General features: G+C 40.1%; 2 protein-coding genes, 1 long non-coding RNA gene, 1 other non-coding gene and 1 pseudogene across 9 annotated transcripts; 3 read left to right on the forward strand and 2 right to left on the reverse strand.

Moving 5' to 3' along the window:
- The first annotated feature begins 24,936 nt into the window (after positions 1-24,936).
- Positions 24,937-28,188, forward strand: LOC141416922 (uncharacterized). The gene is made up of 3 exons (XR_012441556.1): positions 24,937-25,301; positions 26,112-26,190; positions 27,232-28,188. It is a non-coding gene; the product is annotated as an uncharacterized lncRNA (long non-coding RNA).
- Positions 28,189-46,128: 17,940 nt separating this feature from the next.
- On the forward strand, positions 46,129-192,405 carry Lmbr1 (limb development membrane protein 1). 2 transcript variants are annotated; one of them, XM_074059981.1, is made up of 17 exons: positions 46,129-46,393; positions 69,195-69,267; positions 71,861-71,900; positions 79,949-80,088; positions 103,098-103,201; positions 126,456-126,582; positions 127,053-127,121; positions 127,903-127,967; positions 132,009-132,081; positions 148,410-148,490; positions 152,401-152,477; positions 153,133-153,210; positions 156,043-156,116; positions 156,338-156,428; positions 157,717-157,783; positions 186,336-186,497; positions 189,596-192,405. In XM_074059981.1, exons 1-17 carry the CDS (start codon positions 46,328-46,330, stop codon positions 189,679-189,681), a joined length of 1,473 nt encoding a protein of 490 aa, XP_073916082.1. In that variant the 5' UTR covers positions 46,129-46,327; the 3' UTR covers positions 189,682-192,405. The 2 variants fall into 2 exon arrangements, with proteins under 2 accessions (XP_073916082.1, XP_073916088.1); XM_074059987.1 differs by lacking the exons at positions 46,129-46,393; positions 79,949-80,088 and having other exon boundaries at positions 69,197-69,267; positions 189,596-192,392.
- Positions 87,091-96,491, forward strand: LOC141416820 (U3 small nucleolar RNA-associated protein 25 homolog pseudogene; annotated as a pseudogene).
- LOC141421039 (U6 spliceosomal RNA) lies at positions 104,088-104,190 on the reverse strand. The gene has a single exon (XR_012445743.1). It is a non-coding gene; the product is annotated as a U6 spliceosomal RNA (small nuclear RNA).
- On the reverse strand, positions 190,463-231,961 carry Rnf32 (ring finger protein 32). Of its 5 annotated transcripts, none has more exons than XM_074060010.1 (10): positions 231,562-231,805; positions 229,864-229,905; positions 229,636-229,726; positions 228,833-229,097; positions 221,194-221,336; positions 218,458-218,490; positions 217,820-217,944; positions 217,487-217,595; positions 200,339-200,506; positions 190,463-199,670 (listed from the first exon to the last, which is right to left on the reverse strand). In XM_074060010.1, exons 3-10 carry the CDS (start codon positions 229,648-229,650, stop codon positions 199,419-199,421), a joined length of 1,110 nt encoding a protein of 369 aa, XP_073916111.1. In that variant the 5' UTR covers positions 229,651-229,726; positions 229,864-229,905; positions 231,562-231,805; the 3' UTR covers positions 190,463-199,418. The 5 variants fall into 5 exon arrangements, with proteins under 5 accessions (XP_073916111.1, XP_020016930.1, XP_073916117.1 ...); XM_020161341.2 differs by having other exon boundaries at positions 231,427-231,805; XM_074060016.1 differs by having other exon boundaries at positions 231,663-231,738.
- Positions 231,962-256,102: the final 24,141 nt, after the last annotated feature.

Consider the following 256,102-nt stretch of genomic DNA (forward strand, 5'->3'; position numbering starts at 1 on the left):
AGTTTTGGTTTTACATTAAGATCTTCAATCCATTTGGAATTTTTTTTTTTTTGGTGGTACTGGGGTTTGAACTCAGGCCATTGTTCTTGCTAGACAGGGACTCTATGCTTGAGCCATGCCTCCAGCCCTAGAATTGATTTTTTGTACAGGATGAGTGAGAGGGATCTAATTTCAGTCTTCTATGTGTAAATATCCAGTAGTTTCCCCAACATCAGTTGTGAAGAGGCTGTCTTTTCTCCAGCTAGGTTTTTGCACCTTTGTCAAGAGTCAGATGGCTATGGCTGTGTGGTGGTATTTCTTTCTTTCTTTTTTTATACATATAGATGTGTGTGGGGGCATTATTTCTGTGTATATGCACGTTTATCAATACACAGTTATTCTGAATACTTAATACCATCCTCACACATAGCCATTATTCCCTGTTTGTCAGTCAAGGAATCTGAGAGTCACAAGTGACTCACCTGGTGGGTCCCTTGACTAATAATTGAAGCCCAATTTGGAAGGCTATGCCCTAAAGATCATTGTCTTTACATTGTACCCCATTTTCTCTAGTAGGGACTTTGAAATGAAAATATTCTGTGTTTATAACCTGTTAAATTTTACTTAAATAAATGAGGCACACTATTTAAGCTGTGATTTCTTTATTTGTAAAAAGGCAAATATAAATATTGACCTTAGTGGACTATTGTCATGATTAAATGAGACACAGTAAATGAAAATTTCTACAAAAGTTCCTAGTAGATCATTGGCTTGTATGATATATTAGTTTGTATGGCATATTAGTTATATATTTTTCAGCACTTTTTGGATGTGAGGTTTTGTTTTTTCTTGTTAGAGAAAAAAATCTGCCTAACACCTCAAAGAAGTAAACATATAGTTATTGATTACCTCTATATAATAACATTTGATGTCAAATTTGAGCGTTGATAGAGGAAATGATTGTGAAATTTCTCAGACAGTGAAAGTTAACCATTAAGTACAATACGTGATGCCCAAAGCTTCAAATGTCCCAAGAGTTCAAACTACTTTGTTACAATTAACAGGAAGCTAAAACTATTCCCCAAGTCTGTCTTTCTCTTGTTTCCATCCCCACAGTTTGAGTCAGCTTTCCTCTAGGGCTCTGAAGGGAAAGTTTCCTTCTTGTCACACTCACCTTGAAGCTGGGCACAATAGACTGCAGAGGCAGAGGCAGTGTATTGTGGTGGTATTTCTGCATGTTGTGTTCTGTGCCTTTGGTCTGCCTGTCTGTTTCTGTGCCAGCACCATGCTGTTTTTGCTGCTTGGCTCTGTAGTATTATTTGAAGTCAGGTATTGCGATACCTCTTTTTGCTCTGGATTGCTTTGGATATTGGAGTCTTTTGTATTTCCAAATGACTTTTAGATTGATTTTTCTATTCCTGTGAAGAATGTCATTGGAATTTTGATGGGAATTGCACTGAATCTGTAATTGTTTTTGGTAGTGTAGCATTTTCACAATATTAATTCTGCCAATCTATGAACGATGGAGGGCTTTCCATCTTCCAGCCTCTTTTTCAGTGTTTTTCTTCAGAGTTTTTATCATTTTCATTTCAGTCTTTCACATCCTTATGTTTATTCCTAGGTATTTAATTCTTTGAGGCTGTTATTAATGGGATTTTTTTCTGATTTCTCAGCCTGTTCATTACTGGTATATAGAAAAGCTATTTGTTTTTTAATGTTGATTTTGCATATTGTAACTTTACTGTATTTATCAGATCTGAGAGTCTTTTTGGCAGAGTCTCTATGGTCTTTTAATATAGGATCATATCATCTCCCACTAGGGATAATTTGACTTCTTCCTTTCCTACTTGTATTCCTTTTATTCCTTTCTCTTGCCTTATTGCTCTGGCTAAGAATTCTAGCTCTATATTGAGTAAGAGTGGGGAGAATGGATACCCTTGTCTTGTTCTTGACCTTAGAGGAAACAGTTTCAGTTTTTCTTCATTTAGGACAGCTGTGTATATAGCCTTTACTATTGAGGTATATTCCTTCCATTCCTAGTTTCTTCAGTGCTTTTATCATTTTGAATTTTGTTGAAGGTTTTTTCTGCATCTGTTGAGAGGATCATGCAATTTTTAAATTTTTTATTGTTTTTATGTTTATTCACATGTGTCTACATTGGGCCACCTCTCCTCCTGCCTCCCACCCCTCCCCCCTCACTTCCAGGCAGAACTGTTCCGCCTGCCCTTTTGTTCTCAGATTTTGTTGAAGAGAAAGCATACAAAATAATAAGAAAGACATAGCATTTTTGCTAATTTCAGATAAAAAATAGCTATACAGAGAGATTCCTAGCATTGCTTCCATGCACGTGTGTATTGCAACCCACATTGGTTCATCTCTACCAGACCTCTTCACTACTTCCTGGTTCCCTTCCCATAGTGGCCTCTGCCAGTTTAAGATTACCTTATTTGCTCCTCTGCAGTGGGCACATCAGCCACATTCAAGTTTTATTTTTCCTTCCCTTTCTCTATTTCTCCCATATGTGTTCTCTCCTTAGTGTGTGACCCACGTCCAGTAATATTTCTGCATTTGTTTTGGATCTATAATCTGCATATGAAGGAGAACGTGCAGCTTTTGACCTTCTGAGCCTGACTAACTTCACTTAAGATGATGTGCTCTAGTTCCATCCACTTACTTGCGAATGACAAAATTTCATTCTTCTTTGTGACTGAATAAAATTCTATTGTGTATAAATACCACATTTTCTTAATCCATTTGTCAGTAGTGGGGCATCTTGGCTATTTCCATGGCTTAGCTATTGTGAATAATGCTGCAATAAACATGGGTGTGCAGGTGCCTTTGGAATAACCTGGGTGATATTCTTTTGGGTATATCCCCAGGAGTGCTTTTTCTGCATCTATTGAGAGGACCATGTAAGTTTTGCCTTTTATTCTATGTTAATTTCTTTGTGTATGTTGAACCATCTTTGCACCCCTGGAATGAAACCAACTTGATTGTGGTGTGTGATCTTTTTAATGTGTTGTTGAGTTCGGTTGATGAGTGTTTTATTGAGAAATTGGCATCTGTGTTCACTAGGGAAATTGTTCTGTAATTTATTTTTCTTTTCTTTTCTTTCTTTTTTTTGCTATGTCCTTATCTGGTTTTTGTATCAGGGTAATACTGGCTTCATAGAATGAATTGGTAGTATTCCTTTCCTTTCTACTTTTTGGAGTGGTTCAGGAGCACTGGTATTAGTTCTTTAAGGGTTTGGCAGAATTCAGAAGTGAGTCCCTCTGGTCCTGAGCTTTTCTTTGTTGCAAGACCATTCATTACTGCTTCAATGTCATTGATCTGTTTAGGCAATTTATATTCTCTTGGTTCAATTTTGGTAGGTCATATGCATCTAGAAATTTATCCATTTCTTCTTGATTTTTCAGTCCATTAGAATATAGATTTTTAAAGTATTCCCTAATGATCCTCTGGATTCTTTTTTAATGTTTGTTGTGATGTCCCCTTTCTCATCTGTAATTCTATTAATTTGGGTACTTTCCCTATTTCTGTTGGTGAGTTTGGCTAAAGGTTTTATCTTTTCAAAGAGCCAACTTTGTTTTATCAATGCTTTGTATTGTTCTTTGAGTCTTCATTTCATTCGTTTCCACCCTGATCTTTATTATTTCTTTCCATCTACTCCTTTTAGGTTTGGCTTGTTCTTGTTTTTATAACACTTTGATTATTTATTTGAAATTTCTCTGATGTTTTGATGCAGGCACTCATGGCTATTAACTCTCCTGTTAGCTCTGCCTTTGCTGTGTCCTATAGGTTCTGTCAAGTTGTGTTTTCATTTGCTTCTAGGGACTTTTTGATTTCCTCCCTTACTTCTTTGATGACCCACTGATCACTCAAAAGTGAATCATTAGAATATATTAGAGTATTTTCTGTAGTTTCTATTATTATTATTATTATTATTATTATTATTATTATTATTATTTTGGTAGTACTGGAGTTTGCACTCAGGGCAACTCTTATACTCTACCATGAGTATGAGAGCCATGCCCTCAGCCCAATTCTCTTATTTTTGATTTCTAGTTTTATTCTGTTATGGTCTGATAAAATACAGGATGTTTCTTCAGTTTTCTTGTATTTGTTAAGACTTGCTTTAGGTTCTAAAATATTCATTTTGAAGAAAGTTCCTTGGGATGCTGAAAAGAATGTGTATTTTGTGGCTGTTGGGTGGAATATTCTATAGATGTCTACTAAGTCCATTTGATCTGTAGTCTCAATTAACCCTAAGGTTTCCTTGTTGATTTTTTGTGGATGACCTATCTATTAGTGAGTGGGGTATTAAATTCACCCAGTGTTGTGTTAGGTCCATCTGAACTTTTATGTCCAGTAGTGTTTTCTTTATGACATTGGGTGTGCCAGCATTAGGTGTGGCTATGTTTACAATAGTTAGATTCTCCTGATGGGTCATTCCCTTTGTCATTGTGAAGCGACCTTCTTTGTCTCTTCTATTACTGGTTTGAAGTCTGCTTTATCAGATATGTGTACCGCTATTCCTGCTTGCTTTCAGGGTACATTTGTTTGGAAGATCTTTTTCTATGCTTTCCCATGTGTTAGTGAGGTGTATTTATTGTGGACAACAAATGAGTCCACCAGTCTTTGTCTTTTGATTGGAGAGTTGAGACCATTAACATTCAGAGTTATTATTGAAAAACATGCAATATTTCTGCCATTCTGTTGTTTTTGTAGTGTTTGATTCCTCCCTACTTTTCACTTGCTTATGTACTTATCTGGTGAGACTTACTCCCCCACCTCCTGTTTTCATGGTTGCACCTACCTTCCTCTTCTCTCTATAAGATTCCTTTAAATGTCTTCTGCAGTGCTGGTTTAATGGTCATAAGTTGCTTCAGTTTTGTTCATCACAGAAGGCTTTATCTCTTCTTCAATTGTGAAGCACAGCTTTGCTGGGTAGAGTCATCTAGGTTGGCAGTTATTTTCTTTCAGAGCTTGAAATACATCATTCCATGCCCTCTTCGTTTTATGGTTTCTGTTGAGAAAACAGCTGTTATTCTGATGGGTTTGTCTTTATAGGTGACTTGGCTCTTCTCCCTTTTAGCTTTCAATACTCTTTCCTTGTTCTCTGTACTTAGTGTTTCAACTATATATGTTCCGGGGAAGTCCTATTGTGGTCCTGTCTGTTTGAAGTCCTGAAGTCCTCCTGTACCTGGATGATGTCTGTTTCGGTTTGGGGAGTTTTCTGTATTACCTTTTTTTATATATTTCCTATGCCTTTAGCTTGTGCCTCTTCTTCTTCTGTAACCATGATTCACAGGTTTCGTCTTTTAAGGGAATACCAGAGTTTTTGCATATTCAATTTGTTCTCTTCTTTTTTCTTTTTTCTTTATCTGATTTTTCTATTACATCTGCCTTGTCTTCAAGCCCTGATATTCTGCCTTCTATTTGTTCTAGTATACTAGAGAGGCTTTTAAGTGAATTTTGAAATTTGACTTAGTTGAGTGTTTCATTTTCAGAATTTCAACTTGATTTTTTTTAGGATTTCTAAGTCTTTATTGAATTCCCCTTTCATGTCTTGCCTTGTTTCCTTATTTCATTTAGCTGCTTATTTGTATCCTCTTTAAGTTCATTTAGTTATTTATTTGTTCTCTTTGAATTCATTGAAGTGTTTATGCATGTCCTCTTTCATTTTTGTTTATCATTCTTGTCATCATTTTTGAGATTTCATCTACTATCATTCAGATCCTTTGTTGACTTTTTTTTTTTTTGGCAGCACTGGGGTTTGAACATACAGCTTCATGTTCATTAGGCAGGTACTCTACTACTCCAGTCACTCCTCCAGCTCTTTTTGCTCTGGTTATTTTTGAGAGAAGGTCTTAAGGTCTTGCTTTTTCCCAGCAAGCCTGTACCATAGTCCTCCTATTTCAGGCTTTCTGTCATAGCTGGGATGACAGGTGTATGCCACTGTGTGCAACTCTTTCCATTGACATTGGTCTTATGAACTTTTTTTTTTTTTTTTGCCCACGATGGCCTGGAACCATAATCCCCCCAATCTCACCTCCCAAGTAGCTAGGATTACAAGTTTGAGTCACTGTGCCCAACTGATTGTTGACTTTTTGAAGTGTTTTGTTGGCTTGCTTTTTCACATTTGTGTTTCTGCACTAAGATTTGTTCATCTGAAGTCAAGTCTATCAGTTGAAATTTTCTTTGTGTTCTGGGAAGGCTGGGTAGTGACCAGAATGATGTGCTGTTTCTCACCACTGACCTGGGGATATAACTCAGCAATAAGAAATTCACCAAGTCAATACCAAACCAGATGTTTTCAGGTGTAATAAACCATTAGCAACATCATTTATACCACCATTCACATTGAGTAGGAAAGGGGCTAGCATTCTTATATGGTATGGTTAGGAAAAAAATTATTTGTGTAGGAGTTAAAAGTTAGGTAGTAAAAATAAGGGGAGTGATGAAGGAAGAAATAAGGAGGATGGAAAAACGGAGGGAAAGTGTGAAATATGTGGGCTGGAGATAAACAAAATATTAGTGTGCAGAAAAATAGTTCAATTATTGTGGACAAGAATGATATAGTCAAGGTTTGCAATGGGATAATAAACCCAGGAGGTAGAATAAAGTTCCAACTGAAAATTTTGTAAAACTTAAAAAAATAAAATAAAAAAAAGATAAAAATAAAAGTCCATATTTCTTCCTTGTTGAGGAGAGGAGTCTATGCCTGCTGGGCTTGATCATTGCTCTCCTTCAGTCTCTGGTCCCCAGCTTTCTGTCTGCAGTTCTTCTGTTGTGCTTACTCAGGTTGCTCACTGTGGGACCTGGATTGCCCAGGTGTAGCCTGGCTGTGGTCCTCCATGGTCAGTTAAGGCTCTGGATGAGGGACAGCTGCTGGAGTGAGGTGGGGCAGGTTCCACTCTGCTGAAAATCTCCACTGGTCTGGGCCATATTAGTAGGGATCTGGGCATTATAGGGAAGTGTGCACCACTTTCTCTCTTACATTCTGCCCTGGAGACACAACCACCAACTTTTTTTCCCCTACTCCTGGATTGGTCCCAGATGAGCAGGCTTTTGGTCAGCTTACTCTGCTGAAAGTCCCTCATAGACAGTTGTATTTTCATATACCCATTGGGCTGGGCAGTGTTCTTAGGAATCTAGCAGGTATAAGGAAATGCTCCCTTTTCCCTCTTTCCTGCCCCAGAGGCACAGCCACAGAGTACCTCCTTTTTAATCTGTTTCTTTTAGAGATCTAATGTTGTTTTTTATTTCCTGTAGCCACTGTCTGTCTGGCCTTTTACTGGTGCTTTCCCCTAGCTTACTAACTTGTCCAACTTCCTTTGTAGCCATGTGCCTGAGGTTTTATATCAGGTACATGGAAACACAGGAATGTAGTGCAAGTCTGAATCTGCCATCTTGTGGACTCCCCATCTTTTCTCTACCAATTTGAAATGCCATGTTGACAGTATACCAAAGTTCTTTAAGTATGTGAGGCCACTTCTGATCTTTCCGTTCTTTCCCTTGTCTTCCCATGTGTGCATGCTTCAGCACCACAATGCTTTAGTGACTGTGGCTCTAATGGATACCAGGGAAGTCCTGTCATCACTTCTTGATGTTCTTTCTCATCATTTGTCTGTTCTTGCCTTCTCAAAAAAGAGAATTTGAGAATTAATTTTTGCCCATGAAAAATCCTGTTGGTGTTTTTAATAGGAGGTGTATTTAATTTATAGATTGAATTGGAAATTAAAACTGAGTATTTATAATGTTAAATTTGCCCTTTTCACGAACAATATGCACCTTCAACTATAAAATATTGGTGATGGTTCTGGTGACCTCATAGAGTCGGGATGAAGATTAGCTGAGTTAAGACATGTGGAGAGCTAAGAACATGCTGAATTACGGTTCAATATGTGGTGTGGTTACTGCTGTTATTATTATCGATCATAGTGCAATCCCTATTTGGAGTGTAGGATTGTGAAGATGGAGAAGACAAAGGCTGAAGGTCTCCAGACTCCTGCCAGTGATGATGAGAAAAGAGAGGAGGAACACAGAGTGCTACAAGATTCCTGGGACTGAGGCAGCTGTCATGTGGGAGCATGGAAGACCCATGTGGAGGAGCAGGAGGAGGAGGAGAATGGAGGGCCTGTCTGGAGAAGGAGGAAGATGGAAGTCTGTTTTTTGTTGGTTTTTTTTTTTTTTTTTGGATAAGCTGTTTCTACAGCAGGATTCATATGAACGTATTGGGCAAGGTATACTGAATCAGTCCTGCACCTGGGCACATGAGGAGACACTATCCGGGGTGGGGGGTGTTGCCCACTGGACAGGATAAGCACAATGCTGGTTTTCAGAGCTGTTTGTCCTGCTGGGTGAGTGACTCTCTGCCAGCTGCTCACAGCAGCATCCCACGAGGTGAGCTGGTTATCCTCATCTCACAGGTATGGGCCTGAAGCAGGGGAGTCCCGTAGCTGCCTGAAGGAAGCTGGGTCCAGGCTGTGCCATCTTTCACCCACCTGCTCTGCCATCATCCAGATTGAGAATTCCCAGGGAGCTGGGGTGTCTGAAATAGAACAAAAACCATTGAAACAGCCCATCTCTATATGAATGTAATATAAGGCACTGTACTGTGAGCTGTTGAGTTTTGGGGGAGCATGGTGATAGAAAATGAGTAAGTAATGGAGGGTTCAACTTGATAAAAACATGATATATACAGGTCTGAAGTACCAAGGGGAAACCCCCTTGGACTATCAACGAACACTTAAAAAAGTGAAGGGCAGGAGGACAAAATAGGTCTTTTCCAGGAGTGGGTAACAGTGGGGGAGGGGTGGGCACAAGGAAAGGGGTGAATAAGGGTGAATCTGGTGGATGTATTTTGTATTCATATATGAAAATAGAAGAATAAAACCTGTTGAAATTGTTCTAAAAAGTGGGGAAAGGAGAAAAGAAGAATGATGGAGAGGTAAATATAAGATATATTGTAAGCACATATGTAAATATCACAATGTATCCATGATACAACTACTATATGCTAATAAAATTTTGAAAAGAAGCCTAAAATATAAAGAGAGGTAGTAGGAAGCCAAAAAAGGTTTTATGTGTCCCAGGTTCTCCATGAGGGAGAACATCCCATGGCTGGTGGTCTGCCTCCTGCCTACAGCTGTCACCAGTTTCCCCTAAGCACTAGGGCCTCCCCTTGTCCTCTCACCCTGGAAGGTGAGCCCTTGCCCTCCTGGCTTCTCTGTGCTCACCTGCACCCCATGCTAGACTTGGAGTCTGCTGAGCAGAGGACTCAGATTCCAGCTTGCTGCACTTTCCACAGCACATCTGCGCCAGGGCCTCCTTTGCTCCTGGTACAAGTAAGTACTCAAACCTCTGTTGGGTGAATGAACAAATGAAAGAAGGAAGGATTCATCTCAGAGCACTCCAGGCAGCACACACTCGGGCAGGGGTGAGCTCCCGAGACGGCCTCCACCTCCTCCAATTTTTCTCTTGAGTATTGACTGTCTGTGGAATGGCTCAGGCAAGAGCTGGGGGTTGGGGTGTCCTCCAAGAAGCTTGGACAGCTGTACCATGGACTTTACCATGGACTTGGAGAAGGCATGGCTGAGGAAGAGACATCTTAGTCTAGCTTGTCCACAGCAGCCTGGGTTGTTTATTAGCAGTTAGCAGTGGGCAACTCATCCTTTGACACATTCATCCATTCATCAGATGAGTAAGGAGTTGTCCTGGACCAGCGGCCAGCGCTGACATAGCTCGTGCAGTAAAGAGAAGGAAAAAGGCCATAGTTATATGTTGCGATTTTTAGTTTACAAGCCAACTGTTTATCATACTAGGACATTGATCTATAAATAAATTTGAAAGCTGTGATACATCAGGGCCTTTGGAGGCCTTGAGTTGAGTCAATGATTTGTAAATGTATTTGTCTGTGTCATTGATCCCTTTATTATTAATGTCACAGCTTTCATTACGGTTATCAATCTCACCTCGATTACCAAAGTCCTTGCAAAACCTTTGTTCCTGATGCAGGCCCCACTGGCCAGTTCTTATGTATTTGAGGAGCACAAAGTTATATCTAATTCTGGCAGAACTGGGGATGCATAATAAATTTTCAGCAGCTCCTCTTGTTCTTCCCTGATCCTCCCCCATTATCTGTCTGTTTTCTATTGTCTAGAGATGCTTTCTCCACTAGCAGCAAATATTACCTACATGGCCTCCAATTAAAGTAGCTATAACTTGACATCTGTACCTTTTACCTTCTCGATAAAGGGATGCCTGTTTTGTTAGTTATGCGGGACTTTTTGCTACTCCTTATCCCTTTCTTTGTTTTTGCTGTTTCTGTGCAAGACGTTTTTGGTCAAACTTGTTTGTGTTCACGCAGGACAGGCTTGCACAGGTTTCCCATCTGTATTCTTTCACAAGGCAGTTGATCCAGCGCCTTATCTTTAACGATGGGTTGGCTAACCCTAGACCAAGGGTGTCTGCTGCTTTTATATGTCCTATAAAATCTTATTTAGGCCTAGACCAAACTAATAACATTTGAGATCAGCTCTTTCAAGTTGCATAAAAACGCTGCTTACCATAGTTCCTGGCTGAAGTCACCCCCCTGAATGCAAGCGGGGTCTTCTCCAGAAATCCTGGCACCATGGTAACATCCAGGCACATTTCATTTTTTTTTTTCCAGATAGAAAGTCTTTATTTTGTTTTAATAAGTTCAAAGTAAGATCTCCAGATAATTTAAAAGTGTGAAAAAGAAGTTGGGGAAGACACTTGTGTCAGTGCCCTGGTGTCGTCTGAGTAGCACATGGCTGTTGGTGTGGTGTTGGGAGCTGGCCTCTTTATGGGCAGCCCCACCCGCATGACTGGGCACTGTAGCAGATCCACATCCCACCTCTTCCCCCTACAGGGGGCTGACTGAGGCCCAGTGTGCCCCAGGCCAAGTTGCCCACTTGTCACTCCACATCCCTCCCTGTCTCTCTTCCCACCTCCCCACAGGGGTCCTGGGGATCACGTAGATTACTGGCATGGAAATCTTTGTCTCAAGGTTTGCTTCTGGAAGAAGTAACTTAATACAGTAGCTGAAAAGACCCCAAATCCTAAGAATACTTACTAGGCGGATACCCAGAAAAGGCCCGTGTGGCCAAGTTCTGCACCTTCCAAACCCAAGCTTGAGTCCCTCCTCCCCAGCACAAGATTGTCTCCTATCCACACAGTTGTTCCTGTGGGAGGAAAAGAGGAGCAATCCACCAGCCTTACAATTTGCCTACAGCCCCGCCCCCACCCCCTCACTGTGCCCAGGCGAGCTGTGAAGATGTCACCACCAGGGGGAGTCCTTGTCTGGCTGTGGGGCCAGGAGGCAGGACTGGGGATCCAAAACCAAGACAGGTTCCCTGGGAGGAGGGGAGGAGTGGTGTGCCACTGACACTTGTGGACATTGCGCATGGCTCTCTCTCTTCCCCTGCCACTTCTCACTAAGCCGTCCATTAGTCGCTCACAGTCCCTGCCTCCCCCCACGCCATCCATGTAGGACATTGCTTTGCCCTCGGCCTCCTTTCCACATGGCCATACTTTCCTCCCCATGAAAACCCAACAAACCTGACCTCTATGAAACTGTCCTCCAGTCTTTTTCCCCTCCTGGTAGCTCTCACGCAGCGAGGCCACGGCTGCCTGTGACTCCTCTGTGACTGCCTTACTTGTGTTTTCATGAGGTCCTTTCTCACTCCAGGTGGGGCTGTGGTTCCAGCCTTCTTCATTCTTGGGGTCTGGCACAAACACTTTAGAAAACGTGTGTTGGTTGGATGAACTGGAGATGGTTTGCATTTTCATGAAAACTCCAAAAGCTGGGAATCCCTGATCTAGTTCTTTGGATGTCAAGTTTCCTCTGGGAGATCATGTGCTTATTATGATTATTCTAATTATTTACACTGCAACATCGTAAATTCTTCGGAAAAGTTTTCTAGGTCCTTTAAAGCGTTTGCTCGACTGCCATCGTTGTTGTGAGCAGTTTTGGTCATCTCATTTGGCATGCAAAGAACTTGGGTGGAATTTAATTTTTCTATGTCAGTTATAATAAGAATAACAAATGTTTGTTGTCTTTACACATGAGCCAAGCCCTATTCCAAACTTCAAAAAAAGGACTCGTTTATTTAATGTCCCCCCAAGCCTCAGGAGGCCGCAGTGGGTGTGGAGTAGAGGCACAGCTATGTCAGCTGTGAACAGTGGGCCAGGAAGTAAGCCGCAAGACTGTGGTGCCACAGTGCTATTCTTTGTATCCATCCAGCAGGGCTGTTACTATTAAATATTGTTTTTGTGTGGGCTTCTGTAACATTTAAACTTCACTTGACACAAATAAACAAACAAGACAAAGAAATAGCAACTACTCAAACCACTATCCGTCACCTGACAAATGACTTTATGAGAGGTTGGGTCTGGGGATGTGTAGACGGGATACTTTTCTTGTTAGCACAGAGTAAATCTTTAGCAACAACCAAGTGATGCCTAAAGACTAGCTTTTAGATTAGTTGGGTTTTAAAAATAGTGCGATTTAAAAATACACAACAGTAAACAAAGGACCATTGTAAATCAAGGTCTTGCATTACCAAACTTCACATCTCCTTTGTGAAATGTATGACTAATCTTGCTACCACCAAGAAAGCAAGCCTTCGGGTTGGAGAGTCTGAGTGTGGACCTGAAAGTCCCCTCACTGTGGGCTTGGGGGTTTGCACCAGTTTGGGTCTAACTATCTGCAGCCTGTCTGAAGGTCATAGGACCTTGTACACCCTTCCTCACACGGCCACTTTCTGTTCATACTTAGAGTAAGCATCCAGCCAGAAGCATTTGCTCATTCTGTCTTCTTTCTGGCGAGTCGGAAATACCTAGGTTTGTTACAAAGGAGGCATTTCTCTGATGACAGCGCTTACCACCACGAGATAGCAAGTCTATCTATCGTATCAAGTCTTAAACCACACAACTCAGGAGCAAAGGTCTCCAGCATCTACCTACCTGGCATGGAGGTAGACCGGTAGGGATCACCAGGACTTCACCCTGGAAAACCAGGCAAGTCAGTACATCATTTCTCAATGAATCGTCCCTCCAAACAAATTCATTCTATTGGAGTCAATTCTATATTTAAAATTGGAATTAAAGACACACTTTCCTGGTCACCTGGCAGCTCTCACTGAGAGGTGAGAGTCTGGTTGAGAATATTGTAGAACTCTTCATTGCATTTATTGACCTAGGTGTGGCATATGAGGCCCTAGACAGGAACCGTTTTGGGGTGGATTTTATGACTTGCATATAGATCCAAAGCTTTTAATGCACCTTACACCTTTATCATAGTGTCACCAAGAAAACTAAAGTGGGTGGGGGTGGCTTTCTGACATCAAATTCCGTATTTAATTGTGTTGAGATGACTCCTCTTTACGCAGCCTGCGCACCTAAGTGTTCTTAGTCAATCTGGTCATGTGGCCTCTAAAGTTACCCAAGCAGGAGGTCATCCTCTGTGTTGTGAACAGAGACCTCCTGCTGTGGTTCCAGAGGGCCTTAAGGAGTCACTAACACTACCGTCAACTATTGTCAAAAGAAATAGCAAACTACCAGCTATGCCGATGTCAAAATAGTTGTTCTTGTCAGCTGATTATGGTCAGCCCTCCATGTCCTCAGCCAGCAGGTTCCAGGACCCTCAGGAATACCAAAACGTTTGGATGCTCAAGGCCCTTACCTGTGATGATGTAGCATTTGCATATAACCTGTGCACACCCTCCCTGACTGCTTTAAGTCAGTTGTAGCGGAGGGGTGCCATTTTTTTGCTCCCTCCCTTGTTAGAGCAAGCTTTTTGTCTCTTGATCCTGGTTATTACTGAACCTAACTGGGCTTAACTGGGGGTGACTGGAGATTCAGAAAAGACACAGGATAGACAGACAGACAGAAAGTGGGATCAGGTGTGTTGGGCGCTTGGCTGGAGACGCACAACCCTCATTGCTTCTTTTCTCTGTCTTTATTCTTTAAGGCCTTGCTCCTAGCAGTTCTTTAAAACCTTGCTTCTAAAGTCTTCTCTAAAACCTGGCTTAAAACCTCTTTTCTTAGACTTGCTCTGTCCCATGTTTTCTGTTAGCTTATCTTTAGCCTAATCTCTCTTAGAGTCTTTTGCCCCCAGGCTTGCAGCTTTTCTTTAGCTTTCTCTCTTTAGCTTTCTTAAAGCCTCAGTGCTCAGACTTGCAAGGTCTCAGTCCTCTATCCTGCATCATCCCATGTTCTCTTTGGCTTTTCTTTAGATTCTAAAGCCTATGTTAAAGTTCTTTCTTTAGCTTTCTTTTTCTAAGGCTTTTGCTAAAGTTCTCGGTGCAGACTTTCCATCAACCCCTCTTTAGCCATTCTTCTCCGTTCAGCAATTTCCCTTTAGCAATTCTTTTCCCTTCCAAAAGCTTCCCACACCAAAAAGCCCAAAGCAAAAGCCCAAAGTGAAAAACCCAAGGCAAAGCCCAAAGCAAAAGCCCCAGGAAAAAAGCAAAATCCCCCAGCCCTCCTTCAGGGCCTTTTATAAACAGTGGTGATGAGGTGAGCCATCATGAATAGATGATGCTGGGGCATTGCAGGTGAAGGTTGCTTATAAAAGTGAGGAGTGGACCCATTTTTCTCTCTGTCACATGTGTGCTTTCTGGGTCTGCTGTCCTTGCCACATTTCATCCCTCTTCTCTTGGACTTCCCAGCCTCCAGAACCATGAGCAAATAAACTTCTAATACTACGACCCAGTCTGTAGTATTTTGTTATAGTAGAAGAAAACAGACCAAGACAGGGCAGGAAGTGATTGGAACCTTTGGAGTTCTACCATCCAGACTCTAAGTATCCTTTCCCTTAAGTGCTACAGACACACAGGGGTTTAAATGTGCTGATTCCCTGTTGGAGTTTCATTTTTTATCAAACATTTGGCATATGCAATGTGTAAATAAACACTGGAGTTTGGGTAAAGAAGCAATTATTTTAAGCACAATTCTTGTTATGTGCTGCTCAAAAAGACAAGTCCTTAGTCACGGAGCACTTTCCAAGGGTTGAGGATGGAGGGTGGAGTGTCTACAGAGGGGTCAAAAGAGAAAGTTTTGTGAAACTGTTTCGAATCCTACAGTGGTGGTCCCACCAACCTGTGCACATGCTAAAACTCATGCAACCCATGAATATGATCAAGGTATTTAAACATATGTATGAGACAGAAAAATGAAACCCATTGGTTGTTTAAAATGGTGGGGGGTTAAGAAAGAATAATGCAGTGAATTTGATCGAAGTGTATTACACGCTTGTATGGGAATGCAACAATTAACCCCCTTTGTACATTAATATATGCCAATAAAACCCCTCCTATAACCCAGTACCGGGGAAACTGAGGCAGGAGGATCCCAAGTTTAAGACCAGGATGGGCTACAAGTGCTACTGTGTCTCAAAACACACACCACACACACACCATACACACACCATACACATGCACACATACAATACACACACATACACACACACATATACACACATACATACATACACATACACACACACACACCATACACACACACATGTATACACACACATACACACACACACACCATACACATGCATACATATATACACACACATACACACACACACACACACCATACACACCATACAGATACACACACATATATACACACACATACACACACACAACCAAAACACCTCACATAACTTATCAAAATCAAATCTTTAAAAAAAATATTTTGACTTCTTCCTTCCTTTTATTTCTTTCTCTTGTCTTATTGCTGTGGCTAGGAATTCCAGTACTATATTGAATAAGAGTGAGGAGAGTGGGCATCCTTGTCTTGTTCCTGATTTCAGAGGCAATGATTTTTTTTAAAAAGTCACTTTAACTGTATGATATCTAAAAGAAGAAAAAACTTTAAAAAATGTATAACTGGAATAGCTAAAATTATAAAAATGCAGAAACTGGCTATGATCAAAACTAAGATTTTATGCCTATGTATACATTCTTCAGGATGGAAGGAATTTTATGGCAGATGTGGTTCTATTTATCTACTTATTTATCTTTGCAGTGCTGGGATCAAACCCAGAGCATCCTGTCTGCCAGGCAAGTGCTCCACAACTGAGCCACACTCCCAGTCCCTAGATGTGGTTTAACTCTTTTAAGTATATTTGTATTTTTGTCAACATAGTACATGATTTTAGAAAATAAAATTGCAGGTTGGCACTTATGGTGGAAAGCGATTGGTGCCATATGTGGACTTTGTGCTGTGAGAGGCGACAGTTGAGGTCTCCTGGGACCCTCTCCTGCTCACTTTCTCCTCCCTATGTGTGCTTCCTTTGGCAGCACTTCTCCTTTAAGCAGCACACATTCTACCTTCTTCTTTGTTCCACCAGTTGAATATGCGCTTTTTCAATAAGAGTATCTCCACCTTCAGCAACCCCTTCACTTTCGCTCCCTTCTTGCTTCTCTCATCGTCACAGCCTTGCTCTTATGTTTTCAGCGATGATGACATTTACATTCTTCTGGGATCATAATGAAATCTGTGCTTCTCTATACGTTGATTCTAAAATTAAAAGCCACAATTGTGCTTACCTTATTATGCTTGTAAGTACTCTTCGCCTCTGCTTCTAGGAAGATGGAGTAGACATGTTTTCCCCGTTCCTTTCAGTAAACACAGCTAAAATCCTTAGATGCAAAACAAGCGTGAGAAGCGCTGAACACTGGAGAGAAGCAGAGCTGTTAGGGATGCTGGAACCCAAGGGACACTGTGGGGGCGAGTTCCCTTGGCTTTCTTAAAAGATAGCATATGTATTCCAGAGTTGGAGCTAAAGAAGCCAGCAACTCAGGAACATTTGTGGACACAGTCAAAAGAGCTGCTCTTTCTAGCCAAGGAGCCAGGAAAGGGAAAGCCTCCAGGACAGAAGACTTTTAGATAGTAACTGCTGTAATCAAGTCAAACACGATAGGAAAGCCCACCCCGCTAATGTCAACAAAGGCTGGATGAGGGGGGCATGGATGTTCATCCTGCAAGGCCACAATAGCTGCCCACTGTCAACACTGCGTGGCCCACAGGAGGCCATGTGAAACACCGGGGCTTTGCACCCATCTGGCGGAGATGGTAGAATTGTTTGAGAAAGACTTTAATACAGCCACAATAAAAATGCTTCAAGTAAAGCAAAGATCTCAGAGAAGAAATGCAAAATATAAAGAATGGAAAATTCAGAATTGAAAAAAATAGCGACAGCCAAAATCAAAAGCTCAGTGGATGGATGACCTCAGCATAACAGCGAGGTCAGAGGAAATAATCAGGGGACAGAACCATAGAAATTACAGAAACTGCACCACAGAGAGAAGTGACTGCAAAAGAAAAGTATGGGTGTGCACCAAGAGAACTTACAGCTGTGTTCCAGGTGCTCCAGAGGAGAGGATATTAGGGCAAAACCAACAACGCCTCGAAAAGGAGTACATGCAAAACACCAAGGATAAATCAAAATGAGTTCTAAAACATCTTCAAGTAACAGGAAGAAGGGGGAAAAATGACAGGAAAAAATCATGAAATGATGAGCTCCAGTCCTAGTGTATGAATAATTACAGAAATGAGAATGACCTAAGAACACTAGCTAAGAGAGATTGACAGAGTAGACTTAAAGAATATGAACCAGTCTGTGCTGTACAGGGAAGGAATTAATTTCAACTACCAAAAATATGGGCAGTTTGAAAGAAAAAGGAGGCAAAAATATGTATAATGCAACATTAATCAGGAGAAAGCATGGTTATTTAAAATCAAATAAAGACAATTATCAGAAGCAAAGGGATGTTATATAGTGATGAAAAGGTCAATTCACCAAGAAGACAGCAGCCTTAGTTGTATATGCATTGAGTAACAAAGCTGCAAGATGTATGAAGCAAAAAAACCTGGTAGAACTGAAAAGAGAAACAAGCAATCCATGGTGACAGCTGATAGAACAAGACCAACCTCAGCCTGGATGGAGCAGAGCTCAGCACCCTCAGCCAGTTCTCAAAATGGTACAGTCCCTCCGGACGACAGCTCAGCACTTTCTTTAAAAACCAAATGTTCATGCCTGTAATCCTAGCTACTCAGGAGGCAGAGATCAGGAGGATCATGGTTTGAAGCCAGCCCAGGGAAATAGTTTGCAAGACCCTATCTCAAAAATACCCAAAACAAAATTCAAATGGCCAAAAAACACATGAAAAAATGCTCACCATCTCTAGCAATAAAGGAAATGCAAATGAAAATTACACTAAGATTCCACCTCACCCCTGTTAGAATAGCCATCATCAGCAACACCACCAACAACAGGTGTTGGCGAGGATGCGGGGAAAAAGGAACCCTCTTACACTGCTGGTGGGAATGTAAACTAGTACAACCACTCTGGAAAAAAATTTGGAGGCTACTTAAAAAGCTGGACATCGATCTACCATTTGATCCAGCAATACCACTCTTGGGGATATACCCAAAAGACTGTGACACAGGTTACTCCAGAGGCACCTGCACACCCATGTTTATTGCGGCACTATTCACAATAGCCAAGTTATGGAAACAGCCAAGATGCCCCACCACTGACGAATGGATTAAGAAAATGTGGTATCTATACACAATGGAATTTTATGCAGCCATGAAGAAGAACGAAATGTTATCATTCGCTGGTAAATGGATGGAATTGGAGAACATCATTCTGAGTGAGGTTAGCCTGGCTCCAAAGACCAAAAATCGTATGTTCTCCCTCATATGTGGACATTAGATCAAGGGCAAACACAACAAGGGGACTGGACTTTGAGCACATGATAAAAGCGAGAGCACACAAGGGAGGGGTGAGGATAGGTAAGACACCTAAAAAATTAGCTAGCATTTGTTGCCCTTAATGCAGAGAAACTAAAGCAGATACCTTAAAGCAACTGAGGCCAATAGGAGAAGGGGACCAGGAACTAGAGAAAAGGTTAGATCAAAAAGAATTAACCTAGAAGGTAACACCCACGCACAGGAAATCAATGCGAGTCAATGCCCTGTATAGCTATCCTTATCTCAACCAGCAAAACCCTTGTTCCTTCCTATTCTTGCTTATACTCTCTCTACAACAAAATTAGAGATAAGGGCAAAATAGTTTCTGCTGGGTATTGAGGGGTAAGGGGGGGAAGGGAAGGAGCAGGGGCCGGGGGTAAGGGAGGGGGTGGGAGGAAGAGGGGAGAAATGACCCAAACATTGAATGCACATATGAATAAAAAATAAATTAATTAAAAAAAATACCCAACACAAAACAGGGCTGGTGGAGTGGCTCAAAGACATAGAACATCTGCCTGAGTGAGGCCCTGAGTTCAAATCCCAGTACCATCAAAAAAAAGAAAAAAGAAAAGAAATCCCAACAAGTGATTACCACCGACACCTGCTGCAGGGCCAGGCAACTGCACCCCAGATGAATGAACACTGTTCACGGGAAAACCTGTGTACACATACGTATGCTTATGGTAGCTTTATTCACAACAGCCACCAACTGAAAACGATGCAGACATCTTTCAGCGAGTGGGTGGTGAGATGGTGGTGTATTCATACTGTAGAAAACTAGTCTGCAATGAAAAGAAAGGGGCTGTTGACATACGCCACAGCTGGATAAATCGCCATGTTGAGTGGAAACAGAGAAAGTGACATGCCACACGCTTCCATGTCTATACCTTCATGAAGTGACCGAGTCACAGAAGTGGAGAACAGTGTGGCCAGCGTGGGGGGGGAGAGAAGTGGGTGTGCCTGTGATGCCGCATTGGCAGAAATCGCCTGAAAGGTGCATCGTTACCTGTCACTGCGTGTAAATGTGTGATCGTCTTGAGAGGAAGTTCTGTTGAAGCACACTGTTCACTTCCTTCTTGAGCAGTGTGGTAGATGTTTCCCTTTGTCTTTGGGGCCTAACATACGGACTCCCTTCTGTTTGGGGAGCTCCCCACCCCAAGTCCTGGTGAGAGGGTCACGCTGGCTTCACGAATCCCAATTTTCTTCAATTGATGATCAACTGTCACAAAGTGTCATCCTGATCTCCGCTATGTGCTTCCTGGAGGCAGGAGAGGGCAAGTGTCCCTCTTTTTTGTCTCCCTCCCCCCATTCTCTGATTCCCATCCTTTAATAACTTTCTAATCAGGGGGAGAATACCGGAGGTAAATTTCTGTATATGTGCATTCCTGAAAATGCTTGTATTTCACTTTCGTTTGATGGGGGTGCAGAATTTTAAGTTAAACATAATTTTTTCTCCCCAGAACTGAGAAAGCATTGCCTCATTCTCTTCTACCATCTAGTATTGTTTATGAAAAGTCAGACACCAGAGTGATTCTTGGCCCTTTCCGTAATCTGAAATGATGTGCCGAGATGTAGTGTGCTGAAAATTTTCACCCCAAAGGCCGTGTTCCTTCATCCTGTGATTTCTGGTGCTGCCTTTAAGCCGTGTTCACCCCCCAGTTTCCCCACCCTCACAACTTCCTTCCATCCGTGAACTTAGGCTTCTGGGCTCAGGGCTCCTCTTGGGTTCTGGGCCTGGGTTTTGTGCTGCCCCTGCCCTGCTTCTGGTTGCTTGAAGTTTTGTTGTTCTTGGGGTGGTGGTGGTTTGGAGTTTGTTTTCAGACCAGTAAATCCTGGCCTATGGTTTCTGTTTGAGATTTACTGCTGCCTGTAGCCCTGACATACCAAGAAAAGAACAAACATTTTTAATAAAGTGAGGGCCTTTAATTATGTGGTCTGAGTTTCCGCTACGCTTTCCTTCTCTTTTGCTCTCAGGAGGGTTGGCATCTGCAGCTTACTTGGCTGCCAACGCTTGCTGTGCTCTCTATAGCGTGGGATAAACTGTGCCTTCCCCCCCTCCAGCAAACTAGGCCCTGTGGCTGAGACCTGACTTCGAAAGGGGTCGTTGTGGATGCATTAGTCACGATGAGGTCCTGCTGGTGTAGGGTGGTCCCAGTTCAGTGAAATTGGTGTCCTTGTAAGAAGAGACACAGACACCCCTGGAAGATAGGTGTCAAGATGAAGGCCAGCATGGGAGCGGCGCAGCTGTAGCTCGGGAGTACGAGGGCTGTGCTCAGAAACTGGGAGAGAAGTGCAGGACACACCCTTTTCGAGCTCTCAGAGGAGCAGGGCCTGGCCTACAGCTGGGTTTCACACTTCCTGCCTCTGGGTCTGTGAGAGACTAAATTTCTGTTGTGTTAAGCTGCTGTGTCTGTGGGGATTTGCACTTACTATGCACCAGGACGCACTGGAAGTGGGACTGACAGTGCAGACCTGCCTGCCCCTGCTATGTCACCTGGAGGAATCCTCAAACCCCACAGCTGTCCCTGTGCTCTGGAGACAGCACCAATAGCCCTGCTCTGGTTTCTGGTAAGGGTTAGCAGATGAGGAGGAGTGGGGTAGAGGTGAGGGATGAGGGTTTAAGACACAGGCACCTTCACCGTAGGGTAGTTACCGATGGCTAAATGGACCAAGGGTCACCGTCCCACAGTCAGGTGCCTCCTTCCTGCTCTTTCTCCCTTGCTGGGTTTTGGTACCATCCGCCTTCCTGCAGGCTGAGGTGTGAGAGGACACAGAAGGGACAAGAGCAGAGCAGGGCGACCCACTTGGAGGCTGTGGCCACATTCAAGTGAGAGATGGTGCCGTGGATGAGTGGTACAGGGTACAAGTGGGGAGCGTCCTGCAGCGGGGGCATGCATCCCAGGGTTGGATGTGATTACAAGAGCAGAGAGACGTTGTGGTGTTGCCCAAGCTGTTACCAGCTGGAAGTTACCAGCTCTGTGATGGACAGCGGAGGGAGCAGATTGTGGTCAGGGGTGAGGGCAGAGGTGCTGCCTTGAATCCACACTAGGTATGGGATGGATTCCTCGAGGTTGGGCAACCTCCGAGGGCAGGACCAGGAAGTGGAGAAAGCTGGCCTCCCATGATTTCGAGGCCTTTGACTCTGCAGAGTGCAGTCCATTTGAGCACTTCTCAAGCTTGGACACGCACAAGTCCCCTGGGGCCTTGTTAGAATATGGCTCCAGTGCAAGGCCTGAACATCCGCGTTTCCAGAAGGGTCCTGGATGGTGCTCATGCTGCAGGCCTGCTGAACACAGAGGCACAAGTTTCCATGGATGGAAATGAGAGGGGAACCCCTCTGTGAGAAGGTGTTCAGGCCCTTCGGCCACAGGCCATTGGGATTTGGGATCAGCTGTTCACTGGGTTGGTCTGGGGATCACAGCTTGAAGCCAAGAAAGTTGGTCCTTTTGGTAAGGAGAGGAGATGGGGGAGAAGAGCTGAGGGCCTGGCATAAGCTGTGCTGGAGGGTAACCCTCCCACTGGGAAAATGGCAGAAGGCAGGCCTCATCCCAGCTGCCTCAGGGTCTCAGATCTGGGATGCACTCTTGGGTCTCTGTAGGACCTGCTGTCCACCATGTCTAAGTGTGAATTAAACAGCAGGTACATGGCAGGAAGAGTCCCCTGGGAGGGCGTGCAGACAGACAATGGCTGGGGAGCCCTGAGGGCCTGGAGGGGGATGAGGAAGGGCCAGAAGAGCACATGGAGGAGGAGTGGGTTAGGGTTAGAGATAGGGCTAGAGCTAACCAAGGGTCTTGTGAGAATGCAATTCTAGGACGACCCGTGTAGCTTGGCCTGGCAGGATTTCTTCCTTCCCTTTGAAACAGCAACAGTAAGAACGGCAGCTAGGATTCATTGAAACATCTCTGTGTTCCCTCCATGTTCTCATTTGCTCCTATGAACGACCATGTGCCGCTGTGCCCCTGGACAGGTGGACTGTCCAAGGCTTCATCCATGTGACACAGTGGAGCTGTTGGTGGAGGGGTCCAGGTCTGGCTCCACTCCACTCCTGAGGCCCCCATCCTTGGGACAGGACCAAGGACAGGACAGTCCCGATGGGAGCATGGCCAATGGGGGTGTGCAATTCTGCCCCCCACAAAAATAAAGCAATGTGAGACTTTAATGTGTGCAACATTGCAGCACAAAACTGTCTGAAACGAGTGCTGATGCATTCCTGTCTGTCCTGTGGCCAGCGCAGGAACAGACGTGAGGGACAGGGACCGGGTTGGCCCTAGACAACACTCTCGACAGTGAACCTTATGGGTTGACTGAGGGAGGACTGTGGAATGCTCTTTGCCTGGGCGCTGCTAGGCAAGACGGTAGGGTCCGTCCTGTGTCAGCTGGGGACGAAGTTTCTGGCCACCACAATGGGACTCTCGTGTACTCTGTTGTGGGTGGGAGCATATGCTCTGATGGCCTCCTGAAGTTCATTTCACTGCCAACACACTGTCATTCAGGCTCCTGCTTTCTGAGGTATTTGGAAATGAAGGAAGAAGCCACAGACCTGTGCTCTACAGGCTGGCTGCTTATCAAGTCAGATCTCTTCCTTCCCTTTATGACTCTGAGCTGGGACAGTAAGAAGCTGGCCTCTGTTTCCAAGGAGCTTGGGTGGGATCTGCTTTGGGGTGACCAGGCCAGCAGTCAGCCTGGGGACTCCTTAATGCCTAAATGCTGAGCACACAACAGCTTATTATACACACTTTCCTTTTCCCTCCCGACCATTACGTAGTGTGTTCCATTGTAACATATACATCAACCGTGTGTGAAGCTGAAAAATCAAAATACGCCACTGTATGGGTTTGTCGTTTTGTTTTGTTTTTCTGAGATGGGCGCCTAGTATGTTGCTTAGGCTGGCCTTGAACTTGTGATCCTCTTGCCTCTCTCATTTCATGTATGTACCTAACCAGTTCCTGTGGAATAGCCCTGTCGTCGTTTCTGTGAGCTGGGGTGCTGGGGTGACCCTCCCCACTGGCTAGTGGTCTGCAATGGGGTATTAACACTGGGCCTCTCTCAGAGGCCAGCATTTCAGTTGGTTAACATCCTCAAGCCCTGTGACATAAACCTGTCACAAGAGTTGTCCTTGGTTTACTGCAAGGCCTTTTTGAGCCATAGGTTAATATATTAATGAAGACGGTGGCTGCTACCCTACATTAAATAATGACTGTGAATGACTGGAAGAAAAACATCCTCGTGTCCTCCTGCCGTCACAGATTGATGAGAATGGATCGCCCTGCCAGCAGAACACAGAAATATTACAACCTTTTATTCCTCTGCAGCCGGGACGAGTGTGTATCCGTTCCTACATTATTACAAAAAAAAAACCTCTTACAATGATTCTGAGCTAAAAACACATTAAATCATAACTTTAATTATATCGAAACAGGACCCTGAGATTCTGCAGCTAATCTATTTCAATCTTGGCATCTCGTCCTTCCCCATATTTTATTTCTATTTGGGTCGTATTAGTCAACTGGGCATAAGCAGCAGTACTTATTTATCTTACTAGTTTATTTTGGCAAAGTAGTAAATTATGATAGAATTGTAATAATTCCTCAGTTTGGATACATCTTACAATCACATACAAACTCAGACATTTTGAAATATGGCCTAAGTCCAATATTGACATTCTCTTCTACTTTTCCAGAGGAGTTTAAGTGGTTTGGAATATTCTGTATACCTGTTTTTTCCTTTCTGAAACTTTCCTGTTCAGAGCTTTATTTGCTGCATTTTTTCTATGTGCAAACAGACACGAAGAGTCATAGGGTGTGACACTGAGATTTGAGCTAGAGGAGAAAGTGGCAGGTGGGGCCTGTGCACCCGGGAGATATTGCAATGAACCCAGAGTTATGCACAGGCAGCGGGTCCCCTTCCTGCTCCTTTCCTCCTGGCCCTCACTGCCTGAGCACCGGCTCCTGGCAGAGGCTCCTGGCAGTGCTCACCCAGGGCTGCCTCTCCTGGGGCAGGGCCGACAGGGTGGCCTGGGAGGCCTCCCAGGCCAGGCTCAGTAACTTGGTCTATACTCTTGCTCTAGCTTCATGGGCTCAGAAAGTCCACTGCAGTCGGTGAGTCCAGGACTGCCACACCGGGAGCACATTTATGCAAGTGCTGCTGAGAGCGTGGGGTTGGCCAATACTCAGTGAAATGATGCAGAACCAGGCAACTGGGTTGCTTGTAGAACCAGCTTGTCGCCTCCTGTACCCAGGTCTCCACAGGAAAGCTAAACACCAGCAAGGCTGGTCTTGAGGACTGGATAGTGAGAACTTGGAGGGAAGGACTGAAGGGAGGAAGTTAGCTGCTCACTGTGCAGGATGACGCATACCACGAGAGCACAATAGCTCGTGGTAGGCACTACCATGCTGGGGCCCGGGGCTCGCGGGTGAGCCCGTGTGTACCTGCTGCAGCCTCCTGCAAGACCAACCGTGCAGTGGGCTCTGAAGCCCATCATTCCTGTAAGGCTTAAGAACTTCCTTTAGCCATTCTTTAAGGTAGGTCTGTTAGTGGCAAATACTTTGAGTTTTCTTCTTCTGAAAAGGTCTTTGTTTTCCTTTTTTTTTGAAACAGGTTCTCACTATGTAACTCAGACTTGCCTGGAACTTGAGATCCTCCTGCCTTAGCCTCCTCAGTGCTGGGACTACAGGCGTATACCACCAACTCACTTTGTTCTTGAAAGATGGTTTCACTGGGGTAAGAACTGGAGCTTAACAGTTCTGTTCTGTCAGTGATGACAGATGTGCCACTTCCCCCATCTGTGGCTTCATGAGGAACATCAGCTGCCATATGAATTGGTACTTTCTACAGATAGTGCATGATGAACTCAGGGCTTTGTCCTTGCTATACAGGTACCACTTGGGTCACACCTCTGGCCCCTTTTGATTTAGTTATTTTTCAGGTAGGGTCTTGTGTTTTTTGGCTTGGGCCAGCCTGGACTTCGATCCACCTACTTAAGTCTTCTGCATAGCTAGGTGACAGGCACACACCACTATGCCCAGCTTTTTTTTTTTTGTTTGAGAGGTGGTCTCACTAACTTTTTGCCTTGGCTGACCTTGTACCTCTGTTTTCCCAATCTCTACTCCCTAGGCAACTGAGATGTTTTTAGTCTCCAGGAATTCCTGTCGGGACTATGTTCTGCTTCTTGAATCTGTAGGTTTGTGCCTTTTACCACATTTTCCAAGTCTCTAAACATCACTTCTCTTGAGCATTCTTGTTCTCCTGTCCCCTGGAGCCCCGTAACATGGACACTGGGTCTTTTGTCCCACAGATCCCTGAGGCTCTGATCTATTTACCTTCTTGTTCAGACAGGTGAATGCTCCTGATGTGTCCTCTGATTCACCGATCCTGTCCTTGTCACCTCCACTGCGTCTTGGAACCTGTTTGGTGAGCTTCGTGATTGTGTTTTCCTGTTTTACAATGTATGTCAGTTCTAAAATAACTTCTTTTTCTTTCCTGAAGTTTCCCTTCTTCATTTGTTTTCAGGGAATTTGTAATTACTCCATGAAGCATGTTCATTTGTTTATCTATTTGCTGGTGCTGGAACTGGAACCCAGGGTCCCACCATTGCTGAATATATGTCCTACTATAGAGCTGCACCCCAGTCCCTGAAGCATTTTTATTGGTTTTGGTTAAGTCCTTGTCGGGTCAATCTAGCCTCTGATTAACATGGGTGCTGGCATCAGCTGGGCCACACCTCCAGCTCTAACATCTTTCGTTTTTGTAACCAGTCATCCTGTTTGGCATAGAACTTGGCTGACTTTTGCAGGCTGTGGTTTTCATGATGATCAGTTGCTTACAGTCTTGATGGTGTGAGTCTGGTCTCATTTGTCTGTGCTATTGGGACTAAACAGGGCCTTGCTGGTGCCACCTGAGGGACAATGGGCTTCTCCAGACCTGGCCACCTGCACTCTACAGGGGCGTAGGGTCTCTAGCCCCAGGGCTGGAGTGCTCCCCAGCTGGGTGTGGGTCACTGATGGCCAGGGAGCTTGGGTCAGCCCCTGGCTAGAGTTCTAGGACTACCTAGATTTGTTGGCAGGGTTCCTGCTTGACTGAGAGGCAATGAACCCACATGGGCCACCTTGTGTTCAGGACTTGGGTCAGAAAACGCTAACCTGGATACTTGTGCTTCTGGTTGTGAAGCTGTAAGATGTCCTGCTGCTGTGGTGTCCATACAGCTTGAGGACCCTGAATGGTCCACCTTCCTACTCTTACCTTTCCTACTTCTCCTTTGGGTCTTTCTCAGCCACCTAATCTGCACTTTATCACCTTATCCTGTTAATTTATCAATTACCTGGGACTTCAATTAGTTAACTGATTAAAACTGTCCTCCTGAAGAGCAAGTACAGGACAGCTGAGCCATCTGAGTATTGTTCTTTATTTATGTGTTTGAGAATTTACTTATAAACTTTACGTATGTATTCACAGCTCCTACAACAGTGCTGAGTGCAGAGAAAGTCAATATTGACGAGAAGGGAATAAGTGGAAATAAAAAAGAAAAATAGGTGAGTGGATGCAGAAGTCTTCACTTAAACAAGGTGTCAGGTTTCCTTGTGTAGCACTCATCGGACAAGGGTTCATTTGCCTCCTCGTGTGCATGAGGGTGGTGGGCAACCCCTGACGGAAGGAGGGACACCCCTCTGACTCCCCCTACACACGGGGAGCGTGTGAGGGGTTCCGCAAGGCTATAGGTCATGCTCTGCCCAGAAGAGCCAACCTGGGTGAGCTTCTGCTCAACGTCCTGTAGGCCAGACTCACAGCAATGGCTTCATCCCCGACTTGCGCCCACTGCCCAGCTCAGGGAGGCAGGAAGATCTTTGTCTCATCCTCATAGTACTGAACTGATTCCTGCCTCAGCGCCTCCACCAGTGATCAGGTCACCAGTGGAATAACTGGGCGAGAGCTATCAGTTGCTCTCTCTCTCTCTACCAGTTGCTCACATCACTTGCTCTCTCTCTCTCTTTGGGAAGAGGAAAAGGAACCTGAACAAACAGTTGCCAGCCCACAAGAGCCCCGAGACTCCTGGTGCAACCTTGAATGGCACTGCATTCCTTCACAGTTAGTCTGTGTGCCTAATACTATTTAGTTTTCTAATGAGACAGAAGTGGAAGATTGGGATTTTTACGGAGTTAGACATTACCTTTGTAAGTCAACCAATTTAATTATTGTCCGGGATCAAGGATTTTTACCCCAAGTCCACTACTTGTTATTGTAGCCTGCCTAAGAGGAGCAAGCCACATTGCATTTAATTGGAACATTCACAACTTCAGAATAAAGCTTATGCCTGCTAATTCTGGAAATTAACCTGATTTATTCTCAATGCTTCTGAAATGAATCTTTCAGAAAAAGAATGGCTTATGTTTTTTTTCCTTCAATGACCTAACTGCAGAAATTGACTCAGTGACTTAAGAAATCTGTCCTCATTCAATGTGACTTTTCTTTTTCTTTGTGATACTGGGGTTTGAATTCTGGGCTTCAGGCTTGCTAGGTAGGTGTTCTATTGCTTGAGTCATGCCTCCAGCCCTTTTTGCTCTGCTTATTTGCAGATGGGGTCTTGTTTTTTGCCGCGGCAGGCCTGGATCTCAATCATCCTATTTTGACTCTCCTATCATTGTGGGAATAACAGATGTGTGCTCTCATACCCAGCTTTTTTTCTGTTGAGATGGGTCTTGTAAACTTTTGTCCACACTGGCCTGGAACTGCAATCCTCCCGACCTCAGCCTCTCAAGTAGTGAGGATTACAGACATGAGCCACCAGTGCCTAGTTACAGTCCTCCTTTTATGCTCATGTTTTGTTTTTTTAGGTCTAGTTTCTGCATATAAGACAAAAACATGCTGTTTTTCTTTCTGAGCCTGGCTTAGCATGATGAGCTCCAGTTCCATGCATTCTCACGCAACTGACATAATTTCATTCTTCTTTATGGCTGAGTAAAACCACATTTTCTTTATCTATCCATCAGCTGATGGGCACTTGTGCTGATTCCATAGCTTGCCTATTGTGAATAGCGATGCAGTAAACACGGGTGTGCAGGTGCCTCTATGTATGCTGACTTACATTCCTTTGGTCAGATGCTCAGGAATGGTGTGGCAGGACCATATGGCAGGTCTAGTGTTAGTGTTTTGAGGAGCCTCCACACTGATTTCCATAGAGAATGTACTAGTTTACATTCCCACCAACAGTGTGTAAGGGACTCCTCCATCCCCCATCATCACCGGCATTTGTTATCGTGTGTTTCCTTGACAGACATTCTGACTGGGGTGAGGTGGAATCTCAGGGTTGTATTGACTTGCGTTTCCTTTCTGGCTAAGGTTGCTGAGCATGTCTTCATGTATTTGTCATGTGTACTTCTTTTGAAACTAGTCATTTGCCCATTCATTGATTGGATTATTTATTCTTTTGGTGTTTTAATTTTTTGCATGAAAATGAAAGGGCTTAAGTTTTTGGTGTTTAATTCTTTGTGTATTCTGGATATTAAACCCGTCAGATGTATATCTGGCAAAGATTTTCTCCCATTCTGTGGGCTGTCTCTTCACCCTGATAATTGTTTCCTTTGTTGTACAGCTTTTTAATTCCTGAGTTCTCGGGTCCTATTCAGAAAGTCATTACCTGTGCCTGCATCATTTAGCACAAATACCCAATCCTCAGTTTCTGTTTCTGTCTCTGGTTCTCTTTGGCTGTAGTGGGGTTTGAACTGAGGGCCTTGTGTATGCGAGGCAAGTGTTCTACCACCTGAGCCATGCCTCCAGCCCTTTCATTCTCAATCCTCCACAACATAACTCAGACAAAATTATTCGCCTATACTCCAGGTAAGATAGTAAAAATATAAACTGTAAGGTGACAATATAACATAACACAATATAATGTAACGTATACTGTTACTTATAGTGAAACATGGTGTATCTAATTGGGACACTGTTACCTACCCGAGTCCCTTCCAAGTCCTCCTAAACAGACTGAAGCCAGGGGATAGCAGGAGGGACGTTGTCACTGAGGTGCTAGGGTTGTCACTCATGCTGGGCACAGATGACGGGCAGGGCAGAGTCTGAGGTTACAACTAATGCCGTAACAAAGGCTTTACACTGAAAAACCAAACCCAAAACACCTCTGACTGGGAATAGAGCCATACAATTTTGATAATGTGAGTCATAAACACTACTGGCAGACCAAAAAAACATGATTGCAAAATATTTTTTCAAATCAGCAGTTTTCACAGTGCTCACAATAAACATTTATCAAGGAAGCCAACTAATACAGAAACACCCGCATCCCTTTGGAATACCAACACATGTTCTGAGAGCATTCTGAATGCGTAAATTGCAGGTTGTGTTTTCTCCACACGCTGGCCGGATATAATTCATGCAGCTGCTTCTTCTTGCCCTCAGAGCCTCCTTTGCGCTGTGCATTGCAGGACTGTCAGGCTGGATTTATATGAAATAGGACTTCTGCAGGTGGGATTATTGATGGCGAATGGACGATTCACCAGGAATTGGAAATCGGAAGTACTTCTGAAAAAAACCCTTTTCACTTGAAAGGGCTATAAATCTGCAAATAATCTTGAATTCACAAGCAAGCCTTTTATGCAATAAGTTGATAGCAAATATATTGCTGCACAGTCACATAATTGCCTTAAAATCTACCGTAGTTAGAAGTGTATTGTAGCTCCCAAATTGTAATAATAGTAAAAGATAAAAGGATGTTTTTACTCTTCATTTTTTAATTTGAGTAATGATATTTTTATTCTTTACTCTTTCCCTTGGGTTTCACCTCTTATCCTCATGTGTATAAAACAAAAGCCAAATGGGTTATAAATCAAATTAAAAGCCCAGTCTATCAGGAAGCCCCCACCCACATTTTGTAGTTATATAAAAGCAGATTTTGATGAATGAGAGAAAGGGAAGTTTTATCACCCCTTTGAATAAGCAGAATCACAGTTTGGCAGAGGTCATTTCTAGGTCAGGTCATCATCTCCTCTAAACAAGACCCATGGACCGAAGAGGGCAGCCAGGAGCTGGACTGTGTAGACAGGTGCTTTGCATCTATAACTTAGAATTTTTAGCTTGGCCAGCTAAAAGGGGCACTTATATCTGTGTCTGTCTCTGCATCAATAGTTATACCTATATATAACTATATATCTGTAATATTTACATATAGCCGTATCTGTAATATCTACATCTGTAATTATAAATAGATCCTTATCTATATCTGTCTATACCGATATGTTTAGCCATATCCATATTCACATCAATGTCCTAACTACACTCATACCCCTATCTATAACTCTTTCTCTTTATCACATACACACTTAACGTTCAGAGCCTTTCTGATGTTAGTTTTGTCTGTCTCTGGAACCAAGATGAATAGAAGAGACAGCGCTAGATTTGGCACAGAGAATCATAGTTTGGAATTGGTTTTACCATTTATTAGCTGTGCAATCCTGGGTATATTATTTAACCTTATCATATTTTAATTTTCTCATCTGTTAATAGAGATGATAATTCTTATTCATCTTGTTTGGTTATTGTGAATTTAAACAATAGATAATATGTTCTTTGTGGGTGATAAAGTACCACATGAAAGTCAAACGCCACTATTCAAATTTTTTAGATCCAGTTTTGGAGGTGAAATAACTTAGAATAAATTCTTGTTTTAAGGCTCTTCCCCAGAAAACTGCTATGATTTATTTTGCTGTGTCCATGCTAGGAGGATCTGTGGTGCTAAAGAAAGGGTAAAGAGTCCAGGCACCTGCCCTCTAGCTAGGGCAAGGTCAGGAGGCGGATGTGTGCTAAGCCCTGACTGTCCTGGAGTTTGTTTTCGTACCTGTAATGCTGTCAGTTGATTACATTAAAACACATAGTCCTAAGGTTCATTCCAAGACTAAGTCCATGGTTAAAGGAAAATGAAGTGTGAAGATAAGTAGGAGAAATAAACACTTTTGACCCAAAATATTCCAATACTCCTATTCATGATGAGTGCCCTGGTTTCAAGCCTGCAGTCCTTTCAGGAAAGGACGGGTTGCTCCAGGCACCACAGAGTGGTTGTGGACCAGCCCTGCACTGTGCCCATGCAGTGAGGGCTGTGGCAGGGGCCTGGAACTACCAACATTGCCTGTGGCGCTAGCGCCCCCTGCCTGCACTCAGGGTTCAGAGCATGTTGTAGTTAACTTCAAGAACTAAGGACTGCTCTGCCCCTCACTAAAATCAGACAGGTGAAACCACTTCACACAGAAGGGGTGGGGGCGGAAAGCCTCAGCCAAGAGGCTGAAGGAGACCCTGACCTATTACTGTTTTCTAACACTGCAGTCCAGGCTCACACAACTCACATTAGACCCAGGCTAATAAAGCATTTTCTGCATGCTGTGTTTTACCAGCAAGTGCTAGTGTGGACGGTTCTTGCATTGAATTTTTAAGTGTATAGCATGGAAGGTATTTTGTTTCATTGGAAGACTTCTTGCAGAGGTCAACAAAGAAGCCATTAATTTCTGCATCAGTTAAAGTGTGTTGTCTCCAAATCACTGTCACAAGCATCTCCTGAAGACCCTGTGAGAAGTTTGTTAGGTGCTAGAAAGAAGAAATGACAGCGCCTGGTCCTTGCTCTTAGAGAGCTGCAACTGTACTGAGGAAGGAGAGGCGCATGCATGAAGATAAACAACGGCAGCACAAGCCCTTACTGTGTCACACTGAGCCACAAAAAGCAGCACACGTGTCCCAGCTACCATTCTGTTTGTTTTTATGTGGGTGTTTATCTTAATGTCTTCAGCAGTCACAGAAATCTTCCCAGAAAGCAAACCAATGAAATTAGACAGATCTGCTCAGAACAAATGATTTTTCTGTATCCTCTAAGGTCACAAACCCTAATTGCATCCTTGCCTAAGCTGGTAAGCAGCTCCTCAGTTCCTATCCTTGGTGTGAATTTTTATGTCGTGATGATTTGCTAAGGTGCAGATAAGCCATGGTGTAAACCAGTCAGGGCATCCCGATGGCACTTGATGTCTTGCTTTTAAAGCTCATGCCATGGAGATGATTCAGCTGGTTTCCTGCATACAGTGGTTTTATATCTCCCTTTGTTTACAAGTGCTACGAGGAGGGACAAGACAGCAGGATGTTTGGGTATGTCACAAAGCGAGTGTGTAAAGGTGACCAGGATGTTTCTGTCAAGGTTTGCAAGTGGCCTTAGTGAGTCTTCCTCACTTCTCCGGTGATGGTGATGCTTGGCAGAAGTGCCTACTGGGTGTCTGTGAAGTTACAGCTAATGTCTGGGTCCTGAGCTGTGCAGAAACAGAGGCTGCTACAGCCTGTGTGTCCCTCACCTCTGTGGTGGTGGTGAGGATCCTATTGCTAGAGACCCTTCATGTACTTTTGGTGTAACCTAGAGCCAAGAGCTGGTAACAAGACGCTGGCCCACTTGAGGAAAGGTATTACTCCTTTTGGCCTGGAAAGCTTGAATGTAAAAGCGCCAGTCTTCCTAACTCAATGCTAATTATGTTTAACAGGATTTGGGGGCAGGGAGTGCAGGAATAACAACTAACATTGATGCTCACCTGGAAAACGAACTTTTGGGAATAACCAGGAGACCTGGGAGTTCTCAGTTCACTCACAGCACCACTGGCTGCCCATTCCACCTCCTTTTGCTCACTTCTGGGCCCAGGGCTCAGGTCTGGAGCCCCTGGGCAGGCCAGCACTGTGCCTGGGATCTCAGGGGTTAAGTCTGTTTTCCTAAATTCAGGGTATGAACTTCCTTTGCTCAGGGCAAGGGCAGACTCCCAGCTCACCATCCCTCCCAGGCATTGCTGACTTTATCCTCAGTAGACCTCTCCTGGCCTGGGCTGTGGCTCTGGGCTGGCCGCTCCAGGGATGCTGCATGAGGCCTGCGTTATCTCAGGAAAATTCCCTGAGGTTCCTCCAGGCACTGATCTCTCTGAGCTGGCTGGTGGCCAGTGAGATGGCCATTCCCTCTACTGTCTGCCCTGTCCCTAGCAAGTACCTCTTGAACTGTCCACCAAGCAGGAACCTTGGGGATGCTGAGACAGGACCTGGACATCGTCCTTGGAACTTTTCCAGAATCCCTGGGCTACCTCAATCTCAAGCGGCTGACCCCGCCAAGGCTTACACAAGTTTGAAAGAATTATGTATGAGGAGTTGTGTTCTGGTATTGTTTAATGGGAACGCAAAGCAAGGAAAACTGTGGGCAAGCTGAGCATCAGTCCACGTGCGGCTAGTTAAATAAACGCAACCCATACTAGTCAAATGATCAAGCAGAAAAAGCACAGATTGGTACAAAAAGCCATCCTCAGAGCTGGGGAGCCTCCCAGTTTCTATGCAAATCACAGTAACCCCACAAAGAAAAACATTTCCATGGGGTGTCACAAAAAGGAGAGGCTAATAAGGCGGAAGCTTAGGCAGGGCACATTTTAGTAAGTCAGGAAAGAGTAGAGAGAAATAGGAAAGGAGAGGAGATGTTTCCTTCATTCCACGCAGGAAATGAGAGAGAACACTCAAAACCAGTGGTTCTCATCTGGGGTCTTTCTGCTTTCCGAGCTGGAGACTACACTTGGCCATGTTGTCTAGGAACCCCTGATCAGAAGGCTGCTGTTTATTAATTTAAAACATGGAAATGTGATCAAGGCCTACCCAAATCACAGGTACCACTGGTGAGTTTTAGGACTTCCCCTTGCCAGACACGCCCTCCAATTTTCCGTCTTTCTACCCATTTAAAGAGTTTGCAGCATCTTTCTTTCTTTATTTTATCTTTTATTATCATATTATTGTTTTACTGGGGGGTACACTGTGACATTTACAGAAGTTCTTATATCATAGTTGAATTCACCCCCTCCATCACTCTCCTTTATCCCTCTTCCCCATTCCTGGAATAGTTTCAACAGGTCTCATTTTCCCATTTTCATACATGAGTACATGATATTCCACCATATTTATCCTCCTACACCCTTTCCTTATATCCTCCCCTCTCCCACTGGTGCCAACCCCCAGACAGGACCTGTTTTGCCTTCCTGTTTTCCCTTTTTGAAAAAAGACATTTTTGTTTAAGATAGCTATACAGGGAGTTTCATTGTGACATTTCCATGTATACATGTATTATAACATGAATTGGTTCATTTCCTCTAATTTTCTCCTTAATATCTTAGTCCCCTTCTTACGGTGATTTCAACAGGTTTAAAAATTCTATAGTCATTCTTGTATAGAAAGTACATCAACCATATTCAACTTAACTGCCTTCTTTTACCCTGCCTCTCCCATTGGTGCCCTCCCCATAGCATGACCTGTTTTTCATAACATTGCTGTATTTGTATTGGGTCTATATTCCACATATGAGAGAACATGTGGCCTTTGTCTTTCTGAGCCTGGCTAACTTCACTTAAGATGATGTTTTCCAGTTCCATCCATTTACCAGTTTGCCATTTCTTAACATCTCAAAGTGAAGACAGGTGCAGATAGCATTGTATCTTTCCCTGTTCCTGTAACTTAACACCTAAAAAGGAGGGGATGGGAGGGTTCTTGCTGCTCTGGTTGTTCAGTTTTTAGTCCCTGGTTCTGTTTAATTTTTGAGTCTAGCCTTTTAATATTTACAGTTTTTAATTTCCCTGTCACTTCATCTATTTGTCTATCCTGCCTCAAAAACATGGCAAAAATAGCCAGGCTCTATTGTTAAGTAAATAGGTCCAGTGGCAAAGTAGATCTGAATTGTGTAATGAAAATGCTTGTGTATGGAGGAATGGTTACAAACCCTGAGCCCAGGTTGCTTCTAGTGAATAGATCTGGGGATGAGAGGAGAAGATGAACTTAAGTGTGCCTTTCTTGCTGCTTCCATCTTTCCCTCCAGGAAGAATAATTCAACAGGTGGTGTAAATTGTGTCAGGATGTTTTAGGACCCCGGCCCAAACTTCTGGCTTTCCTAGGTCAGGTTCAGTTACTCGCTCCAACACACCAAGTACAAGAGACCAGTAACAGTGAAGGAAGCATATTACACGGCCCAGGTAGCTATAGGAAGAGGAAAGGTAGCATTTCAGCCCATCTTCAGCCATCTTCCCTGAGCAGACATGTGCCTTAGGTTTAAACAGGAGGAAGAACTGGGATGAGAGACGTGCACCCATTATTAAACAGTCCCCATCACAGGTGCTCTGTGGTGGTCACAGGCGGTCTGGTAGCTCATTGTTTCAGGACTTGTTGGTGTGGCCTTGTTACAATAAGTTATTGGCCCCTGGCAGCTGGTCTAGTCCTTCCTAGATTCCAAGATGCCTGTAAATGAGAGAATGGCTCAGAGCAAAGGATGCAGATGCACAATGGAGGCTGGGATGCCAAGCTTCTGTCCTGCCTTCAGTTAATTGCTGGGCTCAAGTAAGTAGTCGGTGCTCCTTGGTAGAAGCAGCTTTCAAGCACCTGTTACATGGTTCAGTGCCCAGGTTAAAGCCCCAGTCTCTTATCAAGAGTATTTAGAAGCTAACTACTTGGTCAGAATGTTCTAATCTGATTTCTTTCTTGCGTTCTTCTTTTCTTTCTTTCTTTATTGGGGTTTAAACTCAGGGCTTCATGCTTGCTAGAAACATGCTCTACTCCTTGAGCCATGCCTCCAGTCCTTTTATGCTTTATTTATTTTTCAGAAAGTGTCTCTCATTTTTGCTCTAGCTGGCCTCAAGTTCCTCCTACTACAGCCTCATGCATAGCTGGGATCACAGGCATCAACATACCCAGCTTATTTGTTGAGATGGGGATCTTGGTAACTTTTTGCCTGGGCTAGCATCAAACCAAGATCCTCCTGATCTCCCCCTCCTGAATAGCTGAGATTAAAGGTGTGAGCTACCATTCCAAGTAAGATAGTTTCTGAGCTTGGCTTTGGACCTCTCATTCCCAAGGCCCACATAAGGCTTCTGTAGGTTGATAGCTCTAGAACTTGCTCTGTCCCATTGGGCTTGTGGACAGAGTGTTGGAACAGGAGTTGTTCAGCCCCTGTAGCACCCCTAACACAACCAAGTCTGTAACACTATAAGAAAACATCCTATCCTTGACTCAGCCCCTCTGGCTTCAGCACATTGTTCCCCTCCTCGATCATGGGCCAGCTGGCCCCAGTTGTTCTGCATCCTGTCAGCCTGCTTCCTGCCATTCAGTGTGCACCAAGTCAGCCCTCTTGACAGTTGACCCCACTCGGCATCTTTGACCTGTTGGAGACTTCTTAAGTGATGTCCAATCGAGTCTCTTACTGGGACCCAAAGGGGTCTTACATTGCTGAGGCTCTTCATCTGCAGGTGGCTGCAGACACTAAACCAGGCCATCCAAACTGATCACATGTGACTTGTTCATGTCTCTCCTTTTTTTTTTCCTAATTCCACTCACAGACCCACCCAGATAACCTCATTTTAACTTGATCCCCTCTGTCTCCAAAGACAGTCACTTTCTGAGGTCCTGGGAAAAGGGGGACAAAGCACAGCTACAACAGGGAGTTGTGGATGTACTCTTCAGGTTGCCACTCTTTTTCCAGGAAGTAAACAGCAAGGTCAGCCACCAGGAAGGAAATGTAATTAGTGTGAGAGATTCCAGGAGAGAGAAGGTAAGAGGCAGCCATCTCGGGGAGGAGGAGAATGGATGGATGGGGGAATGCTCTGTGGTCTCTAGACAGCACTGAGGCCTCAGCCCCAGTGCCAATGCGCCATCACTCCCTGACTCCCGGGGCTGAGCTCAGCGCCATTGTGCTGGATGCTTGGGCAGCATCTTGCTGATACAAGATAAGCCAATGCCTTGACAATTGAGCTGGTAAGAACATGATCCAGAAACCCAAGTGCAGGGTCTGAGTGCCAGCTTCACTTACCAGCTACCAGATCTCGGCAAGTATCTTATCTGCCCTGTGCCTCTGTTCCTCATCTGTGAAGTGAGAAAAAATAGACATATTTACCTGACATGGCTATTGTAACTAAGTGACATAAAGTATAAAATTCAGCTCTTAGCTATTATTGTTATTATCACCACCATCAATCTAAAAAACTGATCTAAAAAACCAGGGTCTGAGCATGGATTGTACTGACATTCACACAGATTTCTAAGAAATTCATGGCAAACACTAAAAGAATGCTTAAAGAAACTGGGTGTGGTGGTACAAGCCTGCAATTCCAGCATTTAAGAGGCTGAGCAGGAGGATTGAAAGTTCAAGGCCAGCCTCGGCCACATATTGAAAACCTATTAAAAAAAAAAGAATGCGTAAAATGGAAGGGAGGACCTTTTATTCATGAAGAAATTTTGTGGTTGAGGTATCCACAGAGCTGCGATTTACAACTGATCAGAGGAAATGAACAGACACAGAACTAGAATTCGCTTGGGGAAAGTCCCAGGAGTCAGGGACAACTTGAATGCACACAATAACTTCGTCCTCCTCAACCTCCACTTCAGCCTTTAGAGTCATGTCAGTCCTGGAGTCCAACAAGATTTGGCAGAACCCCAGCCACAGAAGGGAGTGAGAAGGAGAGATGCAGCTCAGTTGCTCTTCCTAAAATGTTTACCTTCAGAGAAGCAGGAAAGCAAGTTCCTCTTGTTACAATGTTGCACCCTTCCCCTAAGCTGTTGCTCCACCTCCTGTTTACCAGTGGGTATGAAAGACTCCCTGAAGGAGGACACAAGGCTTTTGGATGGGGGAGGCTTTTTGATGGGGTTTTTTTTTTTTTTGCTGAAGGGAGATTGCTGAAGAGGAGTTGATAGAATTGGTTGGAAGCTTGCAAGGGAATGACCCCTGTTGATTGTAAGTCTGAGGGCCAAGACTTTAAGAAAGCTAAAGAGAGAACATGGGACAATGCAAGTCTGCACCGAGAACTTTATACATAGGCTTTAGAAAAGCTAAGCTAAAGAAAAGCTAAAGAGAACATGGGATGGTGCAAGTCTGAGGGCAAAGACTTTAAGAGAGATTATGCTGAAGAAAAGCTAAGAGAAAACATGGGACAGAGTGAGTCTAAGGAAAGAGACTTTAAAAAATAGAAAAGAAGACTTTTAGAAGCAGGGTTTTAAAGAATTACAAAGGAGTAAGGCCTTAAAGAAAAGACAGAGAAAAGAAGCAGAGTATAGAGAAGAGATTAATAGAGAAAAGAAGCAATGAGGCTGTTGTGTCTCTCCACCCGAGTGCCCAGCACACCTAATCCCACTTTCTGCATGTCTGTCTGTCTATCCTTTGTCCTTTCTGCATCTCCTGTCACCACCAGTTAGGCCCAGTTAGGTTCGGTAGTAACAAGGGAGCAAGAAAAATCTTGCTCTTGGAGCTTAGACAGGTTGGCTGTGTGTCCCTCAGTCTCCTTACTCATACTGTCTTGGCTTATGATCACTTTCTTATTTTCTGGCACTACAAAATGCTCTATGTTCATCTAGTATATTCCCTGCTCCGGTACTACAATCAGCCATTTCTCCATGGAACCCTGGCTCCTTCATTAGACAGTGTTGTTGAAACAGGTAGACACTATCACAAGAGTACAGAAGGCAATTAAGTTCTGGACCCTTAACCTGTTACCTGTTAAAAGAATGTTTTCAACAGCTTTGTCATAAAACACCAGATTAGGCCACAAGACTGGAATGTCCACAGACTAGGACCCCTTTATGACGACACTAAGTTGAAACTAATGGGGTTTGAGATGGTCACACAAATGACAAAGACAAGGGGTAAAAGCTCATCCCATGAGATGTCCTGGGTAGGTCCCTAGAATTAACTCAAATGTCAGGTGGCCTATCAGAGAGAATTGCAGTCTGCTGGAAGATGGTACCTTGGACATGTGGGTTATGATACAGTTCTTTGCTCTGGGAGCACTAGACTTTGAGTCATATATCCGAATGGTAAGAAACACTGGGATAGACAGCCTGGGTTTCAGTTCTGGATTTTTCATCTATTTACCAGGTGTCCTTTAGCAAATTCCTATCTACCTATGCTCAAGTTCTTTAAATTGCAGAGTGGGCATAATATGCAATGGCACATAGCCTGATGGCGAATACTAGGCTGGATGACACACACATGACAATCAGACCAGTGCCTGACAAACCGTGATACTCAGAAACATGGCCTATTTTAGCTAGAACGTGAAAGTTGGAAAACAGAGAGGCCTTAAAGGTAAAGTGAAAGCAAAGGTAGGTGTGTAACATTTGAGAAATAAAAGCAGATGTGACTTCAGGCTGGGCAGGACATGTGGAACTTGTAGCTCAAACCACCTCCTCCAGACTGGGAGTGTTGCCACCTGGGACAAAGGGTTGGCTTGGATGTGTCTCCAGTGAAGGGTGAAGCCAGGACAGTGAAAGAACCCACTTGAGGGAAGGGGTTCAGGACTGGGAAGGTGCTAAGTTTTCCACTAATGGGAACAGGATATCATGGGAAGAATGGTGGGCTGGAAGCTGGTAAGATTGAGTTATCGTGGTCCCTAATTTGTGTCTTTTTGGGAAAGCACTTGCATTTCCCTGTCTTGGCTGCAGTAGGATGGGGCAGTCATCATGTCCTCTAGCTTTACACTTCTGTGATTCCTCTGGTGGCTCATAGACATTCTTGCCCCCTCTGTTGCACCAAGGGCTCATGTGACTGATTACTCCTTTCCCCCATTTTGTTTCACTTCTGTCCTAAATTGTGTGTGTTGAAGTTGGAAGAAAGCAAGTTAAGATGGACAAAGCATCAGAAGATGAAATATGACTGATTTCATTATGAGCTAATGAAATGATGGAAATCAACATGCAGTAAACTTAATATGCTTATATTACCTTTAAAATTGTGCTAAACTGCCTGTTAGCTCATTTAAGCCCAAGTAGTACCTGGGCTTAATGCAATGGCCTTAGTGATAACGCACAGATGATAACGCACAAGCAATGACCAAGGTGCTGAAGAACAAGAAGCAATTTCTCCCAAGGGAGGTGTTTCAGGATGAGATGAACATTAGGTTGGTGGACTGAACAAAGCATCCAGCCATCCCTAGTGTAGGTGGCCCTCATCCAATCACTGGAAAACCTGAGGAGTACCTATGTTAAAGGAGAACTCTTCCTGCTTGGCTGCTTGAGGTGGGAGACCAGTCTTTTCCTACCATTGTCCTCAAACTGCAATATCACTTCTTGGGTTTGAGTCTGCCAGCTTTCAGACTGGAACCTACACCATTGGCTCTCTTGGGTTTCCAACTTGCCAACTGAGATCTTGGAACTTTTCAGCATTCCTAATCATGTGAGCCAAATCTTCAATCTCTCTCTCTCTCTCTCTCTCTCTCTCTCTCTCTCTCTCTGTCTGTTGTTTCTCTGGAGAGCCCTAACACACTACTCCTGGAACTCCAGGGGCAGAGGAGTGTACACATTTTGTTCTTGAGCATATATTCAAGTACACTAATGAGTGCAGAAGAATTTAAGGGAGAAGGAAGGTGAATGGATAAGGGAAGAATCTCCAACAAAGTGACCTGGGAGATTGGTTATGTACCAATTTAGTGATGCAAGCTTTTGGTTTTATTGTGTGGAACTCTGAGGAGAGTTCCAGCTAATCAGTCAGCTTGATGTAGTTTGAATCTTTTTTTTTTTTTGGTGGTCACACAGGGGTCTGAATTTGGGGCCTCACACTTGCTAGGCAGGTGCTCAACCACTTGAGCCACTCCAGCCAGCCCTTTTTTGTGTTGGGCATTTTTTTTTTTTTGGTGGTACTGGGGTTTGATCTCAGGGCCTCAACATTTGCCAGGGAGGCTCTCTACCACTTGAGCTACTCTACCATGGGTATTTTCAAGATAAGATACAGTGAACTGTTGCCTGGGCTGGCTTTGAACCATGATCCTCCTGATCAGCTAGGATTACGGGCGCAAGCCACTGGCACCCATCTTAGTTTGAATCTTGACTATCAAGGAGGCTGCCAGGTGATTTCACCTCTCTGAGCCTCAGTGTCTTCAATGGTAATAGGGAGCTGACAATACCTATTTCACAGGGTTATTGATGGTTAAACAGCACAATGTAGTAGTCTAGAATAAGTTTTTTCACAAGAGCTGGTTCTCTACTACCCCATCTCTCTCTCTTATTCACATTTTATTTTTTGAGATAGGGTCTCCCTGTGTAACCCAGGCTGGGAATCATCATTTGCATATTTAATCCCTTATTTATCCAACACTTGTGCTCCTCTTGTGTGCTGGGCTCTGGACTCTGCTTGGTGATGCAAAAAAAGTGAATTCCTTGTGACACCTAGACTGTGTAGACAGAAAGCAAACTCGTGCAGGATCTATTTCAATGGTCCTGTTTTGAAGAAAATAAAACAAGTGAAGTGAGCACTGGGTTGGGTTAAGGTTCTGCGTCAGCTGTGTTGTTGTTGTGGCTTCTTTAAAGTGTTAACCTTGACACTGAGATGTGAAAATAGGTGAGGAGAGGGAGGCAACTGCAATGTGGGCTACCCTGGGCAGAGGGACAGCCCATGCAAACATCGTGGTGGAGCATGGAAATTATACAAGGTTGGGGGAGTTGCCACGAGTGGGTCCTGGAGGTTTCTTCAAGTCTTGGTTAGGGGTTAAGTGAGATGGGAAGCCATGGGGAGGAGCCCATTTGATTTGCTTACAACTTGGGATGGAGTTTGGGAAAGACATGGCAAAGTGGCTGGGAAGAGAGGATGCAGGGAGATCAGCCCAGAAGCCACTTGTTGCATGAAGTGGCTTGGACCAGGGAGTAGCAGAGTGGGTTGGGAGCAGTGGTTTTAATCAAGACATGCTTTGGTGTGTCTTTGTTATGGAATCCACAACACTTATGGATGCATTGGATACAGGGAGAGTCCTGATGACCCTCAGGTGTGGCACCAAGCAATTAATGCCCATAAAGTCTTCTTCCTGTCTAACCAATAAAAAGTCCAGAGAAACATGGGTTTGAAAGGCAATTGAAAATGATTTGTCCTCTCTGAAACTCATGATGAAATTTGATTGCCCTGCTGTGTTGGGCATTAGTACCTTTGTCATGGACAAGGGCTAATTCTCCAAGGAATTAATAAGGGCAATTAATAAGGGCTAATTCTCCAAGGGCTAATAATGCCAGTGAGGGCATTATTGTGAGATTGGCTTGCTGTAAAGCTAGTTTGGCCTCAGCTTTTTTTTCCCTTCTGTGTTCTGCCATAAGCTGGAGCAGCAAAAGACTCTCTGGCAGCATGTTCTTGCGCTTCCCAGCCTCTACAACTGTAAGCCAAAATAAACTTCTTTCCTTTAGAAATTACTCAGTGCTGGGCTAGGTGAGGTGAGGCACATTTGTAATCACAGCTACTCTGGTAGATAGGAGCAGCATGGTTCGAGACCAGCCCAGGCAAAAGTTATGGAGACCCTATCTGAAAAACAAATTAAAAGCAAAAGAACTGGGGTGTGGCTCAAATGGTAGAACTCAGGCAAGCCAAGCCCTGAGTTCAATCCCTAGTGTCTTGGAAAAAAAATTACCCAGTCTTAATTACTCTGTTATAGCAATAGAAAATTGACTTAGACAGCCCACAAAGAGAATAGCAGAGCTAGGAAGAGCCTTGGGCATCACTGGTTTAACTGAGGCCCAGAGGTCACACAGCTAATTCACCACAGTACTGGATCCTGGCTTACAAAACCCTTGCACAGCATTTATTTCACTTTTACACATTCCCTTCAGTAAGGCCAAGATGAGGTAGGGAATCCATAATGAGGCTACCAGACAGTGGACCTTATTAAAACAATTGCTTTATTAAATATTAAATAGATACAGTTTATGCATAATGCATAGGGTACAAAGAATAACAGTACCACAGAGTTACATACTTCCCCCACCAGTTTAAGAAATAGAGCATTATCATTCTCTTTGTAGTCCTGAATGTCCTGACCAATATCTTCTCTGACTTCCTGTCTCAGAGTTTCATCGTTCCCCTGCTTTTCTTTATAGCTCTACCTCAGGTTTGACTCCCTAAATGATATATTGCTCCATTTTGCACGGTTTTGAATTTTACATAAATGGAGTCATACTGTTGTACCTTCTGTGACTTCCTTTAACATGTTTTAGATTTCCATCCACATTGACGCCTGTAGCTCTCCTTCCACAATTTTCACCCCAAGATAACATTCAGTTTCATGAATAGATCAGTGCATATCTCTGCTCCACTGTGGACGGACCCTGCACTGTTGGGCCCTGTGCTCTTTCCTATGGTCCACCTCTCTCGGTGTGCATGTGCAGGACTTCTCTGGGGCCTAGGGGCAGGAGTGATGTTATTGACTGTTATCTCCAGCTTTACTGGACGAGGCCAAATTGTTTTTTAAAGACACGGAATCAGTTCACACTTCTAGCAGCAGCATGGGAGAATTTCTTTTGCTACACATTCTTGCCAGCACTTGATACTGTCAGACTTTAAACATTTTGTCCACCTGGTGAATGGGAAAATGTATGTCATTTAGGTTTCAATTGCATCCATAGGATGTTAAGGAGACAGAACATCTTCTACAATGTTTATTGCCAGTTAGGCTCTTCTGTTGCGAAGTGAAACTAAATATCTGCATAGCATGTTTTGGTGGCCAGGGAGTGTCTCCCTCTGGTCTATCCCCAAGCTTGCTCTACTGAAGCCTTCACTTCTTAGGTGATGTGAGTCTAAGTCCAGTTGCTAAGGACAGATACACAGCTCTCCTGAACTTCCCTCTACTAACATCCCATGTGCATCTAAAGTCAGCACACCTCTCACCACTGTATGGTCTCTACCTTGGCCACACAGCCTCTGAGTTATTGCAACAAGTCTTCCTGTTTTGCTTTCTCCTGCTGTCCAGGCTCCAAACAGTAGTCAGATCATGTCACAATTGTCAACACATTGTAGTGGCCCCTAACATCTCCTGGAATAAGAGACAGATAGTCTTATATTGGCACAGTCTTCCAGGACAACTGTTTTTAGGGAGGTGAATCTTAGAGCAGGGTATGGTAAAACAGAGCTGGGACAGCAGAGGTGACTGGGCCACATAACTCCAGCTTGCCTGGGGCTTATTTAGGCCAGATATTGGAGTATTTCCAGGAACCACAGGAAGGGCAAGCTTTAATGTAGCTATTTCACAATAGCTTCATAGTTCCTAATTTCCTATTTGCCAGAGCAAGTCATACAACAAGCGACAGATTTAAGGGTGGACAAAAGCCTCCATTTCTCCATGGAGAGAGGCAAAGCTAGATGGCAGAGGGGTGAGCCAAACAGTGGGATAGGGAACTGTGAATATGTGACCATTTTTAAAGTCTACCATTCTGGGTTGTTACAAGTACCAAAGATATGGAAACTGCTAAAATAAAAGGTGGGTGAACCTCTGTAACAGCTGCATAAAAGAAACTCTCAAGGTTTAGATGGTTGCAATGTCTGCTTAGAAAGATCTGAAATACTGCATGCATCCACTTTCTGGAATTCGTGTCTAAATGTTGTACACTTTAAAATCCGCTTGCCCTCTGTTTGGGCTAGATTATCCCAGAAATTATCTAAATCAATCCAAGAAGGTATTTAACCCAGGTCTCAGAAAGTGTGTGTCCAAAAAAAAAAAAAAAGACTCAAAATACTTCTTGGCTCTTTCCTAGTTCCTTAGGGCTGAGACTTTTTTTTTTTTTTTAAGGCGAACATTGAATTCAACCGGGGCTGCTGGTACTGGTTGGTTATCGGCCTGCAGCAGTTGGGAACAAACCTCAAATTCTACTACCAACAACCAACAGCAAACTAAATGCCTTCCTCATAGCCGAATAAACCCCAGGGCAAACTTACAAGTATTCCTTTAAACTCTAATTTTACAACAAAAGCACAGATAACGCTGAATGGGGTGAGTCAAGAAGAACGAGCTGCTTACGGGAGGTCACGACCCCGACCCCAGCACGCGCCCCAGGCGGGCAGCGGTCCCCTTCTCGGTCCACAGACGCCGGGCCTCCCGGAGCGCGAAGCGACAACCATTTTCTGACTCTGCACCTACGAGGCAGAGCTCCCTCCGCCCGGGTCCCCTGGGGCCGCGAGCTGCGGGCCTCGAACGTAGCCATAGCTACTTGACTCCCTCGGGGAACAGGAGCACACAGACGGCCTAGCCAGATGAGCAGGGCTCGAAGCCAGCCCGCCGAGTAACCTTTCTGCTTTCCACGCACCTCCGAAACCTCAGTGGTGCGCGCCCCACCAAGCACCTGTGGATGCTCAGTTCCGCAGCCTCCACTGAGCTGTGGCCGGGCGCCTGGCCCCGCCCACGCCACGAGGGCCCGCCCACTCTCTCTCCCCCCCCCCCGAAGCGCTGGCCCCGCCCCCGTCCGCCCCGGCCCCGCCCCCCGGCGCCTACTGCGCTGAGGCCCAGTTTCCCGGACGCTGAGGCGCGCTTTTCTGACGCGCGGCGCCCGCCGTGTGACGTCTAGGCCCCGCCCCCGCCCCGCCCCCAGTCGCGGCGCCAGTCCCCCGCCTCCCGCAGCTCCCGCGGCGTCGCCCCACAGCTGAGGCGGCGGCTGAGGCGGCGGCGTCGGGACTCGCAGAGGTCCAGATCCCCGTCGCCGTGCGGCTGTCCAACTCCTGCGCCGGCGGGCAATGGTGCGGCGGAGCGCGTGGACGCGGGCGGTGCGGCGGCGGGCATGAAGGAGGATGGAAGGACACGACGAGGTGTCGGCGCGGGAGCAGCATTTCCACAGCCAAGTGCGGGAGTCCACGGTGCGTGACCGGGAGGGTCGCGCGGCGTCCCAAGGCCCCGAACCCATCGGGGCTGGTCCCCTTCCCCCGACGCCCCCGCTGTTCCGACCCTCGCTCGCCACGGGGCCCAGACTTCCACCCACACCTTTCCCCAGGCCTGGACCCGGGACACGGGGCGCGCTCGGCCCCGGTGCGTCCCCGCCTCCCCCCGCATCCAGACCCGCCGGGACCTCCGTCCCCCTCCCCTGCCCTGGGCCTGCCCTTCCACTTCGACCTCCGCCCTCCCCGACCCCGACCCCGACCCCGCGTGGCAGCCCCGTCGTCGCCCCCACCCCGTCACCTGCGCCCCGTCACCTGCGCCCCTGTCACCTGAGACCCTGTCACCTGTGCCCCTGTCACCTGCGCCCCGTCACCTGTGCCCCTGTCACCTGAGACCCTGTTACCTGCACCCCCGTCACCTGCGCCCCGTCACCTGTGCCCCTGTCACCTGTGCCCCTGTTACCTGCACCCCCGTCACCTGCGCCCCGTCACCTGTGCCCCTGTCACCTGAGACCCTGTCACCTGCGCCCCGTCACCTGCGCCCCTGTCACCTGAGACCCTGTCACCTGTGCCCCTGTCACCTGCGCCCCTTCACCTGCGCCCCGTCACCTGCGCCCCTGTCACCTGAGACCCTGTCACCTGTGCCCCTGTCACCTGCACCCCCGTCACCTGCGCCCCCTCACCTGCGCCCTCTCATCTGAGGCCCCTGTCACCTGCGCCTCCGTCACCTGTGCCCCATCTCCTAGGCTCCCCCATCGCCTGCGCTCTGTCACCTGCGGCCCCTGGTCACTTGCGCTGTCAGTAATCTGTTTCCCCATCACCTGCTTGGCTTGTCCACACCTATGTCCCCTATCAGCTGCGAACCCCCTCTCCCCAGCCTCATCACCTGCGGGCCCCATCACCTCTGCTCAGGCTTTCACCGGCAGCCATCCCTGTCACCTGCTTCCGCGCTGATCCAGCCCGGGGTGCTCGGGTGGAGCGTGGAGCCCCTCCCTTCCCACGTGCCGCGCCCCCCACGCAGTTTTCGCTGGGTTCGGGGCGCCGCACCTCGGCTGGGCTGCGGCCTCCTCCGCGCGCTCGCTGGGGGCCAGGCAGGTGGTGCGGACTCCCGCAGGGCTCTGGAGGCAGCCGCCCGGGCAGCTTTGGCTGCTGTTCCGTCCCGCTGCGGGTCGCATCAGGCAGCTGACTTGAGCGCAGGTCTCCTATGACTTTACTTTCTCTCTATGCCCTAGAAAGGCATTTTCCTGTAGTGCGAACGGTGTCAGTCTTAAGTGTCTGTGTGTTCCCCTTTCCTCTTCTAACTTACTTCTCTCAGATTCAGTCACACTCTCGGTTTGAAGTGAATACATTCTTGTTTAGAATTAACCAATTTGTGTATTGATCCTGAAAATTGATGATCAGCTTGTCAGGTCATACCTTGGAATAAAAGGAGATGCTAAGTCTGAGCTAGTGGAATTTTGGTACCACATTTAGCTTTATTTTAATTTTTAATTGAAGCTTCAGTACACAGGGAGGCATATAAAATCATAGGTGTACTTTCAGTGCGTTTCATAATAAACACACCTATGTAATCCTGAATCCAGATTAAGAAATCAAATTTTATTAACAACCTAGGGTCCCATCCTTTCCTCTGTTCCTCTTACTTTTTGCTCCAAGAGTAACCATTGCCCTGGCTTTTAACAATATTAGTTAGTTTTTGCTTACTTTTGAACTTGATACAGATGGGATCTTACTCTTTTTGTCTAGCTATGTGTTTGTTGAGTCATAAGCCTTCCAGCAATGTTTGTGGGCTATCTGCATATTGTATGTGGTTATAATTCATTCTCAGTGCTGTATTGGTGTGACCATAGCACAATTTATTTTAATTTTTCCATTTTACTGTTGATTGGCACTGTGGTAGTTTCTCAGTTTTGCCTATGAATATTGCTGTGCATGTTTCTTGATGACCATTTCTGTTTGTGGTACATTGAGGAGTGGAATCTCTACTTTAAAGGGTATGCATTTGCTAATGTTTAGTACATACTTTTTTTCTCTACATGCTGAGGATTGAACCCAGAGCTATGAACATGTTAGGTAAGTGCTCTACCCTGCCCCACACTCCCAGCCCAGGAGATGTTCTTAAACAGGTTTCTAAAGGGCTGCATTCTACTGTTGCCAGCACAGTATGAAAGGTGTAGTTACCTCCTCCTCCTTTTTTTTTTTTTAAACAACACTTGGTATTTTTCATCTTTTTTTGTTTTGGCCATTCTTGCCAGGGTGTCAGAGTATTCATTATGCAAAGGATTTTAATTGGCATTTCCTGATGACTAATGAATTTGAGCCCCTATTTGAATGTTTATTAGTGATTTGGAATCTTTTGTGAAGTGTCTTCATTTCTTTCTCCATTTTAAAATTAGTTTCTTTTTAATATTAATTTGCAAGAGTTTTAGGTATGATTTCTTTGTTAGATACGTAATACAAATATAAGAGTATTTAACTTGTGGAATCACTGAAATTATACGATATCTGTTTAGTACCTCACACATGTATGTATTTTGTTTTAATCAGAACAGAAATGTTGCCCAGAACTCAAATGTTTTTAAACTGTTTTATTGATATAATTAACAGACTATACACTTTACTCAGTAGTTTGTACTGTATTCACAGTTGTCCAACTATTACCACAATCTAATCATAGTATGTTTTCATTAATCTCACAAACTCTACCCATTAGAGGTCATTTTCTATTTCACCCTCATTCTCCTTCCTTTAGCCTTAGGCAACCAATAATTTGCCTATTCTGGATATTTCATATAAATTGAATCAGGCAATATGTAGTCTTTTATAACTGGCTTCTTTCAATTAGCATGATAGTTTCAAAAGGTCAGCCAAGATGTCGCATGTATCAGTAGTTCATTTTTTTATAGTCGAGTAATATACCATTGTTTGTCTGTGTTACATCCTCTTTATACATTTATCAGCTGATGGACTTTTAGGTTGTTTCCAACTTTTGGTTTTATGAAAATACTATGAACATTTGTGTACAGGTTTTTGAGTAGTCATCTATTCCATTTCTCATTGATAGTTACCTAGGTGTGGGCATGCTGGGTCATATGGTAATTCTGTTTAATATTTTGAAGAATTGCCAACCTGTTTTCCAAAGTTGTGACACCATTTCAGTTTCTGCCACCAGTATCTGAGAACTTTAATTTCTGCAGATCCTCACTGTTATTTGTCATTTTCACTTTTGATTATAGTTAGCCTAGTGGATGTGAAGTGGTATGTCATTGCCATTTCATTTGCATTTCCCTGATAAGTCATAATGTTAAGCATCTTTTTATGTGCTTATTGGCCATTTGTGTATCTTCTTTAGAGAAATATCTATTCTGACCCCTTTTCCATTAAAAAATTAAAAAAATATTATTGGGCTCAACCTGACCTCAAATTATACAGATCCATAGTAACAAAAACAGCATGGTACAAGCACATAAACAGACACATAGATCAATGGAAGAAAGTAAAAGATCCAGAAATAAGTTCACAGAGCTACAACCATCTGATTCTTGACAAAGATACCAAACACACGTGTTGGAGAAAAGTGTTGGAAAAACTGGATATCCACGTAGAAGACTAAAGCTACTGTATAAAAATCAGCTCATCCTATACAAAAATCAGCTAAAAATGGATCAAAGATCTTAATGTAAGACCTAAAACTTTGAAACTACTACAGGAAAACAGGGAAAAACACTTTAAAATTTGGCTTAAACAACACCTTTCTGAACAGGAATACAGTGGCTCAGGAAATAAGCAAGAATTGACAACTCTAGTTGCATTAAATTAAAAAGCTTCTGCACAGCAAAGGAAACAGTTACCAGAGGGAAAAACCAGCACACAAAATGGGAGAAGTATTTTCCACCTATTCACTTGACAAGGGATTAATATTCTGGATATATAAAGACCTCAAAAATTAAATGCCATGAAAAAAATCCAATTAATAAATGGGCAAATGAATAGTTTTCAAAACTGAAATGGCCAAAAGATACTTGAAGAAACATTTGACATCTTTAGTCACAAGGAAATGCAAATCAAAAGAGCATTGAGATTTCATCTCACTCTGATCAGAATGTCTATCATCAAGAAAATAATAAATGCTGGTGAGAATGTTGGGAAAAAGGAACCATTATACATCGTTGGTGAGATTGTAAATTAGTGCAGCCCCTATGGAAATCAGTATGGAGGTTCTTCAAAAACACTAAAAGTAGAACTACCATATGATTCAGCTGTACCACTCCTGAGTATGTACTCAAAGGAATGTACAGGTATGTACCTGTACACCCATGTTTATTGCATCGATATTTATCATAGCCAAGGTTTAGAATCAAACTAGGAACCCATCAACTGATGTATGGATAAAGAAAATGTGGAATATTATTAGCCATAAAGAATGAAATTATGTCATAAGCGAGATAAGCCAGACTCAGATGAGTATCAAATTTTTTCTCATATGCAGAATCTAAATCCATAAATTCAAACAAATGAAAAGACATGAACCTAAACAGTGCCTGGGATGGGGAGGGACCACAAAGAGGGAGGATGAAGGAAAGGGAGGATGATGGGGTCTGAATAGTATTGAAGTACATTGTATTCATGTGTGGAAATGTCATAATGAAACCTATTATTTTGTAAAGTAAAAAATTTCACCGTCAGCTGGGCATCAGTGATCCATGCCTGTAACCTTAGCTACTTGGGAGGCTGAGATCAGGAGGATCAATGTTGGAGGTCATCCTGGGCAATAGTTCTCTAGACCCCTTCTTCAAATTAACCAGAGAAAAATGGACTGGAGTTGTAGCTCAAAATGTACAATGCCTGCTTTGCAAGTGTGAACCCCTGAGTTCAAATCCCAGTCCCACCAAAAGAGTTCACCTTTAGCTGGGTGAGGTGGTATACACTTATAATCCCAGCTCTTGGGAACATGAGGCAGGAGGATCATCAGTTTAAGGTCAGCCTGGGCTGCATAGTGAGCTCAAGGCTAGGTTGGGTTATATAGTGAGACCTCATCAAAACAAACCCAAACCCAAGAGACAAAAAAACATAAAAAAATTCATGTTTATCAGTATATTATTTCTAAGAATTCCTTATGCATTCTAGCCATAATATCCTTGCAGATGTTTTCTCCTGTGGGTCATTTTTACTTTCTTGATTATAGGATAAAAGTGTTTAAATTGTCTTGAAGTTCAGTTTATGTTTGAAAATTTTGCCTTTTATGTATGTTGGCAAGAAGGCCTTGCCAATCCAAAACCATGAAGATTGACTTTTATACACTTAATTGTAAGAATTTGGTAGTTTTAGCTCCCACTTTTGGATCTATGATCAATTTTGGTTAGTTCTTTTGTATGATTTAACAAAGAGGCCTATCTTCATTCTTTTGTATCTTTGTATCTTTAACTAAAAATAAAAATAAGACACTGCCTATATAACAGAGTTGGACAGCAAATTACTTTTCCTAAGGTCTTCTGTACTACTCAGTTTATCACATGCATGTGTAACACTGATACAATAACTTTCAAGTAATCCTTTAGCAGTTTCTCCACTGTTCCTTCACTTAGAGGTTAACATTATTTTAAAAGTTTACCAAATAATAAAATTTAAATAATCTCCTTTTCCATATTTAGCAGACATTTATTACACCTATAGTTCTTGCCTAGGAGATACCGTATCTACTCATGAGACATGTAGTAGTATCTGGGGACACTTTGGTTGTCACAACTAAGGGGATTATGCTACTGGCAACCAGAGGATAGAGGACAGAGATGCTGCTAAAACCCTACATAGTGTAGTCCTCAACAGTAAAGAATTATCCAGCCTCGCCAGGCACCAGTGACTTACTCCTGTAATCCTAGCTACTCAGGAGGCAGAGATCAGGAGGATCACAGTTCAAAGCCAGCCCAGTGAGGAGGGCTCCCACTAGACTTCTGAAGTTTCCGACTCCCTAGCCAGCCCACTCTGATCCTGCAGCCTTTCATCAGTGACAGTTAAGTGTTTCCGCCACTACTGATAGATGGCAGTAGCAGGGCTCTGTAAGGGGCTTTTGTTCCACCTCTCCTGTTTTTCTCTGTTATTTTTGGCTTACAGTCATACCTTCCTCATTCTCTACCTTTAACCTCTCCTCAGGTTAACCAATAGGAAAAGTAGTCTAGTGTACAATCTTCTATTCTTGTTACTTGCTCTAAAATTTCAGTTTCTCACTGCTGTGACAGATACCTGAGGTAAACAACTGAAAAATAGAAAGGATTTATTTTGGCCTATAGTTTCAGAGGTTTGAGTTCAAGGTTGGCTCCCTACTATAGCTTTGTAGTATATTTTGAAGTCAGGTATTGTGATACTTCTAGCTTTGTTCTTTTGGCTCAGGATTGTTTCGGCCATTTGGGGTCTTTATGGTTCCATACAGATGTTGTGAATTTTTTTTCTAGTTTTGTGAAGATTATTGTTATTTTGACCAGAATTACATTGACTTTATAGATTAATCTGGGTAGTATGAACATTTTCACAATATTAGTTATTCCAATCCATGAACATGGGATGTCTTTGTACTTTTTTTTTTTGGTATGTATCCTTTCCAGTTTCTTCCATTAGTGTTCTATAATTGTCATTTTAGGGTTCATTCACTACTTGATTACATTTTTTCCTAGGAAATTTTGTAGCTGCTGTGAATAGGATTGCTTTCTTGATTTCCTTCTCAGAAATTTTATTACTGGTGTAGAGAAAAGCTGCTTTTTTGTTTATTTTGTATTGTGCAACCTTAATGAATTTATGACTTTTAACATTTTTTTGTGTAGTTTTTAGGTATTTCTGTGTATAAAGTCATGTCATCTGCAAAAAGGTGTAGTTCAACTTTCTCCTTTTCTATTTAGATGTCCTTTATTTCTGTCTCTTAACTTAAAGCTTTGGCTAAGACTTCTAGTATTATGTGGAGTATGAGTGGTGAAAGAGGACATCTTTGTCTTGTATTTGACCTTAGGGGAAATAATTTCAACTTTTCCCTATTCAGGATGATGTTGGCTTTGGGTTTGTCACATATAGCATAGCCTTTTTTGCATTGAGGTGAGTTCCTTCTGTACTTAAATTTTAGAGAGGTTTTTGTCATGGAGGGATGTTGACTTTTATCAAGTCCTTTTTCTGTTCTTAAGACAACCATATAGTTTTGTCCTTCATTCTGTTGATATGATATATTATGTTTATTTATTTGCATATGCTGAGCCCTTGCATCTCTGGAATAAATCTCATATAACCATAGCACATAATCTTCTTGCTGTGCTGTTGGGCTTGATTTGCTAGTATTTTATTAAGAAAAATTTTCATCTATGTTCAGTCATGATACTGATACATAAATTTTTTGTGTGTCCTTGTCTGACCTTATAGAATGAATTTGGGAGTGTTCCTTCTCTTTCACATCTTTAGAATAGTTTGAGAAGAACTGGTGTTCTTTATAGGTTTAGTAAAATTGAACAATGAAGCTATCTAGTCTAGGACTTTTCTTTATTGGGAAAGTTTTTAATACTGATTCAATCTTATTATTCATTGGTCTTTTCAGATTTTCTATGTTCTCATCATTCAGTTTTGGTAGGTTTTGTATATAGGAATGTATCCATTTCTTCTAAGTTTTTTTCAATTTATTGTCATATGTTTAGAATAGTCCCTAATGATCCTTTATCTTTCTGTGTTATCAGTTGAAATGTCTTGCTTTCATCTTCCATTTTATTTATTTGGAGCTTCTCTCACTCTTTCTAGGTTAGTCTACCTAACAGGTGTCAACTTTATCTTTTTAAAAAGCCAACTCTTTGTTTCATTGATTTTTCTGGTGTGTGTTTCACTTGTTTCTGCTCTGATCTTTATTTCTTCCTTCTGCTAATTTTGGGTTTGGTTTATTTTTGCTTTCCCAATTTCTTTTGTTGTATTGTTAGGTTGTTTGTTTGAAATATGTCTATTGAGTTTATGTAGCCATTTATTGCTATAATCTTCCCTCTTGGTACTGCCTTTGCTATATCTTATTGGTTTTGACATGATGTGTTTTCATCTTCATTTGTTTCGAAGACTTTTAAATTTCTATCTTGATTTCTTCCTTGACTTATTGGTCATTAAAGAGATTGTTTAATTTCCATATGTTGATATAATTTCTTGAGTTACTTTCATCAATTTCTGTTTTATTCCATTGTGGTAGATAGAATACATGGTATAATTATGACTGTTTTGAATTTTTTTTTCATTTGCTTTGTGGCTTAGAATATGGTCTATCCTGGAGAATGTTTCACGTGCTTATGAGAAGAATATAAGCTTTGGATGAAGTGTTCTGTAAATGCCTGTTAGGCTTATTTGGTCTGTAGTTTAACTCCAATATTTCTTTTTTTTTTTTTTGTCTGCATGATATGTCAGTTGATAAAAGTGAACTGTTCACAGTCCCCAGCTATTATTGTATTAGACTTTATACCTCTTTGAGATCTAACAATGTTTGTTTTGTGCAAATTGGGTACTGAAACATCAGGTTTACATATATTTACAATAGTAATTTTCTCTTGTAGAATTGATTACATTGTCATTATACAGTGACTTTCTTTGTCTCTTGAGACAGTTTTTGACTTTAATTCTGTTTTTTTCAGATATAAATATACAGCTACTCCTGGTTGATTTTGATTTCCATTTGCAAGATAAATTTCTATCCCTTTCAGTCGGTGTGTGTTTTAACTGGGGAAATGAGTTTCTTGTAGGGAGCATATTGTTGGGTCTGATTTTTTTTTTTTCTTTTGAAAATTCTTATTTTTTTATTGGGGACATGTAATCCATTTACTTTCAAGGTTATTACCAATAAATAAATACATACTATCATGTTAATTTTTTTCTGTATGTGCACTTAAATATATCCCTTGTTCCTTTCTTACTCTCTTATTCATCTTATGGTTTAGTGTTCTTCTCTATTTCTAGGTTTTGATATTCTTATCTTTCTATTTTGTGTATTAGTTCTACTAGAGACTTTTGTACTTTTGCATGTTTTCCTAATGGTAGTCATCATCCTTTTGCTTCTGGTGTAGGACTCCTCACAGCATTTCTTTTTATAGAGTTGGTTTTGTGATGAATTCTCTTGGTTTTATTTCTCCTTTTCTAAATGCTAGTATTGGTCTTTGAACATAACATCTAATTCTCTACCTGCGTGTAAGGTTTCTTCACATCTGCTATTTGTCTAATGTAAATTCCCTCGTATATGACTTGTTGCTTTTCTCTTGCCTTTTTTTTTTAAAAGACTTTTCTTTTTGGGGCTAGAGGTGTGGCTCCAGCAACAGAGTGCCTTCCTAACAAGTGCAAAGCCATAAGTTCAAACCCAAGGTTCTGTCAAAAAGAAAAAAAAAAAGCCAAAAAAAATTTTCACTTTGCCATATACTTTTTTTTCCTTTTTAAAATTAATTAATTTTTAAATTATTCATATGCGCATACAATGCTTGGGTCATTTCTCCCCCCCTGCCCCCACCCCCTCCCTTACCACCCACCCCTCCCCCTCCGTCTCCCCCACACCCCCTCGATACCCGGCAGAAACTATTTTGCCCTTATCTCTAATTTTGTTGAAGAGAGAGTATAATCAATAATAGGAAGGAACAAGGGTTTTTGCTAGTTGAGATAAGGATAGCTAACAGGGAGTTGACTCACATTAATTTCCTGTGCGTGTGTGTTACCTTCTAGGTTAATTCTTCTTGATCTAACCTTTTCTCTAGTTCCTGGTCCCCTTCTCCTATTGGCCTCAGTTGCTTTTAAGGTATCTGCTTTAGTTTCTCTGCACTGAGGGCAACAAATGCTAACTAATTTTTTAGGTGTCTTACCTATCCTCACCCCTCCCTTGTGTGCTCTCGCTTTTTATCTTGTGATCAAGTTCAGTCACTTTGTTGTGTTTGCCCTTGATCTAATGTCCGCATATGAGAGAGAACATACAATTTTTGGTCTTTTGGGCTAGGCTAACCTCACTCAGAATGATGTTCTCCAATTCCATCCATTTACCTGCGAATGATAACATTTCGTTCTTCTTCATGGCTGCATAAAATTCCATTGTGTATAAATACCACATTTTCTTGATCCATTCGTCAGTAGTGGGGCATCTTGGCTGTTTCCATAACTTGGCTATTGTGAATAGTGCTGCAATAAATATGGGTGTGCAGGTGTCTCTGGAGTAACCTGTGTCACAGCCTTTTGGGTATATCCCCAAGAGTGGTATTGCTGGATCAAATGGTAGATAAATGTTAAGCTTCTAAGTAGCCTCCAAATTTTTTTCCAGAGTGGCTGTACTAGTTTACATTCCCACCAACAGTGTAAGAAGGTTCCTTTTTCCCGCATCCTCGCCAACACCTGTTGTTGGTGGTGTTGCTAATGATGGCTATTCTAACAGGGGTAAGGTAGAATCTTAGTGTGGTTTTAATTTGCATTTTCTTTATTGCTAGAGATGGTGAGCATTTCTTCATGTGTTTTTTGGCCATTTGAATCTCTTCTTTTGAGAAAGTTCTGTTTAGTTCACGTGCCCATTTCTTTATTGGTTCATTAGTTTTGGGAGAATTTAGTTTTTTAAGTTCCTATATATTCTGGTTATCAGTTCTTTGATGTGTAGCTGGCAAATATTTTCTCCCACTCTGTGGGTGTTCTCTTCAGTGAGAGACCATTTCTTTTGTTGAGCAGAAGCTTTTTAGTTTTATGAAGTCCCATTTATCTATGCTATCTCTTAGTTGCTGTGCTGCTGGGGTTCCATTGAGAAAGTTCTTATCTATACCTACTAATTCCAGAGTATTTCCTACTCTTTCCTGTGTCACCTTTATAGTTTGTGGTCTGATATTAAGATCCTTGATCCATTTTGAGTTAATATTGGTATAGGGTGATATACATGGATCTAGTTTCAGTTTTTTGCAGACTGCTACCAGTTTTCCCAGCAGTTTTTGTTGAAGAGGCTGCTTTTTCTCCATCTTACATTTTTAGTGCCTTTGTCAAAGACAAGTTGGTTATAGTTGTGTGGCTTCCTATCTGGATCCTCTATTCTGTTCCACTGGTCTTCATGTCTATTTTTGTGCCAGTACCATGCTATGTTGATTCTTCCAATGCATGAGCATGGGAGATCTCTCCACTTTCTGTAGTCTTCCTCAGTCTCTTCAGAAGTTTATAGTTTTCCTTGTAGAGGTCGTTCACATCCTTTGTTAGGTTTATACCTAGGTATTTGATTTTTTTTGAGGCTATTGTAAATGGAATTGTTTTCATATTTACTTTTTCAGTTTGTTCATTATTAGTGTATAGAAATGCTAATGATTCTTCTATGTTGATTTTATATCCTGCTACCTTGCTATAGTTATTGATGGTGTCTAGGAGCTTCTGAGTAGAGTTTTTTGGGTCTTTAAGGTATAGGATCATGTCGTCTGCAAATAGGGATATTTTGACAGTTTCTTTACCTATTTGTATTCCTTTTATTACTTTTTCTTGCCTAATTGCTCTGGCTAGGAATTCCAGTACTATGTTGAATAGGAGTGGAGATAGTGGGCATCCTTCTCTAGTTCCTAACTTTAGAGGGAATGGTTTCAGTTTTTCTCCGTTAAGTATAATGCTGGCTGTAGGTTTGTTATATATAGCTTTTATAATGTTGAGGTACTTTCCTTCTATTCCTAGTTTTCTTAGAGCTTTTATCCTGAAATGGTGTTGGATCTTATCAAGGGCTTTTTCTGCATCTATTGAGATGATCAAGTGGTTTTTGTCTTTGCTTCTGTTAATGTGGTTTATTACATTTATTGATTTTCGTATGTTGAACCACCCCTGCGTTCCTGGGATGAAACCTACTTGGTCATGGTGAATAATCTTTCTGATGTGTTGCTGAATTCAGTTTGCTATTATTTTGTTGAGGATTTTTGCATCAATGTTCATTAAGGAGATTGGCCTATAGTTCTCCTTTTTGGAGGCATCTTTTCCTGGTTTTGGGATAAGTGTAACACTGGCTTCATAAAATGTGTTAGGCAGTTTTCCTTTGCTTTCTATTTCGTGGAACAGTTTAAGGAGGGTTGGTATCAGTTCTTCTTTAAAGGTCTGATAGAATTCAGCAGAGAATCCATCAGGTCCTGGACTTTTCTTTTTGGGGAGACTCTTGATTGCTGCTTCAATTTCATTTTGTGTTATAGATCTATTCAGGTGATTAATTTCCTCTTGGTTCAGTTTTGGATAATCATGTGTATCTAGAAATCTGTCCCTTTCTTTAAGATTTTCAAATTTATTTGAATATAGGTTCTTGAAGTAGTCTCTGATGATTTCGTGGACTTCCATGGTGTTTGTTGTTATCTCCCCTTTTGCATTCCTGATTCTACTAATTTGGGTTTTTTCCTCTCATTTTAGTCAGGTTTGCCAGCGGTCTGTCAATCTTGTTTATTTTTTCAAAGAACCAACTTTTTGTTTCATTAATTCTTTGTATGGTTTTTTTGGTTTCTACTTCATTGATTTCAGCTCTTATTTTTATTATTTCTCTCCTTCTATTTGTTTTGGGATTTTGTTGTTGTTGTTTTTCTAGGATTTTGAGATGTATCATTAGGTCATTGATTTGGGATCTTTCATTCTTTTTAATATATGCTCTCATGGCTATAAACTTTCCTCTCAGGACTGCCTTTGCTGTGTCCCATAGGGTCTGGTAGGTTGTGTTTTCATTTTCATTGACTTCCAGGAAATTTTTAGTTTCCTCTTTTATTTAATCAATGACCCAGTGTTCATTAAGTAATGAGTTATTCAGTTTCCAGCTGTTTGCATGTTTTTTTTGTCTTTACTTTTGTTGTTGAGTTCTAGTTTTATTGCATTGTGATCAGATAGTATGCACGGTATAATTTCTATTTTCTCATATTTGCTGAGACTTGCTTTGTGCCCTAGGATATGATCTATTTTGGAGAAGGTTCCATGGGCTGCTGAGAAGAATGTATATTGTGTAGAAGTTGGATGAAATGTTCTGTAGACATCAAGTAGGTCCATTTGATCTATGGTATATTTTAGAGCTAGGATTTCTTTATTGATTTTTTTGTTTGGATGACCTATCTATTGATGATAATGGGGTGTTAAAGTCTCCCACAACCACTGTGTTGGAGTTAATATATGCTTTTAGGTCTTTTAGGGTATTTTTGATGAAATTGGGTGCATTGACATTGGGTGCATAGAGGTTGATAATTATTATTTCCTTTTGGTCTATTTCCCCTTTTATTAGTATGGCATGTCCTTCTTTATGTCGTTTGATCAATGTAGGTTTGAAGTCTACTTTGTCGGAGATAACTATTGCTACTTCTGCCTGTTTTCAGGGGCCATTGGCTTGGTAAATCTTCTTCCAGTCTTTCATCCTAAACCTATGCTTATTTCTGTTGGTGAGATGGGTCTCCTGTAAGCAACAAATTGTTGGATCTTCCTTTTTAATCCATTTCGTCAAGCGGTGCCTTTTGATGGGTGAATTAAGTCCGTTAACGTTAAGTGTTAGTATTGATAGGTATGTGGTGATTCCTGTCATTTAGTTTTCTTAGTTGTTTGAAGGTTTGATTGTGTGTAGCTAAGTTGAGGTTACTCTCTACTTTTTCTTTTCCTGTAGTTTGGTGCTGCCTGTCTTTTCATGGTTATGTTGGGTTTCATTTCCTGTGTGCAGAATCCCTTGAAGAATCTTTTGTAGTGGTGTCTTTGTGGTCACATATTGTTTTAGTTTCTGCTTATCATGGAAGACTTTTATTGCTCCATGTATTTTGAATGATAGTTTTTCTGGGTAGAGTATCCTGGGGTTGAAGTTATTTTCATTCAGTGCCTGGAAGATCTCACCCCAAGCTCTTCTTGCCTTTAATGTTTCTGTTGAGAAGTCTGCTGTGATTTTGATGGGTTTACCTTTGTATGTTGTTTGTTTTTTCCTCTCTTACAGCCTTCAGTATCCTTTCTTGGGTGTCTGTATTTGTTGTTTTAATGATAATATGCTGTGAGGTAGATCTGTTTTGGTCTGGTCTGTTTGGTGTCCTGGAGGCCTCTTGCATCTGTATGGGAATATCTTTCTCTAGATTTGGGAAATTTTCTGTTATTATTTTTGTTGAATATATTACACATTCCCTTTGCTTGCACTTCTTCTCCTTCTTCAATGCCCATGATTCTCAAGTTTGGTCTTTTGATGGAGTCGGTGAGTTCTTGCATTTTCTTTTCACAGGTCTTGAGTTATTTAACTAATAGTTCTTTGGTCTTTCCTTTAATTACCATTCCATCTTCGAGTTCTGAGATTCTGTCTTTTGTTTGTTCAATTCTGCTGGATTGGCCTTCCATTTTGTTTTGCAATTCTGTTTCGTTCTTTTTTCTGAGGTTTTCCATATCCTGATTTGTTTCCTCTTTAATGTTGTCTGTTTTCATCCTGAGTTCATTTATCTCTTTATTAATCGTGTTCTTTGTTTCACTTTGGTGTTTATACAGTGCTTTTCTGGTTTCTTTTATTTCTTCTTGTGCTTTTTCAAATTCTCTATTTTTGTTGTCTTGGAATTTCTTGAGTGTCTCCTGTACATTTTGGTTGACCATATCCAGCATCATCTCTATAAAATTCTCATTGATTACCTGTAGTATTTCTTCTTTTAGATTAATCTTGTGGCTCTGGAAAAAAATTTGGAGGCTACTTAAAAAGCTAGACATTGATCTACCATTTGATCCAGCAATACCACTCTTGGGGATATACCCAAAAGACTGTGACACAGGTGACTCCAGAGGCACCTGCACACCCATGTTTATTGCGGCACTATTCGTAATAGCCAAGTTATGGAAACAGCCAAGATGCCCCACCACTGACAAATGGATTAAGAAAATGTGGTATCTATACACAATGGAATTTTATGCAGCCATGAAGAAGAACGAAATGTTATCATTGGCTGGTAAATGGATGGAATTGGAGAACATCATTCTGAGTGAGGTTTGCCTGGCCCAAGAGACCAAAAATCGTATGTTCTCCCTCACATGCGGATATTAGATCAAGGGCAAACACAACAATGGGATTGGACTATGAGCACATGATAAAAGCGAGAGCACACAAGGGAGGGGTGAGGATAGGTAAGACACCTAAAAAATAGCTAGCATTTGTTGCCCTTAATGCCGAGAAACTAAAGCAGATACCTTAAAAGCAACTGAGGCCAATAGGAAAAGGGGACCAGGAACTAGAGAAAAGGTTAGATCAAAAAGAATTAACCTAGAAGGTAACACCCACGCACAGGAAATCAATGTGAGTCAACTCCCTGTATAGCTATCCTTATCTCAACCAGCAAAAACCCTTGTTCCTTCCTATTATTGCTTATACTCTCTCTTCAACAAAATTAGAAATAAGGGCAAAATAGTTTCTGCTGTGTGTTGAGGGGTTGAGGGGGAGAGAAGGGGGCAGAGTGGGTGGTAAGGGAGGAGGTGGGGGCAGGGGGGAGAAACGACCCAAGCCTGTATGCACATATGAATAATAAAAGTAAAAATAAAGATTAATCTTGTGGGCTTCATTGGGTTCTTTGGCATAGTTTATCTTCATTTTGTTGGAGTCTGGATCTGAGAATCTGTTTTCTTCATTTCTCTCTGGTTCCTGTACTAATTTTTTCCTGTGGGGAAACTGGTTTCCCTGTTTTTTTCTATCTTCCCGTCATTGCCCTTGGTGTTGTTATTGTCCCTGTACTGTGTGAAATTAAGTATTTTCTGGCTTTTATTAATAGCACTAGTAATATTTAGAATGGAAGCGTGAGAGGGGATGGAAAGCAAAGAAGTTAAAAGAAAATGGAAAAACAAATAAACAAGTAGAAAAAAAAAACAAAACAAAGAAACAAACCAAAAAAGCTTCAAAGATATAAACAGGGAGAGACAGTGTACTAATCAACCGTAAGCTGAAAAGGCATTAAAGCAAGAGAGAGAGGACTGAAAATAAAAAATAAAAAGAATAAAGATAAGAATAAAAATAAAAAATAAATAAATGAGAAAAAAATATAAAAACTAAAAAAAAAAAAAATAAATAAATAAAAAAAATCTCCAAGGTGAAATGCAATAAAGTTTCAATCTTAATAATTTTGGTGTTTGTCCTTCAGCCTCCAATCCTGGAGATGGTGTCTCAGGTGTTGTTCTGTAGTTATCTCATCAAAGGAGAAAAATAAAATAGAACAAAACTGCACAAAACAAAACAATATAAAACAAAAAAAACCCCACAAAGTGTCCCAAGTTCAAATGCAATATAATTTCAGTAAGTTTATCAGCATACAGGTGTAGTTCGGTTGTTTTCTCATCAAAGGTAGGGAGAGAGAAAAAAAAGAGTCTGGAGACAATTCTGAGAATGGTATCTGCGGCTGTGGCTTGCCTGCCCGCTGCTGTCAGCCTGCTGTTCCTGGAGGCCTTATTTATGCAGATCTCAGTGGTGAGCTTAGCACTCACCTGGCCCTGCAGGCTTTGTTTACTTAAGAGTTCTGTGCAGGAGCCTCTGCTACAAGCTTTCCCCTTTCCAAGCACACTGGGGGAGGTGACACTGCACCTGCTTTCTCAGGCTGGTGTGTTTGTTTACAGCTCATGTGGGAAGTGGGCCTTCCCCGCTCTCCTGTGGAGTTTTCCTCCCTCCTGGGCTCTCACAAGGTTTCCCGCTCCTGGTTGCTGGGCATGTGCTGCTACTCCTGCCCTCTCTGGCCAGGCCCGGCTTGTTTATTTACAGCTTTGTGAGGGATTCCCCTCCCCCCCTTCAGCGCTTAGGGCCCCCCACCCTCTTTGCTACATGTCTTTATTGTTCTTATAGCTTATTACTCAGTTTCTCCTTTTTTCCCTGGGTGGGGGTTGGTCTGTCCAGGAGGCTATGCTGATCTGGCCCAGGGTTGTCTGTGGGAGTACTGCATACCACTTAGCTCACCTTGTGGTCTGTGTCTTCCCAAGCCATCTGGGTGCGGGCCTCTGGCAGCCCCGGGGGCCCTCCTGGTTTCTCCATTCAATGTGAAGTGGAGATTCTCTGAGCCGGCTGGAGGTGTGGAGGAGTCAAAATTTTGCCTCTTCTTGGTGGCCTTGCCTGCAAGGTGTGTCTCCAGGGTCTCTCCAGGATTTCACTTTAGGAGGCACGCTTTCTGCTTCCTCCCACTAGTCACCATCTTGGAATCCTCTTTTATGTTTTTATTTTCATAGCAGGACTTTTTATTGCCAAGTGAGAAATACTTAAACATTTATTTTTATAATTGGTAGCTTTACTTCTACTCTTAAATGAAATTATTTCCTTTAGTTTTGCTTCTGTGCATTTTGGCTCCATGATTTCCTTTTGTTCACTAACTTTCATGCGTTCTCATCTTCTACTTCTGCATGAAATCCCTGTCATTTCTGAAATTACTGTCTCCTGCCTTTAAATCCTAGTTAAAAAAATCCTAACACATACTTTGGTCAGAACCTTCTGTTCTTCTGATTTCCTTGATCAAGTACTTCCACTGCATCTGCCCCTCTGCTGTGAACTAAGTCAGTTGACTGACATCTCTGCTCTCTTGCCCATCAACTTGTCCTTGGTTTCACTTTTCTCCTAATCTTCTTAGGTTTCATTGGCAATCATTTCACTGTGTGTGGCTATTACCCTAAACCAGTGCTTCTCAAACTGTGGAATTTCTGGAAATTAAGGTTAAAATCCTGGGAGAAGATGATGCTACCCATGAAGAGCTTGTGGAATGGGAGTAGAGGAGGTGCTTGGTCCAAGAATCACATGCTTAAAGGCTGGCAGGAAAAGGAAGATAGTGAAGGACACAGGAAGAGAATGATAAGGAGAAGAAGAACATTGCTGACAGAAATTGCTGTGTAGAGGTCAAGTAAAGTTATGAAGTGTAATTCGGCTGTTAGGTCATTATTTACTACTGCCAGGGGCCTTTGAGGTGACCAGTGAGAGTGAAATCAGATTAGTGGTTGAAGAGTAAGTGAATAACAAAGAGATGGCAGCCTATAAAAGTACAAGCTATTATTTTTGAAGAGTTTGAAGAGAGAAGTGAGGGTAGGGAAAGAGAGAGGAGAGAAGGAGAAAGACACATAGCTATCTGTGGAATCATCAGACTTCTGACTTTTCTAGGGGAATCTAGCTGCATCTATGTCAGCATCTGAGAATCAAGTTGTCATGTTTTGTGGCATCCTCAGGCTATAAGAATTGTGAAAGTTTTGTTTGGGCTTGTCTGGAACTTTCAAGGCTGTTTAACTCACTTTACTTCTACTCTCATATACTCTTATGTGACATACATCTTTGCTTGGTCCACTCTCCATCTGATCTGATAAGCTTGCTTCTGTTGCATTGAGAAAATACAAGCCAACAAAACGCATAATACCGTCTCTATGTTTCTACTATGCATCTACAGACTTCCCTGCAACTGGATCCAAATATTCCATTTCCTTCTCTTCTTCCTTACTATGGATAGATTTTTCTGTCATTCCTTCAGTTGCTCACAGTATTTCAGCAAAATGCCTTTTTTCTCTTGTATCGATTAGTTTTTCTCTGCTGATTATTCATTCCTCCCTCTATAACTTTTCTCATCTTTTAAAGAAGCTTCTTGAGTAATAGAGGGGTGAACACAATCAAAGTATATTATGTGGGTGCATAGAAATAGTGTCCAATTAAAGTGCACCAATAAAGACGTGGAAAGAAGCATCTTCTCATTCTCTTTATTTAATTATTTATTTATTTTAAGAACATGGAATTTTATTGATTTATTTTTGCCACACTGGGGTTTGAACTCACAGCCTCAGTCTTGGTAGGTAGGTGCTCTACTAATTGAGCCATTTCACCAGCGCTCTCATTCTCTTTTACATTCCCTTTGCTCTTTTATAATAACACTCTGAAAGAACTGTCTGCTTGCCTTTATATAGCCAAGTCTTCTCCTAGCCCACTTCAGGCAGGCTTTTTACCTCCAGAACTTCACAAAAACAACTCTTGACAAGGTCACTAAAGCCAAGTGTCAATCCCCAGTCCTCATCTTGGTTGGCCTGTCAGCAGTATTTGACACTGGTGATAATTCCCTTTTCCTTCATGTGGCTCTGGGGAAGTCCAGACTTTTGATGCCTCTGCCTGCTGATAGTCAGCTTATATCAAGTGGACTTCTGAACATTGAAGGGCTCTAGTGCTCTGTTCTCAGATTTCTCTTCTCTGGCTACACAATTACCTAGAATGGGAATCTCATCTAGTAATAGGACTTTAAATACTATCTACTGATGATTCTTTATTTATTCATTTTTTTACATATAATCTACCTTCCTCCCCTAAACAATTCAGATTTTATATGTAACTGCTCATTCAGCCTTTCCACCTGAGTGAATAATGCATTTTTCAGTTCAACAGTGCTCATTTCTCCCCCCACAAACCACTCCTCTTATAATCTTTACTAACTCGGGAAATGACACCTCTGTGTTTCCAGTTTCTCTTGCCAAGAATTCTGTGTTTATTCTTGCAAGTTCCAGCAGGTCTGCTTTCAAAACATACCCAGAATTTGATCACTTCTTAACATCACCACTGTACAGGTCCGAGTGACCTCTCTTCTGGATTATTGCAATAAACTCTTTTCTAGTCTCCCTGTTTCTGTTCCTGCCCTTTTTTGGCTTATTTTCAAATATCAACTAGAGTGAGGCTTTTGCACTATGTCTGATCTTATTACCCCTCTAGTCAGAATCCTGCAATGGATTCCCATCTCACTCAGGGTTGAAGCCAACATGTTAGTTACCATGTATAAGAATCAACACTTGGTACAAAGTTCTATGTGACCTTGGCTCTCATTACTTCCCCATATCATCTCTTAATTCATACTCATTGTTTGAACACACCAGAGCCTTCCTGCCTTATAACCTTGGCACTGCTGTTGTCTCTGCCTCAGATGCTGCCCCCCATGTGTCTGTCTGCTCTGGCTGTCTTCCACAACTCTTTCCTCTGATGTCCCCTTTTTGGTGAGACATGTCCCCCATTGCTGGTGGCACTTCCTTTTGTGCACTAATCATCATTGGGCACACTACAATTTGATTATTTGTTGTCTGTTTACTTATTTATTGTTGATTCTCTCACTGAGCCCCATGAGGACGATGACTTGATGACTTTGTTCACTCCTGTGTCTCCAGTTCTTAGAAGAGTGCCTGAGTTTAATGAGTCAGAATAAGTAACTATTTTTTTTATTATTAGGATGTATTTGTTGTACAGGGGGCTTCATTGTTACAATCCCAAATAGGCTCACATTATACATTGCTTAGATCACCCCACCATTTCTTCCTCTTGGTCCCCTCCCATCCCACTTAAAACAATTACAAGAGGTTTCATTGTCCTATTTTGTATTAGCATATCAGTCATATTCCTTCACCTTAATCTCCTTTGTTCATCCTTCCCCTTCCCACTGATACCCACTCCCCATTACCTATTTTACAATCCTGTCTTTTGTTATTTATTTCTAAGTCGATGTTCAAAGGCAATTTGGCCTCTTCCATTGTTCTTCCTGACCCCTTCCCTCCCACCCCCCAGTTTTCAACAGCTTTCAGTACATGTCCTTATATCCTCTACCTTCACAGATGTTTTTTTGTGCTATCATTCCCTTAAGAATAAATAACTATTGACTTAATGAAGTTCAGTCAGCGTCTGCCATACATATTAACTCCCTTTGTCATCTAATCCATCTGAATTTCACCTTAAGATGTACTGTTTTACTACCCAGTTAGTCTTCTTTCCTTGCTCTTTTGAGCCCCACTTAGCTTTTCATTATAGGCCACTGTTTCTTTTTAGAAGATCCCCTCCATGTATAGTCCTTTGCCAACACCTGATTTTCCTTTTTACCCTTTTCCTATGCTCTAAAGGATTTGGGGAGTAGGTGGTGATTGTTAACATTCTCTCATCTGGCCAATGTTCCTAACAGGTCCTTAGGCTTTCTGAGCAGGTGGACTTGGATGCTCTTCGTTCTTTGGTCACTGTCACTATTGTCTTCTGTTATTCTCTCACATGTATTGGGAAAACTTTGACACTCTGCTCATAGTCTTCCTTTCCATTTCCAATATGGTGTCTTTGTGCAGGGAATGGCCACTACCTAAGTTCAAAGTGTTTCTCAGTCATGTGGCCACCAACTCACCTTCAGAAATCTACATATGGAGTGCTCTCTGGAATTTATCTTTGCCTGGATCATTTTATTTGAGAATCATCAATTTTTTTTCCTTCTACTGGACGCTTGGTGACTTATAAACCCTTTGCGTAGGGAGGCAGAGATCGGGAGGATTGTAGTTCGAGGTTGGCCTGGGCAAATAGTTCTCGAGACTTCAGCTCCAAAATAACCAGAACAAAATGGACTGGAGATGTGGCTCAAGAGGGATAGCCCTGAGTTCAAACCCTAGTCTCCCCCTCCCATGCCAAAAAAGACATAATACCACGCCAATTGTTATAATGGAAATACCAGTATCACTGAGCATCAGAGAAACGCAATTTAAGACTACAATGAGACACTACCTCACACCTATTAGAATGGCTGTTATCAAAAATACAAAAGAGGGCTGGGAGGGGCTTAAGTGGTAGAGCATGTAGCAGCCTCCAGGCCATGAGTTCAAAGTGCTACAGAAAAACAAACAAAAAAAACCCTAAAAGATAAAAGTGCTGGTGAGGCTGTGGAGAAAAAGGAATATTTTGCACACTGTTGGTGGGAATGTAAATTAGTTTAGATATTAAGGAAAACTGTGAAGTTCCTTAAAAACTAAAAATGGATCTACTGAATGATCTGCTGATTGCACTGCTGGGTGTGTGTGTAAAGGAGATAAATCAGTGTGCTGAAAAGACATCCAAACTCTGTTCACAATAGCCAAGTTACAGAAACTTCCTGAGTGTCTGTCACTTGGATGAGTGGGTAGAGAAAATGTGGTATGTGTATACAAGGGAATGCTATTCAGCCTTAGAAAGAATGAAATCTTGTCATTTGCAACAACATGAGTGAACCTGGAGGATGTTATGTTAGGTGAGACAAATAGTTCATAATCTCATTTATTTGTGTAGTTGAACTCACAGAAGTGGGGAGTGGAATGATAGTACCAGGGTTTGGGGTCAGTGTTGGAGGTGTGAGGAGATGTGGGTCAACCGATGCCACAAAGAATATTATTTGCAAATCACCAAGAGAGTAGATTTTAAGTGTTCTCATCACAAAAAGTGGTACTTATGTTAATGATAATATATGTTAATTAGTTTAAATGAACCACACAGCAATATGAACATCATGTTGTATGCATTAGTTTTTTGTCAATTAAATATAAATGGTATTTATTTTAACATTTTAAAAATCCTTTGTTCAGTTGTGGTTTATTTTGGTACATGGCATATTAATTAACCATGTTGATTGTGATACCTCTTTTCTGTTAAATTTTTATGTAACAAAATCTGTTTCATTTATGTGTCAGTTTGTGGGGCCACCACATTCTTCAAGTGCCAGTGCAGCCTTGATATGTTTCAGTATTTAACAGAGGTTGTAATTTCTCATTGACTTTGTTTTTCACAATTGTTGCTGATGGCTTGGCTCCTCACAGTTCCACATGATTGTGAGAAGTGTTTGATCAAGTTATGGGAAGAAAAATATATCCATTAGGTTGCTTTTTTTCCTGGAGTAGTGTTAAATGAGGCTAATTTGGTAGTTCACATAAGTTAGTATTTTATCAAAACTTTCTCCTAGTGAACTATCCACAACTTTTACTTTTTCATGGCTTAAATCCTTTTTTTCCTATAGACACGAAAGATATGTCTTCTATTAGTTAGGAAAATGAAAGGCAAAAATATGAATGATCCCTTGAATTTGTTTTGTTTCAGATATGTTTTCTTCTTTTTGCCATTCTCTACATTGCTTCCTACTTCATCATCACAAGATACAAGAGAAAATCAGGTAAGTAGAAACAGCTTAATTAAAACTTATCACAATGCCCTGTGGTCTAGACATGGGATGTGTCAATACACTTCAGTAGAGTAGCATATCAAATAATGCCGGTGATTGAAGTAAACACTTGACTGGTACTCAGAGCACTAAAAATAACCTCCAGAGAATTTGACTACCCTTAGGTTCACTCTCTTAGACCAAAGTTCTTGTTTGTCACAATTCTTATGTCCAACTAAGAATAGTGCTGGGCCATTTAGTGTCTAGGAAATTCCAGAGTTCATGAGGGTATTTGATTCCTTGTCACTGGATTTGAGTGAATATTCTGTTCACCACCTTCCATCCCCTTTCTGACTAGTAGAATTGTCTTTTCTTTCTCTAAAGCAATGTAGACTTCAGAGTCTCCATGATAGTGTTGGTATTCAATTCCATAGCATCCTTTTATTATTTCACATCATTCTTACCTAGCCAGAGGGACTGCTATGTCTTTTTCTCTTCTTTAATGAACTTTGTGCTGATTAATTCACAGAGTTTTGTAGGACCTAAGCAGTTGCCTTACTGCCTTCAGCTAAATCTCAGCTATTTTCTTGAAATCACATATTTTCTACTTTTGATGGTGGGCTGATAGTAGGTACTATGTGGTTCTTAAGGATTCCATGTTTAAGGATCCTGCAGTGCTATGTTATTAATTTAAAAACTGTGAAGCTTTTGAGAGGAATAGGAAACAGTTCTTGGCTTAGCGTATTACTTTGGTACTATTATTGGCTCTGTGACAGTGCTGAACTACTCTTTGTGTTGTGTAATCTGTTAAAACTTCGAATAGCTGAAGATGTGAAGCAGTATTTTAGCTCTTTTAAAAGATATTTTGGTATGGCTTCCTAGATTATGTGTACAGAAAGAAGAAGAGAATGGATGAAAGAACATAAATACATTGCCTTAAGGGAAACTGGGGATAATGAACAGGCACATCTGAGACCTGGGTGACTTTTAGGGTAATCCAGGAATGGTGGGGAATGTGGAGGACCCTGACCTAGTTGGGAGAGTGTTGGGAATAGAACTGAAGTGGATATGGAGATATTAAAACATCCCTGAAGACTAGGGCTGGTGGTGTTACTCAAGTGGTAGAGAGCTTGCTAAGCAAGTGCAAGGCCCTGGATTCAGTCCCCAGCATTGAAGGAAAAAAAGGAGTTATGTAAAACATCCCTGAATACTTGATGATTGGTTAGATATGGGCACAGAGTATGAAAATTAATAGTAACTGTTATTTTGTGGTCCCCTTGGTTATAATGCTATTTTGGACCACCTGTAATTAAGGATAGACCCAAACACACCACTGACAGAGAGACATTTGGTGCCCAGAAGTCCAGAGACATCAGGAGAGAGCCTTTGAGGACATTAGGTGGATGAGGAGCAGGAGGGGCTAGGAGGGTTTTGCAATATTCTTGTGATGATTCATTATCTTTGGCTGGTAAATTTATGTGGGAGGACAAAAGAAATGAGGCTATCAGGTCTGAGAGAGAGGGAGAGAGGAAGGTAAGTGAGCATCAGAGTGTAGGCTGCCTGCTACCTAAAAAAAAAAGCTATTGCCTCTTTCTTAAACAATAATTCTGATTATTGAGGCAATATAGCTTAGAATGATCCTACAGAGTCCAAGGTAGCTTAGGATGGTCTTACAGAATCTATTACTACCATAGTAATGGCAAACTCAAATTCTAGAAAAGTGGATAAGTTATAAGATTGTGAAATTTTTATAATAAAACTTTTGTTGACTGTTATCAACCAGAAATTTCATTCATTAACAGCTTCACTTAACATGTATAATAGAATATAGCCAGTCTGCCTATTTGTGGATTTATTACATATGGTTTTGACCAAGTAAAAAAAGTCCAAAGAAATTTTAAAAACAGAATTTTAAATTGCAACGCACACATTGTGCAGCTCAGTTGATGTGGAATAGCTCTTAGTCTTCGTTATTGTTAGTTTTGTTTAAATTATTGTGTGATCTGAGTGTTTCTGTGCCCTAAATTTTATGAAAACATGCCTCCCCCAAAGCAAATGGTGCCCACAAAACAAGGTAAAAGTTTAATAATCCTCCCAAGCCAAAAAGAGCATGTAGTGCTCTTTTAAGTAATAGAGTAAAAATGTTAGATTTCTTGAAAGGTGACCTGTCTTTAGTGGAAATTGGGCAACATTCTGGAAAAATGAATCAAGCATCTGCAGTACAGCGATGAACTCTATGCATGCTGACTATTTGTGGTCTTTCCTTACCAGTGGTCTCCTTGGAACTGTGTACTTGTGGATACCAAGGCTCTACTGTACACTTCATAGTGGTCCTACTAAGCTTTATGCTCTAAATATTTGAGAAATTTAAATTTACATATGGCAGCTAATCAGGATTCCTTTGAAAACCAAAACACACTATTCTTTAATCATACCATTCAATGCAATTTAATGAGACTTAAATTTGGATGTTTGCTAAAGTAAACACAGTGCTCTTTGAAAGTTTTCTAGTCAGTAATTTTGTTTAAGTTTATATTTTTAAATAAGTTAATGAAATATTTTGTTGGAAGATAAAAGAATAATAATACCTTCAATGTTTTTGCAGATGAACAAGAAGACGAAGATGCCATAGTCAACAGGATTTCGTATGTATTCTAAACCTCAGTTGTTCTATTTCTAATTCTAAAGTCAGATTTTGAAAACTCAGTTAAAATTTTTGGACAGAAATATGGAAAAAATTGAAGTATTCCAATGTTTTTTATCAATACTAATCCTCTCCTTGAAAAGCACCTGTAAGCAAATCGACATGGACAATTGAGAGTGTGTTACCCTATTAAAACATCTTAATTAGAGGAATGACAGGTTTTATTTTCAGAGGATTTAATGAGGAGATGGGGTTAAGTTTGGGAAAATTGCTGGGGTTCGGAAAAAAGTCAGATGTTTTACTTGTCTGCGAAGAAGACTGTCTTGAAACAGCAGGCACCCTTCCTGGTTAGTGAGCATTTACCTGCTGTCTGCAGGGAGGTGGCCCAATTGTCCTCAGGTTCCTTATGTACACTAGTGAGATAGGGTAGAGTTTTTGTTTGCAATATAAAACTGGATGGAAGCAACAGATTTATTACTATTAGATTTTGCTCAGTTAAAATATGAAATTACACTGATGTACCTATGTGGGAGAATATTTATATCCAGGACTTTTACATTTGATGCTTTAGGGCTGGTAGACTGGCTCAAGTGGTTTAGTGCCTGCCTAGCAAGTGTGAGGCTCTGAGTTTAAAACCCCAGTACTGCTACAAAAAAAAATTGACATTTTAAATTTTTAAAAAGATAATCTCAAATTTATAAAAAGATTAGAAATAGAATGCAAAGAGCTTTTTTCCCTTGAATTCTTTGGCCTGTTGCTCCGTTTCCTCATGTGTAATTCCTATAAATGGTGCACTCTCCTGTGTAACTGCCATATAGGCATTAAAGTAATGAAGTTAGCATTGATGTCGTTCCACTCAGTGCCCCTTCACATTTACTTGTTGTTCCAATAATGTCCATTATAATAAAAGGATCATCTCCAGAATTACACAGTGCTTTTAGTTGTCCTGTTCCTTTAGTTTCTTGCAGATGAAAACACTTTTTCAGTATTTCCCTGACTTTCCTGATCTTCATGCTTTTGAAGATCACAGCTCAGTTATTTTGTTTTGTCTGATGTTTCTTCATGATTACGGTGAGGTTATACATCTTTTCTGAGAAGAGAAAAGGTGAGAAAAAGGGAGAGAAAGATTACATGTACTTACACTTTTGAACATACACAGACACATGTTCACATACAAAGGAATAGTATTCATCCATAAAAATAAATACCAATACATGCTGCAAAGTGGATGAACCTTGAAGACATCAAGCCAAGAAGAGACGTGAGACAGAACAGGTCACATATTGTATTATTGCATCTGTAGGAGCTATACATAATAGATAACCTTTCAAAAGTGGATGGAGGCTTCACGGACCGAGGGTGAGGGGAGTGATTCATTGTGTGTTGTGATGAAATGTCTGGGAACTGGAAAGAGGCAGTGACTGTGCGACATTGCGAACAAACTAAATGCCACTGACTTATTTGCCTTGAAGTGATAAATTCTATTTACTGTGACATTCACTTCAATAATAGAGCAGTTTCAGCTAATACATGATTTGAATAGGCCTGAGTTGATTCATAACTGAAAAATGAATTTAAATGGGTCCTTCCATACTAGATTTGATAATTTAAATTATTTTAAGTGCCCTAGGCAAATTGGATTTCTCACTGGAAATTCTTGTTTCATGGGTTTTAAATTTACAGGATTGGGAGGTGGTTCTTAGTTCTATTCTAGGATTTAAGTGAATCATTTTGTTTTCTCTGTCTAAATTACTACTCCTGGCTGGGTGTTGTGGTACATGCCTGTAATCCCACCTACTTTGGAGGCAGAGGCAGGAGGATCACAACTTTGAGGCCAGTCCAAGCTAAGTTAGCAAGACTGTATCTCACAGACAAAGAACAAAACACATGCTTGGGGATGTGGCTCAGATGGTAGATTGCTTGCCTAGCATGTGCAAGACTCTGAGTTTAATTCCCAGAACCACCAAAAAAATTATTACTGCTCTTGTAAAAACAAAAGTTTTCTCCACTCCCTTCAGAAGGCCACTGTGAATCACAGACTGAATGAAAGGAAGCTGTTCCTTTCATGTGAGATCTGCTAAGAGGGAAGGACAAGTGAGTATGTGTCCCTGTCCTTTCCACTGACTCTGCAGACCATGTCGGCTATTAACCTACTTAAGTGCACTTACAGATCAGTCGTGTACAAAACACCTTCTTCTTTACCCTTACAAGTGTGTTTAAGAGAATGTGGCCACTGTTCCTGCCAAGGGCACCTGCTTGTCCTCTACCTGCTTCAGCAGGGCAGCTGGACAGCATGGCGGAGGGGTTGGCTTTTCCCAGGATGTGCTTTCTGTGTCCTGGTGATTTGTGTGCAGCTTTTTACTCCTGAAGGTAGATGGGTTTGAAGTCCCAACAAAGTTAGGCACAGGGAGCCTGGCGGAAGGGTCACCTAAGACCCTCCTCTGCTCCCCTTGGCCTTTTTTTTTTCTTTGTTTTCTTTTGAGACAGGGTCTCACTATGTATCCCAGGTTGGCTTTGAACTCTAGATTCTCCTGTCCCAGCCTCCTGAAGTCTGGGATTATAGGCATGTACCATCATGGTCAGCTCACTTGGCCTTTTCAAGCCCTTTAGACTCTTCTTCTAAAATGCCTTCATACTGTACTATGTTTTTACCTACTCATGCTTCCAAATTTACTCCCTCTGCCCTTTACAACCAAAAAGTACATTTTCTGAGAGCTGTATTCTCGAAATCTGTAGGTATTTGATTTAATTTGGATTAAAGAAGTTGATATGAAAATTCAATGTCTTTTTGGCGAAATTACTTTTAAGGATGGCTGTGAGCCTGAGCAGATGAGAGGCTGTTCATCCTAGAGAGGGACCTGGTGTGGGGTGTCAGAGCCCAAGAGGGTGAGAAGGGCACTCACAAAGGTAAGGATAGGGGGTCTATATGAGGATCTCAGTACCACAGCACACTGAGGAGGATGTCCATGCCAAGGGAGTCCTGGGGAGGGGTGCTGTAGTTTAGTGGGGAAAGGAGGGTATCTGTGTAGTAGGCAGTCCAGAATGGAGAGTAGCCTGGACAAGAAGATGTTCTGTGTAAGGTTGGGACAGGAAATTGATTACTTGTGCTGGTTGTGGGGGTTAGACTTGATATACTAAAAAAAAAAAAAACAAGAAATTTAAAAAAAAAACCACAATTAGGTACAACCAGGGGAGAAGGAGAAAATGAAAATGCACACAGAGTTGCTTGATTGGAATTGGAGGTGTGAGTGTGAACTCCTGGTTTTCTGCATCTAGAGAGTTACAGAACTACACGCAGAAGTGAATGTGGGATTTTGTCGCACATGTGTATGCAGAGCACATGCTGCACTCTGCACTCTGCAGCCCTGTCTCCTCTAGAGCAACTGGAAGCACAGCATCTCAGTAACACTGAGTATATCTAGCACCCAGACCTTCATTTCCACGTGCAGTGATCCTCCCAACAGATGTAGAGCTCCTTAAGTGCTGATTGCAGGGACGGGGCAGGGAAAGACCCAGGCTAATTTACTGTCTTGTTGTACAGAATGCAAGTACGTGCTCAAAGAATGATGGAGGCACATCAAAAGGAAAGAGAACATTTCAGGGACTCTCACCACTTTGGGTACAATTTGAACGTTAAAATAGATAATTATTATAATGAATCCTAATCCACTCAATATAGTAGAACAATCTTGAGTCTATACTGATTGAAATCAGTAAGCAAATTTTTGACAAGAAGATATCTTCCTAGTTTCAAACTTAACCTCTCACAAAATACTAATTAAAGAGAAGAGTAACTTCAGAGTAGAGAGCCCTGGCAGATATCACTTGACAGTGATCAGAGAGAACAGGGTGAGTAGAATGGCAGACAGCAATCCTGAACAACCTGGTAGTCTGCAGAGAAAAGCATAAAGCAACAGTTCTGTGATATTCCTGCCTGGTGGACATGTGTCCAAGGCAGAATTCTCATTTCTCTCAACTGCAACCTTCTGCATCTCAGTTGATACCAACCCCACCCTTCTACTTCAGGCCCAAAGCCTCAGTGTCACCCTGTCTCCTCTAGTTCTGCACCTGAATATCAGGAGTCCTGGTGGTTCTGTCTTCAGGATCTGACAGCTTCTTTTACCATCCTCTTACCATGTTGCCATGTTACCATGTTCAGTTCAGCCCTCCGTACCTTGATTTATTTTTGTAATACTTTCTTTAGTATACATTTACACATTTAATATTTTATTGTTTATTGTCTGACTCCCGCTGGCTTATTAATACTGCTAGGGCAAAAATGGTTGTTTACCATTCTAAAGTGGACTGTTCTAGAGCAGTCCTGGCATAGAGCCAAGCACTCGAAATGAGTGTTATCAAAAGAGTCACCGAGTCAGAGTCTCTGGAATGTGCATTAACAGGAGCTCCATGGATGAATCTGATGGTGTTACTGAGTACTCTGTGTGTGACCCTGGTGTGTGTGACCCTGATGATACTACCAGGTACTCTATGAATGACCCTGGGTGCTACTGAGTTCTCTAGGGGTCATCCTGACAGCACTACTGGGTGCCTCGTGGATATTCTGACAATTCCATTGATGTAGAATGAGGGATTAGGGAGGTAATTCATGAAGCATATATTTATTGGTTAGCTAGATAAAAACTTAGAGTGGAATAATGGCACAGCAGCATTTTACAAATCAGTGGAGTCTGAACAGTTAGGAAGGAGGGAATGCTGCAGAAGTTGCATAAAGAATTTCAAGAAGGAAATCATGCTTATCAACTTGAGATACCATGGAAGGCCAGGTTCAGATTGTAACTACAAAGTATCTGATGGACTTGAAAGAAAAGCCTTTTCACTACTGTGGTGAGGAGCAGAAATCTTACTGCAGTGGATTAAGAATGAAATTGGTGTAGAAGTAAAGCTGTGAAATGTAAATCCCACTTAAGAAGCTTTATTTATTTATTTATTTTGCTGTACTGGGGCTTGAACTCAGGGTCTCACGCTTGCTAGGGAGTTCTCTACCAGTTGAGCTACTCTACCAGCCCTAAGAAGCTTTCTGAAAAGTGAAGATACCTGAGGATGTTTATACTTTGAGGGTTAGAACCTAGAGGAGAAGGATACATGGAAAATTAAGAGTGTAGTTACCAATGAAGCAAGACTCTTGGAGACAGAAGGAGTAGAGGACAGGGAATGTGGGCAGGAGAAAAATTGTGTCCATTGATAGTCCTATCAGCTGGTAAGTGGGCAGGGAGTTTACCCTTCTTTTCCCACCCAGAAAGAGGAGACTCAGGTATTTTTGTGGGAATAAGAGAGAGAGGGACCATGATAAAAGGCTTGGGAAGAACTTAAGGATGGTGATCAAAAACAGGGTAGATTAGGTCTTAGCTTTTGTTTGCCAACTAAAGGTATGTGAAAGCTTTGTGGCGTGTTAAAGTAATTCAAAGTGGTGTTGCTGTTTTAATTGATGGTCACTTTGCAAAGACACTTTACTGTATGATCTCCAAATGATGGCTTTCTTTGCACTACTTATGGCCCTCATCTAAGTATGGCTCTCACCACCTTATGGAGATGAGGAGAGGCTAGGCTTTTGGTAGGTTATGGAGACAGCTACAGATGTCAGATACTCGGGGGAAAACACTATTGTCTTACTACTACCGCTATCCCTGGAGATGTAAGGGTTTTCTGCTGCTTCATTTTAGCAGATGATGTTTCTGAAACTGCTTTTTACAGTCAGGGCCTTACCTTACGGACTGTCTTACAGCATTAATTCCATCACACGAACCTTTTATGAATCATTCTTCATTACTCAAGGTAGCAAGGATGATTTTCTGACCTTTTTGATGTCTCTCAGGCCGATAACTAACGTATAGTGGGTTCTGATAGTTGTTTGTTGAAAGGGAAAGCATTATAGTTATGGTGACCATATATTTCAGGTACAAATATTTTATCTGTTTGCCCATAAGCTAACTCCTTTGCCAGATAACTGATTGCAGTATTTGACTTGGAAACTATGTTGTCTGGGTGTGTGGTCAAAGTATTACAGGAGCCAAGAGGAGAGAGGGGCTAATTTTATGGAGAGGAGCAAGAAGGTAGAATTGAGGAATGCTTCATAGGACACATGACATTTGGGGTCTGTCTTGAAATTATTGCTATTTGCCATGTGGAACATGTGACGGGCACCCTAGGGAGAGAGCAGACTGTGCAAGGGGGCATGAAATCCTAAAGATCTATTTGATGTTTAGGAAATGGAGAGGGTAGGGAAGTGCAAGTATATGCTGAATTGTGTCCTGATGAGCTGTGCCGTACCTCACTTGTCTGTTGGAGCTGGCTATCCATCCTGAGATGAGGACTTGTCTGAGTCCTCAGGGACATGTGTTGTCCATTCAGAAGAACTGAGTCATAACACTTCTCCTGTGTCTGATTTGAATTATGGTTTGGTTTATTCATGTGGCCTCTACTTAAAAATTTGCCATTGATTTATTAAACACATGAGATTTCTTAGGTACTTTTGGCCAAGTAGGAATCCACTTCTGTTGCTTGCCACAAGGTGGCATTGGCCTCAAAGTTACTCTACTAAATGTGTATTTCAGGCAGTTAGTATGGTTTTTATTCCTACTTTTCCTTATATTTTATTGCATTTAGCTTTTCATTCTTCCAATATCAACTTAGTGGAGTGGATGTTAAAGTTCTATCTTTAATGTTAATGAGGTTTCCTTTCTCTTTACCATTTTATTTTAAATAAAAATACTTTAAAAAATTAGATATTTGTTATAAAAATTTTATTTATTTATATATTTTTGCAGTGCTGGGGATTGAACCCAGGGCCTTGGATATGCTAGGCAGGTGCTTTATCACTGAGCTACATCCCCAGCCCTTGTTATAAAAATTTTAAACATTTCAAAAATATACAACTGAGAAAGTGAAAGGCCCTCATAATCTCGCTCTCCTATGGGGTGTTGTACATTATCCTAGATTGTTTTGGGTGACTCTAGTTTCCTGATAATATATATGTATTTTTTGGTGGGAGGGTGGTGGAAGGAAGGCATGTTTATATTTATTGTCTATGTTTTTCTTTATGCTTTGTTGACTTAATTTATTTTAGATATTTTTACATAGTTGAGCTGTCTAATTTTATTTTTATTTTAGTTTTTTAAAGGTATATTTTTGGCAATATTGGAGTTTGAACTCAGGGCCTCATACTTGCTAGGCAGGTGCTTCACCACTTGAGCCACACCCCCAACCCAGCTATCTAATTTTAAAAATGGCCACATAGTGATGAAAATATTATCTAGTAGTACATACAGTATTGTTTACTAGCTCCCTACTGTTTGCTGCTATAATCTTATTTTATCTTTACTCATTTAAAGACATATTATTAGGCCATGGCTTCCCTTCCCTGAAATAACCATTTTATTTGATAACACTAAATTTTTCTTATAAATAATAATTTGAGTAGGTAATATTGTTTATATTTGGATGGTAGAATATGAATTATTTTTATTCTCTTGTTCTTGATCATCTTAGTTCTTCAGTTAATTTATTAGTTGCACATATTACTGGAGTTCACTGTGTTACTTCTACACCTTCATGTAGTGTGTACTGACCAAATTAGAGTGATTAGCATTTCTCTCCTCTTACTGTGAAATAACCATTTTAAATCAATTTGTTTTGATACTGCTTTTACAAGTATTTTTTCATCTGAAACAGTTGTTGCATTACTATTAGCGTATATTGTCAAAGTTGTTAATTAAATGCAGTTGTGAAATAAATACTTATATTTAAAAGAGGAATGGAGCTACTGCTATAAAATGTGTGAAGTACTCTGTCTTTAGTATATGTATCTTTGAGGTTTACTCATTAAACTCAATGATCTTTTTGTGGAGTTGGGAGTTTGGAAGTTCATCTAGTTTAACTTTCACGATCTTAGGTCTCCCAGCTACATATAGTGAATGAATTCTTACATAATACTTCTTAATTAAAAAGTTGAAGAGATTGTTTTCTTTTACTGTTGCTTCCATGTTTACTGCTTTTTTAAACTGCTGATGATGACGACTCTCTCTCTTTCAGGTTGTTTCTGAGCACCTTCACCCTAGCGGTTTCAGCTGGGGCTGTTTTGCTTTTACCCTTCTCAATCATCAGCAATGAAATCCTGCTTTCTTTTCCTCAAAACTACTATATTCAGTGGCTAAATGGCTCCCTGATTCATGGTTAGTATATATTGCTTAATATCACTTAATACCATCATGACTCATATTTTCATTATTTTACTATAATGTACTTTTAGATTTTTTTCTTTTCTTAGTTTCCTTCATAATTTGCAACTTACTCCAGTAAACCATTGAAGTCCTTAATAAAGTCAGAAACCCAACCATTGCTAATAGTTGTGAAAGGCTTTTTCTTTTATTAACCAAGAAGAAGTTTTTATACTTACTATGATTTTTGATAATACATTTTCATTTAAATTCTTAGGAAGAGAATTTTGGTTCATCTGATATGTAAGAAGACTTCATTCTCTGTTGAAGATCTGAAAAACCAGAGGCAGTAGATTCTATTTTATTTGTTTTCTATTAGTTTACTTGGTCATTTCAAAACATATGATAGAATGGGGGAAAACTGCTTTTGTCAAGTACAAATTTTAATGTGATTTAAATGCATAATAATGACTATAGATAACATCTATATCTATATGTTATATATATATACATATATATATACACACATATGTATATATATATATACACATATACGTATATCATTTGAAGTGGAGTAGGTCTGCTTTCCAGTGTTGGCTCAGACATTTTCTAGCAGACTTTGGGCAAGTTAATGTTATTATCCAACCTCAGTTTCTTATTTTCTTAATTAGAGTGGTAAATAAAAGCTATCTTGCAGGCTTGTTTTAAAAAATCTACCTAATGTATATTTTTTATGTAAAATGTAAAGTACCTGTCTCTTCTAATAGGCACTTATTATGTGGTAGCTCTTATAGTTAGTAAGGCTATGAGGTGCTTTTTTTTATCCTGAAGAATTATTCTCTTTTATATATGTTAATTGAGTGCATGTACATTGAACAGTTTTTTTCTTCTAGAGCATATTAGTATAATTCTTTTTATAATTATGTTAGAATTGGAGCTTCTCATACCTTTTTTGCTCATATCTTTCCCATTTTATTAGTGTTAACTTTTGTTATAAGTTACTACTTTATTTTTATTTTATTATTGTCATTAGTTAAAGGTGTTACTAGTGTTATTCTGTTATGGATATGTAATTTGATAGTTATATGGTAGGTCAAATACAGTTTTTTTTGAACACTAAAGGCAGGTGACAAAATCAGAACACTTACTTTTCAGATATTTTTGTATGGACCAAATCATTTCCCTTGATTCCAGTGAAGAGACATTTTATAATTAGTGAAGATGGTCTTTTGGTGAAACAATATCTTGAAGATGAGTAGTTAGTGACAAGTATTTTCTATGCATTTGAATTTTTTCATGCTTTTTTTTTTCAGCTAAAAAGTTTTAGATTTTTTTTTCTGAATTTTGAGCCTTCTTTTGAGTTAATAGTAAAATGTCCGCATTTAGCAGTGCTTAGCTAACTTGCCATTTGACCTAGAAAAAATGCATCAGAGGTAGCTTGTTTACATTGAATTTGTAGCGTAGATTATTGAGCTTGGAATTCCCAAGTTGACATAAAGAAGTGGAATAGCTTCCCTGTGTAGATTAACTACTGTGAAAGACTTTGCTTCTTTAGATTGATGTAACTTCTCTTCTAGTTGCTATCATATTCTTGATGGTGTAATCCAACAGACAAGAAGAGTAAAATTTGAGAGATGATCAGTTTTATGTGTGAGATAAGAGTAAGTTTCATGTCTCCTGATGTTTAAGTACAGACATACTTTTTGTAAGCAATGTTGCTTCCACACTCCTTAGATGTTGCTGAGACATTCAGAACAATAGAAACACCAGCTGTTCCTTTATTTCTTTTCTAACCATAAAAGTATTATGTGCTCACTACATAGAACATGGAAAATTCCAAAACGTACAAGGAAGAAAATGAAGTCTATTCTTTTTTTCAATGTATTATGTATGCATTATATAAGACTTGCAATTTACATCTTTCCAAGCATTTAATATTCTATCATGAATGTTTTCAATGCCAGTTGATGTTCTCTGAAAACATTTTCAGTGACTGTCAATGAGCTGTGTGTATAAATGCATTAACGTAGTGGGCTTCAGAGGTTATCTTGTCGACTGTAGGAGTGGGACCATCATTATTTTTAAGATCTGAAGTAGACAGTGGCTAAGTTATTCCTTAGGTGCAAATGACTTTCTCTTCCTTGTGAGACGAAGAGCATACGTAGAGGGCTTTCAAGTTGTAGTTCTTCAACTTTCTGATAATTTCCTTAGGTGATAATTAGAATGAAATTCTTAGGTTAACACATATCATTGCCACACTGTTTGCTAGAATCACCTGACAGGTGCCTTTTGTTTTTAACATAAACACTTTTGCCAACTTCATGGGTAGAGAGGGGTTTCTCAGTGGTATAGTTTAAATTTGTAATAATTTTTAGTGAGGTTTAATTTATATAAACTATATAAAAAATGAGAACATACCTAATTTATAACATGTCCTTTGCCCTTTTTAAAAATACTGAATTATGTGATCTTGTTACATGTGAAGACATCAGCTTTTTATCCAAAAGCATAGATATTTTCTAGATGTTATTTTGCTTTTTAATTTTATTTGCTCTTTTGATTTCCACAGTTTTTATACTTTTATTTCAACTTTTTCTTTCCTTGGTTTCTTTAACTGTTTTTCTATACAGAAGATCCTTTTCTTTCACACCCTAAATGTGACAGATACTTACTTTTTTTCTCAATGGTTTTATCTACATGAACTAATCCTTCTGGAATTTATACAAGTAGAGAGTTAAGTCATTGTCCTAGTACCATCAACTGAATGTTCTTATTTACTGCTATATTTTTTGTTGAGTTTAGTAAATTACTCCATTAGAGTCTGTTTCTGGGCTCAAGTGTGCTCAAGGTTTTAGAGTCAGATAGACCTGGGTTTGAACTTTAGCTCTGTGTTTTACTAGCAGCAACTCTGAGCAGATGATTTAAGCTTTCTTAGGTGTTTTATTTGTAAAATGGACATAACAAGGTCTAGTTGATAGTTTTTTATTTTTCTTTTATCTTTTGATTTTTTTATTGTACAGAATAATGGGTTTATGACATTTCTACACATACATATAATATACTTTGACCTTTTTTACCCCCATCACTGCCCCTTGTACTTCTCCCCTTTTCTTCCCCTGCCCCCCAAGTAGTCTTCTGCTTAGGTTCATTTCTTTTTGTTTGTTTGCTTGTTGGTTTGTTTTTTGTATGTATGGATCTAGATTCTGCATATGAAAGAAAACTTGGTATTTGTCTTTATAAGTCTGGCTTATTTTGCTTAATATGACCTCCAGTTCCATCCATTTTCCTGCACATGACATGATTTCATTCTTGCTTATGGCTGGATAATACTCCATCGAGCATATATACCACATCTTCTTTATCCCTTCATTGGTTGATAGGCACCTAGGCTGATTCCATAACTTGGCTGTTGTGAATTGTGCCACAATAAACATGGATGTGCAAGCATCTCTATTGTAGCCTTTCTTTCTTTTTTTTTTTTTTTGGTACTGGGATTTGTACTCAGGGCCTACACCTTGAGCCACTTCACCAGCTCCCTCCACCCTTTTTTTTGTGATGATTTTTTTTGAGATAGGGTCTTGTGAACTATTTCCCCAGGCTGGTTTTGAACTGTGATCCTCCTGATCTCTGCCTTCTGAATAGCTATAGGTGTGAGCCACTAGCACCCGGCTGTACTATGTCTTACACTCCTTTGGGTAGATGCCTAGGAGTGTATAGCGAATCATTCAGTAGTTTTACTTTTTATTTTTGAGGATCTCTACACTAATTTCCGTAGTGGCTGCACTGATTTACATTCCCACCAACAGTGGATAAAAGTTCCTTTTCCCTTATCCTTGCCAGCATTTGTTGTTTTTTTTCTTAATGAAAGCCATTCTGACTGAGGTGAGGTGGACTCTCATGTTTGATTTGCATTTCCTTTATGACTAATGATGTTGAACATTTCTTCATGTGCTTATTGGACATTTGTACTTCTTTTTATTTTAATTTTTTTTGGCTTGTATTGGAGTTTGAACTCAGGGCCTCACACTTGTTAGGCACTTTACCACTTGAACCACTCCGCCAACCATTTTTTGTGTTGGGTATTTTCGAGATAGGGGCTTGAGAACTATTTTCCTGGCCTGGCTTGGAACTGAGATCCTCCTGATCTCTGTCTCCCCAGTAGCTATTATTATAGGTGTGAGCCACCAGTTCCTGACTGTATTTCTTTTTTTTGGAAACTGTGTGTTTAATTCATTGACTGGGTATTAATTGGGTTATTTATATTTTGGTGTTTAATTCTCTTAGCTCTTTATGTATTCTGGGTATTAATCCCTTGTCAGATGAATAGCTTGCAAAGATTTCTCCCATTCTGTAGGCTTTCTCATCACTCTGATAACTGTTTGTTGTACAGAAACTTTTTAATTTGATATAATCCCAGTTGTCAATTCTTGCTCTTTTTTTCCTGAGCAATTAGAATCCTATTTAGGAAAACAGTTACCTATGCCTGTATTGTCAAGTGATTTCTCTGTTGTTGTTTCAAAGTTTCAGGTCTTCTTTGATCCATTTTGAATTGATTTTTGTACAGAGTGAGAAATAGGAATCTAATGCCAGCTTCTATGCGTGGATGTCCAGTTTTTCCAGCACCATTTGTTGAAAAGGGTGCCTTTTCTCTAACACATGTTTTTGACATCTTTGTCAAGAATCAGGTGGCTCTAGCTACATGGACTTATTTCTGGGTCTTCTATTCTATTTTGTTGGTCTGTGTGTCTGCTTTTGTGCCAGTACCATGTGGTCTTTGTTACTATGGCTTTGTAGTATAACTTGAAGTCAGGTATTGTGATACCTCCAGCATTGCTCTCTTTGCTCAGGAAGGCTATTTGAAGTCATTTGTGCTGACGTAAGAATTTTTGGATTTTTTTATTTCTCTGAAGAAATAGATTTTGATGGTGATTGATGGGATTTTGATGGATATTCCATTGAATCTGTAAATTGCTTTTGGTGGTATAGCCATTTTTGCATATTAATTCTGATCCCTGAACATGGGAGCTATTTCCATCTTCTAATGTCTTCCTCAGTTCATTTCATTAGAGTTTTGTAGTTTTCATTATAGCGGTCTCTTACCTCCTTGGTTAGGTTTATTCCTAGGTATTTCTTTCTTTTTTTTGAGGTTATTGTGAATGGGGTTGTTTTTCGGCAAGTTCAGGTGCTGGTGTACAGGAAATCTATGGATTTTTGTATGTTGATTTTGTCTCCTGCTACTTTGCCCAAAGTGTTTATCACTTTTCTGGTGTAGTCTTTAGGGTCTTTTAAGTATAGGACCATATCATCTGCACATAGGGATAATTTGATTTCTTCCTTTCCCATTTGTATCCCTCTTATTTCTTTATCTTGCCTTATTGCTTTAAGAATTCAGGCACTATATTTAAAAAGATTGGGGAGAGTAGAAACCCTTGTCTCATTTATCCCCATTTAGAACAATGTTGGTTAATGAATGCTTGGTCTAGAATGAGCAAAAAACAAACGTTGTGTTTTATTTTGTGTTCTTTCCCACTGGTTTGTTTGCCTGTTCCTATGCTATATTGTTTTAATGACTATAGTTTTGTAATGTTTTTGACCTACTGAGTTTTAAAAAGGTAACACCTTCTGTGAAGGTTTTCATAAGCAAGGCATACTTTTTTTGGTCACTCACAATATGAAGACATAACATTTGTTTTTAATTGTTGTTTATTATAAACAAGACCCTAACAGATAAATGTAAATGTACATGTGTTTGTGTATATTTAAAAGAAACACATATTTGGTGTGGAAGTTTGGAATCCAAAAAAAAAAAAAAAATCGATAGCTGGAGCAGATTGGGCCCGCAGCAGCAGCCAGGCTGGCCTTGGTGAGTGAAGTCATGTTGCTGAGCCCATGTACAACCTCTATTCCTGCCACATGGCCGCTTTGTTCATTAGTTCCCTAGGTGATGACAGGAGTGGCTGGGGAAAGAAGCCACCTAATACTTATATCCATCCCATACTTTTAGGTCACACTGTCTTTTGCTGAGGTCACCCTTTAGTGAGTATTCACATGGGACACAGGTGTCTTCACTTTTTTGTCTATTCAGAGAACTCTGTCCATATATTTCCACACCAAATTTTCTTATCACCTGTATTCTAATTATGTTTCTTCCCAATCTCTGACCATCCAGAAAACCACTGGCCATAGCCCATTAATTGGTATATAGTTGCATATTTAATTCTTTCTCCTTCCAACTAAAATAATTTAATTTTCTGCCCATTGTCCTGCCTACTAAGAGGATTTCCTTTCACCTCTTTCCTTCAGGGATGTTCCAGAATGGGATGGTAGGGCCACAGCTGTCCATTTTGCAGGTAGTGCCTGCATATGGTGCAAACCATCTGCAAATCAGCCTCAGGTCTTTTGTTCCTCTGTCAGCTGTTACAGGTAACTCCCCATGAAACCAACAGCTGCATCCTGAGAGAAGAGGAACAGGGCCTAAGGGACCTGTTAAAGAGCCATTTCCTGTTCTTGGTACCATTCAAAATTAGGAAATTTTTAGGTAACTTAGTAAATGAATGAGAATACCACATTCAAGTGAGAAATGTGCTGCCTCTAAAATCCAAAGAGGCCCACTAGATGTTGTGCCCCTTTTTTGGTGTAGTAGGGGCCAGATGCAACAACTTACCCTTTACCATAGAGGAGATGCCCTACACCATTGGATGACTAGAAATTTCACTGAGGTAGAGACTCCCTGAATTTTAGGAGGATTTATTATCCACCCAATGACACCTAAATATATCGCCAATAAGTTCAGAGTGGTTGTTACTTCACCCTAACTATGTTGAGTCAGCATAATGTCATTAGTATAATGGGCCAGTATATGGAAATCTGATGAAAGGGAAAGGTAATCAAGATCCCTGAAAAGCAAATTATGACACAGGGCTGGAGAATTGATGTACCCTGACGTTGGACAGTAGAGTTCTATTGTGGACCTGCCAGCTGAAAGTAATCTGCCTCTAATGGGTCTGACTGACAGGGATGGAGCAAACACATTTGCCAGGTCAGTAGCTTCATACCTGATATCCAGGACACTCAAACATTGGAAGGACATCTGGCATAGCAGCTGCATTTCAGATTACCGACTATGGTAATCCAGTGCCATTCTCCATGATCTGTCTTCTGCATGGTCAGATAGATAAGCTAAATGGGGAAGTGGGAGAGTCTCAACCCCTGCATCTTTTAAGTTTTTGTGGTGACAGTAATTTCAGAAATCCCTCCAGGCATGTAGTGTTGCTTTTGTTGACTCTTTTCCTAGGTAGATGCAGTTTTGGTAGCTTCCACTGGATCTTTCCCACCATTGTACAGGCCAGGGAACCAATGTGGGGATCAGTCTGTTAAAAGTGAACCACAATAGTGTTTCACAACAGATTAGCTAGCTAATCCTAGCTATATGGGAAGCTGAGATTGGGAAGATCGAGGTTCTGAGGCCAGCCCAGGCAAATAGTTTTCTAGACCCTTTCTCCAAATTAACCAGAGCAAAGTGGACTGGAGGTATGACTCAAGCAGTTGAAGGCCTGCTTTGCAAATGTGAAGCCCTTAGTTAAGCTACAGTCTCCCTGCCACCCCAAATAAAAAAAAGAAGAACCACAGTGGGAATCCATGTGTCTGTGTTGGTGTGACAACTTCCTGTTGAAAACTTGACTCTTGGAGGTGGTCAGTTTTTTTCACCATAGGCAAATGTGGGAACAGGAGCTAGAGCCAGCTGCTCAATAACCTGACTAAAAAGCAGAAGCAGCATCTCTGGGATTTTCTGAGCATCTTTTCTCTGGCAGGTTTCTAGAAAGGAATCAAAACTACAGATTGTCAATTGTTAGAGAGTTCAGACTCTTCATATTTTGCTTTTTTTTTTTTTTTTTTTCGGTGCTGGGGACCGAACTCAGGGCCTTACAATTGCCAGGCAAGCGCTCTTCCACTGAGCTAAATTCCCAACCCCCAGACTCTTCATATTTTGAAAGTGAATAAGACAGTGAATCAGAACAATTTTTTGGGTATATAAACTACTTGCTAGTTTTTTTTTTTTTTTTGAGGAGAGGCAAAAGAAGATAAAGAATACAGTGTTGTGGATGATGTAGAAATGAGCCATTAAAGATGGTGCTGGTGATGTCAGTGTCAAAGAAAAAGTGGCATCAGAGTCTGCTGAGATTCAGGAGAAAGTGGCTTTATCTGCTGACCCCAAGAGAGAAGATAGGGAGGAGCTGTCTGGCACATCACAGAAATCCCTGAAGGAGTTCTTAGATGGAAAACATGAGTCACTGTTCAGCTTTGAAATCTATTTTTTAATTATCTTTCTTTTTTAAATTAATCTTTGGCAGCACTGGAGTTTGAACTCAGGACCTCACACTTGCTAGGCAGTCACTCCACTTGAGCCACTTCTCCAGCCCTCTCTCTTTCTTTCTTTAAAAAAAAAATGGTACTGGGGTTTAAACTCAGGGCATTCTACCACTTGAGATATACCTCCAGCCCAGAAACCAATTTTCTGGAAGAGGAAAATGAAGAGACTTGTTCTCCGAAAGCATCATAGACCCGTTTCTATGTCAAATGAACAAAGAACTGAAAGAAAGAAATTCAAGCTGTAGTTGCAGACTCGAAATGACCCACAGGCTAAAATGACCCATCCAGGGCCAGCTTGTCCTTTAATCTGAGGTTTAGAAGTTGGAAACATTTAAACCTCTAAAGCATACTGATTTAAAGTCAGAAGCTTCTGTGATCCACCTGGACCAGACCAGTAGTCAGTTCCTATCTGGTCCATCAAATCAAATAGCCCTTTCTTTCCCCTCCAGAAAGAGCTCTTCTTTATTACGCTTCCTTACCATGACCTGTTCTACCCAGAAGGAATTCACCTGAAGAACAGGGAAGAGATCCACCACATGTATCTCCAGCATGTGATAAATCATGTCCTCAAACCAGTGTGCAACTGCTTGACAACAGCAGCTGATGGCGAAGCCAGGAACTTGGGGTGGGTAATGACATGGCTTCAGGGACCAGGGGCCAACAAAGCCAAATGTGTTGATAGTGGTGCCATTCCGGGAGGTTGCCCTGTGGGTGGCACAGCTCTTCTTTAGTCTCTTTGAGGGTGACAACAAGAAGAAAATTATTGTGGCAACAAAAAGGGGTCTGAGGGAAAATATGGATAGATGCTGAGGCGAGGGCTGAGGATTGTTACACTGTTGGTGGACAACATGATCCTGACTTCAGGAGAGTGGAGTGGCAGTGCCTTAGAGAAATATCCCACTTATAGCTCCTTTTACTCCTCTGACATTCTCATTGCTTTCCTTCTGTGCTTGAAGACTGTCACTGGTGGGAAAGGAGAGAAGAGAGACTGACTTTTCGTCTTCTATTAAGGTTCTCATCATTGCTCAAGATGACATTTACCTGATGCAGAACTGTGAGCATGCTCTGCATTTGATGAACCACAGAACCCTCCTACCTTTGGACTCACATAGGGTAGACTTCTTGAGTGCAGAGGTGGAACTTCAATAATTGTTCCAAGTACTATTGCCAGATACTGCTACAGGATGCTCAGATCACCTCAGTGTTCAACCGTGCCTGGTGGCTATGAGGAACATCCCAATGTCATGCTCCATCAGTCAAGGGTTGGTGCAGCTCCTATGTCTCCTCCAAGATAGAAGTCAAAAACCTTGCTTCAGTGATTGACATCAGGTTTAACTTTCTTGCATCAATACCTTGATGAAGTTATGTCCCACGTACTCATCTCTGTCCCTTCATACTTTGACTGTGCATCTCCAAAATTACTTCAAGGAGGAGGAACTGAATGAACTTCACCTACCTCTGAGAGTACAACCCAGAATTCTAGTGTCTCCAGTGCCAGACACTTCTTCCTTCAAGGAGGGGAGCAGTTTCTTTTCCCCATGGAGTGCTTCCATTTCTACAAAAGGTATACAACAAAAGGCATCAGGATCCTAATATTCTGTGAACTGCCAGCATGCCCTCACTTCTGCAGAGAAATCTGTAATATGCTGAAGGCCATTAAGAGAGAAGAAGCCATGTGGACCTGTACACATTATCCTCTACTCCCGGTACAATGCCCAGAAATTAACTGCCATGGCAGGTGTGGAGTGGGCAGTCTAGATGCTGCAATCCAGGAAGAATGTCCACGTTTGTATCACTGTAGGAAAATAAGTTCATGTTATTGGGTATGATACACTGATTTTGGGTCAGTTGGACTTATTTCTGATTTTTTGTACAGGGAAAGGATTGATACAAGGAATAGTAAGTAGCAAGCAGTATAGTGTGTTTTCTTTGTTTTCAGGTCTGGTGTGCCAGAAAAATTAAATGTAAGCCAAATTTTGGTTAATCACAGCTTTCAGAGACCAAGTGCAGTCTAGAATGACTCCGAGAGATTCACAGATTGAAACTTCTTGTGACTCTTTTTGTAAACCATAAGTTCTTTTATTATGATTTCACCTCTAACTATTGCTTGGTGAATTCCTTCAACATTGCCTGTTTGATGCTTTATTAAAGCAAAGCATATGTGTTGTTGCTTGTGAAGATGGGTGCTGAGAAACTGGAAAACTTCTTGCTGCTGGATATTGCTAGATGTTAATTTTGGATGGAACAGATTTGGTAAAACTTAATTTTCCCTAGCCAGGCTTTAAAAAAAATCTTATAAATATTCTGCCTTAATTCAACTTAGAAAAATACTTATCTCTTAAAAACTCATAGTGTTTTAATTTCATTAAAATATACATTTAAAAACCATATATAAAATAACATTAACTTCTAAGAAAAGTTAACCACAGTGAATCTGACCAGTCTTTGCAAAGAGTGTGTACCTTATTTTGATTTGCTACCAGACACCATGAAGGAAAAATGCAAAAACTTCTTGTCTTCCTCCCATGCTCTTCTTTCCTGGAAGAGCTATGTTAAATTATATGTCACTTTTTGGTAATTGGATTCTTCAGTTTTTCACAAATCGTGGTTTTAACTGAGTTTTGTCATTTGGAAATTACTGAATATGACTTAACTGTGATTAATTTTTAGTTTATAGTCATGAAGTTTTTTGGCTACATGAGAAAAAAAATGATAAATTATATTCTTTATACAACTGTATATTGTATTTTGAAATATTTAGTGACTCCAGCAGATGGGGCTAGAAGTTAATGAAATGAATCCTGTGGTGATCTGGCAATTCAGTTTTGTTTTGTTTTAAGGTATGCATTCTGGGATTATTAAATAACCTTTAAATTCAGGCCTCTTTTGGGGATGAGCACTGAATATTTTCAAATAGGTTGCCATTGATGCTGATCCTAGACAAATTACATTCCTGAATTTTTAGAGTTCTACTGTGTTAAGGTATATAATTTTAGCTTTCTGAAACAGAGCTATTTTATAAACTAATATGAATTATATAGAATAAACATGTATACTGACCTTACCACTATTTTATATTTAAGAATGGTATATCAAAATTATAGAATATTGTTAAGGGATATTTGGGTGTACATATGATGTGTGTAAGTAGAAAGCTAGAAACTTACTAAGCTTTGCAAAGTTACCAAGAACATACCTATTTAGCAATGTGTATTAGATATATCACTGTATTTGTATAGTAGACAATCTTATAGTAACTTCTACTCTCTTTTATTTTGTAAATTATATAATTTGATTACCATAAACTCAACCTGAAACTTTCACGTTTTTTTATTCTGGTTAATAGACTTATTTTTGACATTTAATTATTTATACTGAAAAGACTGGTAGACTGATACAAGAGAAAAGACATGGCATCTTATTTCCTGACAGACAAAATTAGTTGGTATTTAAAACCTTTCTGTTATAAGCCTGCCATTTTCTTCAATTGTCCTGAATTGTTGATGATGATTTAATTATTTAGCTTTTGAGTATATTGGTCAGAACAAATACTTTTCACAACTTGTGAGCTTTTTGCCTAAGGCAAATTTTATCTTTTAAGTTTTGACTTCTAGAGAATAATTTGAATTTGTAGTTTTCACTGTATGAAGGGAACATAAATTCTGGAAGTATGTGTATTTATAACAACAGTCTCCTTGTGTGCTACGAGGATAATTTTTTTTATTATAAAAATAAAGTAGACCCTTTGCTTTCAAGGATTTGTATTTGTGATTGTAAGCAGTGAAGGATTTTGAAGTCTGAGATGTGAAATGACTGTGGTTATGCTGAGGCTGAGCTTGGAGGGTATAGGGGTGAGGTATGCAGTTCAGCATCTCCATTGTCCTGCCCTTGTCCTGTGCTTCATGGGGGAGGTCATGATGCAGGGATATGGAGAATTAGGGTTTCACAAAGCTTTAAATACATATGCCATGATTTTTAGAATTCTTTTGGTGCCTCTAGAGAAAACTTAGGTGTTCAGAGACGAAGGAAGGTCCACTTTGTTAATGAGCTTATGCATTTCTTTGCGGTTTATTTTTTGTGCTAGTTTTTCATCATTTTCAGTTTCATATATTTCACATATCATATGTGTACATGTTTTGGTTTCATAAGCTTTTTGGGGATGAAATTAATGAGAATAATTCTTTTTTTTGTCAGTCTTTGTTTGAACTTAAGGCCTTGTGCTTGCCAGACAGGACTTCACCATTTGAGCCCCTCCCCCAGCCCAAGGAGATATTTTTCTATTCCAGATTTTTGTGTTTTTATATTATTTTTGGTATACTAAAAATGAAAACAAACTTGTTTATTTTGAACAAATCATAATTCCAGATTCTTACAAGCATTTTTTTCTATTCTTAAGTATTTTATTGAAATAAACTTTTGTTTGGTCTATTAGAGACACGAAGAGAATCTAAAGCAATTCTATGTCAGAAAAGATTGAAAACTATTACCTGTTTTTCCAAGTGGTGGTGGTTTTTTTTTTTTTGAGAGTGAATTGAAAGTAGCAGGTATTAAGCAGTGTAATAGGAATTTAACCCAAGCGAGTCCTTACATTATTTTGTTCAAAATATTTCTAGCACACCATCATTTGAGTAGACTATACTTTGTAAATGTACATAGAACAATGAACATAATGGATGGATGTGGAAAAGGAGGGGAAGAATAAGATTGATGGCATTTGTAAAGTATCATGGAGACCCAGTGTAGAAATGCACACTGGAATAATTACATTTAGGAATCTAGGGGAAGAGAAGACAGAGAATCGCTACTTCAAAGTAGAGAATAGTATTCCATCTAGCAAGAGAAAAATTAATATAGATGTGGGAGTTTATTCATTTTGTAATAAGCAAAGACTGTATTCTGTTGTTTAGTTATAAAAAACTTTAAAAAAGGATACCAGTAAGTATCTGGAATAGGTAACTACACATCAGAAACATTTAAAAAATGTATTTCAGTATTATTCACTTGATATCATTCTCTTTTCCTCTCCTACCTCCCTCTGGCCCCCTTATACAGACCCACTGTTAACAATCCTCTGTCTGTCTATCTATCTAACTGTCTATCTGTCTGCCTTATCTAGCCATATGTCTATATATGTGTGTATATGTATAGAAGATCATATATGTCTTTATGTGTACATTTATCTTTTAGGTGTAGTTTCCACATATGAGGGAAAACATGTGACTTTTGTCCTGTGCCTGGCTTACTTTGCTTAACATAATGATCTCCAGTTCCATCCATTTACCTGCAAGCATAATTTCATTCTTCGTTAAGGCTGAATAATACTCCATTATGCATATATACCATATTTTCTTAATTCATTCATTAGTTGTAGGCATTTGGGTTGTTTAAAAAGCTTGGCTTTTGTGAATAGTGCTGCAGTAAACATGGGTGTGCAAGTGGCTCTGTTATATGCTAACTTAAATTCCTTGGATACATGTCCAGGAGTGGTATGGCTGGATCATATGGTAGGTCTAGTTTTAGGTTTTTGAGGAACCTTCATACTGCTTTCCATAGTTGTTGCACTAATTTACATTCCTACTAACTGCAGCTAAGTGTTCTTTCCCTCTCCCCCATCCTTATCAGCCTTTGTTGTTGTTTGTGGTATTGATGATAGCCATTCTGATTGGAATGAGGTGTTTCACTCAATGTTGTTTTGATTTTCATTCCGTTTATGGTTAAGAATGTTGAGCTTTTCTTTATTTATTGGCCATTTATACTTCTTTTGAAAATTGCCTGTTCAGCTCATCTGTCCATTTATTCAATGGATTGTTGATTGTTGACTGTTTATCACTTGTCAGATGTATATCTGGAAAAGATTTTTTTCTACTCTGTTAGCTTTTTCTTCAGGCTAGTGACTTTTCCTTTGCTGTGCAGAAGCTTAATGATGAATAAGTCCATTAGCATAGATAGATGGTAAAGAGCAATCATTCTGTATTTCAGTGTTTTATGCCTAGAGATTTTGTTTGTTTTATCAAGAAGACTCAGACTTGGAGTAAGAAAAATTAAGATAATCAATAGTTGAGAATTGGTAGAGAAACATTTTAAAAGCTAAATATAATCTCACTAAGATGGGGTTTGAGAGAGTTTAGGTTTTGAAGACAATAAGGTGCTGCTCCTTGATACAGAATGGTGTTACATCCCAATAAATCCATCCTAAATTGAAAATGCACTTAATATACATAATCTGCCAACACAGGTTAGCTATGCAGGGTTAACTGTTGACCCTCGTGGTCACGTGGCTGACTGGGAGCTGTAGCTCCCTTCTGTTGCCCAGCCTCCTGGGAGAGTATTGTATTGCATGTGGCCAGCCTGGGGAACAGTCCCTAAACTGTGCATTGACATCTCACCATTAAGGATGTAAAATCCTAAGTTGAAAACTGTCTGTGTAGGCAGTAATCCCTCAGATGTGAGTTAAAACAAGATGCTGCCTAGAGAGGGCAGCCAGGCTACTGTAGTGCAGAGAGAGTCAGTCCAGATGGAGCTGAACAGTGTTCTATGATGAGAAGAAAAGGTGGGAATTCAGAGAGGCCAAGAAGGCCAGAATATACCAGGTAGAGAGAATATTTTACAGCAAAGAGCAGCACAGATATGCATTGCATGATACATTTGCTGTAGTTTTTATCTAGAGCGTTCCCCAATGGCCTGTGTGTTAAAGTCTTGGTCCTCAACTTGGCACTATTGGGATGAGAAGGAAACCGGAAGAGGTGGGGTTAGTGGGAGACTTTCAGTTCATTGGGATGTGCAGTGAAGGGGGTTAGGACTCGGCCCCTCCTCTTCCTCTTTCTCATGTCCTGGCTATGAGGTGAGCATCTTTTGTGTATCACATGCTTCCTGTACTCAGCCACAAACACAAATTTGAAGAAATACACAAGAAATCCCAGGAAAACTACATCAAGGCACATCATCAGATTTCTCAAAAATCAGTGATGAAGAGAAAAACCTTAAAAGCATCCTGTCAATTTATAGCACTAAAAGCCTGTATAGAATAGAGGCTTTTAATCAGTTTCCACAGACTGTACGTTAAGAAATTGTATTTTGTATATTAATAGGAAAAAGTAGTTTATATATTCATAGAAAAGGGAGGGAAAATGAATCAAAAGAAAAAAGGAAATAAAAGATGAGAGGAAAAATCAATGAAATAGAGAACAAAATCAATTAGAAGAGCAATACAATTGATAAATGATGCCAGAACAATAAGCCAAAAAGAAAAAAAAAAAAAAAGAGAAAGAAAAAACCCTAAGCAGCAACAAAAAAAATCGACAGGTGTGGTGGCTCATGCCTAGTAGCTATAATCCTAGCTACTAGGGAAGCTGAGATTGGGAGGATTGCAGTTCAAGGCCAGCCCTGGCAAATAGTTCTCGAGACCCCATATCCAGAAACAACCAGAGCAAAATGGACTAGAGGCATTGTTCAAGCGTTAGAGTGCCTGCTTTGTGAGTGTGAAGCCCTGAGTTCAAACCCCAGTCCCACCAAAAACAAATTGACCAACAAAAAACCTAAACAATAACAACAGCAAGAACAAAAGCACACAAGTTTTCTGAGAGTTAATGGGAGAGGTGATAGCATTGCAGATCTACAGCTATTGTAAGAATAATAAGGGCACACTATGAACACCTTATGCCAATAAATTAGAAATGGACACAATGTTTGAAAGGCAAAAAAACCACTATAAAGTTTTCTCAGATGTTGTGAGAAAAATGGAACTATAGGTCAAGAAGATATTTAAGAAAGAAGTAATACCAGTCATATATAGACTCTTCCAGAAAATTGGAGATGAGGGAATTTTTCCTAACTTGTAGAAGCCAGCATTACCCTGTTACCTAAAAGTAAAGATGATAGACCAGTATAACTCATGAGTATAGATGCATAAATTCTAATCAAATTTAAATAAATCAAATATAATGATAATATATCATGACTTTTGAAAAACTAATCAATGTAACTCACCATATTCACATGCTAAAAAAGAAAAGTCACAATGCATGACGAAAAAGTACATGACAAAATTCAAAATCTCTTAGCAAAATAGATTTTTTTTTGTGGTACTGGGGTTTGAATTCAGGATCTTGTGCTTGCTGGGCAGATGCTCCACCCCTTGAGCCACTCCACCACCACTAAACTAGGCTTCGTAAGGGAATTTTTCCATCCTAATCAAGAACATCTGTGATTCACAAAGGAATTTTATGCAGCTATGAAGAACAAAATGTTATCATTCACAGGTAAATGGATGGATTGGAGGACATCATTCTGAGTGAGGTTAGCCTGGCCCAAAAGACCAAAAATTGTATGTTCTCCCTCATATGTGGACATTAGATCAAGGGCAAACACAACAAGGGAATTGGACTTTGATCACATGATAAAGCGAGAACACACAAGGAAGGTATGAGGATAGGTAAAACACCCAAAAAACTAGATAGCATTTGTTGCCTTCAATGCAGAGAAACTAAAGCAGATACTTTAAAGCAACTGAGGCCAATAGGAGAAGGGGGCCAGGAACTAGAAAAAAGGTTTGTTCAAGAAGAATTAACTTAGAAGGTAACATACATGTACAGGAAATCAATGCATGTGAACTCCCTGTATAGCTATTCTTATCTCAACTAGCAAAAACCCTTGGTCCTTCCTATTATTGCTTATACTCTCTCTTCAACAAAATTAGAGATAAAGGCAGAATAGTTTCTGCCTGGTAACAAGGGTTAAGGGGCGGTAAAGGAGGGGGTAGTAAGGGAGGGGGCGGGGGAAGGGGGAGAAATGACTGAAACAATGTGTGCACATATGAATAAAATAAAAATTAAAAAAAAAAAGAACATCTATGATTAACATCCAGGTAACGTCATGCTCAGTGGTAAAAGACTGAATGCTTTCTCCCAGAGATCAGGAACAAGGCAAGGAAGTCTTCTCTTACTACTTCTGTTTAACATTGTTTTGGAAATTTAAAATGAAGGATACTTAAGTTGGAGAGAAAAAAGCAAAATTGTCTATTGACAGATGATATGATTGTCTATATAGAAATTCTGATAGAATCAGTTATATATAAAGCTATTAAAACCAGTAAGTGCATTTTTCAAGGTTGCAGGATACAGGACTAATATACAAAATGTAATTGTATTTTTAAACTGGCAATGAAAATGAGAAATTTAATATTAAAATGAATACCCCTTAAATATAGAAATATAAACTGTAAAACATTGCTGAGAGAAATTGAAAAATACCATAATAACTACGCCAGAAACAGACATGTTGTGGATTAGAAGACAGTTCTCTTTGTCAGCTCTGGTTGCTACAATAGAATACCATAGACTGGGTGACTTTAACAACAGATAATTATTTCTCACAGTTACAGAGGTTGGAAGTCAGAGATCAGTGATCAGGTTCTTGGTGAAGGCTTCTTCCTGCTTCACAGGCAGCTATTGCCTTGTGTCATTATGTAGTGGAGAGGGGAGGGGAGGGAAGGAAGGGGGCTAGAGAGAGAGAATGAGAATGAACAAGTGTTCTCCTGCCTTTTGTTAAGGGGCATTGTACCATCATGAGGACTACACCCTTATGACCTAGGCATCTCCCAAAGGAGATGCCTCCACATAGTGGAAATCACATTCTTTTAAATTACATTGGGGATTAGCATTCCAGTTTGTGAGTTTTGGGGGATACATTCTGTCCATGACAATATTGTTAAGATTCCATTTCTCCCCAAACTGATCTCTAGCACAACTCCAGTCAAAATTCCAGCAGCTTTTTTTTTTTAAATAGAAATGGACAAGTCAATCTGAAATTGAAATGGGAATTCAATGAACTTACAGTGGCCTAAACAACTTTAAGAGGACAAATTTGGAGGACTTACTACCTAACTTAAAGACCATTTTTAGTCTACAGTGATCAAGACTATGTGGCAGTAACATAAAAATAGACTGACAGATCAGCTCTGTGGAGAGTTCAAGAATTCATGCACATATATTGTCAATTGATTTTTGACAAAAGTACAAAGATAATCTAGGGGGGAAAAGGATTTTTTTTTTTTTAAAAAAGAGCTGGAACAATTGAATATTCACAGGCAAAATGTGAACTTCAATCCATACCTGGCATTATACACAAAAAGTAATTAAATCATCATAGACTTAATATAAATTCTAAAAACTATTAAAACTTCTAGAAGAAAACAGGAGAAAGTCTTTGTGACATTGGGCTAAGGCATAAGTTCTTTGATAAGATTAAAAGTATGATCCATGAAAATTAATAAATTTGACTGTGTTAAATTTAATAAATTGTTATTTGTAGGACAAGAGAGTACACAGAAAATACCTGCAATCACATTCTTGTAAAGGACTTATATTCAGAGTATATAAAGAGCTTTCCAGACTCAGTAATAAGAAAACAAATAACCCAGTGAAACAGTGGACAACAGATTAAAGAGATAGTCTGCCACAAAAGACATAGATAGATGGCAAACAAGCTTGTGAACAGATGTTCTCACCATTATTTATCAGGAAGATGCAAATTGCATAGCAGTGAGATACCACTGTGTACCTGTTGAAAGAGCTAAAGCTTTAGACTGCCTATACCATGTTTGGTGGGAACATGAATGAATTTGACCTCTGCAGATGGGGCTGTAAAACACAACTACTTTGGAAAACATTTTTTCTTAAACATACTTACCAAGATACTCCATGCCAGATATTTGCCCAGGCATTCCATGCTAGATATTGGCCCAAAAGAAATGAAAGCATATGTCCATTACAGAGTCTTAGATATGAGTACTTACAACTGCTTTCTTTGAAATAGCCACAAAAGAGAAACAGCTCAGATGCTTGTTTATAGGTGGAGACAATCCGTTAAGGATTTACTCTGATCCATGTTTTGGATACATAAATCACAGTGTTGAATACCTCAAAATAATTGTGCTAGGTGACAGAAGCCAGACAAAATCAACAGTATAAATCACATAATCCATTTATATAAAATTACAGAAAATACATTTTACTTTATTTTTCATTAGTGTATATTATATAAAATAGTGGATTTTTAATGAAATTTTTGTATGTGTGTATATATATATACATATATATATGTGTATATATATATATATATAAAATGTACTTGATCATGTTTACCCCCCACTACTTTCTCTTGTTCTCCCTGCCCCTGAAAATATATATTCTATATGCATCAGTGACTGACTGGGGGTGGAGTGGAGTGGGATTTGTAAGAGGTAGAGATTGTAAAGTGAAAACTCAGGGTGATAGATGTGTTCCTTAGCCTCATCACGGTGTTAGTGTCACTGGTACACTCTGATGTCAATACTTATTAAAGTGTGCCCTTTATGTATTAGTTTGTTTTATGTTGCTGTAACAATACCAAAGTCTGGTACTTTAGAAAGAAAATAAGTAGTTCTGGAGGTCCAAGAATTACTCATGGTTCTCCTTGGCAAGACCCTCAATACCTCAGTCTGCTCTGTTACAACACAGCACAGAAGCAGAAAGGGAACTGACTGTATACAGAGGGGCCAAATATGTGAGGTGGCCCCTCTTTACCCACTGTCAAGAGACTTCCTGTGGGAAAAACATGAATCCGTTCACAAGGGCAGTACCCAAAGGTTCCAACACTTAACACTGCCACACCAGAAAAGAATTCTTCAATACATGAGCCTTTGGGCTGTCTAAGCCATAGCACTTTATGTGTAGTTTATTTTATGTTAGTTATAGCCAACAAGGCTATTAAAATTAATATGTTTTATTTTTTGTATACATTGTGATTGTCTGCATTTTGCACTGACAATTGACAATTCCAAGGCTCCTTAGTTTGGCCTTTCCTTAGAGGGTGTTTCCTTGTTATAATTTAGCTATGTAGAATATAATATTTTTCATTCATCTACTGTTAATTGGTTCCTCAGCACTAAAACTGACTTGAGAGATAAAAAATGATAGAGAGTATGATTCATGTTTCATAGAACTTAGATTTAAAGATATAATGGTAAACTTAAATCTGTAAAGAATATGAAAAGTTCAGGAAATGGAACTTATCTTGCCTAAAAACATCTTGGCAAATTAGAAAGCATGGGATGGCCATTTCTTAGCTCTGGGAAGGGCGCATTTCTGAACTTGAAGGCTGTCTTAAAATGCCCTACTTTGTTATAAAGGGTTGGTGTATCTGGCACAATACTTGCTGTGTTAGGTACTTAACAAATAGTAGGTTATATGTTTTATAGTTTTCTGATTGTATGACATTTAGTTGGATTAAAACTATCTTGTGTAAATTGAGTATAATCCTTGGCACGATGACCTTTATCTTTTTTAACAAAAATGATTTCAAACTGGCGTTTCTCTATTTTCCAACATGCCCAAACAAAGCAACTTATTAACCATCACACTTCTCTATTTTATAGTAATCCACTTACACTAATTATTTTCATACTGCATTTATCTGGAAGTAACTTAGTTGGAAACCTTAAAGGACATAAAATGCTGTTGAGCAATCAAAGTGGAGGCCAAAGAACATGCACTATAGTTTATGAACTGGGCCTGAGGATCACAGCTATGACCTAGGTCCATTTATTCCTTCTTTAGATACAGTTCTCAAAGAGTTGTGTGTGTGATACTTTTACCTATGTGTATCGTGGGGTAGAGGAGATTGTGGATGGACACATGCAAATTGCTAGTAACAAAAATTAGGCTGATACACCTGGCAAAAAGGGAGATGAAAGTGAGCCTCTGGAGTCAAAGGTTAGCAGTACGGGAACTAATGGCATAGTATAGCAGCCTCCTCTAGTGAAGTAACCATTAATAAAAGCAGAGAATCATTAAATACTTATCTTGTGATGGGCGTTATTTCACTTGATACTTAACAGCAGCTATAGACATTAAGCCTGATTTATAGATGAAGAAGCTGTGACATAACAAGATTGTCAAATGGAAGTGCAGACTGGACAGGAACCAAGTCTCTGAAACTCAAGTGTGTGCATTTAGCCATCATACTGTGTGCCTTTCCTGGTTGTTAGCACAATAAAATAATGACTAATTATCTATAAACACGAGGATTAAAATGTTTGAGTTTTTTTTGTTTGTTTTGATACAGAAACTCAGTATATTGTCCAGATTGGTCTTGAACTTGTAATCTCAAGTAATCCTCCTGTCCCAGGCTCATGAGTAGCTGGGACTATAATTGTGTACCAGTGTGCCTGGCTTTGGCTCTTTTTTTTTTTTTTAAAGGACAGAAAGTATAAAAGTATTTTAGAACATCTTTTACTTTAGAAAGCTCAAATTAGTTTTTTCACATTGTCTTCTAAAAAATGTAAAACTTTTCTCACAAAGGTACATGTATATCATAAATTAATTAAAGCTATCTAGGCTTTGGATAAGAAACTATAAATTGATGTTGTTAATTGCCTCATCTACTAAAAGAAATGAATCTCTTTAGATAAGCTATGTGAGTGCTCAGTTATTTGCTTATGCTTCACATGTTTCCAAAATGATCAGAGCAATTATAAAACCTGCAAATTAATTTGTACCCAAAGTAGTTGGGGAATAGTTTGCTTTGGCTCACTGTTCACTGAGAACACATGTGTTGTCCCCATGTGTCTGAAACACAAGTGCTGTGAGCAGAGGTGCTGTTCGTTCATCACCGTGTCTGGTACTCTGAATATTGCCTGTAAATAAAAGTGTGAAATACCCAAGTATAATTGCATGCAATGTCCTGAATTTATACATAGCATATCTTTATCTTTGATTCTTGATTCTGTCAACTTTTATAAAGATTATAATCATCATTTTGAAACTCAATTTAAAATTTTAATGTAAAACAAAGGGGGGTGTTGGGTCAAATATTTTGCCAGTGACATACCTAAAACTCTTTCTCTAAATCTATTCTTACTTTAGTTGCCATTTACTGTGAATTATAAAGGAGCACAGAAGGAGCTCAGCATGCACACGGAAGCTCTCCTGACTTCCTTACTTTTCTTTTCCACTTGGAATTGTTTACTAGAACTTCTGTGAGGCAGTGGTTTTAAAGATCCCAAGCATAGAGTCCGCTCTGCCACTCATATGCTCTAGAGCCGTAGCAACTGACAACCAGCCTGCACGCCAGTGCTGTGGGGTCAGCAGTGCTGCCTGCCTCAGGGACGTCTGTGATGAGTAAATGAGTTCATGGAAGATCTGTAAATCACGAGAGTGGTGCTTGGCATACAGGGCCAGGAAATGCTAGTTATGATTTTTAGTTTTTACATGAGGCTTAAGTGAAATGAGATTATGCATGTAAATGCTTAGTGGAGTGTCTGGCATTTATTAAGTAGTCATTAAATGTTAGTGGCTCTAATTTAAATATTCCTGTGCCCATATGTCTAAAGAGCTGAGTCTTTTCATTTTTACATATGTCATGTATTTAATTTATTTTAGGGTGTGAGGAAAAAGTAACTAGTTTCAATATTGGTTTTTCCCAATAGGTACGAATTGCAAAGTGAAAAATCATTTAAAATGAATACATAATTATTTTCTGATTTCTAAGTTATTATTTTAAGTATATGTTTACTTTTATTATTAAAATACAGATTTTGATTAACATCAATTTATTGAACTTTGAAAGACCTATCAGTATCTACCTGATTTTCTTCTTTTTTGTTATTCTTTTTATAGGTTTGTGGAATCTTGCTTCTCTCTTTTCCAACCTTTGTTTATTTGTGTTGATGCCCTTTGCCTTTTTCTTTCTGGAATCAGAAGGTTTTGCTGGCTTAAAAAAAGTAAGTAAATTGAATTTTGAATTAAATTTGTTAAATGAAGAAATAAAATATCATTCCTATTGAACTAGAAGTAGGCTCAAACCATTTGCATGGAATATGAGAAGCTGAGTTAATAATAGTAATGTTAACACATTTATAGCAATATTAATAATATTATCTGTTGGATTATTTTGTATGTTCAGGGCGGGGGACTCTTCGTTTAAACCCATGAGTACTTCATGTTGTCATCAGCCTTAGTGGAGTGTTCTTTTGTGGCATGGATAAACCTGACATAGTGGCTGTTGAACTTTCCTTAGGGTATCTCATTTAGTTAGAAGATGATAAGAAATTTAAAAAACCTTACAGTACAGCTTTATGTGAAAGCTGTTTCACATCTACTATTTTCAGAACAGTACCACATTTTAAAGTCAGATATTCCCAGTTAGATGTTTGGATCCCCAGGATACTGAGAGTATCTAACCTTAGGACAACGTGGGAGGCTTCGAAGTGAGCAAGCTGGGAGACATCACAAGAACATCTGAAAAACGGATCAAGACTTTTCAAGAGTCATAACTTAATCTGTCCTTGAATACCACATTTTAAAGCAGAGAAGCAAAGCTATTTATAGCCTGTGCAGCTCTTTCGCAGACTATTTGAAGTATGATGCAAAGATTTAAGTAGTTAATACATCTGGAGTGACTTTTAAACTTGACAATGAGAACCTAATGTTACTTGTAGGCACATTTCACCTCTCTGATTTTGACTTCTATTCATGTTGTGTTATGTGGACTGAAATGTGCCTGTAAGTCTTGTTGAATAATACTGTAATGCCAATTAAATAAATTTGGCATGGGAAGTTGTAAACTCTGTGTGAATTACTATTTTTTATTTCATAACTTTAAAAAAATAAAATGTGGAATGTTTCATGAATTGCATGTCATCCTTGATTAGAGACCATGCTAATTTCTGTATTGTTCCAGTTTTAGTATGTGTGCTGCCAAACAGAGCTCTGTTTCATGTAACTTTATGTGGGGCCTTTGCAATGGAATTGTTTGATACTTTGACAGTTCTTCTGATTTAAATCTTAAATGTCGCATATTTTAATGCTTTGTATTGCAGGATGCATTGGGAAAATCACTAAGAGGTGATGGTTAGGGTGCTTTTCTGTGGATTCACCTTTCTGTTTTCTGGCTGTGTTTTCACATGTGAACGGTCTGAAGTTGAAGACTAGCAGCTAACTTCATACTTAGTAAATGTACTGAGATCAGGATGAATGATTGTCCTTGGCAGTCAAGCCTCACAATGAGAAAACTAGCTTTCATATGTTGGAATTATTTTTTATCCTGGTGTATTCTTAAGATTGGAAATTAAAATTATGTGAAAGAATTATATAGCTTCAATTTAGAAAGCTGTTGGACTGTTCATAGTTTTTTTTTGAGGTGAGGTCTCACTGTGTAGCCCAGGCAAGCCTCGAACTTGACCCTCTTCTCTTGCCTCAGCCTACTAAGTGTTGGGATTATAGGCATGTACCACCATGCCTGACTATTTATAATTTCTTGAAGAAGGTATACAGAGTATCATTGCTGAAAGAACTTAGTTCACACTCTCCTTCCATAAGGAGAAAATTGAGATCCAAAGTTATTAAATGGTATCAAATTGATTAAGGCCCATGTATGTAAAAGCACAAGACTAGAAACAAATTCCAGGGTCATGTCTGACCTTTCCAAAGGTTGCTGTTCTTCACATGGTACCACTCTGGAGGGCACAAGTAAGCCAACAAGGAAGACGAGATGGCCAAGGACAAAATGTGGAAGAGAAGTCAAGAGGACCATGCAGTACTGACAGTGGAAGGGGCAGGGAGGATTCTGAGCCATGCTGTGAGTGTGAGGAATAAGGAGGGTAGTCTCCTGGAAGCCAGAGGATAGAAGGCTTCCAGGAGAATGGACCGTAACAGTCACCATTACAGAGGGACTGAAAAGGATGCACAGTCAGAAGAAAGGAGGCCATTGGAAATTGTTGAGATGCTGATTTTTGTACAATTTTGGAGCCAAAGTTTTTTGTGGATATTCATTTATTCAACAGAGTTTTATTAAGCAATCATACTTACTAGTTAATCATGGTACTAGGAGCTTGCTGGGTATGCTAATGAAGGGAGAGGACTACTACATTCAAGGATAGACAAATTAGAGATGCAAATAAATGCGATGTAGTTTGATATGTGATGAGATGCTATGGGAGATGCTGAAAGAAGTGGCTATTTTTTTTTTTTTTTTGGCAGTACTGAGGTTTGAGCTCAGGACCTACACCTTGAGCCACTCCACCAGCCCTTTTTTATGATGGGGTTTTTTGAGATAGTGTCTTGCAAACTGTTTGCCCAGGCTGGCTTTGAACCAAGATCCTCCTGATATCTGCCTCCTGAGCAATTAGGATTGCAGGCATGAGCCACCAGCACCTGGCAGAAGTGGATATCTTGATGTACCTAGATTAAGGGCAGGCTGTACTGGAGTGGGCCAACCTATTTTGAGTTGGGATTTAGAAGGTGAGCAGGCTTTTGAGAGTGTGACATTCCAGGCTTGAGCCCAGGTGTGGTGTTCTGATTGAATACAGGCAATGACTGGCACCTAGTGCACTAGGCTGGCTAGTGGTCTAGTGCACAAGTAGCCCTCAGGGTAACACCCTGGAGGCAGGTAGTTTGGATTTTATGCTATAAACAACAGGGAGCTAGCAAAGGATTTTCTGAAAAGGATGTTTGTGCCTACCATTTCATTTAAGTGTAAAGATAAATTCACAATTTAGAGTTTCTGTATGTCACCAAAGAAAGGAGGGTCATAGAGTATGTGCCCACCCATGCCAGACTATTCTGTAGAAAAATCCCTGTGAGAGGCCAGTGTGCACCCACTGCTGCTGAGTAGACCGTGCAAGCTTATGTCACTAGAACTGCCTGTTGATATTTTTGTTTTAAATATGCATAGTTCTTCCTTTTCCTAACACTGCCTCTTGTGTACTATTACCAAATGCAAAAAATAGTTAGTACTGCTTGGTGTTAAATATGTGTTCACTTAGTATCTACTTAGTTTATAATCTTTATCTACTAGTTTATAATCTTTATGAAGATTATAAACTACTACAGAGTATCTACTTAGTTTATAATCTTTATGAAGATCTAGTTGTTAGCCAGACGGATTACTATTTAAAGTAGTGTGGGGCTGGGGTTGTGGCTCACCTGCCTAGCAAATGTGAGAAAATGTGAGAAAAAAGAAAAAGTATGACATGGACAGCCCTCACTGCCATTCTTTTTGTGTCCTGACCAGCCAGGAAAAGTACTCAACTACATCTGTGAAGCAGAATTAGCAGGTCTTTGGGATTTAAAATAAACTGACAAAAATCCAATGACATGCCACTTTTATCATGTTCCCCCTCATAGACTTAAGGTCAGAAGGAAGAATCAACTGGACAGGGACCCAAGAGGTTGTTAAAGACATTTTGCACCTCCAGTTGTGTAGTTCTTTCTCTTAGGTTTTTTTTTAATTTTTTTTTTACTTCTAATTTTTTTCTATACATGATTAAAAGATTATTTTTTGAAAACACATCTTTAACGATGTTAGTCTCTTAAAACCCATCCAGGGTGACTGTGTAGTTCAAGACTGAAAATGACTAAAATGTTGAGTGGTTGTATGTTGCAGTTTGCATTACCAAGTCAGTTAATTTCCAGATAGAGCAAAGGATTTAAAAAGAGGACAACTAAGGCAGAACCCAGCATGGCTACCATTGATCTGATTTGGGAAATTAGGGAATGAATAGGTGCTGTAGAAACCAATTTAAAGAAGTTATATTTTATTGCAAGCAAGGAGGGAGAGAGATGGGGTTGGGGCTTGAAGGTAGAGGAGGGAGAATAATCCTACAGTAAGGGGTCTGACTGTGTTGGCACATTAGGAGAAGGGGTCAGGGGAGGAAGACTGAAAGCACAAAGGTAAGAACATTGGGCTTTAAGAGTGGGACTGCCTGGGCAAGTTACTTTATCTAGATTTCAGGATTTCTTTCAGTAAATAGTATAATAATATTTACCTTACTATATTATTTTGATGACTAAATGAAATGAGATTATCCATGTAAAGTACACAGACCAAGACTTCATTCATTTTAGCTATCAATAAACTACCACTATCCTCAGGGTAGTCTTTTAATGCATTCATTCAACTGAAAACATTCTTTTTTGTTCCTCCTATTTTTAATAGTGTTGTGGGATTTGGAAAGCAACTATGTATAGTAGTCAGTACTTAATATTTAAATAATATTATCTCAGACAGTTTTAAAATTCCAAATCTTTTTTTTTTTTTTGAAATGGCATGTACTGAAGCAGAATAAATCAGTTTTAGCATGAAAGACAGTGTACTTCGGGGAAAAAAAACACAAAAAAACACTTGCTTGAAGATAAGGTACATTCTAAACCCTAGTAGAAGTGTTTTAGAAAGCTTTGAAATGAGGTGATCAAGGCATGTTATTTTAAAATGCTCATATTTATTTTCCATTTTAAAATCAGTTACATGAAAGTTGCAAGGGTTAATAGCATTAATCAGTTAAGTCTGAATGTAAAGAATATCTTTGAGCATTTCAATATTGTCTTTCTGTAATGCAGGATCATTTGATATTTACTTGTGCAGGTTCTAAATGTTTCTCAAAACACATGGTTTTCTGTACCCACAATAGGCTACATTAGAAAAATTAACTTTGGCACTTTTTTGATGTTAATGCTATTTTGTCCACAGTGTAGTCATTCACGTATGTTCCTGTAACATGTTGCTCATTGGTGACGGCTGACACATCAGTTTCTGAGTGATGCTGAGGGAGGTTAGCAACGTTTCTAATGGTAGATGAAGCCCAATGATTTGAATCATGACAAACTTGTAGTATGGCTAATTTAAATTTCCCTGTTTCCCCTGTGGCCACCCTCTGGGTGCTGTTTTACTGTGTCTAAGTCTGGTTAAGTCTGGTGTATTCCCTAAGTGGCACATGGCCCCCCATCTCCCATGGATCCCCTTGGGCAATCGATTTTAAAACAGCCCCTTGCATATTGTGTGAGATGCGGAAATTGGCCACTAGCCATGGGCGGATGCAGAGCTTGAATTGAAAATCAAATTAGGCAGAATTCTCTACTTAGTTTTTAATTAAACCACTATGTTAATTCAAACAGGACATTTTAGGCCTGGGGGGTTGACCATGTCCTTTAAAACACCTTAAGTAGTCTTTCCTCTCTCTCTGCTCTGGCGTGTGTTTCCATTTTATTAGGACCATCTCTTTACTGTTCCCTTTCTTTATTAATTCTCAAGATTAAGAGAATATAAATGGTTTTGGTAAACTTTTTTTTAGTAAGAAGCGAATTTTTATATTGGCACTTGAGCTTACTGTGTTAGTGGTTAAGTATTTATGAAATGAAGGTTATTTTTGTTACCTACTTGAACCGCATCAGCACCACATACGTTCTATTTGAACCCGACCCATGTTTGCATCGTAATTTTCAACTCTGATAAAAATACACTTGTTGAATTTATTTTGTTTTGTAGTAGAGAGATTCTTTTGCAGTTTTGACCTGGGTCACTCAGCAGTATGGGGAGTTCATTGTCTTAGAGATTGGGATCATCTCAGGGCAGAAGGCATTGCTGTTGCCGTCACCCCTCAAAGAAAGGCTGTGATTTTCTCTCCCTCCTTTGCCTCAGAAAAGACCTGTAGGTTCTCTGAATTAACCTTGGGAGATGTTTTCTGATTTCATACTGAACTCTAATCCAGCCAGTGTTTAAATGAGTTAGGAGTATATCTGTTTTATGCTGTATCTTAATATATTATTTTGAATTAAAATATTATGAAGAAAAAAATGAAAAACTTAATGAAAGTGGCAAGAAAACCTACCATGTGATGGTTATGTTTGTTTAATGACAGATTAATTCATAAGCCGTGGACTCTTCAGGGAATAAACTTATATTGTGCTTCACCTTAATGCCTATCTTTGATTTGAAGTCCTGGCATAAAATTTAACATAAGCAACAGCAACATCCTGACCAATTATCCAAACCATCCAGACATCCCAGAATGTCCAGAACCTAGCACACGATCTGTAGGATTAAGAGGTTAACTCCTATAACTTCAAACAAAGTGCTTAATAATAAAAGCAAAAAGTACAAAATTCGAGGTGACTTCCTTTCTTAATTAGACTGACCAGGTGGAAGTGAAGCGTTCTGTGCTGGCGCTTGGCATGTCCATAAAGCTGAGCAACATGACAGCACAATCGAGGAGGAACAAAGATTGTTTTAATATGCTTCTATCCTGTGTCACAGTTTGAAATTGTCCTGGTTTATGTCCCTTTTGGCAAACTTACATAAAAGTGACCTTGTACTGTATTTTATGACCAGATGACTTTTCCCCTCAGTGGCTAATTTGTCTCAGGCCTCTACCTTAAAGAGAAGTGAGTAGGAAGTCCAGCCTCTGTCTTTGCGAGCTTTCATTGCATTCTTTCATTATTTTTGCTCGTTTTTTTTTTGCCTCTGATGATCCATAAATTGCTGGGAATGAGTGGCTAAGGAAGTGCTGCTTAGTGTTAGTGGCACATGCGCATATTCGGCATGGTGCTGGTGGGCGGGAGGAAATCACAGACAAGAGGAAAGCTCCTGCTGGGAACCTGTAAAGAAGTTTAACTTGGCATGTTTTGATCTTGCGTTTATTAAAGAAAATGAAGTCATATCTCACCAACTATTGCTGTGTGTTAATTTGATTCTCCCAACACCTGTAAGAATAAACTGTACAGTCATGTATTAAGAGAAATTCTCTATCTTCTCCTAACTGGGAACACTAGTTTCTTTTCAGAAATTGTACGGATAAGAACAGTTATTTTCAAAACACTCTGTCTGGAAGTGCTTTTCCTGTTCTGTGAGGGGTATGGCTGCAGGTGAACCCTTCAGACCTGGAAGGCTGGCCTCCAGGAGTGCAGGAAACATAGAGGACAATCTTGAGGAAAAGGGCACACACACTATTTCACATTTATTTGAGTTGGTAAAGGTTCTAAATTAAAAACCTCTTAGCTCCTGAAATGTCATAACTTTTCTTAGTGCACTTGCAGGTGAAGGGAACTAAGTTATAGTTCAGTGACAGCGTCTAGCATTGTTTTGTAGCAGCTGTGTTTTAATATCACTTCTTACATACTTTGTGATGGGAAGCCATTATTTATTACTTTTATCTTTCCATCTATCAAAAATGAGGGACTTACACATTTAAGACTACTGTGCCTCTTTATCTGCATAATAGTGTACTGCAAAAAATAAATAAGCTTTGAGTTCTGAACAGCTGTACTCAAGCCCTGACTAATGACTGTGATTTGGGGCATGTTTCTTAGGATCCTTTCTATGAGGTTAGCTGTTTTCACCTAATGTGTTTGTAAAGTGTCCAAGACTTACCATAAATAGGAGTTAGCATGAGGTATCCAATTCTGTCAAGTCTGGGAAAGTTTGTGTAATATTACTTTTTTATATTGTATTATAATGATGTAAGAATTTGCATTGCCTTGAGCAATTATTATGCAGGCATAATAATACACACTTGTAATCCCAGCACTTGGGAGGCTGAGGCAGGAAGATGGTGAGTTCAAGGTCAATCAGGGCTATATAGAAAAACCTTGTTTAAAAAAAAAAAGTTATATTGTATTGACATGGCAGCTTTTATTTATGATTCATTGGAAATAGGATCTGTTTTATCTTAGAACAGTACAGGTTGTAAAAAACAGCTCTTATGTTTAATAGGGAACTTAACTTGAAAGTTTATTTTATATGATGATCAGATTACTAGCCAGTGTGTCTCATAACGGCTCATAGTCCAGGCCTCCCTTACATGAGGAAAAGCTTTGGGGGGAAGAAATAAAAAGTCACCAGGTTCAGATTTTAAAGTAATTATTTTTTGATTTACAGTAGCCTCAGTGCTTCAAATATTCATGAAACAAGTTTATAGAAATAATCATTCTTAATAGGATCTTAGTTCTTGGTTGGAATGAACTTTATTTGAAAGTGAAGTTAGCTGTAAGATTTAATGCTGCTGGAGATATTTATCTATTGGTGGTACTGTGGTTTGCACTCAGGGCCTGGGACTTTCTAGGAAGGTGCTCTACCACTTGAACCATGGCTCCAGATATTTTTACTTTGATTATTTTTGAGACAGGGTCTCATGTTTATGTTTGGGTGGCCTGGACCACAAATCTTACTTAGGCTTCCAGTATGGTTGGAATGACAAGCATGTATCACCACACCCAGTTGAGTGGAGTCTTGCAAACTTTTTGCCTGAGCTGGCCTTGGACTGTGATCCTTCTGATCTCTGCCTCTCAAGTAGCTGGTATTACAGATTTGAGTCACTGCACCTGGTGTGGAGACTTCTTATGTAATTATGATATTGCGTGCCTGCCAGATAAGTAGTCACCTAAGAGGCTAGTGCTTGGATTATTAAAATCTTATATTTATTTGGCATTTAAAATTGCATTCATTTGTCTGTAAAATCATTTATTCATCATGTCACAATGGTAATCTTTGATCTCTATGAAATGTTTGCCAATATATAGCTGAAATTTGGTATAGTATACTAATTTACAGTTGGTTTATTTGGTTCATTAGAATGCCAGATGTAGGAGTTGTGTATTCATACACAACAAAGACAGTAAGATTGTTTGATAGCTTGACTTAGGTAATATTTTAGGTTGTGATATATCTACTTAAGTCAGTGACAGTGGTATTATTTATTTGCATACCTTCTGTTAATAAGAAAGGAAATTCTAGTCTGGAAGACATGGTCACGTTGTTCTGGAATAATTGAATTTTAAAGAGCTGAAATATTTATATGTTTAATTTTATGTATTATATAAACATGTTTACATTACATATATATAATTTATTTACATATAAACATATCTTCTTTAGTGATTAAAATTGGCAGTAAGTACTAAAAAAATAAGGATTCTTTAACAGTAAAAACAAAGTTAGAATAAAATGTATTGAAATGATCAGTTTTATGGAAAACACTTCCTAGTTTTCTTTTTTCTGTCTTTATTTTTATTTTATCATTTTTACATTTACTTATATGTATATATTATTTGGGTCATCTCCACTCCTTCCACTTTCCTGTTTTTTTTCGTATATAGAAAAAGAAGAAAATTTAAATTGATTTGTATGCCAGATTAAATATTTTATACTTTATTTTAGTTGGGATTACTTATTTAGGTTTTCATTACACAATCCTTATGACTGTTAAATTTTAAAAGCAGTTGACTTTAAAACAGACTTGTGAAGGGCTTAACTTTTGAAAAAACCTTTTGCTGAGGTATCAGAATGAATACTGTCTCAATGATTTTGTATCTTTTTTAAATGTATAGAATTCAAGTTATGTATCTGATATAATTTTTAAAAAGATTTATTGAAATACTGTTTTATGTTGTGATAAGAACTTACTGCATTAGGTAACTTTATAGACTTTGATTTGTGTTCAGAATAAGGTTTTTCTTTCTGCTATTGTATTGGTTTAGGCTTCCTAATTTCTCACTTGGGTATTTAAATCTATGTCCAGTCTCACTGCCATAGAAAGTGTCCTGTAATGCCTTCTAGCTTTAGTTTAGACTACAGTTTATGTACCTGGCCTCCATAAAATCTTTAACGTCTTCTAATTACTGACAAAATTGTGTAAAACCTAGAATATTGCATGTGAAGCCCTCTGAAAATTTGGCTCCCGTTTGTCTTCTATGTCATATTTTTCACTAGGCGACCCTGCCTACCATATGCTGTGTTGCTACTGAACTCTCACCTCTTCAAGAATCGACTATTTCTTTCACAACTCTATGTCTTTGTGAATGTTGTTCCCTCTGCCAAGAAATTCTCCCTCCTGCCCCTGCCTGCCCAAGTCCTGTTCTCAGTGCTACCTCTGATGGTCCTGATACTTCTCTGGTGGCTTTCTGTAATTGTAGATGCTTGGTCCTCCCAAATAGGGTTGTATTATGATTGGTGGTTGATAATGTCTTTGACATGAGTACATAGGATACTAGGCTAGAGTCCTTGTGCAGGAAACAAAGCCTGAAAACTGAGTACTGTCCTGTCTCCTCTACTTGTCAGGGGAGGATCATGTGTGCTCCAGTGCAGCCCACGTGGAGGAGGGCCTGGATTCCTGATTGTCTTTCAGTATGTGATGTTTTAGAATTTGGAAATGAAAGAAGAGTCCAAGACTGCATTATTTGGGTTTGACTTGGACTCCTGGTTCAGAACCCTCACAGACTCCTCACTATTCTTAGCTCTTCCCAACTCCCAGCCTGGTTTTTCAGCTAGTTTTGTAGTTGTAGGATTTCATGTGGCTGGAAGGAGCCATCAGATAACGCTGTTCCCCATAGTCCTAAGATATCTGTACATTAGACAGACCAGAGCTAAATCCCACAGCAGCCTTCCTGGCTGTGTCTGATCTCTGCCACCATTGTCCTTTTTCCACCGTGACCTCAGGGGCTCTATTCTCTCTGGATAGTGCTCCCTTCCCCTGTCGGTCTGCAGGTTTAGTTGGCCTCATGGGCTGCATTCCCGCCAAGCTTTGATGCCAGCTGGCAGTTTTGCTACATCATTGGGGAAAGTTAAAGTGAACTTAGAGAGTTCTGTTAATACTGTACACAGTAGGCACTGGGTGTTTCTTCCTGCACTCAGGTATTATTGAAGACTCATGTTTGTCTAGTATGTTATTGTTTTAAAAGTATTTTCATTTAATTTGATATTTAAAGTATCTGAGAGGTAACCAAGGCATGTTTGATGATAAAGTTTTATAGATAATGTCTCACAGTCTCAATTTTCTCATGACAATTTCCAGGGTCACGGAGTTCCATATTCAGCAGCAGAGTTGGGAGTTGAAAGAAAAAGATGGTTTTTTTCTTGTGTTAATATTTTCACAAAATGATTCTCAAGCCTCTTACAAATTGCAGAAAGGTTCCTGAAATTTAATTCTATAGAGATACCTCATTTAATGATATGTCTGTTTTTTAAAAAAATTACATGTATTTGTAAATTGTATATTCCTTTGAAGTAAAAATATGTTGTGAGCTGAGAATGTGTATTTGGTGAGTGTGTCAGTTTTTTTTAGAGAGTGAGGGCATGCTCATGGTGCCAGTACTTGATCATTGAACCCCACAAGCTGCGGTAGTAGTTTTGAGTATTACATGTTTCTGTTTTTTTTTTTAAAAAAACCTTAGTCCTATATTTTTAATACTCATAATAGATGATTGGGTGAATACCATAAGTATCAGGGACATGATGTTTAAATATTAGATGCAGAGAGTATACTACTAGCAGTGATGCAGATCTATTCAAGTTAATCTCTACCTCAGTATTCTGTTTCTTTTTTATTGTTGTGCCAGGTGGGGGGGGGGACATTATGGCATTTACAAAAGTTCTTACGGTATATCAAATATATCATACTTGAATTCATCCCCTCCATCCTTCTCCTTTATCCCCATCTCCCCATTCCTGGAACAGTTTCAACAGGTCTCATGCATGTGTACACAGAATTTGTACCATATTCACCCTCCTACATCCTTTCCCCACATCCTCCCCTCTCCCATTGATACCAACCCTCGAGACAGAACCTGTTCTGCCCTCCTGTTCTTCATAGATCAGTATTCTGTATTTGGCTGATCAAAACTTTTATGTAGTATACCAAGATGGCCCTAGAACTTCAAAATTAATGCTAACAGAGAAGATATACCAAATATGGCTTTCTTTGTTAAAAATAGTTTAGTTCAGCATGTAGGAATAAAATAAGAAAATTACAAAAATTAAATCAAGTTTTAAAATTCAGAAAGTTAGAGTTTCCAAGATTCTGTGAATTGTAATGCAAAGAGAAACTTAGCCTTTCTATTTTATTTATCAAGTTTTGTTTGAGCCTGATTTTTTTTTTTTGGCAGTCCTGGTGATGGAACCCAGGTAGGCAGGTGCTCTACCACTTGAGCCATGCCCCCAGACCTTTTGCATAGTTTTGTTTTTGTCAGGTAGGGTCCATGCTAACTTTGTCTGGGTTAGCCTTAGATCATGATCCTGCTACCTGAACCTCCTGAGTAGCTTAGATTATAGGCATGCCCCAACACACCTGGCTTATCTTTTGAGATAATCTCATTTACTTTTGCTTGATTGACCTGGCCTTGAACCATCATCCTCCTGTCTCCTCCTCCTGAATAGCTGGGATTACAGGTGTGCACCACTGTGCCTGGAACAAATGAAAATTTTAATGCAATGGGCCACTTCAAGAAGAAATAGAGCCTTAATATTTCTATAAGCTATTGACATTGAGTCAGGAATTTAAGTTTAACACAGAAGGAAAGATGTCCATGTAGTTTTCAAGACATTTCTATCCCTCTTTCTCCCCTTCTTCTGTTCTTCCCTTCTTCCCGCTTTCCTTTTTTGTGGTATTGGAGATTGAACCTAGGACCTATGCATATTAGGCCCTGAGCTGTATCCACAGCCCTTCTGTCGCACTTCAAAGAGCAGGTAACTCTAATCTCATGTAAATTCTTCCAGAGTTTAGAAAATAGAACACTCACATTTTATGAAACTAGTTTAATCTTAATAGTGAAAGCAGACAAGGATAATATGAGAAAGGAACTGTAGGCCTTTCTTCTTCATGAATGCTCATGAAACAGGAAATACTAAGATGAAGCTAGTTTTGTCCATAACAAAGATTGGTTTCATCTTAGAAAACCTGTGGCTAAAATTCATATTAGGAGAGTAGATGATAAAAACAAAACAGAACAAGTGAGCTCCTTAAAAGAGACAGGAAACACATTCAGTAAAACATCATCCACTTATGATTAAAAAAGCAAAGTAGGAATAAAAGGGAATTTTCTTAACTTGATAATGAATATCTCCCCTAAGCCAACAACTGACATAATACTTAATGATAAAATGGTAGGATTATTTACTTTAGAGTTGGGATGGTTGCCAGGTACCAGTGGCTCACCTCTGTAATCCTACCTACCCAGGAGGCAGAGATCAGAAGGATTGAGGTTCGAAGCCAGACTGGGCAAATAGTTCACAAGATCTTATCTTTAAAAACCCTTCACAAAAAATAGGGCTGGTGGAGTGGCTCAAGGCGAAGACCCTGAGTTCAAGCCCCAGTACTGCAAAAACAAGAAAAAAACTTGGGATGTCATTTAAAAATTTTTCAGCAATACTGGAGTTTGAATTCAGGGTCTCAGGCTTGCTAGGCAGGTGCTCTACCACTTAAGCCATGTTCTCAGCCTTTAAATATTTTTATTTCTAATAATCAACACTATATTAGAATTCTTTAGCAATATAGCAAGTTAAAAAGAAGAAAAATTCTCTCAGTTACTTAGGAGTCAGAGGTAGGCGGATCATGTTTCAAAGCCAGTCTGGGCAAAAGGAGCTAGGTAGGCTCTATCTGAAGAATCAAGTTGGGCATGGTAGTGCATCCCTGTAATACCATCTGCTCAGGATGCAGGAGGAGGAGGATTGTGTTTCAAGGCCAGCCTGGGCAAAATTAGCTTGAGACCCTATCTGAAAAATAAAACTAAAGGCAAAAGGATTAGGGTTGTGGCTCAAGAGATAGAGTGCCTGCCTATCTAGCACAAGGCCCTTGAGTTCAACATCCCCCAGTACCACAAAATGGGGAAAATTCAAGCGAACGAGCAAATTAATTATTATTAACAGATGATTATTGAGAAGCTCCTATGAAATCTAATGAGCATTTTATATTTCAAATTGGAAAATTTAGCAAGCTGGTATTAGCATGTAAAATCAATAAACAATAACAAGGAAAAAATCTAATTAAAAAGACTTTGATAATAGTAAGACAGCCTAGAGTCCTTTGAAATGAAGGTAATAAACAATGTTTAAAACCTCTATGGAAACAAATCTTACCAAAAGATGGTAAAAAAAGATGTAAATAAAATGTAAGGATATTCTACATTCATGAATTTTACAGTCTGTGCAATTTTAATAAAAATACTAAGACGTTTTCTTACGGAAAATGACAAGCAGATAGTAAAAATTTTATGCAAGAGCAGCTTTAAAGAACAAGGTGATGGATTACTCTATCATAGAGGAAGAATGACAGGACTTGAGTAGACATTTCTCCAAAGAAGACATAACACGCCAGCAGACACATGAAAAGATGCCCAGTAGTACTAACTACAAGGGAAAGACAGATCAGTGCAGAGAAGTGGGAGTCTACTTCACACCCATTAGGCTGGCTACTAGCCAGCAGAAGAAAACACCACTGGAAATACGGTTTGGAGAGGATATGGAGAAACTGGAATTCTTTTGCATGGTTGGTGAGTTGATGTAGAAAAATTAAAAAAAGAATTACCATTGGGTTCAGTTTTTTTCTCTGAGTTGTTAGCAGGGGTTCCAACAGATATTTGTACCCTCATGTTCTCAGTAGCGTTATCCCTGGTAGTGGACAGAAGCAGCACAAGTGTCCAGTGATAGAAGGATGAAAAGCAGTGTGTGGTGCACATGTACAGTGGAAGGGAGTTCTGACACATGCTCCACCTTGCATGACAGAGCCCTTGTGCTAGGTGAAACACACCAGTCTCCACGTGTATTGCACACAGATGAGGTACCCAGAGTAGTCCCATTCACAGAGACAGAATGTAGAGTGGTGGTTGCAGGGCTGAGGGAGGGCAGAATGGGACATTGTTCAATTGGCTTAGTTCCCATTGTACTAGGTGAAAAGAGTTCTGGAGATGGCACTACAACAGTGTAAATGCATGCACTGCCACTGGACCACACACTCCAGATGGTTAAAGTGGTCGATTTTATGTTACATATATTTTACTAGGATTAAAAAAGTAAAAAAATGATAAACACGCCTTGTGATTACATTGGGTAGATTGGTGCAAAAGCTGATGTGATTGGAAGGGCCACATGGATGCCACAAGGGTCATCGTAACGCTCTTTCAAGTTGGGTAGCATATCTCCAGGCATTTAGTAGGCATACACAGTTAAATAGCAAACTTTGATTATTTAGGCATTGAAAAGGAAAAAGGTGATTCATTTCTTGGTGATGAGCTAACATTCCAAATGCCAATTTATTGATTTTCAGTGGAGAAATATGAAGTATTCTTGCATGCACATTATCCAAAGCCTCTCATTTATGGAGAGCTGCAGGAAACATGGAAATCTGAGAGAGATGGACCCAGTGAAGCTGACCCAGGGCCTAACCTGGGGGTGAAGTAGGCACCTTCACCCTGCATGTGCTCACTCTCAGAAAGGATAGTTCTTGTGTGTTATTTTGGAATTTCTGTTTCTTTTTGTGTAAATGTATTCTTTGCCACATAAGCAGTATGGCACTATTATCTGAAATGCCATGTGATATTACTTTGTATTATATCCTAAACCTTCATATCTTTTCTGTTTTGGTCTGATAATGTTTTTATTGGAATTCGATGCCTGGGTGTTTTATGAAATGAGAAGTAGTTATGGGTTATGATGTTCTATTGCATTTAAAGTTTCCTCAGTGTGAACTTGCTATTATAGAATTGGCAATTCATACTCTGGTAAAAGCTTTTATGCTCATTGTTAAAGATCATTACTAAAATCATAGGTTTGTCCTAAGTATGGTTTAGGCATTATTCCCCACTTCCCTATTTCCATATTGTATTGTCCTTTGTGTCTTAGTCTGTCCTGTGGGGAGGTGGAAAGCACAGGGCTCTGAAGCCGGCAGACCTGAATTTAAAGTCAGTTCCAGTGCATCAACGAGATGAGCATGAGCTTCCTTACGTGTAATAAAGCTTCAAGCACACACAAAAGCAGGAGCACTGCAAATGCTAGTTCTCTTCTTGTACGCGAGATCCATAATAGGAAGTTAATAGAATAGATACAGAAGAAGAGTGTGACTGGCTAACCAATGAATTGTTTGATATGATATAGTGTACTGAGAAGTATTTTCCCCAAATTTAGTATTATATTTAACAATTCTTATAATTCAGTTCTTTCATTTATATGTTAGGAACTTGTATTACATTTTAAAACTTAAAATCTGGAGGATTTTTGTTTGTCTTACATCATGGGAATTTCTGCCCATTAATTTTAATACAATAAATATCTAGTTCAGTGAACACTATTAGTGTTTTATTTTAACTAACATAAAATATTTTTTGTCAAGTTTTTTTGTTTTTTGGTAGTATTGGAGTTTTAACTCAGGGCTTCTACTACTTGAACCATGACTCTTGTACTTTCTGTCAAGTTTTAATAGATGGCATATATTACAGTTTTAAATTTTGTCTTATGTAGACCATATTAAAGTATATATGTCTTTAAAATAGACTGCATATATGCTAATATTAGCATGCAAATATTTGTTATTTTACTATATAACTTAAAAGCTGTTGTAATGCTATTTTCTTGGACTTAAGACCAAGCTCATTTGTATATCCTCTTAGTGGTTGCTTTGGAGTGCGGGAGGAATGTTTGGCACTCTCTAGAGATGCTTGTTTGTAGTTTTCTGTGGTTTAAAGTCATTATAATGTCCACTTTAATTCCTGTTCTTCATTTGTGCTCCTATCCATCTCCCCCAATGACCGAGTATATGTTTGGTGCAGTCCTGAGGCCATCCCAAGCAAACCTTGACATCACTAAGAGACCCTTTATATCGATGAAAACAATGACTTTATATTTACTTCAAAAGTTTTGTGAATGTTGAAGTTTTCCCAGCTTTCCTAATAGGTGGAGATATAGTATATAAAGTGTTTACACACATTATGGGAGTGCACAATATCCAGGGGGAACCTTGTGTAAATGTGCATTGTCATAGAAACATACCAGCTTCATGTAGAGCTCTTGGAAGTACATTGTGATTTATACTTCATTAATGTACAGTATAGGGCAATTAAATGTGTCATTGACCATAAAAATTCCAAAAAGCAATTATAACATTTCAGTGTTTTTGACCTACCATTCAGTACTTATTAAATCTATAATCTATGTGTCTACATACAGTTAACCTAACTTAACTTATGATATTCATGTGATTGTGAATTCAGAAATAATACTGGTATGAAACTAATGTAATTAATTTATAACTTATTTTTCTTCAAAACAATTTGGTGTTTCATTGGCAGAAAGAAAGCATTATTTCAGTGGTTTAAATTACTACTGGATACTTGTTGTATTATGATTTTAATAAAAGGGAAGGAATTTCTTTAAAGAACTGAGTTATGTTTCTTGGGGTTTGGGAATAAAAATACTGTGAAGTTTCTGGTACCCTAATAACATATGACATAGTTTAAGCATCCAAAATTACGTGAAGGAAGTCCAACTATTGATAATGAGTGAAGCTCTTACAGTCCTGTGATTAGCAGATTTCTCAGTTTTAAGATGAACCATGGAGAACTTCTACTACTTTGACAGTGTCTTGCCTCTTTGTTGCTTGAGGATATTTGGATAAGTTATTCTGACATCTGGTATATCTTTTATTGAGCTCAGTGTATACAATAGTGAAATTGATAGAAAGCTTCCCTTTGGAGCTTTCTAGCTCTTGATTCTGACTCATGGAAAAAGGAGTAGTAGGCCTATATATTTTTTTCATGCTATCTGGTAGTGATTAGTGGTAGTGGTAAAAGGGCTCATCATACTTTTCATTACTTTGCAGACTGAAGCCTAAAAACCTCACACACTACATGCCACAAAGCCTGGACTCTTCAGTGTCCACTCTTCAGAGCTAGTTGTGAATGCTGACACCTTGTGGTGAGAGGGAGAGAGGAAGGCAGAGGGCAAGAGTCTGAGTCTCCCACCCCCAGTAAGCAGCAGTATTGCTTTTGTTGTTGCTCCCGACCCCATGGGAAGAATGAGAGATTTGGTGTGATATGGGGGCAGCAAGTCCCAGCCTGAATGCATTGTGGGTATACCTGCTGAGTCAGAGTCCCAAACCTGTCCTGGGTGGTGTTGGCAGTGAGGACCTTGCTATCCCATGCAAAGCTTTGAGTTGTCAGAAAATCTCAGAAATTAATTTGGTGAGTCTTGGTGGGTAACCCCAAGCATCAGTGGATGAGAAACTTTGCCTGTTAAAGCAGTTCCCACACACATGTGGCTGTGAATATGAAGCTCTGGGGAGTGACTGAGGCACCAGAACTTCAGCATGTGTCGTTACAGAAAGGACAGATCCACAGGGGAGGGTGCTTAGCTGGACACTGGGAGGTAGGTGCACAGGAAACGGGTTCGGTACCTGTGCTGATCTTGGAGTAAGGGACCAAAATGGAAAAAGAGTGCTGTCCCTACCCCCACCTTCCTGTCACACTACTGCTGCTGTCACTTTTCACAGCTATGGTGGGAGACAGTCGTCTCCTGGCACCTGTTGCTATGAACCCTGAGGTGGCACATGGTACTTATTGGTCAGTGTTCCCAGAGTGGGAAAAGCACTGAATGGAAGATTCATGGTGAGGAAATAACATTTGGGAGACTTTTGGCTGATTCAGTACACAGTACTGTGCATGGCTCACCTTGCTGAATATCCCATTGGTGATGGCTCTCATGCTTGTACAGTGCATCCTCTTTGGCCTAACAGGAACAACATGCAGGAGGAAAGGCTCCATCACAGCTTTGGTGGGGGACTTCATAGCACCTAGCACTCAAGCCATTTCCTGATGTAGCAGTGCTGCACCTTCTTGATGGCCACCAAGTGGACCCCTGAGAAAGGCAGCTCTTAAACCACCCCTTACCTCCTGCTGAAAGGGGCTACCTAACCTGTGGAGCCAGTGAGCACCTCTGTCCTGACATTCCTACTTTAGGTGGAACAACTGGGATTGCACAGCCAGTAAATGGGAAAGGCCTACCATGCTTCCTGGCCAAATAGAAATGGCTATTCTAGAGGCTGGTCTGCCTTACCCTGCCTAGCATCAAGGTTCCACATAGAAACTAGCAGCTTCATTGGCTAGAACCCTTTTGTGCACTCTGCTGCTGAAGCCCAGTGCTCAGTGAGGCTCTCAGTCTCCAGAGATTCCCAGACACCAGGCTGCCTCCCTGCTGTTTGGCTGTCCTCTGAGTAGTGGATCTCAAACAAGTTCATGACTCAGGTCTTGCAGAGTTTTATTTATTTATTTTTTTGCAGTACTGGGCCCTGAACCCAGGGCCCAGAGTGCTAGGCAAGCACTCTGTTACTTGAGTCACACCCCCAGCCCTTTTGTTTGTATTTTGTTTTTGAGTTGGGATCTTGCCAACTTCCCTCAGGCTGACCTCAAACCCATGATCCTCCTTGCGTCCACCTCCCAAGTAGCTGGGATTATAGATGTATATCACCATGCCTGTCTTACTTTTTTAATTTTTAAAAGAATTTTGCTTAATATAAAATCTGTATAAATGTCTATAAGATATAAAGAATGAAACTTTTCTATTTATTTAAATATAAAGAATGATAACAAAATTACGTGTTGACCACTTAAAAATACAGAACGTAATATTAGAGTGTGTAGTAAGTCGTATCAGTGTAAAATGTCCCACTTTGTCCCATGTAATTTTTTTGCTTCATATTCTATATGAAATCAGACTCCTGTTACATTAAAAATTGCATTTGCTTAATCTGATTATATTCTTTTGCTTATTTTTTAGCCTTGCTTATTTTAGATATTTTTTATACAGTGAAGTTTTGGGTTTTGACCTAACTTGAGTATATGATTGTAGTGAACTTATTTGTTTTTATCTTTTTCTCTATTTCTGTATTTTTATATATTTTGTTACATATTTGTTAATACTTTACTAAACTTGTTCTTTTCTTTTTACTATGTCGACTATTTTTTCCTTTCCCTAGTCTCTTAGAAAGTAATATTACTTTGGATGCTGCCTACTAACACTATGAATTGTACTATTACATTGACACCACTGAAATTAGTGGTTTGTTGTTGTTGTTTGTTCTCAGGCTGCGAGTGCAGCTCAACAGTAGAGCACTTGCCTCGTGTGCAGCCCAGACAGGCTGGCTTCAAACCTGGGCTCCTTCTGAAGCCGTCTGCATACAGACATACTACATCACTCCTGATTTAACATTAGTTTCCTAATGGCATTATTTAACTTTAACATCTTTATTGTCAGAGTGAAATGTCAGGGGATTACTTTTATTTAAAATGAAGTTTTTATATCAACTCTTTTTCTATCCTCTAAACATTTAGTTCTTTATAACTATAATTATTATCATTAAATAACCTCTGTCAAAAATACTTTTTGGTATTACATTTTACTTTGTAACCATATATATAATTATATCTGTCTCTAAGTTTTTTTTTCATTGTTCATAGACAGTTGTATGTAGTCACTTCACAGTCCCTGGTTAAGGCCCAGTAGAATAGGGCACTGGGTTCCCATCCCCAGCAGAGTCATAAAAATTGAGCCTGTCCTACCCACAGGCCCTCTGCGCACTCGATGGTATGTGTGGCTGTCTGTTTCCCTGAGGCCAGGAGTCCTCTACTTTACTATCCTTCTTCCTAGGGCATCTGGGTTGGAGTAGGGAGGAGGAATGAGGAGCTTGGAGTAAGTACATGGCCTGTACTGTCACCTCTCATTGTGAGTAGCTCAACCACATTGCTAATGTGGTTGACATTACATTCCTGACACTTCTTATTCAGCTTTATTACTTCTTAACTAAGTAGCCATGCCTGTAGGACATTTTAGCTGGTGTTGCAGGGCTTGTTGCAGGGTCAAGACAATACCCCTCCTTGCTTCTGCTCAGCTAAGCCATTGATTGGCCATCTCATTCCTTGTAAAGGGCTTGGCCTCCAGACACAGGTCAGCAGTAGAACCACTGGCTATTCTCCCTTCTCCAGCCTGTCCATCACTTGAGTGAGGGCGTTCTTTATAAGATCCTAAGAGACTTCATATCCCATAGCCTATCTGTGTGGGCCCTTGTTCTTTCTTTTGCAGAAAGCTATGTCTGTTAGCCTTCATGTCACCAAAAACTGTCAAGAACTGTGAAGGGTCTGAGGTTTTATCCCACTGGCAAGCTAGTCTTCCAGCTTCCTGGATGTTGGCTGTTGACATGAAGTTCCTGAGTCAGACTGCCTTTGCTGAGCACAGTGAGGGCATGCACTTCCTGTTGGTGCCAGTCCCCTTGACCCTGAGCCCCACAGGGAAAGCACATTCAGCCCTGTGGAGGGTGTGTCAAGGCTGAGGAGCCTCAAGTGTAGGGAACCCAAGGTGTCCATAATGGACCTCAAGCAAACGTAAACTTGTCTGACCTTTGCTTGGAGGTGAATATTATCTTTATCATCCTGAACTGTATGCAAACCTGTCGTCTGCCTCAGAGAGAGACATACCCTCCAGGTCCAGGGATGCCTGCTATACTCGAATACTTAAGAAGGTGCTCAGGGCAAAGACTGGCCTTGTTTCTTCTAGAGAGATCTGCAGAAATGGGAGAGACCCATGGAGCTTTCTCCCAGCCACAGGAGTGTGTTTGAAGAAAACAAATGGAATTGTTAAGAAGTATTTCTTACCCATATATCAGAGAAATGTATAACTCTTATGGTAATCAACTATCAACATTTATTACCACAATACTACTTATAATTGTTGCATTATTAAGTAATTATATTTTTTTGGATAGTGAAGTTCAGAAGGTTCCCAGGGTTCCCACTGTTTAACTCCTATATTACAACGTAGCACCATTAGCTCAGACATTCTGACAGTTTTGGGAGTCCTACTGGTTAGCTCATGTATTCCTAGGGGCCAGCTGGAAGCTGGGAGAGACAGCAGGGAGGGTGTAACACACACTACCAGAGTACCCTCCTCTTAACTGTTTTATTCATATGCATTCCCTAAAATGCTTAATGTATAATATGAAGACTATTGCTTAGAAAGAGAACTGGAGGAGGAGGGAGGGAGAAATCTCCCTCCTGAAAGGTGGAAGTTGTGCTTTGATATCCTAATAGTTGTGAAGTAGAGGTTTAAAGGATTTGCCATCAGAGAAGTATGTCTGGCCATAGTGTGTTTTACATCTTTCTCTTCTCATTTGAATAATAGCTGCTCACCATTAGAGCTAATATGTTAAGGTACAAACCTGATTGTTTCTGGCTCACTTGTCTCCCTTACTGTGCATATTTCAGCTCACATTTCAGCAAGTATTTTAAGCCTGCCAGCCAAGGGCAGCCCTGTGGCAAGACTGTGATACTGTTGTAGGGTAAGGAAAAGCCACTTCAACTCTGAGATCATCATGTAGGACTAGGAATTCTTCTCCTCTCTGTATTGAATTTGCGACTGTGGTGCTGTGATTTAAATGTACTGTATTCTGGAAATTCAGATGTTACAAAAGATATTCAGTAAAATTGAAATCGGTAGGTTTCGCATCTTTATAACTTATTTCTCAAACTTTTTAATGTGAAATAAAATATTTCATGATTGAGAAACATGGATATAGTTATAATTTTGTTGTGTTAGATATTATAGGTATAAAATATCAAGTCTTAGGTGCAGAAATAATTATTTGATGACCTTTCAGTTTAAGGATATTTCTGTTTTGCCTTGTCAAGCAATTTTCACGTTTAAAATCTGGTCTCTTAAGTTTGACCCTAAAGGCAGAATTTATTTTACATTTTAAAATGTGCATGATTCCTTATTATTTTCCAGCATTGTGAATTAATGAAAACTCTATCTAATATGAAAAAGGAATTATATAATTGATATAATATGCCTAGTTTATAATGTTGGATTCCAGTGAGCAGTTCTTCGGCTGCACACTAGGGGGTGCCAGAGTCTGAGGCACTGCATGGAATCCACTCTACTATCCAGGCTTTATGCTTCCCCAGTGCCAGTGCTTAACAGCCAGCTGTGGGGCAGAAGCAGCCCGGGATTACTGTATCAGAATCACAGATAGAGAGTTGTGAAACTACTTACTTTGTGGAAAGTGTTAGGAAAGAAATGTTAAAAATGGTCCTGCCAGATGTTTGTGTGAAGAATTTATTTGTGTTTTAATCCAAACTTAATAGTATTTTCTGTATTTTGAAGGCAATCTAAGCATTGTAAAATGTGAACATTTAGTGTTTTTTCTAAAATTTATATTAGAAATCTAAACATTACAATCTAAATTAGATTACAATCTAAACATTGTAAAATGTGAACATTTAGTGTTTTTTCTAATATAAATTTATGTGTAACAAATATTTATAAAATAAACTTAACTAGTATAAATGTAAATTGCCTTCCCTTCCAAAAGATTATTTTATGCCTTCATGTAGACAGAAGCTTAATTGTTCATGAAATGAAGTAGAACATTAAACACGTGTCTGTGTATTTTTCAGGGAATCCGAGCCCGCGTTTTGGAAACGGTGGTCATGCTGCTGCTTCTTGCGTCACTGATTCTTGGGATAGTGTGGGTGGCTTCAGCGCTGATCGACAAAGATGCTGCAAGCATGGAGTCTTTGTATGGTACAGATCCACTTCTAGTCTGTTCTGTAGTGGGGTTTAATTACACGTGGCCATTAAAAACACTTCAGTAATTCTGAAATGAGACACTCGACCTTCCATACTAATTTACAGAATTCAGTCTTTAGGTATATTTAAGAAATGAATATTCTTTTGTACCATATACACAGAATGACTAGGCAGATTTCATATTTTTTTAAATTAATTGGTTTCTGTTTTTAAAATTTCATGGAGGCTTTGTTTTTTCTTCTTCCAAACAGATTTTGCAAAAGGATTATTTCCTGTTGTTCTATTTTAGATATTTTAATTCTACAACTTAGAAGTTACATGATTTAGTAACTTCTTTACATGTTTACTCAAGCAATTACAGTGTTTACTATATGTTTAGATATAGCTTATTAAGATAAAACATGGCTGACTATCTTAATATACAGCATTTTGGGTTTATTAAAATGCTTTTACCTTTTTTATAGACCTCTGGGAGTTCTACCTACCCTATTTATATTCCTGTATATCATTGATGGGATGTTTATTACTTCTCTGTAAGTATTTTTCTCTCAATATTGATAGGAAAGTAGAGTTCTTTATTCTGGAAAATTATGGAAATATTTCCTGATAAGATTGCTTAGCAACTTGGAGTTTTTCCGGTTGGCTCTAACTTTTTTTTTAATTGTTCAAGATAAATTTCAATTAACTGAAACCTTGAAACAATCAAATCCTTCTATTCTCTAAGGACAGCTTTCACTTGGGTTGTGCGCACACACACACACACACACACACAACCTCATGTACATATGCCCTACACCTCATTCATATCACAACGCTAGAGTCTGCCTTTAAATAGAAACGGCAGAATTCTGTATGATGAATTTGTAGTCTTTATTCCACAATTCATTGGATTTTGCTTGAGACACCACATCTTATCTCAGGGGTGTTGTAAGTTGTTAAGCGTAGCTCAAAGGACTTGAGTACAGTTGTCACTTTTAGAGTTGTTTTCTAGTTTTCAGTTCTACTAGTACATAAAATTAAATTCATTCTTTGCCTGGTTTTCTTTCATTTCTTTTAAACAAAAGTATTCATTGTTGCTTGACTGTTGGAATCTTGAATACTGTAAGTGCCTTTTGTCTTCAGCATCTTTCATTAAGTGTAGTAATGCTGTGCCCTTACACTACACCCCAGCTGCTTTATTGGTGAGTTGAAGAGCCCCTGACGAAGCACTAAGTCGGAGATGAGAGTGTTCTCAGAGGGAGGATGTTTGAGTTGCTCCCTCTCTCTGAGCTCTGAAGTTCAGTCTTCTGTGTTGGTGACTTCTCATTTCTGCAGTGTGTACGCCAGTTGGCCTTTCCCGGATGTTCACGGTGATGGGTCAGTTGCTGGTGAAGCCAACAGTAAGTGTTTTGTTTATTAAGTAAATGTGTTTACATTTGAACATCTTATAGATTGTGAATGACTGTTTAGAAACATGAGAATACTTCTACAGGCTTGTCACTGAAATTTTCATTATTTAAAAAAAATCTTTGGAAACCAAATTTGTTTCTGCTTTTAAAATGCTAACTACAGGCAATTAGGTAAAAACTTATCTAGCAAATTTTAAGGCAAAATTTGCAGATGTTTATTGGTATTTTAGGTGTTCATTGCCTTATATTAAATAGTAATTTTGTTACATTTCAAAACTGACCACATAGCTGGACATGGTGGCACATACCTGTAATCCCAGCACTGTGGAGGTTGAGGCAGGATGATATGAACTTTGAAGGCAGCCTGGCTACATAGGGAGTTCCAGGCCAGCCTGGGCTGTAGAGCAAGACTCTGTTTCAAAAATAAATAAACAAAATTATCTACATGTATGCTTTGTTTTATAAAGCAGTTATAAAGCAATATAGTTTTCAGACTATATTTTGTTTCATTGAATTATAGTTTGCCTTTAATGTCAGAAATATGTATTCATTTTTAAGTGATTTTCAATTGGTAGCAATTCTAATGATCTATTCCTAAATTTCTTTGGTTGCTGTTTTGTCAGATATTTAATAATATGAAAGTAATTTCTTAGCTATGCCTAGGGCATTTCTCACTTGTCACTTATGTTATATCCATTGTTCCTCGTTGCCCACAAGCTCAAGTATAAGCTGTAGGGCTTGCATACCCTGTCCTACCCTGCTTCACCTGTCCTGCCCTGCACAGATCTCATCCCTCCTCCCAGCTGCCTTGCTATGCTTCCCCCAGGCCTGTCTCTGTCCTCCCTGTGTCTCGTTCCTGCTCCAGCTCCTAGCAGCCCCCAGGATCCCTGCTCAACATTAGCTGCAGTTCCTATGTGCCTTCTCCCGCTCTCTGAGAGCTCCAGGAGGAGATACTTATACTCTATCTGCCCATGGCTTCAGTGCTTGCATCTGGCTGGTAATGCTTACTGAGCTGTTCTGGTCATGAGTCTGTCTTCCCTATCATGGCAATTCATTATGGGAACACCCTGAGGAAATGTTACTATAAATAATTTCTAGTAAATGCTTGGCTAATTTTGGAAGTTATAATGTCATCGTAGCCTCTTTTTAAAATAAAATCTAGGGCTTGGGGTATTAGCTCAAGTGGTAGAGTGCTTGTCTAGCAAGGGTAAGGCCTTGGGTTCAATCTCTAAAATCTGAAACAAAGCAAAACAAAACTTTTACTTGGTCCATAAATGTATGCACACTCAAATACAGCTGATGTGTTGTCAAATCTTGAAATTCATTTTCTTCTAAAAGACATTTTTGTGACACTGCATTGATTTGGTTTCTTCTCGGCTTTTTAAATTTTTTTTCTCCCCCTTTGTTGCTTTTCCATTCTTGGTCTAAAGTTCTGTTAATGCTTTGCCCTCTTCTCTGGATCATCTCTGCCACTTCTGTCCTGCCTCTGAATGTCTAATTCTAATGAAGAAGAGACAATGGAAACAACTTGCAATATGCTTAAGTTTTATTCGATACTCACAGAGGTGCTCACTCAACATATGTAAAACCAAACTACTTACTTATCCCCTCCCCAAGCTAATTTTTCTCTTAAGCTGGTCTCTTATTCATAATGTCCTCAAAGCCTTCGCTATTTTTGCCTCTTTTCTTGTTTCTAACATCTATTAACAACGGTTAGTGAGTGAGTGAGTATATACTACATGCTAGTGGCAAGCACTGTATTTGACCCACGGAAATATCATTTCATCCTGATGATGGGCAGATCCATGGTTAGGTGATCGCATTCTCACTTCATGGCTGAATTGACTTCAGTTGAGGGAGGTCCAGTAGTGTATGCTTGCCCCAGGGTTGTGTGATGAGCCGGTTTGCGCGGAGCTCGGGCTCTGAACCACTGTTATATTACTATGAGCTCCAGAGTAGTAGAGCTACTTTCTTGTTGAGTGGACTTCACATCCTTTATTTCTCCTGTGGTTTCCTCTGCTAGAAATGCTTGTCTTCTTGGTAATTCGGGCTATCAGGTAAGGTGCTATGACCTTTAGGAACACTGCTGAAGACTTTTTTCTCCCAACCTGGGAGTAATCTTTCTTTCTCTGATCTTTTGTAATATTTTATTTAAGCCTCATTTGACATTTATTTTAATCCTGTAATTACCTTTTGAATTCATTTTATCTCTTCAGTTACCTTTTGAGGTCAAAGACTATGTCTTACCCATATCTAAGCTACCATTAGCCCATGGTAGTAATGAGCATAGGGCTCCAAGGCACAAAATGTTTATTTCCTTGTGAAACCTTTGTTTCTTGGAATCTGTAGTGGCAAGGATGGCAGTCTAATTTCATGGAGCTGTAGGGAGGATGTGCGGAGGCACTCAGCAGAATACCTGTGTGCTACTCATCAGCTGTGGAAATGAGTAGTTATTCAATGATTTGCACAGTAAGATAAAAACTTTTTTTATATGTTAGACCTGAAACAAGTAAAGATGGTGTAATGGGGAAACTTCCTATCATGGCCCACAAAGATGTAGTGCCCACTCATGTAGGGACTCCATATTAGGTTGCTCTCCCCTGATTTGCTAGCCAATTGGTCCTGTCAGTGGGCCACTTTCTTCCCACCACAGGGCTATCACACATTCTAGCATGGGCTGCTCTTCTCAGCTTAAGTGGTGTTCCCTTGAGAGGCCCCACTGGATATCCCCTGGAGAGGCCGTCCCACTACTTTCCCATCACTTACCCCTCCTAGGATGGTCATTCTTCATCACTTATTATTAATCTATTCTTACTGTTTATTTGTTCTCCCCTCCCAAGTTTAGGATTCCCAAGGGTTGAGATGATGGTATATCTACTCCGTGATTAGTTCAGTGCTAGGCCATGGGGACCATGGATTCTTGTTGAAAGGCTGGGAATTACTCAGTTACTTTACATACATTTTCTGATAGGGATTGTGTGAGTTGAGAATATCTTACCAGGTGACCAGAAGGTTACACAGATGCAGTTTCTTTCTTGTCCTCTGTCCACCAGTTCTTCATCATTTGTTTTCTGGGAGTGGGTAGTTTGGGTTTGAATGATAGAGAACATTAACATCAGCTCTGGGTTTCTTTCACATTTTCCTCAGAGCTAGAAAGATAGAATCCTCTCATCAAAGGACAAATATGTTAACAAAGCTAGAATTGAACAAATTTTAGGTTTTATTGATTTTCAGGACAGTACAGATAATATTCCATACAACAGATGATTGATTAGTGAGTCGTGTGCTTGGTGGTGAGTGTTTTATCTGTGAACAACCACTTCTCCAAGGTTCTGTCTACTGGATGATTTGTATAGTACCAGCTTTCAGTATTCGTGGAATATTAAAATAATATTGTATATAAAGATGACATGAATGGAACATTCTGCATTCAATTGATACACTTTGTAGATTCCTTGATTTAGACATTATTTAGGTAAGGGTGAGTGGGAGAACAGATGTTGTACTCTGTGGTCTAAAACAGTGGTTTGGCCATGAAGACATATATAGCCCTCTGGCTATTTACAATTCATGTGTTTGTCACTGAGAAAGCTGCAGTGTTTTTTAGTATAATTCTTTAAACTTTAAAAATATCCATATATAAATGCAAAAATGATACCTGTTGAAAGTGTTCCAGGAAATGGGAGGGAGGATGGGGAGAGTAGTAGAGTGGGAGGAGTTCAAATGTGGTCTATTTGATACATTGTAAGAACTGTTGTAAATGCTACAATGTACCCCACACCCAGCACAACAATTAAAAAAAAACTTTAAAAATATTCAATTTAAATGTGTGTAGATTTTTATAACAATCAAGTTTTGATGTGTCTAGTTATATACTAAAATATTTTAATATAGTGTATGTAAAATATAGTAGTTGGGGCATTTTTCTGGTGCATTCTTAGTTATCAAAAATAACCGACAAGAACCTGAGCATTCTCGTGAGCATGAACTCTGTACTGTTACCTCATTGAATAGCTTTATCTTTAAATTTAGATTCTGGAAGACTTGGATGAGCACATTTATATTATCAGCCTAGAAGAAGAAGCACTCCAGAGACGACTAAATGGTACGTGACTATGACATACTTAGACTAGGATAAAAAGGTACTTCAACAAAGACAGATAATTGAAGGAAAAAAAGTGTAAACTTTTCAGAGGCTTAAGAGTAACAAGGGGACTTCTGACAGGTCTGTGAAGAGCCTTGTGGAGGGGGAAATTTCAAGTGTGGTCTATTTGATACATTGTAAGAACCTTTGTAAATGCTACAATGTACCCACACTCAGCACAACAATTAAAAACTTTAAAAATATCCAATTTAAATGTGTGTAGATTTTATGATAATCGAGTTCTGATGTGTCTAGCTGTGACTAGCCCAGCCAACTGCCTCTGAGACAGTGGCCACTGGGGGCCAGCAGACCTCCACCACCAGCCTCTCAGGTGGCTTGCAGGCACAGAGGTGCTGCAGCATGCCTCAGTAGTGACTGCCACCCTCTCCTTCATTCCCTCCTGCTGAGATCTTTAAGATAGGATAGCTAGCATGCTCTTGAAAGGGAAGGTCCAAATGTGACTCTCAAGTTTTACTTAGGGACTCTGCTGTTGGGGGAGGCCTGTTAGCTACCAGCTGCTAAAAAGTAAGCAGGTCAAACATTCTAAAGTTTAATTTTAAATTACTGTTCATTTTTGCCTCCAGTGAAGAACAACGAAGAAAAGAGTTATGACATGGTTTAACAGAGAAATGACATAGTTTTAAGTAAATTTTCTTTAAATTTACCTGAGTGATTTTCACCCTGTACCCTTTTCTTTTATATATTCTTTAAAAAATGTTAAAAACTACTGTTCCCCACCAAGATCATATTATTAATAAGTAATTATATTTATGAGTCCTAATTCAAGAGTAGGTATGTAATGGAAAGTTAATTTAAATATGAAGTATTGAGAACTAGAAAAAACATTTCTACCTTCTTCATTATAAATAGCAAATTTAAATCACCAACCCAAAAGTGTTGATACTGCTTATTTACAGCTCTGTTCTTAGAAAGCTTCAGTTTGTATGTATTCCAGGGAATTCTCATTGGTAGCATTACACACTTTGACACAGGTAAATTTTTAGACTGGAGCTACCTAATATTAAAGCTACTTTAGTATTTAAGCCCAGCTAATTTCAAAATTATAAACTTCAAATCACCTTTATAAAATTTTATCAGAGTAGTCAACAGAATAAGTTTATCTTATTTAGATAATCATGTCACTGTGTAATGAACATGCGTGAATTGCAGAGAATGGACGGATGCCAAAGTGCTCCTCTGTAGTGCAGAATATATGATATTCCTGGCTTACAGTAAATTATAATGCTCCATGAAGTAAAGAATTTGAATCAAGTCTAATCAAAATGAAACCAAACCAAAAATGAAGCCTGTTTTCCTTTTCCATTCCACAGTGGAAAGGTCTCTCTATAACCTCTCAGTACTTTGACTTCTGACTCAGAGAGGTCCGTTGGCCCCAAAGAAGCTGAAAGGGAAATACTTGCTAGAAGCTAAACATGTCATAAAGCAAAGCCAGGTCCAAACACAAGACATCCCAACCACGCAGAAACAGTGCACAGGAGATGGTTTGGGTTGGGAGAGGATTAGGGATGGTAGGGAAGTGAGCAGTACCAAGTATAATTTGACTTGATACCATTTGGGTCAGCCATGCACTGTTGGTGATGTTCTGGTTGGCCTGTTGGTTTTTAAAAATTGTTTCTGTAAAACTTTTTAATGATACGTTGGGATAATTATGTTTTTGTTCCTTTCTGTTAGTTAGCCATTGTGAATTATTTCAGGTTGAAAAATTGGTTTTTGTATAACTTGTTCTATGGCAAAATTGACCTTTTTTTCTCGTAGTACTGTGGTTTGAACTCAGGGCCTTGAAATAGCTAGGCAGACTCTTCCACTTGAGACACATACACAGCCCTTTTTAGCTTTAGTTATTTTTCTGATAGGGTCTCCAATTTTTGCCTGGCACCAGCTTCAGACTTGATCCTCCTACCTATGGTCTCATGTAGCTGGAATTATACATGCATGCCAATGTGACTAGCTTATTGATTGAGGATGGGGTTTTGCCAACTTTTTGCCCAGGCTGATCATCCTGATATCTACCTCCTGAATAGCTGGGATTACAGGTATGAGTCATTGTGCCTGGCCCCAAAATTGACATTTTTACTAATATGCATTAAGAATTATAAACTTCAGCACAGTATATTGATTAATACATGCAAAAGAAAAGAATATTTCATGATTTGCTACTTTTAAAGAAAAGAGTAGAAATAGATAGCAAGATAAACTATCCTCGTGAATTTTGTTTAATCTACTATTATGTCAAATATATTTTGTTGTAACAATTATTTTATATTTTAAATTATTAAACAAAATAGTTTTTTTTAAGCTTGTTATTGAAAGAATTGCAGGAAAGTGAGAGTGAAAGACTTAAATATAATTCTAATTATCACAGTGTTGAGATGTGTGAGGGTATCACAGGAATCTTTGGGACATTCGGTAGCTCCCTGCAGATCAGTTGCACAGTTACCTGAAAGAACATGATATTTACATGGAAGTGAAAGGTGCTTTACTGCAGGAATAACTCTGTTTTTTCTTGAAGGTAGAATGGCTTATTCTATTACTGGAGTTGAATTTTCATGCCCTGTTTTGAAAATACCAATGTAGCCATAATATGGAATGACTGACTGTGACTTCTCCATTGTTCTTAATTGACACTTGACTCATTGCTGTGGGTTTAGAACTGCTGAGAATGTTAATAAAATAAAGCAGAGCTGTGCACTATCATAGCATTAGTGTTATCAGTCTTTCCCTTTCTTGTTTATTGTACATCTATGCATCAGATGTAGTATAGGTGAGTTGAGACTGTGTCTCATGTTAGTTGACTGAAGAAGCGGGAATAAAAAGGATAAGAACTTATAAAGACTTCATCTAGTTCATAAACATTTGAGAAAAAGAAATAGAGGGAAGGGGTCCTGTGTGTTCCTGAGCAGGAGGGAGTCCCAGAGTTCCACTCATTTGGCTAGACAGCCCCTACCATGTGTGTGTTCTCATCAGCAGGGTGGGAAGGGAGAGAGATGTCCACAGAACTCCTGGTGATATGGCAAAACTACTACCTCTTCCTGTCCCTCAATACATACCTCCCCTCTCCCCTCTGCTTTGAAACTCAGGACTGATGGGGATGCTGGCCTTGGCTCTTCTTTGTGATAGGCAGCACAAGGAGCCTGGAACAGCCAGGCTTTTTGCATCCAGGACTCTTGCCCCTTGCGTCTCTATGTGTTTCATTTCTGACCTGACTTTCCACGTTCCCCTAGGTTCCTGAAACTTTCTGCTTGTGCTGTTTAGAATTGAGAGCTAACCCAGTAACAGAAACCCCATATCTTCAACATTCCCCTTCCTGCTCAAGAAAATGTGGAATCTCCAGCAATGGTCCTCTCTGTGACCCTCTCGTGTTGTGTGGTGGCTGTTCTTCTCCACTGCTCTCCTTCACTTTGCAGGTTGGTAGGTGTGCCTCCCACACACTCTTGTTGGCAGCTCTGTGCTTCCCTGCTGCCTGCCTTTATGCGTGGGATTTGCTACGTGTCCTCTTGCTCTCCTTGCTGTTCTCCAGCACTTTGAATCTCATGTCATCAGACCGTGACCTTCCTTTCCCCATTGTTTCCTTTACTACCCGGCTGTCCTTGTTCCCTCTGGACATTTTAGCTCCTTACTCCTGATCACTGGTTCTTTCCTGATCACTCTCTGATCTGTGTCTTTTGTATCCTTGGTGATCTTGGTATCCCTGCCTGTGGCCTTCCCAGCACTCTGGGGTGTTCCCTGCCCTATGTCTTCTGGTGTTTTATCTTCCTGTGACACAACCTGGGCCTTGCCCTTAGCAGCGACTCGAGTTTGCATGTCTCACACTCAGACACCCTCCTGTCCAGCTACACTTCTTACACTTCGCCCCATCTAATCCTCCATTTCCTACAGCTCTTCATTATAGAGACCCAACATGCCACTACCCTAGTAGCTTTTCCTTCCCTTCCCCTTTACCTTGCACTTCATCCAGCTTCCATTCCTGGGGCTGTTAAGAGTCGGAACCTGACTGGTGCTGTCAGCTCTTTACCCTGCCAATACTGGCCCAGGCCTTGGCTCTCTACCTTTTCCTGCTCTCTGCATACACTCCTGATCCTGCTGCCTGGCCTTCCTTCAAATGTAGGACCAATATCTTCAATCCACTTCAGACTTTTCTTTCCTCAGACCTTCTTCACCATCTTCTCTTAGCTGCTGTCCTTTCCATTTTCTTGAGAAAATAGAAACAGCCAGAAGAGAATTTTCATGAGCTATTTCTTTCCTGCCTTTCAGCTTACCTCCCTGCTACTCCCCTCACACATGCTTTCTCTTCTGTTACTGGGGCTGGCTTGGCTGTGCTACTGGCTCAGTTCTGCCTCCCTGGGGACCAATGTCTCACTGACTCAGGGACTCAACCGCAGCCATTCTACATGATCAGTGTCCTCAAGCCAGATCCTTTCCATCAGCATGAGACATGCTGCACTTTTTCCAAAAGGAAAAGAGGGAGAGGAAGGAAGACAGTGAGAGAGAATCAGAGAGAGAGAGAGAGAGAGAGAGAGAGAGAGAGAGAGAGAGAGAGAGAGAGAGAGAGAGAGAGAGAGAGAGAGAGAGAGAGAAAGGGAAAGAGAGAGAAAGAGAAAGGGAAAGAGAGAGGAAGAAAGAAAAGAAAAGAAGATCTTGTTTCCACTGGCGCATTGGCTTACTGCCCTTGCTGTGCTTTTCTTGCAGCCGTAGCTCAGAGGAGGTGTGTCGTTCTGGGCCTCACACTTGTTTTGGTCTCTTGCTTTCACTACTCTACAAAATACTATCATCAGGTTGGCCTGTGACAGTGTAGTCCTCATGTTACCTGCTTTACTCCTTGAAATATTTTTTATTCCACTTGATTTTTAGTTTACACTTTCCTGTTCGTTTTATTTATTTTTATTTTGAGACATGGTCTTGCTGTGTTGCCAAGTCAAACCTCGAATTTGAAATTTTCATGTCTCAGCCTCCTGGGTGGCTGGGATTACAGGTGTGAACAACTAATTATGCCCTGTTCCTTTTAGAGATACAAATGACACTTTTCCTAAGAATTTAATTGACTTCTTTTTTCTCAACATACTTTGCTGCTTTTTCTCTGTCCAGAATTTCACATTGGAATACCTTATGCTGTAGTCCTTCAACTTCTGTATTTACACTCAGTGCCTTAATAGTTTCACCTTGTCTCACGTCTTTAAATACCATCTGTAAGCTACTGATCCCTTCTCTGAGTGTGAAGATCCAGCTGTCTAGTAGACATTTCCATCTAAGTGTCCAATAGGCATCTTAAACATCATATCCAATGTTGACTCAAGACCTGACCCCCAATTGGCCTATGTCCACCAGTGGCAGTCCATCAGGTGCTCAGGCTAAAGTCCTTGCAGTTTCTCTCTTAGTTCCATGCAGATCCATCAACAAAACTCTTGGCTCTAGCTCCCAAATATGTCCCTACCTGTACTGCCTCCACCCTTGTTTGAGCACCCATTGCCCTGTGGTGAGATTGATTTTTACAGTAGCTTCCTAGTTGGTCTCCATGTGTCTAGCTTTGGCCTTGTGAATCAGTCTTTGTAAATGTAGTCAGATTTGTCACCTCTGACTCTGTACCCTTGCTGTTCCCCCTGGGCATTTCCCTTCTGCTTTTTGTCTTCTAGGTCTTGACTTCAAAGCCCCTTTTGTGAGACTTCCCATGCTGTGGGGTGAGCCTTGTGGCATTAATCAGATAACACCAAGCCTCCCTCCTCTGGGCAGTTCTTTGCTCTTGCCTGTTTCGGTTTTCTACTGTGCCTTCTGATTCCTGGCATCCTGACTCTCCATTGTGTGTGCTGCTGTCTCTTCACACTGGAGCTAAGGTTCACGGGGGCAGGAATCTTTTGGCATTAGTTGTTAGTTTCTCCCCTGCTGTGCCCTTGACCTTATGTGGATAGACACATGGCAGTATGTAGTAAATGTCTGTCCATTGCATAAGTGACTGGATGGAAAATGCACAGGATGGAGAGCTGTCATTTTACCATACAAGTGGGAAAGGAAGGGGGAGTAAAATTTGGTGAGAAGATAAAAGACAGAATCTCTTTACAAGTGTTTAGGAAGGCCTATAGTGGGGCATGGCAGACAGGCTGAGGTTGAGGGGGCAGAAATGAGGTGGTTTCCCCTACTGTTGTGGCCACAGAATATGAGCAATCACGAATCACGACCCCTGAAGAGGAGCCCAACAGAAAGTCCCATTACATTAATTGTGGTAGGAGATCTTTTGTAATTCCTTCCCAGTGTTAAGAGGATACATATATCATTAACATGTTTAAATGTTTAAGTAATGCAACAGCATTAATTGAAATAATTAGCTTTCGTGTGTATATAGCCTATGGGTGTACTGGGTAACTTTAGAAGTATATAATGAATAGAAATTATTTTTTGTTGTTTAAGTTCAAAACCTCCACAGTTCTTTTAATGTAATTTATTTAAAAATATTGTAGTCTTTGAACTTAATAATTTAATTCAATTTTGTTAGATACTATTTTCATCTTAATGATAAAAAGTATATCATTTTTTTGTAACAATTACTTTCCTGCTTGATTGTAATCTTTTAAAAAAGCCTTTCCCATTGAAGCTTGTATTAATTCTTTATTCTTTAGCCCTTGGAAGGGGTAGTTTCATTTTTTCCCTGAGTGCCAGGTTTCAGTACCTTTGTATTCTGAAAAATAAAAGGATTGAAAACAGCAAGATATGCCTTGTACAAACATTTCCTGTAACTCAGTGACCCCTCAATGTTACCAGCAGTACTTGTGTTGTGCTGTGTATAACCAAGTTGAGTCTTAGGGTTTCATGAAGACACCAAGGCTTAGGGTGAATCACTGGACTTCTTTGGGATAGTGCATCTTGGCAGAGGCACTTCTTGCTGCAGGACCATGTGCACTTTGGTTATTACTGACTTACCTGATGTTCATGTAACACAGAAGCTTTCATCAGATCTTATCCTATGTCCTTTACATTGTTTTCATCTAGGTTTTTCCTATGCATTCTCTTAGAATCTAGCAGTGGTCATTCTAAGAATAGTATGTATGTATGTATCTCTTTTTCTATCCATTCATCCATCCTTCTACATATACACACAGATACACCTATCACTGAAGGGGTAATATCTCAAATTTGTCAGACTCTTGATCACTGTGAAAAATGTTTGGGTATAGTCAGACAGCCTACAAAAAACATTTGTGTAAAGGGGCTGAAATGGTGATAGATACCTTATTATACTTTATTCAGCTTCTTGGGCCCTTTAGTCACTTTCATGACAACAAAATGTGGTCCAAGAAATTATTTGTTGCAAGACGCAATGAGGTAACTCAGAGAGATATAAACCATTATAACATCAGCAGACAAGGAATGCTTTGGAATAACATAGAACATAGTATGTTGTATGAAAGGCTCTCTTTGAAATTTATTGAAAGAAATTGTCCTATAAAATGATACAAATTTGTTTCCCAGAAGATGAATTTAATATACTTTTTAACCACAGTCTGGATGGATGGCATTCCTGATGGTACCATATAATGACGCGAAGGCTAAAGAATGGTCTTAACATCATATAGTTGAAGATCTGCCAAGCTTGTATCTGAAGCAGAAAAAAAGCCAAACTATTATTTTAATTGTACATAGAATTTCATAACATTCTTAAAACTGATTGTTTAATATTTTCTATCTTGCTTATAGTCATTATGAAAATTATTTGCATTTTCACAATTGTGTTGGATATCAGAAGTCTCACATTACTGGATCATATTTTTGTGGGCATGTCAGGAGTAAAATAAAAACTCTTGAATTTTTTTTTTTGGTGGCAGTGGGGCTTGAACTCAGGGCCTCACACTTGCTAGGCAGGCACTCTATCACATAAGCTACTCCGCCAGCCAGAAACTATGATTTTAATAAATATTAACACTGTGAGTTGAATGGGTATAGAAATAGAGCCTCTCTTTGTGTGGGTTGTCTCCTCTGCAGAAAACAAGTCTTGGTTCATGCAAAATAGTACAGATTTGGATGTGAGGCCTCAGTGTTCGCATGCTTTCTGGACTTTGCCTGTCTCACTGGGTCTGCCATGCATGGTATGGTGAACTGTTTGCGCTATGAATTATTGTGAGTCTTGGGCCTGCACAATGAAGTTGTTTGCCTAAGTGGCTGGAGACAATTGGTAGTACTTGAGTGGCCTTCCTGGAGCTGGAGATCACTTTGGTCAAAGTGTAATCAAAAAATTTAAAGAGTTATTTGGAGAAGATTTTCTAATTGAACCTGTTTTGGTAATGTGGTAAATTAAGAAGTGTAATGTGAAGAGCATCTGTTTACACTGGAAGTCTCTACTTCCAGACAGAATTCATCATGACACTAAGTTAGGGCATGGACTCATTTAAGGTTCCGAATTGTTAAGGGAGATAATTTTATTGCATCAAGTTATTTCAATTATTTTCATGCCTAACTGGAAATGTATATTTGTTTTAAAAATGTGTCGTTTATTTAAAACTAAATAGTATTTACCCTTTAACACATGCAGACTGTCGAATAGATTGAGTCTTATGCATTAAGAAAAGGCTTAACAACAGCTTAATTACTGAAGAAATGCTGGACTTTGGGAAATTCTGTTATCTTGGGAGCAAAATATTTTCAGTACCACACTAGTTTTTCAGCTTAAGAATAAAGCTGGGAAAATTTGCCTTCAGCTATTAGTTTTCCTGAATCCAAAGAGACGGGTGTGGCAGGATCAAAAATACTTACTTGATCAAAGTTATTGGCTCTGAAGGTATTCTTACCTGTGTAAGAAAGATGAAAGGTGTTGTTTTTATTGCATGCTGGTAACAGTGTAATTTTGAACTAATTGGTGTTGAGCTGCCAATCACCGGGGGGATGCAAATAGATACTCTTACAATTTCCTTTGAGGTAGTGAGATCTGATGTCGTGGCTGGAAGAAAAACAGAGTAATACCGTTAAATTGACCTTAAATGAGCTGCTTTGTGGTTTTCTTGGAGAATCCCTTTTTATTTTTCATGACTTGTCCAAACAGGTTTTGTCTACCAATTTGACTTATTGACTAGACAATGCTGACATTGAACATTTTAGATTCATTTGGAAATAAAGTAATGATAATACAGCTTTTAGGATATTTTCATTTTTTGGTGCAATTTAGATTCACATAATATTACAGTGTTGTTTATAGTGTGTCATAATTCCTTACATTTGTTACCATTTCCTTCTGGTCATTTATAAGGAAATATCCTGTTCATCCACAAAGCTTACTTCTTTCACTTAGGTATAAATATATCACCGTGTAATAAGGAATGGTTATGTCCTTGAATTCTGTGTTATTCCAGATGAATCTTGTCACTTAATGAAAGCATGACTTATTTGAGGGCAATAGGAAAGTATTATTGATTTTCATATGAAAGTAAGTACTTACCAGTCACCTATTTTGTGCAGGAGTACTATCTATTTTAATATCCATTCCCCTTCAGAATTCTGAAACCATCAGATTACTTTTCCTAACCTTGAATTAGCTACTGGAATAACACTCCTTTACAAGTATAGGAATGAAAGTAGTTTGGAATTGTATTTCTAATTAATGGGATATAGAAATTAAATGAGTATTAATTACAGATACCATGTAATTTATAAAGAACTGAGATGAAAAATAAAATATACTTGTTGGTAAGACTATTATATTGTTAAAATTTTGATTCAAAGACACTTGAAAATCTAATAGCGCCATCTTTCATAAATCGCCTTGTTATATGGAAATGTCCACTAATTCTGTAACTTAATTGCTTTCCCTTTTGCTTTGGCTGCCAGAAACACAAAACTTAATTTGTAGCCAGACTACGGTAGCTTTGGGTCACAGTACCTTAGTATCTCCATGCTATCTTTACCCCTACGCTCTTAAAAACATAATTATATATTAACAAGTAAAATAATTAAACTAATGAGCTCTGGAAATACTATGTAACATTTCAGTGTATTTGAGACCAAATACAGTGAAAGAGAGGTATGGGATTTCTCTCTATTTATTGATGGGCAAAAGTGAAGAAAGAGGTGCAGAGGTGACAGGATTTTCTTCTTCTAGAAACCTGAACTTAGATTTTGTGCTTCCTGGGGGTTAGCACAGCGGCCTTTGAATGCCCTTAAGTGAGATTGCAGGTGCCCCCTTGCCTATGGGTCTGCCTTGCCCTGCTGATCTGAATTGTTGGGCTGAGTCCTCCTTTCCATCTTTTCTTTGAAAAAGAACCAGTTTCACCTACTGACACCCAGTCAGGCTTCCTCCTGAATCAGATCTTCTGGCAAGTTGGTCCCTAGTCCCCAAGACCAGGAATTGCTGAGGCTTCCAGTTGACTGGTCCCTGTTTAAAGGACTGTCTGACTAATTATGGAGCAATAGCAGCAGACAGAGAAAACCTGCTACTTGTTTTGGGTTGAGTGAAAAAGGCCAAGATGATTATCTAGAACAAGTGGTTCCCACTTAGGTTAACAGTTGATAAGAGAGACAAGTAAGAATTTGTACTTAGCTTGCAAAAATAATAAGACTGTTTAAGGAGATGGTAATTAGAAAAGATTGCTTAGAAATTAAAAAAATAATAAAAGCTCAATAGACAAACAAAAAGTGAGATGGTCTTTGAGGTAGAAGGAATAATGGTCCCCCTAAACATATCCAATCCTAATGCCCAGAACCTGTATATAGGTTACTTCACATGGCAAAAGGGCTTTGCAGATGTGAAGAAGGTAAGCATCTTGATATTGTCCTGTATTTTCTGGTGGGCACAATGAGAGACTGAAGCAGGAGAGTCAGAGAAAGAGATGGAAGCAGAGATTGGAGTGATTTGAAGAAGGGACCATGAGCCAAGGGATGCAGGTGGCCTCCAGGAGCTGGAAAAGAAGGAAACAATTCTTCTCTAGAGGATCCAGATGAACACAGTCTTGCTGACATGTTGATTTTAGGACTTCTGATTTTGAGAACTGCAGGACAATAAATTTGTGCGTTTTAAGCCTCAAGCTTTATGGTAATTTGTTATAGCAGCAATAGGAAATGAATCAAGTCCATCTGAAAATTGAAGTAATCATTTGGTAGGTCAACTGGAAGAACTATTTTGTGTTACAGACCAAAGATGACAAAGAGAAGGAAATCATTAATGAAGTAAAAGACGTGGCCCACAGAGGTAAGGCACCCAATGTAAATGATAGGGAGGAGAAAGAACAAATAGAAGGTAGATAAATAAGAACAAAATTTCAGTGAGCCAAAGAAAGATTTGAATGCAGGTTAAGTGGTCAGAGTCCTAGGTGGGATTAAACAGGAAATTTTATGTATGTATGCATGTTTATGTATGGATATTTGTATGTACGTATGTGCTGGGACAAGTGCTCTACACTTTCAGCCCTAAACAAAAAATTTAAGATTGGTATTTATCCCAGAAGATCATTGAACTCCAAAAATAATAAGAAAAAACTCTTAAGCTTTTACAAAGAAAAATTACTTGCAAAGAAAAGAGAGATCAGTGTCAAACTTCTCATTTGCAGTCTCCTAAGGATAACTGAATAAAATCTGCAGTTGTGAGCCAGGGATAAAGATTGCTGTTGAGAATGCACTTCTTCCCAAAGCTGTCATTTATCTACTAGGGTAAACAATGCTGTGTTCATTTGCTTGCTTCCCATCTGTATATTGAGTATCTAATTTGTGCCAGGCACTATTCTAACTTCTATGCTGAAGGAAAAATTTACGTATAGTCTTGAGCTAAATATTTTTAAGACAATCTCAGCAAGATCCACCTGTTGGGGGAGATGAGAAGCAGTGAGAGAGTGGTTAAATAGTCTCGAGTCTCACATTGGCACAGTTAAGTTATCCAGATAAACATCCTGTAGGGTTAGGACTATGTAAGGTTGATACTCTAATGAAAAATATGTAATTCTCAGTATGATTATTAAGAATGAGAAAGTAACCATTTAAGTGCATAGTTAATGTGGGGAAAATAAACAAAAATTCTACTACCTGGGGAAAAAAGAAAAAGAAGGATAAAGAGCACGCTATAATAAACAGAAATTACAAAGTTACCTGAAAGGAGAAAGGACACCAGCCTTCATAATAAGCCAGCGTGTGGGTGGCACAATTTAGTCCCTTGGTGTCACTGTTGAGCTGCTGGAAAATCCACTTGGGTGCTTGCTCTGTGCAAACGTCTAGTAACATGAAATTATTTCCTTATTTTTAAATTACTTTGAGTTTTCTGATTTAGAGGAAAGTATTCTAATAGATATGCCCCATTTCACAGATGAAAACATTGAGGCTCAGAGAAGCACAAGTTCAGAGAAGACAATGAAATTTTGGAGTTTAGTAGACTTGAGAAGATTTTTGGAAGTCTCCAGTTTAGCAGATCCAAGAAAACTGAGTCTTATGTCGTCTGTGCTCAATGTAAACCCTAGAGTCCCTCAAAGTCTCAGAAAGTGGCACCATCCGATGAAGAGAGTTAAGACAAGGAGGGTTGGCTGAAAATCCTGTTGTGAAGTGATTTGATGTCCACATTCTTTCCACCTTTCCTCTTTTCCATCCCAGCAGATGAGTGTGGACAAGGTCTCAAGCCTGGCACAGTTAGGGTGGAAATGTGTACAGACAAAATTCATAGGCTCTGTCTTCCTTCACTGGGATAAGTGGGCTTTCATCCTGCAACAGGGAGGTAAGGAGGAAGGTCTTAGTAGGTTATCTGTCTACCCTGAGAGGAAAGCTTAACAGATCTAGCAATAGGATGTTAGCTTTATTACTCTACAGAAAATCTGTTGTCAAGCCTCACCCACACAGGCTTGAGTTTCAAATTAGCATTTTCGTTACTTCATTCTTAAATGTGAGTAGACAAGGAAGGGTCACTAGATGGCTAGCCAATGAAAGCCTGTCTTGTGAGTAAGCAAACAAGAACACATGAGGGTACAGAATGTATGGGAGATCATCTAAAGATGATCACATTCTGTGTATTGAGACAGAGAAAGGTCACATCTTGAGAACCAAGGTTCCATATACCTGGGATATCTAGACAGCAGAAAGGGAAATTTAGAAATAATAGCACATCTAAAATACTGGAAGATAAAAAAGAACTCTTCCAGAAAATAAGCCAAAATGACAAAAATAGGGAAAATAGGAGAGAAGTGTTAAAAATGTTTGGAGAACCACTTCAGAAGATGCAGCGCCTAGCTAAGAGGACTTCTAGAAAAGAAGAGAGAAAATATGGTAGAGAAAATGACAGAATCAAGAAAATTTCTCACTGTATTTTCAAACACAAATGGGCTCATGTGTTGAAGGCTCTGTTTTCAGCTGATGCACTATTTTGGTAGGTGCTAGAAACTTTAGGAGATGGGACCTACCTGGAGGAAGTAGGTCACTTGGGGTGTATCCTTGAAAGGTATCTTGTCCCTGACCCTTCCTTTCCTCTGTGCTTCCTGGTTTGCCATGAAGTGAGCAGGCTCTGCTGCACTGTCCTGTTGCCATGGTCTCCCTTGTCTCAGGCTCAAAGCAATGGATCCAGCTGAGCTTGGACTGAAACCTCTGAAACTGTGAGCCAAAATAAATCTTTCCTCCTTATAAATTGTTTCTCTCAAGTATTTATCACAGTGGTGAGAAACTCACACAACCAGTGACTTCAGGATTCTGAAAAATTAGTTTTGACCTCACAAATGCACCCCATTTCTGTATTTAACCAAACTATAAGAGAAAGGAAAACTACTTACACATTTAATCTTAAGGAATTTGCCTCTTTTTCATCTTTTCTTAGCAAGCAACTAGAGATAGGTCCCACCCAAACCAGACAGAAAAGACAGAAGTATGCAGGAAATAAGAGCTGGGGAAAGGCAAGGGTAGTCCCAGATGGGCACATGCACCAGACATGGGCAGTGGTCTCCAGAGTGAGCAGGCCTGGGAGTGGCTTCTTCAGGAATAAGAAATCCCCAGTGTAACTGAAGGATGCATAAACCAAGACAAAATAGAGACTGTTGGCGAAAAGTTTGACTTAATGATAAATACATAGAAAGCTATGTAAATGGAAAATCATTGTTAATTCTGAGGGATGAGAAGAATGTTAAGGAAGAAAGGAAAGCTGATCACAAGTTTACAACATGGGTAAGCAATGGATAGCATTTCTGTGATAATAATTTAGATAATGAAAATCCATCTAGCCAAAATTACAGTGTGGTCCCATTGGGAGAAAGGGAGGGGTACACTTTTGTATCCTCATCTGCCACAGTGAGAAGGGATAGGGAATGCTTAATGATGGAAATCAAGAAATGGGGACAGGAGGACAAATGCCCAAGGAATCAGTCATCCTTGGTAAGGTGGAATTTGTGTGGCGGCATACCACTCATACAAGCCTGTACAAGTATTTGATGTTGAACTGTGTGCACATGCTGTTCTGATGAAGATAAAACTTTAAAAAGTCACTGAATATAAGACAAGTAGTGAGAAGTTATAAAAAAAGAAGCTATTATACTAAGTTATACTGAATACACATACTATATTTTACTAAATGTAGCTGGACTATTAAAGAACAGAACCAATCAGGGTGGGTTTTTGGACTCCTACGCATCATTTTTGCTACAGGCACTGTTTGCCCTTTCTTCCAGTAAAGCCGAAGCTTTGCAGTGCTCCTGTTAGATAAGATCTGTGGAGCTGCTTGTCAACTTCCTGCCTCTCCCAGTCGAGGAACTGAAGCTCTCCCTGGGCTTTCATTCTTGATCACAGCATAAAGACTGAGCATGGTTGGGCCACATTCCCCTACGGTGACAGCAGGAGACCCCAGAGCTCTCAGTTCCCTGATTTTCTCCACTTCACTGGAACATTTCGTGCTGGTCTGTGGATCTCATGAATTCCTTTTCAGTTTTAACTAGGAAGTCAATTTCAGTTGCTCTAACTGATATAGGTTAAACCTCAAATAAGCTTCAACTGCATAAAAGAAAAAAGATTAAATTGAAAGGGTGTGTGTGTGTGTGTGTGTGTGTGTGTGTGTGTAACAAGCAAGCGAGACAAGTAAAAACAAAAAGAAAAGTTTGAACTTAGTCCACAAGACAGAATTTAAGTTGTAAATAATGAAAGACAAAGGGGGATCATTAGGAAATGATAAAAGATATTATTTATAAGGCAGATGTAGTAGTCTTAGGGATACAACAGAAAAACCTCAGTGGCCAAATAAAATTCATAATGAAAACTCTTCAAAACTGAGGAAACCTAATCTAAGCACATTTGTTTTGGGGGATTTTAATTTATCTATTTCAAAAGTGAACAGATAAAATAGAAAGAATGGGGACATACTGTCTACAGACTAGAGAGACAAGCAGAAGACATGAATAGGGAAAAACCAAGGGATAAACATGAAAATGTGACCCAATCATATTTAGGAAATGCAAGGTAAAGTAGCAGTAAGAAAACATTTTCACCTATCACTTTGGCAAAAATTCAAGTTACCACATCCGGTGGGAAGATACTGGAAAATAGCTACTTTCAAAACCTAGAGTTGGAAATATAAATCATTATAATAACTTGAATTATTATAGTAAATGACAAGATTTGGGAATGAAACCTTTAAATATCTCTTAAAACTGTAAATACTCATACCTTTTGACTAAGCAATCTGAATTTTGAGAATCTGTCTTACAGAAATAATAGAACCAAAATGTCCTGGATAGATATGAATGTGTTCATATCTATTACAATATTGTTTCTAATGGCAAGACATTGAGGAAAGCCAGAATGTTCTCAAATGGAATATCTGAATAAAATTAATCTACAATATGGAATGTATATTCAGTGATTAGAGTTGTCCCTGTGTCAATTTGGATGTGTTATTGACAAGGGTAGCAAATGATCAAGTAAAATATCTGAGTTAACTTCATTCACAAAAATATATAGTACAGCCCATATGTGTGATTGAAATTAAGAAGGTGAGGCAATATATGGTAATAAAGTGGTCACACCAGGGAGGCGGAATAGAGAAGAGGAGGTCACGCCCACTGTTGCAGTAAGCACCTAATACTTGTGTAGTTAAGAAAAGCCTAATGTAGATCAAGTGAGGGTTTACCAAGGTAAGATATTTTCTGTGAAACGTGGTTTTTAAGCAGCAAGAACTTGGCAATTTGAAGAATAAAGACACGAACACACTTTTCTATGAATCGTAGAGGCGTTTGTTTTTATGTCTAAGCATCACAATTTGTAGTAATTTATTTCATATGTTCATTAAAAGGCTACCTGTTCTGCAGTATACCAGTTCTGTTGTTATACTAAATGTTTTTTGCTTTGGACAGGGCTGTCTTCATCACTGGAGTACAGCATAATGGAGTTGGAACAAGAACTTGAAAATGTAAAGACTCTTAAGGCAAAATTAGGTATTGTCATTTTTTTCTTGATTTATGTATTGGCCTTGGTGTGTTATTTAAGTCTTCACTATAGTCTAAAATATTAGAAAATTTGTGAATTTTTTCATTTATATTAGAAACTTTCCATTTGTTCAAGGTCATTGATAAAGTCTGTTGGGGAGAAAGTATGTATTCAAACTTTTTTGTTTTGTATAAATAATACAAAATGACTTTTCAAAGATGTTCTATATTTTTACTTCTATTATTTCTGACAGATAATTTATCTTACTTCTCTTTTAAGGTGTCCTTTTTCTGTGCATACTATTAAGATGTCCTCTTTACCATTGATTTGGAGTAATTTGATTACATTGTGCTAGAGAGAAAGAGAGAGTGTGTTTTCTACATCTTCTTTGAGTTCACTCGATCTCTTGGATATGGGAATTTATAGTTTGCATCGAGTTTAGAGAATTTTTGGCCATTAGCTTTTGCAAGTTTTTTCTCTTTTCCGTGTCCCCCCCTTTTAAAGACTCTATTACTTGTTGCTCAAGGGTGATTCTTTGAGTTTTAGTCCTTTTCTCTTTATATTAATTTTGGATAGTTCTATCATTAGGTTCATTTATACTGACCCTTTCTGCTGAATGTCTGATCTGCCTTTCAGCCCATCTAGTATATTTTTTTCTTAGATGCTGAAGTGTTCATCTCTAGAAGTTCTATTTGGGCCTGCTAATTGACATGTTTAGCTTGTGTTCTCTCCCTTTTTCAAACTAGGCAATACAGTTACAACAGCACTTTCGATGTTTTTGTCTGCTAATTCTAATGTCTTTGTTGGTCCTTGATAAGTTTTGATTGATTTTCTTCCTCATTATTGTTTGTATTTTGTTCTTCTTTGCATGTATGGAAAATTTTTGACAGGAAAATAGGTATTTTTGGGATGGTGACACTTTTGTATTCCTGTAAGTGAGGAACTTTGTTCTGGAGTGTGGTTAATTCACTTGAAAAAGTCAGGTGTTGCTGTGTCTTGCCGTGAAGACTTGCTAGGCTGGATCAGAGCAGCACTGCTTCCAGAGCTCACTGTTCCCCCTGTGGAGGCAGCCACTGTCCTTGGCCCTTGGTGACTGTTGAACTCTGTTCCCTCATATTTTTGTGTGGCTCTTTATTCTTTCATGGGCATTTCCTCTCATGCCTGAGCTGTCCGTTAATGAATACCCGAGGTGACCTTTTGCAGGTCCTTGGAATTCTTTCTCTATGCTGCAGCCTTCTCTCTGACACTTTGCAAACTTCAGTTAATTTGGTCTCCTCAGACTCCCATTTCATGTCCTCAATTCAGGAATGAGCCAGGCTCTGCTTGGGTTCCTCCTTCTTGCACCATGGTCTGGAAACGCTCAAGACAGTAAGCTGGGTCAAACAGGACTCCCATTGTTCCCAGCTTGCAGAGATCACTGCACTTCCATGATCAGATGTCTAATGTCCTGAAAATTATGGTTTCATATGTATGAATCTCTGTCTCTTAATTATTTCAGGCTGGATGACAAATCTGCCGTCAGTGGCCCATCTTCAGAGGTGGAAGTTCAGAATAATGTTTTTAAAAGTCATATGTTTATTTTCATTTTTATAAGTAATACTATGTTGCCTAAAGTTACTTTAGTCATTCTGCTGTTGATGGATTTTGCTCGTATTTGCAGTATTTTATCTTATGAGTAATGTTATAAACATTCTTATACACGTATTAGTGTATGTTTATTCAGGGCACATATTAGAAGTAGAATCATAGGATCATTGTCTATGTGCATATACAACTTTTGTAGATAAATGCCAAACTTCTCCCCAGGTATTTGTATTATTGTGTGCTGCTAGGCAAGAACACGTTTCTCTTTTGTCCTACATCCTTGTTGACAGTTGAGAATGTTGGACTTTTAAATTATTACCAGTTTAGTGGTTTCAAAATTGTTTCAGTGGTGTTTTAATTTATAATTTCCTGATTTGTGTTCCCATTCTTGTGTTTCCAGTGCTTATTTAGCTTTTACTTGTAAAACACAGATATTTTACTTCATACAGGTGTGCTGGCAGTGGGTTTTCTCAGTTTTTTCTTATCTGAAAAGTTGCCTTCTTATTTGTAGGAAATTTTTTAAAAAGCAGAATTAGTAATCCTTATTTGATATTTCTCAGTATTTTAAAGCTGTCATCACAGTGTCTTCTGGTTAAAAAGTCATATTTTTGCTTTTTGAAGGGCTTTAAATATTCTTTTGTCTTTATTTAGCAGTTTTACTCTGATACGCATACTTTTTGTTTCATATATATGTATTTTTTTGGTTTTTTAATTCTCCTTGAGATCTGTGTCACTTTGTGACTGTGGTTGGTGTATTTCATCATTTGGGAAGATTGTTGGTCATTAGCTTATCAAATAATGCTTCTGCCTCTTTCTGTTCCATTTCTTCAGGTTCCACTTACACACACACTAGACCTTTTCTCTCATTCTTTCCCAGACATTCGCCTTCTTTTTGTTTCCATGTTCTGGTCTATGATGTCTTTTACAGGTTTGTCATCCACCTTAGCATTTCTCAGCTGTGTAATAATGGTTGTCCAAACTACCTCTTGAATTCTTAATTCTATTGATAGTATTTTTCAGCTCTAGAATTTCCACTTGATTTTTTTATAGGTTCTAATTTATTTGTAGAATTTGTCATTTTGTCACTTCTTTTATCGAATATCCTAATCATTTAGGGACTCTTTCTGATGAGTCCATACATGGGTCAACCAAGGGTCTATTTTTCTTGTCTTTTTTACTCTTTATCCTTTTCTCTTGAACATTAGACATTTCTTGCACAAAAGTTTAGAAACTGGAGAATGTTTTCTTCTTTCTGAGAGGCTTTACTTTGGCTTCTGGTAGGCACTTAGGGTTGGGACAGATATGTTTAGGCTATCTAGGATTTTGGTCTTTACAAGGGTTTGTCTATTTCCAGTTTAGCTTTAATCCTAGGACACAGCTCTTCACTGATTGTAATTGAATGCCTGGCTGTTCTGACCAGGCATCTTAGTAGGCTTGAGCTGACAGAGCTTTGCTGGGCCACCAGGCCTCTCAACTGCAACTTTCTATTCCTCCTCTCAGCCTCTTAGCTCCTGAGGCCTGCAGGGGAAAGTGGGTCTGTATGTCAGGCTCCCTTCTTTGCCTTTTCCTTCTCTGTGTCATTATAACATCTCGAATTCTGGCTGCCTTGGTAACCCCAGGCAATGCCTATTTCCCTGGCTCTGTTGAGTTTACTGAGAATTTTGCCTAAACATTGCTGCCTTTTACCCACTGATTTCTGTGCAATCTTCTAGGCTCTTGGGTCATGTCACCTGCATGTTGGAAAAGGTGTTGAAGGGAAAGTTGGTGTTCATGTGACTCAGGATAGCCCCTCAATTTTTGTTGCCTTGGTAGATCTATGATATATTAGCATAAATTGTTTTTTAAGAGTTTGATCTGTCTTTTCCTGTTGTTCTTAGCATGAAGATTGGCGTGATATAAGGTAGTCTGTTGTAGCCAGAAGTGGAAGTTTGCTCCCAGCCTTTAGAACCCTGGAAGTGTTTATCCTTGGGGCATGAGATTAGGGGAGATTTTTTATTCATGGTATTTTATTCATCAAAACTATATAGTATCAATATGTATATATATAAAGTATAAATATTTCTGCATTTTCAAAGTAAGCTATAAACAATATATTTCCTTAAAATTGGACTTGTCTTTTCAGAGTTGAAATTCCTCACAGGATTGAGCTATTTTATGTAGCAAACTGATTTTAAATTATGATTTTTATAGTTTGTGGAGGAAAACTAAAAATAATTTTTCAAAAGCGAAAATTATGTGGACTGTTTATAACATGATGGGATGAATATATAAATCTAGAGTGAATTTTTGGAAATTGGTGAAATTTTTGTTTTATTTTATTTTTCCTTCTAACAGAAAGGCGTAAAAAGGCTTCAGCATGGGAGAGAAATCTGGTGTATCCTGCTGTTATGGTTCTACTTCTTATTGAGACTGTAAGAATTTACTTGCCTACTTAAACAGAAGTAGCTATCTGTTGTTTACTTTAGCATTTGAGTTGGCAGCTTCCTCAGCCAAGTGGTTTCTAGTGAACTTGTTTTCTATCAGCAGGATTAAAATACACCTATCTATACCTTTATCCGTAAAAATCCAGTAAAGCAAAAATGGAAAATAATTTCAATTAGGGAAAGTCTTCAAGATCATGTGTTTCCTCAAGAAGCAAGAAATTTAGGCTTTTGTTTCATTGAAAATTAAGAAAATACAAAGTGTTATAGATATTCTACTTCAGACTCTGCAGAAACTATAAAAATTACACTATGAAATTAATTTGTTCTGGTAATATTTTACCACATTTGAACTTTGTGGAGTTGTGTGTTTTCAGTTGGTGAGACTACTTTGCAAATGGATCAATATTATTATCTTTTAATATAAGCTTTGAAATTATAATAATTCACAGAATCTTTTAGAATTTATTCTAGAGTTTTTTTATATATAGTATCCTTAGTTTTAAATGTAGAATTTTGGTCTTGGCTACTTTTCCTCTATTCTGAAACATGCACTTGATTTCCTAGACTTCGTATTTGTGTATTGGTTAAAAAAAAAAAAAAACCTTTGTAAATGAGAACTGACAGCTTATTTTTTGTGTTATAGTCCATCTCAGTCCTCTTGGTGGCTTGTAATATTCTTTGCCTGCTGGTTGATGAAACAGCAATGCCAAAGGGAACAAGGGTAAGGTACAGTGCTTTCACGGATCTTTCTTTTTCAGAAGTTTTCGGCACATATATAACCTGTTGAAATAAGTAAATGAAAACATTCACCTTTCTGCATGTAAATACTTCAAGTTCTGTGAATTTTTTTTTCTTCTACCAGTACTGGGGTTTGAACTCAGGTCTTCACACTTGCTAGACAGGCACTCTACCACGTAAGCCACACCCCAATCCAAGTTCTATGAATTTCTTTATATGCATATAAAGAACTTTCATATTGTTTGTAAGCTATGATTTTTTTCTCTTTTTTCCTTTGGATTATGAGGGCCTTTTGTCAAGTGTCATAGTTCTTTTGGACTTCATGTCCTAATTGATCCTGATTTTACTAAAACTTGTCTTCATTGTTCTCTAAGAAAACGCATGATTTAGAAAATTGATACATAAAGAGAATGTTAGAGAGACACATGGATTTGTAAAAGCCAAATTGTAGCATAGGGTCATCTGCTCTAGAAAATAGACTATATTAACAAGTATAGATATTAGAGATTCAGATGTACTTTTCATGAATTAACTGTTTTTCTTGTTTAAAACCTGATTTTATTAAATTCTATCAGGCTATTTGAATATATTTTCCATTTGGAAATATTTATACTTGACATACTTGGGTTTTTTGGTTTTTTTTAATTTTTTTTGGAGTAGGGTCTCACTATATATCTCAGGCTGGTCTTGAACTTGTGATTCTTCTGCCTTAGCTTTCCAAGTGCTGACCATGCTTGACCCGACACAGTTTCTCCAGGTGTCTCTATAAAGATTTGGATATTTAATGTGATGTTTAAATTTTAGCATCTTATTACATTTTCCTAAGCAGCTTTTCTGTTCTCTGTAGAGATTTTAGAACTCTGCAGACTTATGTTACTTCTCTGAGCCAGATATGTCTGTCTTCATTACAGAAAAATGTCAGCATCTTACTTCCTTTATTTCAGTATAAGATGAAGATACTTTATTCTTGCAAAAGCTAATTCCTTCAGCCATTTTCTTGACTCACCCAACCAACAACCTGTTTGGGACCTTGAACTGTCTGCCATCACCCTTCCCTCAGTTGGTGAGCCAGTAGCTTCCCCTTGTGTCTAGCCTTGTCTTTGTTTATACCCAATCCACAGGTAGACCAGGAAGTCGCCCCTGTAACTGACTTCCTATTCCCATTTTAAAATACCTGAAAACAAGCTAAGTCCTAGCCTTTTTTTTAATTCATTTATTCATATGTGCATATATTGTTTGAAGTTCTAAGCCTTGCCGTACATTTTTGTCCCATCCTGATCAGAGCACAGTAGAGTGACTTGTACTTTTAGGGATTTCCTGTCTGTTTGTGTAAATAGATCAGATCATCTTAATCCTGCTATAGGCTTCTTTTGAGACAGGGAATATTCCAAAATATTTTCTATACTTTTGTAGGGAAGAAAAAGTAATCTTTTCCTCACCCAGTACAAGGTTCATGACAGAGGTCCCTACATCAAAAGACAGCTTAATAAGAGAAAAGTGGACAAATTCATCTAAGGTTTATGTGACACTGAAGCCTTCAGAAATGAAGACCCCAAGAAACAGGGACACTGTGCATTTTTATGCTTCAGTTTGATGAAGAATGGACACTGGTGGGAAATGTGAGCAGACAAGGAGGGTGTGACTTAATGGTCACAATCTAAAGAAGCATGGTAGGTTCCCTGTACCTGCATCCCAGAGGGGAGGACCCTCCTCTCCCCTGGGTTTAGTTGGGTAGGACACTCCTCCATAAATCTCTGACAGCTGCATGAGAGAAGCTTGGGAAGTCAGAGAGTGACCTTCCTAGATTTTCTCAAATCCAGGGTGCCAGATTTGGGGTAGCATGTCCTCAACTCCATCACTTTCTATTAGCATTATTCATTTCTTCTTCAAAAGGTTGACAAGTTGATAAAACCTTATTCTTTCTTTGTTCATATATGGCATTTCCATGGCTCTGCATATTTACTTCTTTATGCCAAAATTAGAATATGTGTACATATACACACACACACACACATATATATATATATATATATAATGTATGATATTATTTATTGGTTTACTTTTTATTAAGCTGACTATGCATTTTGATTTATCTCTGGTGTCATAATTTAAGCTGACTAGTGAAGCAGTAATTCACATTCAGATAGTTCCTTTAATGCTTACCTAGTAAGTTTTGAAAGTATTTTTCCTACTTTAGTTGGGAATGATATTTTGCCTATCAGGTCTTATTATGTAAGTATTACTTTTTCTGTTTTGATTTTTTTAAAAAGATTTCGAGATGGTATAATGTTTAGGAAAAAAATGTGTGTATTACTTTTTAATAGTCTGTGTTAGCAATATATCTGTTGTAACTCTGAATTTTGGGGAAAGGAAACAGGATAAACATCCATGTTCTTCCTAAACTCAGCTTAATCTTGACATACTGTGTAACTTTTGCACATTGTTTCAGCCTCTAGATAGGTGTATATTCTTCTTCTTTTGTGCTATTCTATTTTTAAAACATTTCTCCCAAGAACATTCACAATATATTTTTTTACATAGCAAATTGTTCATTTTGTAACACTAGGCATAACTGTATCATTTTGACAAGGAACTTAACTGTATTTGAAATAAATCAGAGTTTTTTGAGCTTGCTAAAATTATTAACATGGAAGCTGATTTTGTTGATGAAATCAGCCAAATACCATGTTTTATTGGCCTTTCAAAATATTAAATATCCTAATTTCAACTGTCTTCTATTTATGAAGCAACAATTTTAGGGAAAAACAAATAAGTGGTGTCAATGAATTCTAAGAAGTGTCTTTTTCTCCCCCAGGGACCTGGAATAGGACATGCCTCTCTCTCCACTTTTGGTTTTGTGGGAGCTGCACTTGAAATTATTTTGATTTTGTATCCTTTCTTTTGCTGAACATTCTGTTAATAAGCTTTCTGTCTAGTTTCTGGAACAGTGGTAATTTACTAAGACACTTGTCTAGTAGAAAAAACAAGTCAGTCCTCCTCAAGCACTCAAAGCCACTTTTTGTTTTGTTTTTCCTTTGGGCCTTAAGTTCTCTGCTGAGAATTTAGGGAAACCTGCATCCTTTTCCAGGATTTTTCCTTGATTCTCACAGCTATCTCATGGTGTCCTCTGTCGTTGGTTTCTATAGCCTCCGATTTTTTGGAAACTTCACACCCAAGAAGGATGACACAACTATGACCAAGGTAAGGCAAAGTCTTACTTAGGTTACTGTGGCCTTTCTTTTGCTTTCTAAGGCAAATGGAGTGTTTTATTTGTAATCGCCCTGAATGGTTCGTCTGCAGTGATAGGGATTTGTGAGTGGCGTAAACACCAACTGGAAGATTTTCAGAGTGCTGAGTGAGTGGGAAAAGGATGTGCTCTGTTGAATTTGGACAGCGTCCATTCACTTGTAAATGCACGGATTGCAGAGCTTGTTAACTGGCTGTGGACGGCTCCTCAAAGGACTCTTTTTCCTCTAGAGAAAGCTTAGTGCTAATGAGTAACTCCAATTGTGCTAACTGTACTTCAGGGAGCCTGCTTGAAATCTGAAGAACTTAGTTGCTACAAGTAGTAAGGACAAAGTATTTCAAATTTAAATAATTAAAGTAAGACGGAAGAGTTCTGTTGAGAAACATTTTGTCGTCTGAGGCTAATTTGACTTTCTACAACATGTCATTGGCTTTGGAGTAATAAAGGCTGTTAGCTTGTATAGCAACTGAATCTTTATAAAATATTCCCACAGGCTGATAAAGAATGGCTAATGAGAGCTGCTGCCTTGCTTTTTTTTTTTTATTCCATATTTTTAGCCTACTTAAAGGAGACAAGTTATTATATGTTTATATGTCTGTATTTAATTATTTATATCCATAAATATGTAATACTATGACTTCTTTACAGTCAGTAAGTAGTCGAGGTATCCATTATCTAGTTTAAGTCATCAGACTGTTAATCAGTATTTTTAACTGCTCTTATTAATGTGAAAGAACAGCATAGGATACATCAAAAATAAATTACTAAAGTTAGGTATTTGGAATTCTGTTGCCTGAAAGCACCAGAATTAAACCTTAAATCTTAGTAGTCTAGCATATTAGAAGTAGATCTCACATCTACTTCTCAAATTCTCTTGAATTTGAGCAGTAATCTGGCTTTAAAAATACAGTGAGAAATAATAAATGTATTCTCTTTTACTTGCATGCAAAGTTTTTTGAAATTGGTAACCACATCAATAATATAAAATGTCTGTGAAATAATTTCAGTGTTCCTTAACTTTATGTTCATGCCAAGTACTGTAAATACCTTCTAGAATTCACAGATATAACTTTAAATATTTGTAGGAAAAGTTTATTATTCTTTAAAAAATTTGTATTAAATAGTAAATTATCATTAAGAAGTTGGCACAGTACAATAGGTAACTACACTCCAAAATTTCACAGAACATTAATGGGTTTGTTATCATACTACTGCTTAATTGCCCAATGTTTTTCTCAACAGATCATTGGGAATTGTGTGTCAATCTTGGTCTTGAGCTCTGCTCTGCCTGTGATGTCACGAACACTGGGTAAGTTTGAATGAGAAATGTCCATTTAAAAGCCATACCTTTTAAAGATGTTTTTACATAAACCTCTTTAACTTTTACTTTCTAAACTCTTTCAAAAAGATCACCTTTAAAACGTAATGCTTCTTCCCACATCATTTTCTACTTTCTATTCTATATTTCCCTTATGTGTAGGTCCACACCATATCAAAAAAAGACCATTTATTCTTTAAACACACAAACATTCCTTCTTCAAACAATAGGCTGCTTTTTTTTCCCTTCACCACATTCACAAGTTAGGCTTTCAGTCTTCTACTGAGGAAACTAACTTTTGAAAAAAAAAAAGATTTAATTTCTAGAAAGTATTAAAATAATTTTTCTTAAATGAGACATCTTTTTGAATGTGTAATTTACTGTGTGGTTTAAAAGGCAGAAATTTGTAAGCTTATTTTAAGCTGCTCTTTGAAAGTAGAAAGCACTTGCACTCTGTGTGCTGCAGTCCCTGGAGCACACCAGTGCAAAGGACACTCTCACTCAGTCTCTGTCCCTACCTGTCTTTCTGTCACAGTGTTCTCTTAATTTGTTAGCATGCAGAGTATCATGATCATCTTCTAAAAGTAAAACAGGTATCACTTTGTTACTGAAATAGTTGAGTAAGTCTTCTTTGGCCTTCTTGTCATTATAAAAATGCTGTCATAGACTGTATGTTCAGTTGTTGACTAAGTGTGATTTCAGACAAGAGTTTCCACTAGGTCTAATTCTCTAGACATAGGTTTTAAGAAATTAATGATTAGGAAAATGATGAGAAAAATTCTGCCAATAGACTGTATCCCCTTATGATAGCACTTGTAGGGCCTTTGAGCTGCCTCTGCTTTAGCTCTCAGTTGCCTCCATTGTTGAATGAAGACTCAGGCCATCAGTGTTGCAGGCTGTGTAAGAAATGCACAGTGGATTTATCTTCACAATTTTTACAAAGAATTTCATGTTTTAACAGAACATGGAATTAATGTATAAATGTAAAAGGGACCACTATTCCACAGGCTTATGCAAAACCCACTTATTTTGTGGTCTTATTTCTTTTGTGTTTGCTTTATAGGACTTTTTATTGTTTGACATCTACTTAGGGTGTGCTAATCTTGAAAATGCCAAAAGTATGCACATTAGGAACCTGATTTGAAGCTAAATGTTCTCATACATGTTATGACCATCCATCAGATAACTTTGATAAGAGAACCACCTTACCATTTTAATATTTATAAAACCTATTTACTGTTCTTTGTTATTTAAGATTAATTGCTAATCATTAATATATGCTGATTGTTACAGAAGAAAATTACATGCTGAGTATAGTTTTAATACAAAGAAAACAAATTAATGGCAAAATTTACTTTTTGAAGACTGACAAATTAAATTCCTGAGTTGTTTGCCATAGAGATAAATAAAAAGAAGAAAAAAAGAGAAAGATGGAACAATTAAAATGCAGCTAACAAATGCCTGGACCCAGCTGTCCAAACAGGATTAATGGAGTGCATTAGGGTACAGTGAGTCATGTGGTGCTTTGCAAAATATCAACATGCACCACAGTATATGTTATGCCCAGTGGCACTGAATAGATGAAAAGAAGTAAATACGCTAAACAGATTCATAGAGGCTTTTCACAGTATTAAAAAGCAAATTTCCAGACGAAAAGATAAAGCTTTATTTTAGTATTATGGGAAATGCAAACTAGAGAGTTACTTTGTAATTCCTCTATTAACTCTTCAGAATTGAGTCTTTGATTTTAAGAAGGTAAAATATAGAGAATTGTCATGAATATTATCCTGGAGTATAGCAGGATTTTGATGTACTAGCTGAAAAGCTTATAAGACCAGAATAGAGGATGTATTTAACCAAATTCCTAGCTGTGAAATTCTTCACTTTTTCTCCTGGCCTCTCACAAGGAAATCTGACCTCAGTGGTCTCCTTTGCTCCTGTGAGATCAGCCAGTAGCATCCATCACTCAGGTGAAAGGAGACATGCAACAGAAGAAACAATTTAGCTGCATGCTCACAACTTTACTCTTCTTTCTTTCAACAATTGTTTAGTGAAGACTATTACAATTTTAATTGCAAATTGAATATACATTGAATCCAGTATAAGATAAGAATTCGGTAATATATTTGCTTTAAAAATAAAAGTGTTCTATTAAGGTCTTTTCTTTTGAAAAATTTACCAGTGGCTGGCAAATTTACCAGCGGCTGTTGTTGATGTATTGTAGGCCTTATAAACTGTAGCTTTAGGTTGAGTTCATGCTGTGATAGAATGCATTCATTGAAGAATTCCTTTTAAATAGCTCATTACATTTGAATGTGGAAAATGTTTTACTAATAGAAAAAGGGTCACTAAATAAATTTAATAAGCATATCACTTACTACAAAGAATTATGCTGTAAGGAATATTTTGACCAGATATTGTTAGTCACTGTATATAAACTGAAGTTTTATCGCACATAGAAAACACAAAGAATCTGTACTTAAAAAATGTTGTTTTAGAATCCTTTAAAGCCCTTTAAAAGTAATGTCATGCCTCCTATGCGCCAGAATATTGTTTTGCTTGCCTTTTAGATGAGTTTTAAAGAATCCAAATTTGGGGCTCATATTTTTGGTGAATAATTTATTTACTATTTAGTTTAATAGACTGTCTGCAGATGTTTGTAAACAAGGTGAAGAAAGAATATGTACCAGACTTTTTATAATGAAATAGTTTGAATGTCGGGGTGAATTGTATAAGGATAGATTTTATATTACTGGTAGCATGCTCTTTCTTTACTTAGAAAAGAAAGCACCTGAGACGTTGACTTTTTTTCTTCATTTGTTATTTCCTTTAACCAAAGGGGAAGTTTTTCACAAATGCAAACAACTGTCTTTGAAATACTTTTGTTTCGCTTTTAAAATACTTCTATAATTTTTTTTTTAAATACTGGAAGTTCTTTCTGTAAATTCTAAGTTATACAAGGTCCAAATTCAGGTTTTAAAAATGTGTTTATGGTGTTAAAACTAAATACCCTTTCAAATCAGCTTGTATTCATTTTTAGATTTTTTTTTTTTTTCCGGTACTGGGGATTGAGCTTTAGCATTTCCACCTATTTCTCTTTGTGTCCCCTGCAGTCTGCCACCTTGCAGGAGATAAGCAGGATTATTCTCTTGTTCCTCCACGAGTCAATAACCGGCCTTTCTTGAAGAGGCCTTTACTGGGGGTTTTGTAAATACACTAACTCATGTTTGTCCTGGGCTTTCCTTCTCCCTTTCTCCTTTCTGGCTGTCACAGATGCTCAGCAGTGGCAGGTGTGAAATAGAAGGTCAGGTCATCTGTTCCCAGTTGAGATATTGACGTAGAAGTAATTTCAAATATATAACTGAACATAATAAATGAGTGGTTTTAACTAACTTTTGGTCGATTACTGATGTTCTTATATTTGAGCAGTAACTGTGTATCTGGGTAAAATTTTTAAGAATAAGGAATTCTTAAAAGCATTCCGTGTCAAATGATGGAGACAGCTAGAGCCACCAGTGACAGCTCCTTAGAAACTTGTGTTCCGGGGACGCCTGGTTGTGCTTCTCTGATGCTGCACTTGCTTCAGGGAGATGAAAGCCTGTCTGAGAAAATGCCACATTGGACACATGAGTCCAAATTCAGCCCTCTGTTGATTTACAGATACCTTAAATTTAGTTTATTTAAAAATAATTTTCATATGAAAACAAGACCAGTTAGGATTATTTAGCCAGCGGGAAACTTCAGATGTTATTTTTAAAATGTTATAGTTAGAGAGCTGGCATGTTGGCTCATGTCTGTAATCCCAACTGCTTGGGAGGAGGAGATCAGGAAGATCATGTTTTGAGGCTAGCTGAGGCAAAAAGTTTGTGAGACCCCATTTCAACTAACAAGCCAGGTGTGTTCATGTGCACCTGTCATCCCAGCCACACAGGAGGGGAGGTGTAAGTAGGAGGATCACAGTCTGAGGCCAGACCCTATTGAAAAATAACTGAAGCAAAGAACTGAGGTGTGGCTCGAGTGGTAGAGTGCCTGCCTAGCAAAAAAAAAAAAAAAAAATTACAATTAAAATGTTAGAATTAAAGCAAGACAGTTACAGTAATGTGTCTAATTTGTACTAAGAATAAAGAACCCTAATCTAGTTGAGTGTTTAAAATCTTTTTTTTTTTTTTTTTGATTGGACTGGGGTTTGAACTCAGAGTTTCCCACTTGCAAAGCAGGTGCTCTATCACTAGTGCCGTATGTCCAGTCCATTTTACTCTGGTTATTTTGGAGATGGGGGTCTCACAAACTCTTTGCCTGATCTGGCCTCTAACTTCAATCCTCCCAAGTAGCTAGGATTACAGGTGTGAGTCACTTGAGCCCAGCCTTGCTGAGTACTCTTAATTGTTCACTTGTGCAGTCAATTGTGAGATAGATGGATAGTCAGTTGTAGGAAGTTTAATTTTTAATTAATTTAATTATGTTAGTAAACACACAAATAAATCTATTTGATTGTCCTTATAAAGAACATTAAAAATTAGAGATCAGGCTAAAATCACTTGTGACCACCACTATAATTTCAATCCCCTCTTCAGAGTTTCCAGAAACCACTTGCTCATAGTTTTTCAAGTAAGTTTCTGTAAGTCTATGTGCACTGTGTGTGTACATGGATATTCTGTAGGGAATTTTAACTCTCACCTGCATGTTACTTTGTTTCTAATTCTTTTGTTGGCATTCTTGCTCCTTCTGATGACTCACCCTTCTTTGATGCCTAGCGGAGTTAAAAGAAGCTAAGGTTTTAAAATCATTTCCTCTATCAGAACTGCGTAATCTGAAAATGAATTCCAAACCAAAACAACTGGTGCTGTTTTTATCTTAATTGGCCCCCAAATCTTTTTTTCTTCATTTCTGGTCACCCACCCTTCTTTTTTTCTCCTCCTCCTTTAGCCATTCCTTAGCTGTCTATTGCTGCCTCACAACTGCCATCCACCACTTGTTCCATGATCCAGCCCTCTAATGGACCCCCCAAGCTAAGCATAAAGACGCCTAGCTGTGCTGCATACAGGGTCTGCCCGCCACCCCACACTGGCCGTTTCTAAAGCAGAATTCTAGTATGTCTCTTCAATCTTCTGGGATACTTCTGTCCTGAAGGTCAAATCAGTCACTTGATGGCAGATGTCTCTGCTGTCTTGCAGCAGTACTGCCAAGAGCTGAGTATGAATGTTGGTAGACTGGATTCCAACATGGATTTTTCTTTTTGAGAAGGGCTGAGTAAGAAGATGTGAAACTAAACCAAAAGTAGGGAAGGACTTCCTTTCCTATGTGAGAAAGTGTTATTGGGAGGCCCTGTGGATGCTGTGTCCAGAGAGCTTCTTCAGGAGGAAGGAGGTAGACAGCTACTATGTGCTTTGGAGGACTCAGATACTCACTTCTTTGAAAATTAGTTCTTTCTTGGGCTCTGATTATGATTCTCCATCATTGGATTTTAGTTTATGAATTCTAGTTCACCTGGATTACTACATTAAATTGACTTCAGATTAGAATGAAATGAACTTGGGTATAAATAGTCCTCATGGAAGTTGATATGATATTTGCAAGTACATTTTCCATCTGTAAGCTTTGGTTTGCACACTCCCACAGCCCTCTCTCTTTGACCTTCCTGATCTATTCAGATCTTCCCCGTTCCCTGAGTCGAATCCTACATTACACATCATCAAAGTTTCTTATGTTTTTGCACTTTCAATCTTGTGTTACTCTGACGTATGTGGATTGACTTCCACAAGAAACCTTAGATTCCTTAAAGGACAAGGCCTGCAACTGTTTAATCCTTCACAGTGCAGCCTAAGTTAATAAGCACTGCAGTGTCATTGAGTACTGCTTATTGAGGGTGGGTTGTGTTCTTAAAGTGGATGAACCAATATGTTCTAGTTGTGCTGCTTCCACCTGCTTGTCTTTGTCTCCATATTCTAAGCTTGTTTGACCAAGTATTCTGATTTTATTATTTTAAAAGACCTGAGTGGATAACTAAAAGTGGTACACACACAAAATGGAATGCTTTTCAGCCATTGGAAGGAATGACTTTTAGGTGAAATAAACCTATCGCAAAAAGACAAGCACTGTGGGATTCCACTTAGAAGAGGTACTTCGTGTAGTCCAACTCAGACAGAAAGAATGGTAGTTTCCAGCAGCCAGAAGGAAGAGTAGGGAAAGTTGTTTATGGGCAGAGTTCAGATTTGCAAGATTTGACAAGAGTTGTGGTTATGGAGGGGGATATGGTTGTGCAGTGATGTAATTAATACCACTGAACTGTACATTAAAAATGGTTAAATTGGCAAATTGTGGGTTCTGTGTGTACCACACACAGAAACCAAGAAAAAGGAAGGAATTGCTTATACATGGTGTGGTATTTTCAATGTCTGTCATGCCAAGAAAAGAAGCCAGACATAAAAGGTGACATATTGTGTGATCATTTTTGTGAAGTGTCCTGAATAGAAGAATTCATGGGAATAGAAAGTAGATTTGTGGTTACAGGGGAGGGGAGAAAAAGGGTCAGTGACTTTTAAAACTATCATTTAATATTTATCATAATAAAAATAATAATTAAAATTTCTTTACCATGATAAAATATTTTTACTATAATTTTCTACCAAAAAGCCTGCTAGAATTTTGAGTGGGATTGTGTTGAATCTATGAAATAAACTGGAGAGGATTAACATGTTTGCAGTATTGAGTCTTTCAACCTCTGAGCACAGTGCATTTATTTAGTTCTTTATTTTGTCTCAGCACTGTTTTTGTTGTTCAGGTCTTACCCCCGTGATTCTATTATAAATGGTATTTAAAAAGTTCAATTCCCAGTGGTTTGTTGCTGATACATGCATAGTTGATTTTTGTGTATTGATCTTTTCTCTTGCGACCTTGCTAAACTCACTCAATGTGCTGTTTCATGAGCTTCATTTAATTTCTTCTTAGAAGACCATGACATCTGCAATAAGGAGTGTTTGCCTTGTTCTTTTCCAACATAGTTGTGTTTGTTTATTTTTGTTCCCCTTTGCGTTGTCTGTAGCCCCCAGTGCAATGCTGAATGGAGTTGGTGAGAACAGATGTCTTGATTTCCTTGTTGTGCCACAAATCTTACTTTAACCATTAACTGTGAGAGCAACTGTGGGTTTTTTGGTTGTCATTTATTGCTTTTTGTAGTTGCCTTTACCAGATTGAAGATATTGCTTTCTTTTCCTACCTTGCTGGAGTTTTTTTTTTTTTAATTGGGAATGGAATTTTTTATCAGAAATGGATGTTGGATTTTATTAATTACTTTTTTACCTCTATTTGGATAATCACGGTTTTTCTCTTTCTTTTTTAGTCTACAAATGTGCTGAATTACATCTAGTATTTCTGAAATATTAAATCAACCTCATGTTCCTGGGGTAAACTCTACCTGGTCAATGTATTATCCTTTTTTATATTGTTGGATTGATTTTGATAAAATTTTACTTAGGACTTTTGTTTCAGTATTTGTGACTATGTATGTCTGTATTTCTCTTGTATCTGTTTTTTTTTTGTTTGTTTGAGTAATGTGTCATCATTAAAAGTATTCAGAAATACACCTTCCTCTTCAGCTTTCTGGATGAATTTTTGTTGTTTTTTTTCCTCCTTCAGTGTTTGATATAGGCCCTCCTGGGCCTATAAGTTGCTTATTGGAAAGGTTTTAACAACAAATTCAATTTCTTTTATAGAATTTTACTGTTTTCTTTCTGTTATTGATTTCTAGTTTCAGCTGTGGTTTGAGAAGATAGTTGGTATGATTTAACATTTTAAGTTTGTTAAAAATTGTTTTGTGAACTAACATGTATTTTATCTTGAGCAGTGTTCCATGTGCAATTGAGAAGAAAGTGCATTTCACTGGTGTGTGGCTTAAAGCTCTGTGTGTGTCTCAGGCCTTATGTATTTCACAGTGTTCAAGCCAGTGGTTTCCTTGTTGATCTTCTCTCTGGATGTCCTGTCCATTCTTGACATTAGGGTATTGAAGTCCCCTCCTACTACTACATTGCCATCAGTTTTTCCCTTGAGATGTGTCAGTATTTGGGTGAGTGTATGTAATATGTATTATTTATAATAGTTGTATTTTCTTGTTGATTTGACCATTTTATCTTTATATACCATCTTCCTAGTCTCTTATGACATTTTTTAACTTAAAGTCTGTTTTGTCTGATATTAGTATAGCTGCTTCTGATCTCTGTTGGTACATTAGCATAGGATATCTTTTTCATTCCTTCACTTTCAAGCTATGTGTATCTTTATATAAAAAATGTGTCTCTTAGTGATAGCATATCACTGGATCTTGCGTTTTTGTTGTTGTTGTTTGTTTCTCATTCATTCATCTTCTACCTTTTCTATGTGTATCTTTATATAAAAAATGAGTCTCTTAGCGATAGCATATCGCTGGATCTTGGGTTTTTGTTGTTGTTGTTTGTTTCTCATTCATTCATCTTCTACCTTTTTTTTTTTTTGATGGGTCTGGGGTTTGAACTCAGGCCTTTGCACTTGCAAAGCAGGTACTCTACTGCTTGAGCCACACCTCCAGTCCATTTTGCTCTGGTTATTTTGGACATGGGTTCTCAGGAACTATTTGCTTGGGCTGGCCTTGAACGGTAAGCCTCTGGATCTCATCCCAAGTAGCCAGGATTATAGGCGTGAGCCACTGGTGTCTGACACTAGCCTTTTGTTTTTGTTCCACTTTGGTTTTTTGTGTTGGGGATTAAGCCCAGGGCCACATATGCTGGGCCCATGCTCTACCACTGAGCTACATGTTTGGCCCTCTGAGCCTTTGTTGGGGAGGTTAGTACATTGACATTTAAGGTGATTGTGGGTGGGTAAGGACTTACTATTCCCATTGCCTTGTTTTTGTTTTGCAGTTTTTAAAATTTCTCTCTTCCTCTCTTGCTATGTTCTTTCATATGATTATTTCTTCTGGTGGTTTGGTTTGATTCCTTTCTCTTTGGTGTGTCTACTATAGGTTTTTCCTTTCTGGTTATCAGGAGACTTGTATAATTTTCTTATAAGTGACTTAATATAAAACTAGATTGTGTTTAATTACATACAAAACCAGGACACTTTTACTTTCCCTACACCACCTGCTCTCAAAGTTAAGAGTTTACTTTTAAATCTGTTAGGACATTTATTTTGGTTAAACTATTCTTAGTAGTTTTATCTTTTACCTTTTACATTAGAATTACAGTCATTTACTCACCACCATTATAGTGTTATATTATTTTGGTATTTGACTATATATTCATCTTTACCAGTGGGATTTGTACTTTCATATGCTTTCACATTTCTTCTTGGCCTTTTTTCATTTTCATGTAAAGAACTCTCATAAGTATTTTTCACAATACAGGTCTATTAGAGACAAACTCAGTTTCTGTTTGTTTTGGAAAGACTTATCTAGCCTTCATTTTAAAAGGCTATTTTGTAGATTATAGACATTTTTTTCTTAGCATATATTCCTTGTACAGGGGAGATTCATATGTGGCATTTCATATGTGAGTATAGTATTCTTGATCATCAATTTTTCTTATAGATCATTGAATCTATCATGTCCTGTTTTCTGGCTTGCAAAGTTTCTGCTAAGAAATGTGATTATCTTATGCTGGTTCCCTTGGGACACCTGTCATGTATGTATTGGTTTGCTTGATGCTGTCTTATGAATTCTGTAGATTTTCTTTATTCTTTTTTCATTCATTTACTTACTTTTTCTCCTCCAACTGGATAATTTCAAATAACCTATCTTCAGATTTATAATATCTTTCACTTGCTTGATCAAATCTGCTATTGAATCATTATTGAATTTTTAGTTCTATCATTATATTCTTAAGCTCCAGAATTTCTCTTGGTTCTTTTAAATCTTTCTTTTTTACCCTTCACTTTTGGTGGTGTATATTAATTGTACAAAATAATGAGTTTATTACTTTTTCATACATGTATATAATGGACTGTGATTATACTCACCCCCTCATTATTCTCTCTTGTCTACCTCTCTCCGTCCTCTAGTCATTTTCCTCTTCTCAAAAAGTCTTGTTCTACTTCTGTGTCTTTTATATTTAAATTTAGATTCTGCATATAAGAAAAAATATGTGATATTTGTCTTTATGAGTCTGGCTTATTTTGCTTAGCACAGTGATGTCCAATTCTGTCCATTTTCCTGCAAATGACTTGAATCGGTTCTTTATGACATCTGTTGTTGTGGGTCTAAGCTGATTCCATAACATGGCAGCTGTGAATAATGATGCAGTAAACATGGATGTACAGGTATTTCTATTGTATGCCAATGTAGATTCCTTCCACTGTGCACTCAGAAGCTGTATGCTGGTTAATACAGTAATTCCAGTTTTAGTTTTTTCAGGAATCACCATACTAATTTTCTTATTGGTTCCACTAGTTTACGTTCCCACCAAGAGTGTATAAGGTTCCTTTCCCCACATCTTTACCAGCATTGCTGGTGAGATTGCTTTCAGTAGGATGGCCATTTTCACCATATTAATTCTACTGATGCATGAACATGGAGGTCTTCCCATTTTTTCATGTCTGTTTCAGTTTCTTTCTTCAATGTTTTATAGTTATGAATGGGATGAGATGGAATCTCAATGTTTTGATTTTCATTGCCTTTCTAGCTAAGGATGTCAAACATTTCCTCATGTATTTATTGGCCATTTGTACTTCTTTTGAAAACTGTTCAGTTCACTTACCCATTTGTTAATTGGATTATTTGTTCTTTTCATGTTTAAATTTTTGAATTCTTTTTTAAAATTATTATATTATTGTTGTACTGGGAGTACATTGTGACATGTACAGAAGTACCTGCAATATATCTGAATTAATTAACCCTTCCCATCATTCTCCTTTATCCTCCCTCCCCCCTTCTTAGAATAATTTCAACAGGTCTCATGTTTACATTTTGAGCTCTTTATAGATTCTGAATATCAATCCCCTGTTACAGGAGTAAGTGACAAAGATTTTCTCCCATCCTATAGGCTGTCCCTTCATTCTGGTAATTTTCCCTTGCTGTGCAGAAACTTTTAATTTGATGCAATTCCATTTGTCAGTTTTTGCTCTTATCTCTTGAGCTGTTTAGAAAGGTGGTGCCTACCCTTGTATCTTGAAGTGTTTTCCTATAGTAGTTTCAGAGTCTCAAGTCTTCCATTAAAGTCTGTCTTTGATCTATTTTGAATTGGTTTTTGAACAAGATGAGAGAAAGGAATCTAGTTTCAGTCTTCGACATACATGTGGATATCCACTTTCTCCATCACCATTTGTTAAGAGGCTGTCTTTTCTACAAACGTGTGGTGCCTTTGTTGAAAAACAGATACCTGTGGCTGTGTTGGTTTATTTCTGGTTCTTCAATTCTATTTTACATTAGAACATGTTTCTGTGTTTGTGTCAACTATGTGGTCTTTGTTGCTGCAACCTGTGTGGCTAAGCTGCTGAGCCTGACTGGGAGCAACAGGGAATGAGAAATAAAGACACACAGACATAGACACACAAAGCTGGGATTGAGAGGGCTGTATATTCTTGATGGGATACGTGAGCACCTACCTGAGCCAGAGCATTTATTTTATAGGTCAGTACAAGGAAATGAATCAGGTAAAAATCAGGCTTCAATAATTCTTTGATCTAAGGTATAAGGAATAGGGTCTGGTGGGCTAATTTCTAAAGGCTATAGAAGCTTAATTACAACACATCTGTTCTAGAAATCATCAAGGCACACAGAGCACCTTATCTATAGATATTGATTAATCTGGCATCAAGGAGTTTCCTAACAGTTCTGGTACTTTATCTAGTTTGCATCAGGGAACTGGTGTATGGTCACAACAGGTTGTTTTCTTCAAAGGAGATGCAGGAACAAAGGTCCTGGGAAGAATGAGAGTAGGAGAGCTCTGCAAACTCCTACTTGGAGAGACTTTGCAACCTCCAATATTTCCCAGTCCAAGGTCCATGCCTAGTCTCCAAAACTTTGTTAATATGGCTGTGTAGTATTATTTGAAGTCAGGTATTGTGATATCTCCAACATTGTTCTTTTTGCTTAGGATTGCTTTGGGCATTTGGTCTTTTGGGCTTCCAGATGAATTTAGGATTGATTTTTTTTTCCTATTTCTGTGAGAAATGACATTGGAATTTTTTATGGGGACTACAGTGAATCTGCAGATTGCTTTCAGTAGTGTGGTCATTTTCACCATATTAACTCTACTAATGCATGAACCTGGGAGGTTTCCCATCTTCTCATGTCCATTTCAGTTTCTTTCTTCAGTGTTTTATAGTTTTCATCGTAGAGTTCTTTGTTTGGTTAGGTTTATTACTAGGTATTTTTAGGCTATTTTAAATGGGCTTATTTTTCTGATTCTTCCTGAGCCTGTTGATTATTGGTATATAGAAAAGCTGCTGATTTTTGTATGTGGATTCTGTATTCTATTTCACTGAGAGTGTTCATCAGATCAGAAGTTTTGTGGTGAAGTTTTAGGGTCTTCTAAGTATAGGATACATTGTCTGTAACTAGGGATGTTTTGACTTCCTCCTTTTCTCTTGCTTTATTGCTCTGGCTAAGAATTTAAGCACTATATTGAATAAGAGTGGGGAGAGTAGATACCTTGTCCTATTCCTGGTTTTATAGGAAAAGCTTTCTGTTTTTCTCCACTTAGAACAATGTTGGCGATAGATTTCTCATACATACCCTTTATCATGTTGAAGTAAATCCCTTCTAATCCTAGCTTCTCCAGGGTTTTTTAAAATCATGACAGAATGTTGAATTTTATCAAAGGCCATATGTGTTTCTATTGAGATTTTCATGTGTTTTCCCTTCTTTATTCTGTTTGTGTACTGTATTATGGTTATTGATTTGCATGTAATGAACTATCCTTGCATCTCTGGAATAAAACCAACTTGATCATACTATGTCACCACCTTAATGTATTATTGAATTTGGCTTGTGCATATTTTATTGTGGATTTTTGCATCAAGGAAATTGGTCTGTACATTTCTTTTATTTGTTGTGTCCTTATCTGGTTTTTGTTTGGGGGTAATTCGGGCTTCATAGAATGAGTTTGGTAGCATTCCTTCTCTTTCCATTTTATGGAATAATTTGAGGCACATTGGAATCAGTTCTTTCATAAAGGTCTTGGAGAATTAATCATTGAATCTATCTGGTGGTAGTCTTTTCTTTGTTGGAACAGCCTTCATTGTCATTGTCATAGATCTGTTTAGGTTATTTATATACTCTTGCTTCAATTTTGGTAGGTCACTTGTGTTAGAAATATATCTATTTCTTCTAGATCTTATAATTTCTTGGAATGTAGGTTTTCCAAATATTCCATAATGATCCTCTGGATTTCTGTGATATTTGCTGTAATATCCTTTCTGGCATCTCTAATTTTATTACTTTGGGTCTTCTCTTTCTTTTGGTTAGTTTGTCTAAGGGTTTGTCAGTCTTGTTTATCTTTTCAATGATCCAACTCTGTGTTTCACCATTCTTTGTATTGTTCTTTTGTTCTCCATTTCATAAATTTCCACCTTGATCTTCATTATTTCTTTTCATTTTCATTTGATTCTAGGAATTTCTTAACTCTCTTCCTGGTTTCTTCAGTGATCCTCCCTGATCATTCAAGTGTATTGTTCAGTCACCATGTGTTTATATAGTTATTGTTTCTCTTGCTATTGATTTATAATTTTATTCTACCATGATTTGGTAAGATATAGGAAATTATTTCATATTTTTTATATTTGTTAAGATTTGCTTTAATGACTTAAAATGTGATCTATTCTGAAGAAAGTTCTGTGTTCTGCTGAGAAGACTGTGTATTCTGCAAATGATGGAATACTTTGTAAATCCATTGGATCTATGATAAGTTAACTTTATGGTATCTTTGCTTATTTTTTGTGTTGATGAACTATCTATCGGTGAGAGTGGGATATGGCAGTCACTTACTATTATTGTACCTGGTTGGATATGTTCCTTTATGTCCAGAAATTTGTTTTATGAAATTGGGTGCACCAATATTTGGTACATAGATATTTGCAATTGTTTTATCTTCTTGATGGATAGTTCCCTTTATTATTATGTAGCAATCTTTTTATTAGTATATATTAATTGTACAAAGATGTTTCTTTGTGATGTGTTTATTCATGCATATAAGTGCTATGATCCAATTTGCCCCTTCTATTACTCTTTATTATCCTATGTCCCATCCTTTAAAAATAATTTTTAATGGACTTCCCTCCTGAGTAATTTTGGCTTGAAGTGTGCTTGTCAAACATGATTATAACTACTGCTTACTTTCAGATTCCATTTGCTGGAATTTAGTTTTCTTTCCTTTCACTTTTCAGTGTGTGTATGTCTTTGCCAGTGAGATAAGTTTCCTGTAGACAGGAAATACTTGGATTTTAGTTTTTAATCCATTAAGCTAGTGTGCTTCTTATAATTGGAGAGTTAAGACCATTTTGCATGTTACTATTGAGAAGTATGTGATAACTTGTCCTTTCTTCATCTTAGAGGCTTGCTGGTTTACTGAGTTAATGTTTAATTATTAATTCTCTTTTATCTATTCTTCTAGTGAGATTTGTTCTTTCCTCAGCTCTCATGTTTTTGTATATGTTTCCTCCTCCTCCCTGTGCAGTATTCCTTTAAAAATCTTCTGCAGTGCTGGTTTAATGGTCATGAGCTGATTTAGATTAATTATGCTTCTGATGGAAGGCCTTCACTTCTGTTTTAGGTGTGAGCACTGTCCTGGTTCTCATCTGAAGCAGTGAGGGCTAAAGCAGGTTGGTCATGGGGTAGTGATAGTGGCTTAGATAACTGTGCCACGCAGCAAAACTGTGGTGCCAGAAGCTTCAGGAGTTCTTTAATGGCTGTGATAACCATTGGTCCTCTTAGAAGCAGAATCTGCTGCTGTCCGCTTTGGAGAAGATCAATGTCATGTAGCATCTGCCACCCAGCTCGTACAGATAGTTCTGTCCTTCTTTGTTTCTAGTCATTACCACATGTATTGGTGTTGGTCTTTTCAGTGATCTTTCTGGTAAAACCCAAGCATGGCCTTGGGGTCAATGAGATCCAACGAAGGTAAACTTTTTCTGCCCTTCCCCTGTCTTACTCTTGGCTTTTTGCTCGACTCTGTGGTTGTACCCCACAGTTGCACTCCCAAACTGTCCCAGAACTGTCTCCTTTGTGGATCTCTGTTAATTGTGTTTCTTCTTGGTAGGCAGCAGCTGAGATATCTTCCCTGTTTTGTTGAAATGATTTCTGTGCCATTGTGTTGTCATATATTTTACTTCTATTCCTATCATAAACCTCACAGATGTTTATAGTACTGCCCAGTATCTTTTTCTTTTTTAAGTTTAAAATGTTTGAGAAGTTTTTTACATTCACCTACATAGTGATCATTTTTGGGCTCTTCATATCCTGTGTAGATTGATCTTCTGAAACTGTTTTCCTTCTGCCTCAAGGATGTTCTTTAACATTCTTTGCAATGCAGGTATGCTGGTAATGAATTTTCAAGTATTTGTATGTGTGAAATGTCTTCATTTTGCCTTGTTTTTGAAAGATATTTTTGCTGTGCACGAATTTTATTTTTTTGGTGCTACTGGGGTTTGAATTGAACTTTGCATTTGCTAGGGCAGGTGCTCTGCTGCCTGAGTCACACCTCCAGGCCTTTTTGCTTTGGTTATTTTGGTGATAGGGTTTGGCTTTATCCTTGGGCTACCTGGACTGCTATCCTCCTATTTTAGGCTTCCTGCCTTAGTTAAGATGACAGGCACAGGCCACTATGCCCAGCTATTGGTCAAGATGGAGCCTCACAAACTCCCTCCCTTTGCCCTCAAGGCAGGGAACTGGCCTCAAACTGTGATCCTCATGATCGTAACTTCCCAAATAGCTAGACTTATAGGCATGAGCCACTGGCACCCAGCTTGAAATTTTAGATGACTCTTTTTTTCTTTTAGTATGCTAAAAATCTTACCCCATTGTCTTTTTCTTTGCATTATTTGGATAAGAAATATTCTGTGATCACTATTTTTATTGTTTTTTTTAATGCAATTGTTTTCTTTTGACAGGTTTTAATTTTTTCCTTTTTGGGAGTGAGATTACTATATATTCTATAATAGTTTTCCTCAGAGTTCTAGTTCTTTGTATTCAAGGTGCTTCTTTGATCTGTAGGTATACAGTTTTCATCAAATTTGGAATGTTTTCAGCAATTATTTTTTCTTTTTTTTTTTTTTTCATTTTTCTTTTATTATTCATATGTGCATACAAGGCTTGGTTCATTTCTCCCCCCTGCCCCCACCCCCTCCCTTACCACCCACTCCACCCCCTCCCTCTCCCCCCCCTCAATACCCAGCAGAAACTATTTTGCCCTTATTTCTAATTTTGTTGTAGAGAGAGTATAAGCAATAATAGACCTGTTCCCCTTTTCCTATTGGCCTCAGTTGCTTTAAGGTATCTGCTTTAGTTTCTCTGCGTTAAGGGCAACAAATGCTAGCTAGTTTTTTAGGTGTCTTACCTATCCTCACCCCTCCCTTGTGTGCTCTTGCTTTTATCATGTGCTGATAGTCCAATCCCCTTGTTGTGTTTGCCCTTGATCTAATGTCCACATATGAGGGAGAACATACGATTTTTGGTTTTTTTGAGCCAGGCTAACCTCACTCAGAATGATGTTCTCCAGTTCCATCCATTTACCAGCGAATGATAACATTTCGTTCTTCTTCATGGCTGCATACAATTCCATTGTGTATAGATACCACATTTTCTTAATCCATTCGTCAGTGCTGGGGCATCTTGGCTGTTTCCATAACTTGGCTATTGTGAATAGTGCCGCAATAAACATGGATGTGCAGGTACCTCTGGAGTAACAGTCTTTTGGGTATATCCCCAAGAGTGGTATTGCTGGATCAAATGGTAGATCGATGTCCAGCTTTTTAAGTAGCCTCCAAATTTTTTTCCAGAGTGGTTGTACTAGTCTACATTCCCACCAACAGTGTAAGAGGGTTCCTTTTTCCCCGCATCCTTGCCAACACCTGTTGTTGGTGGTGTTGCTGATGATGGCTATTCTAACAGGGGTGAGGTGGAATCTTAGCATGGTTTTAATTTGCACTTCCTTTAGCAATTATTTTTTCAATAATTTATTCTTTCTTCCCTCTCCTTTAGGGACTCTGACAAGAAGTACACCAGCCATTTGGAATTCATAGTTCATTGATGGCCTGTTCACTTTCTTGTCTTGTTTTGCTCTTAGTGTTTTATTTTGTGTCCATATTGCTGTATCTTTAGAAGTTTGCTAGTCTCTATTTCTGTAATGTCTAATCTGCCATTCATTCCATCTAGTATACTTTTCATATTTTACATTGTAATGTTCCTTTGTAGGGTCCATTTCAGACTGTTTTATACCTTTCATGTCTTCTTAGTAAGCTCAGTCTTTCCTGTAGCTTTTGAAATGTAAGGATTATTATAATAAGTGTTTGTCATTTCTGGGTTGGTTGTTTCCCTCAAGCCTGCCCTGATCATTTCTCTGCGGGGCTTCTGATCTGTGCAGCTCTCTGGCCACAGAGCCATCCTCGTGCTGCATCCCATCACCTTGGGGAGGTGAGTGGTCTTCACTTCCCTCCTATACTGAAGCCCTCTTTAGACAATAAACTGTGCCAGATGGGCCTCTCGTTTGTTTCTCATCTCTCAGCAATCACTATCCTTCATAGTCTGATATCTTAGGTCTTGAAAATTGTCATTTCTATACTGTTTCTAATTTATTAGTTTATTTAGGTGTGAGGGAAAAATCTAGTCTCCTTTTACTCCATCTTGGCTGGCACCTGAAACCAATAATCATTTCTAATTGATGCAATTTAACAAAAGTACATTTTTACAGTAAGACTTATCAAAAGTTAAAGTCTTTGATTTTATACTATCTTCCATTCCATCCCCCCAATGGAACTCTACTTAGTTTTAGAATAACGTTGCTTTTTATTTATTTATTTATTTTTTAATTGTTTTATTATTCATATGTGCATACAAGGCTTGGGTCATTTCTCCCCCCTGCCCCTACCTCCTCCCTTACCACCCACTCCACCCCCTCCCTCTCCCCCCCACCCCCTCAATACCTGGCAGAAACTATTTTGCCCTTATCTCTAATTTTATAACTTTGCTTTTTAATAAATAAAACCATTGCTACAATGAGCCTATGCACATTAATGCTGAAGTAATGATGTTTAAAATGACCGTAGGTCTTGTTTCATACTGTTTATATTACGTTTATTTTTTGACACTGTTTTACCTAAAATTATTTTAAAAATCTAGTTAGTGAAGGAAATTTGAAAACCAAGTCAGGATAGTAATTTAACCATCATTTGAGTCCATAGACAAAAAACATGCTCATCCTAATGTTTTTAAAGGAAATTTAATTTATAAATTTTTTTATAACAAATGTCTGTTCTCCTTTTGGCAACCTCACATTAAAATCATGGATATTTGTGTCAGCCATTTGTGTAATGGGCCAACACATATAATTTATTGATCAAGTCACTGTAGTGATCTCTTTGTGTGTCAAGCTTTCTAAACACTCTCTTAACAGCTTCTTGCTGGTTTAGGAACATGAATATGCTTGCTAAAAGTAGAAGTTGACTCAGGTGGGCTAAAGAACATAACTTCTATTGACTCACATGGTGGGTGGAGTAAGCAGCTTTCTTAAAACGAAGTTTTATTCTGTACACTAGGTCTTTTAAAGGTATGAATAGAAAAAAGATTGTTATTCAGGGAATTACACATAAAACATTTTCATGTGAATCCTCATAGGGGGGTCGATTTGCAGCTTGTCATGAAGAATATTTTACTATTGATAGATAGTCCAGGCAGTGTGACCTGCCCAGCTACCTGCTTAACTAGGCCTTACCTACTGTACAGCTTGCTTGTCTTTGAGCAAAGGGATCTTCTGAATGGATGTAAACACTTAAACATATCACTAAAAGTGCTAAATAACAGCATTTCGTAACTGAATCTTTCTTAGTAGTATTTTAAAATGTGCTGAAATTTTAAATTTTAACTGAAAACCCCTTCAGTTTTCTCCAGGATCACAGGTTCTTAAAGTATTACACATTTGTATATGTTATTAAGTTAAAGCTTTTATCTAAGTATCATTGCTTTTTCTATGTATTGGTGCTTTCAGTTTGAAAGTGCATTTTATATAACTAATATTGCTGTGAGAAAAGCCTCTCAACCAGAATTTTAGGGGAGCAATTATTTAAGTTTCCTTGCTGTCCAATCTGTAGATTTTCAAATTGAAAGATCTGCGTGTGGTTCAGAGTGATCTTATACTTGGTCAGTATCAGATTTTTTAAAAACTATATTTCAAACGACAATATCTTTGAAACTAGTCAAAGATATTTGAAAACCAGTGCTGTGTCTAGTGCCTCAGTGCATGATAGCATGGGTTCCTGAGCCCTGTGTATGAAATCAGCCTGAAGTTTGCTGGGGTTTGCCTGGATGTCCCCACTAGGGACATCTTCATCATGACTATCAAGGTGCCAGTGGAGCACTATGGAGGTCTCCTGACTGCCTGTCACAACCTCCCAGCACTCCCTCCATGTTCCTGTGACAATGCGCTCAGCCACCTGACTCCACTCATTAGTGGAGCATAGGGCTCAGGCCAAGTCCAGGGTAGTTAAATGAGCACATAGCACATACCAGTGGTTTCCAAAGGTGAGTTTGCACACCTGTTCAGGTTCTTAAAGTCACTCATTCAACTGTGTAAAGAAAACACTAGACTTTGTATTATTATTACAACTTTTTAAAACATTATTTAATGGGTTTCATACAATGCATAATGTATTTCCATCATATTCACTCTCTCATTACCCTCTCCTTCCCTTTCCCACTGTACTGCTTCCCACCCCCCAAATAAAAGTCCCCCTTTTACATTCATATTATACATAGACAGCTGGATAGCTACATGTAGGTGTAGATGTTTATACACACACTTTTTTTAGGTCACCATTGCACATATGAGAGAACATGGTGTTTGTCTTTCTGAGTCTGGTTTATCTCACTTAGCATGGTGATCTTCTGTTTCATTCAGTCTCCTCAAATGATGATTCATTCTTCTTGTGGCTGAATAATACTCCAAGGTGTATATAGCCCATGTTTTCCTTATCCACTCCTATCCATTCACTGGTTAATGGGTACCTAGGCTAATTTCATATTTTGGCTGTTGTGAATAGTGCTGCTATAAATTTGGGTGTGCAGGTATCTCTATTGTGTACTGACTTTGGATATATGCCTGGGCGTGGTTCAGCAGGATCATATGGTGGGTCATAGTACTGATTTCTATAGTGGATGCACTAGTTTACCTTCCACCAAGAGTGTGTAAAGGTTCTGCTCCCCACATCCTCACCAGCATTTGTTATTTGTTTCCTTGATGACTATCATTCTGAATAGGGTGAGATGGAATCTCAGTGTTGTTTTGATTTACTTTTCCTTTCTGGCTAAGGATATCAAACATTTCTTCATGTATTTATTGGCCATTTGTACTTCTTTTGAGAATCATCTGTTCAGTTCATTTGCCCATTTATTAATTGGATTATTTGTCTTTGGGGTTTGAATTTTTGAGTTCTTCATAGATTCTGAATATTTAACTCCTGTTGTATGGACAGCTGGCAAAGATTTCTCTCCCATTCTATAGGCTGTCTCTTCACTCTGGTATTTGTTTACTTTGCTGTGGAAAGGCTTTTTAATTTGATATAATTCAATTATTACTCTTATTTCCTGAGCTATTGGGGTGCTATTCAGGAAGTCATTGCCTATGCCTACATCTTGAAGAATTTCTCTTGTATTAGTTTCAAAGTTTCCCATCCTCCATTAAATTCTGTGATCCCATTTGAATTGCTTTTTGTACAGGGTAAGAGTTAGGGGTTTAGTGTCAGTCTTCTACTAGTGGATGTCCTGTCTTCCCATTTGTTGAAGAGGCTGTCTTTTCTACAGTGCATGTTTTTGGCACCATTTTCAAAGATCAAATGTCTGTAGATGTGTGGGCTTATTTCTGGGTCTTCCATTACATTAAACATGTGTATATTTTTGTGCCAGTACCATGTGGTCTTTGTTACTATGGCTCTGTAGTACAATTTGAGGACAGGTATTGTGATACTTCTAGCATCGCTCTTTTTGCTCAGGATTGCTTTTTTTTTTTTTTTTTTTCATTTTTCTTTTATTATTCATATGTGCATACAAGGCTTGGGTCATTTCTCCCCCCTGCCCCCACCCCCTCCCTTACCACCCACTCCGCCCCCTCCCTCTCCCCCCCCAATACCCAGCAGAAACTATTTTGCCCTTATTTCTAATTTTGTTGTAGAGAGAGTATAAGCAATAATAGGAAGGGACAAGGGTTTTTGCTGGTTGAGATAAGGATAGCTATACAGGGCATTGACTCACATTGATTTCCTGTGCGTGGGTGTTACCTTCTAGGTTAATTCTTTTTGATCTAACCTTTCAGGATTGCTTTGGCTATTGGGGTCTTTTGTGTTTCCATATGAAGTTTTGGATATTTTTTCTATTTCTGTGAAGATGCCTTTGGAATTTTAATGGGTATTATGTTGAATACGCAGATAGCTTTTGGTAATATAACCATTTTCACAACTTTAATTCTGCTGATCCTTAACATGGAAAGTCTTTCTGTCTATTAGTGTCTTCTCCAATTCATTTCTTCAGTGTGTTACACTTTTCACTGTAGAGGCTTTTACTCCCAGTTAAGTTTACTACTGTTTATTTCTTTGAGGCTGCTGTGAGTGGGATTGTTTTTCTGATTTCTTTCAGCGTGTTACTGGTTTGTAGAAGTGGTGTTGGTTTTTGCATGTTAGTTTTCATTCTTGCTACTTTGGTACAGTGTTACATCAGAGACTTGGAGTCTTTAAGGGTCTTTTCAGTATAAGATTGTGTCATCTGCAAACAGGGGTATTTTTTCCTTTCCTATTTGTATCCCTTTTATTTTTCTCTTACCTTGTTGCTCTGGCTAAGCACTATATTGAATAAGACGGGGAAGAATAGATACCCTTGTCCCATTCCTGATTTTAGAGGAAATGCTTTCAGTTTTTCCCCATTTAGAACAATGTAGAATATTAATTTCTATTATGTTGCTTTTACTTTGCTGAGGTAAGTTCCATCTATTCCTCGTGTCATCAAGTGCTGTCATCATAACAAGATTTTGAATTTTTCAATGGCTTTTGTGAATCTATTGAGATTTTCATGTGTTTTTTTTCCTTTGTTCTATTTGTGTGTGTGTTATGCTTATTAATTTGCATGTATCGAACCATCCTTGCATCCTTGGAATGAAACCAGGTTGATCATGGCACATGGTCTTTCTAATGTTACTGAATTTGATTTGCATATTTGATTGTGGATTTTTGCATCTGTGTTCCTCAAGGAAATTGGTCCATATATTTGTTTATTTGTTTTGCCCTTATCTGGTTTTGGTGTCAGGGTAATTCTGACCACATAGAATGAGTTTGGTAGCATTCTTTCTCTTTCTGTTTTATGGAATAATTTGAGCAGCATTGGTGTTAGTTTTTTGGGTTTTTTTTTTTTTTTTTTTTGGTTATAAAGATTTGAGAGAATTCAGTCATGAATCTGTCTGGTCTTGGGCTTTTCTTTGTTGGTAGATTTTTTTTTGTTAATTGTTTCAATCTCATTGCTCATTATAGGTCTCTTTAAGTGGTTTGTATCCTATTTCTCCAATGTTATTAGGTCATACATGTCTAGAAATATATGCATTTCTTCTAGGTTTTCCTGTTTATTGTAGTGTAAGTTTTCAAAGTATTCCCTAATGATCTTCTGGATTTCATTGATATTTGTTGTAATATCCCCTTTTTCATGTCTAATTTTTATCAATTTGGTTCTCTCTTTCTTTTGGTTAATTTGGCTAAGGGTTTGTCAGTCTTGTTTATCTTTATCTTTTTTTTTTTGAAAAGACAGGTGCTCTACCACTTGAGTCACTCCACCCACCCTCCTTTGTGTTGGATATTTTCACGATAGGGTTTCTTAAACTATTTCCTTGAATTGGCTCCAAACCATGATCCTCCTGATCTCCACCTCTTAGGTAGCTAGGATTATAAGTATGAGCTACTGCTGCCCGGCTTTTATCTTTTCAAAGAACCAACTCTTTATTTCATTGTTACTTTGTATTGTTATTTTGGTCTCCATTTCAGTAATTTCCATTCTGATATTTATTATTACTCTCCATCTACTACTTTTGTGTTTTGTTTTTCTAAGACATTGAGGGTACATTATTAGGTTATTTTTTTGAGACCTTTAAATGTAGCCACCAATAGCCTAAACTTCCTTTTATACCTGCCTATCTCAGATCCCAAAGGTTCAGCTAAGTTGTGTTTTCATTTTCATTTTCATTTGATTCTAGGGATTTCTTAACTTCCATTCTGGTTTCTTCAATAACCCTCTGATCATTCCATTGTGTTTTTCAATTGCCATGTTGTTTGTATAGTTACTGTTTCTTTTGCTATTGATTTATAATTTTATTCTATTGTGATTTGGTAAGATAAAACAGATTGTTTCAGAGCTTTTGTCTTTGTGGTCTAAAAAGTTACTTACTTTGGAGGAAGTTTCATGTGATGTTGAGAAAAATATGTATTCTGCAGGTGTTTGGTAGAATACTCTGTAGATATCTATTAAGTCCATTTGATCTATGGTTCAGTTTAACTTTAAGGTATCATATTTGTTTTTTGTCTGAATGATCTCTCTGTTAGTAAGCAGTAAGTATTGAACTCACCCACTGGTACCTGTCCCTGTATATCTAGAAGTGTTGAAGTGTTTGTCTTATGAAATTGAGCACACCAACACTCGCTGCAAATATATAAATATATTACAAATACTACATCTTCTTGATGGATTGTCCCCTTATTAGTGTGTAGTGACTTTTTCCCTCTAATTTTACTTGAATTCTAACTTGTCAGCAAGCTACTCCTGCTTGCTTTTGACTTCTGCTTTCTTGGTAAGTTGTTTCCTGTTCTTTCACTTTTAATCTCTTTGCCTGTGAAGTTTGTTTCTTTTAGACAACAGTTGGATCTTATTTTTTAATCCATGAGGACTGTCTATGGTTTTGGTTGAAGAGTTAAGACCATTTACCCTTAGGGTTATTTTTTGTAACTATTTGCTGACTCCTGTAATTTTTTTTTTTTTAAAGGTAACTTTTATTTATTTATTTATTTTCATTTTTCTTTTATTATTCATATGTGCATACAAGGCTTGGGTCATTTCTCCCCCCTGCCCCCACCCCCTCCCTTACCACCCACTCCCCCCCCTCCCTCCCCCCCCCAATACCCAGCAGAAACTATTTTGCCCTTATCTCTAATTTTGTTGAAGAGAGAGTCTAAGCAATAATAGGAAGGAACAAGGGTTTTTGCTGGTTGAGATAAGGATAGCTATACAGGGCACTGACTCACATTGATTTCCTGTGCGTGGGTGTTACCTTCTAGGTTAATTCTTTTTGATCTAACCTTTTCTCTGGTACCTGTTCCCCTTCTCCTATTGGCCTCAGTTGCTTTTAAGGTATCTGCTTTAGTTTCTCTGCGTTAAGGGCAACAAATGCTAGTTTTTTAGGTGTCTTACCTATCCTCACCCCTCCCTTGTGTGGTCTCGCTTTTATCATGTGCTCAAAGTCCAATCCCCTTGTTGTGTTTGCCCTTGATCTAATGTCCGCATATGAGGGAGAACATACGATTTTTGGTTTTTTGAGCCAGGCTAACCTCACTCAGAATGATGCTCTCCAATTCCATCCATTTACCAGCGAATGATAACATTTCGTTCTTCTTCATGGCTGCATACAATTCCATTGTGTATAGATACCACATTTTCTTAATCCATTCGTCAGTGCTGGGGCATCTTGGCTGTTTCCATAACTTGGCTATTGTGAATAGTGCCGCAATAAACATGGATGTGCAGGTGCCTCTGGAGTAACAGTCTTTTGGGTTTATCCCCAAGAGTGGTATTGCTGGATCAAATGGTAGATCAATGTCCAGCTTTTTAAGTAGCCTCCAAATTTTTTTCCAGAGTGGTTGTACTAGTCTACATTCCCACCAGCAGTGTAAGAGGGTTCCTTTTTCCCCGCATCCTCGCCAACACCTGTTGTTGGTGGTGTTGCTGATGATGGCTATTCTAACAGGGGTGAGGTGGAATCTTAGCGTGGCTTTAATTTGCATTTCCTTTACTGCTAGAGATGGTGAGCATTTTTTCATGTGTTTTCTGGCCTGACTCCTGTAATTTTGTTGATGTTTTTTTCTGGTTAATTCAAGTGCTGTTTACTCCTTTCTTTCCCCTTATTCATTTTAGGATTTTGCTGGTTTGCCAAGTTGAACATGCCTAATCATTTCCTAATTCTCATGTGTTCATCTCCTCATCTAAGGAAACTTATTCTTTCCTAGGCTGTCATTTCTGACTGCCACTCTTCCTCCTGCGGGATAGCATTCCACCTTTGGCAGTGCTCAGCTCAGGGTTGTCTCAAAGAGTCTTTATTTCTCCATTGAGTTCGAAGTCCTTTGCTGTATTTGGTAATCTTGGTTGACCGTTATTTTCTTTCAGTGCTTAAAATAAATCATTCCATTCTTTCCTGGCTGTTAGGGTTTTTGCTGAGAGGTCTGAGATAATTGTGACATGTTTGCCTTTGTAAGTTGGCATTTTTCTCTTGCAACTTTCTATTAATGTGCTTTCTTTTTCTTATTAGCATATATAAGATGTACAGTGTGGTTTCATTGTGACATTTACATATGTGCTTATAATGTATCTTAGATTCACCCCCTCCATCCTTCTCCCTCATCCTCCTCCTCCATCCCTCCCCCTCCTTAGAACAATTTCAGCAGATTTCATTTTTCTGTTTTCATACAAATATTCGAAGTGCACTGTGTACTGACCATATTTGCTTTCCTTTACCTGTTCAATTTACCTTCTCCCTCCCACTGGTGTTTTCCCCCCAGGCAGGACCTGGTTTACCTTCCTGTCCTTCATTTTTAAGTATATATTGATTGCTCAAGGGGGCTTCTTTTTTTTTTTTTTTTTTTTTTTTTTTCATTTTTCTTTTATTATTCATATGTGCATACAAGGCTTGGTTCATTTCTCCCCCCTGCCCCCACCCCCTCCCTTACCACCCACTCCACCCCCTCCCGCTCCCCCCCTCAATACCCAGCAGAAACTATTTTGCCCTTATCTCTAATTTTGTTGTAGAGAGAGTATAAGCAATAATAGGAAGGAACAAGGGGTTTTGCTGGTTGAGATAAGGATAGCTATACAGGGCATTGACTCACATTGATTTCCTGTGTGTGGGTGTTACCTTCTAGGTTAATTCTTTTTGATCTAACCTTTTCTCTAGTTCCTGGTCCCCTTTTCCTATTGGCCTCAGTTGCTTTAAGGTATCTGCTTTAGTTTCTCTGCGTTAAGGGCAACAAATGCTAGCTAGTTTTTTAGGTGTCTTACCTATCCTCACCCCTCCCTTGTGTGCTCTCGCTTTTATCATGTGCTCATAGTCCAATCCCCTTGTTGTGTTTGCCTCAAGGGGGCTTCTTGATATTTCACACATGTATCAGTTTAATCAGATTGACCCCCCCATTGCTTAACTCTTTCTTTGTCATCCTGCTCCCCTGTTATTCAACAGCTTTCAATGCATTTTGTTAAACTATCTTCATACACAGATGCAATGTATTTCAATATTGTTTACTCTTTATCAATATCCTTTATTCTTTAATCTTGGCATTTTAACTATTATATGGCACAGAGAGCTTTTCCTAATCAATCATGTATATTTGGGGTTCTAAATGCCTCCAGTTGTTCATATCTGTCCCAAGATTTAATTTTGTGCTATAATTTGATTGAATGTATTTTCTGTGCCTTTATTGTGTCTTAGCTTCTCCTTCAACCCCATAGAGTCTTAGTTTTGGTCTCTTAATCATGCCCCAGTATTCTTGCAGGTTGTGGTAATACTTGTTTATGTTTTTCCTTTATTGCTGCTTGAGTGTAATATTCCATTGATATTACTTTAAGACCTAACATTCTGTCTTCTGCTTGGTCTGGTCTGCTGGTAAGTTTTCCACTGTGTGTTTGTTGTTTTTTTTTTTTGAGCTTTTCATTTTCAACATTTACATCTTTTATTTTTTTCAGAATGTCAGTTTCCTTGCTGAATTTTTCATCGTTGCTGCTGACTTTCTTACTCCAGTCTTGAGTTGATTTCCTAACGTCATTTAACTATCTAAGTTCTCTCTGAAGTCACTGATTACTTTTAAAAGTAAACCTATGAATTCTTTATCTGCATTTCTGTTTCTTGGGATTTGAAAGATTTTAGCCCATGTTTCCATTACTTTTCTTACAGACATTTTGGTATTGTCTTTCAAATTCACATGCATTGTTCCCAAGTAGGAGTGACTGCAGAGATTTTCCCTCCTCTGTAAGCTGCTCTGTGAAGCTTTCTACAGTAGATGGTAGAAGTTGAGACAGGACGGAGGGTCAAATTCAAAAGTTAGTTGGTGATGTGATTGAATCAAAGGTATCTTAAAACCACCATAAGTCCTTTATTTACCTGTAACATAGCAGTTATATGCTTGGGTTCATTCAATCCTACAGTAAGTTTTTATTATTTCTTGTAATTCTTTGTTGTTAAATTTTATATGGCCCCCACCTACCTCTTCAATTTCTTCCTCAGAGACTGTTTACAATCCTATCATCTCTCACTAAATTGACTACCTGAATGATGGGATTTATTTACCTATCTGTAGTCAGAAAAATCCTACCTCTCACATATTCTTTCTGCTAAGTATTTGACTTTCAACACATGCTCACCGAATAGAATATCTTAAGTTGTTTTTAAATGTGTATGATGTAACCCCTCCTGCATTTCCAGCTTTGGCCTTTTAAAGCCTATCACATTAAATTCAGATTACCAGTGGTTGTTATGGAAGGAAAAGATCTTATTTATTCATTCTTGTAATAAATATTAAAAATATGTAAAGCCTTTGGGTCTTGGGATTATAAGAGTGGAACAAAGTCGTTGTTATGGAATGAGTAGGGAAAATTAGTAAATAAGCTAAAAAGGAAAAAGGATTCGGGTAGTGTGTGCTATGAAGGAGTGTAATTAGGTAGAGCCCACTGAGGTCCTACTGCTTTAGGAAGTGGAGGAGGCCTCTCTGTGGAGGTGACTTTTGGGCATCAGTGGGGCTAGGTGAGGACTTGCTCAGCTTCCTGTCACCAGGTACAGCCATTCTGCACGAGTCACTGTCCTCCCTGCGCAGGCATAGCAGCTGACTCTTTAATGTAGGCACCTGGGCCAGCCTCTTGTTCATCTCACACAAGTGACTGGCATGTATGTGAAGCAGGTCCAGGCTGGCTTGAGGTCACCTGCTAGGTGACAGTTGTACGGTTATTCCTTTGGGGTCATTCCTCAGAGCAGCCCACAAACTACTGTGAAAGTCCAAGGAATCTGATCCAATTTGTCCTGTATTTTGTAACAAATATGAATCTGTCTTGCCTGATTTTATTAAGGGCTCTTGTATTTATTTTTAACAGGAATCACCAGGTTTGATCTACTTGGAGACTTTGGAAGGTTTAATTGGCTGGGAAACTTCTATATCGTATTATCTTACAATTTGCTCTTTGCCATTGTTACAACATTGTGCTTGGTCAGAAAATTCACCTCTGCTGTGCGAGAAGAACTGTTCAAGGCCCTAGGTAATCCTGACGTTTATATTTCTCTTTCTGCTAATCAATGTTTTTGACTTTTGAGCTCATCTTAAGTCGGTTTCTGAATGAGTACAACTTTTGAAGTACAGTTGTTGACCTACCACTTATCACTTATAGCTTGCGTAGTCACAGTACTGAACTTAGTTTTTGTCAGTGAAGTGGCTTCCTTGGGGGAGCATGTGCTGACTGAATCAAATGCTACCTTTGAGGCCTTGGCATGGGGCCTGGCACATCCCACGAGCTGCTCTGTTCTTATGACGATGGTGCTGAGGATGACAAGTCACTGAAGGCTTTCACTATTGTGCCTTTTACTATTTGTTAAAGTTTTTTTTTTTTTTTCTTTTTTTGAGGCTTGGGTTTTGCAGTTATCAGGGAAACCCTCAATTCTCTACAATTAAAAGCCAGATAATTCAGGATTAAAATGTTAGCATTCTTGGCACTGATAGAAAGAGGGGATTCATTATCATGTATTTTTAAATCCCATGCATTGTGGTGGTATTCAAAACTGCCATAATCTATGAATATATTGTTCATGCTTACTTCCACATTAATGCTAAAAACATTTCAAGTTTTATGCTTAACACTACCAGGACCCTGTAAACTGACTCAGGCAGGATTGGGGTATGTAGTTTCCTAAGAGAAGAAGGGAAAGGCAGTGATTTTTTTTGTAGAGAGTTAGAGAGAATCCTTGCATTAGCACCTTAGTGTATCTGAGTGGACAGCATTCCACTGTGTGTTTCAGTGTTCTTTCAGATTGATTGACTCATTAAGGTCCATTGCCAGATGACTTAAGCTGTATGAGCAGCAGAAAAGCTTCTCCTACCACCAACACTTTCCAACCTTGATATTTGAAAAGATAGCCTTTGGGAAGAAGAAAATGTTCAGATTATCAATCCCTGTGTATTTTACTTTGAATATGCCGTGAGGGGATAACTGATTGGAATATCAGCCTGAAAGGAAAAAGCTACATCTGGCCAAATTAAAAACTCTCATTCATATGTCTAATGTTAAAACTTAACAAACGTGTTATAATGTCAGCGTGATTAGCTAGCCATAATCTCAGAGGTAAATTATCACCTGCCATGTACTAACTCAGTGGGTGTAAATGAATTGCAGTACCTTCAGCATTTGAGTTAGGTATTCTGGGTATTATTTTGCTATGGAAGGAAGTCTTTATTAAAGTAATAAATGTAACCTCACCTGAGGTCAAAGGCCTTATGTGGTCAGGCACTGGTGGCTCATGTCTGTAATTCTAGCTACTCAGGAGGCAGAGATCAGGAGGATTGTAGTTCAAGGCTAGTCTGGGCAAGTAGTTCACGAGACCCTATCTCGAAAGTGACCAACACAGGAAAGGGCTGGCAGAGTTGCTTAAGTGGTAGAATGCTTGCCTAGCAAGCATGAGACTCTGCTTTCAAACCCCAAAAGTTCTTAATGTGTTGTGTCAGCTCTTTGACCAGAAGCAGCAGTGGAGTTACCGAGTTGTATAAAACTATCTAACAGATAGGTTTACTTTTCTTTCCAAATGTTTCGGTTCTACTTTGGGGGTGCTCTATGGGAACAAATTATGTGTAGAAAAAGTTGTTCTTTAAGTATATGCAATTCAAGTAATCTGAGATCTGCAGTATGACTTCTCTAAGACTCATAATTTGATTCTAGAGTTTAACCATGTCCTTTTTTCCTTTCCTTCTTTAGTATTCTTGATGGGAGGAGATTGTTTCTGCAGCAGTGTGCAGAAGAGGGACATTGCACTTTTTCACAATGCATGACCTATGTTGCACCCATGTTTTAGAAGTGACTTCAGTCCAGACTTCTGTTTAAAAGTCTGGTTCTGGGGCCAGGGTTGTAGCTCAGGGGTAGCATGCTTACCTAGCATGCACAAGGTACTGGGTTTGAGCCTCAGCACTTAAAAAAAAGTTTGGTTTCATTTCAGTGTAGCCAATGAGTGCCTCACTGGCCCTTTTCCTTAGGTCCCCTTCCTGACAAGCCTTGCTTTAATGCACTTCTCATCTCCAGCAGCTGGACCTCCTCTGGTCACTCACTGGTTTGGCTGTTCCTGGGACCAGGACCATTTTTTTCCTCCCCATTCAATCATAGAGAAACAGAGTTAAAATTTTTTTTTTCGTTTTTTTGTCGGTGACAGAAAATTTACATTTTGGAGCACTGTATTGGTTTAGGAGTGATATAAAACTTCCTAGGAGTCAGAAAGATTACTACCTGGAATCTTAGAAGGAAAAAGTCTTTTCCAGTTGTTTTTGAGGTCATAAAGGTCTAAGCCTCATGGAAATTGTTCCCACCTGTAGAGGTGCTCCAAGTCCTCTTCGATGTCCCTGCATCTCATTCTGAGCAGAGTGTATGACTGAGCCTTAGCGCCACATGAGCTTCTCTTCTGCTTTCCTTCCTGGGAGGGCCCAGTGCTGTCCCATAAGTCAGCTGTGTTGTGGAAGTAAGTGCAGTATGAACAGAGGGAAGCTAATGGAACTGAAACGTGATGGTTTTGTATTCCATAAAATGCCTTTGAGCAATGAAGTAATTTTATATTCAGTTTGTTCCTTGGCCATTTATTTCTCTCCTTTTTGGTAATTTTTCCCATTGCTTTTCTTTTTGATTACATTCATCATAATTTGGTATATCCTTCCCCACATTTTCCTGCCTATGCATGTCCGTTTTTAAACAGAACTGGGAACGTATGTGCCCCAGGTTAGGCTCCCTGGAAAGCACACTTTGGGAGGGGAATAAGCTTGCCGGTGGTTTATGGTGGAAGGTGAGGGAAATTTGCTTCAATGCCATAGTGGGCACAATGATGACTGTGGATGACCCTTCAGAGCTCACTGAGTAAAGAGTTCCCCCACCATCTCTCTGTCACTGGAGGCTGCTGTCCTGGAAGGGGCATGGCCTCTGCCAGGCAAATGTCTTCAGTAGAGGCCATCTCCAGACAGAGATGCCAGTGGGATGTTTGGCCAGCGTATCACAACTTCCACATAAAACCACACATTCTGCCTCATAAATGTCCTGTCCCCATCACCCCGTCCCTTGCCCGACCACTCAACAATATGTCATTTTTTACCATTGTCATAATTTTTCTGCAGGGCTTCATAAACTTCACTTATCAAACACTTCAAGGGATTCAGAAACAACAAAACCTTCTGCAAATGGGCATCAGAAAGCACTGTGAGACCCACAGCTGGCACCATTCTGCAAGCAAGAGCCTGGGCCTCCAAACTCATGGCATTCCTGCACCCAGAGCGCTTTCATCCTGACCGTGGCTCATGTTTAGAGCCTGGGCTGCCAAACCCACTAAGAACTTGGCTATTGCTGAACTTCTTTTTTAAGGTGAACTTTTGGGTGACCCCATAGTTGCAGTTACATGCAGAGTCTTAGGCATGGTGGAAAAAGCACTCTGTCTGCAGATGTGTGCTCCTGTCAGCAACAGCCATCCAGATAGAAATTCTCAACCGACATGAAACATGTTAGAAAGGGCAAACTCAGAACCTTCCCAAAGCTTTGCTTGAAGCTGTGCTATGTTCTGTTCTGCCAGGGGGAGGTCTGGAAGGTGTCATGCCACAGGACTTGCAGTTTTCCCATTCTGGACAAACTGGCCATTATTGCACGGGAACTGTAGTATTGGCACTAATATTTTCTATTTCCTTAGAAAAACAAAAGCATAGTTTCTGATTTATGTTACATAATATTTGTCAGACTTTGAGCCAAGGGAAGAGTACTAAATTCGTTTAAAACCTGAGCCTTGGTGGGAAGCCAAGCAATGTCTTAGGAAATGTCATATGAGCACAGTTAAGGGACAGTGTGTGTGTATGTAACTCAGCATTACCTCTCACAACCTCGTTGCCAGTGTTGAGCACACTCGTAACTGAGATTTTGCCTTATAGGCTCTATGTACAACACTTTTTAAAAGCATTTTTTTTCAAAGATGACTTAATCCGCTGTGTTTGTGATGCTTATGGAAATATAAGTGCCGAGTGGTAGAAACTCCGTCTTTGCTCTTCAGGCTCTGGGTACTTTTTATATGCCAGTTTAAGCCTCCAACTTACAAAAGTTACCCGTTTAATGCCCAGAGATCCCAAGGTCATTGTTCTCCATGTAAGAATAGGTTTGCAGGGTAGTATGATCTGATAATCATTGGGTTATTAAGTTGTAAATAATTGTTGGGATGGTTTCCCAACTCTTAGGTCTGCTGTGTGAAAACCACGAACATATGCCTTGTGTTACCTTCGTGAGGACGGGACACCCATAGCTGTGCACGCAGACCACAAGGTCATGCACTTGCCCACAGCAGCGCACAACTGTGCAACCTGTGAATGTGTGTGTCCTGTGTGCTGTGGGTATGGCAATCTCTTGTTGAGTTTAGAGGGTTTTTTGGAGAAATTTTTGAAAATAGGCTGTATCTATTTTGACATAAAAATTTTACTTAGAAGCAAAATAGGCTCCACTGAGTATATGACTCCTTTATTTATACCTTTACATTTTCTTCTGAGTGTCTCATGTTTTCAAATGCAGTGTAGGGGCTGTGGAGTGGCTCAGGCGGCAGGGAGAGCATCTGCCTAGCAAGAATGAGGCCCTGAGTTCAAACCTCAGTACCACCAAAAATAAATAATTAAGTAAATGCAGTTTAGTTTTAAAATAGAAGAACGTTCATGTTTTGGTTCCCAGTGACACTGTGCACCTCCCACTTGGTGGGTTTCTTACTTAGTGTATAATCCATGCAGAATTGTCTAGAAAATTAATGAAAATGTCACTGTTAATTATGTTACTTTAGCATTAATTGCAAGGTTTGATTTTTATTGGAACTTGGAATCCATACTTTGAGCAGACCAATGAGAGAAAGAGACTCAGGAGCATACAAAATTACCTTCAACTTACACATTTAGGACATATCCAAAGATAGTTCCTGAGTATTTGTAGGATGCCTGAAAAGTTTTATTGGAATAATAAGGTTTATAATGTCTGTCTCAATTTTTTATTCATTTGAAAGTTCCTTTCCATCTGAGGACTCAGGCCAGGTCTGGGCAGTAAGCTTAGGAAAACGAGTGCTTAATCCTATAGCACTTATGAGATGATGCACCTTTACTGCCGTGGAAGCAGAGGCTGAGCATTGAGTGGAAGGTACTCACTGTCACCTTGAGTCTCAATTCCCTTGGTTGTTGATGTGCTGCAGAATCAACACCCTGTGAGGCTCTGGTCCTAGTCACAAACCTCAGAGACTCCTGTGGAGCGAGAGGTCCATACCAGGGGCAGGTTCTGCATGGGACACGTGTTGGAGGCCAGCTTGTGAGGCACCCACAGAAGCACTTGGCACACACTGAGGCTGCATGCTGAGTGCTGGGAAGGACAGGCACTTTTAGGAGCCTTCCTTGTATTGCAGTTGTGTCTAAGAAAGAGAAGACGGATAGGCCCAGAAGACAGCATTGCAAATGCTCACAGGCAGTTACGGAGCTGCTGTCTTTCTTCCGACTGCACGGGGCTGCACCGTGGTGTTATCACGTCACACGCGGCCTTCCTGGCCTCTCCCCTGAGCTTCCGCCGCAAAGGGCATAAGCACTGGAGTCAAGAGTTTGTTGAGAGGGACTTCATGGGTTCTTATCATAAACAGTTTTGCAGTATTTAAACAAATTATTTTACAACTACAAATTTTATAGAGTATAACATTTATATTGGTTTTTACTGATTTTCCAGAATATTTCTTAGATTTAATATTTACGTAGCTTTATGTACATTCTATGTAAAGATAGACCTGCTCTAAATGTGAGACTTTATGTGAAACTGTGTGCACATACCTGTTGGGTCCTTGACTTGCTGCTCTGGGGAGCTGGCTGGTGGGTCAGAGTGAAACCTTTCTGTTGGGTCTTTCACCCATGTCAGTGGCACGTGCGACAGTGCTACCTGAGATAGTGCTGTTGGCTGTCCCTGCAGCTTCAGTAACGACTTAACAGCGCCAGGGCCCCCCCCCCCCCTGTACTTGCATATGGTTAGCATAATACTTAATGCAAATAGGCAAATTATAAGGTTTTAAAAAATGCAAATGTAAACACAGTACTGACTTTTTAAACTTAAAAACCTGGTATGCTACTTTTAAACACAACGTCTGGACACACTGGTAAATTTTTGTCTATAGGTTGTTTTGTTTACAAATTGTTGGTCTTTGTTTCCCAGAGATAACTCTTAGTGTGACTTTTATGTCTTAGAAATTAAACTTTTTACAAAAAAGTAATGTCATATTTGGTTTTACAAGCACACACACATATTTAGTCTTAAATACCATTATGGTTAAAACAAAAGGGTATTTAAAGGCTACTTCCATTTCTGTTTTGTAAAGGGCAATAATCACTCTGGTGACGTGTTGACAGAGGAGGAATTGGATATTTTCACTCTCTTTTCATTGTGGACTTACTGGTAGATCAGTTTCTTTGCAACTGAAATGCAGCATCAGTAGACGGAAGCATGGGTTTTCTGTCATTTAATTGTTCAAGCTGCTTGGATTTGTTTGGTTGCACTATCTTCTCCATAGAAGTGCCTGGCAACTCCCACCTGGGGTCTGGGCAGCTTCGCGCAGAGCTCTGCTGATTGAGCGCAATTGGCATTTGTCTTGTTCCCTGACAGCAAAGGCCTGTGCAGACCGGGGGCGTTTTGTCCCCAGTTAGAGCAATTCCACTTACGCACACTGCACTTCTGTAAAGAAAAACTTAACTAAAAGTAGCATTGTCGCCCACTACAGCGTGTGATGCACGCTGGCATTTCCTGTTGTCTTAAAGTACTAGACACAAACCACTAAGTTACTTCCTGACTTACAAATGGATGGCAAAATTTCAGTTTGAAAAACATAACTTTGGAATTTGGTTTGAAAGAAGAACTAACATGGAGATCTTTTTTTCTTTGTTTGTTTGCTTGTGAGTTTTGTTCAGACAAAATTCATTGCTATAAACACCACTGAAGCAAAAGCATTGTGGTGTGATTTACCTGTTGCACTGCTGGAAATGTAACTGAAAATGTGGCCACACTCCAGTACTGACTATGGCACCATGTGTGTCAAGGATGTCACTCAGGCAGCGAGCAGAAAACCTTTATTTTTTAAAAAAACGTACTGACATGTGTATAAAGGTTTCATTGTGACATTTCTAATTTGATCAAATTCACCCCCTCCGTTACTCTCTTATTTCTCTTCCATCCTTTTAAAATAATTTTAACGATCTCATATTTCTATTTCCATACATGTATGTAAGGTACTTTGGCCAAATTTACCCTCCTTTCAATCTCTTCTCCTGCTGTTACCCATCCCTAACAGAACCTGTTTTACATTCCTGTCATTCATGTTTAAGATCTAAATTCTGCATATGAGAGAACACATAGCATTGGCTTCTCAGTCTGGCTTATTTCACGTAGCATGATGATGTCTAGTTCCATCCATTTTCCTGTAAATGACATCATTTCATTCTTCTTCTACGGCTGAATAATACTCCATTGTGTGTATACACCACATCTTCTTTATCCATTTATTGGTTGATGGGCACCTAGTCTGTTTCCAAAGCTTGGCTATTGTGAATAGTGCTGCTATAAATATGGGTGGATAGGTTTTTGACTGTATGTTGACTTACATTTCTTCAGATATATGCCCTGAGTGGTATAGTAGGATTATATGGTAAATTTAATGTGCTGTAATTTTCTAAAATCATAGCTTCTTAAATTACAATGAAGATTTTGGATCAGTGTTGTTAGGTTAACAGCTTGAAATAGGCAAAACAGCAATTTTGAGTCTCAATTTTTCATCTTTCTCATGCCTTACTTGGATGAAGCATGAGGTCTAGATTTATCAAACATGTATTACAGTTTTCTTATGTGGCTTTGTCCTTGAATTACCAACCAAGTCCTACCCTACGAAAGGCAGCAATACTGGATGGATCATTACAGCGTTGCCCTTACTTGTCTAAGTTCTTAAATGTGTGCCACTGTGGTGCTATGTGGTGAGCCAGTGTTACCACAGGGTTGTTTCCTGGTGTGTGCCCACCTTCCCTCACCACCTGCCATTCTGGAGGACACATGTTCCATGTAAGCACCATGTGTGGCCAGCTCTGTGGTGATGGCTGTAGCTCGTTTCCAACTCCTGACTCCTGTTCTCAGTTTTGTGCCATAGTAGGTGGGGCTCACCAGTCTTTCTTACCGTGACCCCGACGGGCAAATACTTTTCTTTGTATTTTTAATAACTTGTGAGGGACACATTTTTTATTATTTTAGGAGCTACTTGTATTTCTGCTCTTTTGAATTATTGTTAAACACACTTAGCCCATTTCTTTTGGTATTCCCTAATTTCCTTATTTTATGAAAAAATCTGTGTTAAGGATATTAACTGTCTTATTGATGTAAATATTTTTTCCTGGTCATTCAGTTTTTTTTCTTTAACTTGTTCACAAACTTTTTTTTGGTATGGGAACTTTAAATTTTGATGTCAAAATTTAGTTTCCTATGAATTTCTTGGTGTCATACTTAGGCCTTCCCTATTGCAAGATTATAATTTTTTTTACCCATTTTTGCTTCTATTTTGAGACGTAATTCACATACCATAAAATTCACTCCTAGCGTGCAGTTCGCTGCAGTAGAGTATGTTCAGGCGCTTGAGCCACCACCCTTGCCAGCTCACTATTGCCAGAGCATTTCACACCGAACTGCAGCCTATTTATAGGTTCCTCATTTTCATAGCCTGTCATAGCTTGAGCTGGAATTAATCTCACAGAAATGAGTGGGTAGTGGTTGTGCAGACTATCGTGCATGGTGGCCTTTCTGGCCTCAGGCCATGCATGGGAAGGTGGCAGTGCTCAGCTGCAGGGACCTGACTGGCCTTGCTCTGTTTGTACAATAGGCACCCGTGTGGTCTTCTCCCTGCATGGCCCCTCTGGTCACTCCTGTACCCTCAGCACCCAGAGGACATTTCAGGTCCCACCTGTACTATTTCTCTTTGTCACAGCTGGCTGCTGGCCAGAGCCAGCTCTGCTCCGGACCTCTTACTCTCAAACCCACTGCTGCCTAGACATGTCCTTATCACAGCAAGGGGCCAGGGACAAGAGGATGCATCCATCCATGGTACAGTATCTGTCTGAATCACCATTGGTCACAGAAGGTCCCAGGATTAAGGTCACAGTCAAGATTTGCCACCCAGTGAAGGTAAGGGGTGAGGCCAGCAAAGGGGAGCCTATGCCCTTAACCCAGTGGCCACACACTTTGCCCATCCAGGTCTTCTTTGTGGTCTGAAACTATCAGTTCTTACCAGTGTTCGTGAAGTCTTAAAAAGAGCATTGAGATCTTCTGTTTCTTCATTTTCTATGCATTGATGTTCAGCTGTATGTACACATCATTGCAGATGTCCGTCCACAGAATGAAACCACGCTGTGGGACACACACAGCGGGTAACACACACATTTTGTTTTCTTGTTGTTTATAGTTTGACAAGTGAGTTAAATTCCTTCTCTCTGTCAGTGTCTCATAACAATCCACCCCCCCCCCCCTTTTTTTTGATTCGAACACTGTGTGCTCACTTGGCTCCTAAAGGCTCCTGGCAGTTGGCAGTTACAGGCTCCCGCTTCATTGTTGTAATGCCCCCATCCCATAAGCCCTCTCTTCCTGGACTTAAAAGTCATTTTGTCACTGCCTTCAACCCAGGCTGTTAATTGTGAGAACTAAGGACCAAACAGAAGTCATGAGGAGAGCTGGCTTCATCTTGCAAGGCTTCTCTGAGACCTGCTGAAATGAGGCAGGGTGAGTTCACCGCAGCAGCGACTGCTCCACCTGAAGAGGAAGTGCAGTGAGCAGGGAACCGGCACCTATGGCCTCCACACCCTCCCTCCAGCTCAGGTTTCCTTCCTTACTCAGCTCCTACGTCCATATGTCAGAGGCATCAGGTGGCTATGCAAAAAAATCTGCATTGCTACATGGCCTGAGACTGTCACCTTCAGATTGTCCAGAGAAGCAGGCATTCCACTGAAGGCCTTTTTCTTCTCTGTGTTGCAGCTTGTGCTCCTTACACCTGTGGAGACATGGCAGTCCAGGCCACTTCCATGACAAAATCCCCTGATTTGTCACTGACTGTCCCAGGCTGCATGAGATCTATCCCTAAACACTCACGGGATTGTCAATGCTCATAGCATGACCAGTGCAGACCTGTCCCCACCCACTTTCCTGAGGACCTCTTGTCAACTAGCACCAATTCCTCTGTCCGCAAAGCATGTGGGTGCACAGAAGTATAGTGTGCCAAATTCAGCAGAGTGTCCTGAAGAATGAAAGAAGCTCACAGACGCCTCGAGAAGTCCGGCAATGCAGGATCTGCCACGGGCATGGCCTCTGCGGATGCTTGCCATCGTGGAATGATCCATGTGCCTCGGCCCTGCCTCCATGTTCAGAGTGGGGGCAGTGCAGTCAGAACGCCCAGGCCCCTGCTGCATGCCTGCGCTGTGCCCGTCAGGATGGGGAGACACAGCTCTGCCACTTGTGCCTTCTGTGTGAAGAAGTGCTCTGGTGCAGCTCCCCTGCTATTTGTTTAAAGCTTCTCCAAATTAGTCTTCAGGTGTTGCAGCAGCATGTCCCATCATTAAATGTGTGCACACCCCAACACGTGCACATTTATGCACAAAGTATATATGTGCACATACGTACAATGTAAATCATGAAGCAGAGCATCCTGTGTTTATCATTTACTTGAGACAGGGTCTGGCTACGTAGCCCAGGCTGGCCTGCAACTCTGTGTAACCAGGCTGGCCTTGATCTTGTGATCCTCCTGCCTAAGCCTCCTTGAATGCTGGGATTGCAGGTATGCACCAGCACACCCAGCTTCAGAGCACTATTTTAAAATGAAGTTAAATCAATAGAAACATGAATGTCAGCACTTTTTGCATTGGGCAGTGGCTGTTGTGGACCCTGGTGCGTGCTTGTCCACTGCTCCTGTGCCCAGGCTGAGCTGCCTGCTCACATGGGCACTGCTTCCCCACCAGTCTGAACACTTGCTCTTCCCCAAGCAGATGAATGGATTCCCTGGGGGACACTAAGGATCAAGGAGACTAGAAGCTGTCAGAAAGAGCCGTGAGCATGTAGGGCCCACAGGGTAGACATCCTCCCCACTAGCCTCCCTCACCCCACTGCTGACAAGTATTATTAGAAGGTTTGATCTGTTCTGGCAGCCAGGGCAGCCTCACCAGTGCAGCATGACTGGAACTGAAAATAAGCAAACTCCTCAGTAGGCCTTCTCTACCTGCAGGCTCTGCATCTATGGCTTCAACCAGCCCTGGATCTAAAATACTCAAAAAAACAGTAGTGAAAGGTATGGGTGTTTTCCCTTGCTTGTCCTTATTCCCTAAATAATAGGGTACAACTGCTTACATTAGCATTTATGTAACCTAGAGGCGATTTAAAGGGTAAGGGAAGGTGTGCGTAGGTTCTCTGCAGACATTGCACTATCTTGTGCCAGGGACTCGAGCATCTGTGGGTTTTGGAATCCAGTGCCCTTGGTTCTGAGGGACCACTGCACTAGTGAATCAGTGTCAAGGCTGATGGGGACTCTCACAGCTGTCTTTCCTGTGGCCTCAGCAGCGTGCAGCTCCGTCACTAAAACTTGATTCGCCATGTTCTGACGTTGAATGCCACTGACTTTTCTTTATTGAGTTTTCACATTCAGAGTGTCCAATGCCGTAATAATCTGGAGCGAGCTTTCTCCTGCTCCTGTTACCACTGAACCTAACTGGGCCTAACTAGGCGGCAACAGGAGATGCAGGAAGGACGCAGGATAGACAGAAAGTTGGGGCCAAGTGTGTTGGGAGCCCAGATGGAGATGCACAGCAGCCTCATTGCTTCTTCTCTCTCTCTTTATTCTTTATGGCCTTACTCCTTTACAGTTCTTTCAAACCTTGCTTCTAAAGTCTTTCTTCTTTCTATTCTTTAAAACCTCACTTCTAAAGTCTTCTTTTCTGTTCCTTAAAGTCTCTTTCCTTAGACTCGCTCTGTCCCGTGTTTTCTCTTAGCTTTTCTTTAGCTTAGCTTTTCTAAAGCCTGTGTATAAAGTTCTTGGTGCAGACTTTCTATCAACCCCTCTTTAGCAGTTCTCCTTCAGCAATCCTTTTCCTTTCAGCAATTCTCCCTTTAGCAATCCATTTTATCCCTTCAGCAATCTCCCTCCAGCAATTTCCTTCAGCCAAAAACCCCCCATGAAAAAGCCCATCTTTTTCCAGAAGCCTCATTGCATCCAATGACCCTCCTTCATCCAAAAAGCCTCCCACATCCAAAAGCCTTCCCTATCAAAAAGCCAAAAGCCTTGTGTCCTCCTTCAGTGAGTCTTTCATACCCAGTGGTAAACAAGGTGGAGCAGCAGATCTTGGGGAGGGGCGTGACATTGTCACAAGAACCTGCAATCTACCTCTCTGAACATGAACAACTTAGGAAAAGCAGCTGTTATGCATTTTCTTCTTCTGCAGCTGGGGCTGTGCCAATCTTGGCCTGCAGAACATTGAGTACAGCTGTGCTTAGGTCCAGTTCTTATAGGCTTCTCATAATCCATTCCCCTCAATAATCTATTGCATAGAAGTAAGGTTGTAGGACTTGTGTTATGAATGCATCTGGACCTTGATGTCCAGTTTCCTTCCTGCTGGTCGGACACTGTTGTTTATGCAACACTATTTCTCATTTACTTCAAGTGATTAACTCATGAATGTGAGATTTGTTTCTTATAAAGACTAAAAATAGACAGGTTGGGTGTCAGCTTTTAAAATATGGTTATATTGCCTGTATATTGTCACCAAGGTTATGTTACTGCAGAGGAGCTATACTGTCGTTAGTACTAAGTGTAGTTAGAACTCACAGTTCATCCAAAATTAGGATAAGCTTTCCTTCCCCCTCAGAATTAAATGACTTTTCCAAAACATGAGTTCAACATTCAAGAATTTTCTTTTGGTAGCAGGAGCGGCAGAGAGGACAGAGGTGGAAGGGAGAGCTGTCTCCTAAGGAGAACTCCTCCAAGGCCAGGAGGCAGGTGTGGTGGAACAGATGTGTGCAGGACAGGAGGACCGTCGCCCGGGGACGCTGGCTGCTGCTGCTCCCTGTGGCCGGTGGCCGGCAGTCTCCATGGAGTGAGAGCGGGGTGAGGCAGATGGAGCACTCGTAGATCTCCCGGTGAGTGGCCTGCAGCATAGACGCAGACAGGAGTTTGTCCTTGGAGGTGACTCTATGGCACTAGAGTCACTCAAACCTAATTGAGAGCTTCTATAAGGAAATGTGTGGCACTGATAAGTTGACATACACACAGAGACACATACTCTTGTGAACGTGAAAAGGGACAGTAACCCACCGGTGATTGCAATTTTAAACCAAAAATACTTTCTGAAATGCTGAGCGTTAATGATACAGTCACGTGGTTCCTTAAATAAGAAAAATAGAAAAATTCTAAATACTTGGCTGTATTTAACCGCTAAATGTCTTTTTAAATTTTCCTAAGTTTGTGATGTTTTGAGTAAGTTTTCCCTCTGTCTTGGCTTGAGTCATCTCAGGGTCCTGATCTCCTTCCTTCTGAGGCTGAAGATGCAAAGAGGGCTGGGGTTACAGGAGACTTTCAGGAAGGCTAAGTGTGGTCTTTCACAAATGTATCGCCCAACCAGGATTTCAACCATTTCAAAATGAAGGGAACTTGGCAGTCATTACTGTGCTCTGAAAAAGGCCCTGGTTCTCACGAGTTCCCCACAGTGTGGGCACAGCCAGGGCAGCTCCCACCAGGCGCCCTTCATCTTCCCCCTATAGACCCCATGGCTGTGGTCAATTTGGTGGATGGACCTGGCCACTGGGCCGAAGCCTACCTGCACTTGGATTTTCTCCCAGTCCTCATCTGTGATGTCACGGCCACACTTCTCATCCAACTGCTGAAGAATGCTTCGGTTTATGGCCAAGCAGTGATCGACTTCTGAAAAGAGCTCCTCTAGGTCAGTGTCGTATGAGCACAATATGCGGTGACTGACTTCCGTGAACTGAGCAGGACAAAGGGAGAGACTCAGGCCCAGCATGGGGTCCCCTAGAAGATAGGACAGTCCTTCTTGAAGGAACCTGAGGGTGGCCAGTGCAGGAGGGACTCTGACCACCCATTCTCCCACCACAAGCCCTCCTGTGAGTGGGGCCTCCCTGTATCCCAGGAGAGGAGCATCCTCCTCTCTGAGGGCAGGGGGCGTGGGAGGAATCTAAGGAGCTGCCCCAGCTCACTGTGTCCTGCCACTTTCTAGGACTTGCCACCCTTCATCCATACCAGCATCAGTACACTTAGGCTTAGCTATTTTTCATGTCTTCATTTCCTTAGGACGGTGCCCATACACAGGACAGTTCCACCAAATAAGGTGCATATCTTTCTCGTTAGTCTGTCCTTTGTTAGTCTAATTTACAGGGCTCCAGCTGAAGAATTTAGGAGGGTAGGGAGAAAAAAGGCTTTGCTTGGTTGTAAACCCTGGCATTTGAAATTAAAGGTAGAGAGGAGAGAGGAATTAGGATTTTACAGTTAGTCACACTGTTAGCTTGCTCTGACACCAGTTATTCTAGTCTTAAAGGAACCCTGTCCTTGGCCTATGCCACAACTTCAGGTCTTCGTGCTAGGTGTTAAGCAAGCAGAGCTGGCTCATAGCTCTTTCCTAGTCATCTTCCCACTGTGGCTGCAGACTTAGTGCAATCATAGGAAAAGAAATCCAAGAGAAAGATGGTGGCCTCCATTTTGCTTATTTATTCCACTTCTTTCACTTCTTTCTAAGACCACAACTTGAAAATCCCTACTGCCTAAAGACCTCAAAAAGTTCCTAAGCAAATGCAGTTAATTTATGGACAGCTGCCTGGCCCTGGCTGCAGAAAGATCTTCAAGGCTTAGCTTAAAATGCTGTTTCACTGCTAGCACAGACAGGCAGATCTCACATTTACCTCAGGTTTATAGAAAGTTTGCTCTGAAAACTTTTGTCCTTAAATACAATCTCTAGCATCCTCCAAACCAAGTTCTTTCTATAAAGGAATGTTTTTGATACACAAAGATTTAGAAAAGTAAGCGTTGTCTTACGACAAGTGACTTAAGTGGAAGATCGCTGGTGGGTTGTGGCAGGAATGCAGTCTGCTCCTCAGGGCATAACAGGAGCGGCCCGCATGGGGCACACTGGGTAGGGATGCAGTGCTATGATGGGTGCACTGGGCGTGAACTAGTGCACATGTGATCAGTAAGACTGTGTGTGCCTATGCAATGAGCAGTCACGCAGCTCCCCTTCAGAGCTGTTAAGATGCAACAGTGGCTGACTTCAGCCCCGCCTCTGACACCTCAGCCTGCTTTTTCCTGACTTGTTCTGACTGAGGCCCCAAACCTGGACATGTCTGCTTTGATTCCCCTGGTCTCTGAATTGCACCCTCCTTGTGTACCGGCCCAACCTTCAACATACTGTCCATTCTCACACAGGCAGTCTTAGGTCATTGTAGTTATTAGCAGCTAATGCTTTAAACTGGGTAGGCTTTGAATTAAAATGGGACTGTAGTCAGGGATGATGGCATGCTCCTGGAATCATAGCACTTGGGAGGCTGAGGCAGGAGAAGCGTAAGTTTGAGGCCAGCCTGGGCTGCACAGTGAGATCCTCCTTTCTCAGACAAAACAAAATGGTATTGTTTTACTCATAAAATTGCACAGGTTTTATTGGCTCATCCCAACCCGTTCCCCATAAGTTCTACATGACTTTTCCCCCTTTGTTGGTAAATTTATTGAAAATACAGACCTATGGTCCTGTGCTTAAATGTCTTTGTGGTTGTGTGCTGACTCCCACAGATCATAGTGATTTGCCAGGGACCCTTCACAAATACCCTCTGGACAGAAGTGAGGACAGGAATGACCGACAAGATGGTGACATGTCACACGCAATCCCCTTAAAACCAACACAGGTTGGACAGTGGAGTCACATTATTGCTAATTACACCCATGCCACAACGCTGAATACCACAGCGTAAGAGCTCCCTGGGGCCCCAGGACGTCCTCCATTCTCCCCAGTAGTTTACAGTTTAGCCATGAAGGGTGGTCACACAGCCCACCTTGTCCATAACAAGTAGGATTTTCAGGCCCAGTCGATCAGAACCTCTTGCACCATCTGGGCCTGATCACTTGCAGACAGGAGGAGAAGCTGGAGCCAGGTTCATCCCACTGAGCACCACGTGTGGTGCCTGGTCTTCAGAGCTGTTGCATTTCTCTAAGACAAGTGCAGTGATGGCAGCAGGCTCATGAAGATGAGGAGTTCCATCTTCAGGTCCACCTCCTCCGGGTCCTGCTTGGGCTGGAGGCCCTCTGTCAGGGGCATCGCGGCTCTGCCTCCCCAGCTTCCAGCCGCTGTTCTCTGCTGTCTCCCACCAGTCTCTGCCTGGGTGGACAGGAGGGATCATGGCCACAGAAGATTCCAGAGCTTGAAGTGTCTCCTCAGGCAGGCTGGACTTCAATTATGTTACAAAGACCTGAATTCTCCACGAAGGAGGAAACGCATTTGCTGTTGAGGAAATCACGAGAAAAGACGGAAGGAACCGGGGCCTTGGTGGGTGGAGTGGTGTTTACTGAGGGCTTGGGGGAAGGGCTGTTTGATTTCATTATTTTTCTCGCAGTATTTCCAGGTGGCATATGGTGCGCTCACGTAGACGATCTTCCAGCCAATGAAGCCTCTGAGGCTTTCTGCAGTCAGGCTGGGCGGTGCGCTAGGCCTTCAACAGAACACAGCAGCCACGTGGACCACCTTGAGCTTTCGAGTAGTCGCCTTAAAAAGGCTTCCAGAAGGCAAAATTAATTTTAGTTCACCCATGCATGCAAATTATTTCAACATTTACCAAGTGCATGAGCTAACAGCAGATGTTACTTACCTCCCTGTATCCCTGTTATGTCTTTGAAACCCGCCATGCACCATACAGCTAGTTACAGCTCTGCTCGAGTGGGAAGGCCTCACTTCCAGGACTCGAAAGCTACAAGTGGCTTGTGACCACGCAGGTCAGACTCTGAAGACCTAATTTAAGAGACTAGGTCATGAAGAGTGGCCACCCTGTCATTCAGGGCCACACCAACAAACAGCTGCTTTTCAAAGCAATGGGGACTGGCGACGTGGGTAGTGGTAGAGCACTTGCCGAGTAGGGGCAAGGACCCAGCACTAAAAACAAAACTGTACAGACTAACAGCAATGGAAAGAGAATCATCTGTTTAAAGGGTGTCCCATGACACCTGCCTACCACACTGCTCTCCTGCTCATTTGTCCACAGCCTAGAACTGTCTGCAGAAGCAGGCATCTCACCGGGAAACCACACTTCCCATTCTCGTGCCCGGGCAGGGGCTTGTGAAATAGTTCTTCCCAATGCAAATTGTTTGTGTCACTGTCACTTGAGTATTCTGGCCATATACATGGTCTCTGAGACCCTGGGGATGGCAGAGCAAAAGGATGCAGGGAGCAGGCACAAGTGCCACACACTGACCACTTGCAGGCTAGGAGCACCTGCTTCATCGGGTGGGTGAGGCCTAAGCATGACTGTTCACGCACACGTACGCACAGTGCACGCACACACAGTAGTATATTTGCATGCTTTTTTACTGAGGCATTGAGTCGAGTTTGTGTAGTTACTGGTGCATGGTAAACTGTGTCCACTCTGTTCTGTGTCTTACTCGTCCAGCTTTTTTCTTCTTTAAAGATGTGTTCTTCAATTAGAAGTCTCCATTGCATTTTTTTCTCATTACTGCATTAAAGGTAAAAACTGTTCTTTTGGTTATCACCCTAGAAATGCATACTTAAGTTATTAAAATCTATAGTTCATCAGAATTCTTAATCCTCTGGAGTAATACCAGGATCGGGGACTTTACCTTGATTTTCCATTTTTGTCGTGAACTAAATCTCTGATAACTTGAGGAAGCACTGTTACCTTGTTAGCAGAATCAGTGTCTGTGAGGCTTCCCACCCACTTTAAAGTCGTTTCTACCTCAGGCTTCCCATCTAGGGCCTTTTTCTTTCTTCATGAAGTGCATCTGTTAATGACATTTTGTAGAGGCCTTATTTTCCTCTTGCCTCTAGTTTTCATGTGGTGCACATAGAATTCTAGGCTGACCATTTTGTCCTTTCTAAGACTTCAACGATGACCTCTCGATATTCTGGCTTCTAGGTTTCACCTAAGAAATCTGTGTGGTCTGAGAACTGTTCCTTTGAATGTCCCCTGTCCTTTTTCTCTGCTTCTGAGATCATGTCCTGTTCAGTGTTTAGTCGCTTCACTATATGTCTTTTTTTTTTTTTTTCTCATATTGAGGTTCCCTGGGCAGATGGTTTGCATCTTCTTCAGAGCTGGAAAGTCTTAGTCTTGGCTGCTTCACACGGGTGTGTCTGTCCTCCGTTCCCTTCTCAATTCTGACCACAGGATGAAGCCTGCATGTCCTCTCTCAGTGTGACATCCCTGAAGCGCTCCCACTGAAAGCGAGGCCAGCAGAAATGAGAGGCCCAGGGCCGCTTCACTGTCAGGCCCCACTCATCAGTGACAGTAGCAAGCACATGCTACTGTTGTGGTGCGTGTTAAAAAGTGAGGTGGAAACAAGTCGGTTTTATTTTGTTGCCTTTTCTTCTGAGACAGTCTCTCTGCATAGACCAGTTTGGCCTGGAATTTGTGATCTTCCCGTCTCTGCCTGGGGAGTGCTGGGATTACAGAGGGCAACACCAAGCCCAGCAGCAGTGGAAGGAGTCAGTTTTATTTAGCACTGCAGCTGTTCAGGTGAGAATGAGTGCACACACTTGTACAGGAAACAATGACTGCAATTTGGTGATTCCACATATGAATTCAGTGCTCAAAACTGATGCCATACAAAGATAAGTGATAAAAGTCATGCTTCTGATTTAAACTCTTCTGAGAACATTAAATAGCAAATAAAAAAATTCCATGACAGTTGGAGAGAAAGTCCACAGAAAAAAAGGAAAATTTTGTATTTTTAGCATCTTAAATAGCACTTTTCCCATTTTTTAATGGTGTCGGTTTCCGGGCACAGGGCCATGGTTACTTTCCTTCCTGTCACTTGGGAGTAAGTGTTCAGCCCTGTGGAGGTACGAGGCCAAGCCTCCCTCCCTATTCCATGTGACTCTGGGCCTTTCCCCAAGCACACAGCTGCCAGGCACCTCCCTCTGGGCGACTCTCTGGGCACCCTGTCCCTGTCCTCACCCAGAACTGCCCCTGACCTGCTATCTGGTCAGTCCTCTCTCTCTGAGGAAGGCAAGGTAGATGCCTCCTGGTCTCTCCCTAGCTCTACTGTCCCCAAGGAACCATACCGCCTCCCCGCTCCCTTTCCCCACTGCCTCTGTGGTCTCCCTGGTTTGAGTCCTGCCTAGGTCTGTGGCCTCTCCGAGCTTAGGCCTAGCCATCTGCCACCAATGGACACCGCAAACAAGCCTGAAGAGACCTTGTTGGCTCTCGGGCCTTTATTCCTGCCCTGTTCATCTCTCGACAGGACCAGTGTGGACGCTTCGCCCACAGTCTGGAGTCCTGTGCGAGTTCTATTGATGCAACCCTAAATGCATCTCCAAAGTGCGTGCCATCGGCGGTAAGTGGTTACATTGTGGCAGTCACCTTCGGGTGGCTGGAATGCCAGCCCTCATCCGGTCGCCTCTGGCTTGCTTCAGTTCAGACTTCCTCTTCTCAGCACCTTGCATCTAAAATCCCGCTGTCCTCATGAAAGCCGCACCTCCTCCCTCCTTCACGCAGTCCTCATGGCGCTTCCTACTTGTGGCAGTTTATAATCTAACACACGTTTTATTTTCTGCCTCTCCCCCCTCCATGAAGGCAGGGAGCCTGGCACAGACTGTGGCCACCAATGCCAGAGGGTGGGAGGACCCAGGCTGCCCAGGCGCCCACCCCACCACAGTGAGAAGGGTTGTACTCCAAATCTGTCTGCGGCCCCTCACTTAACACGAGGTTTTGCAAAGTGTAAAAACTCCAGTGCCAGCCACGAAGGCAACTTTAGAGGTCTTCTCAGCGCCGTTCCCCACAGGTGAATCTAACTCGTATTTCAGTCTTCTCTAGCCTGCCAAACAATATCACCTTCATGCTTAACAACTCATACTTTCTTCCTCAATTTAAATCACGTGTTTTTAAATACAAGAAGAGTTCCTTTTACACATAAGGGTGATTAAAGGATACTGAAACATATTTTATTCAACCCAAATGAAATAATTTTAACTAATTTATCACGTACAAGCATGGCATGGAGAATGACAAACAGGACTGACTGTGCCACGTCTGTGGGGACTGCTGAGTAAGTTTGTTCCTCGGACACGCAGTATGCTGGTCAGATCTATAGCTCAGGCTCACCAGCTTGTCCTCTGTCATCCTCTCAAGCACCTCACACCATGTAATCTACCCACGCACTCCGAAGGCCTGCAGGTCCGGCCTCTTCTTCCAGCCTGTCTGTTTGAATCCAGCCCTTGCACTCACTTCTGCCAGTAACTGCTCCATTTCGGTTCCTTTGCTTCCTTCCTATGAGTGACTGCAGTTCTACCTGTGTGCCCAGGGCACCGGGCAGCTGTCGCCTCTCTTCTCAGCACTCACAGTGAAGGTCACTGCTATCTTCTTTTGTGTGTATTTCTTATCGCCTCAAATGCATGCTTTAGACTCAGGGAGGCACCAGATTCCTCTTTGTAAGGCCCTTAGCATTCAATAAAAATTTGACTTTAAGTTTGCAGTAGGTTAGAAATGCTCCAAGTGTACATATTTGAGACAGTGAAGTGGAAATTTCTCCTTATAGGAAGAAAAAAGAGCAATGCTCATCTAGAACAACTCTCAAGTTACTTCCAGTGTCAAAATTCAAACACCAACGCTCAGCTTAAGGTCATCAGCACTGCTGAAAATGAGATGACTTTGGTGGTTACTGGGGTTTGAACTCAGGACCTTACAATTGTTATGTAGGCGCTCTACCACCCTAGCCACAACTCCATGTGATCTGACTCCTCTTATTCTTGCAGCTCCAAGTATTCAAAGGTAGCAAGGGTCATATTTTGGGGGCTGAGGACATAGCTTAGTGTTAGAGTGTATGCTTAGCATTCTGGAGGCTCTGGGTTCAATCCCTAGCACCAAAACAAAACAAAACAACAACAACAAAAACCCCTTAAAGCTCCTTAAAATTAACATACATTTGCTGACCACCAATTGTCAATCTCAAGTGTAGCAACTACCAGTCATTTCTGAAATGTCAAATCCTTATGCGCTCAGGGATCTTTCTCCCTTTGTTCCCTCACTTCTGGTATGGGTCGATGACCTTAGAAATTGAAGGGAAAGAACAGGAAAACAACAACAACAAAAAACCAATTTCTGAGTTTTAGTTTTTAAACTAATGGTTAGTATTGTGTATTCTACATAAACATAAAATACATAGATTTTAAGTTTTGAAGAGACTGTCTTGATATATTTTCCCTTTAAGTCTTGTACTTCAGATATTTGATAAATTTAGTAATCTGGTGTTCGGGTTATTGATATGCAGAGCAATTACTGGTTGTTCGCAAGCAACACACTGGCTAAACATTAAAAACATACAGCCAACAAAAGCAGCCAGGTGAACTCTGACTACCCGGAGGGTCTTAAGTGACCCATTTCGTGCAGCCAGATTGCTTACTAATGTGTTGACTTAGGGCTACCCTCAAAGCAAAATGAAAAGCCTGGAATGCACAGCATATCAATGCATCAGTTGATAAGCTTTTACAGGTTTAATATCCTCCCAGCCCTGCTGCTTGGAGCCACTTCAGGTTAGCAACAGAATGTTTGCCGTCTCTATGTGATAAAGGAAGTCAAAAGACTGAACAAACTTAAGGACCATTATGCTGTTTGGTGAGATGGAAATGAAAAGGCATGTGAATCCCAGGCCAGGGTGTGCGGAAGCCCCACCACTGAAGGCCAGCAGCATCTGACAGATCGCTCACCTCACCCTTTAAACACTGGTGGGGCTGTGGCTGCGGGGGAGATAACATAATGCGTTTGAAAAGTTGTAATTGCGGCAATAAAAGACCATGCCTCAATTACGGACAAATGCCAGCCCAATTTCCAGAGAAGCATCAAAGGCCTTCAAGGACTGGCCACTGCACTCTGGGCCGTGCTGCTGGGGAATTAGCAGAGCAGTGCAGTGACCTTTTCAGGCCCTTTGATCCGAGTTCTCAAAAGGTGAAAGAGTGAGTGAGTGTACCACGACTACTGTCTGTCCCCAAACAGCTCAAACGCCTCTCTGACTGAACTTCAGTTCTCGGACAATTTAATTCTTGTATGGTACAAAACTCAGTATTGACCTCTTCAGTTCTCAGCACGGACCTCGGGTACTTAAGAGAGCATGCATTGTGTCCACACACCACTTTTCTCTGGTTCAGCTCTGTCAGGAACATGCCAATGATGTCTCAAAGCAACACAACCTTGGGGCGAGATCTCAGCATCTACGAGCACGCTTACTGTGCCTCATTAGTTAACACCCACCAGAGGGATGGAAACCAAAAAAAGATGTTACTAATGGGAGAGTGAAAATAGCGCCAGAGTTCCTCTATAAGCAAAACAGGTGAATGCAAAAATAGGATGACTGCAAGTAATCTAGATGGTTAAAACATACCTGTCCTCACGTACGAAATGTGTAAGAGGAACCAACACTCATTATGGACTATTTCACCTCTTTCCCTTCTTTGCTATTGGTTAGACTTCTCTTTCTGTGAACTTAATTCATATCTGATCTAAGCCAGTGGTTCCCAAGTAGAGCAAAGAAGGTTTCAGCAATGTGCAGGAAAGGAAGGAAAGTTAAATCTGATGGAGTGAGAATTTTATAAAGTTAACTCTGCAGTGAAAAACAAACATTCTTTGTGTGTGTTCAGGGGCTATTTTCCTGGTTTTTAAATAATCTTTTTATTATATGATCCTGAGAGTATGTGGTGATTGTTGTTTTTAAACTCTTATATGGTAGAACAAAGTTTTGAAAAAAGTCACTGGTTGGCAATGCCTTTGCTGAAGCCCTGAGTTTCCCCTATGGTTCTGCAGACTCCTCTCTCCCAGGACCGAAATGAGGACTCTCTCATTGCCACTTTGTGGTTTTACTGACTTATGGAAACAGTGGGCCCAATGTTTATAATTAACTTTGGATTAACTTTGGAAAAAATGACTTATTTTTCCCAGTAACTTGCCATCTCAATTTTTACAGTAAAAATGAAATGAATTTGCAGAATTTCACATTCACTTCTGGTGAGCGTGGAGACACAGCTCAGACCCAGCTGGTGGTTTCACGTCTTCCACAGATAAGAAAGAATTGTTCCTATCTCCTATTGTTGAGTTAACTGCACAGTTGCTTTGTAAAATTTCCAATTTCTGAAATTCAGACACAACATATTTAAGAGTTCACTGATCTGAAGTTCTGCACAGGTACGTGGTGGGGAGGTCTGGGAAGCAGGCAGGAGAACACATGCTCAGGCTTCCTAGGCTGTACAGAAAAGCCTGGCATTTCTGGAATGTGGCTAACTGTACTACAGGGCCAGCCTCTCACCCTGGAATGCTGACAGAGCCATTGTTCACTTGGCTTTGCAATTTATTTTTCATGGATGTTGTCACTGGGGAAGGGCTGGAGCTTGCACTTCAGAACACGGCTCCATCTGAGATCTGCATCCTAAGGCTGCATTTACTCACTGTCTCTTCACAAAGTATTTTGTAGGTTTTTAACAAAAACAATCAGTTCAAACGTTTGTCATGGAAACATGTTTGCTTCCTGATGAAAATAACAAAATTCCATTTCTATCATGAGAAGGAACTTACTCAGCCATTTTCACACGGCAGATCACAGGATGGGCACGTGGTCACCAGTGCAATCACGTGGTCACACGGTGTCTGCAGCATTTGTTATTAAGCGGTACTATTTGAACTCTGAGAACTTAGTCTGCTTCCATTGATCACAACCCTGAAAAGGCATAAGAGGATGGAGGCAAGCCCTAACGTGAATATGTGTATGAGCAAATATTCTTTTACTAAGCATTATTCTTATGATTTAGCAGCACTAACGATCCTTTGGCCTGTCAAGGACAAGGTGCCTCGGAAGCTGGGCGGCCAGCTGCACAGCCTCCACACCCACAGATGGGCCCTGTGTAAGGTGCCACTGTCCTGCTGGCTGGCAACTCCCTGAGGGGGAGAGGTCTGCTCTTGAACTTAAAAGAGTACACTATTCACTAAAAACCATGCATCTGTCCTGAGGACATGCTATGAAATAATGTTTTTCCTTCTCTGTGGGACTGGGCTGAATTTCCCAGCTGAGATGATTTTGTCGATTGCTCTTTCCACGGGTCTGAGATGCCCCTCACTGCAGATTCAGCATTCATGTATTCTGATGCCTGTGACTTCTTACTGCTCACCAACTGTCTGTTCTCTCACAATATTAATTAGTTGCCAAACTTATATATTTTGATACCTAAACAAGGCATAGTAACCTTTTAAAAATTATTAGCCCTTCATACTCCACTAGATAAAACTCTTAACTAATCTGTAAAGTTCCAATCTGTGACAAGGCTACTCCTCTGGGAGATACGAATTGCACCGAGTTTATATTTTATGACTGAAATGAATGCTCTGATTTACATCCACCATAAGTAAATTTCCATCACTTTAGCAAGGACCTCTTCTTGGTGTTCTCACACTTCTTGTTGTTTAAGGTGCTGACTTTGTGAAAGGCTTGGTCCCTCCCTGCATTTTATTGTTTTGATACACAAGTGATTGTACAATATTTATCTTGAATTTGAGCATCTTCTAATAGTTAAGCTGTGATTTTAAGATGGTTTTGCACATTTTATGATGTATAACGCCTGCTCATACACGTCACATTTTGCCCCCTGTGTTACAGCTCTGGCCAGGAAATGTCACCTAAGTTCTGGTACTGATTGGCATGGTCAGGAATGGATGTTAAAATCTTTTCTGTAAAAATTAAGATGTTCACGTGACTTTCTGTCATTTCAAATTTCTTTTCATGTTTGCTATTTTTTGTAGGAAGTCATTTCAATTACATTTTCAGCTTTAATGGCACCAAGTTGCAATAATTTTAAAATCATTCCTGTACACATGGATGCCTTCCTTTGCTGCGTATCTGCATTCTGCTGCATTGAACTGGTGAGACTATCTTGTAGGTGTTTCTATTTTTTAAACTCTGGTGACATACTTATTTTAAATATTTTCCCCTCCAGATGCTAGGTATTAGTTTCATTTGCCAGTTTAGCTCTTTTTCTGTATGTTTGTTTGTTGAAGGGTCTCACTATGGGGCTCAGGCTGGCCTTGACCTTGTGATCCTCCTGCTTCTTCCTGAGTGCTGGGATTACAGGTGTGCACCAGCAGACCAGCTCATGGGTTTTCAAGCATGGCTTTAGCTTTGGGATTTTTGTTTCATTTTGTCTTGTGTGTCTTACATCAGTGCAGTCCAAGAGTTTGTTGTGTATGGGGGAACTGACCACATCATGGTTTGAAGTTACTGCTTTGTTTTAATCCCTCATCTTGCTGTTTCTATTGTTTATTGTTACCTTTTCCCCTTCTCCTGATTTCTGCAGTAATAATTTAAAAAAATATTTTGTTAAAAATTTTTACTTAAAATAGGATGAAAAGCAGAAAAATCAGACAAGAAAAATTTTTCCTCCTGATTATTTTGTTTAAGTATGTATACAAGGCTATGTGACCCTGCCCTATCTTGTACTGGTCAAGTTGCCTCGCTGACTTTCTCTCCTGCCTGAATTGTGCATCCCTCTTCAAATTCTACTTTGAGTGATATGCAGGCCCACTGTGGTAACCCCACACTCATGCACGTGTACTTTGAGCAGGCTTACCCCTTGCTTCCCCATTTTATGTAGTGCTGGTGGTCTCATTGTGCTGTCTTTGCATATACATGTGTACATATTTTGGTCCTCTTCCCCCTCAATATCTTTCTCGCTTATCTTTGAGGACAGGATGCCTTTAGGACAGAAGGACTGAGTTCAAGGTGAGTGTGGACTATGTAGTGAGACCCTGTCTCAAAAGACCAAAAACAAAAAGTAACTCTCTTCCTGTCCTTATCTCTTGCTCCTCCTCCATTACCTTTCTCTGTAAAAGGAACTACTGTTAAGATTCCTACTGCATTTAATTTTAACAAATACTTGAATCCATCAGTTTCTCATTTATATGTTTTAAAATATTCTATAATATTCGTAATATTTGGTTCTTCACCTTTTTGAATTATATCTCTTGAAAATCTCTTTCAGCATTATCTACCTTGGGTTCTGTAACTGCTGGGCAGTGGCCACTCACTATATGAACATCCCTTAGTGGTGGACTCTGGAGCTTGTGGGTAGTGGGTGCGTCTTAGTAAACACTCCTGAGCATACTGTGGGGTCATCTCCAGAGAGGGCCAGGCAGACTACTGGGCCTCAGGTCTAGCACTGGCCGTTGAGGGTCCACTTCCCCTTCTTACCAGCACTGGAGAGTTTTCCTCAGGCGTCCCAATGCTAGCAGCTTCCAGGAATGCTCTTCAGTTGTAGGAGGGCGAACCTCTTTCTACTCCGTACCCCCTCCCTGTGAACGGCTGTCACAGCACACTGAGGAAATGTGCTTCCAGGACTCTGGTTACAAATATATTTTCCTGCTTTGTCATTTCTTTCTGCTTTTTCTATGAAGAAGTTTTGAAATTCTGTGAGCTACCAGTTAGCTCCTTTATGGCCTGTGTGCATGTCTTTAAATCCTATTCAGATAGGAGTTTCTCATCACAGATTATAAATTTTATTTTATAGTGCTTTCTTCTAATAATATTAGCTCAGGTTTTATGCTTCACTCTTTGAGAAAACTGTCCCTTCTTCAGCCTTTTATTCTACTTCTACCAGGATTTGCCCACTCACACTAGGGAGGTGGCTCTGCTCTGTGGAGTCTACTGATTCATCGCAGTCCTACCTGCAAACACCTCACAGGAACAGCCAGGGAGAATGCTCAGCAGACAATCTGAGCAGCGCTTATCCCGTCAAGCTGACACCGGGTCACATGAACGCAGTAACTGGGTTCCGTATTTTTTCAGATTCTATTAGGCATTCTGACATCTTACGTCGTAGATTAAAATAGTAGGTTAGTATTTCCCAGAGCATTTCTGTAGCTCTGAGGAAAAGATCATCACAAGATCATCACACTGTGGCCCTTCAGCTCTGCCCGCACAGTGACCAGGAGCCGTGGCAACAGTGTGTGCCTACTACCAATGCACTATCTCACATCTAACTCAACCCTCATTTGCTTATGAGGTCTGGGTTCCAGATTTCAAACATTGTGGCCACATGGGAGACGTGAGCAAGGACACGGCCTGAAGGAACTGTGGAGGTGACTCAGAAAACCGACATATAGAGCCAGAAATCCAATGCTTCTTTTAGGACACAAGGTCTGAGCACGGCCTCCCACATCTCTACACTCCATGCACGCCAATGAATGGCAGGACTGCCTTCAGAGGGTGAGAGAGGCACCCGTGTCTAAGGTGCACTCAGGACGGCAGGTGTGAACGCTGTGCTTCTGCTGTGTGCACACCTACGCTGGGCCACTGTAAATGCACTTCTCATGTGGGCTGAGGAAACCTCTGAGTCCATTTCACCACTGCTCTAAAAATGTGAACAATTTGTTCTTACCGTTTTTCTCCTTTACCAACCCTATATCACAAAAAACCAAAAGTGTCTATGCTTACCAATTTCTTCTTGGCTAGTAAAATTTTCTTGGATCATCTTTAAAAGCTTCAAAGTAAAAACCAGAATGGTAATGTGTCAGCTCAAATACACTTTCCACTTGTCTTCTTGCTCTGTCTCCTGAGTGGTATTGCTGCATCTAACCCAGGTTTACAGAAGACCATTGAAACTCTTGACACAGTGTGAACTAGCTTTGAAAATGGATACAACCCTCCTCCTCCTTCTTTTTTGTTTATCTGTTTTTTAGTACTGGGGTTTTCAACTCAGGACCTTGTGCTTGCTAGGCCAGCATTCTACCACTTGAGCCATGTCTTGGCCTTTTCTTTGCTTTAGCTATTTTTCCAGTAGGGTCTGTGTTTTGGCCAACCCAGTCTTGGACCCTGACACTCCTACCTTTACCTTCTGCACAGCCAGCGTTACAGCCATGAAACACCTTGCCTAACTTCTTATTGACATAGGGTCTCACTGACTTTCTGCTTGGACTGGTTGTGAACTGCAATCCTCCCACTCTTCACCCTCCAAGTAGCTGGGATTACAGCTACTCTGTACTGGCCTCAAAAATGGGTACTTTCCATAGCAGCAGGGTACAAGCAGCAACGGCACACATATGGGTGTCCTCAGGTTCTCCTAGCACAGGTGCGCAGAGGGAAGGTGCATGCAGGGTAGCACAGCAGGGAGGATGACCAGGCCCAGCAGCAGAAGGGGGCCTTCAGGGAGCTGGGAACACTGGTCTGGAGCAGACAGATAGAGATGCCACTGTGTTCCTCTCCTCAGAGAAGTGGCAGCAAAACTGTCACTGAATCCATAAAGCCAGTGCTGAGGAGCACAGGGGACTCCAAAGCCCCTCCCCCCACCAGGTACCCAGTTCTGAGCACGAGGAACAACGCCCTTCTCTGGCGGGTGACAGGGCATGGCATGGACAGAGCCTATTGTTCACTTGCCCACTAGACCTGGTTTTCCTTATTTTTCGTAGTGAAACTGAAAATAATGTTTAGTGAGTTGGGAGGATTCATTTGCAGAGGTTACAAAGTTCTAAGAAGAACGACAGTGGTTGTAAAGATACAGAAAATGTTCTCAATGTCTGGAAAGCATTTTGAGCCACAGAGCAGAGCCTTTGCCACAGAGGCAGTATGGTGAGCCAGGCCTGAGACGCCCCCATGCTGGCTTTGCGTCAGCTGTAGACTTAAGACTTCTGCAATGTATTCTGGGTTCTGAAAACATCCTAGCAGCATCAGGTCTTTCACATCTTACACAATCAAAGATAAATGAACACTTGCAGCTAGGCCCATCAATGGAGTCTCCTGACTGACTGCTTTATGTGAGAGCAAAGTGCATCCTAAACCGAAAGCTGCTGTAAGATGACATGTGCACCTGAAAATTTTACAAATGTAAGAAAATGACCACCGAAACTGAAGGCAAAGTTTTCAAAGACAAAAGGATGACTTCTGGTTTGTAAGCCAACACATGACAGCAAGTTGCTAGGTGTGGTGGCACATGCTGGCAGCCCCAGCTTACTGGAGGATCTGGGCAAAACAGTGAGACCCTGTCTCACACAACCAACAGATGACTCAGAACAAAACTGAACACCGAGCGCAAGGAAAGGACAGAGGATGGAATAAGTCGTGGCAGGCAGTCAGTCATGAATGGAGAATGAACTAGCACCGGAGAGCAATGACCTCTGATTAGAGCTGGAAGACACTGTCTGGAAAACACTACACTGGCCCAGCTGCCAGTGCTGTACATTTGGTTGAGACGATTATCTTGGTGTATGGCGAGGACAAAGCTGAGACTGCAAGAGGAAGCACTGCTGCTCTCCGCAGTCAAGGAGGAACAGTGAACCACAAAAAAGCGAAGGCAGCACGTTAACTATTCAGTTAACTATCAGGGCTTTTAGCAATTTGCTGTTTTTGCTTGAGAAAGAGGCAGGCAGAAAGTAGGGAGCTTTGCACTGACTGACACTGAACACAAACAGGACAGAGTTCCTTCCTTGACAACTCTGGCCCTGCTCTAAATATCCTCTGTTCCCAATTCAGCCTTGGGGGACACCAGCACCACGGAGAATATACTTTTCATTCCAAATGCTGCTTTGTAGACTGTTTCCAGAGCCTCTGCCTCACCACTTGTGTCTGCCATCACCTGTCAAGGCAGGAGCCCTCCCCAGACCAGGATGGGACAGCGTCTCAGGGCTTCTTGCACTTGCCAAGCACTGGCCCCACCTCTCTGACCTTGGGACCACTGCTGTCATATCCATATTGCATGTGATTATGCCCCACTCCCGAGGGAAATGCAAATACTTTTCTTGGTTAAATCTAAAGCATAATCAATGTCCCGGTTTACTTTTACACCTTTATATGAACTTATAACTATGGGGCTTGGGAAAATACTTAAGTGACCAGGAAGGTATTAGAAAAAAAAAAAAATCCTACTGCTTTATGACTCAGACAATTCTCCTTCTCAGCCTTCCAACTGCTGGGATGCATGGCGAAGGAGTTTTATCTTAGTGATTTGAAGCTGTGCAATAGTAAACAGTGAAACACAAATGCCAATTCTAAGACAAGGAGTGTGGAAATTAACCTGGACAAGATATTAACATTTACAATGGACATAGGATTTGCAGTGCCACTGTGTCTAACTCTCAGGCCAGTGCTGCAAGGTACAAGTGGCAACTTTCTTATCTTAGGTGAGGGATGCAGCCACGGGGGCAGCTGTCCCTGGGCTTGAACCACTGAGCTGCAGTGGGCAGGAAAAAACTGACCTTGGAAGGCTGGCCCCTAATGACATGCCTGTACTGTTAGTACAGGGGCAAGAGCGGAAAACTGTTCAATAAGCCCCTCCAATGCGGTAATAAAAGATAAAGGTGTTTATAAGCAAGAGTAGACAGGAGGTGGTTTCTGTGACCTGGTGTAGGCGGCTGGCTCCCAGCGTGACAGAGCAAGGGCTCCATTCCCACCAGCATCACAGGCCTGACTCTGGCATCTCTGGGCTCACAGATCAAGGGATGTGAAAACTCAAGTTTACTTTATTCTTTTATCGTTTTATTTGTTTATTTAGACAAATGGCACAAAATGGCCAAACAAAGGCTAATTTGAATTTAACTTACTACAGTTTCATGCACTGAGGTTGGAAAGTCACAGAGTTGAACACAACTCTGAACAGTCTCTCAACGTTTTTAAAAGCCCTCACATGAAGTGAGGCTCACAGTTGTCCTGCCCCGGCTGGCCTTCCTCACCTTGAACGGTCACCTGCACAGACTATAGAAGTGAATGAACGAGCTGCACCCACCTTTTCTTCCCAGAACTTCTTCCTTAACTTGGCGTCTGTGGGAGGCACCATTCTCCTCAGATTTCTGTACCACTTCCTGACAACGTGCCCTCTCCAGTAGGCTTGAATTCTAAAACACAGAGATTTGAGAGTGACTACCCTATGCTGACTTGATTCCAAAAAATATTTCAGTGTTTCTAACAGCCCTCTGCTGGCCTGTCCAGGGAGGCAACAGTGGCAGAGACTAGAACTACAACCCCATCTTTGACAACTGGCTGTCATAGCTTGAGTCCAAAAGCCTGCTTTCACTTCACAGGCCCTGAGGTCCCAGCAGGTTGGCAGGAGCCTTCTTACCTTGTGGCACACTTTACTTTGAACAGGTGGGCCCCATCATGTATCACTCTGGTTTGATATTGGTTCTTTCTACAGAGAGGACAGGTTTTTTTATTTGTGAATTTTTCAAAAGCCTGAAGGCATGCCTAAAGAAAAATATTTCACTTAAAATTTTACGAGTAATTACTTATAAACAACATTTTTACTTCAAATGTAATTATACTGTTCCTTTCTCTCATAATTATGAGACTCAGTCCAATTTAAATTAGTTTCATCAGGTGTTAACACCCTCCTCATGAAACCCGTTCCCAAAATGATATTTACAAGCATATACATGCAGAGACATCAAAAACTTCTGAAAACCAACTGGTGTAAAAATAAGCCATACTCTCTGTGAGACTACCATGAGATAGGTGGCAGGAATTAAGCCGTCATGAGCTTTGATGTATAGTAACAACAGCAATCTGTTATACGAACATCTGTGGTTCCTCTGTCACTTAAAATTCATCATTTTCCAAACAGGATGAATTGCACTGTAGCCTAAAGTCATGTTTTTAATCTCGGATGGTGATTATGGGTAAAACAGCCCTTTGGGGAGACTTTAAATGTATTGGCTGGTGAGCCAGAGAAGGACTCTGGCCCAGGCCAGGGCCACTCACCTTGTGGAAGACGTGAGAGCAGGACAGCAGCACCTGTTCCCAGGAGACAGAAAGCACTGGGTTACTAAAGGTATCCACTACAAGAGCAGTCCTGAATGCTTACAGGTAAGCCACATACACACTACTCTGTATTTAGTACAGCTCAAGTGTGTGATCCACACAGGAGGACAAAGTTAACGACCTGCAGTACTGAGTAAGCACGTCAAGTTTGATATTAAGCTATGAAAGTGTCTCTTTAACAGTGCAACAGTGACAGTGATGGCCTATGAGGTATATTCAGGGTCAATGGGGGGGAGGGTACAAAAGGAGAGGACCATTCCTCCTGGTGTGTAGGCAGAGAAATCTAAGTAAATACCTTTCTTTATGCAACTGAATTACACCATTGTGTTTTTAAAAATTGAAGCTTTACTGAGCTGTAATTCTAGTCATCTTAAATTCAAATGAGAAGAAATCATGGAGGGCTGAGGGCATCATTCAAGTGGTAGAGCACCTGCTTATTAGCAAGTGGAAGGCCCTGAGCGCAAACCCCACTACTACCAAAAAAACAAAAAAAAGAAAGAAATCATGGAGACAAAGGAATTACCTTTTCTTTTTTAAATGCAGGGAAAATGGGCTCATAAGAAAACTTCCATTTTTTTGAGACCTGGGACAAAATATTCAAGTTTAAACCAAATAAAGAAAAAGGTAGCTAGTGCTTAGGGAGAGGAAGCCAGGAGAGTGACAAGACCAGGGCAGTGCGCAGGGTGAGAGGGGTGGGCTGGCATAGCCGGCTCCCTTTTCATCAGGAATCTACTCCAGGGAGTGCAGCCTCTGATCTTCCTGGGGAGACAGCCAGGCCTGGAGGTAGAGCGGCTCCCGGTTTTCAAAGGGCCCCTCCCACCTGGCTTTGCTCACTCTGTATTTCTTCTTAAATGGCAATGAAGGAAGAAATATTGTAAGACATAGAACTCAGTCTAACTTGAATAAATTGTGTTTAAAATCATCTCTAAACTCAATTATATTCATTCTCGGAAGAATAACCCTTCAAAGTGCTTTATGAGTAATTATTTGATAATCTACACTGAATAACATTCTGTATATTTAAAATATTATACTGTTTTGGGGGCGAGCAGTAATGGGGTTTGTGCTTGCTAGGCAAGCATTCTACCACTTGATCCATGCCCCTAACTCTAGAATATTATACCCTTGAAGTCCATAAACATTCATTATTGGCAAGCATTTTCTGACTTATCAAAAATACATAAGTGTTGATAATCACAGTAAAATATCCTACAGGTTAGGATTAAATTCCAGCTGGAGTCTGCCGTCCTTTCTGAACTGGCCTACTATGAGGCATCTGAATGACCTCCTCTTTTGCTAAATGGGTATATTGTCTACCTCAGAAATATGAGATTAAGTGAAGGCCCTCTAAAAAAATCATTCAGTGTTAGGGAAATTCCAACTACTATTTTTAAGTAAGGAAAAAGCTGACCTGGAAATAACTACAAGCACAAAATAAACCCAAATGGGGTTAGTATATTTAACCAACAAAAATGATAGAAGTTAGTGAGAACTTATAAAACGGAATGGAAGAAATATCGGACAGGATACACCCTGACACCCCTTAAGATCTCATTCTTCATACAATCAGCCTAAATGCTTGTAGGATAATTAAGAGAGAAGTTGCTAGGGCTGGAAATGTTTTCTATGGCTTTTTTAATTCTTGCTACACTTAAGCAGTAAGTTATAAATTATCCTCAGGGGCAGTTCTGTGGTTCAAGGGCTAAAAATCCTTCCAAAACACCCAACTCTCACATATGTACAATTGGGTCCTGACAGAGAACCCAAATATAATAAGGACGGTTCAAACAACTTGTGAATTCAAATTAGTAAAGAACAAAAGTCTAATGATTCTGAACTTGCTCATGATACAGAAAGTTCTTGAAAGTAGCTCAGTTTGGGAGTCTGTTTGCCAGGCAGACAGTGAAGCAAGCTGGAGTCCCAGGTGGGGAATTCCAAGCCTGGCTTTGAGTGCATGTGCTGTGCTTTGCACTGGTCTCCAGGTGCCTGCATGCAGGAAGCCAACTGCTGCACACTATACACAATCCTTGCAGACCACCACTAGTGCCCCAACACCGAGAGCAGCGTCCCTGACGTTCAGGTGCTGAGTTTAATTGGGCAGAGTGCACAGCAACAGGCTGTGCTGTGGCTCATCTCCATCGACACACCAGGGAGTGCCACCCAGCTCACCACAACAGTTTTGTGAAGATGACCTTGCTTTACCTAACAATTCTCCCATAGACTCTTTGAAGATATTTAAGCACAGTTCTTCTCTCGCATGACTCAACTGACAAAATACCTCAACTACCCCTACATTCATCCATCCTGCACTGGCCTTTACTGCCTTCTGCACACTCCAGCTGTCTCAACTCACTATAGCAGAAGCCTCCTTTGTGGAACTTGTGCACCACACACAGGATCATGCAGTAGAAGTAACGCACTGATCAATGGGTGTTTCACTCTTTACACACACACACACACACACACACACACATACACACACACACTCACACACACACACACTCACACACACACACACACACACACACACACACACTTTTAATGGGTGGTAAAGGAAAGGTAAGTATCTGAGAGTCACACAGGAGGATAGAATGGGACACCGAGGCCCAGCATACTCAGCCTCGTGCAGGACGGTCTATCCCTAGAGAGCAAACCTGATCTCTGCGTGACAAGCACCTGTGGTCGGAGCTCGAATTCCTCCTTACATATCGGGCATGGCTGCAGGGAGTCCCCGTGCAGCACCGATCTCTGCTTCACTTTATCCCATTCATCTGATGACAGTGGCAATGGGGGAGGCGCCAAGAGGCCCAGTTTCTGAGCTGCAGGTAGACACAGAATGTTAGCCATATGTATGCTAGCATATGCATTCATCTGTGACTGTGATGCGACTACAAACAACAAAGCCGTAATCTACAGCTCGCACTTCATGTCACAACATATAGACTGCTGCTTTTGATCTAAGCTTCTGTTTACAAAGATATCCCTGAATCTTATGTAATGGTCCCAATAATCCCATAGCAAGCAGAATCCTCTCCAACTTTACAGAAGAAAAACTGAATACAAATTCCCCACATTCCTCCTCATTGCTGCTCACCTAACTAGCTAGGCCTGGAGCACTGCCTTCCTCAAGGCATCTTGCCTCACTAAGTGCACCCCATCACATGCCTCCCCTGCTGTCAGGGCGACTTTCCTAATCCAACAGCACGTTTAGTCTGGATCAGAAACAGAGCTGGTATCCCAGTGGGAAACACTCGCTTTGAAAAAGTAGCTGCAATGATCCCCAGGCAAAGTGCTGGAAGGAGCAGAGATACACAGTTATGATATCTGCAAACAAGAACAGGAAGCCATGGAGAGAAACACTGGGACAGAAAACTCTCAGCTGTGGGGAATCTCACAGTAGAAATGTGAACGAGCAATGAAAGGCTGGGTGAGAAAGCTGAAGCAATCTCACAGGAAGAAGATAAAAAGACACTGCAAAACGCAGAAGGCAAGACAGCGAGGGCATTGGTGTAGGCATGGGGCGCTGGAGACACAGAAATGCCAGCAGGAAGAGAGAAGGTAGAGAGGGAAGATTTTAAACAAAACCACCCAGAGGTTACTTTCCCAAAGCAACCTAGAATAAAGGCCTGCAGGGTAAAGCAGTTACATCCAGATGGAGGGAAAAGAGGTGTGGTCTGCTGAAAAACTGCAAACTGAAGCAGCTGGTCACCAGACAATACCCCAGGGACGAAGCAGAAAGCAGTGCAGTCCACCTGGCTGCAGGGTCACAGCTGGACAGCCGGCATCACTTGCTCCATCCCAGCCCCATGTGGCACTGCTTCAAGTCCTGGCATCCGCCTTCCCTAGCACACAAGCCCAGCCTTGCATGTGCTTGTGTACATCACAGGTAACAGGAAATATATGTAGCATAGATAATGTACAATATGCACATATTTATAAAGTACCCAATGACATAACTACATTGTGTTCTCTGACCGCCAGGCCATGTCTAAAGTCAGAAGCACACAGAGCACCCAGACCTTGATTGCTAAACACCAGTCTCCAGGGAAAGGAACCAGGGCTCCTTGGAGAAATGGCAGAAAGCAAGGTAGTTCACAAAATGAAAAGCAGACCAACCTGAGGCAGTGGCCAAAGGTAATAATAGGAAGGAAGAAGGAAATGGTAACAGTATTGACGTCTGTGCCAGGGTAAAGTGAATGCACATGGGTCTGAACCACTACCAACACCCGAATGAGTACATGGAGGGAGGAGAGACCTTCCGTACAGAAGAATTCCAAACACACAGACAGGCATTCCCCTTTCAAGGAGGTGGAACCTCCTGACCCTTGCAGGCTATGCACAGTGAAGATTCTGGAAAGGGGAAAGTAGCTTTTCAGTGAAGAAACCTGGCAGGCACCTCTTAATCATGCCAACGTCAGCAGTGGCAAGAGGCCACATGCCCTTCATTGGACCCCAGTGAAGAGGGTACTTCGTCCTGTGGTGTTTCCCCATAAACCATTCATAACTCCAGTCAAATCATGAGCGAAGCCTGTGACCAACCCAAACTGAGGGTCGCTCTATGAGCTACTTGACTATCATGCCTCAAATGGCAAGGCCATGAACAACGAGGAGATTCTGAGCAGAGATGGGCATTGGTGGGACAGCAGCTAACCCTAACCCACAGGCAGATGCCAAAGCAGGCTTCTAGTTTCTCAAAATGAACCATGATAAGGTAAAATGATACCATCAGGGGAAAGTGGGCACACAGGAAGTCTGGGCTACCTCTTTGTCTTTTCTGGAGATCTAAACTTGTTCTGAAATAAAAATTTTACTTTAAAATAGCAGCATCAAAACTTTCAAAAAAAAAAAAAAAAAAACTCCTGAACAATAACCATGCCTCAACTAGAATATGCACTGCTGGAGTTCCTGATCTGGAACTCTCGGGACCAGAAGGGTTCAGATTTTGGAGTTTGGGATTTTACCAATCTGCATCCCTCATGTGGAAATCCGAAACCCTAAATCTTGTCTGTGAGCACTCACTCAGAGTTTCAGAGTTTGGATGTCTGGATGGGGATGCTCAAGCCATGTGCCTCAGGAGCCTGGGCTGAAGGAAAAAATCCAGAAAGAAAATTAAGAAGTTTGATTCTTGAAGCTGAGTGGCTACGAGAGCTGAATTGCAACTCACAGGCATGGATAACTCTGCACAGGATTGCTGGGAAGCCAGGAAGTCTGGGAACAAATGGATTACGTGGTTAACTCCAGATATTAGGAAATAGAAATACAGCAATTCTCAAGAAACAGAAAGGATATAACAAGAACAAGGGAAGAAATGTCAAGAAAACAGGCACCAAGAAGAAAGCCAAGACTAACATTAAACCAAATTAATTTTTCTCAGAGACATTTTTGAAAACACTAATAAAAATAAAAAGGACAATATAATCAAAGTATAGAATAAAAAAGATTAGGAAATAATCATACATAGCTTTTTGGTTTTTGGTGACAGGGTCTCCCTATGTAGCCCAGGTTGGTCTCAAAGTCAGGACCTGATCCTCCTGCTTCAGCCTCCTTAGTGCTGGGATTACAGCTGTGAACCACCATGCCTGGTCTTAATTTTTAAAAAGTTAAAAAATAATGTTAAGAACTATATTCCTAACACATCTGTAAATCTAGATGAGATGAATATACTTCTGGGAAAATATACAAATATTAAAACTGTCATTAGAAGAAACAGAAAGCTTGAATTGACTCCATTCCAGCAGGCTCTGGGCCTTCTTCCTTCCTGGTGGAGAACCCATCACACTAGGCAGACGGGCAAGAGGCACCATGCTCTTCTAAGCACATCACGGCAATCTGGTCATGCCTTACTCATTCTTACACTACCACTGAGGCCTCCTTCAGGTGAAGTACCCACACTATTGAGAAGCTGACCCTGAACTGTGCAGATCTCTGTCCATGTGGGCACCATTGGCAGCACCACGAGCAGAGTGGGAAGAGGCTGACCTGACAGATGCTGGCATCACCACTCATTTTCTCAGGGCTTACGTCATTCTCGGCTGGCTGTACTACACAGTTGGTTCTATGCAGCCAAATGCATCTTAACTGATTACCACTCCCCACCCCACCAAGGAAAAAAAAGAAAAAAGAGGGGCAAGCCAGGTGATTTTACAAGTGAGTTAGCCCATACATCCCAGACGTTCAAGGGACCTGTCCCCGTTTTGCGTGTTATTTCAAGATTCTAAAGCAGGAGAGCCTCCCCACTTCCTTTATGCAGCTAACACAGCCTCAACAATCAAGCCAGACAAGACAGTACAAGAACAGTCCAGAGGACTCTTTGGCAAAGGTGTAAACTTCCTGAACGAGGATCCATTGCCAGAATCAACATGCATTTAAAACCCACTGTGATCAAATGAAGCTATTCCGCTCTACACTCAAGGAACACAAGGGAGGTTCAACATCAGAGTGTATTCATGTTTTCTATTACACAAATGAACTGAAGAAGAAAACTCATAAGCAAGAGCATCTCAATAGATCTCAACAGAAAAAAGCATTTCATGACGTATATCTACTTATGATTTTAAAAACTCTACACACTTATTTAAAGGGAAATTCCATAATTAAGGACAAGCAAGCAACAATAAGTGAAGAGCAAATACCACACAAATGGAGAAATGACAAGTGCTAGCTTACAGAACAAGACAGAAACGCCAAGAAGTACTAGCTGTGTCAGCACAGTTTAGGAGACGTGGGCCACGGCAAACCATGTGAAGAAAAGAAAGAGAGAGGGGCAGTGACTATCACTGCAGACCCAAGACTGACTTGGCAAACCCTGGAGCTGGAGACAGAATGACCCAAATGGAGTTACGATTCCACAATATTTGTGGATCGGATGGTAGCACTGCCAGCATGTTCCTTCCCCCAACTGATTAATCAGTACAATTAAATTTAAGAATCTCCAGCAGAATTATATGAATAAAGCCATTTTAGGGGAAAAATAAGAAGGGTTTTTCTCCGTCACCTATTAAGACATATTACAAGCTGTGTACCATGGCTCACGCCTATAATCCCAACTACTCTGGAAGCAGAGATCAGGAGAACTGTGGTTTGAGTCAGCCCAGGGAAAAAATTAGTGAGATCCCATCTCAACCAGTAACTGGGTGTGGTGGCATGTGCCTGTCATCCCAGCTATGTGGGAAGCATAAATAGGAGGATCACAGGCATATCCAAAGAATAACTAAAGCAAAAAGTCAAGTGGCAGAGTGCCTGCCTAGCAAGCGTGAGGCTCTGAGTTCAACCCCCAGGACCACAAGAAAAGATGCAGTACAAAACTATATCCATTAAAAGAGAGAGAGACATAGAAACAGAAGCCATGAACAGGAAGAATGTAACCCAAAGCCCAAGGAAGAATTTAACAATTCTTATAGTTAATTTTCCCAGTAAGCAAACAAACTGGCAAGCATGGTCTGAACGAATGACAAAACTTTAAAGGCTAGAAAATAACATAGGAAAATCTTTGCAATCTCAGAATGGAGGATTCTTAAATCTCCCAAAGTGCAAACCGTAAAGTGAAAAACCAAGTGAACATCAATAAGAATGAAGTTGTATTCGATATAAAAGAACAAATAAAGCTAAACAGACATGGTGGACTGATGTCTTCAGTAGTCAAATCACAAGAGATTCATATACAGAGCACACAAAGAATGTGAAACAGTCAGTGTGAAGAGACAGAAAATCCAGGTGGAATGTGAAGCTCATTAGTACTGGATATACACAATGTTTGTTTTTCTTTTTAAGAAGATCCTGAAACACTCGGTGTGATGGTGCACACCTGTAATTCCAACATTGGGAAGTCTAAGTAGGAGACTCTTGAGTTCGAGGCCAGTATGAGCTCCACAGCAAGATTCCATAGCAAGACAGACTGATCCATCAATCTTCTGAAAAATTACTAATTGACTTTATAATAACCTTACTTTTTTTCCAAACTGGGACAGTCCTCCTAATGCCTACTTTAAATCTTTCCAGATAAAATTTTAAAGACTGAATATGATGAAGCTATTTGATCACTTTTGTAAACTATATGAACACAATAGAGACAATCCAGCATGTTTTGAAGCAAGTCAAGAGAACCAGCACTGCTAGCAGATGTTCAGAGAAGACAGTGAAGTAACCACTGGGCACAGCTGTAGAGCAGATTCCTCTCGACACTGTGCAGCTCTACTCCACAGGCCTCCTACTGCCACTGGTCTCTATCACCTTGTACCAGGACACAATAGCTCCAGTTTCTCCTTCCAGTCAATTGCCGTCTGAAATATTAGATGGAAAATTCCAGAAATAATTCACAAGTTCACACAGAGCCATTCTGAGTAATATGATGAAATCTCACACTGTCCTAAGCTCTATCCTACCTGGGATTCTAGTGTCAAGGTACCCTGCTTTACATGCTACCTGCCCTTTAGTCACTCTGGAGCTGTCTGTTACCACAGTGACTGTGGCACTGCAGCCCTGTGTTAATAATGGTCCCAAACCACAAGAGCAGTGGTGCTGATCATTCAGATATGCCACAGAGCAGAAGGAAAGTGCTTCCTTTAAGTGAAAAGGTAAAAGTTCTTGACTTCACAAGAAAAAAAAAAACTGTATGCTAAGGTTGCAAAGATCTACAGTAAGAGCAAATCTTCTATCCACAAAATTGTGAAGGTAAAATAAAATGCCAGCTACTTTTGCTGTTGCACCTCAAGCTGCAAAAGTTACCAGCACATGCATGACAGGGGCCTAGTTAACATGGAAAGGCATTAATCTTATGGGTGGAAGACATGAACAGAAAATGGTTCCCCGTTACAGCAATGTGTTGTGTCACTAAGCACTGAGCCTACAAAGACTTCAGGAAGCAAGGGATCCCCTGAAATGACAGGCACCAACAATTCACTACAAGTGAGGATGGTTACCCAGACTCAGAGAGAGGTTTTGAGTGGAAAATGTAAAAATCACTGCTGCCGCCTTCCAGCAGAGTGAGGAGAAGAGACACCATTCAAGCAGGTCTTCAACTGCAATGACGTGCCTCTTCTGGAAGCACAAAAAAACCTTTCAACGATGCGAGGCCCCTGGCCATCGACACTGTCTGCCCCTGACATCCAACCATCAACGTCACAGCTCAGTGATCCAGGGCCACCCAAAGCAAGTCCTCCTGGTTGTCTCGTGAGAAGTCAACAGTAGCTAAGGCTTCATCAGTGTCCACGTCCCTCACCTCACTTCAGCTCAACAGGCAGCACTGCATCATCTCCCATCAGCACAAGAAGGGTGAACACGGTACCACAGGACACGTGAGAGTGAGAGAGGCCATGTTCACCTGACTTTTATCACAGTATATGGTTACGATTGCTGCCTTTATTATTATTGTTGTTAACCTCTCACGGTGCCTAATTTACTAAGTAGACATCATCACAGGTGTGTATCCACAGTCTTAAGACTTCCTTGGTGGACTTGGGATGCAGCCCCCTGGTAGCCTTAGGTGAGGGGGCTGCTGTAGTTTGCGTACCTTACTCAGATTTCATGGTCTCACTGTGTTCTTTTCTCTGAACTGGATCAGACCAGGGATTACATGCTGCACAGGAAGCATGTCCCTAGTCTTCTACAATCTAGGACAATTTCCAGAGCTTTGCTTTTCTTGAGATTTCTGAAGAGCTCCGGCAGGAACCTGTGCAAAATGTCTCTCAATTTGGGTCTGAGGTTTCATGATTAAATTCAGATATGCGTTTTTGGCAAGAATGCCACAGAGGAGTTGTCACACTTTTTATTAGCAGGCTGAAGATGTTGGTATGTGTCACTATTGGTGACGTCACTTTGCTTGGTTGAGAAGCCATTTGCCAAGGGTTACCATCACGTGATCTCTTTTCCTTTGGAGTGGATACGGGCGTGGGGAGATACTGTGACAGAACACAACCTGCATCTCAATGTAATTTTCCCACTAGAGTCACCATCTACTGATCATTACAGTGGTGTCTGACAAATGGAGATTTTTCTGTCATCCCATCTGCTGTAATTAGTTGTCATTCCACTATAAGAGTTTTTCTTTTCCATCATTTATTTTTTTCCATTACTTATTTATCCAGTTATTTATCTCTCTCAGTGTGGATTAATGGATGTTTCTTCTATTATGTGTTCGTAGTCTTATTATTATAATCTTTATTTTCTTGCTCAAATTGTCCCTATCATTTCTAAGCTTCAATACATGTATACCTTTTCGTCTAAGCAAACCATTTCTACACTGTAAACACTACATCATTAAACTCAACACGTTCATTGCCACTCCTATGCCAACATCTGTATAACCAGATTTGCTTACCTAAGGTTAACGGTGGTGGTGTGGGATCAAGAACATACTCTTTCTCTGGATCTTCTGCTTTGGGGCTCTGTGCAGATTTTTTAAGTCCACTGTCTATCACTGCTTTTGCATCCCTTTTTAGAGATTTTGACCTGATCTCTTTCCTTGGTACATTTGTCTTAGAATAATCTGCAACCGACAGATTTCCAAGTTGAAGATCATGTAAAATGTGATCTTGTAAGGCCACTGCAGTGATTGCTAAGTTATCCTTTTTAAATGAATGAGCCTAAAAAGGAGGAAAAGAGTCTTATTCACCAGAACCTACATAATGCATCACCCAGAAGAAAACTGAGGCTTTCAAACTCCACGAATGGTAAAGAAGTGTGGAGCCATTGCTACCTAACTCAGAGCAAACCCGGGTCACCTAAGGTAACACCACAGGGACATCTTTCATTTAAATACCAAAGCCCTCATTTTATCATAAGTTCACTGTGGCTTATAACACTGTGCATGCCTAAACAAACTCATGCTGCCTCAATTAGACTCCAGGCAAGTACTAAAAAGAATCCTGCATTTGGGCACGAGCTTTTCTGTGAAAATTAATACATTTCCTTTGCAGAATAACAGTGACCTACAGCCAGCACAGGCTTGCAGGCAGCACTCCTGCACCTGTCTGTCCACTGCCCATTCTACAGGCATCTCCCACTCCTGCTCTTAAGTCCCAGTGGAAGTGAAGTTCATAAGCTGCTTTTATCCTCTCAAAATGCTGAGATAAATACATTCCAGGAGTAAAACCATGTGTTGCTATTAGAAGGAGGGTGTACCTTATTTTTTAACATGCTGAATCAGGAAAAGCTGTGGGTTGGCTGTAACAAATGCTATCCTCACATCACATCACATTCTTTTCATTTTTTGCTGTAAAAACAGTCAGATAGAGAGTCAGCATGCAGCTCAAAACCCTTCATAAGGGATAATGATGGTAATGCCCTCTGCAGTGCAGCCCATGATTCATGTTTGGATGTGAAGAAAGGGAGCAATATACCAGTTATTACCTGAGGAGAGTCAGCCCTGTCCTCAAACAGTTCACCTCTGAGCTGGAGAGAACACATAAACAATGCATCAGAAAACTTAACATTATACACAAATACAACAACATTTCAGACCCAAAAGATCCAAGAGTAGTAAATGAACATCCTAGACATAACACTTAAACTGAAATGTGAAGAACAGAGAAAAGAACATTATGCTCAGGAGCAAAGGCACTTAGTTAGGAAATCAGCCTGGTGTGTTATCAGAGGAGAAAAGAACAGTGAAGACATGGAGATGGAAGAGGAATCTGGCTACCTTCAATCTGTGTAATACACAGATGTTCAGAATATAAGGAACAGATAACATGGGTTCCAACCTTGCTCTATACATTTTTAGGAAAGATACCTAACACATCTGCATCTCAGTTTCCTCATCTATAAGGCAGATACAAAAATACTGGCATTCCAGTCACTGCACAGATTAAATAAGAAAAAAAATTTGTAAGGATCAAATGGACCTTTGCACAGAGGATACCCTGTAATGGTTAGTTTTGCTCCAATTCCCTTTTAAAGCTGGGGGAAGAATTTAGAATTAGCCATTTTCGTATTAGGACAATGATATATTTTATGAAGGTAAGAATCCAAAATGTACTAGAATGGAGAGAAAAAAGTTATTCAAGTAACCTAGGAAATAGTATGGAGGGCTTAACTTTAAGACTAGGAAGAAATTAGGCATCCGGGATAGCTGAGTTGTGAGAATTTGTCTAGCATTTGTGAGGTCCTGGGTTCCATTCCTCAAAAGAATAGAAAAAAAAATATATAAGGACCAACACCTGTACTAAAGCAGAACAGAGAAAGTAAACTTGCCAAGGAGGAAAGTAATGACGATAGAAATTAATGCACTGAGACACCCGGTTTAGGAATAAAAAGGGGATCCATAGCAAGTCAAATCTGGTAGAAGCCAGAGGACATTTTTACCACTCCCTGACAATTCTTTCTTATGCAGTTCAATTCTTATGCAGTCTGTGATAATCCAATTCCCATCACCACAGCCGAGGCCGGAGAAATGATAAACGCACTTAACACACTGAAAGATCGTAATCAGAAATTTCTAAGTTCAAGATGCCTGTAACTTGGCAGGGAAAAAAAATGCATCCTACTAAAATGGTTTAATTTTTGATAATCATAATTACCATAACCACTGGTACATATTTACAGTTTTATCTGAAGTCTGTTTACTCTGCGCCACCGTGATTCGTGTCAAGGCAAGAGCTTTTTTAAGCGGTTCCATAGGAGCTTTAACGTCCTAAAGAATCAAATTTTGGAATTTAAAATTCTGAGTTTAAATACTGGAAACTTCACAGATCAGTAAGAAAACCTACGCGGAGATCGGTGGACTTCTTCAAAACCTATCTGTCCCTTCTGGAAAGCTGCAATGGGTGACACTCCTTATAAACCCGCTACTGGACACTGTTAAGGAGTGACAGCATTGTGGTGCCAAAGTAATTAGTCACCAATTTGTCCCAGTGACCAAAAGCTAAGTCATGACCATGCCAAGTAAAAGTGCGCACCCGAGGCACAACATACAACTTTAAAAAATAGGGTTCCAGAGCTCTGTCGTCGCTTCTGAGTTCCTTATTGGAGCGTTTTTAGGCGACAGGTGACATCCCTTAAAAGCGCGGCCCTCTTCAGGGTCGGCGGCGCCGGGCTTGCTCAGCTTACGGGAGGGAGGACGGTCACAGCAAGGGGACAGACAACGTCCCCAGGGGCCAGCCCGCCCGCGGTCCCCGGCCCGGCTCTGAGCCGCCTCTAAGGACGCTGACCCGGCCCTCCGCGCCAGGACCCGGCTCCCCTGCGGCCGCGTCTCTCAGCGCCACGCACACCGACGCCCGACTCTCTCCACGCAGAACCGTTACGGTCTGCTTAGGCTTCGGGGGCCCGCCGCTCGCTGTTGCCGTAGCAACCCGCTTCCCCGGCGCGTACACCGCAATGCGCATGCTCGCGCCTGCGCCAGCGGTCCAGTCGCGCATGCTCACTGACACCGCTTCGCTACGCGAACGGCGCGGCGGGCCCAGAAGCTGAGGGCGCCGATTCCCTCAGTGCGCATGCTCCTCGGGCCCCTACGCTGACGTCACGGCCACCCGCGCAGGCTTGCCGTCCCCGCCCCGCGCGCGTCGCCAACGTGCCGACGTCCGTACGTCTTGGGGCGCGTGGGGTGTGTGGAGAGGGGCGCGCGGATGGGCGTCGGACCGCGACGGCGCGCGGGGACCGACGCGGGGGTGTGGCCGTGGTGTCGGGCGCGTCGCCTGCTCGTCTGCGCCCTGCGTCCTGTGCCGGGAGCGCCGTGGGGCGGTCCGTTCCCAGAAAACCTGCCGCTGGTCAGCCCGGCTTATTCTAAGGCGTTTGAAGCCCCGAGCGGCCCGGCCGCCAGCCGCGTGCACGTCATTGTTTTGGTTTTTGTTTTTGCCCCCACGCCCTTCATTTGGGGTAGTTTTTTTTTTTTTTGCGGGGTCTTAGGGTCGCTGATCTTTCAGCGGGTCTTGCCTCAAGTTCCAAGTGAGGCTGGCCAGCGGCTCTCAGAATGCCCGAGTCTCCGCCTTCCCGGAAGTGCGCGTGGTCGGTGAAGGTCTCCGGTCTCCTAAAGAACGGGCCTCTCGACCTGCTCGGCTCGTCTCTGAATACAGACTAGGAATTGACAGGGCAAGAGAGACTTCCCCTTCCACTCGTGAAAGAAAAAGCCCGCACGTGTGTCGTAGGCAGGGCGCAGGCGCAAAGGGGAGGGCAGTGCCCATCCGGACGTGGGCGCGGGCACCGCCAGGGGTGCTGTGCTCCCTGAAACGGCAGGGCGCCAGGTGTGCAGCCGAGCGTGGCCTGGTCGGTCGTGACGTTGGTTTTGGTTCTCCCAGGGGTTTTGGAGAAGTTACTGCTGCCAGTGAAGGGAGCAGCCTGGCTCCAGGGTGTGACCTCACCATCACAGGCAGTTGTCCTCAGTTGGGTTTGTGGTATGTCTCGCAAGACTGCTGTTCCTTGAGGGTAGGTTCAGTCTTTGTCTTAAAGATGTGATCCCTCACTCTTGGCACTCCAGGTACCCCAGGGTGACTGCAATAGATGCAAAGGCAGGCAGAGGTATTAGGCTCTTATCCTGCTAAGTTAACTAGAAAGTTAACTTGTGGGCGCAAGTAAAAGCAGTTGCTAAGTACCTATTAAAGCACCAGCTGTGTCCATGCTTGTCTGTCAGTTGTACAATAGGGATCTTTTTTCTTTTCATGATGGGCTGCATTTTCCTTTTCTTTTCATGCTGGTAATGTTCGATAGTATGCCAGACCTTGTGAATTTTTATATTGCTGGGTGCTGGCCTTTTCAGCTGTTCTAAATGATTTTGAGATTTGTGCTTGAATACCTGAGTCACTTGGCACAGGATGAACCCTCCCAGCCTTCAGTCCGTGGCTACTCTCTTCCCACTATGCAGAGCTTTCAGGGGCCCCATAAGTGGTCAAACTTAGCTGCACTGGCTGTTGGAATCTGAACGGTCCTAGGTCAGGCAAGCTTGAAGATTTTATCCCTTCTTCCCGGGCTTTGTGTCTTTTCCTCACCACCTGCTCTCATGTCTGCAGGGTCCTTGTCTCCCTGGCATCTGTCTTGTCCTCCAGGAATTCTTAAGCACTTCCCCAGTTCTGTCACTGTTGCCTCTGAATTCACTCCAGCTCAACTGCACTCCAGTTCTGCTTTTTGTCCCAGGCCTGAGGAACCATTGCTTCACATATTTTGTCTGAGTTTTGAGTTTCTTAAACCTGGTCTCATACTTCATCATGGTCAAGAGAAGTGAGTAGAAATAGTTTTTTTTTTTTTTTCCCCTCCTTTTAAATCACAGTGACTTTATTGTCGTTTAAATCACAGTGTCTTTATTGTTTTAAACTTGTGTTGTATTTCCATTGAAATAAAATTCAACTGAAAGTACAAAGAAAACATACAGGCATGTCAACATTTAGGTGTTCAATGATCGATTACCAGCGATTAATTTAAAATTTCAAAAACATTAATTGGGTGTCCTAGGAATGGTGGAGATGGATGGGAGAGAAAACTGGAGGTACGTGTAGGTACAAAGAGGTTTGGTGGCCATATTTAGTCATGAAGAGGGCATGGAAGTGCCTCCAACCAACAAGATGCATGTCTGCACTCCACAATGCCTAGGAAACTCTGCTGGGTGGCACTGCATGGAAGGGATCTGTTGTGTGCATACTGTGGTAAGACCACACTGTGATAGGTCAATGATGCCTGTGCATATCAACTGCACAACAAGGGAGTAGAAAGTATATAAAGAGAAAGTCATATATTCTCTGTTGTCTGTGTTGAAGGCAATTCAGGGAAAGTGTTCAAGAACTGGAACTGGCAGCTGGCATTTATTTCCTGGCTGAAGGGGAAGTTTTCGCAGTCACACAAGGGACTAGTTACTGGGGCCCAGCATGGCCAGTGTGCAGATTTTCACACATCCTGCTGAGGGATTTGAGCTTGTCCCTCTACACAGCCTTATACACTGCCCTGGGAACGCCTGTGAGGGTGAAGGTGGCGGCTCTGAACTCAGCATCTTCTTGTGTACTTGACATCTGCACTTATATTTCTCCTATGTTAGGTACACAATACAGGAGGTCCTTGAGTTATTGTGGCTGGACCTAGGATTCTTCAGTTTTATAATGGCTTATCAGGATGGTAAATGCAGTTTCAGCTTATGATACTTGACTTAATGATGGGTTTATTAGTAATCTTATTGTAAGTTGAGAGCATCTTTTTTTTTTTTTTTTTTTTTTCAGTACTGGGGTTTAAACTTGCTAGGCAAGCACTCCACTACTTTAGCCACACCCCCAGCCCTTTATTTTTCACTTTATTTTTTGGATGGGATCTTGTGCTTTTTGTTCAGGGCTAGCCTTGAACCATGATCTTCTTACCTCTGCCTCTCTAGCCAGAAATGTAGGTGTGACCCACCATGCCAAACTTGCTCCTATGAGCTAGGGTCTTGCTAAACCAACCCACCTCCTCCCCTGCTCCCACCTTGGCTGCATTCCTTCCATCTCCACTTCCCGTGTAGCTGTGATGACAGGCATGAACCACCTTGCCCAGCCCTAATCTATATTCTTAATCCTGTTCAGAGCACTTTTGTTCTTGCTTCTCTTAGCACAGCCTGACACCAAAAGAAATGTAAGGAGCAGAAGTCCATGGTATAGGACATCTATGTGCCTGGCTTGCATTTTCCTTCAAGCATTGTTTTTGCTGCATCCTACAAGTTTTAGTACTTAGTGTTTTCATCTTCATTTAGTTCAAAATATTTAAAACTTTTTCTTTTGAGGATTTTTGATGTATTTAGATATGTATTGTTTAATCCCCCAATATTTGAGGATTTCCAACTATGTTTCTACTGTTGATTTCTTGTTTAAGCCATTGTGGGCCAAGAGCATACTTTGTGTGACTTCTGTTCTTCCCAGTTTGTTAAAGGAGTTATGGCTCAGAATGTGATCTGTCTTGGTGAATGGTCCATCTGAGTAGCTTAAGAAGAAAGTACATTCTGCTGTTGGAGGACTGTACTACAATTGTCAGTTCAATTCAGTTGGTTCATGGTGGTGTTCCCTTTAGCTGCATCCCTGCTGCTTTCTCCCAGCGTGGTCTGCTTGTTCCTGGTGGAAATGTCTTGAAGTCTCCAGCACAGAAGTGGATTCATCTTGTCCTTGAAATTAAATCAGCTTTCACCTCGTGTACTTTGATGCTTTGTTGTTAGGTGTGAACACAATAAAGATTAATACATCTTGTTGGATAATTAACCCTTTTATCATCTGCAGTGGCCCTCTTTATCCCTGACAGTTTTCCGTCCTCTGAAGTTTTCTTTTGTCTGAAATAGTAGGCTACTCCAGGGTTCTTTTGATTAATGATAGCATAACATCTTTATCATCCCTTTACTTTTAACCTACTACTGTGTTTATTATTAAAAGTGGGTTTCTTTATTATTAAAAGCTGGGCATGGTGGCACATGCCTGTAATCCTAGCACTCAGGAGGCTGATGCAGGAGGATGGTGACTTTGAGGCTAGTCTAGGCTACAGAGTGAGATCTTGTCTCAAAAAAAGTGGGGTTCTTTTAGATAATATATAGTTGGGTCTTTTTTTTCTTTTATCCACTCGTCAGTCTCTGTGTTTTAATTGGTGTATTTAGACCATTCATATTTAAAGTGATCATTATACAGTTGGATTAACATCTATCATTTTTAACTATTTTTCATGTTTTTGTACCTTGTTTCTTTTTTTAATGTACCTCTTTTTCTGCTTTCTGTGATTTTAATTGAGCATTTTATATGATTCTACTTTTTCTTCCTTCCTAGTATATTAATTTTACTTCTTTGAAAATATGTTTTTGGTGGCTTCCCTAGAGATTACCATATGCGCTTACAGCTAAACTCAGTCCAGTTTCAAATAACGATGTATGTGTCCTGGCTGGTGCAGGTTCAATAGAGTATTCTCAGTCCTCCATTCCTTACACCACCGCTCTCCCTCATTCTCCTGTCCATAAGTTGGTGATCAGTCAGTGCATCACTCCTTTTTATTATACAAAGCAATTAAGAAAGCAGGAAACAAAAGATTCTTTTTGCCCTCCTGTTTTCTTCTTCGGCACCGGGGATTGAACCCAGGGCCTCACACTTGCTAGGCAAGTACTCTACTACTTGACCCGGCCCCATCCTCTTCTTTAGGAGGTCCGAGTTTCTGAACTAAGTCATTTTCTTTCCCTCTCTAGAGCTTCTGTGCACAGTTCTTGCAAGCCATGTCTTCTGATGGTAACATTCCCTTAATTTTCACTTGACCAAAACCAAATCTCTATTTCTTCTTAATTTGTAAAATAGTTTTTTGAGGTGAAATTCACAGAGAACAACATTGACTACGTTAGAGTTGCTCTTTACGTCCACATTGCCATGCATCCACCTGTCTCTAGTTCTCAGATATGCCCAACTGCATCGTGGACTAGCACCCCATACCACACAGCAGTGTCTCCCCCTTGTCCAGTCCCTGGCATTTACCTCTGCTGGATACTTTATATAAATGAACCGGATAGTATGTGACCTTTTGTGTCTGGTTTCTTTCTCATGGCATGTTTTTGAGGTCTATCCATGTCATAGCATGTATCAATATGTTGTTCCTTTTTGACTGAATAATACTCCATTGTATGTATATATCATAATTAGTTAATTTGGTCATATGCTGACAGGTGTTTGGAGTGTTTTCACATTTTAGCTAGTGTCAGGAGTGCTGCTGTAACATTAGTGCTTATTTGACCATCTGTTTTTAATTCTTTTGCTTTCCATAGCACCTGTACTATGCTACACTCCCACTAAGTATGAAGGCACCAGTTTCTCCACAGTTTTTCTAACATTCATTGTTTTTCAGTCTTTCTGTTTGCTTTGTTTTGAGACAGGGACTTTGTGTAGCCCAGGTTGGCCTTGAACTCATGATCCTTCTGCCTCCTGAATGCTGGAATTACCTGGCCGCACATTTTGATTAAAAAAAATTTTTTTTGCAATACCTTTTCCTACTCCTTCCCTTTATTGAGTTATAGATTTATTATATTCAATTATGAGAAATAGTACAGAGAGAGCTCATGTATTCTTTAGCTCATTGTTGACATTTTACAAAACTATAGTATAATTATAACTATCAACATATCCACATTAGTACAATCCAACTTTCTTACTCAAATTTTCCCAGGTATGTGACTCTGTGTGTGTTTAGTTCTGTCTTAGGCTTAGTCTGCTTGGGCTGTCATATCATCTACAATAGATGGGGTAGCTTATGAATAACAAGAATTTGTTTCTGACAATTATTGAACTGGACTGCTAGGTAAAAGCACTGGAAGATTTGGTGCCTGGTGAGGACCACTTCCTGGTTTATAGGATATTGTCATATCCTTACATGGAAGAGCAAGGGAACTCCAGGATCTCTTTTATAACCACACTAATCTCATCCTAATCACTACCAACGTTTCTCGCTTCCTAATATCAGCATATGGATTGGGGGTGGCTAAAAAAATCACTGAGGCCATTGCATGGATAAGTTTGTATCTGTCCCCACACTCAAGATACGAGGCAGTTCCACCAGCACAAGCATCCCTTAATAGTCTCAGCCACTCACTTCCAGTAACTGTCTCACCTTCTTCCTGGCAAGCAGTAATCTGTTCACCATTTAAAATTTTTTGTTATTTTAAAAACATAACATAAACAGAATCATGTAGTTTGTAACCTTTGAGATTATTTTTCTCAAAAAATAAAACCCTGGAGGCTTATCTAGGTTTTGCCTATCAGTATTTTCTTCCTTTTTATTATTGAGTAGTGTTCTGTGGAATGGATGTACCACAGTTTGGCTTAACGTTTTACCTATTAAAGAACATCTGGGCTGATTCCAGGTTTTGACTATTACAAACAAAGCTGCTACGACCATTGTTGAGGCTTTTGTGTGAGCATAAGCTTTCATTTCTCTGCAATAAATGCCCAAGTATAATTGGCAGGTCATGTGGTAATTAGATATTTCATTTTATGAGAAAATTGGCAAATTTCTGGACTGGCTTTACAATTTTACAGTCCCACTGACAATATAAATGATTCAGTTTCATAGTAATATTTACTGTTTTAAAAAGTATAATCCAGTGGTTTTTAGTGTATTTTCAGAATTACACAAATACTTTAAGTCCTCTGAAAACTGTCCTTACCTTTCCTGAGGGCACACTCGGTGACCTAGGACCTCCCAGTAGGCCCTGCTCCTTCAGTTATAGATCTGTTACACACCGTAATCTCTATTGTGTATAGATTTACTGTCTATAATACTGTGTTATCACCACTGCCACAGTGAGGACCAAGTCTCCCAAACTGACCCACATCCAAACCACAGTGAGGACCAAATCTCCCATACTGACCCACATCCAAACCAGAGCAGCTTAGCTTATTGAGTAGTTTTCTTCATTTCAAGCTCTCTGCCATAACACTGTCTGACGCTTTCTTCGTCTCTTCAGAAGGTGATTTTTCTTACCTTCCTGCATACACTGTCGTCGCTTGGTAAAAAGTAGACATGTTTTTGGGTGATGAGAACTGAAGTCAATATGCTGCTAGCATGAGGTCTGATACTGCACGGTCTGGTGCAGCTGGCGATCAGGGCCCTTCGTGTCCTCTAGTACCTTGTTTTGGTGCCCCTTTGTCTTTGAGTTTCCCTCGGAACTTCTTACACGGATTCTGTGTCCTTCAGTACCTTGACCATGCCCTTGTCCAGTGCTTTCCCTGCTGGGTCCTAGGTGGGATATGGGACTGCACAGGAGCTGGCTGTTGCTGACTGTGTCCTGGCCCTATTAGTTCAGAGTTGTGGTTGGTTTTCCTGGGCTAGTTGCTGTAGGTCATGGGTCAGTGTCCCATCTCATATACGACCTAACCATTCCCTGCTTGTGTATGAGTCCTTCATTGTTTCCCTGTTTGCATTGGTGTTGGTGACAGTAGTGCTGCATCCATCCTCCCGCCCTCAACTCAGTTGCTTCCAGCAGTAGACTCACTTGACATGGTTGGAGACTCAATCCAGGCAAGGTTAAAGGTTCTTTTGGCTTCAGTTAGGATGAATAGGCAATTTGCTGAAAAAGAGACCAAATAGGTAGTATTCCAGTGATACCAGTGGATTGCTGGGTTGGCCTGGGCTGTATTCCATAAGCTTTTTACTGTCAGGAGTTGGTCCAGGCGTGCTTTTCATGGTGCGAGGAAGGCCAGGTCTAGTATACAGGTGGCTTGGAGGCTTTGAATGACAGGTGGACAGGTCACTAGTCAACACAGGTCACAGAACCAAAGTGTGAGTTGCTGCATGGTTGCCTGCCACTGTGTATGCATGCAGGCTGGAGGGTTAGGAGTCCATCCCTCTACCGTGGTGGCCACATGACATGCTTTGTCCATGCAGTGAAAATGGCTGGCCTTAAAGAGAAGGCAGCTCCTTTGACAGTTGTCCAAAAACTGTCCCATGTGAAATGTATCATTGCTACCTTTAGCAATGAGGTTTTAGTCCATGAGTCCTGAACTTAGGAACTCGTAGATAAAACACTTAAAGTGAGACCACTAAACTACTTTCTGCAGTTACATGCAGCACAAAGAGTGTGAAAGTGACTTTTTGTGGAAATTTTAAGTGGCTTCTTATTTCATACAGTATTTCTTTTCACCATTACTTAAATCCTTTAGGAAGTTTCTACAGTGAAAAAATTATTTATTTCATTCAGAATGAACTCTGTTTCTTAGTAAGAGCATTTAATTAGCAATGGTCTAGCTGGTAGTTTGTATCTCCATTCATATTAAATCCTGTTATGATAACTGTCAGATGTTCTTATTATCCTTGAAATGAATTATAAATTGAGTTTAGACTGTATTCAAGTGCAGCAAGTATGTGGATTTTTAAAGATACCATCATGCTTTGTGTGCACACTAATGTGAGCAGTTGAGTACGGAAAGGTCTAGCTGCCCCAGCTTGTGACAGCCTCCTATTGTGATTGCCCTGAGATGTTTTCTTCTCTGAAAACACTGTCTAAATGGAGATAAAAACTACATCAGAATAGGTGTTATGTTAAGAACTTTCAGAGACCTTAAATTTCATTAGTAGAAAGTGTTTTATTCATATATAAATACAAAAGTAAATTTTGAAATAAAGGAAAAATACATAAGATCTCTCTAAAATTATTCTATAATCCTCTCTGTGGTTTGGGTTTGGAGTATTTTTATGAATGCTTTTATTTATGTGCACTCCTGTGTTATTCTAATCATGACCAATTTAGAAAGTTCATGGCCATGTCTTCAAATCCATGTATTATTCATTCACTCATTAATGTTTATGAGTGCCAATTTTATGAGGCCTCTGACAGGAACTGTAGATACAAAAAAGCTACATCAGTTCAGAGTTGTACTCTCAAGGAGGTTGCAGTTCAGCAGGAGAAGAAAAATGAGTCCATGAAGAATGGAAATGGACACCAAGGAGAATGGTGTCATGAAGTCAGTGGCTTCTGGCTTTGGAAGTGAGGGTTTAAAATCAGAAGAACTGAAGGAAAAAAAATGGCAGTGGGAGTCAACAAAGATCAAAGCATGACAAAATGTGGAAGAAAGTATCCTGAAGGAGTGGAGGAAAATGCAGGTGAGAAGACAGGCTCCAGGGCATCAAAAGGACAGGTTTGGCCTCCAACAGGTGGGAAGAGGAGAAGAGGTATGCTAACAGAGAGCCCTTGGGGCCTTCCCCAAGGGTGAAAATGTTCAGTTGCCAAATGTGGGAACTTGGTGGGAAATGGGAGGTAACTGGGTTCAGATCATGTGGAAGAGCCTGTGTCAGGATGGGGATGTAGACTGATTCTACAGATATGCATAGGGTGTCCTGCCTAGAAACGGCCACCTGTGAGTTGGTGGAGGAATGTGGGCCCCAGCTGTGAAGGCTCTGGGTGTGTGGACTTAGGTGTGTGACCCAAAGCGGTGCTGTCTTGGTTCTGGAAGGAGGGATTCTGAAGTGAGCTCTGGGACATGTGTGCTGCTGTATTGGGCCAGGGCCTTCCTAGGTTTCCTTAGATGATTGAAATTTACAAAAAACTCCTGTGGGGAGAAGAGTTTGGGGACTTCAGTAACAACTGTTAAAGCACATTTCTGCAGCTCTAAAACTTAACTATCACCAAGGACAGCCAGGTCAGTGCCTTTAGCTTTCACTGCAGTCAGAGCTGTTCTGTGCTGTCACTTGCCAGCATAGGCCTTGTTTCATGTTTATCTCCTTTGTCACTCATTGTCACAACAAAGGAAGGGCCGGTGGCTTTGATGTCCAGTTTGCTATTTCCCTATCTTGGTTTTGTGATTTTAAATTGCTATCAGATTGTACAAATTGCAGTTCCCCATTATTCTGTGTCATGAAAACTACCATGGCACAGAATGTAAGGATTCACAGGAACTTGAGTGTTGAATATTTGTTCAGTTTTGGACTTAACTGATTTTCAGGTGCTGGCAGGATATCTGAATCCAAAAATGCCTTTTTTTTTTTTCAATTTGAAAGAAAATGATTCTGCCTGTTTTCTTAATTGTAGTATCTCCAACATGCAGCTCAGAAACTAGTTCATAGTAGGCACCCAAAGTATCTTTATTGAAATTCCTAATATTCCATACTGGAAGAATGGAAGTGACTGTCTCTTTAAGATAAAAGAGAAGGATTTTTTTCTCTTTGGTTCAGGAAAGATTCTGAAATAAAAGATCAATTTTTAAACCACTGTGGTAACTCATGTTTTTTAGAATAAACTGTTGTCACCATAGGGTAATAAAGTTTGGGTTTTAGAAGTAAAAATACTTAGGTTATCCAGGCTCCATCATGTCTAGATGTGTGTGGGCTTGAGCAAGTTACTTAACCTTTGTTCCTCAGTTTCCTCACTGGGCAAATGGGAAAATAGTACCTGCCTTGCAGGAGTTTGAGGGATTAAGTCAGATAACAAGGCACTCAGCCAGAGCCTCTGTTGGGCATTTAGGAAGTGGTAACTGCTCAAACAATGTAGCATCCAATTCAGGAAAAATTAGAGGTACTGTTCCAACTCTGTCTAATGCCATGCCTTCTAAAAGGGTGCATCTGTGGCCAAGTTCACAAGGAAGGAAAATGGTTGTAGTATTGTTGAATACCGCCAAAGCTTGAATGCAGTCTGTCCTGTACAGGTGTACCACAAATTGTTTTCAACTAAGAAAATAGCAGTGAATTAACATGCTTTTTTTTGAATGTGTATTCAACTTAAACCCTGCAATGAGCTTTACACACAGCAGCCTGAAACCACTGTTCTTTGAACAACAGGAATTTCAGAACTTGTGGTATGTGAGTTTTATTTATGTCTTTACCTTATTATTTGAAGATCCTTGTTTGAGAATGTAAAAAGTTCTGTCATTTCAGACATCAGAATTAGCATTGAAAACATGGGATTCTTTATCCAGGCTGATGAAAGTAATTTATTGTTTGCTATGTCAAATACGGCATGCTATTTGTCACATTGTGGTCTGTGTGTCTTTCTAGAAGCTTTTGACTTTGATCTAAGTCAAAGTACAATCAGTAGCACAGATGACAGCGCTAAGAAAACCCCAAACCCAAGTGATGTGCGTTGTCACTCAGAGATTCTAAACCAACAAGTACAGAGGCGCAGAGTAAAAAGCCAGCTGACTTTAAAGAGGCTTGTGCGTTCTTGTGAGAGCAGACCTCTGCCTTTCTCGGCAGAGACAAAGGTGTGGAACAATTTATTAGTTAAAGATTGGGTTCACTGTGTGCAATCACAAGGCACCTCTTCAAGGCCAGATCCTGGTCCTGCCTGTATTTTTAGGTAAACAGTTGCATTTAAAAGACCTTGCAGAGCAGGGCTGTTAGCACATAAAAGGGGCTTTCTTAAAGTGTCATCAGAGTGGATTTTAGAACGTGCTTTTAATACTTACAAGGCTGATGTTTGCCTTTTAAAAATGCTGTTGGAGGTAGCTTTTCATTTGGCTTTCACCTCGGCGTGCCTTTCACCTGATTCACAGCAGCATTGGGGAGACTTGCCTTGTTGTGAGACCCGACAAAGATTTAGAAAAATGTTGCACAATGTGACCTTTTAAAAGTCAAGGCTTTAAAAAAAAATCCTTGTTTAAACACCATAAAAACTGGATGAAAAACAAAGTATAATCTTAATCTGAACATTGGGTCTCAGGCAGGTTCTTTTTATTGAGCTGGGGTTGATTATTCTGTGAGATAAATTGTTTCTCAGAATTGTTTCTTCTACAATGTTGCAGATCAATGAAAAGTCAAAGTAAAGAGGTCTGAGACAGAGACCATTGTGTGTACCTAAGTCTGAGTCGTCCACATCATGACTCTTCAGTAAAGTGTTATGTTGAATCTGCTCACTTGCTTGCAGGAACCTTAAGCTCCTATATTAAAATAGTATTTTTAATAGCTGTGGAATAATGTGTGGTAGGGAAATAGCATAATTTAAGCATTCCCTTATTTTTGCCATCCCTTTGTCCCACATTTCGCATAATTACTTACCGTCAACTTGTATTTATGTACCTAGTAAATTTTAAAAGTTAAATATTTTGAGGTAGAAATACATGCACCTTTTAAATTCTGCAGTTATATTAATTTTGATGCATGCTGTCACGTAACCACCACCAAAGTCAAGCTTGACCACACTTCCATCATCACAGAAAAGTGCCTGGGAGTTCCTTGCAGTGGGCCCCCTCCCTCACCCTGAGGCTATCAACCTCTCGCCTGCTTGTGCGGCCTGTATTTTTGCCTATGTCAGCATATTATGTTCATTAAATCATATACTATGTCACCTTTTTAATCCTGGCTGTACGCCCTTGGCACAGTACACTAGACAGCCATGTCTAGTGTTGTGACATGTATGCAGCTCCTTTTTCTTGCTGAGATGTGTTCCATCAGGAGAATGTACCTTGCCTTGTTTATCCCTTTGCTGCCTGATGGACATTTGGGTTATTTTTGGTTTGGGCAACTGTGAATAATCTGCTATTAAGTTTGTGCACAGGTGTCAGTGTGAGTGCATGCTTGCATTTTTCTTAGAAAAACATTTAAGAGTCATATGGTGAGTGTGTTCAAATTCACCAGGTTACCAAGATCCTTCTACACTTTGCCAACGCTCAGTGGAGTTCCAGCACATGCTGTCCTCAGCTTTTCTCTCTCTTGCCCTGCCAGCTGTCCTAATAATGTATAAGGTGCTATGTCATCACAGTTTAGATTAGATTTCTCTAATGGAGAATGATGTTGAATGTCTTTTCCAAGGCTTCTTTGCCAGCCATATACTCTGTGTGGTGATGTGTTTGTTCAATTCTTTTGCCAATTTAAAAAATGGTCTTGTTGCAATTCATTATAGTTTTTGGGTACCAGTCCCTTGTTGAATAAGTGATTTGTAAATATTGTCCTCATCTGTGGTGTAGTTTTTGTTTTCTTAACAGTATGTTTCATTGAGCAAACATTTGTAATTTTGGCGAAGTCCAATTTTTTAGTTTTTGTTTTCATGGATTGTGTTTTTGGTGTCAGATCTAAGAAAGCTTTACCTAACTCCAGGTCACAAGGATTTCTCCTATGACTTCTAAAAGTAGAATAAAGTTTCACATGTAGAGTTATGATGCTTTCTGACTTACTTCTTACAGGGCTGTGGTTTTGGTTAAAGCTAGTTTTTTTGCATATGGATGTCTAGTTATTGTAGCAGCATTTGTTGGAAAGACTATCCTTTGTCCTTGATTTGCCCTTGTATATTTGCCAAAGACCAAATGCCACTTTTGTGTGAATCTGTTTCTGACTTCTGCTCTGTCTCCGCTGCTGTGGCTGGAGCAGGTCTTCATACTGGGGAGTGTGAGTCCTCCGGCTTTTCTCTGCTTTCCCACACTTGTTGGACTATCTTAACTCTTTTGCTTCTCCATATCAGTTTCGGGAGATTAGCTTGAATCTATGCACAAAAGTTTTTGGGGATTTGGTTGGAATTGCATTAAATCTGTGGTCCAGTTTGGGAAGAGTCCCCCAAACTGTGAATGCTGCTTGTTTCTCCACTGAGTTATCTCTTATCCACTTCCTTTCATCAGGTCTTACATTTTAAAAAAATTGGTTATATTTAAGTATAAGCTAAACGTTTTCCAGCTTCATCATTAACTATAAGATTAGTTCCAGATATTTTTGTGATACCCCTTCCCAGATGAAGGAGGATCCTTTCTATGGAAGCTGATTGAGCATTTTATTATATGAGTTGATGTGGAATTTTAAGTGCTCTTTTCTACACCAATTTATAGGATCATAGGTTTCTTCTTTTGTCTGTTTATATCATGGATATATTGGTTTACTTTTGAATGTTGAAGCAGCCTTGCATTCCTGGGATATGCCCTACCTGATGATGATGTGGTATCCTTTTATGTATTGCTAGATTCAATTTGTTAGTATTTTGTGGAGGATTTTTGCATCTATGTCCATGAGAGATATTGGTGTGTGACTTTCTTGTACTGTGTTTGTCTGGGTTTGGTAGGGCACAAGTCCTTCCTTTTATATTTTATATATGGTTTAAACATATACTACTTCAAAAGCATCAATATGAGGAATATAAATGTAAACACAACAATCTGATATATGAGTACAATAATGATGATACACTATATGTACAAATCTAGGCAGGCACTCTACCACTTGAGGCACATCCCCAGCCCATATGTGCAAGTCTAATAGAAACAGGCCTAACCTTGGAGATAGCCCGGGGCCACCTCTGCCCCTTCCTCCACCCTTACTGGAACTGCTGCATAGCTGGCCACCATTCTGAATTTGATGTCAGCATTTCCTGGCTTCAGCTTTTATAGTTTTATTTGTATGTTTATAATTTAACAGTGTTCGTGTGTTTCCTTATTCTCTCAGTTTTATACAAATAGGTAACACTACCACCTTCCCCTTCTACTGCATGGTTTCTTTTGTACTTATGCTATGTTTTAAGATTCATCTGTGTTGCTGCCTGGAGATGTAGGTCATGTTGTTTTACTTGACATAATTTTCTGCAGTGTGATGCTTGTATCTCAGCTTGTTTATCCACTCTTCTAGTCAGTGGATGGTCAGGGTTTTCCTCTGTTAGACTTAGCACCACTATGAGTGTTTCTACATGATTCCTGGTATGCACATACAAGAGTTTTCCTCTTTACCTAAGCATAAAATTGCTAGGTGGGATGTGCAGCATGCAGCATCAGTAGACTCACGAGCTTCACAATGTTCTCTGCTCTCTGGTGGGCTTACCTGCTCGTTGTCTTCTCTGAGTGTGCTGGCAATTCTAGGCTCGTTACTGTTTCATACAGACTTTAAAACCAGTCTGTTGCGTTCCATAAAAAGTCCCACTGTAATTTCATGATTGCATTGAATTTAGCCCCAACTTACTATGGTGTGGTCTTTTTGTGCATAAAGTATCTCTCTTTGTTTTTTTCTTTTTTGATGCCTATGAATAAAACCTTATGAAATGTTTCCATGTAGGTTTGGCCTATTTTATGTCAGACTTATTCCTAGTTATCTGTAGTGTTCAATACTGTTTTGATAGTCTTTCACTTTTTTTTTCTATTATTGGTTAAGAAATGCTGTCGATCTAGGGATGGTGTTACACACCTGTAATCCCAGAACTTGGGAGGCAGAGGTAGGAATATCCAAGTTTGAGGTGAGTCTCTGTCCCCTAAACAAACAAAATAACAACAACAGAAAATTAAAAAAAGAAATATTAATTATTGTATGTGGATCATATAGTAAGCTATTTTGAGAAATGGATTTTTTTAAAGGTCAATATTTTATTTATTTTTACTTACTTATTTTTTATAGTAAAGTAAAATAACATCAATTCTTTTTTATTGTGCTGGGTGGAGGTACATTGTGGCATTTACAAGTGTTCTTACAATATATCAAATATATCATACTTAAATTCACCCCTCCATCATTCTCCTTTATCCCCCCTCCCCATTCCTGAAATAGTTTCAACAGGTCTCATTTTTCCATTTACATACATGTGTACTTAGTATTTGCATCTTATTCATCCTCCCATGCCCTTTACCCACCTCCTCCCCCTCTCCCACTGGGACCAGCCCCTCCCAGACAGGACCTGTTTCAACCGCCTGTTCTCCGATTTTGTAAATGAAAAAAAAAAAAAAAGATCTTTTTGTTTGTTTAAGATAGATAGCTACACAATGAGTTTTCTTTTGACATTTCCATGTATATGTACATGGATCTATATATACTCATATATATAATATAACCCTAATTGGTTCATCTCCTCTGTTTTACTTGTTTTTAACCTTAATCCCCTTTATATGGTGGTTTCAACAGGTTTGAAAATTCTGTATTCATTGTTGTATACAGAGTACCTCAACCATATTCACCTTTTTAACTTCTTTCTTTTATACTCCCCCTCTTGTATGTGACCTCCACTTAACATGACCTGTTTTTTAATAATACTGCTGTATTTGTATTAGGTCTATATTCCACATATGAGAGAAAACATGCAGCCTTTGGCCTTCTGAAACTGGCTAACTTCACTCAAGATGATGTTCTCCAGTTCCATCCACTTACCTGCAAACAACAAAATTTCATTTTTCTTTGTGGCTGAATAAAATTCCATTGTATAAAAAATACCACATTTTCTTAATCCATTCATCAGTTGTGGGGCATCTTGGCTGTTTCTACAGCTTAGCTATTATGAATAATGTAGCAATTCTATTTTTAGTTTTTTTGAGGAGCCTCCATACTGTTTTCCATAGTGGTCATATACTAATTTACATTCCCACCAACAGTGTATGGGGGTTCCTTTTTCCCACCTCCATGCCAATATTTGTTGTTTGTGTTCTAACAGAAGTGAGGTGGAATCATAACAAGGTTTTGATATGCATTTCCTTTATGGCCAGGGATGTTGAACATTCCTTCATGTGGTTTTGGCCACTTGTAAGTCTTCCTTTGAAAAACCTCTGTTCATTTGCCCATTTCTTCACTGGGTCATTGATTTTTTGGGGAAGTTTATAAACTGATTATTTTTTCATTTGTGAGAATATTCTTTTGGATTCTTTGGACAGTTATGTCATCTATAAATAATGCAAATTTCCTTTCCAGTTCTCATGCCTTTAATTTTTCCTTTCTCATTGTGTAGCTATGTATGCTTCCTGTCCAGTGTGAACTAGAAGAGACAGTGATATTGTTGTATTATTTCTGAAGGAGAAGGACAAGCTTCTGACAGTTTGCCACTACAGTGACATTTGATGTAGAGTTTGGTAGCTAGTCCTTATCAGACTAAGCATTTCCCCCTTCTGTTCCTACTTTGTTAGGGGCTTAGTGATGTGTTCCTTGAGAGTTTGGTAGAGGTCACTTTTAAAACTGTGACATTTTTCTTCCTGGGAAAAATGTTTCAATGTCATTAGTTAAAGTCCATCTAAGCTGTGTATTATTTCTTGAGTCAGTTTGAGTAGCTATATTTTTTCAAGGATTTTTTTCAGTTTGTCCAAGATTTTCACATTTGTAGGCATGAAATTTAAAGCATTTTCTTATCCTTATAATTCCTGAAGTATCTGTAGTGATGTGTCTCTTTCTAATATTTCTAATATTGGCAGGTTTTCCTTCGCATTAAATTCTTGCTTAGCATCTTGTCTATGCAAATCTTATTTAGAGACTGGCTAACTTCATTAATCACTTTAAAGAACAGATTTTGGCCTTTGATCCTCTTTATTGAATGTTTGGTTTTGTTTCACTGATTTCTGCTTTTCTGCTCTTTATTATTTATTTCTTCTTTTTTTGAGATGGGTGCTTAACTTGTTTATTTTCAGCTTTCTCCTTTCCTAATATATACATTTAAGGCTAATTTTTTTTATTAATTGTTGTTTTAACTGAATTCTACAGATTTTATGTGTAATATTTTCTTTGTGGTTATTTTACTATTGCTTTTACCTTTGCAAATAAATTTTCTATTTTACATGTTATCAACATGCAATGTGGGGGAGGAGGTAGGCCCTGTGGTCTACATGCAACTGATCCCTTAGGTGAGTAGGCAGGTCAGAAGAGAGCCAGGCACCCTCCTGGTTTTAGTTGAGTGAGGGAACAAGGTGTAGTGCAGACCCAGTGTTCCTTCCTGTTTGTGATTGCTGCAGAATTGACTGTAAGTCTTTTTGTTAGAGTATAAACATTATAAAGATGTGACCGACTGAACAAATAGCAGCAGTGGTTGTAATGCTGTGTAGTATGAAATGGGAGAACCCAGCTGAGTCTCAATGTGTGCCCACAAGAAGGGCTTTCTGGGCTGTGTACCTGAGCTGATGTTTAACCTTACATTGGTGGTTGGTTCAGAGAGCATACCACATCCTGAGGATATCACCCCAACCTTGCAAGGTGCTGCCACATACCTGGTGTTGTAACTGACTCTCAAATGGCTGTACCATGTTGGGCTATTTGCTTCAGGGTGGTGGGAAACTGGCCACAGAATGTGCCATTTAATTCCATGAGCTATCTGCTGCCTTGACTGCTGTAAGATGAGTTCCCTGGTTAGAAGAGAGGCTATGTGAGACATCCAGTGATTAAAAGGAATGCCATACAAAATAGTTTCTGCTGGGTATTGAGGGGGGGGAGCGGGAGGGGGTGGAGTGGGTGGTAAGGGAGGGGGTGGGGGCAGGGGGGAGAAATGAACCAAGCATTGTATGCACATATGAATAATAAAAGAAAAATGAAAAAAAAAAAAAATAAAAGGAATGCCATAATTCCCCTGAATGGTGATTTTGACTAAAGCATCATGGAAGGGGAAAGGAAATTCATATCAGGGTCCCTGTAGGTGGTCTGTGAACATGCAGAGCACCTCTTGCATGGACCAGCACTGCCCTGCCATCCAATTCACCTTAGTTACAAGCTGTGAAAGAGAAGGAAGTCAAAAGCAGGTATTTATCAAATGCTCACTGCCCTGTGTGCTCAGTGATGTGAAGACTATAAGATGACAAAAAGCCCCTGGCACAAACTCTGAGCTCAGGCAGATCTAAGAGATTATTTGTCCTGTCATCCTTATTTTATAGAAGAGTCAGTTGAAAGAAATCAAGTAAACTATACAGTTTATACAATTTTGTCAGAACTAAGTAGATTTACCTGATCTGAGGGTGGTTCCAAACACACACAAGGGGCTGATAGTTGGAATTAAGAAGACTTTGTTTAGTGCTTTACAACATAATAAGAACAATGATAAGAATGACTAACAAAATTAAAGAGGACATATATAAGCACCTTATATATGGATATAGAGAATACAAATAAACAGCTGAAGGAAATTAAAGAGAATTCACATAAACAACTGAATGAAATAAGGAAGACAATACAGGATATGAAGGAGGAATTCAATAAATACATAGAAATCCTGAAAAAAAATACTAGAAATGAAAAGCTCAATAATCCAAATGAAACACTCAACTGAAAGCCTCATTAATACAATGAAATGAGTTGAAAATAAGAGTATAGGGATCAAAGAAAAAGTAGAGAAATCAGATAATTCAGACAAAACCAAAAATACTATTAAAATATGAATGGAACGTGCAAGACCTCTGGGACACCATCAAGAGACCTAACCTGTGAATCATTGGTAGAGAAGAAGGAGAAGTGATACAAGCTAAAGTCATAGAAAAAATATTCAAGAAAATAATAGAATAAAACTTCCCCAATCTTGAGAAAGAAGTCATCCAAATACAGGAGGCTTTCAGAACACTGAACAGGCAAGATCAGAAAAGAAACACCCCCTAGACACATAATTAAAACACTAAATATATACAACAAAAAAAGAATATTGAAAACTGCAAGAGAGAAGCAGCAAGTCACATATAAAGAAATCTATCAGCATAACAGTTTATTTATCAACAGAGGCTCTAAAAGCAAGGGGGGCATGGAATAATATATTCCAAACCCTGAAAAAAAACTATCCAGCAAGGCTATCCTTTGTTACTGAATGAGGAATAAAAACCTTGCAAGATAAAAACTAGAGGAATTCATGATCACTAAAATCAGCACTGAAGAAGATACTTAAAGGAATCCTGCACACAGAAGAGGAAGAGGAAGGGGGAGAGGAAGAGGAAGGAGGAGGAGGAGAAGAAGAGAAAAAAGAAGGAGGAAGAAAGAGGAGGAGGAGAAAAGAAAAAAGGAAGATAGAAGAGGAGGAGAATGCAACCAGAAAAACACAAGGAAAAAATAAATCCCACTAGAAAAGTAGATTAGCAAAGAGGAATAGAAAAAAAGCAAACAGCACAAAAGCATCAAAATGACAGGAAATACTATATACCTTTCAATATTAATACTGAATGTTAATGGTCTCAATTCTTTAAATAAAATGTATAAAATAGCGGCTTGGATTAAAAAGCAAGAACTGACTATTTGTTGCATACAGGAAACACATCTCACTGATGAAACAAACACTGACTTAGAGAGAAAGGATGGGAAAAAATTTCCAAGCAAATGGATCCTCAAAACAGACAGGAGTAGTTGCACTCACACCACATAAAACAGACTTCAAAATAAGAAGAGACAAAGACTGACCTTGCATGCTAATAATGGGGAGAATCCAAAAAAAGAGTAGAAAATAATTATTAATGTATACTTGGTAAACATTGGCACACCCAATTTCAGTAAACACTAGTGGACTTACAAGCTGAGACAGGCCTCAATGCAATAATAGTGGGAGACATCAACACCCCACTGTCATCAATAGGTCATCCAGAAAACAATGACAACAAAGAAACTTCAGAGTTAAATACTACTATAGATCAAATTGACTTCACAGACAGCTACAGAATATTTCATCCAGCATGTGAACAATCATATTATTCTCAGCAGTCCATGGAACATTCTCTAAAATAGATCATATTTCAGAACATAAAGCAAGCCTAGAAAATTGAACTAACCCCTATCAGACCATAATGGAATAAAACTAAAACTCAGCAGCAAAAGAAACTACAGCAAATATTCAAACATGTGAAAAGTCCATTGTATATAGTTGAATAACCAGTGGGTCATTGAAGAAATAAAGAGGAGGGGAGTAGTAAATAAGTTCCTAGAATCTAATGAAAAGGAAAATACAACCTACCAGAAGCTTTGGGATACAGCAAAGGAGTGCTAAGGGGAAAGTTTATGAGCACCTACGTTAAAAAACCCCACAGAAATCTCAACTGAATTGCCTAATGATGCACCTGAAGGTTCTAGAAAAACCAATAACGCTAAATCCCAAATTAGCAGGTGGAAAGGTGTAATAAAGCCTAGGGCAGAAATTAATGAAATGAATATTAAAAAAACAATACACAAAATCAATGAAACAAAAAGTTGATTCTTTGAAAAAGTAAGTAGCCAAACTGACCAAAAGAAGGAGGGAAAGGACCCAAGTTAATAAAATTAAAGATGGAAAAAGGGGTATTACAACAATATCAATGAAATCCAGAGAATTGTGAGGGAATACTCTGAAAACTTAAATAAACTGGAAAATCCAGAAGAAATGGATAAAATTCAAGATGCATTTGCCTTACCAATGGAACCAAGAGGATATAAGCCATTTATAAAGATCTGTAATAAGCAATGAGATTAAAAGAATAGCCCAGGACTGTATGGATTCACTACCAAATTCTACCAGATCTTTAGTTTTAATTTATTTTTTATTATATTATTGTTGTACTGAGGGTACATTGTGAAATTTACCAAAGTTCTTAAAGTATATCATTGTTGAATTTATTCCCTCCATCATTCTCCTTTATCCTTCCCCCTGTCCTTGAATAGTTTCAACAGGTCCCGCTTGCCTGTTTTCATACTTAAGTATATAGTATTTCTACTACATCCAACCTCCTATGCCCTTTCCTTACATCCTCCCCCCTTCCCACTAGTACCAACCCCCAGATAGGACCTGTTACCTGTTTTTGAAAAAAAAAAGACTTTTATTTGTTTAAGATAGCTATATAGGTAGTTTCATGATGACATTTTCATGTACAGATGTATTATAACTTGACTTGGTTCATCCCCTCTGTTTTTCTCCTTTCCACCTTAGTCCCCTTCTTATGTTGATTTTAACAGATTTTAAAATTCTATATTCATTCTTATGTAGAAAGTACATCAATAATACTCACCTTCTTAATCTTTTTTACTCCCCTTTCCCATTAGTCACCTCCCCTTAGTGTGACCTGTTTTTCATAATATTGCTCATATTTGTAATATGTCTATCTCCCACATATAAGATAAAACATGTGACCGTTACCTTTCTGAGCCTGACTTGCTTCACTTAACATAATGTCCTCCAGTGGCATTAATTTACCTTCAAACCATATGGTTTCATTCTTCCTAATGCTGACTAAAACTCCATTGTGTGTGTATGTATATATATGTATATATTCACACACATACAATGGTATATATATCACATTTTCTTAATCCATTCATTAGTTGTAGGGCATTTGGGCTGTTTGCATAGCTTGGTTATTGTGAACCGTGCTGTAATAAACATTGCTGTACAAGTGTCTCTATTGTATCCTGACTTACATTCCTTCATGTATATCCCTTGGAGCAGTATCACTGGATCATACAGCAGTTCTATTTTTAATTTTTTGAGGACCCTCTATCCTGTTTTCCATAGTGGTTATACTAATTTATATTTCCACCAACAGTGAATCAGTGTTCCTTTTTCATGTATCCTCGCCATTTGTGTTGTTTGTGTTCTTGATGAGAGCCATTCTAACAGAAGTGAGGTGAAATAATGTGGTTTTGATTTGCCAGGGATGTTGAGCATTTCTTCATGTGATTTTTGGCCATTTGGACTTCCTCCTTTGAAAAAGCTCTGTTCAGTTCATTTGCCCATTTCTTCATTGGGTTGCTGACTTTTTGGGAGCTTATTTTTTTTGAGTGTCCTGTATGTTCTTTACCAGACCTTTAAAGAAGAACAATACCACCATTGCTCCTCAAACTATTCCATGAAATAGAAAGGGAAGAAGCCTTACCAAACTCATTCTATGAAACCAGCATTATACTGATAGAAAAACCTGACTAAGATGCAAGGAAAAGGGGGAATTATGGACCAATCTCTTTGATGAATATAGATACAAAAATTCTCAATAAAATACTTACAAACCAAATTAACACCACATTAAAAAGATTATGCGTCATGATCAAGTTGGTTTCATTCCAGGGATGCAAGTGAGGTTCAACATATATAAATCAGTGCATGAAATATAACACATAAGCAGAATCAAGGACAAAAATCACATGATTATCTCAATAGATGCAGAAAAAGCCTTTGGCAAGATTCAACATCTTTACATGATAAAGGCTCTGAAAAAAGTAGTAATAGCAGGAAGATACCTCAACATGATAAAGGCTGTACATGACAGAACTATGATCAACATCACACTAAACAGGGAAAAACTGAAATCCTTCCCTATAAACTCAGGAAGGAGACAAGGGTGTCCACTCTTACTCAATGTAGCACATGGATTCTTAGCCAGAGTAATAAGGCAGGAGAAAGAAATAAGTGATACAAATAGGAAAGAACAAAGTCAAATTATCCCTGTAGCAGATGATATGGCCCTATAGTTAAAAGACCCCAAAGATTGCTCCAAAAATACTCTTAGATCTGATAAACACTTTTTAGCAAAGTAGGATATACAATCAACACACAAAATCAATAGCTTTTCTATATACCAATAATGAACAGGCTGAGAAAGAAATTAGGAAAAAAAGTCCGTTCACAATAACCTCAAAATAGTCTCTAGGTATAAACTTAACTAAGAAAATGAAAGACTTCTAAAATTTAAACTATATATCCTTGAAGAAAGAAATTGAAGACACCAGAAGATGGAAAAACCCATGATCAGAGATTAGCAGAATTAATATTGTGAAAATGGGTATGATGCCAAAAGCATTCTACAGATTCAGTGAGATGCCCATGAAAGTCCCAATGTTGTTCTTTGTAGAAACGGAAAAACTAGTCCTAAAATTCATGTGTAAACATGAAAGACCCTAACAACAAAAATAATCTGGAGCAAAAAGAGCAATGCTGAATGTACCACAATACTGGACTTCAAATCATACTACAGAGCCATAGTAACAAAACCAGCATGGTACTGACACTGAAGACCTAAGTCAGGCGTTGGTGGCTCATGTCTGTAATACTAGCTATTCAGGAGGCAGAGATCAGGAGGATTGAAGTTTGAAGACAGCCAGGGAAATAGATTGGGAGACCTAGCTCAAAAAAAAAAAAAAAAAAACCATCACAAAAGAAGGTGCTGGTAGAGTATAAGACCTGAGTTCAAAACCCAGTACTGCAAAAAAAAAAAAAAAAAAAAAGACCAATGGAACAGAAGACCCAGAAATATTCCTTCATGACTGCAGCCATCCAATTTTTTTCAAAGGAACTAAAAACATCCATTGGAGAGAGGACAGCCTCTTCAACAAATGTTTCTGGGAAAACTGGTTATCTATATGCAGAAGACTGAAACTAGATGCCTGTTTCTTATCCTATATAAAAAATCAACTCCAAATGGACCAAAGATCTTAATGTAAGATCTGAAACTTTGAAACTACTACAGGAACACTTAGGGAAAGTACGGAAAGATATAGGTATAGTTAGTTATTTTCTGAATAGGACTCAAATTAGGAAATAAGAGCAAGAATTGACAGATGGGATTGCATCAAACTAAAAAGTTTCTGCCTATAAAAGGAAACATTTTCTAGAATCCACAGATAACCTACAGAA

Source organism: Castor canadensis, chromosome 2 (genome assembly GCF_047511655.1).
Source record: "Castor canadensis chromosome 2, mCasCan1.hap1v2, whole genome shotgun sequence".
In the NCBI taxonomy this organism is placed as follows: domain Eukaryota; kingdom Metazoa; phylum Chordata; class Mammalia; order Rodentia; family Castoridae; genus Castor; species Castor canadensis.

Coding starts and splice junctions, on each gene's coding strand:
- Rnf32 (XM_074059995.1), bottom strand. CDS start 231,869: ATGCGCGACTGGACCGCTGGCGCAGGCGCGAGCATGCGCATTGCGGTG. Junction 218,491..221,193: donor AATTCGAGCTCCGACCACAG/GTGCTTGTCACG, acceptor TCCTGGGAACAG/GTGCTGCTGTCCTGCTCTCA. Junction 199,671..200,338: donor GGGAGAAAATCCAAGTGCAG/GTAGGCTTCGGC, acceptor TCTATGCTGCAG/GCCACTCACCGGGAGATCTA.
- Lmbr1 (XM_074059981.1), top strand. CDS start 46,328: ATGGAAGGACACGACGAGGTGTCGGCGCGGGAGCAGCATTTCCACAGC. Junction 132,082..148,409: donor ACTCCAGAGACGACTAAATG/GTACGTGACTAT, acceptor TGCTTTGGACAG/GGCTGTCTTCATCACTGGAG. Junction 156,429..157,716: donor ATGACACAACTATGACCAAG/GTAAGGCAAAGT, acceptor TTTTCTCAACAG/ATCATTGGGAATTGTGTGTC.